The sequence below is a fragment of the Pseudochaenichthys georgianus genome, chromosome 9, assembly GCF_902827115.2.
Source record: "Pseudochaenichthys georgianus chromosome 9, fPseGeo1.2, whole genome shotgun sequence".
NCBI lineage: Eukaryota > Metazoa > Chordata > Actinopteri > Perciformes > Channichthyidae > Pseudochaenichthys > Pseudochaenichthys georgianus.
The window spans coordinates 9321746-9610103 of record NC_047511.1 but is presented as its reverse complement, the minus strand read 5'-3'; the positions used below and the strand labels follow the sequence as shown (position 1 = coordinate 9610103).

The 288358-nt window shown below is 41.1% G+C and overlaps 6 protein-coding genes, 2 long non-coding RNA genes and 1 other non-coding gene across 18 annotated transcripts in view; 3 read left to right on the top strand and 6 right to left on the bottom strand.

Moving 5' to 3' along the window:
* slc39a14 (solute carrier family 39 member 14) overlaps nucleotides 1-16055 on the bottom strand; it is a 37550-nt gene extending 21495 nt beyond the window's left edge. Inside the window, exons 1-3 of one of the 4 annotated variants that reach the window (XM_034091035.1) lie at nucleotides 15852-16055; nucleotides 371-459; nucleotides 100-269 (exon numbers count right to left, since the gene is read on the bottom strand). The gene's annotated coding sequence lies outside the window, so the exon portion shown is untranslated. Of the gene's footprint in view, nucleotides 1-99; nucleotides 270-370; nucleotides 756-15851 lie in introns of those variants that run through there. The other 3 variants (XM_034091036.2, XM_034091037.1, XM_034091038.2) reach the window with 3 other exon arrangements.
* Nucleotides 16056-16666: 611 nt separating this feature from the next.
* On the bottom strand, nucleotides 16667-16738 carry trnap-ugg (transfer RNA proline (anticodon UGG)). Its single transcript has one exon. It is a non-coding gene; the product is annotated as a tRNA-Pro (tRNA).
* An 11128-nt stretch (nucleotides 16739-27866) lies between these two features.
* On the top strand, nucleotides 27867-43818 carry gle1 (GLE1 RNA export mediator). The gene is made up of 15 exons (XM_034091820.2): nucleotides 27867-28045; nucleotides 28900-29127; nucleotides 30068-30226; nucleotides 31374-31522; nucleotides 32176-32236; nucleotides 34518-34775; nucleotides 35723-35945; nucleotides 36527-36639; nucleotides 38686-38898; nucleotides 39553-39743; nucleotides 40500-40629; nucleotides 40728-40832; nucleotides 41961-42043; nucleotides 42150-42213; nucleotides 43053-43818. Exons 1-15 carry the CDS (start codon nucleotides 27947-27949, stop codon nucleotides 43119-43121), a joined length of 2145 nt encoding a protein of 714 aa, XP_033947711.1. The 5' UTR covers nucleotides 27867-27946; the 3' UTR covers nucleotides 43122-43818.
* A 10606-nt stretch (nucleotides 43819-54424) lies between these two features.
* On the bottom strand, nucleotides 54425-60478 carry ptgesl (prostaglandin E synthase 2-like). Its single transcript, XM_034091877.2, has 7 exons — nucleotides 60129-60478; nucleotides 59186-59374; nucleotides 58629-58684; nucleotides 57687-57839; nucleotides 56903-57103; nucleotides 55485-55602; nucleotides 54425-55068 (listed from the first exon to the last, which is right to left on the bottom strand). Exons 1-7 carry the CDS (start codon nucleotides 60432-60434, stop codon nucleotides 54940-54942), a joined length of 1152 nt encoding a protein of 383 aa, XP_033947768.1. The 5' UTR covers nucleotides 60435-60478; the 3' UTR covers nucleotides 54425-54939.
* A 4100-nt stretch (nucleotides 60479-64578) lies between these two features.
* On the top strand, nucleotides 64579-162610 carry LOC117453132 (ral guanine nucleotide dissociation stimulator-like). 7 transcript variants are annotated; one of them, XM_071204334.1, is made up of 20 exons: nucleotides 64579-64733; nucleotides 65140-65238; nucleotides 134907-135211; nucleotides 135695-135769; nucleotides 136494-136735; nucleotides 137695-137819; nucleotides 138678-138893; nucleotides 139981-140084; nucleotides 140194-140278; nucleotides 143624-143701; nucleotides 144588-144674; nucleotides 146015-146047; nucleotides 146154-146275; nucleotides 146402-146497; nucleotides 147385-147598; nucleotides 147681-147752; nucleotides 149281-149325; nucleotides 151315-151575; nucleotides 152531-152645; nucleotides 157343-162610. In XM_071204334.1, exons 2-20 carry the CDS (start codon nucleotides 65218-65220, stop codon nucleotides 157516-157518), a joined length of 2472 nt encoding a protein of 823 aa, XP_071060435.1. In that variant the 5' UTR covers nucleotides 64579-64733; nucleotides 65140-65217; the 3' UTR covers nucleotides 157519-162610. The 7 variants fall into 7 exon arrangements, with proteins under 7 accessions (XP_071060435.1, XP_033947903.1, XP_033947902.1 ...); XM_034092012.2 differs by lacking the exons at nucleotides 64579-64733; nucleotides 65140-65238 and adding an exon at nucleotides 80451-80761; XM_034092011.1 differs by lacking the exons at nucleotides 64579-64733; nucleotides 65140-65238 and adding an exon at nucleotides 107678-108003.
* On the bottom strand, nucleotides 115470-116427 carry LOC117453134 (uncharacterized). Its single transcript, XR_004552836.1, has 2 exons — nucleotides 116346-116427; nucleotides 115470-115590 (listed from the first exon to the last, which is right to left on the bottom strand). It is a non-coding gene; the product is annotated as an uncharacterized lncRNA (long non-coding RNA).
* On the bottom strand, nucleotides 136674-137754 carry LOC117453135 (uncharacterized). The gene is made up of 3 exons (XR_004552837.1): nucleotides 137687-137754; nucleotides 137556-137592; nucleotides 136674-136715 (listed from the first exon to the last, which is right to left on the bottom strand). It is a non-coding gene; the product is annotated as an uncharacterized lncRNA (long non-coding RNA).
* A 12657-nt stretch (nucleotides 162611-175267) lies between the features above and the next one.
* Nucleotides 175268-189536, top strand: smarcb1a (SWI/SNF related BAF chromatin remodeling complex subunit B1a). Its single transcript, XM_034091884.1, has 9 exons — nucleotides 175268-175395; nucleotides 176306-176417; nucleotides 177278-177407; nucleotides 180386-180523; nucleotides 182739-182866; nucleotides 182982-183148; nucleotides 183249-183439; nucleotides 187642-187773; nucleotides 189004-189536. Exons 1-9 carry the CDS (start codon nucleotides 175312-175314, stop codon nucleotides 189041-189043), a joined length of 1122 nt encoding a protein of 373 aa, XP_033947775.1. The 5' UTR covers nucleotides 175268-175311; the 3' UTR covers nucleotides 189044-189536.
* A 1055-nt stretch (nucleotides 189537-190591) lies between these two features.
* On the bottom strand, nucleotides 190592-251893 carry LOC117452924 (stromelysin-3-like). Its single transcript, XM_034091741.2, is given in 15 exon segments — nucleotides 190592-192107; nucleotides 192742-192832; nucleotides 193431-193626; nucleotides 197606-197699; nucleotides 197783-197856; nucleotides 197930-197995; nucleotides 200615-200719; nucleotides 204974-205248; nucleotides 205714-205974; nucleotides 206347-206551; nucleotides 207675-207919; nucleotides 209122-209255; nucleotides 212626-212769; nucleotides 215551-215771; nucleotides 251699-251893. Coding segments are annotated over 15 exon segments (2313 nt in total). The 5' UTR covers nucleotides 251801-251893; the 3' UTR covers nucleotides 190592-192007.
* Nucleotides 251894-288358: the final 36465 nt, after the last annotated feature.

Below are 288358 nucleotides of genomic sequence, written 5' to 3'. Positions count from 1 at the left end.
CGCACAGAGCACTGATTCATTACAGTGCAGCCGGCAGGTCCACATGCAAAAGTGGGCTGAATAATCACACCCATTCATTTGTGTGTGAAAAACGCTCACCTTTTCCTACAGAGCCTCTAATGATAGCTGGGTCTGTCTGCCTGGAGGCTCCGGGCGTGCCGAGTAATGCCCACAGGCTACCTGGGAGCAGCGAGGCGGTCTGGGGAAATAGCGAGCGGAGAGGAAGAAACGCCTGAAGAAAGCAGCAAGCTCCTCGGAAGTGCAGTGGACTGGAGAGGAGAGAGACAGACGGTAAAACAGAGGTTACGATTCACCGGTGGGGAAATCTGACAAGGCAGCTGCCATCTTCAATGTTCCGTATTCACTCTACCGTGGACTTCTTCAGATTCCAAACACTCCAGCACCGAGCCAAACCCACACCATTCCTTTTCTATCTGCAATGAGCTTCCCTGGTTAATCCTAAATAAATAAATGGCAATTTAGTTAGGAATCTGACAGGGATATACTGCAGCTGTATATGAGCTTAGGAACTCCAGAGAAGTTGTTTAGAAAGCCAGGAGAGTCGAAAGAAAATAAGACAGCCTCTCCTCTCTTCTTAAAAATACTGCTGAGATGCCCTTGAGCAAACAGAACTTGAAAATGGATAGTCTGTCTGCCTTCTCCTTCATGTAATAGGCATTTACTCACCAACGGTTTCCCTCTCTGAGGAGGCAAAAAGAAAACATCTACAGATGTAGCGCTTCGTTTCAGACGCCTACCCGGGCGGGTCCGTGATCGGCACGGGGTGGGCCCCTGCTGAAAAGGAAAACCCCCCCGCAGGACTTGAAACGCCCCCTTGATAAATACATTTAATTATAATGAAACCAGCAGCAATGGATCATGGATCCACCAGGGGGAGCCGTGAAAAGCTGCCACACTGGAACTCATGTGAAATAAACAGCTGATCTACAGGGATCTGATATAGCGGATATTTGTTAAGATCCATATATGTCACGGATAGGATCACATTCTGTGCTTAAGTAAGAGACATGTAATCATTTACTAAACATCACCATGTTTTCATTTAACAAAATAATGTTTAATTCACGTTGGCGTAATTTACGCCGCGTAAGTACAAAACCATCGCTATGTTTTTAGATCAGGAAATGCATCCAGGGTCAAACAAACGATGTTCGATCGTGATCCTCGTGATCATTTAATGTATCATATTTCGCGAGTTGAAATGAATGCACTACATTTAATCCACGTGAGTTTACAACAACGACAATAATCGCTTTGTTTTTATATCACATCCGACGCAGCGGCTCTCTACCGATCATCCTAATCCCACGGGCAAACAATAATATGTACAGTGTTCATAGTTTACTGTATTATTAGTGTCTAATATTACTGCTATAATAATCACACATTGAGTTGTTGAAATCAGACCGTCGTTTTTTTTAAACGCTCTGAATGAAACGGCAGCTCTCAGGTGATCAGCTGTGTGTTTACACAATAAAATATGCATAGTAATTTAATACCTTCCAACACACATTGTAAGAACAGTTCCGTTTCATATGAGTGTTGAGAGCCAATGTACCAATGAACTGTATCCTCCTCTACTTGCTTTATTTAGTGTTTTTTGGACGTATCTTTAGCTTCATTTGTTTCCCTTTCCCTGCACTTTGCTCTCATAAAAGTAAAAGTAAGAGGAGCTCTGAACCTTAACCTCCTTACTGTATGGCTGCTATTGTAACAGGCATTTTGTAGAATAGATCTACATTTTTCGAGTATAACAGATAACAATAATAGATACAAGTATTCCATTACAGTACGTCATTCTAAAGGAAAATACGTTATCCCTATTATGCTCATTCTCATGTTTCATTCATCATTGTATTTTATGCCTCTACTGTGACATGTCTCCACGCTTTTAATGTTCAAAAATCTCTTTTCACCCTCTGTCTGAAACCAGAGCCCAGTCTGCTCTGATTGGTTAGCTGGCCAGCTCTGTTGTGATTGGTAAACTGCTTAGAGATGTCCCGCCTCTAAGCACATCATGTACAATATGTTGGAGCACTAGCCAATAGAAGTGAGAGTGTTGCATAGTAGTGTCACTATGGAGTCCAGTGGAAACGTTTCAGGCAGGGGAGTGTGTGGGAGAGAAACTTTTAGTCTTTGCAGACAGTGGCGGAGTCAGGACATTTTCAGTGGGGTGTCAGGATGGAACCAGTGATCATTTTGGGGTGGCATTGAAATCACTATTATATGAACATAAAAATACATCTCACTAGAAAATAAGGGGTTATTTAAGGCACCTACAAGCAACACACCTCTACATTATTTGGGATTAAGCTAGTGGAGGAATAGATCAAATAATATCCAGTATATCCAACTATTTGTTTCTTATTCCCGCAGGCAAAGTATGAACGAAGCTGACATTATACAAAGGTAGTGCAATATACAGACTGTTTAGGTTATGGTGCTCAGCAGCACTCTGAGCTCATTCTCTCAGTGTATCATCAGGAATACAGACACACACACATCATTTGAATAAGAGTTTTTAAATTAAATGATAGGTTAAGAATAAACATCTTAAAGTAAATAACAATAGCCCTTAACCCTGTAAGGCCCCCGGTTGTAATTTTACAACATTACTTTAAGCTATCCTAAAAAAGTCAGTAAATGTTTTGTTTTTTTAAAAGACTACATTTACATAGTCAAAGGGTCCTTTTGTTCAGCCTCACAATGCTATTGGGTAGTCAATGTGTTATAGGTCCTGCCCTCTGGCCATACACACCAGGGATTTTGGGCCCCATGAAAAGATATCACATTGGGCCACACCACCAGGCCCAGGCCACGCCAACCAAGCACAATGCTGTAACCACACCTCCAGAACCCAACCCACTCATTTATGCTTTAAATAACTCTACCTGTACAGGCTTGCATCTATCTTGTAGTCCAATACTAACTGCACAATATTTACTGACACTGAGCGGTGAAAATATAACACTTATGGGGGGACAGGGCTGCTGTGTCTAGAGATGGATCTGTTGGTCCTGGCACCAGGGGGAGGCCTAAATAAACATGTTGTTAAAACTTTTTATTTATTTATTTATTTTGGCCCTGGCCACTCCCAGCCACCCCCAGCTCCGCCACTGTTTGCAGACCATTGGCATGCACCCACACTACAGGAAACACCAACATGCATAATGGGGCCTCTTTAATGAAATAAGAGATGGGAATTAGTGGGTTAGGGTTAGTTAGTTAATATTTCCAAAGTACTGGATTTGAGTTGATATACGTAAATGTATCAAACCTTTTTAACTTTATTTCCATGCCTTTTGCATAATATGGCATCAGTTTCTCTGTGACGCGAAGCTATGCTAAAATGAACCCTGGCAGGTGAAGATGAACGTGGGCTTTGTGTTTGTTTGTCCAAGTTAAAGTCGAGGATCATAACCACGCAGACGTTCGACATGCTAAGCCGTTACTTCATGAAAATCCTTTGGTGGTTTCCAGCACATTTTCTATTTTAAGTCTGGTTGGTTATATGGTTATAAAATATTGAACAAAAAAACCCTGTATTATCGACAGGAGTTGTGGCTTTACTTCCAACTATGAGCCCTGCTGGTCTGCCTCCAGCCCGCCTCTGGCTGCAGGAAATCAGCCAGAGGTAAAGTGATATGGCTCTCCTTCTCCACATTTATATTTTATTAAGAGAGATAGGAGAGGCAAGGTATTGGAGAACATTTTTAGGAGAGGCAGCAGCAAAACAAAAAGACAGCCATGCCCTGGATAAACATGGACCTTTTGATTGTTAACATGTGTGAACTACTGCAATCTCATATATGATGTATTCAACAAACACAGGTCAAAAAGCAGATACTTTAGCATACATATTACATATATTAATTAGACATGTAACAGTTATTACTGTGGACAATACCCACAGGAGCGATTTAAGCTTACTTCCTGCTTGTCCCGTTCTTGATAAGATTTCATTGGATGGTGATCATGGCAAAAATCATATTATAAGGCTAATGGTTCTTTTTAAATGCATGTTTTCTTTTTGTAGGTAGTAAAACTCATCATGGGTCAATTTTGGCCTATCAGTATTTAAGGTTTATTAAAATGATTCTGATTGATATCATTTTCAAATATAGAATCTGCTCTATTCACCAAAGAGCAAGATAACCAGATAACCAGTAGTGTGTTATGTTGTTGTTGTTGTTGTTGATTGTTTGTGCATGTAAAAGGCTTACATCCCAAAGTGCAATCCAGAGAGTTTCTCTGGAGTCCTTATTTTGCCGAGGAGAGATACAGGTCCAAACAGCATAGCTAAAAGTAAACACGAAAGGAGCAGAATCCTTCTTCACTGGACCTTTGCCTTGGTCTCAGTGTGACTACGGTCCAATTCAAACAATACAAACTGCTTTTAAATGTCAGCATGTCAGGTCAGACTGATGTCACCGCAATCTCAGACGCACGTGCATTTAGAGTCCAAGACCTATTTGTAGCAGTGGAGATAAAAGGGTGGCGAGGAAAGACAGCAGGCAGTCTGCAGAAGGGAAGTCCTTCACCACGACAATGAAGGTCGCTGCCATGGAGTTAAATATGAGTTTTACAAGAGAGCCAGCAGCAGAGGAGAATGAGAATAGAGTGGTGTAATGAGGTATTTGTGTAGATGGACCCAGAAGGCTCCCTGTAGGAAAAGCAATGGGATTGATCCAGAGTTTCCCACACAGACTATACTTGGGCGGGCCGCCCAGGTATATTAACGGCCACCCAAGTATATTTCGCGACCAATTTAATTTGTTTTTTTAATAACTCTTTTTTTTTTTTCGTCCGTGACCACGACGCCATCTGCGATCGATTAACTTGTGGACAATGATCCCTCGCTCTATGCCTCCTGTACCCAGTCCCGGACTGGCCATCGGGAAACCCCCCGGTCCTCCCGATGTTTGTTAATGTTTGCCTGTTAAGTGGCCTGCCTCACATAGGGCGACTGGCTGTCTACATGATGTGGCCTGCCGACATGGCCACTGTCATACAGATCATAAATCAAAGCCCTTGATTGGTCTCTGTGTGTCACTCAAGCTCGGGATAACCTCAGCTCAGGTGAGGTAAAGGACTCTCTGAGTGTTGAGATAGTTAACTTAGTCTAAGATCTCAGTGAGTCTCAAACGGTTTGTTAACCATTTATGTAAACACATATTTCCATTTGAGGGGTAGTGACTGATTAGTAAAATATGCATGAATAAAACAAAATGTTAACTAGGGGAAAAAAGGTAAGATACACTTTAAAAACTTGTTGAGAGCTACAACTAGTCTTTGCTTCTGCCTCAAAGAGGAGCAGGGGGAAAGGAGGAGAGGAGGGAGACAGGAGAGGCTGATTCAAGAGCCCAGACACACAACTATAAACAAGTTTCAGTGTTTTTTCATATTGGATATGGGATGTCATGTTATGGTTATGGCCATGATTTTATGATTATTGAAATGTATACAGTTCTGTTTCATATAGGTGTTCCCATAGATCTAGCCTCTTTATTTTCCCCTCAAAGTGCACCAGATTGATGCATTTAACTCCAAAATAAAATAAAAGATCTTCCCGGGGGAGCATGCCACCAGATCCCCCTAGGATTTGAGGTCCACCCCCACTTAAAATCACATTGATAGGTTCCTAAATACATTTATAATTTTTTTTTTAAATAGTAACCCATGTCCATATGTTTATTTTTGGGTAGTATATTTAAACTATAGGGATATCACTATGGGCCCTGCCTGTACCTGTTCGCTCTGCCATCGCGTGAAGGGTCTGCTAACAAGCGACCAACGGTTAATGTTGTTGCACGTCACAAAGGCACGTCACCTCAACCCCCCCCCCAATTATATTTCAGATCTGTGGGAAACACTGTGATCCATTGGATTTTGGAATATTTCAGAAGATAAGATATTTAGCACACCTTTATGATGCTTACGTATTGTGCAGCAGGATTCTTCCACATATTAGCATCCCTTTTATTATATTTGAAGCGTAAATCGCCAAGAGTAAATAGCTAACATTATGTTATAAACAACCTCACGGCCGCATGACTTCAAATCAACACCGCTGAGCTAAAGGCGGACTCGTGTTCTGCGTGATGACGTTGAGTAGTATAGTGTCAATTAGCCATTTGTTAGCTATCCCTGTTTTTTACAATACAGAAAAGCTTCAGACATTCCCCAGTGGGTATTTTTTGTCGTAGGGCAAAACTTGAACATGTCATATGCTTGTGTTAACCACAGCCCTTCTTTCAGGCTTCTAACCAAAAACACATTCAAGAAAAGTTGACTTCCACACAAGGGAGCCCAAAATTGAAAAAAACCAGACTCGTTTCCGGGTTTTAAGACTCATTCCTGCACTATTCTAAAGAGGGTAGAGAAGGATAGGAAAATGCTTGGTCACAGTCTGCTGGATTCAATTCCCAGAGGCAGGCAGATGGTTTTACTCTGCTCAGAATTTAAAATATGTCACTATTCTTATAAAGTCACCATGACGTTGCTGTTAGATAAGAAACCACAAACAAAACAGGCGACTGCTAGACAAGCCACGAGCTAGGATGTAATAAAGAAAGAAAAGGTGGTAAACAAACACATTTGACTTTCATCACCATTGTCACCAGGAAGTCTGAGCACCGAATTTGAGTGAATTAGCACGTGTGGTGATTATGCTTCATCAACAAACAACAGTGTTATGAGAATTAGCGTCACATCGTCTTCACACAAGAGAATGTTCCCTTGCCATCATCACCGCCTGCCTGAGAAAGCTCTTGATTGGTCACAAGTCTATCAGGAGCTGAGGCAGGAGACGCAGCTAATTCAAACACTTATCCACCAGCCTGTGAACGCCACATGGAAAAAAGAGATTAGAACAAAATTAGGTGCACGAGGGACCACTTTCTGCACTTGCCAGGATTTAAAAGCAAACAAATCGCCACCACTCAAGACAAACACCTTTCAACAAATGAGAATAATTTAGCTTCTATATGTAGCTTGGAAAAGGGTCGTTTTATTTAGAGCTGCTTATCAGTTCACCATTATGCCTAAAGAAAAGGAGTTTCCCTCAAGGCGAAGCAATCTATGACTGATAAAAGGGCTCATATAAACGTGGCACATTTCTCTGTACTAAAAAATTGTCAACCTGCTCTGTACTACTTTGATAGCAGGGTGTACAGTGTTTGTGTACAGCAAAACTCAACTTGCCTTTGGTCAGAATCTTGATTGAATTCCCCTGCAATGAAATGAATTGTCTTTAAAACAATTCAGTGGTGTATACAAGTGGATGAATAAAGCAAAAAATGCAAAACTTTGAACCAAACACCTTTAGTACAGTCATCGCCACATAAGGTCAAGCTAAAAGTGGACTGTGAGTACACCTCAAATGCATTTAAATTAATGTAGCCCAAAGACATTGCTTTGTCTTCTGGGCCCAGGAGTTCAAAACTTTTAATCTCAATCAGATCCGATCAGATTTTGAAATCCCATTTTTTGTGATCCAGGATCAGACAAATCGGCCTGATCTTGTCCCTGGAGTTCAAAGCAATTCAGGATAGGATCAGCCTGATCCAGATTCAGACTGTTCAAGATGACTAGATCCTGAATATCAGTGCTTTAATCCTACCGATCTCCAGCTAGTGGACATGAAAAATAATACAAGGAAGACAAGAGACCACATTGCAGAAACATCTATTGTCCGCAATTACTTTTGAAAGGTGATGACAGATGATGGACTTTTTTTTTGTTGAAGATATTTTTTCTTTAATCTAAATTACATTTGTGATTGACAATCTTTGTTGTGATACTTTCATGAGCATAAACATTTATGTCATCAACATTTGGTTGAAAACAAAATAGGCCACCACAAACGTGACCAAAAAATGAAAAATAAAATTGATTTGCCATGAAGGCTAAAAATGGTGTATTAATTAGGTAACAAACTTTGCCATCTTATTTATATTGAAACATATTTTTAAATAAATGGTACAGTACATTTTTCTCTGGTAATCCACTGGAAATCCACCCCTCTGCAGTGTTCTTACACCTTTTCAAAAGTCAAATTCAAGCACTTTGCATTTTCAAGGTGCATTTTCCAGCTTTTCAAGCATCTTACAGCTGTTGTAAATTACATATTTATATACACATACTCAAATGATTATTTCCCTACCTCACATTAAATCAGATGTTCTTTATGCTATAAACAACCAAATGTGTGTTTCGTGATAGCATTCTACACGAGGATGAAAAATTAAAGAAAAGAAAACTAAGTTTAATATTTCAAAATTAGTGACCTGTACATAGACTAGGCCTCCCATATAACCTGGCTGAGCCGATGTACAACAATCAGCCAAATAACTTTTCAATACATTATTGATTAATTGTTGGTAGTGAACGCAAGTCAGAGGTACATGGTGTACTTCTACTCCACTTCAGTTCAGAGGTACATGGTGTACTTCTACTTCTCTACAGTTCAGAGGTACATGGTGTACTTCTACTTCTCTACAGTTCAGAGGTACATGGTGTACTTCTACTCCACTACAGTTCAGAGGTACATGGTGTACTTCTACTCCACTACAGTTCAGAGGTACATGGTGTACTTCTACTCCACTACAGTTCAGAGGTACATGGTGTACTTCTACTCCACTACAGTTCAGAGGTACATGGTGTACTTCTACTTCTCTACAGTTCAGAGGTACAAGGTGTACTTCTACTCCTCTACAGTTCAGAGGTACATGGTGTACTTCTACTGCACAACAGTTCAGAGGTACATGGTGTACTTCTACTTCTCTACAGTTCAGAGGTACAAGGTGTACTTCTACTCCTCTACAGTTCAGAGGTACATGGTGTACTTTCCTCCACTACATGTATTTAATCCCTTTAGTTACTTCACAGATGAATGATGTGAAATCTAATCAAGTGTTAAATCAGACTTTAGTTCCACCTGGAGTAAATCCACCAGCTACCCTGCAGTATACAAAGCCATTCAGACTCGCTGCACCTTCACCAGCTCTGAGAACACTTTCATGATCAATCATTATAAAACATATCATATATATTATTCTGAAATGGACCAGTCTGCACAACGACTACTTTTACTGTCTTTCACTATATTTAGATGAGAATACTTTTCTATTTTCACTTGAGGAACATTTTGAATGCAGGACTTTTACTGTAACAGAGTATTCCTACACTCTGGTACTTTTACTAAGTACAAGATCTGAGTACTTCTACTTTTACTCAAGTACAAGATCTGAGTATTTCTACTTTTACTCAAGTACAAGATCTGAGTACTTCTACTTTTACACAAGTACAAGATCTGAGTACTTCTACTTTTACTCAAGTACAAGACCTGAGTACTTATAATTTCACTACAAGATCTGAGTACTTCTACTTTTACTCAAACAATATCTGAGTACTTCTACTTTTACTCAAGTACAAGATCTGAGTACTTCTACTTTTACTCAAACAATATCTGAGTACTTCTACTTTTACTCAAGTACAACATCTGAGTACTTATCCACCTCTGGTAGTGCATTAGCCTGAATTGTAGCCACAAAATCACGCAGAGCTGCATACAAATAGACTCACAATGGTAACAAGTGGAAAATAATATGTACAAATGTGTACAATGATTTTAGGTAATGTTGACTACTCAAGACTCCTGACTTATACATCTCCAAAGGAAGACTGTGTTCATTCTACAATTACATGGGATTAAAGCAAAATGTAGTTTTAATTGTATAATACTTCAATTTTATATAAAAGACAGTTTGTTTTCATGTTTTCAAATAAACAAAGTCTTGGCTTTCAGAATATTAAACTTGTTTCGGCAAATTCAGATGATAAATAAAACTTTGAAGCTTCGGCATGATTACAAGCAGAGAACGGACTAATGTAACGTCACAGCAAGCATAACAACAGCCGGTGTTTCTTGTGAGTGTTTTCCCGGTACACAAACGCAAAAATACACAAACACACTCGCGAGCTTCCCCGAGACCAGTAATGCAAACGAAAATGTGTCTTCGGGTCAATGCGACTGATTTCGATAGAGTAAGTCACATTTGGTTTAGGCACGAAACATACTACCAGTAGAAATGCATTGCTTTCAAAATCACTCTGTGTCGAATCAATAGATTATATTTTGTGACTATAACACGAAATGCCGTGAGAGCTTCATCCTCTGAACACCACACGATGGCGACTGTAACGCACATAACATAGGTACGCTCCTCTGAAATGATTGTCCCCTGCAATTATTATTATCCCTCATGGAGTTCGCTATTCTGCTCGCTAACGTTAGCTTAAACACACGTAACATGCAACGTTAGCCTAATCTAAAATGCTCTACTACGGCGTACCTTTCATGTTGCTCGTCAGCGCAGACTCTCGCATCGTTATTTTTGCAAACTTTGCAGGAGGCTACTCGTGGGCTTGACCCTCGTCTTAGCCATGGCTTGTATTTGTCTTCTGCTAGCCAACGCTCGTTGAAACTGCAACCTCCTGGCATACAGTCATCTATCTCTCATCAGAATGCCCAGGTCACACGTAACACAAACACTTGCAGGTCGCGCGCATAGCGCGGGAAGGCCGCAGCGGAGATGTTTTATGTAGAAGAGAAGCAATTATTTCTTTTAATCTAAAAAGCGAACTATTCAGTCAGACAGCAATTTATTGTAAAAGTAAAGCATTTACATTTTCAAGCACTTTATCTCAATTTCAAGCACCATTCCCAAAATTCAAGCACTTTCCCAACCTTGAAAACACCACGTCAAATTTCAAGCATTTTCAAGGATTTCAAGCACCCGTACGAACCCTGCCTCTGGTGGGATCAAGATAATCCAGTTTTTTGGGATCAAACTGATCCCAATCCTGTGTTGTCGGTTTGAACTACCCGTTTTGAAGATTTGATCCAGATTAAAGCTTGGATTGGATTTCCTGATCTGATCGAATATCAAAGTGATCCTAATCCTGTTTTTTGGTTTTGAACTCCCCAAAATCCAAATCTGATTTGATCAGATAGCGATTAAAAGTTTTGAACTCCTGGGCCCTGGATACTAAATAATCAGATGTTTATGTAATACATAAATAGAAAAAGACTGGCGCAAGAGGAATAAAGTAAAGACACAATCTTATGGATCAAAAAAAGTTTCTCTTAATGGCGCATTTCCATTGCAGGGCCTCGCTCGCCTTAGTACGGTATAGTTAGGCCTTGTTAGGACTGGCTCACTTTATGATGCGTTTCCATCACAGTTTAGTAGCTGGGGCAGTAACTATAGTAACGCAGTGTAGGCGGAGCCGTGACATCATCTTCAATGAGAACCACAGAAAAACAACACAGCCGTTAGCTCTTAGCACACAGAGCTCACAGCTCCTCATATCTGTTCAGAAACTAGACAAAAGTTAAACAAGTACAAACACAGACTGTCTGTGTCATGGCGAATACAGTCGCTGGTTTATTTATGTCTGTAGGCCGTTGTTGTGAGTGTGGACGGTCGGAGCATATACGGCGTTAGCTTAGTTTTCAGAAAACACGCATTTTAAAAAGGTTTTTTGCCTGCCGTCTGTCTGCAGACTTGTCAAAGCATTAATTCATGGTTTTTATTAACCGGCATCAGTATGTTGTTACTTCGGCATCATTTTGAAACGTGTATTACAATTAAATCACGGTCAAATATGTTCATCTTGTTGTAGTTGTAGCCCCCTTGCCAGCGATTCTCTCTCTAGTTTAGCATACTCAGCCTGGTTGTTGGCCCGCTAAGAACCTTGATTTTATGCGGCCAGAAAAACTGTGAAATAGTACCCGCTAGCCGGAACTATGCCAAGTGGAAACGCAACCAAAACGGGCCATGCACGGCACGGCACGCTTAAACCGCGCTGTAGTGGAAATGCGCCATAAGTGGACACATTTGAGGTGGAAGAGGCTACCACATTACAACTTATTTCATCAAAAAAGTCAGCAACCACGAAAAGTATTTAAGCCTGCATTTTAAAATGAATTTCTTTATAGATTATTCAACTGGTAGCTTTCTTTCTATATTCATTGTTTGTTCTCAAAATTTCAGAAAAATGTGTCAGGTCATGTTTTGCCAAAAACACAAAGATATTCAGCTAACTGACAAGACACAGAGCATCTTTTGAAATGGATATCATGATTATTTATTCGATAGGTGTGGTGATCCCACCCTTAAAGTCAACAGAATGTGTTTAACTATCTGCAGCACCTACATATCCCCTTAACAAATATGACAGTTATTGTTACCTAGTTCTCAAAGTGCCACGTGTGTGGAAGTCGACTCAGAATCAGACCCCAGCTGTGGTTACTCTCCTTAGTGCTCCTCTCAGCTGTTCTGGTGTCAGTATCAGAAAAGATACATGTCTGATCATTCTAAAGCATAAAGCAAGGCATGTTAAATAGCACATTGGGCTCACAAATCTAGTAAATCTAGCAAGTTAAAATGTAGGAAAAAACAGCACTATTGAACCCGGATAAAGCATTGCCTACCTTTTATGATTAAGGACACAAATGGCAGCAGTCCCTCGCTTGTTCCCTCACAATTTAGAGCAATATGTTTCTTAGAGAGAGTGTGGTTCGTCTCTCACATCTGTGCTCTCCACTGTTTCATCAGGGTTCACTTTATAAACCGTTAGAGCAGGGGGATGTTCACCTGAGCATCGACTCATCCACCTTCACCCAAGGCCCATAATTATTGCTAAGTCCTCAGGCTGATATCATAAACCAAGACTATCATTAGATGAGAGAAGGATGGCTACAGGCATGATGTCGGGGTTCACTTAACGAATTGTCTACTCATCCTGAGTGTACAACAAGGCACCATTCACCATCAATTAAAGGGTTCCAACATGACTTGGTTTGTCTCAACCCCTCACTTTTACCCAGAGGTCAGCTTAGAGGTCAGAGACCAGGAAGCAGAAAGCCACAGGGCACATGTAACCTACTTCCTGCACCTGAGAACAGTTATGAAGGGTCAGTTTTAATTTGTTTTACAATTGTACAGTTCTGAAATACATTTGAAAGATACTTTTGGTTATTTTGAGTTACATTCATCCAACAGGAGCAGTTTTAAAAAAAAAATGAATACATAACTGATTACCAACACCCTAAATCTCAGCTCTTCTTGAAATGGCAAACATTTCAGTTTTGATTCTGATTGCAGTATTGCTCAAGCTGCAAATGTATTTGAATGGCTTTTCTGTGGTTTGAAACCAATTCCATAAAGAAGGCTCTACAAATTATGTATACAAGTAAATTGTTGCATTGTTGGAAGAGCCAGGGACTTAAGAGGTCCTTCTTAAAAAGGGCACTATTTTGCTTTTGGGGGGGGGGGTTCCCTTTTCCTCCCTTTCCACCGAAATGATTCGGTACGGGCCCTTCGGTTCGGTACACGTGTGAACGAATATAACGTTAAATGTAAAAAATTGAGAACGTTAACAACTTTTTGGAAGTAATCTCAGGTGCAGCGTCGCAGCGTTCAGTGTAATTTGCTCACGTTGGGTTCAACGCGTCATAGAGCAAGCAAGTCATTTCATTGGACGAGAGGCACAGGGATACGTTCAAATGTAGTCAGTCATTTGAGGAACTGTCGAAATGGCGAACGCAGATAAAGTTGAGCTCGAAAATCCTCCAGCATCATTGAAGTCTCCGGTTTGGGAACATTTTGGTTTCGCAGTTACGTACAAGGATGACGGACAAAGACAGGTGGACCGAACCAAAGCTGTTTGTCGGCATTGTTCAACTAAAATTGGTTAAGCGGCTGGCAATACATCAAACTTGCACACTCTTGAAAAGGCATCACCCGAACGTGAATATCACCGGTACCAAAAAAAAAGACTGAAGTGCAAACCCAACTCCCACTAGCATTTAAGCCTCCACCGCTATTACAATGTTGCCATGTTAGCAAAGCGCTACCTGGCTGTATCTGCTACCTCTGTCCCTAGAGAGGGTGTGTTCTCCACAGCAGGAGACATTGTTAGTGCCAGCAGATCTGCCCTTTCGGCAAGCAATGTGGACAAGTTCATCTTTCTTTAAAAAAACATGAAAATACAATGACAAGCACGTCCTAATGTCAAACTGGCTGCTTAGGTACTAGTACAGTTCAAATACAGATTATTTCAGTTCATCGAAATGCTGCACCTTAATGTTTATTTTATTTATACTTTGTATTTGAGTGAATATTCACAGTTTAATAATAATTAAAAACCCCCAAAAAATATTTCATGTTTTTTGATCATTTTTTCTGCTGTACCGAAAACGTACCGAAACGAAATTTTTGTGAACCATTACACCCCTAGTCAGAGTATACAGAGACATTACATACAAACATGAACCTGAAAACGAGCAAAATAGAGCACCTTTGTATCTTAAATCTTCCATTGCATAGACCTGGAAGAAACAAATGACTGTTCTAGGTTTATCATGGTCATCTTTCTGAACCATGATTGCTAGTTCTCCTCAGGGATTTGAGCCCTTTTCTCACCACTACAGAGACCACAGGAAGGCTGTCAGATGACTGAGACTTCTTTATAATTATGCTGACTGTTTCAAAATCAGACGGTGTTGTAATGTAACTAAGCATGTGTAAAGTATTCCCTTATGTGCTTAAACAATACTTAATTTCTTAGGCTAAACATATAGATTATGATACATTGCTGTATATTAAACTACACAATAGTATATTAAAAATAAAAAAACACAACCTTTAACATTTGTAGCAGTAACATACAACATATACATTAATGCAGCATTTATAATAATAACCAGTGATGTTAAGTACACTTTACTCAAGCACTGTGCTTAAGTACAATTATAAGGGATTTGTATTTCCCTTAAGTATTTCGATATTATGAAACTTAGTACTTGTATCCCACTACAATTTAGAGGTAAATCGTGTACTTTTACTCCAGTACATTTATTGAATACTTTTAGTTAATTTGCAGATTTGGATTAATGATGTGAAATATAATAAACACTTAGACTTTAGTTCCACCTGAGTAGAACTCAACAGCTACCCTGCAGTATACAAAGTCATTCAAACTAACTGCACCTTTACCAGCTTTGAGAACACTTTAATGCATCAATAATTAAAATCAAAATATATATTATTATGAAATGGGACGATCTGCATATTGAGTACTTCTACTTTGTGTACTTTAAGTATATTTTGATTGCAGGACATTTTACTCAAATACAAGATCTGAATACTTCTTCCACCTCTGATGATAACAAATAAACATATCGTAAAATACTGACAGGGACCACATACTGTACAATACATAGCTTTGATCCTTTATGTAGGCTGCATTCTACCGATACATACTGACTTAAGTCATGTTTTGAATGCAGGGTTTTTCCTCCTATTAGTATGTTGACAGAGTGGCATTATTGTAAAGTAAATTATCTGATTGCTCCTTCCCCATCAAAAACAGGAATGATTTTAAGGGGTGCATAAAACACTAACCTACCCTAAATTAGACTATGCTTTGAATAGAGGATTGCCCATTGAAAGCTTTCCCTATATCTCGCCTTTACACCCACAAGTTTGCCTTCGCACTATTTTTGATTTGTATTTTCACAATAGTAAAACACCGAATGATGGATACAAGTAAATGAGCAAGATCATTTTAGTCTTTCTTTAGCTACCTTAGGTTAGCTTCTATAGCAAGTCTTGACTCAACCCCGCTCGACTAAGCTAACCAAGTGCGAGAAACCTGATATTTGAATATACGTCTCACGGTGAGCCGGTTACAGTTAGCTAGCTAAGGAAGAGCCAGAACACTAACCGGCTTCTTCCTATTAGCCGTGACAATTAGCTTACCCGGTGATGCTGTGAGGGCAGAAAACAGCTTGACGTCCACTCCTCTGAGCAGTTAGCGTCCTCTCTTTTTTTCTGACAAGACCAGAAGTGTCACACAAACACACACGGGTAAATAAAATGTCTCTTGGTACGTTCACTCATTCACAGACGGACAGATTTGTCCTCCCATTCAATCACATCTCAGCAGCAGCAGCGTGGAGGATGTAGGGGTCATGCCGGCTGGTGACGTAGACACCTCCAGGTTTTGCAAACGGCTTTGTCTCCCTCTCCTGGCCGATAGTGAGTACTTTGCTTTCCATTGGGCATTATTACAAATATAAAAACACATTAAATGTATTTATTTTAAATATAATGTGTTATGAAAAACAGCACTTTAAACCATTGCATTTATACATGAAACAACCATAGACTTGTTCGACAATGAAAATTATCCTTAAAGATCACAACATAAAAAGGAAACATACACTGTATAGGCTAGACATAACCGTGAACAAGGGAGATGTATGCTATAACAAATACTATACACAGTACACATTTTTAAATGTTTCCGATTATTTCAGGAGTCTTAATACGTTTTTTTATTGTTTGCTAAACAGAGTAAGAGAAATGTTTTATTGAGAAATGTTCAAAGACTTGACCTACTTCTGGTTGGCTTGGATATACTCAGTGCCACGTATGCGGATACTTGTTACTGTATACAAGTCTAACTCATGGTTTTATCATATTAATATTAGAAGTATTATATAAGTGGTGAGAAAGAACATCGTGTTCAGAAACCATGCGATGTATAAATGTAGTAACTTGAAACAAACGGTGGGCTCGTCCGGGATTTGAACCCGGGACCTCTCGCACCCAAAGCGAGAATCATACCCCTAGACCAACGAGCCATACTTTTACATGAAGATGTTTGCAATCAAAAACTAAAACTGTTTAAATGATTAAAGGTATTGAGGCTTTCTAGCAATTGAATGGCATTACACGTATTTCCAAGTACAGCCTTAGGAAGTGCAATTGTAGCTATAATTGCTACTGGGTCATTCCAGAATTGGAGGACATTTCATGTCCCCCATACAAAAAAATCTAATAATCCATGCCCAAAAAGCGAAAACATGCACTTGTTGTGTTAAACATACTTGTCTTGAAACAAAATGTAGCCTCTATAAAGTTGTAGAAAAAGTGGTTTCAAAATATTATTTAAATCAGGGGTTCCCAACCTTTATTGTGCCAAGGACCGGCAGATCCATACAAAAAAAATCGCGGACCGGTTGTCAATTTTAACTGATTTGAATATTTACTCACCACCAGCAGGTAGCAACAGAGGCTAATTGTATGTAACAGCCTGAACAAAGAATATGCATCCAAAACATTAACAACGTTTAAGGGTGTGTTCACACCTAATAGTCCGCTCTCTGGTGCGCACCAGACAGTGGCGAGCCGTGACTTTTATACCTAGGCCCTCTGACCCCCCCTTCCCTCGAAAAAAAAGAAGAGATATTACGTCTCAACGTATACTTCAGCGGAATATCAAAACAGTGGTCCGGGGTGCAAAACGCATCAATGACAGCGACCCTCTACCACACAAAACAACACCATTTATATAAACACCTATCATGACAGGGCACCCACAGCCAAGTAACAATTACAAACGAATTAAGTCGGCACAGCGGCCCGCATTGAAAATGACTTGGGCCTACCTTTGATGATCAAATCACTGAAACACAAAGTCCATCCTGTCCTTTTGGATGAAGCACTTGCGGGTCATGCAGCTGATCCTTTGCCACTCCAGTTTATCATTGTAACTCAATCTTGAAAATGACTCGGTTAATAATTTCGCAACGATGTCATCACTATCACTGAAGTGAGCCATCATGAACGAACTTATGCTAATCATAAATCTATCGATTAGATTTATGAATCAAAAAAAGTAGGATAGACATGTGGATATTATCCGGCTGAACACAACGTGCATTTATCTAACAGGTTCGTTTTCCACAGACCTTATTTCGAGCTATTTTCCAAAATCCTGTGGAGAAATCCCACTGCTTTCTGTCGAGGGAATCCGAGCGAAGCTTACTTCTGGGTTTTAGGACGCGTCACTGCACCACTTGCATAGACCTCACAGCGGGCGGAACCTGTCATAAAGTCCGTGAAAATAAAGCCCGCCCATTTAGAGGGAAGATATGATTGGTCAATTGTACTGTCATTTGACATTACTCTCTCGTTGAGTTACTATAGCTGGCCCTCTGTGAATGTAGAGCGGGACCAAGCTCTCCCGTCTTCACAGTAACTCGCAGAGACGGCAATTAACCCTTCACATTCCAACAGAAACTGAACAGGCAGATTCGAAAGATTTATTTCTTTGGAAATATTATTTTAAATACAATTAAATCAAGTTATTTTGGTCAAATTAATGAAAAATGTAACAACAACAAAATATAAAAAATAATATTTAAAAAACAAATGTTTTTTTTTTAATGTTTTCAAATATTATTTTTTAGAATATCTTAGGCCCTCACAGAGGGCCTAGAGGGCCCTGACGGCTCGCCACTGGCACCAGACCACAGTTTGTTACATTGTTTCATTTTTCAGAAGGTTCGGTTTGCGTTCACACTCAATTCAAAACACGTGACACGTTTTTAATCCAGAACAGACAGACCGCTGTCAAGGATTTATTGACCGTTGTTAAGGACGCTCACATCTGCACAAAGAAGTCCAATCGATTTAACTGTATACAGTTTGGCTGAAACTAACTGACAAGACAAGAGCGACAAGAAAACAGCGGAGAAGTAACGGGCAGAAACCCTCCTTTTTACGCAGCGGTCCAGATTTAGGTCAGACGGCGACACATATTCAGTTGCCAGTTACTTTGGCATTAGGGCAGGGATCAGGGACCAATTTGCCGCCCTAGGCAAGATTTTAGCTGACGCCCCTCTAGGGGGGTCCGGGGGCATGCACCCCCGGGAAGACTTTTTTTTTTTATATTGAAGTTAAAAGCATCAACCTGGTGCACTTTGAGAGCAACATTAGGAGATCTATGGAAACATCTCTCAACACCCAGATGAAACAGAACTGTAAGCAGATTTTCTTTTTCTTTATGGATATTTTACAAATCACTCCCCTTTCAAACTGTATTCTTGTTTATTAATAACAACTTTTTTGTACTGTCAGTATTTTATACCTGTTTTTCACCTGTTCTCTTATTTTTTTATAACTATAATGATCATATAAAGGTGTGCCTTTACCTCACTGAGCTGAGGTTATCAGAGCCTCTCAGTCTTTCAGGAGAGAGCTCTCTAAAGCTCTCCCCCTGCGGCCGCTTACACAGTAAATTCCAATTGTTAATAAAAGCACACAGAAGCTGTGTACGTTTTTTGGGAGTTTGATTTATTTTAAATGAATACAAATACAAAATTAAAACCTATAATTGCACACTAAAACCATTATTTAAAAAAAAGAACAATTTCACATAAACCTCTGGTTTTTACTGGGGCTGGGGCAGTTCAACTTGATTTTGGGGGGGGGGGGGTGTGCCATAGTTTATGGGTGCTGTACGCAATATAGGCGTAGTTCTGTTAGTATAAGATAATAAGATGTACTTTGTTGATCCAAAATCGGGAAATTGTGTTATGAAATAAAAAAATAAATGTTTTTTTTTTTATTTCTAACTTTTTTTTTTTTTCAATTTTCGGCGCCCCCTATGGGTTTATGCGCCCTTAGCATTCGCCTATACTGCCTATGCCGAGGGCCGGCCCTGGCAGGGATATCTAGATACTTCCCAAGGTTTGACATAATTAATTGTGCTACTATTAAAGCAAGCAACGATTTTTTCAAATCTGTAATCAAAAAGCTCCTCAAAAACGCTATCGAAGCAGTTCGAGCCGTTGCAACGTTAGTTCAAACAGTAACAACGGACTATTTTTCTTTTAAATACAATTATTTTTTTAAATCAATAAAATAATTTTCTAAATCCACAAAAGCATTTCAATTAATATTGTGAGTCATGTCGTTACTTTGTTGAGAATGTGGCCATGTAATAAGCAGCATAATGTGCAGCAGCGCGGTCATTATGGGGAAAAGAACACCTTCATGCCGATCTAGATCCCTCCGCTTCACGTCGGGCTCCTGATCAGCCTGTCTGTGTTCTTTTCCTGCTTATCCATGAGAGACGTCCTGCAGAGGAGGTGCGTTTCACCGACGACAGGTGTTCTAACTTTTATGTAGCTGACGGAGAATTTTTACTTTACACGACACTGTTCAACACTTAATTCTGCTTTACTCTTTAACTAAACAACCGCGGATGTCTTGAAAGACTCTTTCGCTAAAGATTTTTGAAGATATCCGCGTTCTTGTGACACGTAGGCCTACATACTGCGCTTCCTATGTTTTGGTGCGGACTGCGTTCACACCAGCAATGCACCGCTCCAGAGTTCGCAAGCAAGCGCTCCGAGACCACCTATTTTAGCGGACCAGAGTCCGGTTGTTTAGTTCACTTAAGAGGTCTCGGACTGCGTTCACACCGACCCAAATGAACCGCACCAAGCGGCTAAACGCACCAGGGTTCGATTCAACCGGACTATACAAGGCAGGTGTGAACGCACCCTAAAAAAGAATCGGTGTCATTTTTTGGTTTTTCGGAAAAACGGAAAACCAAAAATCCGACGTTATTCAGTTCTTAAACCAAAACGGGAAAACAGATAAATCAACGTTTTGGTTTTGTTTGTATGATTTACGGATAATCCAGTGATGGGGAAACGAAGAAAAGGCGCATTATGAAGGAGATGTCCGGTCGCCATGTGTGACACACGCACACACACACACACACGCACACGCACACACACACACACACACACACACACACATCATGCGCCTTAGTGACTGGACATCTCCTTAAAAACTAACACAGGGACACAGAAGGTGTGTCCCTCAACATGCGTTACCCAAACCTTTTTAGATTGACACAGAAAGTGAAAAAACTAAGTTAGATGACACAGTGGAAAGGACATCAGCAAGCCATGTGCTAGTGCCATGGGTAGACCAAAACTAAGTCCTCTCTTTTATTTTTCATATTTTTACAATCTTTTCAGTCTTAAAAGAGTGTGCACTCTGACCCACTCAACCCTGTTACTGATATTATCAGAATAAAGCATATTAATTTCGAAGTTATCTTTCTTGCATTAGATATCCAAGTTTGTCCTTGCCTTGAAAGTAGCATTACATGCTACATCTAGCAATAATTCCTGAGGTTAAAACTCAAATTAGCATTGATTTTCAACCCTGTTACTATAATTAGAGTAACAGGGTAATTATTCATTGGAAAATATACATGTGATGCCTAGCTGGGCAAATCACTTTTTTTGATGGTTTATTATCTGTTTTTCCTAAATACATTTAAAAAAAAGATAAAATAAAAGATTCATTTTTCAAAAATGTTGGTGTCTAAATTGTCCTCCAATTCTGGAATGACCCCACTACATTTTCCTTTTAATCAAATATTGCAAATAATTATCTGTTTTCAAACGAACGATTTCGATCTAAGATAAATTATTATTTACTATGCTAGCTCGAAAAAGGTTTGAAAGATATTGAATGGTGAGACAGAGTAGTAGGACCAAATGCAACCACTGTCACAAATCAGTAATATATTAACTAATATTATAAGTGGTTTTTGTGTCATTAATTTGCTAAACATATTACATTATTAGTTGTTCCAAGGAGGTTATGTCGTACGGTTGTTTGTTGATTTGTCAGCAGGATTGTGGAAAAACTTAAATTCTCAAAATAAAGATATGTCTAAAAACCCTGCAAGCTGAAAAGTGTTTGTTGCATTCATCTTGTAAATAAAGAATTGACTACATTTAAAGAAGCCCTATTTTGCTCATATTCAGGTTCCTATCTGTATGTTAATTGTGCCTCTACTGGGACATGTCTCCATGCTTTAATGTTCAAAAAGGTCTACATTTTTCTCATACTGCCTGTGCTGCAGCACCTCTTTTCACCCTCCGTCTGAAACCAGAGCCCAGTCTGCTCTGATTGGTTAGCTGGCCATCTCTGTTGTGATTGGTTAACCACTTTGATAAAAAGACAAACCTAACCATCCAACTGACCTAAACCTGCATTAATCATGTGGTGATACATTCTAGACTAAAGGTTATTTAGTAGCTGTATTGAAGCTTTTGACCATATCACATTTTCATCATCATCAGATTTGATTTTTCACAAAAAAATAAACTTTTAAATAATACAAAACAATTAGAACAGCAGTATTTCTCTTCTATAGTTTCACCACACACCACAAAGGCATTTTTTAAGTTACTCAATATTTGTGCTGACAAGAAACAAAGATAACTTAAAAACACTTCACTAAATGAACATGACATGTTGGTGGAAACAGGAGAAGAGAGCTTTTCTGATGCTTCGACTGACACCGCCCTTTCTCTCATTGCTGGTCACTTTGAGGACCTCTGAACAACCACAAAGAATCAGTAGTGTAGTAGTGTAATCAAAAAAATACATGAGACTAATAATAATAATACATTTATTTTGGGGGGCGCCTTTCATAACACCCAAGGACACCTTAGGGTTACAGATTTACATTTACAATTTTACCTTACAAATTAAAACAGTGGATTTAGTGAAGTATCAGCCGGGGTAAGACAAGACAAACAACAGGAAATTGACTACAAAAGGACACAGGGTACAGATTATAAATAAAATGCCAGTTTGAACAGGTGGGTTTTGAGTTGTGTTTTGAATGTTGTTATGGAATCAGACTGTCGGATGTGTAGTGGCAGGGTGTTTCAGAGTCTGGGAGCTGAGCAGCTGAAAGCTCGAGCACCCATGGTTTTGAGGCGATAGCTTGGGACGGTGAGAAGTCCTACGGACGAAGAGCGGAGGGTGCGGCAGGGGGTGTACTCCTGAAGGAGGTCAGAGATGTAGATGGGGGCAAGGTTATGGACAGCTTTGTATATGAGTAGAATGTTTTTGTAGTCAATACGGTAGCGTACAGGAAGCCAGTGTAGCTGAGTGAGAATGGGGGTGATGCGGTCGGATGAGTTGGTGCGGGTGATGATCCGGGCAGCAGAGTTCTGGATTATTTGCAGTCTATTGAGGAGCTTGATGGGAAGGCCAGTCAGAAGTGCATTGCAGTAATCAATCCGGGATGTGACGAATGAGTGGACCAGGATTTCAGTGCTGGGTTGGGACAGAGATGAGCGGAGTCTGGAGATGTTCCGAAGATGAAAGAAGGCGGTGCGGGTGATGTTTTTTATGTGTGGTGCAAATGAGAGGGAGCCGTCCAGAATGACACCGAGGCTTTTCACTTGGGCAGCGAATGGTATGGGGAAGCCGTCGATGATGATGTTTGGTGCTGGGGTGATGTGTGAATTGGTGAGGGTGGATTTGGAGCCGATGAGCAGGGCCTCAGTTTTGCTACCGTTACGGCCCGTCCACACAGCGGCGTGCGCTGACGCTTGCCGGCGTGCGTGTCTGAAACTCGACCAACAACCAATCACATGAATCTCCCGCCCCTGACACACAAGCAGCGGTTTGATTGGCTAGAGCTTGTACTGGCATATGATTCGATTGGCTGACGCCTCGCCGAGGCGTCAAAAGTTGAACATTGCTCAAGTTTTGCAGCGAGCCACGCCAGCAACACTCCACGTCGCTTCCCACGATGCATTTCGGCTAAAAGTGACGTCACCCCATTCAAAGTGAATGGGGAAGCGTCAACGCACGCCGCTGTGTGGACGGGCCGTTACGCTTCAGGAGGTTCCTGCTCATCCAGCTCCTGATGTCCTCAAGGCAGGTGGATGAAGACATTTGACATGTGACCAACCTCGTTTGAGCTGCCCCGCCCTCCTCATCCTCAAGTTTCACAGACAAGCCGTCTGGATGAGCAAAGACTGTTTCCTCGAAAGGAGTCATGGCATTGAAAGCAACACTTTGGACGCTCTTGTTCTGTGAGGAAAGCTGACGCTCGGCTCAGCCTCTCCCATGTCCATTATGTCCATTCTCAGGTTTTCCGTGTCGGTGTGTTTGCTGACTTCAGTGTGCTGCTCCTCAGAGAATAATGGATGCTCCAGCACTTTAATGGTCACCTATTATGCAAAATCCACGTTTTCATGTCTTTTAGAAATAAACATGTGTCCCCTCTGTGAGATTCTGAAACAGAGGGAATTATGGGACGCTACAATGCATGGTTTGGTATTTCAGCCAAACACTTCAGAAACATGTTTTGTATATATCTGAGACCTATAATATATTGATGAAAAGCAGTATAATAGGGGACCTTTAAGGGGACCCACCCTTATTTGTCTGCCAGCAGCATATTTTTATTTAAGAGGTCCACAACGTTCAGCAGCTCCTCTCTCTTGGCCATGTTTCTATAAGATATCACCTGGAAGAAATGTAAGGTAAAACATGTCTTTATAATCGTATTGAATCACGGCAGTGCAATCAGTAAGTACATCAAATAAATCCTTGTAATAACATTATATTACAGAAATAAAATAAAAAGACAACCTACATCCACCAGGGAATCCACAGAGCTGAGGTAGAAAAGGGGTTTCCTCTGAAATGAAGCCCAGTCTGTGTGGCAATCTCCCAAGGAGTTTACAGAGAGACGGTGTTAGAGTCAAATAACTGATCCTGACGGATAGACAGACAGACAGACAGACAGACAGACAGACAGACAGACAGACGGACAGACACACGGACAGACAGACACACAGACGGACGGACGGACAGACAGACAGACAGACGGACACACAGACACACAGACGGACAGACAGACAGAGAGACAGACAGACGGACACACAGACACACGGACGGACAGACAGACACACAGACAGACGGACGGACAGACAGACAGACAGGCAGTTCAACAGGTAATCTGGAGGCTGACCCACCAATGTCCATATTGTGTTTCAGCGCATCATACTCGTGTTCTGCGGGGGGGGAAATAGACCCCATGTCTATTTGCTCGCTGAAGTCCATTCCGAGGATGACCTCTGGTACCCTGAGAGAAGAGGAGAACTTCTTGTTCACTTTTGTTTCTTTTCCGGTAAAGAAACAGACTTCTAACGTTTGCAACAAAGCCACAGTTTCCATGCCACATGTTTTATTATCTCCAGTTCCCGTACCTAGCTATTCCACCGACTCTGCACAGCGGTCCCTGGAACAGCCTCAGAAACGTGGCGAGCCAGACCGAAGTCAATGAGCTTGACTTGCAGCGGCTGCTGACAGCGGTTCACGACCATGATGTTTCAGGCTTTAAGTCTGCATGCATGATTTCCAGGGCCTTGACATGGAGCAGGCTGTTCAGCTGAAGAAACACAAAGATTGAGATTCATTAGGATCACAACAATTAACATGATTAACTTTTACTATTACATGTTAAGTCTTTTAAGGATACCTCTGAATAAAGTAATAATTCCACATTGTATGAGCCGATTAACACTGACTGCGGGTATAGTCAAAGTCAACTTTAATGTCAATCTTCCAGTTTGTGTGTACAGACAGAGATCAAAATACTATTTCCCACAATCCCGAATATAAAAACAATGTATATAGAATATAAAATATGTGTTGTAGGGACTGAGAGGCAGAGTAGTGGGAGGCACCTACATTCCCAATAGGTGGCTTCACCCTCTTCCAATTAGCAGTATTGGGAGCAGGGGTGGAGACCTCACACCTGGTGCTAATCACTCCCTCAAGGGAGACAAAGCACCCAGAGTGGCTCAGTTGTGTGTGGCACATGGAGGGAGCAGGAGACTCCCAGCGTGAGGAAACAGTTTGTAAGCTGGTAAGTCGGTTAGCGGCCCGGCTACGTTAGCCTTTGTATAGTTAAAGGTATTTTTGGACCTCCACATGGAGAAGCGCATTCTGTTTCTGCTGCTCCTGTATCATCTGCCGTTGCAGAGTCGGCTGCTCAGTAGAAATGCGCACCAACTCCCTTAGTACATCCTCCATCTTGAAAACATCTGACTGCAACACCACCAATAGAGTCCTTATGCCCGCATTCTCCACCAGTGTAACAGGACTGGGCCGATAAAGAGAGAAGTGGTAGTGCAACAATCACGACAGAGGCAGAGTTCAAGTCCAAAAAAGAGGCTTTATTGCTGTTAAACTCAAAAATACCTTTAACTATACAAAGGCTAACGTAGCCGGGCCGCTAACCGATTTACCAGCTTACAAACTGTTTCCTCACGCTGGGAGTCTCCTGCTCCCTCCATGTGCCACACACAACTGAGCCACTCTGGGTGCTTTGTCTCCCTTGAGGGAGTGATTAGCACCAGGTGTGAGGTCTCCACCCCTGCTCCCAATACTGCTAATTGGAAGCGGGTGCCTCCCACTACCCTGCCTCTCAGCCCCTTACAGTGTGCAAATATGTATGTATACACAGTCAAGGACACATTTGTACATGTGCACACATTAAGACCTACATAAAAACACAACAATCAATACAAAATAACAGTCACTTGAATATTCTGAGAATGTACATTAGTGCAGATTGTCCATTGAATGTGCAAAAATAAATATTAGTACAAATTGTCCAGAATGTGCATTATTGCAATATTGTCCATAACAGCGTAAAAAGTGTCTGGTGCTGGATTTGAGTGTCTGAGGGAGTTATAGTCCAGTGGGGGCAGGGGGGAGAGGGCGGAGAGAGGGGAGAGATTTCAGCCTGCTGACAGCCTGGTGTAAAAAACTGTCCGTTAGTCGAGTGGTGCTCAACCTCAGGCTGCGGAACCTCCTCCCTGGAGGCAGGAGGGTGAAGAGGCAGTTGGAGGGATGACCAGCAATGCTGAGTGCTCTGCGGGTGTTGTAGAGCTCCAGGAGTGAGGCACCGATGATCCTCTCATGAAGGTAGGAACCAATGTTTGTGGTTAGAGGTTCCGCCGGAAGGCCACACATGGAGAACACGCACACACACACACACGCACACGCACACGCACAAACACAAGGTATTGTGTAAACCGTAATATTATGTATGGTGAATGAGAAACTAAGCAAGTTAAATGGACACCAGTAAAAGGAAATAAATGGACTATATTTAACTGGAAACTTTGTATCAGACTTTTATTCACCTGGCAAACTTTGTGTGCGTCAATTACGCCAAGATAGTGGATCCTCAGAGGCTAAAACGTTGGCTTAGCCTCTACAGTTAGTCAAAAACTGTATGGCTTTCCGGCGGAACCTCTAACCACAAACATTGGTTCCTACCTTTATACCCACAGAGTGACTGTGTTAATTTGCTCCTACACACATACTTGATGTAAGACTAAGAATGAGCCATCCCATTTGACCAGACTACACGTGTCTGCATCCAGAGTCTGCAGCTTTTGGAGAATTTAAATCTGTAGAAGACATCAAAAACGTGATTACTCTCATTTGCTGCCATCTTCAATTCAAGGTTGTCGGATCTCATTGCACATATCTAAACCAGCATATTCCAGCTTTATAATAAGAGTTCGTACTCTCCCTTTCAGTGCTCGCTCAAAGAAAAAGGGGTCATCTTTGGTTATCTTGATGGCCTTCTCGGTTACAACGTCCGCACACATCGTCACCTTGCCGAAGCAGCCCTGCACATATTTGAGAAACACACTCTGAACATACATTTTGTAATTTCCAGATTGACATGGCTGAGAAAGGAATAAGCAAAGCACAAGTATTGAACAAAAAATATGGGACATTTCTGAGGTGATTTAGAAATAAATTAGCCTGTAATCATCAACAAAAACATTATTTTATTACCTTATTAAACCTGTTTTAACACACATTTCCCCCCAGAATAAAGTACTAATGTTGTACTTGAAGGAACAAAATATCAGGATAGACAATAGTTACCGTGTATGATATGGTGGAGGGAGCAGGGCAGGAGTTAGCAGATGAGGGGCTGTATTCCAAAAAAACATTATTTGTCAAATGTTATTCTTTTAAAAATAAAATGAGGGCATGGCCTAGCCGGGAACAAAAAGCTTGGCAGTAGGCACTCTGTTTCTCGTCGGGCGGTAATATATGTAACCTCATCCGGTGATTCAAAAGTTAGCTTGACGCTATCATTAGTTTGTGGTGGTGTCTGTTTTACTGTCGTGATGCCTTCTGAAAATCTACGATGGGAAACATTGCAGGCGTTAAAAAATTCACCAAAGGGAAATATCACTTTTGACCCGTACTGGTCGGAAAGGGGCGAGGTGAGTTGAAGTAATACTAAGATAAAATAGACATTATCTGGCTGGCTAAAGGCTAGTTAGTGTTAGCCGGACCAAGTTGAAGTGAGTTAGTTTCATAGCTTAACAAATGTATTTATTTATCTAATTTAAGTGATTCTTTAACCATATATACCAACAAAAACCATATGTAGTGAGGGCATTACCAAAGTAAAACCACCATTAAGACGAATATAAAGCAGGTGCGAGCACTTTCTCTTGATTTGAGTTAAAATAATACACCTAACAAATAGGATACCATAACCTACTCAAATAAAGAGACAAACGCTAGCATACTAAGAATATGACAAAAATAAACAAATAATGAGAAATATTACATTTAATAGAATCCCTAAGCTAATTCAAATAATTAAGTTGACAGTATCGATATATATTATAAACCGGAATATACATATGATGATATACACCCAGTCTTCCGCATTCCATGTTGTGTTGTTGTTCTTTGTAATGGTTTATAGCATGTTAGTTCCTACTAACTTACTTTGAATTTCAATATTGACTTTTACACAAACATTGTGTTTATAATGTGACGACAACTTTCAAACCCACCATATTTTTTTAAAGATTTACATTCAAAATAAGTGATTGGTCATTGCCATTTTTAGATATTATTCCAACAAATTTGCAACTTATGGACAATTTAAAAAGTAAATTAAGTTATTTGACTATTGCATGGCCAGACTAAGCCACTTTTTTCAATTTCAAACAAAGTTTAAAAACAATGTACAGCTAATATTTGTACATTTTAACCTTAAAGCAGGCTTTGTGAATGACGTACACCAGAGTTGTAATGTCTCTTATGTGTGTGTGTCTTTCAGCCCATTTTGTCAGGATGCAAAGAGCCCCTCAGCCTGTCCCCTCACTCGGGGGTCATCCTGGAGCGTCTCTGTGCCTTGCCCCTGCAGAAGGCCTCCTTCCTGGGCTCCAGCTCCGGAGACTCCAGCCCCGGCCTCTCTGAGGATATTTTCACCTCCCTTTCCTCCACTGGGTCCATCCCCGACCTCAACGCCAGGCGCACCCCGTCTCTGAAGACGGAGCGCGAGCAGGCGAGTCTGGCATCCTGAAAACACGCTGACCCAACCTGGTTTTAGGACTCTTTGGCACCAATCTGTTTGGGAGTAGATTAAAGGACATGCAGTGTATTATATAGCCCAATATCACAAATGTACGTTTGTCTCAGGGGGCTTTACAGTTTATACAGAATATTATTGTGAATACAACAGCAGAGAGCGAAAACTCGTCCACATTAATACATATACGGTTGAAATGTATTTATGGTGCTTTATTATTGGCTACTGTCTGCTCAGTGTGCTTCACTTTGTTAGCAGCAAGCAGGAAAGTAAACTGTTTTTTGAAGCACGGTGAAAATGTTGTTTATGAAAGGCTAAACGCAAAAAAATATAGGTTGAAGGAGTATATTTGTTAAGATAAAAAAAAATGTTTGGTGAGGTTTAGAAATGATTACGTTTCACTTTTTGGAGTACATTTGGACTTTTCAGACTTGACAACGGTCAGGTCATTCAACCATCACTGAAATCTAAGTCTATAAATGTATAATACTAATCATTTTAATGTAGTCTAAAATAAATACATTTGAAACAGATTGAATATATATGTGAAAAAGCGCTGTGCACAATGCTGGATTCGAATTTGAATGTCTAAGCTATGAATTACACTTATAACCACTTAAATATTTAGTATATATATTATGATCAAATCTACTGCACATTTCTCTTTTGTAGTATTATTTATTATTTGATTTAATTCATTATTATTCTATGTACTATTGCTTTTAGAAAGTAATAACGTTTATCAGTTTGAGGTTTTCAAGACTTGGATTTTTTGTTGTCAATTTCCCTTATTACTTTTAACTTAGCTGCACAAAGTTTATATACATTTCTGTGACTTGGTTTGATCTCGTAACTCCTCCCTCCTGTCTGTTCTTTTGAATCTTTTAAGAAAACGTTCCTCCTTTATGTGCTGCAGGCTGTCAGTGATGAGGCTAGGGATGAAGATCCGGAGGAAGATGTCAGCGAGTTTTCCTGTCCCGCATCTCTACCTTCCATTTCCCTTCTGTCGCCTAAAGCCATGGAGACGGCCGGCCAAATTATCCGATTTGCAGCAGAACAGCAAAATAAAGCAAAGGTCAGACATCATAATGTCATGCTTTTTGGGGGTTTCCCTTCGCTCTTAGTGTGTTATACATGTTTTTGTGTCAAATGAAATTCCAAAGTTCACACCACAACTAATTTGATCCAAAATAATAATGTTTATGATGAACGATTAGTGGTTTATCCCATTAAACCCAAAATAAGTTTTAGGAATTTTTGTCTCATTCTACTCACTGTCGCCTTGTTTATCAATTATCACTGCTAAAACACTCTATGGAAACATCACTAACATGGTTATTATTAATAAAAATGACTAGTTATTTCAAATGACAGTTATAATCAACAGGTTGAAATTCTTCAATACTATCATTTTAAAGAATGAATACAATATATATTCGAGTTTCCACAAGTTTGACCGATATTGGAAAACATTTCGACTCCACATGATTTACATATTGATTGAGATTTCAGCCTCTTTAGCCTGCAGCTAAGTCAAAGTTTCACACATCTTTGTATATGGGACTGGTGCAAACAGCATTCGTTGCTTTCCAGTTGCGACGAGGAGCATGACATTGATGACATTTTGAAACAAAATATTGAACCGAGCCATGTTGGTTTTTAAAAAGCTGACTTTTCAAAATGAGGTGGAGCACTTTTGAGTGAGAGGTGAAGAACAAAGTGATTTTTGATGGTATAACACTATTTTAAGCTTCATCCTGTAATTTTTACAGTATGATAAATGGTTTTATTATGGCAAAAACATACCTTTCAAACACATTAAATCAGCACACCCAAGGGATTGTGGGTATCAGAGGGTTAAAGAAAAAAATAACAAATGTCTTAACAATTAGTTTACTACTTGGAAACTTATTGAATTTTTCAACATGACCTTTTTTCGTTGTCATCTTATTGTAATTGAGTTTTTTTCCTTTTTGGCTTGATATACTCATTAGTTTATCAAGATTGAATGTTTGTTTATTGTTTCTTTTCCTTTTTAACTAAAATGTATGATTTTTTTTTTTTTTTTTAATAAACCAAGTTGAAGGCTCATTAGTTAAGGACTTAATTCTTGCTACGCACCAAACCAATATATATCTAATCTGTTAACTATAAGGCGAAATAACCGTGACACATAGACAGGAAGCTCTGTGATCTCACCTGATGGATGTCTTGACCCTCAGATGGCGCTGAGGCTGCGGCAGGAGATGCAGGAGAAGCTGGTGGCGGAGGTGGCCGAGGTGGCCAGTGAGCAGCTGAAGCGCTTCGAGGAGTTCATGGAGCTGAAGCAGAGGCAGGAGTTCCAGAGCATGAGGGACATGCTGAACAGAGAGTAAGAGTCTAAGTGGAAATAGAAAGGATATACAGCTCTGGAAAAGAGACCACTGCAAAATGATCAGTTTCTCTGACTATTTATAGGTATGTGTTTGAGTAAAAATGTACGTTTTTATTTTCTTCTATAAACTACTGACAACATTGTTCTGTGTTGGAATTCAACCGACACTGGAATGGAATGGCTGCCATACATGTAGAGATTGAGATTCAAGTAAACACTTGAGTGGTCTCTTAATTTCTTCAGCATTTGTATCGCAAACTTGTTATGCAAATAAGTCAAACAAGATTAGTTAGAAAATGTCTTCCACTTTAATTGACTGAATTTATTTGAAAATGGGCCGTATTAACACTGCAACAACAATGAATACTGTGTAATATATGGTTGCATGTATATATTTTAGAAGTACAATGTAAGACGAGCACAAGTTTCATGTGTGGGCCATATTCCATTATACTTTAATAATTTGCTGTGGGCTGCAAAACGGAACATAGGCCACAGTTGGCCCCTGGGCCATAGTTTGGACACCCCTGCCCTAAATTATGTTTAACACAGAATAGAATAAAATGAAAATGTGTATTCAGCTCGCCAAACATTTGTTAAACGTTTTATTCAATGCGATTAAAACGGGTCTGGGTTTCCACTTCCTGCAGAACTAAAGAGAGCATCGGGCGTCAAGAGAAGCTGAAGGAAGAGCAGCGACACAGATTGAAGGTATGATCATCAGCTACAGGAAGGCATGTTGTTATAAAGGTCTGGAATCACCATGGCGTTAAGGGGCTTTTTTCAAACATCTTATAACAGAAAATCAGCCCTTCCTGTCTAATAAAATGCATTCATCATTTTTGCCTAAAAGGGAGTTTTTCCTGTACTACATACAGTAAATGGGTAAATGGAAATGATGTTTTGTCCATGTATGTCATGATATTTTATTTCTTGGGATAACAAAGTTTTCTCGTGCCAAAAGACTCAATGTAGTATGATAAGAAAATGAATTTATCTCAAACTACTAGAAGCACAATCAAGTTAAATACAAAGATATGCACATAAGCAGCATAAACAATTAATGAAATACTTTTTGAATAAACACAAAAATATCATTATCTTTTTTCAATTATTATTTTTAATTGCACATTTGAGCCACATAAATACCTGATGGTCTCCTCCAGTTTTGCATGTTTTCAACAGTATTAATAATAAGTGTGTCGGAGAGAAACACCCTCGAGAGGGAACTTTGGGATTTAAGTCTTTGTAGACCCTTTACATGCACAAAAACCTTTATAACTTATAACACACTACAGGAAAGGGAAAACGCCCAAAAGCATAATAGGGCCTCTTTAAAGTGAATTTGAAGTGTGTTTCTCCAGAATGCTAAGCAACAGTTAAACCCATGTTTACTGCAAGAGCCAATAAACTAATGGCGCATTTCCACTATAGCACGGAGCTCGCTTTAAGCGTGCCGTGCGGGGCCTGTTTTTGGTTGCGTTTCCACTTGGCGTAGTTCCGGCTAGCTAGGGTACTATTTCAAAGTTTTTCTGGCCCCATAAAACTGAGTCAGGCTGAGTATGCTAAACTAGAGAGAGAATCGCTGGCAAGGGGGCTACAACTACAACAAAATGAACATATTTGACCGTGATTTAATTGTAATACACGTTTCAAAAGGATGCCGAAGTAACAACATACTGATACCGGTTAGTAAAAACCATGAATTAATGCTTTGACAAGTCTGCAGACAGACGACAGGCGAAAAACCTTTTTAAAATGCGTGTTTTCTCTATGGAGATCGGCTAAGCTAACACAGTATATGCTCCGACCGTCCACACTCACAACAACGGCCAGGGGCGGACTGGCCATTGGGAATACCGGGAGTTTTCCCGGTGGGCCGGTGCTGTGCGTGGGCCGGAGGGCCAAAAAAATTGTTGTTTACAAAAAAAAAGTTTAGGCTAGTTAGCTAGCATGTTTAATGTTTTGGGTGCAGTCACTTTTGCCTCCACTTGCTGTTCAAATAAATGTTGAAAGAAAAAGTAAATCTGTTCATATGGGTGTTGAGAGATGTATCCATAGATTTAGTCCCTAATTTTGCTCTCAAAGTGCACCAGATTGATGCATTTAACTTCAACATTTAACAAAAATAATATCTTCCCGGGGGAGCTTGCCCCCAGACCCCCCTAGAGGAGGTGAGGTCCACCACCTGCCCACACCTCCTGTTAAATTGTCTCACCCACATTGAGGATGCTTCCTACGCCCATGTTTTATTCCATGCGTCAAGTCAGGTTATGTTAATGTTATTGCATCAATGATCTGTTAAAATTAAAATCACTAAATATATGCTGTAACTATTTTGCTCCAGGCAACTCAAGGGCTCAGGTAATGTGATTACTATATGAATAATGGTCCAAAATAACAAAATGCATAGGGTTTTTTGTTAAGTAACATACTTTCGTCGCCGGCCGGCCGATACATGCATAAATATTCAGTGCCTGTCTGTCAATTAATCCCCAGGCCACTTTTTCCTCCCAGTCCGCCCCTGACAACGGCCTATACACATAAATAAACCAGCGACTGTATTCGCCATGACACAGACAGCCTGTGGTTTGTACTTGTTTAACTTTTGTCTAGTTTCTGAACAGTATTGTCATACTGATATTCTGTACAGACTGTGAAGACCACTGAGACAAATGTAACATTTGTGATATTGGGCTATATAAATAAACATTGATTGATTGAGATATGAGGATTGTTTTTCGGTGGTTCTCATTGAAGATGACGTCACGGCTCCGCCTACACTGCGTTACTATAGTTACTGCCCCAGTTCCTAAACTGTAATGGAAACGCAGCATAAAGTGAGCCAGTTCTAACGAGGCCTAGCCATACCGAGCGAGGCCAAGCGAGGCCCTGTAGTGGAAATGCGCCATTAGACACATTCAGATTGTTAATATTCTCCCAACCTCTGTGAGCAGTTTTGTTCAAACACATCTTCTGTCCTCTGCTTCAGATCCTCAACCTGCGCCTGCGGGAGGCGGAGCAGCAGCGCCTGCGGGAGGCGGAGCATGAGCGGCTGCGGCAGAGCGACGGCAGGGAGCGGCTGCGGAACCTCAACACCATCCAGGAGGAGATCCTGCAGCTCAACCAGCTGCTGGAGCCCTCCACCCAGACCAGGAGCGACCTCCCCCCCGCCAGCCTCAGCTGCTTCTCCACCCGCGGGAACCAGCTGTGCTCCCAGCTGTCGGAGGTGGTGCGCAAGACGGCAGAGGTCAGTTTCACTCTGGATTATTGGGTCCGTTCATACACTGAGAAGGAGGAAAGATTACTAACTGTTTTGTTAAAGGAGAAGGTGTTTATTACAACTACATATATTTCATCTATAATTTCAATAATCATGAGTTAAAGCATCTTAAGTCTAAGTCATGTAATAACATCAGAAAGATTGGAAACAACTTATTCATAAGAGAAAATAAAAGTAAAATATTAGCAAAATTCTCAAAAACAGCCTTCACAGTTTTCTTACCTCAACTATTCTACTCACTTGTAACTTCTTATTTTTTGTGTATATGTTTTCAAAGAGGACATGTTATGCTGCTTTTCAGGTTCTTATGTGTATGTAGTGTCTACTGTGACATGTTAACATGCTTTAATGTTCAAAAAGCTCTTTATTTATTTATTTTTAAATATTTTTTTTCTTAAGCAGTAAACAACGGAGTACAATGGAGGCATTTCTGGCAGGGGGGGGTGTGTGTGGGAGAGAAACTCCCTCTGGAGGGAACACATGGATTTTAGATTTTGCAGACCATTTACATGCACAAAAACAGGAAAGGGAAAAGAACACACTTTTTCTGGCAGCACAAGACAACCCCAACAAACGGCTATTATATTCAAATATATATTTTACCAAAAAATATAAAACATAGAAATGTGTCAAATATCTTAAACTCTCTTTGTATCCAGTCAATTATTACTCAGATGCAAAGCTGCATGGAAAATCTCAACTTCTCCAAATGTATCGAACGTGGCACTTGGGACACTGTATGAAACGATCCACAAAATATCTGGAAGTTCCATGATAATGTGTTTTCTGAATATCTTATATATTGTTATTTTTTGTATAGCTTCTATAAGGTTTCCCAGTTCAACGTGAAACCCTACTCAGCTTTGAGAATCTCTGAATGCACTCTGAATATCTTCTCTCCTGTGTGTCTCCAGGGAGAGTTTCCCAGCGTGGAGGACATGACCATGTCGGAGCGAGCGCTGCACGAGATGAGGGCGCTAATCCGGCTGATGCAGGAGGAGGTGGCCAAGGCTCAAGAGAAGAAGAAGAAGGAGCAGGACGAAGAAGAGCAGGGTAGGAAGCAGGTGGAGCTGCAGGTACAGCAGGAAGCGCAGAAGAAGGCGGTGGAGACAGCCAAAGAGAAGGCGAAGAGGAAAGGTGAGTCGGGTTTGTCTCTATAGAGCGACGCAACTCTCGTGGAATACGCATACAGGAGAAAATCTAACGAACAAATAAATAATACACAGCGTACGGACAAATCAGAGATAAGCGCACTGACAATAAGAGGAGAAGCATTCTATTGATCCTAATTTGGGAAATGTTTGCTTTGCAGCAGGGTAAAAAGACATGGCAAAATGAAAAGACTAAAAATAAACATTCCAAAACATCTCGATAGAAATAAAATAGCATTCAAAGAAAAAGTAGAAAATATACATGCTGAATTACAAATGTACAGGAACAAAATATAAAGCAGGATATGATATATACATAAGTATGTGAGGAATGGAATATTAGATATAAATGTAAAATGTATGGCAATGCAACCAAATGGATTTCACTTTTTTTTCATGCGACTAATAGATAGATTTTATTGATAGATTTAGAAATAGATCTTTTTGGCCGAATGACGTTGGCTTGGCTATTGGGGGACCCCCTTTTGATGACTACTTGTGTAATGGTAAATGCCAGTGTGAAGATCAGAGTGAATGATTGTAATGAAGATGGTGGTTGTGGTGCAGGTCTGCAGAACAGCGCTGAGGAGAGCACCCTGAAGTGGTTCAGAGAGCTGCAGGAGGCTGCGGCTCGCTGCCAGGAGGCCCTGCAGCAGCTCAACTGCCCCAAGGACGCCCAGGTGACTTTAGGCTTCGATAACAGCATCTTTCATTTATACTTCACCTTTCATTGACAAAATGCAGCTCAAAGATTACAAAAGAAAAGAGCATATATACATACATACACACACACACACACACACACACACACACACACACACACACACACACACACACACACACACACACACACACACACACACACACACACACACACACACACACACACACACACACACACACAGCTCTAGAAAAATATGTGCTGTATTTGCAATATTATCAGTTTTTATTAGGTTTATACTATTAATTGACAACATTTCTCCCAAGTTTTTAATTCAATTATGTAATTCAGAGAATTCATTTGTTACAAAAAATGAAAACTGGTCAAAAATCCAATTTTTTATTTATTTTTTTAATTGGTTTTAGAGCTCAAATATTGTGAAGAAAACAAGTTACTAAAACAAATACTAATGTTTTAAACAATACATGAATATTTGGTGGAAGAACCCAGATTGACTCAGCAGTCGTATTGCTGTTGGCTGACTTTATGCCACTCTGCTTTGTTGATGGCTTCTGAGCATCGATCTTTATCTTGATATTTCTGGGGTTTTAAGAATAAAACAAAACATTAACACTTTTTCAGTGATTTTTTTTATCAGAGTTTTTAATTGCACCTCTGTCCTCAAAATGCAGCTCGTAGCTTTACAAATGAAAGAAGAAAAGAGCAGCCAATTTAAAACAACAGCGTGAAAAAAATCACTGTTTGTACCATATAGATATATATACTTGTTTTTCTTGTGTGTGGATTCAGCTGTACTTGAACGTTGCCTATATACAATGAATTGAGTCTTTATATAGGAACTCAATTTTATTACATAACATTACATGTCACTTGTTAGACGCTTTTATCCAAAGCGACTTACATACTCAATACTGTGGGCAATCCCCACAGGAGACATTTGGGGTGAAGTGTCTTGCAGGGACACAACGACATGCTGACTGCAGTGGGGTTTGAACCTGTGACCCTCTGATCCCAACACCTACGCACAGCTTTAATCACAATGATAATCAAGGATTGATCACAAGATTAAAATACTTGTATTTTGGGGGAAGATAAAACAAATTCCTGTTGTGCATTAGGAAATGCATGTCAAACTGGTGGCATGAATCAGAGGGTTTTTTACTTTATTATAATTTGATTTCTGAATTATTTGCATTCAGTACGACAATTTTCCGACACTTAGCTAAAGCATAGACAGAGCCGCTGTGATTCCCCTCATATAATGGTTGCTACACACAGGGCATATTATCTCTGCCGTTATCATACTGCCATCACTGTCTGTTCCTACAGTGGGGAACCTTTCCGCTATCTCCCACTCTTCAGCAAAATGCCTTTCCTCCATTTTAACCACACAAGTGCAGTTACCATTTGTCATGGATTAGGCGTGCTGTTACAGCGAGGTAGTGATGGCTCTTACTGATGTCCAGTGGTCTCCAGTCAGTGCAATACATGGAGTGTGTGCCAGTTCCACCGCCTTCTATGCAATATTACTGCGCTTATTTTCATTGTAAACATCCAAGCTGAAAATACTGGAAAATGTTGTTGGTCAAACTTGGAAATGTGATCATTTTTGTAACGCGTTGGCCGCACTAATTTATATACAAGTCAGTACTGTATATCATAGTGAATGATACCGACTTGCTGTACTTCAGTCTTAAAAACTCTAACAGACGGATTATGGGCGCAACCTAAAAAGTATTTTGGTATAACGGTGGGATAACAATTAATATCTTACACTGCACTGTGACTTTTATTCTGGTCTTATTCTATTGTATTTGTTTTATTTTTTCTTTCATTACCTTAATGACTGTTTTTAAATGCATTTATAATCTCACTTTATAAAGTGTTTCTGTTGCACTATATCTTAGTGTTGTAATGTGCTATAATTTTAAACTGGCCTTGCCTTCAATAACCAGCCAATATATGTTTAGATGTGTTTTTTTAATGTTATGTTTAACTTGTGAACAAAACTCTTTAAACATTAGTTTTACGTCTCTTCTCAAAGACAAAGAAGCTGAAGCTGGAGCTCCAGAAGGCGGCCTCCATCCCCGTCAGTCAGATCTCCAGCAACTCTGGGTCGCAGCTCCGAGAAATCTTTGACAAGATCGACAAGCTGCTGTCGGGACGGGGGTTGGTGTCTGGGGGGCGGACCATCTCCACCTCCCAGCATCCCCAGGGCCTGGACTTTGTCAGTTACAAATTGGCAGAGAAGTTTGTGGTGAGTCTGTTAGATATGTATTATTCTATTATCCCAGAAGGAGGAGAGAAGATGTGTTATGCAACAAATTATGTACATTTAAAAAAGCAACTGATTTTCATACACAAACTACCATTATGTAGTTTGTTCTGAACAACTTCAATGTCATCAAAATGTCTTCACAACTTTAAAAGTGTTAAATTCATCATTACATAAAAAAAAAAATATCATGAAATTCTCAGTTTTTTTTTCACAGTTTTTACGTACATTTTAAATGTAATTTAAAAAGGAGAAAAAGCATCCGATTGCATTATAATCTAGTCTAGCAACACTTGGTTAAGTGGGCCCTATTGTGCTCATTTCAGGTTCATTTCGTGCTGGAGAGGAACGTGGAGATCTTAGTAATAGGGCCCGTATAATTAAGAGAAAATGTATCCCCAACTCTTGTCATAAGTGAAACCTTCTGTGTTTCAAGCTTATTGGATGAATATTGTGATATTACTGCAAAGGAAATATTTTGGGACTTTTCTTTAGAAAAAACTGGTTATTAGAAAACGTACCTCACCTTGGACTCTTATTTTTTGCTATTTACTGAGACTTTTCAACGTGTACGAATAAACACGCTGAATGACCCCTTCTGAGATTGTGATTTTGTTTTTTCCTTCTCCGCCGCAGAAACAAGGAGAGGAGGAGGTGGCGTCTCACCACGAAGCCGCCTTCCCCATCGCCATGGTTGCCGCCGGCGTCTGGGAGCTGCACCCTAGGGTGGGGGATCTCATCCTCGCCCACCTGCACAAGAAATGTCCGTACGCCGTCCCACACTACCCTCCGATGAAAGAAGGCACAACTGTGGAGGATTACCAGAGGTCAGGGAGAAAGACATGTTTTGATCCACCTTGTTTTTGTTGTTGTTATTATTGTAATAGTAATATCATTAAAGCTTTCTTTGTATAGCAGTTTAAATACACAGGAGGCAGCTCTAAGTGGTTTAACATGAGGTAAACAGGAAATAAAACATTCAAGTCAAAGGGCAAAACCTATTGGCACACATGCAGCATCTGCACATGATGCATATGATTCTACAGAAGACAAGGAGGTACAGTACAATAAGCAAGAGGATACAATACAAAATATAATCTGAAAGTTTAAAAAGGCATAAGACTAATGAATAAAAACAGTAAAATTATTTAATAATATAAAAAATATCAAGTAGAGAAAATATAATACAGTAAAATAATAAAAGCTATCAATGTATAAAACAATAATGACACAAAACAATAATAATCAATAGGAGGGGGTGTTGCGAATTATAAGATAAGAAAGAAAATCTATAAAGAAATGTCTACTGAGTTTGCATCTCTAACATTACCTGTGTTAGGGGGCGTATTTCATTTTGGCTGGACTTTTAGGAAATGTAAAAGAAGCCTGAGATTTAGGACCTTAGGGCTCACACAGAGACATAAAACGACGTAGAATCAGTGAGATAAGAGTTCCAGAACATTAGGAGCTTTGTTTACCGGTAGAAGGAATACAAAAATTCTAAATGATACGGTAGCCGATGCAGACCTTTTTGAAGAGAACATTATGGTGTTCAATTAATCACAACAACAATCCTCCTTCAGGATTATTGGTTACCGTGTGGACGACTCCGGGGTGGAAGGTCAGGACAGTTTTCTGAAGAGGATGTCCGGGATGATCCGTCTCTACGCCGCCCTCATCCAGCTGAGGTGGCCCTACGGCTCCAAGCAGGGGGTAAAACTAGAGCCCAATTTATTTAATAAAAAAAAACACGTTGTGAAGCTCCTGCATCTTAAACATTTTTTATTAACTTTTGTCTTGCTGCTTTTCAGTCTGCTCCTCACGGTCTGAACCACGGCTGGCGTTGGTTGGCTCAGATGCTCAACATGGAGCCTCTGGCTGACATCACGGCCACGCTTCTGTTCGACTTTCTTGAGGTGAGTATTTTATATTTGTTACATACATAAAGGTCCCAATAGAGATTATTCAGTGTAATTTATAGTTCCAATAATGATTAGAATATGACATATTTACTTAAAACAAGTGCTTTTTTCTTTTTGTCTTTATTTTCTTATTATCATTCGCCAAGGTATAAGCGAAAAAGGTGGGCTTTGGGAGCCAGATAGAAGAAATCCTGGCTATAAAGCGATACAATGAATTATTCTTCAAAAGTACAGCGTCATCGTTTTTAAATGTGTGTTTTAGTAAACCGTAGTTACAGTTTGTCTTAAGGTTTTTTACGAGTTTAATATACTACTATTAACAATGCAGCTTAAAGATATTTTTACCATTGTTTGACCAGTTTTGTATTTTTGCAATCTGGTCGGAATGTGCAAATAAAAAATTATTCAAATGTGCGCTCTTTCCTCACTTAAAGATAATATATAACTATAACTTCAATCCGTGATCTTGAATTTATTTAATCCATTGGTTTTAACAGACTTGACCAGTCAATGCGATTGAGCTTAATCCGCACAACAATGAAAGTGATTCCTTATATTACCTAACAGGAGCACTTTTGGGTGAAAGGAATAGGTCCAAGTACAGAGCCCTGTGGCACTCCATGGCTAAATGTTGGTTTACATGAAGGATTCATCATTAACGGGTACAAAACTGTTCAGATAAGTAGGATTTACACCAGCTCAGTGCCGTAAGCTTTATGGCAATTAAATGTTGTAGTCTCTGTAATAGAATGTTGTGGTCAATGGTATCAAATGCAGTGCTGAGATCCAACAAGACAGAATGGAGACAAGTAGTTTTTCTGATGCAATGAGAAGGTCATTGACTTTTATAAAAGCAATCTCTGTGCTAGGATGCATTCAAGCCAGATTGAAAATCCTCTGATAAACTATTGTTATTTAGGAAATTACTGTTTTGTAGCTCTAAGGATCTTGGAAAGAAAGAGAAGTTCAGATTTTGGTTTAACGATACAAAGCAACGATTCTCTTAAATGTTTTACCGTTGTCAGTATTTTTCAGAGCTGCTCAAGTAATATGTTTAATTTCATAACTTTGGTTAAACATCTTAACTTTAGTGTGAATCTTCTTTGTTTGTGTTTCCTTCAGGTTTGTGGTCACGCTCTGATGAGGCAGTATCAAAGCCAGTTCTGGAAACTCATCCTGCTACTTAAAGAGGAGTACTTCCCAAGGTAAACTTTAAAGATTTTAAACTGTTTTTCATTGTCAGGTTAAATATGTTACCATTTTAACTTCCTATAGACTGATGTGCTGATTGTGTGTCTTCGTTGTCTCCAGAATTGAAGCGGTGACCAGCAGTGGACAGATGGGCTCTGTCATCAGACTCAAACACTTTCTAGAGGTACGCTACCCACCGCTAATGTTAGCAATGTTGTACGTCTTTTAAATCGCCTTTCCAGGGTTCAAAATGGTTTAATACATTGCCTGCTCAGGATTTGCTTACAAAGTTGAGGGAAAAGAACAATATAACAAACTAAAACATTTTCCAAAATCATGACATGCAGGTGAAGACTAAAAAGTAAAAATGCAGTCTGGAGAACCTTTTAATAGATTACAACATGGTGTTTTCTGTTATTGATTGTTCTGAAGGTTCAGTTTTATTTTTGCAGGATTACGCATGGAAATGCAGTTGTAGCCACCTCTGTACTTCACACACAGAAACAAATCTAAATAGTGATTTAAATAAATGGAAAGGAAAAATAGCATAGCCATAAAGAACATAGTCGAATATAATTACATAATACTATATAATAATACTTAAATATTTGCACTGAACAATTAAAAAGATAATCTGCATGGAGCCAGTCATTGAACATTATCCTGCTTATTTCAATGCTGCTTATTAAATAAATCATAGATTTGACCCCCAATAATGATTTAAAAGTGAAGTCCGAAGTCTGTCAAAAACAAGTGTTATTTTGGCCATGGTTAAAGTTGAATTGACCCGACATCTTTCGGCGGATTGATATGACTGCACGTAGTCCCTTGATCAGAGCGTCCTTAGCAGCAGTCTGCTATTGGAAAAAAAGCAGACCGCTAAATGTCCACATTGACCAATTGGAATTTAATTTTCAATAAGGTTGTGTAATAAACATTTAATAAGAATGTTGATTAGTTTGTGTGATCCAAATCTTGGGTTTGTTTCTTTTGAGAACTAATATGTTCTCCTTCCTCATGCAGACGTCACTGCAGAGCCGACAGATCCGGCCTCCAAAAGGCCAGCTGAACTCAGCTTTTTGGAGCTCCTGATGGAGAAGGAGGAGCCACCATTGTGGATGTTTCTGCATGACGTTATTTAGGACTGAATGAAGCAGAGAGGGAAATGTGGTTTGAGGTTTGGAACTTAAAGCCGACTTAGTGAGTAATTGGGTGGAAAAGCAAAGTTGCTGCTGGAGGAAGATTGTTGTTCTCATTAGTGAGAGTAACACGGCTTTTGTGGATTTATGAACTTGTTTCAGGTGTTCCACGGTGGCTCAACTACACCAATTCAACAGCTTTGAAAAGCTAAGGGCTAAAAAGGAAGCACTTTAACACCAATGTGTTTAAATGTTGTTTTCCTTCTCCTTACACCTTTAGAATATACTCAAGCATTTGCGTGTATGCAACAAGACAGAAGTCAATTATTTGAAGAGGTTTATATCAGTTGTACTCACAACATGTAGTTGCTACTGCTTGTTTTAATTTTAATAGTTGCTGTTCAAATCAAAACAGTTTTGAATGTTTTTTCTGCTATTTATGTTTTTTATGAATCCACTATGTGGAACAAAGATTATACTGCAAAACTGCTGAGGCGCATAACCAAATTATTTGGTGTTCATTTTAATACAGAAATCTGAAAATGATGGAATAATATTCAGATTATGACAAAAGTGATTTACCAGATTGATTGTTACTGTTATCGATAAACCAAATGTCTGAAATAAAACCGCATCAGCAGTTCACTGAAGCTTGTTGTTATCCTGTCATATTTTTTCAAAATAATCTCACAATGACCAAGTTGGCTGTAATAAGCCTCTGTCTAAAATGGACAACATTGTTAGGAGATTGAAACTATACTGCGATTCTGCACTGCGGTCAACTCAGCCGCCTTTCGAGTTTGTTTTTTCAAATCAGCTGCTCTTCATTATTCCTGCTATATTTGACGAGTGATACAAATATTTGTTACCACAAGTTCTTAAGGAAACTGACACTGTTGGACTCGGTTCTAGTTTGACTTCTACCAGAAATAAAATGAAGTACTTTTACTGTGTACTTTGTGAGTAATCCTCTGCCATAGTCCCCTCCATAATGCATGTTTTTCTGCTATCTTTGGTGAATGATAAAAAATAATTTTACCATTACTTCTTAATGAAATTGATACTGTTTGACTTTGTATTAGTAAGCATACTACTAACAATACATTGAAGTACTTTTACTGTGTGTATTTTTTGAGAAATCCTCTGTCAAAGTCCCCTGCTGAGAACAAAATCAAGCCACTTCTGCTAAGTTTGATGAGGGAATTATTTTGTGTTGCTATTAGTGCTTCGTGTTGGACTCGGTACTACTGAAACTACCCCCACAAGCACTATGAAGTACTTACTGTGTACTTTTCCAATAATCCTCTGACAATGTCCCCTCCTGAGAACAAGAATGCATGTTTCTCTGCTATTTTATAATAATAATAAGCGTTTAAAAAAAAAAACCTTTCTTCATGAGACTTATATTGTTGGACAGAGTATTTTAAGAGGATGGTAGACTTGATATCAGCAATACTTCCAGTCAGTACTCCGGCAGCAGCATTTTACACCTTGGAAAGTCTTTAGAGTCTGGCCTGGATAGCTGGTCTATCCTTCAGCAAAGTGACACCCTCTTATGATGCTGCGGTCTTTTAACATATAATTGTTCCTCTGCCGCTAGTTTGTTCCTCACAGATTCTTTTAGTCTCATCAGCTTCATCCTTCCATCAGTCCCAGTCAACACCTCCAGCACACTTCCAGTGTCTGACTCCATATGATATTGTCCTGATGCTGTAAGGGTGATGCCCCATGATCACAAAATGACACCTCTAAAGTCTGAGTGCCAAGGACCTCATAATATGTCTGTCATTAATGTTACATCACCCATTATAACAATTTGCTTTCCTTTTTCTCTTCTCTTCTCTTAACTGAATAGTCCTGTCTTTAATAATACAATGTAAAGTCCTTTTCCTGCACCATTTTAAGGCTTCATAACAGGCATTTTTACTGTATGTGTTTGGAGAAATGACACAATAAATGGCCCACAATTGTACTTTATAAACTATGAATCTTGTGGTGCTTGAAGAACACACTGGCTAAGCCGGCCAGGTTATACAGTGGGACAAAAAAGTATTTAGTCGGCCACCAATTGTGCAGGTTCTCCCACTTAAAAAGTAATTTTCATCCTAGGTACACTTCAACTATGAGAGACAGAATGGGGGGAAAGAATCCAGGAAATCACATTGTAGGATTTTTAATGAATTAATTGGTAAATTCCTCGGTAAAATAAGTATTTGGTCACCTACAAACAAACAAGATTTATGGCTCTCACAGACATGTAACATCTTCTTTAAGAGCCTCCTCTGTCCTCCACTCGTTAACTGTATTAATGGCACCTGTTTGAACTCGTTATCAGTATAAAAGACACCTGTCCACAACCTCAAACAGTCACACTCCAAACTCCACTATGGCCAAGACCAAAGAGCTGTCAAAGGACACCAGAAACAAATGTAGACCTGCACCAGGCTGGGAAGACTGAATCTGCAATAGGTAAGCAGCTTGGTGTGAAGAAATCAACTGTGGGAGCAATTATTAGAAAATGGAAGACATACAAGACCACTGATAATCTCCCTAGATCTGGGGCTCCACGCAAGATCTCACCCAGTGGGGTCAAAATGATCACAAGAACGGTGAGCAAAAATCCCAGAACCACACGGGGGGACCGAGTCCATGACCTGCAGAGAGCTGGGACCAAAGTAACAAAGGCTACCATCAGTAACACACTACGCCGCCAGGGACTCAAATCCTGCAGTGCCAGACGTGGCCCCCTGCTTAAGCCAGTACATGTCCATGCCCGTCTGAAGTTTGCTAGAGAGCATTTAGATGATCCAGAAGAGGATTGGGAGAATGTCATATGGTCAGAGGAAACCAAAATAGAACTTTTTGGTAAAAACTCAACTTGACGTGTTTGGAGTAGAAAGAATGCTGAGTTGCATCCAAAGAACATCATACCTACTGTGAAACATGGGGGTGGAAACATCATGCTTTGGGGCTGTTTTTCTGCAAAGGGACCAGGACGACTGATCCGTGTAAAGGAAAGAATGAATGGGGCCATGTATCGTGAGATTTTGAGTGATAACCTCCTTACATCAGCAAGGGCATTGAAGATGAAACGTGGCTGGGTCTTTCAACATGACAATGATCCCAAACACACCGCCCGGGCAACGAAGGAGTGGCTTCGTAAGAAGCATTTCAAGGTCCTGGAGTGGCCTAGCCAGTCTCCAGATCCCAACCCCAAAGAAAAGCCCCAAAACATCACTGCTATAGAGGATATCTGCATGGAGGAATGGGCCAAAATACCAGCAACAGTGTGTGAAAACCTTGTGAAGACTTACAGAAAACGTTTGACCTCTGTCATTGCCAACAAAGGGTATATAACAAAGTATTGAGATGAACTTCTGTTATTGACCAAATACTTATTTTCCACCATAATTTGCAAATAAATTCTTTAAAAATCATGTGATTTTCTGGATTTTTATTTTCCTCATTTTGTCTCATAGTTGAGGTATACCTAGGATGGAAATTACAGGCCTCTCATCTTTTTAAGTGGGAGAACTTGTACAATTGGTGGCTGACTAAATACTTTTTTGCCCCACTGTATATGCCTTTTTTGGAGCCATTTTTTGCAATATTTATTAAAATGTCACTAGTTATTTAAACAAACCACTATCTGAGGATAATACAAGCAACCATAAAACCGCGATTCCACCGGCGACTTCACCTGCAAGCCATTCTCATCCAAATACTGCGTCACCTTGGTCACTCACGAGTCTAAAAACCAACTCATGTCAACGCACGTAAGCAACATGGGCGCCAACGTGAGCACCCTCGTGACCAAAATATTTGACGGCGCTGATTGGCTGAAATTATGTTTCGGCGGCACAGTTTACTATTGAGACTTTTGCAACGTGCTGGTTGCTGCTGTTTGGCTCGGGGGCTCCGCCCGGTAATGATAAACTAATGCCATGGGCAAGGCCAGGCAGGAAACATGTGACTTATCAGTAACTTTAGACATCGTAACACAATTTTAAACGAGATTGTATTGTAGATTATACATTTTTGTGATACCAATTGTATGATATTTACCTTGTTCATTAAAAATTAAAATATATATATTTTTTAAATAATTTTTTTTTTTTTTTGTATGTGGCAAGAGGTGGGGCGGCCGCCACTGCTGTGTCGCTTATATGATAAGTCTAATTAGTACAAGCAGCATAACATTTCACCATGTAACTAAAGATTGTAGTCAGGGAAATCAGTTTGACATATTGAACTAATAACAAATCACCTCTGGCTGGCAGAGAACTCTGCTCCATAGCTTCTCTTGGACGTAAAATCACATGTACATTTTACATTTATATTCAATTTAATATTCCATCCCTCACATACTTTTGTATATATAATAACTTATATTTTGTTTTTCTTGTTATGCTGCTGCAACACAAACATTTCCCAAATTGGGATCAATACAGTAATATCTTATCTTAATTAAGAAATATAACTATAATTAGTGTAGCAGCTGACACCTATTTTCAATATGGATTCATCTACCATTTATTTCTTTAGTTCAATTTTCATCTATAAAAATGTCAAAATAGTGAAAATGTTCACGAGGCAAAGTGCAAGGTTATATCTTTAGATGTTTTGTTTTAGCCTACAGTATGTACTGTATGTCTTAATGCTCTTATATGTGACGGTGTGACTTCCATGAAACTAATATGTTATATCTTCCCAACAGACGAGCTGACAGGAAGCCTAACACTCTAACAACCACAACATTGCAAAGGCGAGTAAATGTAAATTAAAAACGATTCACAATTTTTTGATTTCTTCTTCTTTCTTGCAGTGAGGTGAAGCTGACCTTGCACTTGGTGCCAGTAAGGATGTTCCTCACGCAGGCTGAATGTTTCACCCTCCTTACTGACACTTGATTTGCAATGCTTCACTAATTGTCATGTCCCTGGCTCCGTAGGGACACTTTACCTCCAGCACAGTGGAAGACCCTACCAGACCATCTGGAGATGCCCCCAACACTCCTGATTGGGAGAACCACAAACCTGACTCATGGAACTGCATCTGGGTTGCAGTGGTGAATGCCCTGACGCCCTCACATTCATTCATAGTCCCCCACTGTACAGACAAAACACCATCATGGGCCTGTTGTTGCCCTAGCATCCTGGCAATAAGGGAAGCAGTCACATGCTTTGACCTCAGGACAGCTCAAAGTTGCTGGCAGTCAACCTTCCTTTCCTGAACAAATGCCAGTTTGGGTTGGTTCGCTGACCAGTGGTAGCCACCTGAATTGCCCTCTGTTGCTCCTCAGACAATGCCATGCTTGCCACAATTGCCTCAGGTCCCTGATGCCCAACAGATTTGAGAATTTCAGGAACAGTAAGTGTTTCCAAGCTGTAGTGTTCCTCTTCTGGCTCGGGGGAGAGAAGCCAAGAAATTCCTGAGAACCTGCCCCCAAGTCTGTCCCTCAGCCAGTCACGATCTTCGGAGGTGGGCTCTCTTGTCAGCGGGTTGAATGAGTCATTGGTTGGAGGAAATAGCTCCTCCACTGAATGCATACGTTTAGCTGCCTTTGGCTTCTTCTACTGACAGGGGGTGTCAGTGCAGCTGAAATTGTGGATGGCAAAGATGGCTAATGCAGCCGCATGACTGCATTTCCATTTTCCATGTGGGCATTCACATTTTGTGGAGAGAATTCCCTCTTCTCCTGTAGATACCTGTGGTGGTTTATTATTATTTAAAATATATTTACATTTGTAATGCCTTCCCAATTATCCCTTTAATTGTTTATAGCCTACTGTATGTTTATTTCATGGATATTTCTGTGTTTTCTGGTGTGTAATATTTGTAATCTTGGGGCCTCTTCTCTTTAACGTCTACATGCTACCACTGGCTCAGATAATGAAGAACAACAACATAAGTTACCATAGCTATGCAGATGACACACACATTTACATAACCATTTCACCAGGAGACGATGCTCCAATTCAAACACTGAGTAAGTGCATTGAACAAATCAATGACTGGATGTGTCAGAACTTTCTCCAATTAAACAAAGATAAAACTGAGGTAATGGTTTTTGGAGCCAAGGCAGAACGTATAAAAGTTAGCGCTGAGCTTCAGCCTGCAATGTTCAAAACAACAGATAAAGCCAGAAATCTAGGTGTAGTCATGGACTCTGACCTGAGTTTCAACAGTCACATTAAAACAGTTACTAAATCAGCCTACTATCACCTAAAGAACATATCTAGGATTAAAAGACTAATGTCACAGCAGGATTTGGAAAAACTTGTCCATGCTTTTATCTTCAGTAGACTGGACTACTGCAATGGTGTCTTCACAGGTCTCACTAAAAAATCCATTAGAAAGCTGCAGCTGATTCAGAACGCTGCTGCTCGAGTCCTCACTAACACTAAGAAAGTGGATCACATCACTCCTGTTCTGAAGTCTTTACACTGGCTTCCTGTGTGTCAAAGAATAGATTTCAAAATACTGCTGCTGGTTTATAAAGCTTTGAATGGTTTAGGCCCAAAATACATTTCTGACCTCCTGCTAAATTATGAACCATCCCGATCTCTCAGGTCTTCAGGGACTGGTCAGCTTTCTGTCCCCAGAGTCAGAACTAAACATGAAGAAGCAGCGTTCAGTTATTATGCTCCAAATATCTGGAACAAACTCCCAGAAACCTGCAGGTCCGCTGCAACTCTGACTACTTTTAAATCCAGGCTGAAGACTTTTCTTTTTGCCGCTGCTTTTAATTGAACTATTCATATCTTAAACTGCACTGTAACTTTTATCCATGTATTTTTTCTTTTAATGTTTATTTTATTAGCTTTTCTTTTTAATGACTGATTTTAAATACCATTTTCTTAATGTATTTCATTTTTTGTAAAGCACTTTGTGTTGAAAAGTGCTATATAAATAAACTTGCCTTGCCTAATAAAGATTTCATGTGACACATAAAATGGATTTGTTGATGGGAATTAATAAATTAAATTAACTCTAGGTTAACGGTACTCTTGATATCACTACTCACCGACACTCTATAAACCTTGTCCCTCATGCTATCCCTGACAACACCGGTAAGCACACCTTCATCTAGGCTGCACTGTTTTACGTGTCCTGACTTGTAGTGGTTCTCTCCTCTATCTACAGTCTTCTTGTCATCTTTGTAAAACGATATCAGACTGGTAATTGACACAGCCATGACTTCTAGTTAAATTCTGTGTGGCTAAAATGAAAAGTTTTGTTAAAATATGCAATCAAAATATGTCAAAGTCAGCTTCAAAGCGTCACAAATTCTACATGTGTTATACATCCAGAAATATCGTTTTCCCACAGTGTGACATGTATACATAAAACAAAACAAAACGGGCCTAGATAACCAGGGTATACATTAAACAAAACGGGCCTAGATAACCTGGGTATACAGTTTAAAATGTTAATAATATATTAATTAAGTGTGCAAAGTGCAGTTTCAGTGCAAGTCAGTTGAAACGATCTTAAGTTGGCGTGATGTTGAAGTCGTGCGACCCTGCTGCTGTACTGGCTTGTAGTTCGTTTATAGCATAACGTTAGCATTTCGCTTTTGGCGACTAGATTTATGATTCAAAAATTATAAAAGTAGGGTAGACATGTGGAGATTATCCGGCTGAACAAAACATGATCCCTCTCTTAAATGTGTGTCAACCACAGACCTTATTTCGAGCTATTTTCCAAAATCCTATGGAGAATTTGCATTGTGTTTTTGACGAAGGAACCGGAAGAAGTTTACTTCCGGGTTTTAGGACGCGTCACTGCGGTTCTCGCAGGCTGGAACGGCTGGAACAGGCGGGAGTTGAACTCTGACGTCACTGTCGAGCCGTTAGTGGCCGACTCCGCCTATTAAGGGCTTCTCGGCAACTCTGCAGAATCCTATGGGTGACGTCACGGACCCTACGTCCATTTATACAGTCTATGCTTGGAAGCCAGTATCCTCGAGATTGAGAAACGGCCATAGGCTCCCGTGAGCTGGGCGCGAGACAAGGTAGGTCTGGCCAGAGCCATTTAATAGAAGAGTTACGACATCTCCGTTCACTCCAATGGACCACTTTTTTACAGCAATGGCGGATCGTGGAGCCTGTCAATCGTTCCCCGGAAGTTAGCGCCAAGGCTGGCAGAGCTGTGGAGTTGCAGCATAATACACCGTTCGTGACGGACTTTTAAAGGTAAGAAGAAGTTTAAAGATGTATATTGCGGATATTATCAGTACATCTGATTCAAATGAACATGTGTATTAAAGGATGTCAGTGGATTATCCCTAAATTAGTAGATTTAGGGAACGTTTACAGATAACAGATTAAGCTAGCATACCGAAGCAAGTTAGCAACACACATTGAACAGCCTTTTAATTGTAAATTCCGTTCTCTTAATGTCATTTCGTCCAACATGTTGAATTAGAGAAGAGGGGCTTCTAAACGGGATTGTATGCGGGGGTGGAGGGAGTTAAATATTAGATAAATATAACTTTGGTGCGTGTAAGAGTGAGTGTTTTTAGCAGAGCCATATTGTGTCCTTGTGATTATGTTGATTATTACCCGTCTGTATAATGTTGCAGCTCAGCTGATTTTGGATTGATGGCAAAGGGAGAGGGAATTAAGTGAGAGTGAAAACACAAGGTACGTTTAATACTACTGTTTTATATAAGTAAACACGTTATCTCCCCAAGGCAATAGGTGTGCTATATAGGTGTGTATAACCCTTTCTCCTGTCTGTTGCTCCCTCTCTCAGCACAAGAACCAGAGGGGGATTCAATGGAGCCTGAATACCTGCACTGAGACCCTCACCCTGCACCCTGAGTCTCAACTCTCAGTGTTTTTCAAGCCTTTCCCTGTTTTTTTGTATTAAACAAAACATTAAGCTCTCCCAATGGTGTGGTTTTCGTTTTGTGAAAAAGTGCAAATGCAGTGTTTGTATATAAATCACATATTTTTTTGCTGTTGGTCATGAAATTGCTCCTGCTGACTTGAGCCAGCCATTTTTTCCTCCGCTCTGTGTCAGTGGGGAAGCCGTACATTCGTACTCCTTTCTCTGAGCGATTTGAGCATCCCCAGGCAGCACAGCAAACCATGGTGGCGACTAGGAGGCAGCACAGCAAACCATGGTGGAGACTAGGAGGCAGCACAGCAAACCAGGACAACACGGAGGAAAAGGCACCGACAAACTGCATGATATGCTCTTCTATGTTTATTGAATTCCATGTATTTGCAATGGATGTTCCTAAAGCAACACATTTAACATCATCATCATCATCATATCCTGTCGGTCTCCTGTCCTTTCTGAAAGCCATAAAGACAACATTAGTCATTTAGATAACTTGTGTCCTCAATTACCAGGGGATTACTGAAACTACCATGAATTTAAGAAAATGGTAGAAATGAATCCAATCTGAATTTTAAAGCATTACTTTAGATCCCCTCCCTCTAAATGTATCAATAAACATTATAAAGTGATCCTCCTGACTACCATACAAGTTTAAGAAGATAATATTGGTTTGAAAGAATTCAAAGCTATAAATAAACAGCAACAGGCTCTTTAACCAAGGCACTGTTAGTAACATGTAAACTAGTTGTTCACACTAATCCTAATATTATCACTTAATATTAGCAAATTCGATTTTATTTTTGAAAACATATTGATGTAAATACATACACATATCGATTTGTTGTATAAATATTGCAAATCAAAACCTTTATTCACTAATAATTACCAAAAATCGTAGTTCTATCTCCTGTTATCAATGCATTCACATTGCCCGCCATGAACTTCCGGGGAACGATCCCTCGTCTACATGAACCACGTGACGATAACCGTTTTTGGACTTCCGGTGTCGTAACTCTTCTATTAAATAGCTCTGGGTCTGGCGCGTGAGTCAATCAAACTTTCCCAACGTGCCACTCAACCATTTTTGTTTTATTTTTTTTCTTCAACATTTTATTGAATAACAATTTCTAACATCAAAGAAAAGGCACCATTTTTAACTGAACATTACTTAGTAAAATAGCGTGCATATTTTAGCTTCAAACCTGTAAATATCTGAATTTTAAAACATTTTTGATAAAAATAACTACTTTCTTAAAGGTGGGGTAGGTACGTTTCAGAAACCGGCTCGAGATACACTTTTTGTTATATTCCATGGAATGCTCTTAACATCCCGATAGCAATGAATATCTTAAGTGCTTTGACAAAAAATCCATAAAAAAATGTCATCTGTAGAAGCCGTAATACTGTAAAAAGTACAACCAATCCGTTTAGCCGGCTCGGCTAAAAAATAACTGGATGGCCTACCTGCCTGTCAGCCTCCCATCGGGGCACAAATGTATCATTGGTCATGTGCGCGTTCGTGTGTGTTGGAGGAGGGGCTCTGTAAGGAAGTGGCAGATTTTCTCCGGTTGTGTATTTTTAAATTCTAGCGATCTCGAGCCGGTTTCTCAAACTTACCTACCCCACCTTTAATTTGCATTTTTTCTTTGTGTTTTTTACTCTTACGGTGTATTGATGTGACTGTCTGTAATGCACCAACAATCCTTGATTTAAAATGGATGGTTAGAAGGATGAGTACAGTGGAGGTGAGCTGATGGTTTTAACAAGTGAGGCTTAGTGTTTGTACCATTTAGTACCACAACTTAAAGACAATTGGTCAAATCTGACCTATACATATGATTGATGGAAAAACTACAATATTCAGTACACTGACCCAATATATAGTCTACCTCGGACAGGAAACAATCCTGCACATGTTTTAAAAGTTCTAACACAAATCCATGTTTCCTGTTATCAATGTTTTACAACTTTGCACATTGAGTTGGTTTTAATACAATTAATTTAAGAACATTGATCTGCAGTTCACATATTAAATAAATTCAAACTGGCAGCTCACCAGTTTTCACGTTTTATTAAATTGAACCCCAAAGAGAATAGCAACAGATAAGCTTATCGATACCGTGCTGTCAAGCTGATCCTGAATCAGTTACACAGAAAAACATCGGCTGAAATAGAGACAAAGCTTCAATGATCTCAAAAGTGTCTGCATTTAAAACCATGTGGAAATAAATGATGAACTCAGTCATATGGATCAATAATTTCTATCACTTTAAGTGTTGCATATTGACTTCTAATTGATCCCATTATTCGTCTGTACAATTAGATTTTCATTTATTTATTTACAGTCAGAGATAGGATTGCAATTTTGTATGATAAAATGGTCAAAAACTGGAACAAAAATAATAAGATATTTCTACATTGTTTTAATTTTCATAAATACAATACACTTGAGTCCTTGCAGGAGCCAAAGTCTTTGGTTGAGAACCACTAAATTAAACCATTTGATCTTGGAAGGAAAATAAACAATAGACAGTAGGCTACTGTGTGTGAAATAAAAGCAGATGCCAAATTACATAATATTTTGGGTAATGGTAAGTAGAAATCCTGTCGGCAGTATTTAATGGGAAACACAGTTATTGCAGTTCCCACATCTCACCTGCAGGTGTCAGTACAATGTCATTTAACAGCTGATTTGAATGTTTCTCCATAAAGCAGCTTGGAAATTGTAGAATTAGATGTCGCCCGACAGAAGTTTCATGTATGTCATCTCTGTAACTACAGCTATGTCTGCGGCTAGGTTTAAATTATTGTGAGTCCAGCAGGATCTCTAATCGTTTTCATAACAAAAGCAGGCCATCTTGCTGCTGCCCGTCTCCCAGGAAGGTTTACTGTTCAGTCTCTGAGGCTCCATGTTCCACTCAGGTGCGGCCTTCGTGGTTGAGCGAGGCGCTCTCCATCCGTCTGTACCAGGGTTTGACCTTGGAGTTCTTCATCATGTCGTCAAACGCCTCCAGGCCCTCCATCACTCTGAGGACGCCGAACACCGCCTGCAGGGGGGGCAAACGGGGGAAAAGATGAACGACAAGGTGCAGTGAGGTTGTGATGATGATGAAACACCAAAAACCAAACTGCTTGTAAAAATATCAAGTTTAAGGTGCCAAAAGAAAGGTAATTGGGTAGATAAAACAAGTTTATCCTCTGTATGGTGGCCATCATAGGACATCCTAGCTTAATTTCGATCACATTGTTCAGTACTAAATATATGTATATATTAAGACACACAGTTTACTCATTTTTCAGCATGTGTAAACCTGTATACCACAAATTAGGGTGATTACTTATTTGGTGGGTTCTGTTTTTAGAATGTTAATATGTGTACATGTATTATGGTAACCTTTCTTTTGTTAGTAGAAAAATGCCCTATGAGTTTTATAAACGAGACCCCAGGACACTAGACACTCACTAGGTCTGCGAGGTTGGGCTGATCTCCGCCCATGAACTTCCTCTTCTTGCCGATGGCTGCCACCCAGTCGTTGACGGCCTTGTACAGATCCTCTCTGACGTCATCCTGCAGGTTGTGTCTGTTTTGAAATAAAAAAGGAAATTAATCACTATTTTGATATCCAATAAAAGTCTAAACTGCTAAAAGCCGCAACCTGAAACCTTTCCACCTCACAAGGGAGATGCAGTTCCTCATGTTAAAGACTAACCTCAGTTTCAAAAAGAGGCCCCATTATGCTTTTTGGGGTTTTCCCTTCCCTGTAGTGTGTTTTAGAACTTTTTATTTGGTTTGCGAAGATAAAATCCAAAAGTTCCCCCCCTGCCTGAAACGCCTTGTTGAGATCTCCATAACAGGTTGAATACTTAAAACGAAAGTTAGTTATAATCAAATATAATCAAATATAATCCATTATATTCTTATATAACTCTAAAGAAAATGTTTCATATGTTATGTTTTTCTATATTTACAGTATAAACCAAGTGGCTCTGGTTTCAGACAGAGGGTGAAAAGTGCTGCAGCACAGGCAGCATGAGAACAATAAAGAGCTTTAGGAACATTAAAAGGTCACCTATCATGCTATGTTTAGGCAATAGCATAGGTCTCAGATATATAAAAAAACATGTTTATGAAGTGTTTTGGTCAAAAAAACTAAACAGATCACCCATTCTAGCCATGCCTCATATCCCTCTATTTCTCTTCCTGTTACAAAAGTGCTGAATCTGTGAAGCTTTTTTTTTTTTTTATAAACTGAAAACATATCAAATAAGAGGGGGCAGAGCTTCTGCCGGCTCCTGCGGGACCTGGCAGACACTGTCTAAAATGCTGCGGTGATGAAACGCAAGGATTATTAGATCAAGGATTATTAGATCAAGGATTATGTCTGAAACAGTCTGGAGCTCAAAGGCTTTCTCTCTTGCCGGTTATACCACAAGGCGAGTTCCTTTTTATTTCCTGCTTCTTCACACACATGCTCTCTCCAGTACAGGTTAGCTCTGAGTGTTAGCCATGCTTGCTAATGTAAACAAAGACTATTACGTCCAAAACACGTCAGGAATTGTTTCTGATACAGCAACGTTTCTGATAGTGCCGTGGGTCCGTCATATCTGATGGCAAATCTGGATCAGCTCCGTTGTACCCCCGTTTTTAGAGATTTGCGCACGGAGGAAAAGAGAGAGGGTTTTATTTTCTGACACTTTGTGAGTTCCCTGACACACCGGGGACACATTTATGTATAAAAGACATCAACAAGTGCATTTTACATGATAGTTCCCCTTTAAAGCATGAAACATGTCACAGTGAGTAGAGGAACAATATACAAACATGAACCTTAAAGGAGCATTATAAGTTCACTTTAAGATGTATTTTCTTGTGTAACTCACCGACTTTTCAGCCTTTTTGCGATGATGTACATGGCCGCAGCACCAACATATTTGGCAAAGAAACCTTCCATGGGGCTAAACTTGCCCTCGCGCACAATGTAGTCGAAAGAGGCCATGGCCTCTCCGGTGGTCCGGTACACGTTGGGAGATATAAGATGCACAAGCCATTCATCAGTCCACGTACGCCACTTAATCTCCTCTCTGATAGGGGTAGAAAACAGACGGTACAGTTCTGACAACACAGCTGCAATAAGATTTGCATGAAATCTAAAATGTGCAACTGTATAATTCTGATGTGGACTAAACGATTGAATATTTGCAGAATAATACAGGACAGATTTCCCTTTCTGTGTACATTCTCAGAAAGACTACCAGGCCACAGAGTACAACCTTTCAAAATAAGAGTATGCTGATGGTCATAGTTAATGACATTGTCACCCTTCATTTTGGGCATCTTTTGGTATTGCTGCTACATTCATTTAATATATGATTGCTGCTTCACAACTTTGTAAATACCATTTGTTGTGTGTAGCAAGAGGGAAAGCAACATTTCCCAAGGCTAAACACAAACAAATATGGATCGAAAGAGAATGTTTTTGTTAGATGTGAATTGAAATTTGTTTTTAACACCCTCGAAAAAAATCCACCACTGAAAAGTATTTCAACAAATAGAACACAGAGTTTAAACACAATAAAATAAGCTGCAAAGCATTCCGATGTGAATTTAGAATGCAGCGCTTAATAAATAAAGCTTGGAGTGACTGAAAACAGCAGCAGGTCTCACTTCTGGATCCCCTTGTCGGGGTACAGCTCCAGGCTCTCGGCCTCAGTCAGCATCACCCAGTACTTGTTGTTGTACTCCGTCACCTCCTTCCCACGGTCGTTCACAGACTTCATCGCTGGGTAGCACTGCAGGATCTCCGCCATGCTTCTCTCCCTGAGGGACAAAAAGACCCGATTGAAAAAAAGACAGTACACCAAAATTACAGAAATATATTTGCTCGCTTTCCTTTATTACTGGGCAATTTATGAAGGGAAACTATTGTTATAATTATAACCTGCTAATGAGTTTGTTGATTGATCATTTTACATGTTCGAGTCGAAGGTAAGATTTGTTCTACATTCAGTTTAATGTCATGTATGACAAAGAGAAGCCTTAACCTGTTACATTTTAGACACTGTAACCAGCTTATTTCTAACATTTGTGCTTAAAAGATGAACACTTTGCCATTTATCTTAAAAGTTTCAGATTAATTTAAAACAGACATTTTCGTATAATTCAGGGGCCCTATTATTCTCATTTTCAGATTGTGCCTCTACTGTGACATGTCTCCGTGCTTTAATGTTCAAAAAGCTCTTTATTGTTCTCATACTGCCTGTGCTGCAGCAACTCTGTTCACCCTCTGTCTGAAACCAGAGCCCAGTCTGCTCTGATTGGTTAGCTGGCTGGCTCTGTTGTGATTGTGCAACCGCTTAGAGATGTCCCGCCCCTTAGCCTATCACGTACAATGTGTTGGAGCGCTAGCCAATAGAAGCCATATTGTTACATAGTGATGTCATTAGGAAGTTAACACGAGTCTAACATAGGCGTATCTCAGAAATATATATTTTTTAAATATTGCCGAAAATAAAAATGTTAAAACATTTTTAGTCGCTTATCCTTTTACTTGTCACATTATAATAATTATTTCAAAAAGCATATAATATGAAGGAAGCTCCAACTTACTTGTTCATTAAATGAGTCCTGAGGGAGCTGATAATGACTGTTGAGTCATTCAGTTGCTGCAACAAAAGAGATGACGATCAGGTTTCTTTGAGAATAACTGCACATTCATGGATAAATTAATAAATCACCACCAGTTTGATATTTGTATTTCAGCTGACAGCATTTATTATAAAAAATTATATTTTCTGAAAATGTGTGATGTGATCTTAAAGGTCCCATGTCATGCTTTTCCGGTTATTACCCGTACCCTTGTGTGTTATGAAGGATTTTATTAGGGATCGACCAATATGGCTTTTTCAAGGCCGATACCGATTATTAGCAATCAAGGAGACCGATAACCGATATTTGGAACCGATATACATTTGCAGTAAAATCAGAAAATCTTGGTGTCAAAATGTAGAATAACAACTAATGCTTAATAAACTTTTCAACATATATTCTAGTAGACCTCAACAATGGAAATATGATCAGTAGAAATGGCCATGACATGGGAACTTTAAGAAGTGTTTTTATAGTATCTGAGGTGAGGGGAGCAAAAATAATTCCTAGTGTCTTACCACTTCGCCGTCCACCATGAGGATGGGCACTTTTCTGTAGTCTGACCACTTGATCTCCTTCCTCATCACCGGGTTCACCTCCACGATCTCGTACGGCAGCCCATGGTAGTCCAGGAAGGCTCGCACTTTGCTGCAGAACGGGCAGGTCTTGTACTGGTACAGGACCAACTTCAGACCTCCTCCTGAGACCTGCAGCAAGGAGAGAGGATCCACCATCAAAGGCTCATTCTAACACACTAACATGGGTCTATATATGTATATATATTAAAGATTTACCCACGATTTGGGACACGATAACATAGATAGCATTGTGGGTATCTATTACATCTGGGATTAGATCATTTGACTTTAAAATCACCCCCTTTTTTATTCAAAATGAATTAGTAAAATAAATGCGCAATTTACAACAAACAATCGAGGAGGTAGAATAATACAATACAAATATATATATATTTATTTATTAATACTGGATTTGTATTTATTGATGCATTCTTCACAATACATTATACTGCACTAAGCTATACTAATTTATGTTAAGATGTTATACAATATTATTTACATTTTTTTTAAATGGTATATTACTGTTACTATACTATACCTTTAGTTGTGTTGGAATACAACTAAATGTAGTATTAGGTGGAATTGAATTGAAGTACTCAGGTAAAGTACCTCAACATTCTAGCACTGCACTGGTTACTAGAAAAGCTGTCAAATGAATGTCAAAACAATAAAGCGTCCCATTTCACTCACGAGAGGTAACGTTAGGTGGTTATTGTAGTATTAAATTGAAATAATCAAGTATACAATGTACATGAACTTAGTTCCAGCTGTGACCCTGTCTGATGACATGAAGTTAGGCAACAATGAAAAAACAGCCTCCAGAGATCAGGGGGACTCTGACTGACAGTGTGACCGCGTTAGAGGCTCAGGTGACCGGACTCACGTTGGTCTCCTCCTCGGCCAGGTGCTGCTGCAACCTGAACTTCACAGTGTGGTATAAACCCAGCCCGGCACCGACCAGCACGGCACAGCCCAGCACCCTGCCGCCGCCTCCAGCTCTCCCTGTCTGCAGAGAGGACAGCAGCTTGGAGCGGTACCCAGTCCCGCTGGTACCGAATGCCCTCCTGGACCCAAGTGTGCTCACATTCCCCAACAGGTAGGAGGAGACGATACCGGGCCGGCGTACTGGTGGAGACTCCAAAATACTCCAACCGACCTTACAGAGGGTCCTGCTACAGGCGGCTGCCATGTTGGTTGGTTTACAAAAAATCCCAGAGTGCACCACGAGGAAGAAGAAATCTAGATGGTGTTGCCCTCAGCTCAGACTGTCAGGCTTTATTGAAAATCTGAGACAAGACGGATAATTATGATTTATCACCAAAAGTCAAACAAATAAAAAGCAGGCAAAAATGACACACACATAAATCACTGATTTTCTTTTTTAAAACATGGGATATTCAGATTATTAATAATATACGTTCTGATTATTAATACAAGTTACAACATACTATCAAATAAAACTAGTCGCAAAGTAAAATCAAAGCCATTTAAATAATTTCCGACATCAAGATGCAACTTTAAGATAATATGAGATGAATACACCTATATTATTCCCTGTAGGGACATTCGTGTCCGAACTAGGTCCGTGCAGCGCCATAAAGATAGAATATTATCTGGGTCCGTGTACGTTTTGTTAGTTTGATTTATCGTTTGAACCAAAAGCCAAAAAACGAAAATACCAGCCTTTTTTCGTTTTTGATTTAAAACGGAAAACCAAAGCCGTTTCCCGTTTGTGTTGTCTGAATCAAAAGACGGATAACGAGAAAACCTAATAAAAAAAGTCTGTACGTTAATTTGAGATTAATACAAGTATGCAAGCTCTGTGCATAACTTTATTTCGCTGACTTCCGGTTTGTACTGTGTCGGCAAATCCAGTGTCCAGCTTGTCGCTGTGTGACAACCATTGAACAACGTCATGTTTGTTGCATACCTGCAAAATGTACCTGTGACAAATGTCAGCGATGTGAACAGAACTGTCACCCTACTTTCACCTGCACCCAGCAGCAAGCGGGAGAACAATATATCATACAGTCGACCCCTAAAACAGTTCACACAGTAATGGAACAGTTGTTAAGCATTATTTTGTCCAACTAGTCTCTACATTATGAATTTGATGTTTGTCTAAACTGCTAAGAAGCTGACCGCTGAGTTAGAACAGAAAGACATGCAGGCCATAATCACTAGACGCTCAAAAGAGTGTGTGTAAGGCTTACATGAACTGAATTGAAACACTGTCCATTAGTTGATTAATAAACAAGACATTCAAGTCAAAGTTTTAGGCATTTGCATTTGTAGCATGCTGTAAATATAGACTATGAATGAACACGTGCAATGTGGAAACACACAAATAGGTTTATTCTCAATACTCATAACAGTATCAGACACAATGACTTTACTGAGAGTGAAGATGAACATAATAGTTACTGTATGGCACTGAAGACAAAATACAGTATATTGCATTTACCTCTTCCTCTAACTCTCTCTCCGATATTGGCCTCCATTGTTGTGCACATAACTCTTGACCTCAAGAGACTTTAAGATGATAGTTTGGATTGTTTGAAATAGGGCTGAGGTTCTTATCCAGTCAGTGTATAACCTCCAGAAGACAGCGGTCGGCACAACCCCAGTTAGTAGGAGAGACAGGAGTACCAGCACAGCAGCAAAACCTAATCCAGCAGCAATCCACCCCAAAATGAAGGCCCACCTGAAAAAAATCGTTATATTTAGCATTAAATAACGTACACTTAAACTGATATAGCTTTTTTGGGTGAATAAAATAAATGTTGCTTCTGCCCACGTCCTCAGCAGTACATGGCTATGCTCCTATATGTTTCTCCACTGGTCTACTGTAGGTAATACACTGATTATGGATATATACCACACACTACCCCACTTCAAAAGACCAGAACTATCCCCTTAAGGGCAGCTGTTGATGTTCACAACAACAAAAAACGCATGCAGATGGTTGTAGTCTGTAGCCAGACAGTGGTAGATCTGGCCGTGGTGGAGCATGGTGGTGGAGCATGGTGGTGGGCAGCAGTGTGACTTATAGCTGTCATGGTGATGTTCATATGACAAGGGACTGCCAGCTTGAACTTTACCGAGAGCAGAGTCCACTAGTGGCACCTCACAGGGATACCTAGTGCAGAAGCAGCGGTGAAGTCCTTGTAGATCCCTGGCACTTTGAGGGCAGACAGATCCAGCAGCTCTCAGAGACATCAACACATAAACTATTCTGTGTGCATAGCTTACTTTCACAGAACTACTAATCTCTCACTTTACTCTCTCTGACATTGTTCTCTGCTTTGGATTTGCGGACATCCCAGCCATGTTCTCTTCCGGCTTGGTTTTACACACTGTGGGTTTAAGCAAGATATAGAAATGATGAGACATGATGAGTGTGTAGTTTTAGCATTTGAATTACAATGACATTATTCTCAGACTTGCCATAGTTCTTGGTTTGTACCACTGCTGCTCTGTACAGCTGAGTACTGGGGACCCACTGGGAGTCATGTGATGGAGCAGGAGAGTAACACACGCCACACCTGCAGCCATGATGCTCCAGCTCAACGGGGGTCGAGTCTTTCAGCCCCACCTGTAAGAAGAGAAACAAAATAAATATGTATTCAGTTTGCTTTGTATTATTTCTTTTATGGTACAATTTTGGTTTCATAACATTGTGCTATTTTAAGGAGTACAAAATAAGTCATATCTTTGTTCCTATATGACTTTGTTCTTTTCTATACTTACAACTTCTTATACTGATATGAATTGATTTACTTTTACACTATGAACGAAGAAAAATAACTCTTTAACAACAGAACAGGAAGAAAAAAACACAACTGTGACCTCTGTGCAGCACACACATACCAGTCAGTCCATTTCTGGGGAGTAGCTACCTTGTGCTAGTTATATTAAAGTTGATGTTTTACTATTGGCTGTGTCTAACCTGTCTAAAATGAGCCGAGTCCCCAGGAACATGTTGAACCAGACGGTAACTAAGACAGTAACACTTCATCCTGACCTCACTGTGGGGCCTGTCCTCATGGACCTGGAGCACAACACCCTGACACATACAAAAATACATAGTATGTTCATTAAGAATGCACATAAGGTCCCTCCTCTGTCTTTCAATGTAGTCAAACTTGTTGAAGAAAAACAATAAGTTTAACGTTACAGAAATAAAAGCTCAATAACTCACCCTCCTAATTGTAGACGTAACTTCACAAGTACAACTTGAAACATGTCTCCCGCTTGCTGCTGGGTGCAGGTGAAAGCAGGTCGACATTTCTGTACATCACTGACATTTGTCACAGGTAAATCTTGTAGGTATCGCAACAAACATGACGTTGTCACACAGCGACAAGCTGGACACTGGATTGACCAAATAACTACACACTCTTGTTTACATTAGACACGTTATTCAAAACCGACAGCCTGTGTGTTGTTTGCAAAACACTGCCACTGAAATACCACACTCAATTATCAAACCCCTGCCCCCAGAATGCAGAAGCGTCTAGTGGTTATGGCCTGCATGTCTTTCTGTTCTAACTCAGCTGTCAGCTTCTTAGCAGTTTAGACAAACATCAAATTCATAATGTAGACTAGTTGGACAAATTAACAACTGTTCCATTTACTGTGTGAACTGTTTTAGGGGTCGACTGTATGATATATCGTTCTCCCGCTTGCTGCTGGGTGCAGGTGAAAGTAGGGCGATAGTTCTTATCTTATCTTGTAGGTATGCAACAAACATGACGCTGTCACCAGTCTATGGTTGTCACACAGCGGCAAGCTGGACACTGGATTTACCCAGCGCTATATAGATAGATTCTATTATATGGCTCTGGTTTAAACGAAAAATCAAACTGACAAAAAGTACACGGACCGAACTACTACTTTCGAAGGTCTATTGTTATTTATGGGAAAATTATGAATTTTTCATTATATGTTTGAAAAATAAAATATAAACTGAATTGAAAGTGTATATATTTGATTTTTATTTTACTCGTTTATTTTTTGGAAATTCACAGTATGTATGTTTCATTGTTAAACATTCGTAATGCTTCTTTAGCTAAAGTATGCATTTATCTTTATTATATAGTTATATGTATTTTGGTTTTATTAGTTTGATATTCAAATGTTGTATTACTATACTTAAATATTTAAATTCTATATTTTTTAGGATCTAAAGTTTGTTGGTGAAATGGAATTGAGGTGTGTTCAGGAGTGTCTGTTTCGCCAGTCGCTTTTAATAGGTCGCTAGAGATGGTGCGTTCATGACCGTCGTTCTTCTGAGATGCTCTTCTTCTCTCCCCGACCGCAGCAACAGCAGCAGCGTCTTGTCTTTCAGTGAAAGCGGAGACTCCTTCTCAGCTGCAGCATCCATTTAAGCATCCGTGTTACAGTGGTCAAATCAGTCACATCTTCCCCGGGACTGACCACTCCTCACTGGGATGTCGTCGTCGAGCAACGGGGCGCGGATTTAGTCGTGAGTGCCGGAGATAGACGAGACTCCTCGGTTGTGTTTTTGAGTGGAGGCAGGCAGAGGAGCGCCGATGGATGAAGGCAGCAGGAGGAGACAAATACAAAAATGATAATCGCTGAGGTTTAGCTGGCTAGCACGCTAACATTAGCTAGCCCACAGCTAACTAGCCCTTGGTTGTTCCCCCCCTCCCCGTTCACTTACCGATGTGGTGTTTTTCCTCCATGAATAAACACCCCTTAATTTCTTTTTATATGGATGTCGAGACATGCTGGAGCCAGTGAAGACATTTTCTCTCAAGGATAAAGAACACTAGCTGTCTACTAGTCTCCTCAGCGTCAAAGCTAGTTAGCATCAAAACCATTGTTTTGTATTATTATTATTTATACATTTTTCTCCCTTATCCGTGAAGAACAAGATGCCGACAGAAAAGGTCTGAACGGTGAACTCGCATGTACAAACACTCCATGAAGGTCATGATACTGAGAGAATGATCATGCTGGAAAAACAGGTAAGAAATGATTTTTGCAGTAGCTGGGTTCATATTTAAAATGCACACCTGAGCTCATTTGCATATTGGGTGATTAGGGTGTTAATTTGACCTTCTTTGTGCTTGTATCTGATACAACTATGGATTTGTTCTTTTTTAATCCTTTTTCGCCTTTTATTACGGTTTTGTCAACGATAACCATGCACTATTGTTGCATGGAGGCCTAGACATGTAGAGTGATGGAGAATGACTTCAAACCGGGTAATTTATAGTCTTGTCCATGAATAAAAGACTAAAACTGTCAAATTAAATATATGAGCTACATGGAAAAATCAGAATCAGCCAAAAATAAATTCCATGCTTTTTTAAATTTATTTATAAAAATGTGCAACAATAACATAACATTTAGATTAGAAAAGACAAAACATCAGAAGGTTAAAGGTTTAAGGTTAAAAAAAAAGGTTGCTTTAAAACTGTAAAACAATTACATAATAAACAAATATGTTTACACTATGAGTACATTTTAGACACGTTTCCTATTAATTATAAATTGAAAAGACAAACAAATAACTTTCAATTACAAAAAACTTAAAATATTGGCTTGAATAAAAAAAAGGCACATTTTTAATGAATAAGATTAAAACAAATAACAACAATACATTAACTGATTTTATAGCAATCAAGATAAACTATAGGTTACTTACGTAACCCCAGTGTCAGAGTAACATGAAGTGAGATGTCTCACTATGGGATGCGCCTCATCGTGGAGCAAACAGAAGCATCAATCCTGATTGGCTGGTGATCTTGACGTCAGCGTCAGGGAATCCACCCACCCTTTAAGTAGCTTGCGCCACGACACATGCGTCATTCAAAAATAAGCACCTCTTCTCGCTTCACCATAGCAAGGAGGGCCGTCTGGTGAGACATCTCACTTCATGTTACTCTGAGTGCTGGGGTTACGTAAGTAACCTATAGTTCTCATTCATAACACTCCATTCGATGTCTCACTATGGGAAATTGTAGCTCCCGTATTGCCAGACGAGCTTATCTCGAAAATCACCGAACCAACCAGAACTTTAACAGGTAGAGCTCTGACTCAACTAGGTGCCCAGCACTGCTAGGAGTGTACAGATAGCGCATGAGTGCCACTGGCTCGCTTGGCAGCTGCCAGGGTCAGCTTCATGTTACACTGTATTCAGATTGTACCACTCACGGGCCAAGCCCAAATAGCCAAGCGCTCTGGGTGTGGGTGTAGGACAGTATGTCCCTGCGTAGTGGGAGCTGCCACGGCTACCTGGACAGCAGCTGATATATCTCCGCTAGCCAGTACATAGCTGGCCAGTGCGGAGCTATCAGAATAAGTGTGTGGCATTGCTCTCTCACTCTGGCCAGAGTTGGGGGTATCAGAGCCAGGGGTGGGAACGCGTACAGAAGGCCCGGGGGCCAATCGTGCGCGAGTGCATCCACGCCTAACGGTGCATTTAGATCGCGCATCGAAAAGAACAGCTGACACTGAGCGTTGTCTTTCGATGCGAACAGATCCACCGCGGCTCTGCCATAATGCACCCACAGCTGGCTCACAATCCTTGGATGTAGAGTCCAGTCTGCGTAAAGTGGTGTACCTCTGGCAGTAGATCTGCCCCGAGGTTCATCACTCCCGGTACGTGCGTCACTCTCAGGGAGAGGAGACGTCTACCGCTCCATAGGATAAGTTTGCGCGCCAGTGTGTGTAACTGGAGAGAACGCAAACCCCCTTGGCGGTTAATATACGATATTGTGGTCGGATTGTCTGTCCTCACGAGGACGTGATGTCCCCTGAGGAAAGGCAGAAAGCGTTTTAGGGTGAGAAACACCGCTAAAAGCTCCAGGTAATTTATGTGCGCCCGCTGGAGGTCTCTGCTCCAGAGACCCCTCACCGGGCGACCTTCATAAATACCTCCCCAACCTGTCAGACATGCGTCCGTGGTGACCACTTTCCGTGAAAAGACAGCACCCATAGGCACACCTCGTACTAGAAAAGTCGGGTGCAGCCAGTGGCGCAGTGCCATTACGCATTTCACAGTAACATCACTCTTTAGGGTTTAGTTTTAGGGCGGCCACCCAGCGCTGAAACTCCCTCATGTGTAAGCGTCCCAGTCGTACGACCAGGATGGCTGACGCCATGAGCCCCAGCAATCGCAGGCATGATCTGAAGAGAACATGTTTGCGCAGCTGGAAAAGAGCGAGACAAGCTCTGAAAGCTTTCACTCTTTCCGCTGACAGGCGAGCTGAAAAGGGCACCGAGTTCAGGCGTAAACCCAGGAAGAGTATAGTCTGCGCGGGGCACAACATGCTCTTCTCTGTATTTATTATGAAACCCAGGTCGAGCAGGTGCTTTACGAGGACATTTGTCTGCGTAACAGCCTCCTGCTCCGACTGTGCGAGAAGCAGCCAGTCGTCCAGGTAGGTCGCCAGGCGAATACCCTGTTGTCTTAACGGGGCTATCGCGGCTTCCGTACATCGTACAAACACCCTTGTACTGAGAGACAGACTGAAGAGGAGTACTCTGTATTCATAACAGATCCCCTGAAATGCGAATCTCAGATATTTCCTGTGTGGGTAATATACTGGGATGTGAAAATACGCATCTTTCAGGTCGACTGATGTAAACCAGTCGTTTTGTCGCACGAGCCGCAGCAGAGATGTGTGAGTGAGCATTCTGAACTTATATCTTTTTAGATATTTGTTCAGAGCCCTCAAATCAAGTATTGGCCGAATTCCGTTCCCTCCCCGTTTGGGAACGAGGAAGTACTTGGAATAGAAGCCGCCCTGACTCTGCTCGGCGGGTACAATAGATATAGCCCTCTTTTCTAGGAGTGAGAGAATCTCTCTCTCCAGAATGAGGGCTGACTCTCCTCGGGCCTGCGAATGCAGAATGCCCGAGAAGCGAGGAGGGGTGACAGCGAATTGGAGTCTGTAGCCCCGTGTTACTGTCTTGAAAACCCAAGCAGATGATGTGAGCATCTTCCACTGCATGCTCCTTAGAGCCAGTGGAGATGTCACATCTCCTCCCCTCTGAGTCTCTATTTGTTGTGTTATGGGGCCCTCTAGTGTCTGAACACAGTGGTGCCCGATTCCGACAATCCCCACCGGCACTGCGCATGCGCATGACGGTCGTGCCCTTAAAGCCCCAGCCGGCACTGCGCATGGCGGTGGTGCCTTCACAGACCCGCCTGTAATCCGCCTTTTGAGAGATGCCGTAGCTGCTCTCAGAAGGGGAACAGTTGACGGGCTGTTTATTGGTTTTATTGTTTTTCTTTTCATTTTTTTGAGCTGCGCCCTCGGCCTGAAGCCTGGATGCGTCAGCGGCAAATGTTTTATGACAGAAAAATCAACCAATGTGTGACATGTGTTTGTGCGGACTTGAGGATGGTGTTGAGGCATCTCTCAAGGCGGCGGGAACACATCTAGAGCTGGGGAACCGTGGACTTCCAGCTCTGTCACAGAGGGGAGAAGGAGGGGCTGTCACGCCGCTCACTTCTTCTTCCTCGACTGTTGGCCGAAATTCTGGGTTGGCTGCGCCTGAGCTGCAGCCGGAACCGGAGATTTTCTAGGCCAGCTCGCCCTTGTCTCCAGCCTGGGCTGGGGACTCGGGCGGACTGCGACCTCTGCGTCTTCGGTGCTTTAAACCGAGCAGGGTTCGAGGCAGCTTGGGCGAAGGACTGCTGCTGCGAAGGACTGCTGCTTCGGCAGCGGCTGGACCCTTCGAGGGAGGCAGAGGTGGAGTGCCTTGTCCTCCTTCTTTTTCGACTCGCACCTCCTTTGCGTGGAGGCGAGAGCGGAGCCGAAAATTCATATCCAGCACATCTTCCTTTTCCCGGTCTGGGAGGTTGGTGAGGTTGAGCCATCTCGCTCTTTCCTGCACCACCATGATCCCCATTGCCTTGCCCGTGGCCTGGACGGCGCAGCGTTGGACACAGAGACAAATATCCGTGACCGCTGCCATCTCGTCCAGAGTGGCTGCCCCCGGGTTACCCGACAGGTCCTCGCAGAGCTCCGCTTGGTGAGCGGTTAGCAGCGAGGACACATTCAGAGCCCTGGCGGACAACGCTGCAGCTTTGTAGGACCGTTCAGTCATTGTCGACTGAAATCGGTCCGACTTTGCTGGCAGCGTGGGGTTCCTGCTTGGTGAATCATGCAAAATCAGACCTACCTTACTTTCCGGGGAAGAGAAGGGCGAAGTCGTTAAGCTTGTCCGGCTACTGTAGAGATGTGCTCTGAAGCGAGAAGAGGTGTTTGAATGACGCATGCGTCGTGGCGCAAGCTACTTATAGGGGGTGATTTCCCTGACGCTGACGTCAAGATCACCAGCCAATCAGGATTGGCGTAATGAGATTGATGCTTCTGTTTGCTCCGCGATGAGGCGCATCCCATAGTGAGACATCGAACGGAGTGTTATGAATGAGAACTATATTGTTTTTACCTTTGCTACTACTGGTGTTGAACCCTGTTATTTAATAGCTAGATCATTTACTGAATTTAATCATACTGCTCATACCCCTTTATTCCAGCCCTGTTAGAGAAACGCAGATTTTGGGTCCTTAGCTTGAAAAAAAAAAAAAGCTAATGCCTGATCAGAATTCTACCGGAGATAAAGTTAAATTCTGCTGTGATAATATGCCACCCTGTTCTAAACCACTTCAAGGATTATTTCTGAAACAGTATGGAGCTCAAAAATGCTTTTTCTCTTGCAGGTTTACCACAAGGTGAGTTCCCTTTTTATATCCTGCTTTTTAAACACATGTGCTCTACGGTACAGATTAGCTCTGAGTGTTAGCGAGGTTTGCTAATGTAAACAAATAGGAGATTACGTCCAAAACATGTCAGGCATTGTTTCTGATGGCAACTTTCTGTGGGCCCACCGCCAATTTGACGTCATATCGGCAGCACATCTGTATCTGCTCGTTGTACCCCCATTCTTAAAAGATGTGGGTACGGAGGAAAAGAGAAAGGGTTTTATTTTCTGACGCTGCGTGAGTTCCCCGACACACCGGGGACACATATTTACGTATAAAAGACATCAAAAAGTGCATTTTGCATGATAGGTCCCCTTTAAGTATTAGCGCCTTTTTGGGCCCAATAGCATCATGTAGACCAAACTGTAGTACCCCTATTTGGCCACCATGACAGTTTGTTTTAGCACTTGCTGTACTTCGTTGGAATGCTGGACACTACTTACAACCAAGGATCACTATCATTGGCTACATAATGGAAATAGTATGATTGCAGTTGCTCCTGGGAACACAGCACTATACAAATGAACTATATATGAATATATGTTTGTTTTTTTCATAATTTCATAAATGTACCACTACTGTATAGTAGAGGTGTAACGGTTCACAGAAGTCACGGTTCGGTTCATACCTCGGTTTGGGGGTCACGGTTCGGTACGGTTTCGGTACAACAAGGAAAAGGAAAAGAAAGTCCCAAATGCATAACAGTAGTGCAAGTTTTGGTATGAAAATAAGGAACTCTAACATTTGGAATCATTAACTGTATTACACAGTTAAAAACAAACCACACACACACACACACACACTTGAAAATATTAAAATAAATAATAAGAAAGTGTTTGAATCACAATCAATAAAAGGCAATACAGAACTGTATCTCCTGATGTCAAAATATAAAATAAATACAATGATAAATATAAAACAAAATAAAATCTGTACCTTTAGGAGCAATGTCTAACATGTGTAATTAACTTGTGAGTGTGTGAGCATTATGCCTAAATAAAGGTACTCAAGCTTTACTCTATTTTCAAGTTGTTCTTCAAAAAGATGAGTTTGTCTACGTTGTCAGTAGTGAGGGCAGATCTGTGGGCGGTAACTACGTCACCTGCCGTCGAGAAAACCCTCTGGCTGGGGACTGAGACTGACTCGGATGTGATTGAGCATGTTTGACGTGTTAACACCAGCATACCGCACCGCTGTCGAACAACGCCGACACACCGTCCTCGTCCGATCCACAACTCGCACCCCATCATTGTTGTAGTCCACAGGGAACCCGAAATGTTCCCACACACCTGATTTAAAAGAAGCAGGTGGGTCTTCTAGCTCCTGTGTGTTGTGTGAACTCGCCGTAGCTGCTATCTTTTCTTCTTCATGTATTGTGTTAGTTTTGTTGTGTTTTGTTCTTGTTCTTCATTCGTTATTTACGGGCGGCTGGCTTTTAGGCGCAATACCGCCCCCTGGATTATATATAGTTTAATACTGCCCTGAGTGACAGACTTTTTTCCCACTCGTAAAAAAGGCGTATTCAAGGGAAGTGTAGGAATTGAGACACAGCGCAACTGAATATTCCGTGCATATCCAGGCCATGCAAAGCTGATAGTGTTTGAAGTGTACATAATGGTTCAGTGGAGTTTTCTTTCTTCTTATGACCCTTACAAATGTAGTAGTGTGTATTTGCAACCACTTTCTGTCTGTTTTTCCTGCTTGAAAAAATGACTGAAATGATGAATCGATTATCGAAATAGTGTTAATTTACCTCTATATAAAACTTAAACATTTATCAAAACAAGTGTCAAAGGTCACCGCTGAGCCTCCATTGAGAGATGTGAGGCTTTCCCTCGCCTATACTATATTTAAAAGGGCCTTTTGAACACACACACACACACACACACACACACACACACACCACACACACACACACACACACACACACACACACACACACACACACACACACACACACACACACACACACACACACACACACACACAGACAGAGCACCAACTGTGGATTCCACTGTAAACAACCTTTTCTCATTCTTCTTCCCCACCCCCCCCCCCCCACCTAAATCCTGTTTCCTCTCGCTGGTATTATTGATGGTTATCCTCTTTTGAAACATTTATCTGCCTTTTCTCTTCTCCTACTATCGCAGGAAATGAAATGTAGATAAAGCTGTAAGCCTCTCTGTTGCTCCCATTTTTTGCATGGCACTCCAGAAACCTCTATGTTGTTGAAGCTTGACTTCACTCCCAAGCACATCTGACTTCTTTGTCTGATGGAATGTGACAAGAATCAGACATTTTTTCTCCACTTCAGTCCAGAGGGCTTTTTTTCTGTAGCATTGCCATTAATAGTTATGTGTGTATGGAGGAATGGCCTGTCCTTGAAATGCCTTGTCAAAAGCATTTTTGTACTGCGGAGGAATGTCTGAACAGTGTTGCAAAAAGCAGGAACAGCGTTGTATTTGGACTTGATGCTGAGTATTTCAATGTCAAACTGTTTTGCTCTGCTTTATATCTCTGTTGGACATTTGTTCGGCTCTCATTTGTTTTCTTGTTTTCCCCGACTATCCATGTTTGTAATTTCTGTGTTACCGAATCAGATTTGTGTGTGTTTGTAGACTTTGTAATCATGTGCAGTCGTGTCAATGGACTGGTGTACGGATGACATATTGTAGGCAGACCTGGAAGTTAGCATCGCTAGGGGTCCTTCGACAAAAAGCAATACAATGTTAAATGGTTTTATGCCATTGGATGGGAAAAGTATGTTATGTAAAATAAGCTTTGTGGCCAACACACATTTATAATGCTTACACGTTTCGTTCAGCAGGATAATCTCCACATATTAACACAATTATATAATTTTTCTGGGTCAATGCCATCGGCAGAAATAAAAAGCTAGGCTAGAAATGAAAGACATCCCAGTGGCGTGGTGTCACATCACCAGCGCTAAGCTAAAGACTGACTCCTGTTGGCATGATGACGCTTGGTAGTGTCATTTAGTCACTGTTTTTTTTTAGTAAAAGTTTTTATGACGCATAGATGCTTTGGAGATTCTGAGTAGGGCAATTACAGACATATTTTATATCGTAGAGCAAAACCGTAGAACATTTATTCAGCTTGTGTCAACCACAGATCTTAATTCATGCATTACGAAAAACATGTTTAAACAAAAAATCTTGAAGTCACCGTTTTTAACTTAATTTCCCGAGTGTTTTCTAAAAAGGATCATTCCTAAAATCCTAAGGTTCCCTCCAGAGGGAGTTTCTCTCCCACATACTTCCCCCCCCTGTCCGAAACGCCTCCATTGGACTCCTTTGTTTACTTTTGTAACATGTCATCACTATGTAACAATTGCCCTTATATTGGCTAGCACAGGGGTTTTCAAAGTGTGGGAAGGTGAGCCTCCCCTCAGAGAACATAATAACAGCTGCGCCCCCCCTCCCAATTATTATTGCTATTATTATTATTATTATTACTATTGTTGTTGCTATAATGCAGGGGTATTATTATCCAGTGGAAAGCCCACAGACCCCCACAAAGAAAAAAATATATTTACACACGTAAGGTCATCTTCTTAATAGTTGTTTCTGCTCATCGAGTCATCCGAGAGCAGAGCATCAAGTTGGCATGCCTATAACAGCTGAATGCGGCGATTACCATCTTGTTCAGCAAAACGCCTCACAAACTTATTAAGATCTAAAGCTTTAGTGCGTTTTGATTCAATGCTGAGTACAGCCAAACTTGACAGTCTCTTCTCTGTCATTGTAGACCGCAAATACCTCCTGCCTTCCGTGTACTTGGGTCCGAATGCGCCGTCCCGTTCAAATGAAATCGCTGCCAATCACATTTCCTTGCTCGCGCCAGGGCCGGGGAGGGGTTACAAGGCTCGCATCTTGTGCTGCATTCACTTGCACTCAGACATTAGGGATTTTCTCTCATAAATGTCCGATGACTGAGCCACAACTTTTATTTCAAAACAAAGCTGACGTTTTCTGCCAGACGCTGTCTCCTCTCTCACTTTAGGTAACTTCACTAAAAATCGATCCATGTTGCCGCTTGCATAAAGTTAACTAGCTAGATTTCACTGTTTCTCGTTATTTCTTTTCTCACGCTGCGCCTCCCCTGAAGCTCTCTGGCGCCCCCCAGGGGAGGCACGCCTCACACTTTGAAAACCGCTGGGCTAGTGCTCCAACCCATTGTACGTCATAGGTTAAGGGGCGGGATATCTCTATGCCGTTGACGAATCATAACAGAGCCGCCCAGAGCAGACTGGGCTCTGGTTTCAGACAGACCTTTTTAACATTAAAGCATGTCAACATGTCACAGTAGAGGCACAAAATATGAACCTGACAATGAGCACACAAGGCCCCCTTTTAATATTATTATACTTGCCATAAGATTCAACTTTTTGAACTTTTGAGACTTGGAGGCTGTTTCTCCACGAAGGCAGCTAGATAATGGAACAAAAGAATCCAGCTGTGGTGACATAAACACAGATGCAATCTGAGCTCAGCAGACACAGAGCTGCACAGTTGAACACACTCACTGTACTGAGTTCGATTTGATTTCCTGTTTGAACTGAATGCATACCTTTGTGTTAAGGCATAGTTCAGAAGTGGGTTATTTTTGAGGTACCTAAAGTCAGTATCCAAAGGCAGTGCATCGCCTACAGTAGATAAAGATTGGCACGTTAGCTAAGCAATGTACCACTGCGGACGGGCACCAGCAACACATCTATTAACCACCCTGAAAGAAGGAACATCAGTTTAAGTGTTTGCTTTATTTAGAATATGTGTACGCTGCTGTCAGACAACCTTCTGACGGGAAACCACATTTTTGCTCTCCCCAAAGCCACCAGACTTCGTTGACAAGAACAGTGATTTCACCTCTGAAAACATGAGACGCTGGTTAGTTTGCGTTTATTGTGTAAATGTAGTTAATCACAGCCAACCAAAGTAACTTATAATACCAATAAATCACTCCATATATCATAATATAAATGTTGATGTGTAGTACAATGTGCACATTTTTATTTTAACTTCTTATGTTTATAAAAACATTTTAATTCCATTTCAATTAAGGTTTGGTTTATTTGATGTTTTTATTACTTTAAATTCTTATTCCTATAAATATTCTATTTTATCTTGTATTGGACATTTTACTTTGTATTTATATAAATATAATTTTTGTCTATATACATATTTTTATTTCACTTTATCTGATATTTTATTGGAAATGTTACTTTAAATTCTTATGTTTATAAAATATACTTTTTTAAATTAAATGTTGTCTTTGTATTGAAAAGTATTACTTTGACTTTTTAATTATTTCTTTTTTTCTTTTTTATTGCACATTATTAATTTAACTTCTTATGTTTTTTTAAATATGCTTATTTGTAATGGACATAAATGAAACTCAATTTACCCCTGGATAAAAATGAAATATTATCATTCTGCTTCTCTAACTTACCGGCATTCTAAAAACTACTTTATTAATACCCTGACCATGGATAAGTACATCACACTTTGAAAAATCCAAACTATCCCTTTTAAATGTAACGACAAGTAGTGCCTCCATCATTATTATCGCCTGATGTCCTCGGGTGTTTAGGACTGATCGTGTTGAAGCAGCGTTTACCCAGACAGCATCTCACTGAGCGTGGTGATGAGTGTTTACAGTTTGTGGTCAGGTGATGCAGATGATGGTCCTGTACCTGCACCGCCCGTCCTGTCTTTGTCTCAGCCCACAGGAAGCAGAGCTGCAGGTTACAGTCTGACTTCCTGTCCTGGCTGGGTATCTGTAAAGGAGGAAGGGAGGAGGAGGTGGGGGAGGGGGGAGTCGGTCTTATATAGCCCTATGAAGAGCCGGCTTTGCCTCCCTGTTTCCATGACGACGGCTCTACAGTATTCAGCCGTGGGACGGCCTCTGCATCTGAAAGCAGTTCCCAGTGGTGTTTCAGGCCCTCGTGCTCTTTTCCCTTCAGCTGCGCTCTCTTCCTCCTTCCTTCTTCTCCTTCTTTGACTGTCTGCGTTGTTTTTATTTGAAAGCACTTCATCTCCACTCGCTGCTGTACTCTTAAATCTCGCCGTCGAGCATCATTTGCATGTGAATCGGGGATGAATTCCGCCTTTGTAACCCCGTTCAAATTCCCCCAGACTACTGGCCGGGACTTAAAATATTTAGAGCGACGGTCCAGTGAAAAGGCAAATATTAGCAGCCACGTGAAAGAGGGAGAAGCTATAAAATGAGGAATGTGTGAGCATGATGCACATTTTATGCAGGATCGCTACCTTTTTAATTATGCAATCTATTAACCCAGATCGAGATGAGTACATTTGCAAGAGGATGAAACACAGGAGCAAAGTGGTCAAAGCAGCAGGACATGTGCGATAGGTGAGATAAGATAAACCCACAAAAACAAAATGCAGACATGTTTTCACAGCTCTGAGGCCGATGTGTTGTTGCTTTGTTTCAGGTCAAAGCAAACGTACTTCCTTTCTAAAAACCGTGTGACCTACATGCAGCACGACAAGACGACTGAAGTGTTTTCTGGGTTTGGCAGGAGGCTGGTTGGCTTCAGGTTCATGTCCAGTGGGAAGGAAAGTGTTGGTGATGGACTCCTGCTGCGGTGAACCCCTCACCTACATTCAGCAGGGGGTATTCAGTGTGTCGTGATGACAAAGGATTAGTGTCTGTTCAAATGCACCCAGAAGCCTCGGGTTGATGTGTTGTGATAGCTTCCACACAGAAGGACTTAGTCATAGTGATGCCATTGAATCGATGCAGTGAAATGCACCTGATGAAACGCCAATTAAACTGGCTTTAAGTAATGAAGCATGGGGCTCGCTCACGATATAACATTTAACCCTAACCCTTTTTTCAATTCTCAAATGGCTGTAAACATTTAGCATTGGTCACATACTCACCTCCATGGTTTAAGTCTACCTGGAGGACTTTGGAGGATCGTCTACTGCAATAAACATTGAGGTTGCTTTAGAGTAGACTAGTAATGACGTATTTATAAAGGCTGTTCAGAAGATAGCATCACAACCGCTCCTTGACAAATGTAGGAAATAAGATCTGTGGTCAACACGATACTTACGCGCTTTGTTCAGCAAGATAATCTCCACATATAAGCGGCACTTTTGTGATTTTTTTTTTTTTTTTTAAGTGAAAAGGAAATCTCCAGAAGTAAATAACTGATGAGGCTATGAACAAACTACAACATGGTCACATGACTTCACGTCAACATTTCCGCTAATGTTTTAGCTTGATGATGTTTAGTCTCTCATTTAGTCACTTGTTAGCAACTGCCTTTTTCAAGACATGCTTCTCATTTCCGGGTTTAGAACTCATTCCTGCGCCACTTTATTAGGGCTGAACGATAATACAAAAAAGTAAATGGCCAATATTGACATTGACTGATGTTGCAATTGCAAGATGATTTGCAAGGGGATGCACATTTTAACGTCAATATTCTCGTTTTCATTTATAAATATATTTGACAGGTCATGCATCTTTTGTGAGGATTGTCCGTACAATCTGATGTGTATAGACAGGGGTGCACATCACTTTCTCAGTGAGGTACTCAGATGAGTACCTGGAGTCAGTGTTTGGTACTTCAACTTCTGGCTCCACTCAAAGTTATTTGATGGGGGGTGATAGTGGAGTACTTATGGGAAGTCGGGGGGGGCAGCAGTGGAGTATGTCGTGACCACAGAGCGTGAATGTTGTGATCAGCTGTTTTAGCGCAGTTCTCCAGTGAAGGGGCGGAGTCTCCCTCCGCAGCCGGTTGGCGTAGTTTTGGCACAAGTCCGTTGGACAGACCGACGTTAAGCAGCCTGTCTGTGCACACGGAGACCGACTCTGTCCTCCGGTGATCTAACCGCCTTCTGGAAAAGCTTCCCAAGTACTGTGACACAAGTGATGGTATGTATTTCAGATTGTTGCCGCACATGCGTACCAGTTATGTGCACCCCAGTGTATAGACATCTCTGCAGCAGCGACATTTTTTATTTAAAAGTTTCTCTAACACATTTAACTAATAAATGATCCTCCTGCGATTTGAAAATAGCTGTATGTCTACTCTGCGATTTCGATACAATTTCTCTGAACTGTTGCTATATTGTGAATGTTGAAATGAAGGCATTAAAAGAGAGGCATCCAAAAGATGTGCGTTTTATCCATGCAGACTTATGGATAAAATCTATTATATTTTAGCTACAGGAAATGGAAATTACCATACAATGAAAATAGATGTTTAATTTGTTCTGTCTGGTTATCACTTTATGACCAGTATCTGTCTCAAAAATGACAACAAAATTGTCAGGGCGTTTTATCGTTTTTTTATTTCCTGGCGATAAAGCATGCTGGTGACTCATCCTGTAATCAGGAGTAAAAACTAATTTGCGCCCAATAAAAATAGACAAAAGCCTGCCACTGGGACGCATTAGCTTCATCTCAGTGATGAGCTATAAAAAAAATCTGAAGATACAAATAGAAAGTGAGAATGTCCTTATTGCCATGGAAACATTTCCAAATGTCTGGAAATGTGGACTGTTCAAAACACAAACATATTCAATTTAATAAAGAAAACTATTAACATAAGAGGTTGGAACCAGTGTTATTCTTCTGTAAAAAATCACTCACAAAATTGTAGGTAATAGTATTTTTGAGTCTATCAACTCATTGATAAATCGTCTAATTGTTGCAGCACTAGACGACCCACACTCAGAAGTGTGACTTCTGCACTTTTGATGTGACGATCTTTGACAGTTTTATATTCATCAGCTTGAGAGCTTCAACATTTTCAGCTTTTTTTAGTAATTTCTGCATTGATAAAAAATAACATGTCAGGTACCAATGGGTCTGATTTACAGCTTTGACCCAAAGTAATACACGACAAGCTCAAGATTGACCTTGACACTGTCACAAACTGCAAAGGTATACACATTATTAAAAATAGTGGCCTGAAAGTTAAAATAGAGCTAGAACAGGCCAATTCACATGCCATATGTTAGTCCAATATGAAATTAGCTGGTAGATTTGCATTGCTCTCCATCCAAAATAAACTATGGTTATTCAAAGAGTGGCTGGTAAAACATCAACATTGACGAGCAACGTGTGTTTGTAAACACACCATATTGGTAAGTCCAAAACAACTCTTCTCATATGGTGTTCTGGACATTGGTACTTGATAAAGCAATCTAAAACTCTTTATTTATAACATTTGCGTATCTATTTGTATATATGATAACTTTGGACAGCTGACTTTGCATGTTCTTCATAATTTTTGTTAATTATTTAACTGACAAAAATGTGCAACGCCCATTTAGAAATATTTTAAAACCTATATTTTTTACACACATTTTCGAAAGCTAGCACACTGTCTTCGTTCCTGCTTATCCCATTGTTTCTGGCTGTCCACCGCTAACAACCCTTGATGGTTGGAAGTGAAACCATGAGCAGGTGTTTTGCACCAGCAGAATGAATGTTCGCTTGTGTCAAAATAATAGAGCTTTAGAAACAGTACCATAGGGCCAGAGTGTAGCTTCTTAACAGGTTGTATTAAAGGGGCCCTATGCTTTGTTGGGTTTCCCTTTCCTGTAGTGTGGTATAGGTTTATGTGCATGTAAATGGTCTGCAAAGGCTAAAATCCCTGTGTGCCCTCCAGAGGGAGTTTCTCTTCCACAAACTCCCCCCCCCGTCTGAAACGCATCAATTGTAGTCAACATAGTGACATCACTTCGTAACACCCGCGCTGCTATTGGCTAGCGCTCCAACACATCGTAAGTGATAGGCTAAAAGGTAGGACATCTCTTAGCCGTTGAATATAACAGAGCAGGCCAGCTAACCAATCAGAGCAGACTGGGCTCTGGTTTCGCATCCCAGCAGATATCCACCAAAGAAACCACTTTTCAGATGAGGGCTGCTAACTCTCGAGAACATTTGGTTCCACATTTTCCGGCAATATTAATGAGCTGATTCATACATCAGCCTCAGAAGCCCTGCTTCATCTTTAATGGGCTCACACAGACAGTCTGGCACTGCAGGAGCAAAACACAGCCGTTCCTTCACCCCTTGATTACATCGCTGCAGCATAATGAAGCAGAAGAGAGTGAAGACGGAAACTCAGAAGCCCCTCTGTGTACCTGCTGCATTTCATCTGGCGAGGTACTTTCTTTTTTACCAGGAAGACACGTACAGTTGTGAGGCAAGTCTGAGCACTTGCAGCTGTAACGTTTGAAAAGCAGAGAGAAGGCAAACACGCTGCGGTCGTGGCGCAACAGCTGAGTGAAGCCGCGCTGTTGGGCAATACCTTCCAGAAGACGGAAAGACGAGAGCAGCTGCTGACAGTTAAGACCTTCCCTGGTGAGGGAGGCAGGGAGGAGGAGGAGGAGGAGGAGGAAAGGCGACGAGAGGAAGAGGGAGGGAAACGAGGGGAGTGCGGGGGTTTGTTGGTGGCTGGAACAGAGGAGGAGGAGGAGGTGGAGGGATTCCTTTTTTATTTTGTACAGACAGATTCCACGCAGTTTGGTGAGAGCCACAGCGAGCGAGCAGCCAGCTGCGGGAGTTCCTTCTTGGGTTTTTTTTTCTTTCTTTTTTTGATTTTTAAATATTATTTTGTATGTTTGTTGCGAGCGGCGGAGAGGCTGCCTTGGTCAGTGTGCAGCATGGAAGCCAAGTCCCTCTTCAGCCTGCACAGAGCCCTCGCTCAGCCCGTCAAGATGTGCATGTTCGATTTCCCCGTCAGCATCCTGGACGACCTGGTGAGCGACGCAAACATGCCGCCTCACGAGAGCTGGCTCTGTATGCTGGCTGTGTCTGTGTCTGTGTGTGTGTGTGTGTGTGTGTGTGTGTGTCCATTTCTATCTGCGAATGTGTTTCTGTGCACTCTTGAGTGACACTTCAGTGTGTGTGTGTGTGTGTGTGTGTGTGTGTGTGTGTGTGTGTGTGTGTGTGTGTGTGTGTGTGTGTGTGTGTGTGTGTGTGTGTGTGTGTGTGTGTGTGTGTGTGTGTGTGTGTGTGTGTGTGTGTGGTGTGTGTGTGTGTGTGTGTGTGTGTGTGTGTGTGTGTGTGTGTGTGTGTGTGTGTGTGTGTGTGTGTGTGTGTGTGTGTGTGTGTGTGTGTGTGTGTGTGTGTGTGTGTGTGTGTGTGTGTGTGTGTGTGTGTGTGTGTGTGTGTGTGTGTGTGTGTGTGTGTGTGTGTGTGGCTGGTGCCGTAACACCTTTTCCATCACATATAAAGCATTACATAAATATTTCACTCAATTCTATGTAACAAACTGTGTGTGTGTGTGTGTGTGTGTGTGGTTTGTCATTGTGGGGGTAAAGGATGCTGCTTTTGTGTGCTTGTTTTGTTTCACACTTTGGACCAATTACAGCCAATTGGGGCTCGTAACAAAAGTCACATGACTCACTAGTGGTTTAATCAGCAGTTTTTGGAAACATCGCCTCACTCTATAGGTTTTATCACCAACTGTAATTTCTAGCTGCATTTTCTAGTTGTTGTCATTTTCCTTCTGGTGACATTTCACCTTGACTCTCTTGTTGCCCTCAGGTGATGTGATGTTTACCTGGAGTTGTTTACCTCTCAGATTTCAAAGTCTTTAACCTCGGGTTGTTTGCTTAATACGGTATTTTGTATCTGCAACATTGTCAATAATGGTTCTTATCCACGTGGACACGATTAAAGTGAAAAAACTAATTTGTTGTGAATGCAGCCTTTAGTAAGGAGTGTTTATTTCTGTGCCACAAAACCCTTCCCCCCCCCCGGCAATCGTCTCCCTGCAGAGGAGGGTGTGCACGTTTGATATTATGACATGTTTGGTCGTGTCTGTATTAATCCCATGAGTCTAATAAGGATGTGTTCCTGTGCCAGCTTGTTAATAAATTAACGAATATGAAAACGAGGGACCAATCTGAAGCTATTGGAAAGCACTGTTTGAATTATACTATTGTTTTGGGGAGTTCTTTTTTATCGGGCGCAACCTCATAAAAGAGTTGGAATTATTTTTTACGGTTCATTTTTATTTGCATTGTGTTAAAGAGGCTATGCTTTTTGGTGTTCTCCATTGGATTCCTTTGTTTACTTCTGCAACAAAGGGACCTCATTATGTAACACTTGTGCTTCTATTGGCTAGCACTCCAACAAGGCTAAGGGGCGGAACATCTCTAAGCGATGGCCAATCACAACAGAGCCGCCCAGAGCATGTGGGCTCTGGTTTCAGACAGAGGGTGAAAAGAGAAAAATAAAGAGCTTTTTGAACATTAAAGCATGTTAACATGTGATTTTGTGCCCCTTAAATGGAGTTTTCTTTTATCAGTCATTTATCTATTTAAATGACAGTGTTTATAGATTTTGTTGACAAATTGTGCTATGCTTTTAGACGTGAAGTGGTGATACTTGCCTGTATGACACAAAACAAATCCTCATTTTACACATCTGGGGTGCAACTTTTCTCTTAAACTAATACAGAAAAATTGCATTTGTTTTGCCACAACAAATATTTTTTAATGTTGCACACAATAATGAGCTATTCGTCCAGTGAAATGTTTGGGTGTCCGCCTACTTCTTGCCATGTAGTTTATTATACTGTAGTATTTCTCCTTTCCAAAATCTATGTTGACATCGAATGTTGACTAGGCCAGAGCAGTGCTCATGTGCTGTTACATAAACTACAAAACTACAAAAATGTCATCCTCAATCCGCATTAAGCCGGTGAACACAGCACCATTTGGCATTTGTCTCCATGAGAAAAGCTCTCCCCCTGTGGAAATGGTAGCCAAGAATCCTGATATAACAGTTGAGATCAAATCCCATTTTAGTTTTATTAGCTGATTTCTTTCTCGTTTTTCACCACATCTGTAGAGCACCCGAGGTCGTGTTGTCTGAAATGTGCTCTAACAATAATATTTAATTAGATTTGGTACTCTGATGTGCTCTCAGTGTGAGAGGCCCTTCTCTTTCTCTCTTCGCCCTCAGTCGTTTGTCTCGTGGCTACAACACCTGATTGTATTTCATGTGGCCTGAATTCCTCTTTCGGGTCAAACCGAGTCACTGGCGGCAGTCTGGAGCAGGATTCTGGTGTGACTGGGTGATGTGGTATTAATACAGTCCAAGCATGTTGATTTATTCAATATAGAAGTGAAATCACCAGGCTGTGAACACACTTGTCTTAAGTCCTCTGTGGCTGCAAGGAGCTTTGTTAAGTCTGATGAAATCATACTGATGTCATCCGGGTTTTCTCAGCTCTGGCTCGGAGACTACACATTTACAACAGACAGCCTGTGGTACAGACTGTGGCTGGGTGTTTACCAGTGGAAAAGCTCTGTTCGTACATGTGTGGTGCTAGGGACCATCAAATCCAGATTTCTCTACTTCTGATATCTTTAATGTCTCCTTATCTTAAAGAAACTGTAATTTCCATTGGGGTTGCATTAGGGCTGCAAAATTAACTGAAATTGTAATTAAATCTCAATATGGACTAGTGGAATATATTTGTATGGTAAAGATCCTCTTAAGAAGTCACTCCTTGCCCCTCGATTCCACCGGGTCCGTCTGCGGCGCGTTACGGCTGCACCGCGGTTTTGGTCCGGCCTCCTCCGGCGTCATACCCCACCGGGCGCGTTTCAGAAGCATTTCAGAAGCAGAGCGTCTTGCCTGCCGGCTCGCAGTTTTTGTTGATTTGGGCATATTTCCTGGACAGGCTACTTTGTACAGACAAAGTTAATAATAATCGTAATATCTCAGTTATAAACGACATGAATCAAAGATGTGTTGCTGTATTCTAGTGGTAAAAAAATGCATTCATCATCATAATTATTCTATATATATATATAATTTACACAGTGCCTGTAAACCGGAGGAGAATGCTGGCATTTCTTCTACTTGAAAGACTACGGAGGGATAGGGTCTGCAAAATGTGTGTGTGTGTGTGTGTGTGTGTGTGTGTGTGTGTGTGTGTGTGTGTGTGTGTGTGTGTGTGTGTGTGTGTGTGTGTGTGTGTGTGTGTGTGTGTGTGTGTGTGTGTGTGTGTGTGTGTGGTGTGTGTGTGTGTGTGTGTGTGTGTGTGTTGTGTGTGTGTGTGTGTGTGTGTGTGTGTGTTGTGTGTGTGTGTGTGTGTGTGTGTGTGTGTGTGTGTGTGCTCGAAAAATAGACTTCAATCCTATTTCGAGCGGAGCCCAGCGGCGAGACGCTTCTGGGACGCTTCTGAGCCGTAACGCGGCACGTCTGGTGGAATAGCACCCATTGACTAGAGTGGCCGCGATCCTTGCGGACGCCGCTGCGCAGCCGTAACGCGGCCGTAACGCGGCCGTAATGCACCCCAGACGGACCCGGTGGAATCTAGGGGTTAGCCATTCAATATATTTTTTTATGAGAATAATGGTACAAAAATCCTCAATCCCTTCAATATTAGTATAATATTAAAAGTGTTTCCATAAGCATCAGCTAATGTCAATGCACCATTTGGAAAAAATAACCAATTGTGATTATTTTGACTGATATTGCAATTGCGATATGATTTACGATAAAGGGAATGACCATTTTTGAGACATTATACACGTTATCAATGAAAAGATTACAGGAAATTACCAAACAAGGATTTTTTATTTATCGTGTTGAATGGTTTGTAGTCCAGGACTTCTCTGCAGCTCCACAATATATAATTCAAATATTTCCCATATTTTAACTTTACCAAATATTGCGTGTAATGCAAATTGGGAATAGTACTAGTACATATTGTACTTACCAGTCTATGAGGAAGACACATCTCATTCAGGTTTGGTTTTGAAACATTTCGAATTGTGTAATTCTCTCAAACCGGCGGTCCAAGGTTGACTCATGGTTTCACTGCCCTTTTTCAACATTTTGCCAATTATTAAAACATTTTCTTTGCTAATTTGGCCCCATAATCAGCCGTAACCACATAAATAACATACATAAAATGTCCTCCTGCTTCCGTTTAAATACCTAACATACTGTATGACTCATTGCGAAACTTATCCTGGGAAAAGGCAAACATGGGCTCCTCTGGTCACTTATCCAAAACCATAACCATTCCCTAAACATATGTGTAGTTATTGTTGGTTTTGTTCTGACATTTCCTCTCATAATATTGCTTATGTGCTGATGCATTCACAATATTACTCAGCCTTAAGTAAGTGGGTGTTGAAATACAAAATAAAATTCACTCCATCATTCGCCCCTATAATTTGTGCGTCTGTTTTTAGAGACTTTAAGTTTAAAGCCTTGATCTTTTCCAGGAACGGCAGTTGTTTATGATACCGGACAAAAAACAAGAAGGTGCAGAGATCTGAGCGTTGTTGACAGACATTAATGGTTAAAAAGCCGCAGCCAACTGTTCTCGGCTGCCAAGTGGTCGAGCTGTCAAACTGTCAGTCGGCTTTAAAGGAAGTGAATCGATGTCTGCCGTCTTGTAGATTCTTCGAGGAAGCATTTTATCAAAGTGTCATTATGGAGACTGTTTTCAAGTGGCTTATTTTATTCTAGAAATGTATGATAAACAATTCAATCTGACTACATATTTGTATTTGTTGCATAATTACACTCAAGTGTTTATTATTGAAAAACAGTGCGCAGATTGTTTTCTTCCTCAGGCAGTTGTTGTACTGTTGTTCACTCTTTGCTTTGTCTCTAAACGCTTCACAAATGATCTGATGCTGATTTGAGTCGTTGGTTCAAACAAGGCGGGCAGTCAAACGAGTCCAAGGGGCTCCAACAGGGAGGCTGGAGTACAGAAAGGTTAAGTAGGGGTCAGAAAACAAGGCAGGCAGGATAACTAGACACAAGGCTGGAAAGCTACGGCTTGCATAGCACAATAGATCATTTGTAGTTGAACAATGGCTCAAGGGTGGCTCACAGTCGAAGTGATGAGGGATTTGGGAATACTTGTACTGGTGGATGTGGAGATGACGTGGAAAGGTGAGGACACACTGAGGATAAGCAAAGAAAAACATATTACGTCTTTCAACATAGCACTGTGAATTTATACAACAGACAACCGAAAGCCATTTATCCCTATTGGAACCTCCGAGATCTCCGATGTGTTTTGAAATGCCTCCTTCATTTTCCGGTCCAGACGTTGCCTGGAGATCATTGAAAATATTATAACTTTTACGTCATATTTTGGACTAACCATGTTACAAGTTTTAAAATATTTCTGTGAAGGTGGTACAAGTGAACAGATCTGTGTAGCGGCTCCATTAGCTCTAAAAACAAGTTTTGCATATTGTTCGCTTTTATGGCCAAGCCAGCAAGTTGAATTGCTTACCTGTTGAGCCCCACAGACCCGCGGGCGAGGGCAAAAACGCAACATCTGCAAGAAACAGCGTCTGAGGGCTTCTTAACATTTAACAACTATGAATGTGTCATACCCACCTAAAGGGAAGAAACTCGGCTAACTGACGAACCATTTTTACCGAAACAAAACACAAGTCTCACAAGAAGCGTCTAAATGAGCCCTGAGTGAAAAAAGGCTAACGCACTTAGCACAGAACTCACGGTAGAAATACTTAATTACTTATCGGATCTGCACAAACAAGATATATATAGAAAGCTGAGATTCCACAGATTCTAGCGGCATAAGTATCATCACTGTGTGACCAAAATTCGCGGCAGCTCAGGCAAACCCAGATAACACACAGTGTAGCTTTCAGGGTTCGTACGGTCATTGAAAACCTGGAAAAGTCATGGAAATTCAAAATGCAAATTCCAGGCCCTGGAAAAGTTATGGAAAACAATATTCTTCCCAAAGTTTTGGAAAAGTCATGGAAATGTAACTAAAGTTGCGTCAAATTTACATTTTATCTAATCGCCGAAATAATCTGCGGTCGCGAGCTGTTATGTGCCATCATGACGCGCATGGTGTTATTTTTTAATATATGAAGCGCGAGCTGTGTGCTCGAGTCTTCCTGCCTGTCGGGCCGGCTGAACTCTGCTGCTCCGGGATGAGGGTCAGCTACATTATCTACGGTGCGTTCGTTAACTGTGCGGAGTCACTGTGGCACAGATTGCACAGCTGTTAGAACAGGCCGTTCAGGTGTTCGGAGCAGAGCGGCAGAGCGTGATGTGAACTGAAAAGTTTTTCTGTCGCAATATTATTTAAGGAATCGTTGAGCTAGCTAGCTAGCTAGCTAGCTAGCATACATTGTCACTATCTGCTAACGTTAGCTTTAGCCTTCGTTTTCTAATAGTTTTTTTCATAGGCTATAAACAGAGGTGGTATAAGTATAGATATGGTGCTAGAGTAAAAGTAGAAGTACTCTGATCTTGTACTTTAGTAGAAGTACTCAGATCTTGTACTTAATAAAAGTAGAATTACTCAGATCTTGTACTTTAGTAGAAGTACTCAGATCTTGTACTTAATAAAAGTAGAAGTACTCAGGTCTTGTTCTTGAGTAAAAGTAGAAGTCCTCAGATATTGTTCTTGAGTAAAAGTAGAAGTACTCAGATCTTGTACTTGAGTAAAAGTAGAAGTACTCAGATCTTGTACTTGAGAAAAAGTAGAAATACTCTGATCTTGTACTTGAGTAAAAGTAGAAGTACTCAGATCTTGTTCTTGAGTAAAAGTAGAAGGACTCGGATCTTGTACCTGAGTAAAAGTAGAAGTACCAGAGTGTAGGAATACTCGGTTACAGTAAAAGTCCTGTATTCAAAATGCTCCTCAAGTAAAAGTAGAAAAGTATTCTCATCAAAATATAGTTAAAGTAGCGACAGTAAAAGTAGTCATTGTGCAGACTGGTCTATTTCAGAATAATATCTATGATATGTTTTATAATGATTGATCATGAAAGTGTTCTCAAAGCTGGTAAAGGTGCAGCTAGTCTGAAGTACTTTGTAGACTGCAGGGTAGCTTGTGAATTTACTCCAGGTGGAACTAAAGTCTGATTTAACACTTGATTAGATTTCACATCATTCATCCACATCTGGAAAGTAACTAAAGGGATTAAATGCATGTAGTGGAGGAAAAGTACACCATTTACGTCTGAACTGTAGTGGGGTAGAAGTACACCATTTACCTCTGAACTGTAGTGGGGTAGAAGTACACCATTTACCTCTGAATTGTAGAGGAGAAGAAGAACAAAGTAGCAAAACATTGAAATACTTAATAAAGTACAAGTATCTCAAAATTGTACCCAAGTATAGTACTTGTTGAGTTTATGAACGTAGTTACTTTACACCACTGGCTATAAAGATAGAAAGACTACGCCTTGAACAGAGGCATGAAAATACATTTTCAAAATGCTCCACAGTGCTGCCAAAATGGAAAACTGACTGCTACACAATTAAAATAAATGCTTTTATATATTTCTATTAGATGTGACTCTTTAGCGTTTCCGTTATTATTGACACTGCTGCTTTAGTTGTTCTGACTGCTAAAATCCTCTGTTATTCCTAAACCGATATTCCGTGGGGCGGGGGGCTCGGATCCTTGTCACCTTAATGTTCCATGTTAAAATAAACCATTTTCAGTGGTAATATAGGTCATGGAATATGAGGTAAAGGTAATTGAGAAGTCATGGAAAAGTCATTGAAAATCATTGGTGAAAAAGTGTATGAACCCTGAGCTTTACTGAGCCAAAACGGCAATTTTTTTACCTTTGTTGTTTTTCTGATCAAAAGTTGTGTTCAATGGCATTAAAACAAATGTTCAATCTGAATTTACTTTAAAATAAAAAAAATCTTTATTGATTGTGACTTTTCTACATCCAACTCACAGGTTTATCATTTCCTTGGAAAAAAGATTATTCATTTACCCCTTTTCGAAGTGAAGATATAGTCATTTGTTCTGGGAATGTCATTTTTGAGCCTGAGACCTGAAAAACAGGCATGGGGCTTAACAGGTTACAGTGCCCTTTTATGCAAATTTCACATTTGTAATTTCACATTTGTATTGTGTGACTCTACTGTGACCAGAGTTCCCGTTAGAATATTTTTTCGCCGGTCAACATATCTGTTAAAGTTGAAATCTTCCGGACACAATTTGAAAAGTGCCGGTCAAAGGTCTTCTTTGTTATTTATTGAGCTTTAAAACAAATTGATATGATTCAATATTAAACAAACTAATAATAGTGTAACGACATTATTCAAAAGTGAACAGTAATTTACAATAACACGGGAATAACGGAGCGCTCTCTCCCTCTCCTGACTAGTGTTGTCACGATACCAACATTTTGGTTTCGATACCGATACCAAGTCAAGAATTGCGATTCCGATTCTTTTTCGATACTTTTTAAAAAAAAAGAGAAACAGTCTTAAATGTAATATTGTGCCAGAACCATAACACAAACTTTTAAACGATGAGAACAATAAACAAAATAAATGACAAGAATTCGTATTAAATCAAATTAAGCATCATCTCAAACAACTTTCTTGTTTTATAAAATATAACTTTTTTTTATATTTTATTAACTTGTAATAGTACAGTAATATAAATAATTATTGACATTATATTGCAGATGTTAGCCACATTGGTAAGTTAGCTAAAACAATAGCCATATTAGACAGTTATCATTGCCATTAATTGCCTCGTTTGTCACAAAATAAATTACACTGGTTTGACTTAGATTTGAGGGCATGGGCATCACATTCGCTAACCTGTCTGTCTTTAAATTCTTTAAACAGCTCTGGATTCCGGTCGGCGGGTGCTTAGCCAAGTTTGATGTGTTGGCTCCCTTGGTTTGCAGGGATCTAAAACATTTCTCACAGACAGGCCTCGTGGTGTCCGTAGGCTTGCCCTCACTGTCAGAGATATATCTAAAATACTTCCAAATTTCGCTTATGGCGTCTTTTTTGTCAACAACCCAAGGCGCAGCGCAAGTTGCACTCCCACTTGCAGCCATGCTTCTCGTTTTCTCACAGCTCTGGCAGCTAGCGCGTGGCCGCGTGCACGAGAGAGGGGAGGGACTTAGAACGTGCTTGAGAGGGGCGGGACTGCAGGGCACGGCTGCAGTGCAGGGAGTGGAAGCAGAGAGCTGAACACACACGGCTTTTATTAAAACGGCGCTTTCTCACCGGAGTACTTTTCCCCGTCATTCTTAAAGTACCGATACTAATGAAACGGAGGAATCGTACCGTTTTTAACGGCAGGGTATCGCGGTACCTTTCAAGTATCGGTACACCGTGCAACACTACTCCTGACAGCCCGTTAGTCTCATGCAGCTCGCGGATCAGTAATGAGTGACCCGACAGTAAAACTAAACATATAACTAGTTACGGTAGTTTGAGAGGTAATTAAAATAGCTATGTGTGATATTCTAACCTGAAGTGTGTGTTGCTCCGCTCACCGCTGCAGGTGATCATGCAGAGCTGCGTGTCGACTCGTCAGCAGCATCTGATCTCTCTCTCCCGTCAGATTAGACTCGCGTTTATGTCCATATCGATCAGATCCAGCTAGTTCTAGCTAATGATATGACTACCTGCTTATCAAAAGACACCTAAACAATAAGCGTCGCTATGTAACCGGGTGAGGCCGCAAAGTATTGCGCAGCATTATGCATTTGTTTACATGCCCACCGGAACCCCGAGGCATTACCAACAGATCAGCGCACAATCAACCCATACAGGACATCTCTTTCTCCACATTACGTGTTAGACATTAGAGTTGACTATTCTTGTCTGTCACATACTCTTTTGTCTGTCACATAAGTGGCGCAAGTTGCGCAACTGATGTGGTATTGCGCTAAGGTGAAATTATTTTGACCGGACACTTTAACCGGAGAGATTTAGATTTGCCGGTCTTCAGCATATTTTACCGGTCGTAGTCCAGTAATTACCGGCTAACGGGAACTCTGACTGTGACATGTCTCAATAAAGCTCTTTGTCTAATACTGCCTGTGCTGCAGCACCTCTTTTCACCCTCTGTCTGAAACCAGAGCCCAGTCTGCTCTGATTGGTTAGCTGGCTGGCTCTGTTGTGATTGGTCAACCGCTAAGAGATGTCCCACCCCTTAGCCTATCAAGTACAATGTGTTGGAGTGCTAGCCAATAGAAGATCGAATGTAACATAGTGATGTCATTATGTTACTGAGGTAAACAAAGGAGTCCAATGGAGGCATTTCAGGCAGGGGGAGGAGGAGGGTGTGGGAGAGAAACTCCCACTAGAGGGAACTTTGGGATCCATGCACATACAAGCACAAAAACCGATATAACACACTACAGGAAAGGGAGAACTACCAAATTCATAAAAGGGCCCCTTTACTTACCATATAGCTGTATGTTATTAATGCAGTTTTGTAGTCACTTTTGCATTGTGACAGATATTAGAAACAGAAATCCAAACCAATGAAAGCATAGATGCGACCTTTTATTTATGCAGATCAGATAATAAATAAACCCCTGGTGCTGACAGAAATATCTCACAAGACAGAAATAAAAAGAAGCCATTCTGACGGTACCATTTTCTAAACAAACAGAGAGAGGCCGGTTTATTTCTTACGCTGCCCAGGCGACGGTTGTCAGGTCGCCTCTTAGTGATCTCCCAGTTGGCTGCAGTTGACGTGAGAAAGCATTTTTTAAATGCCAGGACCTGGGAGAAGTACCTGAATGGCTGAAATAATGTCAGGGGATAAATTCAGCTCTGTTAGAGACAGCTCAGACCTCCTTCACTGAGGCTGAATGAAAAGCTTCCTCTTGTCTCTGTCTGCTACTGGGAAACTCTCGCAAGGGGTTTATCTCCCAGTGTATGTGGGTCTGTAAACGAAAAACTAAAATTCAGTTGTTAATGTTAGGTTGCGTTTATTCAGGTAAAACTTAACATATTGGAGTATTTAGCGCTTTGATATAGCTCCTTATAAGAAAAAACATAGGAGCCTATATTTCTGTGTGAATCAATAATTCTTTATATTTCTTTTAATTATATGTCTTAATATATATATATTTCCATTTGTCTTCTTTGAGCCTTACAGAAAGATAATTGTACATGATTGTTATTATCAGAGGGACCAAACAATTCTTGAATCTTTAATCTTGAAATACATTTTTTTGTTGTTTTATTAAAAGCATTGCAGCAAAAGGAACAATTTTAAATGAAGTGCTAAGTCCAGGGTTCGTACGGGTGCTTGAAATCCTTGAAAATGCTTGAAATTTGACATGGTGTTTTCAAGGTTGGGAAAGTGCTTGCATTTTGGGAATGGTGCTTGAAATTGAGATAAAGTGCTTGAAAATGTAAATGCTTTACTTTTACAAAAAAATTCTGTCTGACTGAATAGTTCGCTTTTTAGATTAAAAGAAAATAATTGCTTCTCTTCTACATAAAACATCTCCGCTGCGGCCTTCCCGCGCTATGCGCGCGACCTGCAAGTGTTTGTGTTACGTGTGACCTGGGCATTCTGATGAGAGATAGATGACTGTGTGCCAGGAGGTTGCAGTTTCAACGAGCGTTGGCTAGCAGAAGACAAATACAAGCCATGGCTAAGACGAGGGTCAAGCCCACGAGTAGCCTCCTGCAAAGTTTGCAACAAATAACGATGCGAGAGTCTGCGCTGACGAGCAACATGAAAGGTACGCCGTAGTAGAGCATTTTAGATTAGGCTAACGTTGCATGTTACGTTTGTTTAAGCTAACGTTAGCGAGCTGAATAGCGAACTCCATGAGGGATAATAATAATTGCAGGGGACAATAATTTCAGAGGAGCGTACCTATGTTATGTGCGTTACAGTCGCCATCGTGTGGTGTTCAGAGGATGAAGCTCTCACGGCATTTCGTGTTATAGTCACAAAATATAATCTATTGATTCGACACAGAGCGATTTTGAAAGCAATGCATTTCTACTGGTAGTATGTTTCGTGCCTAAACCAAATGTGACTTACTCTATCGAAATCAGTCGCATTGACCCGAAGACACATTTTTGTTTGTATTACTGGTCTCGGGGAAGCTCGCGAGTGTGTTTTTGCGTTTGTGTACCGGGAAAACACTCACAAGAAACACCGGCTGTTGTTATGCTTGCTGTGACGTTACATTAGTCCGTTCTCTGCTTGTAATCATGCCGAAGCTTCAAAGTTGTATTTATCATCTGAATTTCCCGAAACAAGTTTAATATTCTGAAAGCCAAGACTTTGTTTATCAATCAATCAATCAATCAATCAATCAATCAATCAATCAATCAATCAATCAATCAATCAATCAATCAATGTTTATTTATATAGCCCAATATCACAAATGTTACATTTGTCTCAGTGGTCTTCACAGTGTGTACAGAATATCAGTATGACAATACTACACCCTCTGTCCTTAGACCCTCACATCGTACAAGGAAAAACTTCCAAAGAAAACCCAGTTTAAAGGGAAAAAATGGGAGAAACCTCAGGGAGAGCAACAGAGGAGGGATCCCTCTCCCAGGACGGACAGACGTGCAATAGATGCCGTGTGTAAATTGAAAAGATAATACATTTGGAACATAGGTAGTCCAAATGTTTGGAAATGCATGTGTGTATAATAGGAAGATGAATCCACGAGGATATCCATCCAGGACCTATGATCCAGGAGCACAGCCACGGCTCAAGATCCAGCGCTCGCGATCCAGGACACAGGACCGCAGGATCATCCATGACTCCGGATCCCAGCGTATATAGACACCAAAAAGAAAGACATTTGGGGAAGCTGGGTTAATCGGAACATGAGAGTACACAGGTATAGACAGAGAGAAGGAAGAAGCAAGATGTCCCCCGACAAACTAAGCCTATCAGCAAAACTAGGGGCTGAATCTAATCAGCCCTAACTATAAGCTTTATCAAAAAGGAAGGTCTTAAGCGCACTCTTAAAAACGGATAGGGTGTCTGCCGCCCGAACACAAACTGGAAGCTGATTCCACAAATGTGGAGCTTGATAAGAAAAGGCTCTGGCTCCCATTGTACTTTTAGAGATTCTAGGAACAACCAACAACCCTGCATTCTTGGAACGCAATGCCCTAGTAGGACAGTAGGGTATAATGAGTTCTTTAAGGTAAGATGGCGCCTGCCCATTAAGGCTTTGTAGGCGAGAAGAAGAATTTTAAATTCTATCCTGTGTTCTATAGGGAGCCAGTGTAAGGCAGCCAGAACAGGAGTAATGTGGTCCCTTTTCCTAACTCTGGTTAGTACACGAGCCGCAGCATTTTGAATCAGCTGAAGCGACTTGACTGACTTCTTGGTACTGCCTGATAATAAGGAGTTACAATAATCCAGCCTTGAAGTAACAAATGCATGGACTAGTTTCTCTGCATCGTTTTGAGGCAAGATATGCCTGATCTTTGCAATGTTACGTAGATGGAAGTAGGCGGTCCTTGAAATTGATTTTATGTGGGCATTAAAGGATACATCCTGATCAAATATAACACCAAGATTCCTTACAGTCTCACTGGAGGCCAAATTAATGCCATCCATAGTTAGTATATCTTTAGATAATTTGTTTCGTAGATCTTCGGGCCAAGTACAATAACTTCAGTTTTGGTCGTGTTTAACATCAAAAAGTGTAAGGTCATCCACGTTTTTAAGTCCTTGAGGCAGTCTTGAATTTTATTTAGATGATTAATTTCATCAGGCTTGATTGATAAATATAGTTGAGTATCATCCGCATAACAATGAATGAATGTTTATTTGAAAACAGATAAAAACAAACTGTCTTGTATATAAAATTGAAGTATTATACAAGTAAAACTACATTTTGTTTTAATCCCATGTAATTGTAAAATGAACACAGTCTTCCTTTGAAGATGTATAAGTCAGGTGTCTTGAGTAGTCAACATTACCTAAAATCATTTTACACATTTGTAAATATTATTTTCCACTTGTTACCATTGTGAGTCTATTTGTATGCAGCTCTGCGTGATTTTGTGGCTACAATTCAGGCTAATACACTACCAGAGGTGGAGAAGTACTCAGATGTTGTACTTGAGTAAAAGTAGAAGTACTCAGATCTTGTAGTGAAATTAAAAGTACTCAGATCTTGTACTTGAGTAAAAGTAGAAGTACTCAGATCTTGTACTTGAGTAAAAGTACTCAGATCGTGTACTTGAGTAAAAGTAGAAGTACTCAGGTCTTGTACTTGAGTAAAAGTAGAAGTACTCAGGTCTTGTACTTGAGTAAAAGTAGAAGTACTCAGATCTGTATTTGTGTAAAAGTAGAAGTACTCAGATCTTGTACTTGAGTAAAAGTACTCAGATCGTGTACTTGAGTAAAAGTAGAAGTACTCAGGTCTTGTACTTGAGTAAAGTAGAAGTACTCAGATCTTGTACTTGTGTAAAAGTAGAAGTACTCAGATCTTGTACTTGAGTAAAAGTAGAAGTACTCAGATCTTGTACTTGAGTAAAAGTAGAAGTACTCAGATCTTGTACTTGAGTAAAAGTAGAAGTACACCGATCTTGTACTTAGTAAAAGTAGAAGTACCAGAGGTAGGAATACTCAAGTTACAGTAAAAGTCCTGCACACTTGTTCCTCAAGTGAAAATAGAAAGTATTCTCATCTAAATATAGTGAAAGACAGTAAAGTAGTCATTGTGCAGACTGGTCCATGTCAGAATAATATATATGATATGTTTTATAATGATTGATCATGAAAGTGTTCTCAAAGCTGGTAAAGGTGCAGCTAGTTTGAATGACTTTTGTAGACTGCAGGGGTAGCTTGTGACTTTTACCTCAGGTGGAACTTAAGTCTGATTTAACACTTGATTATATTTTCACATTCATTCATCCCATCTGTAGAGTAACTAAAGGTGTTAAATACATGTAGTGCAGTAGAAGTACACAATGTACCTCTGAACTCTAGTGGAGTAGAAGTACACCATGTACCTCTGAACTGTTGTGCAGTAGAAGTACACCATGTTACCTCTGAACTGTAGAGGAGTAGAAGTACACCATGTACTCTGAACTGTAGGGAGTAGAAATACACCATGTACCTCTGAACTGTAGTGGAGTAGAAATACACCATGTACCTCTGAACTGTAGAGGAAGTAGAAGTACACCATGTACCTCTGACTTGCGTTCACTACCAACCTAAAGTACCTACCTTAATGTGAGGTAGGGAAATAATCATTTGAGTATGTGTATATAAATATGTAATTTACAACAGCTGTAAGATGCTTGAAAAGCTGGAAAATGCACCTTGAAAATGCTTGAAAAGTGCTTGAATTTGACTTTGGAAAAGGTGTAAGAACCCTGTAAGTCACAAGGCCTTGTGAATGGAAGGTTGCCAGTTGGAGTTTTTTATCTCATTGACCAGGCTAGTGAAATGTGATTACCTCCAAATATTTCACATCAGACTTTCTGTGACATTTCAGTTAATAAATGCTTGCTATCATCGATTTATACTCTGTAATTTTGTTTCATGAATGCGTATCATATGAGCATTTGGCCAAACCTACCTTCAAATACACACACTTGATTGGCAAGGTTATTTCAGGCCAGTCTGAAAGTTATCAATCAAACTCTTATGTGTACTACAAAGATTACATTTCATAAGGCTGACGCATTTATCCAAAGCAACTTACAATAAGTGCATTCAAGATATAATATCGCTAGAAAGGGAGTGTTTTATCTGTTGCAGTGTTTTGGTGAATGATTGATTGCATCTCTGGTGTTTTTTTAACCCGGCAGAACAATCTCTTCACATTATAAACAAATATTGTCTGGTTACGTAGAACATTTTGTAGAATCTACCGGGAAGATATCTCTGAGAACTCAGAATTTCCCCTTCAGTTAAACCGGGAAGTCCCTGTCAAGTCCCTTCTCTGGCTTTCATTTTCTGTATAACGGTATATGCCTGTGGTTGCATGCATTGTGTTGTTTGGCACCATTACTAAGAGGTTTCACTTCACCTTTGACAGACATGGACTGAGCTTCTGGAAACCCATTTTTCTTTCCCAGCAAAAGTTAATTTTTTCTAGTGTTGCTCCTCACATTGTTGACACAGCTGGTTGAGTAAATATGCACGAGGAGAGCGTCAGAGGGGGGTTCGGCCAATCTGTGATGAGGGGAGTGGGAGCTCTGGAGACTCGTTTTTCATTCAGGATCATTTGGATCCTGAGATTTCTGGTGGGGTTCTGAGGGAAGTCGCGATGTTGTGCTGGAGCCGGTGGACCTGTGGACTGTTGGTCAGGACAGGTGTCTTCTGGGACACCAAGGATTGTAACGGGACATTCAGAAGAGCAGGCAGACAGGTTTGATTAATGTTTGCTTCATATGAAAATAAAACCTACGGAATCCATTGGCACCAATTATGTCGTTCCAGCTTGTCAGGAAAAAAAGCTAAATAATGCTAAATGTAGGCTTATCTCTCGATAAGAAAACAGAGGCATATGCGTAAGAACCATAATCTCCATCCGAAGCAGGCAGACAGGTTTTATTCATGTTTGCTTCCTATGAATAAAAAACCCTAAGGAATCCATTGGCCCCATTTATGTTGTGCTAGATAAATAATAATAATACATTTTTCCTATTTTACGAAAGGGAAAGAAAAAGGCATATTCTTAAGAGCCATGCGGCAGCCCCCTCCATCCAATCGTAGAGGAATTCAATTATTGCAGAAATCTCCAAATGTCAAACTATTTTAATATCCATTCTCAGCATATATTGTTCTATGTTATTATGACTGAGGTCAGTGTTTTCTCTTTGGACACATTGATAAGGATTGAACCTGTGACTCCGCTGTCAGTAAAACGTTGTGTAACCGAAAGGTCATCCTGCTCTCACTGATGAATTCCCGACTACTGTGAGTCTCTTATTGATTGGTACACCACGTTAGGACACTTTTTACATGCAAAAATATATGTACCGAAATTATAAAATTTGCCATTTTTAATTTAACTCTGGGTTATTGGATGATCAGAACATATTTCAATTATTAAAATCTAGGTTAAAACAGTAGCGGATAAGCAGTTTCTTCAATTGTCACTTTGTCTTTGGTTTTCATAATGTGTGCTACTTTATAACCACAGTTTGGTATAAATACTTTGATGTGTTGTAAGGGGCTTATTAGTTTGGATGCAAATCATGGAACACCACTTTTGATTATAGCTGGGGGCCTTTGTTGTGAAGTCATACACTTCACTTGCTAAAACAATAGATGGAGTTTACGATATGGGTTTAAAGAAAACACAATGGCGAATGCACCAAGTATGGTGGCCAACCCGTGCAAACGCGCCTCAAAGTCCCAAAATGCATCCATTAGGAGAAACGCACTGCACTTTCAGAAACCATGTAAATATCAAAACACAAATGTGCCAAAACACACGCAAATCTAGAAAGATCTTCACCAACTTGACAACACATGCTCAGCCTTTTGAAAAAATGTGCTTTACTTTACTTTATTATATTACTTTACAGGGCTCACTATAAGCGCTGCATAAACAAAACGCTGCAAGCAGCTGGCCCACTTTATAATGCCCCCTTTTTTTTATGTTTAGTTTATGCAGTGCTTTTATTAAACGCTGTGCCTGTTTCGTCAAGTTGGTGGAGATGTTTCTTCATTCATTATATGGTTTAGCACATTTCTTTTATTTGTATTGACAATGGAAGTGTCTTTGGCTGTCTAAGCCACCGTACTCTTTCTCTCATCAACATCCGCCAAAAAACAAACAGGAAATGCAAAAGAATATCTTTAAAATACAATAGATGGAGTTTATGTTTATTAATTTAAAGGGGACCTATCATGCAAAATGCACTTTTGTACGTCTTTTATACATGAATATGTGTCCCCGGTGTGTCAGGGAACTCACCAAGAAAACACAACCCTCTCTCTTTTCCTCCATACCCAAATCTCTAAAAACGGGGCTGCAACGGAGCTGATACAGACGTTAATTGTTCTGACGTCAGAAAAGGGGTGCTCCGCCTACATGGGCAACTCTCCACCTATCAGGGGAATGGGGGATTGTGCCACGGCCATTTCCGCTCGAAAGCGCTGGAGACGCTGTAGTACATAGGGATGGGAATTTGAAAGCAAATGTATATTCGAATATTCGACCCCCCAAAAAACGGTTAACCGAAATGTACATATCCTATAAAAAAAAAGGGGGTACATTTTTTTTTTTTTTCCAATAACCAAGTCGAATTTGTCACATTTATTGAACTGGTGATCACAGTTTGACAGCTATAGGCCTACAGCTTTCATGTGCGGAGGCAATTCACAATCAGGCCAGCTGTAGGGAAGACCATCTCAGCTGGAACGAGTGTTGACAGGGGGGCGGGGGAGCACGCTCATGAACTGTTAGCGCCGGAACCTCGCAACAGCTGCGGAGCGCATTTGTGCCGCATTTGGGCATAAGATGAGGTTTGAGTCTGCGTGATCTGCGTGTAGGGAGGGGCAGCAGCAATATCATTGGCTAGAACCAGCTAGATCTGATGGATTTGGACATAAACGCGAGTGAAGTAAACCGGACGAGAGAGAGATCAGCACCTGCAGCTCTGCCCGCTGTGAGGGACCAGTGAGCGGAGCAAAACACACCTTTAGATGTCACCTAACACATGTAGCTATGGCACTGTCGTATACATTGAATTATTCAATTTGATAATATGTAATCAACTTAGGCATCCGTCCCCAAAAAATAAATAAATATATAAAAAAATTAATAACTCATATTCGAATACCTGAATAATTTCGAATATTCAATTAATCGTTCCCATCCCTAGTACATATGCCAGGCCTGTAAGTGGTGCTGTAGTCTGCCACAAAAGCAGCGAAGAAGACTTCCCGTGCATTGTTGCCATGGTTGCCCTTCTGTTTATTCTCCGCTGTGGACGCTCTGGCTCTTTTTCTCCCTCCCCAAGGCAAGCGTTTGCTCCTGCTGCTCTCCGGTAGTCCACCAGCAGATGACAAACACCCACCTCTCCGCCTCTTCCAAGGGACGAGGGGGCCGCGCAGCAGAGTTTCAGTTAGTTTTTTTCCCGCCGGTCAACATGTCCGTTAAAGTTTAAATCTTCCGGACAAAATTAGAAAAGTGCCGGTCAAAGGTCTTCTTTGTTATTTATTGAGCTTTAAAACAAATGAATAACGACTCTATTAATCAATAAGAATAATACACGGAGGACGGAGCCTCTCTTTTCCTCCCCCTCTTCTGAGAGCCCAGCAGCTGATCTCTGAGCACGCCCCCTCTCCTGCAGCTAATTTGCATTAAAGGTAGCTTTAATCAGCCCTTGCAAAAACAGGGCTGGAATAGAGCAAATAGAGCGAAATGAGGCATGGCTAAAATGCATGATCTGTTTGGTATTTTGAAAAAAAACCTTCACAGACATGTTTTATATAGATATGGCGCGACAATATATTGTCAAATATAGCATGATAGGTCCACTTTAAGGAAAACACAATGACGAATGCTCGTTTGGACCCATGAATGCAAAACACTGCTTTAGGATACGTGTATTTATATACTTTAAAGTTACTTCATGTGCCCATGAGTAACTTTCAGGTTTAAACTGAAGCTTGTCAGGAAAGAGGCTAATTAACACGGGCTCAATTTTGGTGAGGCATATTTTAAAAGCAGGCCATACAGAAGTGTCAGACTATTTTAAATTCAAATCTCAGGGGTTATTTAGGTCTTAAAGTGGTGTTTAGGATCAATTCTGGGGCAGTCTTTCTTTTTTAACATAATCATTTGGCACCCAATCTGTATCGATCCAAATATTGCAGCAACAATTTATGAGCCATAGTAAAACATGGAAATGGTACTTGTACTGTCTATCTCCCGACAGTATGGGTGGAATCAAGATGGACGGAAACAACTCCTACTTTTGATGATTTAATCAAATCTAAATAGGTTGTTAACCTTAGAAGAAAAAGGACAACAACAATACACCAATTAGGATCACACATATCCCATACACATTAAATCACATTAAATATAATAATCACACTTACTAGTGGCCTCTCCTGATTCCTCAATCTCAATGACGTTAATTTATGTATCCCCTCTATTATACACATCAATAAACCCCGCGAATCTCCATCCAGATTTAAAGTCACACTCACATAAACTGAACCCCATTAATTGAACCCTCATACACCCAGTACAAACCATGAATTTACAGCACAGTACTTGTACCTCAGTCAACATTTTCTACACACTTATGACTTGCATAATGGCATATACTGTTGACTTTAATCTTTAACATCCCTTGTCACCTACTCCTTGGAAATGTAAAATTCGAAATGGATAATTGACATCTGGTCTGGGTTTAGAAAGCCAACGATTTTCTTGAGGATTCATGAAATGTGTTGTTGGCACCTCCCACCACCATCCTCCCTCTAAGTCAGTCCCACCTGTCAATCATCTCGCTGAGCAGCTTCTTGCTCATCAATATTTTGTTCTAGCTAATGATATGACTACCTGTATCAAAAGACACCTAAACAATAAGCGTCGCTATGTAACGGGTGAGGCCGCAAGTATTGCGCAGCATTATGCATTGTTTACATGCCCACCGGAACCCCGAGGCATTACCAACATCAGCGCACAACAAACCATACAGGACATCTCTTTCTCCACATTACGTGTTAGACATTAGAGTTGACTATTCTTGTCTGTCACATACTCTTTTGTCTGTCACATAAGTGGCGCAAGTTGCGCAACTGATGTGGTATTGCGCTAAGGTGAAATTATTTTGACCGGACACTTTAACCGGAGAGATTTAGATTTGCCGGTCTTCAGCATATTTTACCGGTCGTAGTCCAGTAATTACGGCTAACGGGAACTCTGACTGTGACATGTCTCAATAAAGCTCTTTGTCTAATACTGCCTGTGCTGCAGCACCTTTTCACCCTCTGTCTGAAACCAGAGCCCAGTCTGCTCTGATTGGTTAGCTGGCTGGCTCTGTTGTGATTGGTCAACCGCTAAGAGATGTCCCCCCCTTAGCCTATCAAGTACAATGTGTTGGAGTGCTAGCCAATAGAAGATCGAATGTAACATAGTGATGTCATTATGTTACTGAGGTAAACAAAGGAGTCCAATGGAGGCATTTCAGGCAGGGGGAGGAGGGGGTGTGGGAGAGAAACTCCCACTAGAGGGAACTTTGGGATCCATGCACATACAAGCACAAAAACCGATATAACACACTACAGGAAAGGGAGAACTACCAAATTCATAAAAGGGCCCCTTTACTTACCATATAGCTGTATGTTATTAATGCAGTTTTGTAGTCACTTTTGCATTGTGACAGATATTAGAAACAGAAATCCAAACCAATGAAAGCATAGATGCGACCTTTTATTTATGCAGATCAGATAATAAATAAACCCCTGGTGCTGACAGAAATATCTCAAGACAGAAATAAAAAGAAGCCATTCTGACGGTACCATTTTCTAAACAAACAGAGAGAGGCCGGTTTATTTCTTACGCTGCCCAGGCGACGGTTGTCAGGTCGCCTCTTAGTGATCTCCCAGTTGGCTGCAGTTGACGTGAGAAAGCATTTTTTAAATGCCAGGACCTGGGAGAAGTACCTGAATGGCTGAAATAATGTCAGGGGATAAATCAGCTCTGTTAGAGACAGCTCAGACCTCCTTCACTGAGGCTGAATGAAAAGCTTCCTCTTGTCTCTGTCTGCTACTGGGAAACTCTCGCAAGGGGTTTATCTCCCAGTGTATGTGGGTCTGTAAACGAAAAACTAAAATTCAGTTGTTAATGTTAGGTTGCGTTTATTCAGGTAAAACTTAACATATTGGAGTATTTAGCGCTTTGATATAGCTCCTTATAAGAAAAAACATAGGAGCCTATATTTCTGTGTGAATCAATAATTCTTTATATTTCTTTTAATTATATGTCTTAATATATATATATTTCCATTTGTCTTCTTTGAGCCTTACAGAAAGATAATTGTACATGATTGTTATTATCAGAGGGACCAAACAATTCTTGAATCTTTAATCTTGAAATACATTTTTTGTTGTTTTATTAAAAGCATTGCAGCAAAAGGAACAATTTTAAATGAAGTGCTAAGTCCAGGGTTCGTACGGGTGCTTGAAATCCTTGAAAATGCTTTGAAATTTGACATGGTGTTTTCAAGGTTGGGAAAGTGCTTGCATTTTGGGAATGGTGCTTGAAATTGAGATAAAGTGCTTGAAAATGTAAATGCTTTACTTTTACAAAAAATTCTGTCTGACTGAATAGTTCGCTTTTTAGATTAAAAGAAAATAATTGCTTCTCTTCTACATAAAACATCTCCGCTGCGGCCTTCCCGCGCTATGCGCGCGACCTGCAAGTGTTTGTGTTACGTGTGACCTGGGCATTCTGATGAGAGATAGATGACTGTGTGCCAGGAGGTTGCAGTTTCAACGAGCGTTTGGCTAGCAGAAGACAATACAAGCCATGGCTAAGACGAGGGTCAAGCCACGAGTAGCCTCCTGCAAAGTTTGCAACAAATACGATGCGAGAGTCTGCGCTGACGAGCAACATGAAAGGTACGCCGTAGTAGAGCATTTTAGATTAGGCTAACGTTGCATGTTACGTTTGTTTAAGCTAACGTTAGCGAGCTGAATAGCGAACTCCATGAGGGATAATAATAATTGCAGGGGACAATAATTTCAGAGGAGCGTACCTATGTTATGTGCGTTACAGTCGCCATCGTGTGGTGTTCAGAGGATGAAGCTCTCACGGCATTTCGTGTTATAGTCACGGAATATAATCTATTGATTCGACACAGAGCGATTTTGAAAGCAATGCATTTCTACTGGTAGTATGTTTCGTGCCTAAACCAAATGTGACTTACTCCTATCGAAATCAGTCGCATTGACCCGAAGACACATTTTGTTTGTATTACTGGTCTCAGGGGAAGCTCGCGAGTGTGTTTTTGCGTTTGTGTACCGGGAAAACACTCACAAGAAACACCGGCTGTTGTTATGCTTGCTGTGACGTTACATTAGTCCGTTCTCTGCTTGTAATCATGCCGAAGCTTCAAAGTTGTATTTATCATCTGAATTTGCCGAAACAAGTTTAATATTCTGAAAGCCAAGACTTTGTTTATCAATCAATCAATCAATCAATCAATCAATCAATCAATCAATCAATCAATCAATCAATCAATCAATCAATGTTTATTTATATAGCCCAATAACAACAAATGTTACATTTGTCTCAGTGGTCTTCACAGTGTGTACAGAATATCAGTATGACAATACTACACCCTCTGTCCTTAGACCCTCACATCGTACAAGGAAAAACTTCCAAAGAAAACCCAGTTTAAAGGGAAAATGGGAGAAACCTCAGGGAGAGCAACAGAGGAGGGATCCCTCTCCCAGGACGGACAGACGTGCAATAGATGCCGTGTGTAAATTGAAAAGATAATACATTTGGAACATAGGTAGTCCAAATGTTTGGAAATGCATGTGTGTATAATAGGAAGATGAATCCACGAGGATATCCATCCAGGACCTATGATCCAGGAGCACAGCCACGGCTCAAGATCCAGCGCTCGCGATCCAGGACACAGGACCGCAGGATCATCCATGACTCCGGATCCCAGCGTATATAGACACCAAAAAGAAAGACATTTGGGGAAGCTGGGTTAATCGGAACATGAGAGTACACAGGTATAGACAGAGAGAAGGAAGAAGCAAGATGTCCCCCGACAAACTAAGCCTATCAGCAAAACTAGGGGCTGAATCTAATCAGCCCTAACTATAAGCTTTATCAAAAAGGAAGGTCTTAAGCGCACTCTTAAAAACGGATAGGGTGTCTGCCGCCCGAACACAAACTGGAAGCTGATTCCACAAATGTGGAGCTTGATAAGAAAAGGCTCTGGCTCCCATTGTACTTTTAGAGATTCTAGGAACAACCAACAACCCTGCATTCTGGAACGCAATGCCCTAGTAGGACAGTAGGGTATAATGAGTTCTTTAAGGTAAGATGGCGCCTGCCCATTAAGGGCTTTGTAGGCGAGAAGAAGAATTTTAAATTCTATCCTGTGTTCTATAGGGAGCCAGTGTAAGGCAGCCAGAACAGGAGTAATGTGGTCCCTTTTCCTAACTCTGGTTAGTACACGAGCCGCAGCATTTTGAATCAGCTGAAGCGACTTGACTGACTTCTTGGTACTGCCTGATAATAAGGAGTTACAATAATCCAGCCTTGAAGTAACAAATGCATGGACTAGTTTCTCTGCATCGTTTTGAGGCAAGATATGCCTGATCTTTGCAATGTTACGTAGATGGAAGTAGGCGGTCCTTGAAATTGATTTTATGTGGGCATTAAAGGATACATCCTGATCAAATATAACACCAAGATTCCTTACAGTCTCACTGGAGGCCAAATTAATGCCATCCATAGTTAGTATATCTTTAGATAATTTGTTTCGTAGATTCTTCGGGCCAAGTACAATAACTTCAGTTTTGGTCGTGTTTAACATCAAAAAGTGTAAGGTCATCCACGTTTTTAAGTCCTTGAGGCAGTCTTGAATTTTATTTAGATGATTAATTTCATCAGGCTTGATTGATAAATATAGTTGAGTATCATCCGCATAACAATGAATGAATGTTTATTTGAAAACAGATAAAAACAAACTGTCTTGTATATAAAATTGAAGTATTATACAAGTAAAACTACATTTTGTTTTAATCCCATGTAATTGTAAAATGAACACAGTCTTTCCTTTGAAGATGTATAAGTCAGGTGTCTTGAGTAGTCAACATTACCTAAAATCATTTTACACATTTGTAAATATTATTTTCCACTTGTTACCATTGTGAGTCTATTTTTATGCAGCTCTGAGTGATTTTGTGGCTACAATTCAGGCTAATACACTACCAGAGGTGGAATAAGTACTCAGATGTTGTACTTGAGTAAAAGTAGAAGTACTCAGATCTTGTAGTGAAATTATAAGTACTCAGATCTTGTACTTAGTAAAAGTAGAAGTACTCAGATCTTGTACTTGAGTAAAAGTACTCAGATCGTGTACTTGAGTAAAAGTAGAAGTACTCAGGTCTTGTACTTGAGTAAAAGTAGAAGTACTCAGGTCTTGTACTTGAGTAAAAGTAGAAGTACTCAGATCTTGTATTTGTGTAAAAGTAGAAGTACTCAGATCTTGTACTTGAGTAAAAGTACTCAGATCGTGTACTTGAGTAAAAGTAGAAGTACTCAGGTCTTGTACTTGAGTAAAGGTAGAAGTACTCAGATCTTGTACTTGTGTAAAAGTAGAAGTACTCAGATCTTGTACTTGAGTAAAAGTAGAAGTACTCAGATCTTGTACTTGAGTAAAAGTAGAAGTACTCAGATCTTGTACTTGAGTAAAAGTAGAAGTACACCGATCTTGTACTTAGTAAAAGTAGAAGTACCAGAGTGTAGGAATACTCAGTTACAGTAAAAGTCCTGCACACTTGTTCCTCAAGTGAAAATAGAAAAGTATTCTCATCTAAATATAGTGAAAGACAGTAAAAGTAGTCATTGTGCAGACTGGTCCATGTCAGAATAATATATATGATATGTTTTATAATGATTGATCATGAAAGTGTTCTCAAAGCTGGTAAAGGTGCAGCTAGTTTGAATGACTTTGTAGACTGCAGGGTAGCTTGTGACTTTACTCCAGGTGGAACTAAAGTCTGATTTAACACTTGATTATATTTCACATCATTCATCCACATCTGTAGAGTAACTAAAGGTGTTAAATACATGTAGTGCAGTAGAAGTACACAATGTACCTCTGAACTCTAGTGGAGTAGAAGTACACCATGTACCTCTGAACTGTTGTGCAGTAGAAGTACACCATGTACCTCTGAACTGTAGAGGAGTAGAAGTACACCATGTACCTCTGAACTGTAGTGGAGTAGAAATACACCATGTACCTCTGAACTGTAGTGGAGTAGAAATACACCATGTACCTCTGAACTGTAGAGGAGTAGAAGTACACCATGTACCTCTGACTTGCGTTCACTACCAACCTAAAAGTACCTACCTTAATGTGAGGTAGGGAAATAATCATTTGAGTATGTGTATATAAATATGTAATTTACAACAGCTGTAAGATGCTTGAAAAGCTGGAAAATGCACCTTGAAAATGCTTGAAAAGTGCTTGAATTTGACTTTGGAAAAGGTGTAAGAACCCTGTAAGTCACAAGGCTTGTGAATGGAAGGTTGCCAGTTGGAGTTTTTTATCTCATTGACCAGGCTAGTGAAATGTGATTACCTCCAAATATTTCACATCAGACTTTCTGTGACATTTCAGTTAATAAATGCTTGCTATCATCGATTTATACTCTGTAATTTTGTTTCATGAATGCGTATCATATTGAGCATTTGGCCAAACCTACCTTCAAATACACACACTTTGATTGGCAAGGTTATTTCAGGCCAGTCTGAAAGTTATCAATCAAACTCTTATGTGTACTACAAAGATTACATTTCATAAGGCTGACGCATTTATCCAAAGCAACTTACAATAAGTGCATTCAAGATATAATATCGCTAGAAAGGGAGTGTTTTATCTGTTGCAGTGTTTTGTGAATGATTGATTGCATCTCTCTGGTGTTTTTTTAACCCGCAGAACAATCTCTTCACATTTATAAACAAATATTGTCTGGTTACGTAGAACATTTGTAGAATCTACCTGGGAAGATATCTCTGAGAACTCAGAATTTCCCCTTTCAGTTAAACCGGGAAGTCCCTGTCAAGTCCTTCTCTGGCTTTCATTTTCTGTATAACGGTTATATGCCTGTGGTTGCATGCATTGTGTTGTTTGGCACCATTACTAAGAGGTTTCACTTCACCTTTGACAGACATGGACTGAGCTTCTGGAAACCCATTTTTCTTTCCCAGCAAAAGTTAATTTTTTCTAGTGTTGCTCCTCACATTGTTGACACAGCTGGTTGAGTAAATATGCACGAGGAGAGCGTCAGAGGGGGGTTCGGCCAATCTGTGATGAGGGGAGTGGGAGCTCTGGAGACTCGTTTTTCATTCAGGATCATTTGGATCCTGAGATTTCTGGTGGGGTTCTGAGGGAAGTCGCGATGTTGTGCTGGAGCCGGTGGACCTGTGGACTGTTGGTCAGGACAGGTGTCTTCTGGGACACCAAGGATTGTAACGGGACATTCAGAAGAGCAGGCAGACAGGTTTGATTAATGTTTGCTTCATATGAAAATAAAACCTACGGAATCCATTGGCACCAATTATGTCGTTCCAGCTTGTCAGGAAAAAAAGCTAAATAATGCTAAATGTAGGCTTATCTCTCGATAAGAAAACAGAGGCATATGCGTAAGAACCATAATCTCCATCCGAAGCAGGCAGACAGGTTTTATTCATGTTTGCTTCCTATGAATAAAAAACCCTAAGGAATCCATTGGCCCCATTTATGTTGTGCTAGATAAATAATAATAATACATTTTTCCTATTTTACGAAAGGGAAAGAAAAAGGCATATTCTTAAGAGCCATGCGGCAGCCCCCTCCATCCAATCGTAGAGGAATTCAATTATTGCAGAAATCTCCAAATGTCAAACTATTTTAATATCCATTCTCAGCATATATTGTTCTATGTTGTTATTATGACTGAGGTCAGTGTTTTCTCTTTGGACACATTGATAAGGATTGAACCTGTGACTCCGCTGTCAGTAAAACGTTGTGTAACCGAAAGGTCATCCTGCTCTCACTGATGAATTCCCGACTACTGTGAGTCTCTTATTGATTGGTACACCACGTTAGGACACTTTTTACATGCAAAAATATATGTACCGAAATTATAAAATTTGCCATTTTTAATTTAACTCTGGGTTATTGGATGATCAGAACATATTTCAATTATTAAAATCTAGGTTAAAACAGTAGCGGATAAGCAGTTTCTTCAATTGTCACTTTGTCTTTGGTTTTCATAATGTGTGCTACTTTATAACCACAGTTTGGTATAAATACTTTGATGTGTTGTAAGGGGCTTATTAGTTTGGATGCAAATCATGGAACACCACTTTTGATTATAGCTGGGGGCCTTTGTTGTGAAGTCATACACTTCACTTGCTAAAACAATAGATGGAGTTTACGATATGGGTTTAAAGAAAACACAATGGCGAATGCACCAAGTATGGTGGCCAACCCGTGCAAACGCGCCTCAAAGTCCCAAAATGCATCCATTAGGAGAAACGCACTGCACTTTCAGAAACCATGTAAATATCAAAACACAAATGTGCCAAAACACACGCAAATCTAGAAAGATCTTCACCAACTTGACAACACATGCTCAGCCTTTTGAAAAAATGTGCTTTACTTTACTTTATTATTTACTTTACAGGGCTCACTATAAGCGCTGCATAAACAAAACGCTGCAAGCAGCTGGCCCACTTTATAATGCCCCCTTTTATTTTTATGTTTAGTTTATGCAGTGCTTTTATTAAACGCTGTGCCTGTTTCGTCAAGTTGGTGGAGATGTTTCTTCATTCATTATATGGTTTAGCACATTTCTTTTATTTGTATTGACAATGGAAGTGTCTTTGGCTGTCTAAGCCACCGTACTCTTTCTCTCATCAACATCCGCCAAAAAACAAACAGGAAATGCAAAAGAATATCTTTAAAATACAATAGATGGAGTTTATGTTTATTAATTTAAAGGGGACCTATCATGCAAAATGCACTTTTGTACGTCTTTTATACATGAATATGTGTCCCCGGTGTGTCAGGGAACTCACCAAGAAAACACAACCCTCTCTCTTTTCCTCCATACCCAAATCTCTAAAAACGGGGCTGCAACGGAGCTGATACAGACGTTAATTGTTCTGACGTCAGAAAAGGGGTGCTCCGCCTACATGGGCAACTCTCCACCTATCAGGGGAATGGGGGATTGTGCCACGGCCATTTCCGCTCGAAAGCGCTGGAGACGCTGTAGTACATAGGGATGGGAATTTGAAAGCAAATGTATATTCGAATATTCGACCCCCCAAAAAACGGTTAACCGAAATGTACATATCCTATAAAAAAAAAAGGGGGTACATTTTTTTTTTTTTTCCAATAACCAAGTCGAATTTGTCACATTTATTGAACTGGTGATCACAGTTTGACAGCTATAGGCCTACAGCTTTCATGTGCGGAGGCAATTCACAATCAGGCCAGCTGTAGGGAAGACCATCTCAGCTGGAACGAGTGTTGACAGGGGGGCGGGGGAGCACGCTCATGAACTGTTAGCGCCGGAACCTCGCAACAGCTGCGGAGCGCATTTGTGCCGCATTTGGGCATAAGATGAGGTTTGAGTCTGCGTGATCTGCGTGTAGGGAGGGGCAGCAGCAATATCATTGGCTAGAACCAGCTAGATCTGATGGATTTGGACATAAACGCGAGTGAAGTATAACCGGACGCGAGAGAGAGATCAGCACCTGCAGCTCTGCCCGCTGTGAGGGACCAGTGAGCGGAGCAAAACACACCTTTAGATGTCACCTAACACATGTAGCTATGGCACTGTCGTATACATTGAATTATTCAATTTGATAATATGTAATCAACTTAGGCATCCGTCCCCAAAAAATAAATAAATATATATAAAAAAATTAATAACTCATATTCGAATACCTGAATAATTTCGAATATTCAATTAATCGTTCCCATCCCTAGTACATATGCCAGGCCTGTAAGTGGTGCTGTAGTCTGCCACAAAAGCAGCGAAGAAGACTTCCCGTGCATTGTTGCCATGGTTGCCCTTCTGTTTATTCTCCGCTGTGGACGCTCTGGCTCTTTTTCTCCCTCCCCAAGGCAAGCGTTTGCTCCTGCTGCTCTCCGGTAGTCCACCAGCAGATGACAAACACCCACCTCTCCGCCTCTTCCAAGGGACGAGGGGGCCGCGCAGCAGAGTTTCAGTTAGTTTTTTTCCCGCCGGTCAACATGTCCGTTAAAGTTTAAATCTTCCGGACAAAATTAGAAAAGTGCCGGTCAAAGGTCTTCTTTGTTATTTATTGAGCTTTAAAACAAATGAATAACGACTCTATATAATCATATAAGAATAATACACGGAGGACGGAGCCTCTCTTTTCCTCCCCCTCTTCTGAGAGCCCAGCAGCTGATCTCTGAGCACGCCCCCTCTCCTGCAGCTAATTTGCATTAAAGGTAGCTTTAATCAGCCCTTGCAAAAACAGGGCTGGAATAGAGCAAATAGAGCGAAATGAGGCATGGCTAAAATGCATGATCTGTTTGGTATTTTGAAAAAAAACCTTCACAGACATGTTTTATATAGATATGGCGCGACAATATATTTGTCAAATATAGCATGATAGGTCCACTTTAAGGAAAACACAATGACGAATGCTCGTTTGGACCCATGAATGCAAAACACTGCTTTAGGATACGTGTATTTATATACTTTAAAGTTACTTCATGTGCCCATGAGTAACTTTCAGGTTTAAACTGAAGCTTGTCAGGAAAGAGGCTAATTAACACGGGCTCAATTTTGGTGAGGCATATTTTAAAAGCAGGCCATACAGAAGTGTCAGACTATTTTAAATTCAAATCTCAGGGGTTATTTAGGTCTTAAAGTGGTGTTTAGGATCAATTCTGGGGCAGTCTTTCTTTTTTAACATAATCATTTGGCACCCAATCTGTATCGATCCAAATATTGCAGCAACAATTTATGAGCCATAGTAAAACATGGAAATGGTACTTGTACTGTCTATCTCCCGACAGTATGGGTGGAATCAAGATGGACGGAAACAACTCCTACTTTTGATGATTTAATCAAATCTAAATAGGTTGTTAACCTTAGAAGAAAAAGGACAACAACAATACACCAATTAGGATCACACATATCCCATACACATTAAATCACATTAAATATAATAATCACACTTACTAGTGGCCTCTCCTGATTCCTCAATCTCAATGACGTTAATTTATGTATCCCCTCTATTTATTATACACATCAATAAACCCCGCGAATCTCCATCCAGATTTAAAGTCACACTCACATAAACTGAACCCCATTAATTGAACCCTCATACACCCAGTACAAACCATGAATTTACAGCACAGTACTTGTACCTCAGTCAACATTTTCTACACACTTATGACTTGCATAATGGCATATACTGTTGACTTTAATCTTTAACATCCCTTGTCACCTACTCCTTGGAAATGTAAAATTCGAAATGGATAATTGACATCTGGTCTGGGTTTAGAAAGCCAACGATTTTCTTGAGGATTCATGAAATGTGTTGTTGGCACCTCCCACCCACCATCCTCCCTCTAAGTCAGTCCCACCTGTCAATCATCTCGCTGAGCAGCTTCTTGCTCATCAATATTTTCAGTTTCATATTTGTAATTTGTGCTCTTGCTGTGACATGTCTCCATGCTTTAATGTTCAAAAAGCTCTTTATTTTTCTCATACTGCCTGTGCTGCAGCACCTCTTTTCACCCTCTGTCTGAAACCAGAACCAGGTCTGCTCTGATTGGTTAGCTGGCCTGCTCTGTTGTGATCGGTCAACAGTTTAGAGATTTCCCGCCCCTTAGACTATCTCGTACAATATGTTGAAGCACCAGCCAATAGAAAATCGAGTAAACAAAGGAGTATAATGGAGGCTCCTGGGTTTATTACTTAGCCTTTGCAGACCATGTACATGCACACACAACTATATACCACACTACAGTGAAGAGAAAACACCAATAAGCATAATAGGGCCTTTTTACATATGCCTCTGTTCATCTATTTGCCTCTGACTAAAAGGCATGTGACAGTAAAGGGGGGGTGTATACGTCTGAAGCATGTTGTAGCATCAGCCAGAGCCCGGGAAGCAGCACAACAACATCCTCTGGTATTGATTTCCAGCAGATGGAAGCAGAGCTTTAGTTAAATCACAGCAGATTTAAAGTTGGCCGTCTCTCTGGTCTCTTGGAGGTTTCTGGGTCTCAGCCCATGTGGGCTTTTCCCAAAAGATGCATACCAGTGGGGATGTTTTACACTGAAGATCCTGCCATTCACTGACAAAAGAAGTCAGCATTCAGAGTTTTGTTTTCTTCATTCAAGTCAGAGGTTTTAAACTTGCTTTTCTTTAACCATCTTTATCAGATAAATGTACCTAAAGTGGAAGATAATTCAGAGGATTTAAAACTGCTACACTCATTTGTGTTCATTTTCTGATTTTTGTGAATATTTTTGAATTTCCATAGCCTTTTTGGGCCTAAAACATTTAACAATGTGGGAAGCCAAAGGAAAAATTTATTTGGTGTAACTGCTGAAAACTCATCTGAAATGTGACAAGCAGCCCCAACTAGATAATACTTACTTGTGAAAATGAAATGGCCTTTAACAATGAATTGTATTTAATGTTGACAAGCTGTTCGGGGCAGCTTACTAAATATTAAAGGAAAAAGGCTGACGTTATTTTCCCCATTCCACATACACCCTCCTTCTGCCTCAAAGACTCATGACAGCCCTAAACTGAATCAATCCGCCGCCAGAAATAGTTCCCAACAAAGCATTATTTTTTCAGTAGGAAACAATTTGATTGAAGCTAAGAGCGCAGAACGGAGATTCACAAAGTATTCAGGGAACGACTAACACATTTATTTGTTTTGTTGAGATTAAAAAGAAACATACAGAACAATACCAAAACAAACGGCACATTTTATTGCTCCCAGATACTCATTTCAATTGGGTAAAATTACTCTTGTCTTGATTAGAGTCTCATAAAAGACTCAATAGTAGATTGTCTTTTTGGCCGATTTACATATTAGTTTTGTTTAGCAACATTGCATATATGGTTAATTAATCGGAATGTAGATTTTACTCAAATATTGTACTATTTCTACCGGATTGAACTTTATTTTGGTATTTCCATGTTATGCTACAAATACTTCTACCCCACTACATCCCAGAGGCAAAATGTTCAGCAATGGAATATACTAAGGTACATTTATTCAAATGTCATACTTAAGTACACTTTTGAGGTATCTGTAACTTGTACTCAACTGAATTCTTCTGATTATTATCTCTTACAAAATATGAATAATCTAATAAATAAACATTGACATAAAATCATAGGATAGCCAGAAGCAATATATAAAGTTATTAAAATAAGCTCCACCTTTATCAGCTGTGATAAACACATGATCATGATCCAGTGATTACACGTAGAAACGATTCTGAAATGGACCCTTACGCATAAGTACTTTTTTTTTATGTTAATACTTTTGTACTTTTACTTAGTACATTTTTGAATGCAGGACCTTTACTCGAGTATTTTTCGAATTGGTATTGCTACTTTTACTTATGTATAAAATCTGAGTACTTCTTCCAACACTGTGTTAAAATAATTTAATATATGTACATAACATCAGCTGCTGCTAGTTTTCAGTGCAGAATATTGATCTTCAAACGGCAGCATGGGTATTCTGTATGCTCTGTTTCTCTCACACGTACATACCAAGACAAAGACACACACGCACGCACACGCACACACACGCACGTGCGCACACACACAAGTTAGGAAGTGCAGCAGCTTGATGAGAAAAGCCATGGAGGGCAGTCCTTGTTTGCGGTTGCGTTCAGCCTCAGCTGGTGCAGCAGATGTTTCAGTTACAATTTGCTCCATCTCTTTCACACCTGTTGTTCCTGTCGAGAAGGTAAATTACACTTTGTTCTTTGCCAAAAAATGCCAAATAAATAACCTAACTTCCGCCATTAATCATCTGTAAAATATGTTTTACATATTGTTGTTGTCATTCGTCTTGTTGTTTTTTTCAGGCAGTTACTAATCATTGTAAGAGCTCAGCAGACATCTTATTACGGTGATAGATATCTTACTGTGGAATGAGACATTTGTACCTGACATTGCCCAGTAGGAGTCAGTGTTACATGTTAAATTGGAGTGACCTTATTCAGAGTTTTAATGTGGAGAAAAATGGAGGCTGCTGGAAAAATGCAAATCTATGTGTTGGACGGTGTTTGTTGAGAGAGTTTTTTCAAACAATGAAAGCATGTGCCTATGCTACTTCACTGTTTCTTTTGGATTTGGCTTGGGTCAATCAAAACAGACGTGTTATAGTCCAGTAAATGGTCAACATAATTAACTGATAAAATAATTATAAAGATAATAATCGATAGTTTATTAGGCCCTTTTCAAATCCTTTTACTTTAATTAAAGTCAAGGTTCCCATGTCACAGTATTCTGTAACAAAACAGATAAAGGATAACATAATAGTAATACAAGTAATACACATTTAAGAAATAAAATGAGGAGAATAAAATCCGACATTTAAAAAAAATCCAAAATGGAATTATATTAAATACAAATAACACCAATAATAATAAAACGGATAAGAATTGTTGTTGATAAAACATGTGCTAGAATTAATCAAAATGGCCTTTCAAAGTGTTAAATATATTGATAAATATATTTAATTTCATCTTTTTAATTGTTCTATTTTACAGCATTTAAAAATGTCGCGTCTAACTAACTTTAACCACTTAATGATTTGTAGAATTTCCATTTTTTAAATTAATAAATATAAATGATCATATGATTTGTATGTTATTTTAGTCCATAAAAATGTAAGATTTAATAATACAATTGAGTGTCACTGTGTAATGTGTGCAGACAGCAGGCAGGGACAGTAAACTGTACATCAGTGTTTTATTTTCCCAGAGAAGCCGGCTGCCATAGTGAAAGCAGAAACAACACTGCCATCATTTCCCAACGGCATGACGTAACGCTGCCTTCAGGGACACCAGGTAGATCTGTGTATTACACCATACATGGTGTAAAGATTATTTAACCACACAGTATAGCCCTTGTTAAAGGGCTTTGTGACAAACGGTCTTTATTCATGGAGGTTACTTTTAGAAATGTGTGTGCTAAAGATATACATTTTAATGTATACATTTCTGAAGGTTTTTTCATATAACTGTCTATCCAGCCTTATCATAATAAAAGATACCTATATAAATGAACTAAGAGATGTAAGAAAAAGATAAAATTGAGAAGAACATTAAAAAAATCCTCAGAGGGCAAATGTTCGCGTTAAAGCAGTATAAAAACACCAAATAATGACTTGTTCAAAAATAAATTAAAAGAACAAAAATGATACATCATATGCGTATATTAAGTTACTCATACGCTTATGTATGAGATTTTTACATTATGCTAACATGTATGCAAGTATATGCAGATGTGCAGAAAGTATTTGTAGATTTAACTTTACATGACAGATTGAAGCATCAGTTGTAAGAGTAATACAAAGAAGGGAAGGTCAAAAATAAATAGGGAGAACAACAAATAAAGGGAAAATAATCATAGTTTAATAACAATTACAAACATTTTTTACTTCTGGGATTAAAGTGAATCACATTATTGTCTAGGACATAAAAGAGATTAAATATGTTTTGGTTTGTGTCTATGTTTTCTCAGAATGAATACGAATAGTGAGTTGAGAATGTTAATCCACCGTAACGCGTCTCTGATATTTCCGACAACCCCTGAAGGCAGCAAATACCTGGGGGCGGGGTTTAGAAAAGCCTCAGCCTGAGTCATGACTCTCCCCCACAGCCGCTGAGCCGCAGATATCAGCATCGTCTCTGCGGAAAAAAACTGAAATAAAAACAGTGACAATGTCGCTAACGTTACCGTGAATGAACAGTCGGCTTCGCGTGCATCCATGGTCTATTTCCCGGGCATGCAAACCGAGGCGCACAGCGTCAAGCCGGGACAGCTGGTTGAGATGTTTGACTCGTCATGGAGAGTGCGGAACATTTGGGACGGGGTGAGGCTGGAGGTGGTGGAGGACCCAAGCCCGGTGGTCCTGCACAGCCTCACACACCTGGACCCGGACCTGCCGCTGCTGGAGGTGAGCTGGCGGAGGCCGGGGCGGAGGGTGAAGGGGATGCGGGGATGAGAGGCGTTGTAGGTCCGGTAGCTGATGCTGTTCAGGCGGACCGGTCCATAGTTGGGATGCTGGGTTGATATGAAACAAATTAAAAAGTATAAATAAAATGAGTTTTAATTAAGATAAGTTAAAAGCAAGTAATTTGTATCTACAAGCTAAATATATCAGGACAGATATGTTTTTTCTGTTATCTCTGGAAATGTTTGCCAAACATTTAAACAAGATAAATATATGTTTATAACTCTTCAAATCAGCTAAAGGTATGTATAATGCACAGATACATGTGTATATAAGTGTAAGAGGAGAATTTGTATTGTGTTTACCCCACATAATATAATCTAACATGATGACATCCACCAATCCTTCATTTTAAACCTTGTTGCTTTGAATAAAGAGACACACATGTAATATAATACACATTAAAAAGAAAATACACAATAGTACTAGAAACCTGAGAGTGAAACATACCGTTACTGTTGAGAGACACACGCGACACGAGTGTACCAGGATGACTTGCTTTTTCCTGTGGCTATCAGTCATCCTGCATTTAATTCAGTACTGAAGATACACCAACTGTCAATGAGTCACGCCTTTCAAAAAGTAATGGAGATTATACTAATAATACTGACATTGAGAATAGTTTTCACACTTCACACAACAAGTATTTCCGGCAGGATCCAGAGTTATATGAGTAAGGTCCAAATGCTTAATATGTTTTTATTGTGTTGAAGCTTGTCTGTTGTTTTTGTAAAAATGGCCAAATATTGTCACCTATGTAGTCAATAGACTATAACAGATTTCCTACCGACCAGCCTTTAAGAGACCCAGTGATGGCCAACCTGTGTGAAAGACGCCGTCTAGACAGAATTTTAACCGTTAAGTTATATCAATCCTACAAAACGTAAAGAAAGAAAGACAATCCAAGATGTTTACCATGCAGACAACTGCTTGGGTGTCTGCATGGTAAATTGACGTTCCAAATATATAAAAGGAAATTGGCAAACACTGAAATTGGAGAATGTTTAGTGATTTTGTGTAACACATTTACTTAAATGATCAATTGATGATTAAAATAAGTGCTGGGTCACTTGTTTATTCATTGATTTATTATTGAAGATGTCGTGTTATTCCAGCAATTTGTTTACCGTGCTCGCCTTAGTTTGGCCTGTTTTGATGACTAATTGACTAGTTGATGTATTTGACAGATTGTTAGATCTTTCCCCAGAAAGAATCACTAAAAAAGCACCTTGTTAATCTTGTGTTTAGCAAAGATTTGCTGATATGATTCTTACGAATTAATCATTCAGAGTATACGCATAAAAAAGACTAGTTAACCCTTAGTAGTCGTCCAAGACCAAAACAAACGGTTAGTCACCTAATCGACAATTTAACACAAATAAATGTCATTTGTTTTGCACTTATTTGGCTACAACCCAAGTATGAAATACCAAACCTCATGGTGGCACTCATTAGGGTTCATCTTATGGGGAACACAAATGTCTGAAACAAATTTCATGGCAACCTTTCCAATATTTCTTGAGATATTTTAGTGTCGACCAACCAATCGTCTTTTCCTTTCCTAAAGAAGAACATTTTACCCTTATGCTCTTCCGGCAGTATATTTTTAGCTCTGAGGTTATTTCATATCCATAACCCCACGTCTCTTATCACTTGCCCCTTCAACCCATGACCCAAAGATACAGTTACTCTTTTATCTATCTGAATGTTCTTTTAAAAAAAAATATGGATTAAGTGGAACATTCTCTTGCACTTTGTTCCTTACATCCCGTACATTTAATCTGATCAGGAGGGGACGATGAGTAATCATATTTATCAGTGATTATGTAAAGTCCGTGATGGAACAAGGACAACATCACAACTGATAGCACGTACGCAGACGATGTGCCCTCCACTGTCTGTACACTTAAGTAACATCTTTTAGATTGATATCCTCTCTGTTGGTCATCATTCAGATCTGGACTGATATCACAAGCCGTGCTATGTTTCTCTTTTTGCATGTCCTGAGCTCAGAGGTAGTTTCAGCTAACCTGCTCTGCCTCATCCCTGCGCTCTAATCTAATCCTCTCCTTTAACACAATTACCTAATGCTTAATCCCCCGCCTTTAGGGGCCGATGGGCTTTCTTCCACAATTGCCGCCATTCTTCCCGTCAGTCCAGAGGCTGAGGTGGATGTTATTCAATGTCATGAGGCGCTTTCACACCAAGTACTTTGCCGTACTTAGTTCATCAGAACTCTTTAGTTCTGATCAACTAGTACAGATCGCGTTCACACCGAGATAGTCCCTGAGCAGGATAGGCAAATGAGCCCGACTGACGTCACTTCTTCTTCTTCTGCTTGGGTTTACTGGCAGCCGCAAACCACTTCAACGGCGTATACTGACCACCTGAAGTCCCCGGCCGGAAGTCCCCGGAGTTGGGGACTGGCTTCAGTAGAAGCTGCTGGGACTCCCAGCAGCTTCTACTGAAGCCTTGCCGAGTAAATCACCAGAACGCTGACATCTCCTCATCTCCCACCGCTCCCATGTTTATTTTGTGTTGCCATAAGTTAGTCACTCTCCGTTGGTGCGCTGGGCTAATGCTAATGCGAGCAAATAAAATGGCGGCTTCACAAAACCTTTTGGTAGTTTTACGGGGCGTGGTTTGCAATCCGCCCAGCCAATCAGAAATGGGAACCTTTTTCTCCCACTAAAGTCCCTGCTCTCTAGCAGGGACTGAAAAGGGGGTGGAAAGTGTTCTCCATGAACTATATTGGAACTATACAGTCTCTCTCTTTTCTTAGTTTTTTAACTTGAGTAGATTCACAAAATGTCACTATACCCTCTTCTACATTGGTACTACAATGCTTGTACGTCTTGCCTACACATACAATGTGTTGGATCGCTACCAAATAGTAGCACAAGTGTTAAATTGTGATGTCACTATGCTACAGTAGTAAACAAAGAAATCCAATGGAGGCCTTCAGGCAGGGGGGGAGTGTGTGGGAGAGAAACTCCCTCTGGGATGTTAGCCTTTGCAGACCATTTACATGCACAAAAACCTATATACCTAAGTATAATGGGGCCTCTTTGAAAATCATGTGTTTAAGCTACTGTTCATATATTGGGTTTGAAATGTATATAACTGTGTAGCCCCACTGTAATCACATGTTCTTGGAGGCTGAGTAAACAACACGTATGCAAAAGTCTGCAGTCAAACAGTATACAACAGTGCATTCAGGCTAAGAATAGTCATAATTAAGTGTGGAGTTCTGAGAGCCCTGTGAACGCTGCCATCCAGTAGCAAAGCAGCAGGACCAGGGGCCAAACAAACACAAAAACACTGCTAAACAAAGAATAGACTGCTGCTCATTGAAGCCGTAAACAGCAAGTCCTTCAAACTGTCAGTTCAATCATTGTGAATCTGTTCGGTGGCAGAGGACATCACAAGATGAGGCTGCTGGAATCCAAAGAGAGTTAAGACCAGGTCAGCACCGTTGGGTCAGAGCACCAGTCGCTTTTATGGAAGTCTTCTTCAGATGTATTTTAGGAAGCAAATCGATGCTCAGCACATAATGAAATGACAGTGAAATCAGAGACCCAGAGCTACTGTAACTGATCTAAAAACAGCTTTCTCTTTACTGCGTCATGGTCTGATTGTCCTCAGTGCTAGCAGTGACTCAGCCAGGAGTACAAGCAGATTAATTACATAATAACACTGTACCACGGTAGTTATCCCACATGGGTTGGACCTTTTGTGGGTAAAAACAAAACGGGAAAGTACGCAATACTGGGTTAAAGTTTCCTAGTTGTCAGTGGCAGAAGAAGTACACTTTTACTGGAGTAATAAAAACTACAAACTGCTACAAAATTACAGTGTCGAAATACTTGGTTACAAAGTTCAGAAATGACTGTTTTATCATCTAAAATATTGAGATTTCCTAATCTTAGTTTGATATCATATTAAAGTGATTACTTTGGTAAAAACAAAATAGTAAAGAAAACCCTCTGGACTTTGAAAGACTAGGATCAACATTTTAACTACTTTCTGACATTTTATTGACCAACATATGGTGGCTAACGTGCTTTAATGGACCAACACATTTCCATCAGGAGAAACGTGCAGAAGTTTAACAATAAAATGTGCCAAAAAGCATGCAAATAAAGAATCATCTTCACAAAACTCTAACAATTATGAATCAGGCCAACTGCCAACAGTGATCGTGTGTCAACAAAACCTCCGGTCCCAGCTGTGTGCGTCACTTTTTAGGTGGTCCCCGTTTCCGTTGTGTTTTAGAGCTTCTTGCAGGTTTTTTTTATTAGCAGCGTTTAGTGTTGCAACGTTTTGTTTATGCAGTGCTTTTAGTAAACGATGCGTATGTTTCATCAAGTTGCGGAAGACATTTCTTCATTTGCATGTGTTTCGGCACTTAAGTGTTTCTATATTTGCGACGTTCCCCAAGCTGCGGGAGTTTTCTCCTAATGGCGACACTTTGGGCCGTTGTAGCGTGTTTGCAACCGGTCGGCCACAACACAAAATGATTAAGGAATTGACGAATAAATGAATTGATTAATCTAGTGAATAATCTGAGACAAATCCATAACTGAACTAATTGTTGGTTGCAGCCCTATTGGATTATTATCATTTGTAGATTAATCGTGTGATGTAATGGTGTGGTTTCTGTGACAACGGATTTAGTTTGCACGGTTGATTTTGAAGAGAGTGCAGTAGCCTGATGCTAAATCCTCAGACACAACGACAGAAGCCAGACAGAGGCTGGAATGTGAAGGCCTGTGATGCCTGGAGAAATACTTAAAATCGGCTGATTCTGCACTATGCTGTCTGTCTGGTCTAACTTTCATTACTCGGACTGGTTACTTGAGGAAACATAAGTGCAGTGCGTTTATAGAGAAAATGCAGCTCAAGGGTCCTGAATCAAATCAAGTTGCTCTCCGAGTCGGAGAGTTTCTAATCAGATTAGAAGACATCTACATGTTGCCCTTTTTAATGTACCATCTGGACTGAATTAAACATCTTACATAATATAGCCTGAATGAACTGATTTGAATATTTCAGGGTCTATGAATCGTATATTTAATTTGCTTATGTGAAAGTAGGTTTACATTGGTCTCCCAATAGAGCACTTGTGTAGACACATGTGAGCTCAGGTTTTTGTCTCTACAGGCAACCTAACTGTAACGTAGACACTTCATGGGGCCCCACTGACTTTCAGGTTTCATATTTTTATATTGAGCCTCTACTGTTTTCATGCTTTAATGTTCAAAAAGCTATATATATATATATACACACATACATATATAACTTTGAGAGAAAATAAAAAGATGAATAAACCTTTGAATGGAAATGACAGATCAAGTACACAGATCAGCATACACAGAAACAGACATAAACCTTTGTTCATTTTAACAAGACATATAAAGAAGGCAAGAACGCAGCCTTTCTGATTTGATGGAAGCAAAGTGTTTATGTTTTTCAAGTCCTTTTGTGGAAGGAAGAACAGAAAGTTCCGGAGGGATTTGATTGATTCAGCAGGAGTATCTGGTTCCTGTACTCCGGTATCATGGAAGTGTTTATTACACTGTCTCTAGGCACAGCTTATCATTTTCAGCTTTTCATATTTTTGTGTTTTAAAAGAAGTTTGTTTTGAGTTTTAAAGCTTCAAACTGGTTCTCATCAGCAGATTGAGTCTATTTTTCCTACACAGATGACGATCAAAAGCTTCTTAACAAGCGATCTTGGTTTGTCAATATCCTGTTTTGTCCTGCAAGCTGATAAAAAAGACAAAAAGTACTTTGAATACTCCAATGCATCTAGCACTTTTTACTTGCCAAATAATTGAAAAAATCAAAGAAAAAACAGTTTTGGTGGACCAGCATTGTCTAAATCCCAACCCCCATGTACAATAGTTCAGTCGAGAAAGGGTGACAAGAAAGAAACGGGGGGACACGGACGTTGACAGAATCCCCAGGAGACACCGTTGGGGAGATAAGAGGTTTATTCTCCCGATGAAACTCTGTTCATGCATGTTGGAGATTGATAATGTCTAACAATGCCAGTTAGCTGCTGGGCGTGCATGCTAATACGTGTCACAACAACTCTGTCACCAAGTTTTAGGCAACACATAGAAAAGAGAGCTTTTTAGCACGGTTTAATCAAGTTATCGTGTTTGTGATGAAAGAGAAACAAGAGAGAGTATAGAACACAGTGTGTGGGTGAGACAAACAAGCAAAAGCACACATAACTCAAAGGCACATGAAAGAGAACAAAACCTCCTTCTTCTTGGAATACATCTGAAGTCAAAGCTGAATTGAATTAATTATCGGACAGCAGGAAATGTGGATTGAGGTATTTCCAAATCAAATCAGTATTTATTTGGCCTGTGGCTTGTCAACGGAAAAATATGAACATGTCAAGTTTTAGTTTTAAAAATAGACCCTGTGGTAGAAGAAGGCGTTCTGTTTTTGTATGCATATGCGTGGAAGGGAAGAAGACAACATTTGACTCATTACATTTTTAGCCTGAGGTGACTTGAAATTACAATATAGGTGAATAGATTGCCATGAAGTTTTTTTACAGACATTCACTGACCCCAGAGGACGATCCCTACAAATCAGTGATTTCCCTCTACATCATGACATTTGCAGTTTCGCCTCTCTTGAACACTTTTTGATTGATTTCTATAAAACTTGGTCCAGACATTCATTTTCCCATTTTCAGAATTACTGCGATGACCCTGTGATTTTACATTTAGCACCAATTTCACATCAACATATACATTTTATGACCAAATAATACCTTCGGCTCATCTGTAATTTAGTGCTAATTAGCACGTTAGCATTGTCATTGAGAGCATGCTGCCACTTGAACCATTGTTCAATGAACTGACATGTCGTTTTCCAGGGAAATGAATCAACCATTGATTTGGTGTTCAATCGTTAGTCAGCAAACATTCCTAGTTTGAGTATTTTCTTGTGTTTATATCATTGAAAGCTGAATGTCATTGGGTTTTGACTGTTCGTCAGATCCAACAAGCAGTGTGAAGATGCCACTGTGGGCATTAGGAGAAATGTAATCCCGAAATGTAATCCCCGTTTTAAATAATTAAAGACCAAACAATTGTTTTATGATATACCCAAACCTAACAACCACACAAGATTTCTGCTTGCACAGGCCACGTTGCCTCAATGTTAGGACCAGTATTTGGTTTGGTTACACCCTCTCCTCCTCTGTCTCTTGCCCCACATACACACTCTCACTGGCTGTCAGCAGCCATTGTTAGCGAGGGGAAGTCACTGGCTTGTGCTACAGGCTTGTAATGGACGTGTGCTATTGTTGGCATTGTTTAGGTGTTGACTGTTTTGGAAGGGGAGAAGGGCAGATTTGGTCTTTCCACTGGGAGTTTCCCTGCTGATCTACATTTAGAGTTTTTCCCTGAGGGGGGGGGGGAAGCCTCACATGGGACCATTGCTATCAGTGCAGGTGTGTTTTCTGTTAATGGGCGTCATACATTTTGCAGACGCCTCCGAATACGCTCCCAGAGAGATGTTTGGCCCTGAGAGGTTTGGCTCAGAATGAGGCTTAACTTTTGTTTGATTTAGTCTGTTCCTGTGCCAGGTGGCAGTGTTTATGGAGATCGTACACCATGAGATATAAAGATGGGAGGTTTGTTATGCAGGTTAAAGTTTCCAAATGAAGAATAGTATTTCCAGGATAATGAGCAGGTCAGCTTACAGTTCTGCCTGTTGTGAAGACTAAAGGGTATCGTTAGGATTTTATCGATACCGATACTCTTATCGATACTTTTCAATCATTTGGTGCTCAAAATTATAGACATGATTACAAGATGTGAAGATTAAACAAGTCATTTTATTGTAATTTATTTTTATTTATTATTTAATGTAACTTGTTCAATGTCATACCAAGCAGGTATGAGTGTGTTTGACAGTGTGTCTCTGGAAGGGGGGCGGTAATTAGGGGCAGTTCATAAATCCATGTAAACATGACCATTGTTCAGTTAAAACGAGACGCTGCGTGCGCACCTCCTGCTCCGGTCGGCTAACCATTATAATCCGTTTATTGTTTATAATTGTAGTGATGGATTATCAGTAATAATTTATAAGTTACACAGAGACATTGGATTAACCGTTTCCTATGCCCTTGAACACAACCTTTGATCACAAAACAGCAAAGGTTTAATAATTATCATCATGGCTACGTAAAGTGAAGTTGTTTCCTTGCTCTTCCCTGGCTGCTAGTTCAGTGAGTTTTGGTCGTACAGTGATGAGACTTATACCAATGGAATCTGTGGAATCTCAGCTTTCGTGTGATTATAGGTTTTATGTTGTTTGTGCAGATAAAATGACGTGGAAAAGATCGCTTTTGCCAGTTATGTGCTAAAGTAGCCGTTAGCCCGTTTTGCTAAGTGTTGATTTAGACTCTTGGTGTTGGACTTCTGATCCGTGTCGGTAAAATGGTTAATATCGTCTGTTAGCTGAGTCTCTTCCCGTTAAGTGGGTATGCATCATTAATAGGTTGTTAAATGTTAAGAAGCCTTGAGATGCTGTTTCTAGCAAGATGTTGCGTCTGCCCCTGCTCTGGTCTGCCCCCGGGAGTCTCACAATAATAAGAGCGCTGTTAGGAGAGACGACGAGTGGCATTCACAGTGGCCAATCAGAGTGGTAATCAAACCAGATACGTCACACGGGATGAGGGTTCCCAACTAACCAGAATTGTTTAAACTAAGGAAGTAGCGTAATTCATATACCGATAGTAGCGCCATTTGTCGAGCGGCTTAACGGTATACCAATACCGTCCAATCAGGTACCGGTACTGACTTAGTACCGGTTCTCGATACCCATCCCTACTAAAGGGTGAGGATGGGAGTCTGTGAGGTGTGAGGTTGCAATAGCAAGGTGTAGTAAGTTCCCACTGTTTTGTTGGACATGAAGAGAAATTTGATACATTTTACTTACATATAGTTAAGTAAATACCCATATAACTGCAACAAACCTCAGAACATGTATCTCAAATGGTCTAGCAATTCAGTTATAGTTGCACAACAGTGAAATCTACTTTGTGGATGGAAAATTACTGCAGGCTGTCATTTAGAAATTCCATTGGTTGTTAGAAGTTAAAAAATGTGAGACTGAATTCTGTGTATTTTTCTAAAGTGTCTCGATGCAAATATGTTGTTAAATCAATGTTAAAAAGTCTCTGAAACAGCACTTTTAGTTATGTTGACTGATTTTGGTATGGATGTCACAAAAAAACGATACTTTGGTTGATGCCAATATTTAGAAAACATGACGGTACTCGTTTTTGCAAGTAATATCAAGGCAAGACATGCAGTGGCCTGTTGCCCCAGGAACAATAGAAAATATTTGACGCAAATAACTGATATGAATGCATCTAGGTGATGCACCCTATTTTTTCCCTGTTAATTCCACATATGAACAACATGTCTGTGTTGAAATGGACTGGAGTAGAGCTAGCTAGCGTTAGCTCTAAGCTGTCAGCAGCCAGTGAATGGATGCATCATAGAGTTGCACTATGGTGCGTTCAAGTTAGTTAAAATTAGTGTTGGGCGAACGAAAACAAAATGTGACCAATTGTAATCTTGTGGAGAAATGTTCAAGACTTAAATGAATACAGTTGTTTGAAGTAGTTTTTACATAAATATGAGCGACGGAATTATTACTTTTTTAACTTCTGAACAAACTGTATTTAAATGGAGTGTATGTTGAAGTTCACAGGATGTATTGTTTTGTTGTTATCCATGCTACTAAATTGGTTATGGAAGAAAATGAGATTCCTGCATGTAAGCGTGGTAAAGGATAAAAGATTGGTTCATATCCGGTTTTTTAAATGTCTTTTGAAACAGTAAATCTATTCATTCATACTAACTCCATTATGGCTCATGTGCCTTGAATTGACCCGTTTCCTCTTTCTGGAAACCTATTTCCCTTTCTCTCTCACATCAGTCTTTGCATCAGACACTTTTATTCGCCTCACATTCCTCCAGCCCACATGTACATTCATGGTGTAGGTGAGCGCAGATCTGATTTGTGTTTGCAGCGAGTGTGGAGGAGGCACTCTCCGAATGCCAGACATTTCTGTGGACCCTGCTGGAGTTTTTTGATTTTAATACAAAACAATTGAACCAATTGAACGAACCAATAAACAGTTTACAGGATATATATTAGATACGTTTTACATTACCATCAAGTGTGTGTATTTATTTGTCTGCCATACGTTATAGTGACTCTTCTGCGTGACTTCTTGGGTTTGTTTTAAGTCCTGTCTACATGAAGCTATGTATTTTGAATGTTTAGATGTTGGTTGTTCTACTGAGTTGTCGGTGTTTAATTGGCCCTGATGTTAAAACCGCAACCCATCTGGTACATCTGCATAAAAGAAAGATTTATATGTTTACTGTAAATACTCTACCTACTAATTTCACTCTGCTGTTGGTAATGTAGGGACATGTTGTGACCGGTAAATATAAAATCCTTCCCTGTATTTTGTCTGTTTTAGTTATAGTTAATTACAATTAAGGGTAAAGAGGATTCTATAAATATAACCATCAGTGCCTATTTTTAGTGCATCATGTTCAAAATGCAATGTCCTGGATTTTATGGCATGAAAACTATGACTAAAATAGCTTTATCAATCAGACAATGTTAACTTTGAGTTAGAAACAGTTAGACACTACTGTACATGGCGATGAAGTCTTTCATTTCCTTTGAATAGCCATTCCTCTTCAAGGAAATTCAAGTCTAGCTTTGTTTTAGTTGTTACCATCTTTTCTCTTTAATTCTGCCAAATGATCCAATGTCTTGCTCCAGGGCAGCCCATGTTTAGAAGCCACTTCCTGTGTGTTGGTAACCGAGTTGGTGCTGATCTGGGTGACTAAGGCTGCGGCCACACGAGGACGAATTCAGTCGTTTGCGTTACTGTTTAGTGTCATATAGACCGTTCGGCCACACGAGGACGACCGAATACGGCACTAAACGACTGAGGAAACGATAACGGGTCCCAAGGTGGATAGAAAGGCATACGCAACGCTCTGGGGGGTCCAACGGCTCCGTGTGTGCGCCCTATACGGACATTTTCAGATCACTGATAGTGATTGCGCAATAGCCCCGCCTCTCCCCACCTCTGCTGCTCACCCCCACGTCAAAGTAAACTGCACCCTGAATTCAGATTATTTATCTTTCTCTCGCGAGTGAAGTCTAATCTGACAGGACGGAGACACGCAGCTCTGCTCACCTGCAGCTCCTCCCGCTGCAGCAAAACACACACTTCAAGTCAGATCATCACCCTTAGCTATTTTAATTACCTCTCAAACTCCCTAAACTAGTTATAAATATGTTTATTTTTACTGTCGGCCGGGTCACTCATTATTGGATCAGATGCTGCATGAGACAGACACTGGCGCTGTCCGAAGAGAAGGAGGAAAAAGAGAGGCTCCGTGTATTTTATTATTATATTATATAGTCGTTATTCATTTGTTTTAAAGCTCAATAAATAACAAAGAAGACCTTTGACCGGCACTTTTATAATTTTGTCCGGAAGATTTAAACTTTAATACACGTTGACTGGCGAAAAACTCTGCCCGGTTCCCTCGGCCCCCACCGCGGAGAATAAACAGAAGGGCAACCATGACAACCATGCTTCTTCGCTGCTTTTGTGGAGGAAGTTACAGCGCCACGTACAGGCTCCTGCACATGTACTGCAGCTTCTCCAGCGGTTGGAGCTAAACGGAGCGGTCTCGTGTGGGCAGACACTATCCGGATAACTATTGCATGTGGACGGAAGCTTGTTTGCGATTGCGTTTACGTTAATCCTATGCGTTTAGCCGTTTTCGTCCTCGTGTGGCCGCAGCCTAAGCCTGAGTCAGACTGAAGGAATGTGAGACTATCTTAGATTTTCTTTTAAAGAGGCAATTCAAAGGCAGTCCCCTCTTATTGTCAGAAAATGAAAGTGCACTTTGCTCCAGTTGAAGAAGCTGTGGAGGCTGGTGCAGTCTGCTGAGAGACTGCAGCCCTGATTGAACGGCAAAGCCCTTTTCATATTCTTTAGCACCCATGTTTTTGATCAGAGGTGTTCACTTTCGGTTTAGGGTTTACAAACATTTAGAAAGATTCTATAAGAGAAGAATTCATCAGATTTAAGAGCAACCTGCCAACGTTATTGAAGCCGTCTGTTGTCTTCCTGTCTTTGTGGTCATGCTTTGTCAACAGGCAAACAATTAATGTTCCCGCATGGTTCTGATTTCCGATTTCCGATTGATTTTAGTGGTGTAAAGTAATTTAGTACATTTACCCCACTACAATTCAGAGATAAATTAGTTACTTTTACTCACCTATTTAATACCTTTAGTTAATGTTCACATTTGGATTAATGATGTGAAATATAATCAAGTCTTAAATCAGACCTAAACTCTGGTACTTTACTCAAGTACAAGATCTGAGTACTCTAATGTTTTACCATTTAAGCGCCTCAGTTAATCTTGGCTTTTTTTTGCTCCCGTCTCTGAACCTTTCTGGTCAAAGTATTGATTGTTTTGTTCAAGTAGTAACGAGAGTTTTGGTTATCATGGCAACTGGATGAATAGGAGCATTATGGTGGAAATTGACTGGTCTGATGGAGCGAGGCGCTGACCTTGAACGCTGCGTTTCTCGGGGCTTGAAGCGATAGTGGCCCCTGTGCTTTGGCTGATAAGAACCTCTCGTGCTGTCAAGGCCCTCGGCCGCAGTTGTGCCTCCACCATTATACTCTGCAGGATTTACAACAGGCCAGGGGTTTGTCTCCTCTCCCCATTTATCTGGCACACACCCCTCCCTCTGTAACAAGGCTACTGGAGTTCAGGTTCTGTGTGTGAGCTTGGTTCTTTCGTTGTTCTGGAAACACTTTTGCTTATTTACTCTCCAGTATCTTTTTTGGTGGACAGTTGGTTGGTATTCAAGATTCAAGGCTTTATTGTCATGTGCACATTAGCTACAGGGTAGATATGGCAATGAAACACTTAAGTCACAGGCTCCTCCAACAGTGCAACATGAATATACTGTATAGGACATAAAACAAGTCAAACAGATAAAATAGTACAAGAGATTCCAGTAGGAGCCAGTGTTATGCCTTTATCCAGTTGTTGTTCTTTTTAAGAACACATATTGTTGCTATGACCAGCATCAGCCCTTTTCTATTTGTAACCCCGTGTGTTTTGATGTTATTCCTGTAGGTAAGGATGTTGATCTTGCTCTCCTGTTGGAGGACTGACACCTAAACACACCAGAGTACTGCTAAAGTCAAGTTGTAACTGTTTTAATTCTCTAAAAATGGGTCGTTGTATTTTAGATTCATGAAGTTATCAATTTCCTAGAACAGAAAATAACATGTAGTAGTCTTTAGATGTGTACTATCTTAGAAGCCTTTGAACACTAGCAAATACTCGCATCTGAAAAGGTAATTAATTAAATGACTATTAAAGTGTTATTAAAATGTCTAACTGCTGAACATTTCTGTCCATTCCCTTATTTAATGGTTTCACCTCTAGACTTCATTCTCTTCCATTTGTAGCCCAATGGAAAGCCAAACTAATGTATATCAGTCAATCTACAGTCGACCAAAAAGCCTCCCTCTTTTAACTGAAATGAATCACATTATGCACCAAATATCATGTTTTTGTGAACAAATGTCATTTACTAAAGCATATCTAATAGTTTAACTCTCTTTGTCTTAAACATCCCCCCAATTGGTGATTTTTCATAAAGAAAACCAGACGCTACCCATTGAGATATCACCCTGAAAATGTTTGTGTCATATCTTACAGATCTATTTCACACATTTCACTTCTTTGCGTATCCAAATCATTGAATCCTAAGTACAAGAACAGTAGCTGAGCTTGATGATCACTTTTTACAAATTCCTTGAGCCATCCTTATTTTGCGCTTGTCTCCATGGTAACAAAGACACAACAGAGGGACTTGGCGTTGACTGATGTTACCGAATAGATCCCTGACCCACAAAAAAAAGTAGGCAGTGAAGCACAGGGAGTCCCGCTGAGCCTTGGAAATGGACTGGTGACTAATGCTCCCAGAATGCACTACCAGGGGCCTTGTTGACTGTGGCATGCCAGATTACATGCCATTTCTCCACCGGGGCCTCAATGACTCACACTGTAGCGAGGCTATTTCGAGGTACATGTTCAACACTGTCAGGCCCATCTTTAGCAGTTATACTGACTGCAGATTGGAAACTCTTTTCTGTGCCAAAACAAATCGAGTTTAGACTAGATAGATAAATAGATAGACTTTATTAAACCCAAATTGGGTAATTATTTTTTCACAGCACACTTGTGTTGTCAAGCATTACACAAGTTAAACATATTTAAAAGATACAATTAGATACAAATATAATTAAAGAAAATTAACATTAGCGGCAAGTATATATAATAAAAATGAACATTGGCAGAAAGTATATACAAATTCACAATAAAAAGGACATATATCACAAGAGTATCTAAATAATAGACAATATAATGAAAATATTGAATAAATTGAATACTCTACAAATATACAATATCACTAAGCTACAGCAATATATAGAAATACTACAAAGACTACTGGAACTTTGTGCTTCTGAGCGATCTAAAATGTACAGCATTCTTATAGCCCCTTTTCAGTCTTTTCAGTGCTTCTACTTCAAAAATACAAGAATACAAAAATCAAGTTTTATTTATATAGCACATTTTAAAAACGATTTTTGGTCGAGCCAAAGTGCTGAACATACAATAAAAATACTTTACAACAAATACAACAGCACAGTTTGTACAGAATATCAGTATGACAATACGACACCCTCTGTCCTTAGACCCTCACATCGTACAAGGAAAAACTTCCGGAGAAAACCTAGTTTAAAGGGAACATGGGAGAAACCTCAGGGAGAGCAACAGAGGAGGGATCCCTCTCCCAGGACAGACAGACGTGCAATAGATGCCGTGTGTAAATTAAAAAGATAATACATTTGCAACATAGGTAGTCCAAATGTTTGGAAATGCATGTGTGTATAATAGGAAGATGAATCCACGAGGATATCAACAGTCCTGTGGGAGCCATCAGGGAAGCAGCATGATGAGTCAGGCAGGACCGCAGAGACAGGTTCAGCCACGACCCGAAGTCCAGGACTCAGATCCAGTGCTCAGGATAGAGGATCCAGGACACAGGACCTCAGCAACAGGATCAGCCTCGACTCAGGATCCCGGCGTAGATATAGACACAAAAAAGAAAAAATTGGGGGAAGCTGGGTTAATCGGAACATGAGAGTACACGGGTACAGACAGACAGACAGAAGGAGGAATTAATTGGAACACTCCCCGGCCGAATAGGCCTCTCTGCAACCTGTTACCCTCTAATAGAACCTCGAGAGGTCAGAGAGGGGAAAGGACTTATGCAAGTCATCAGCACGGACCAAGTCCTTTTCAATCAATATTCCAGTATCCATGACTTTGACCTGTTCCTGGTCCGGGCTGTGACTGGTTTTGGTCTCGAGTTTGTTTTCATTCAGTCCAGTTTGAGTTCATTCACCCTTTTGTGGATTTTTTTTTTCCAAATTCAGTTCCTATTTCAAAATGTAGATATTTTCCCAATACATTTAATACCTTTTTTATTTCCCAATGTTAATACTCATAGCAAAATCATATCATTTCAGTAACTGGGTTGAATCTAGGGCTATTCGTTATAAATAAAACAATTATTATTATTTTGTATTGGTTTTTCAGTTGAATTATACTTAAAGTTCAGGGTCAATCAACTGTTAAAAACATACTGTTCACATTTCTTATTTCAATAAATGGATGTTTTCAAAGTAAATGGATAATCGTTTTTAATAATCGCGATATCAATTATTGACCCAAATAATCGAGATTATGATTTTTGCCATAATCAAGCAGCCCTAGTTGAAACACATATTCACATATAAAGCAAAAATTGATTTTCTTGGTTTAATAAGAACCGCATTTTACTGACTGTCCTTTATTTGATTTATTTTAAACCTTTTATACTCTTAACCTTTAATTAAAAAATGTTATATTACCATATTTTATTCAATATGCTCCTTAGATATGTTTTTATTTTATTTATTTGATTAATTTCTTCTTATAGCTTTGTGAAGCACCTTGAGATAGCCCTAACCCTAATCTATCACATTTTGAAAAAAAAGTGGAGAAAACGTGTATAGGAATATGTCCATTAAAAGCCCAGGGTAGCATCTGAAAATGGAGTTCTTTCTCACAAGCTATCTAAAACTGAATCATATTTAGATGACTTTGACATAGGATGAAGTAAAGTAGCAAGTCCTCACAACCATAGATACCCTAACTTGGAAAAGGCACATTTTCAGGTTCATATTTGTATTTTCTGCCTCTACTGGGACATGTCTCCATGCTCTAATGTTCAAAAGGCTCGTTATTCTTCTCATGCTGCAGAAGCTCAGTCTGCTCTGGTTAACTGGCAGGCTCTATTGTTTTTGGTCGACTTCTTACAGGGAAGGGAAAACCCCCATAATAATTACGATATAGCTTTATGTTATTAATGCAGTTTAGTGGTCACTTTTGGATTGTGGCAGATATTTGGTAATACTCTGTCAGAGGTCAATAAGCCTATCTTGAGTTTACTTTTGTAACCCATCCATTGGTTTCTGTTGTGTAACTATCAGCAGCACTAATGCGGGTCACATGTACGACATGTTGACAGCATGAAACCATCTCTGTCAACACTGTTTCTTTCATGTTCAGGAAAAAAACAACAACAAAATGCAGCGATGGTGACATGCAAACAGCCTACAGGGCTCTCATTCATGCTACAAGCGGCGCGCGTTCATCCCCTGTTTGGGTTATAGACAGGCTGCAGCTTGTGTTGCAGTGCCGGTTATCCAGTAAGCTCTGGTTAGCTACGGGCTGTTGTTTGAATGTGCACGGCCACGCGCATGATTCACGGAGTATGACTCGATGAAGGGACCAAAAAAGATGAGAGCGTGTCACACAGATGGTCATAATTAAAGGGTTTTCGTCCTAAAATGGGATGTCAGACATTCTTCTTTTCTCTGTCTTCAGCTCTCTCTAATTTACTTAAAGCTTGTTCCAACATCAAACATCTTGATATTCTAGTCATGTTATAGGGCAGGGGTGTCAAACTCAATTTCATCGCGGGCCACATCAGCATTATGGTTGCACTCAAAGGGCCGGTTGTAACTTTAAGACTATATAAAAATACATATATAAATATATCATATATAGAAAATAATGTATTATATTACATCATTGCCTCTGCATTGGATTATCATCGGATAGGGTAATAACTTCATAATTAACTACGTCTGAAAGCAGAAGTCTATGGCAAATAATTGCAAGTCTTTTCAGTGCGTATGTTCCAAAATGATTTAAAAAGAAAAGCCAAATTCTGGAAAAAAAAAAAAGAAATAGAAGTGACATTTTAAAATAAAAATCTAATTCTGAGAAAAAGGAATTCTATGAAAAAATGCATATTTTCAAGAAAAAAAGGCAAATTCTGAGAAAAAAGTCATATTTGAGATGCATTGTGGGACATGTAGTTTATGGGCAACGTGCTTCTGTAGCATGTAACCGTATAATAAACATATTATATTCTTTGCAAGCTCTTGTGGGGCCACATAAAATGAAGTCGCGGGCCGAATGTGGCCCCCGGGCCTTGAGTTTGACACCCCTGTTATAGGGGATATTATAGTGATATTGTGTGGTTATAACTAACTTAATGGAAGTGTTTTGAGCCGTGGTAGCGCGCTTACATTTGTTAGCCACCGTAGGTTGGGATTGAACCACTGACCCTCTCATGTTTGATGACTTAAGGTCATGACAGCTGTGCAGCCTTTGAAGGAACGATTTGTGATCTATATGTAAATAAACCAATACACCAATATTGATCCAAACTCGAAAATAATAAACTTTTAGTGCAGGGACTGAAACTGTTTCCCCCCCAGTTGTATCAGTGAGGATTGTGAATAGATCATTGAGTCGTATAAGAACTCATATCACAGTATTATAAGGTTATAACCCAACAAACCACTGATTTCATTAGTTGGAGTACAATGTCTGACTTTCCGTTTGTTCTTGTCGCGTAGAGCTCGACGCAGGAGATAGGAGAGGAGGCCGAGGATGACGCCATCTTCACCATCACGCTGAGGAAGGTGCAGCTCCACCAGTCGGCCAGTAAGGGGCAGCGATGGCTGGGCGTGGACACGGACTCCGCCCTGAGCCTCTACGAGACCTGCAAGGTGCGGACCATCAAGGCCGGCACGCTGGAGAGGCTGGTGGAGTACATGGTGTCTGCGTTCAGGGGGAAAGACTCCACCTACGTCACCATCTTCCTCTGCACCTACCGCTCCTTCGCCTCCACCAGGCAGGTGCTGGATCTCCTGCTCAACAGGTACAGTGATGGCAGCGGGATGAATCATTTTGTTACCCACAATTATGTTTCAGATTTTTCCCTAGTAGTGTAGCTGGCAGCTCATAGAGTCCCGTGGTGAACCTGGAAATGTTTAGTACGCCAACGTGCAGGAATGTGTCTGTATTTACAAGTTAGATTTGTAACTATCTTTTATCTGTTTTATGAACGGTCTTGATTTCTGTTGGAAGAACACTTTATCTTTCTATTCACCACAAACATTCAAAATCAACACATCTGGAGATAAAGGTTTTACCAGACAAGAAGCGGATCAAAAACTGTATTCTGAAATTAACTAAAGCTGTCATACTCTGGTTTAATTGTTAACGTGCTATACATACAGATAATAATATATTTAAATGTATGACATTTGTAAATGAAGCCGACAAGTTTTTATTTCTATCAGTATTTAAATGTTGCTATTTAATTCACTGAATGGAACCACTTGTGTTTCTTCTTGTTTAGGTATGCCAAGCTCCAAAACTTCCCCGCAGCCACAGCACACCGAGTGTCCCAGGACGACCGCACAGAGCTGAGGAAGTGAGTCTGCCGCACACTTCAGGGTCCAGCTGCCAACCATAATCACCGAGTACATTGGACTCACACTCCTGCACGGCTTGAAGGGATATCTGCGTAGCTTTAATCTCGATCTGTGTCTTTGCAAGACACCCGTCAGGCTGAGGGAGGGGCTTTTTTTGCAGGCGTGAATAGTATTTTTTATTTCATTTTTTCTTCAGTTTGGTAATAATAGAGCATGTGGGCATTGCTTGTTCAAACCACAGGACCGTCACTCGTCAGGTCAATGAGCTTCTTCGTTAAAATACCTAATTGAGCAGTGTTGGCATTCAATTGGACGTCAGTAAAGTATGAATACCACAACATTAGACAATTCTTGAGTAAACGGGCACGGACAGGGAAATCACTGATTTTGAATATATTTTGAAACAGCCTCTGTTAAAATGTCTTACTAGTAATTGAAAAAATATCTGATGCTAACACACTAACTGCTTATATTAATTCAGAAATGACTTGCCAACATTACTCATAAAAATCAAGTGAGCAGCTAAAATGTTTAGTTGTTTGATGAACAACATTTTAATTTATTAATCCAGGCTATGTTTAATAAAGTGAGCTTGCTCATTTGATTTAGCATTTATATTTAGCCTTTAGCCGTTTAAAACTGTGCCTTTTATGTACAACGATTTATGTCCCATCGTCTTTGGTTTTCCCACCCATCTTTATATTAATGGTGTGTGTGTTGCAGCACTGTGTCGTCCATCCTGGGCGCGTGGCTGGACCAGTACTCTGAGGACTTCTGGACCCCTCCCACCTACGACTGTCTGCACCAGCTCATGTCCTACCTCCGCCTGCACTTCCCCGGCTCGGACCTGGAGCGCCGCGCCCGCAACCTGCTGGCCCACTTCCACCGCCGGCAGCAGTGTGAGCCTGACCCTGAAGGTATGAAGGCAGGACAGGAGAGGCACCACTGCAGGGCAGAAGAACGGGGTCAGAGAGCAAACATAGATTTGTGTTTTCTTTTTTTTTCTTTTAATAAATGAATGACTTTTTTGCAAGTGCAAACAGGGCCATGGGCTGAATCTTTAGGAACTTCGGTTGGGAACCAGAGGTTTGAGTCCCAAAATGGACCAAGTATAAAGCGTGGACTGGTACTTTAAGAGGGGCCACTTTGTCTCCTGGACACAGCTCTCTAAACTAACCTATACCAGGATATATTCAATACATAGACAACATGTCACAATATATGCATTGCTGTGTACATGCAGTGGCAGACAAAAAACTAAAGTATAAAAGTATAAATACTACAGTGCTTTCTCTATTTCCATCGTTTTTGAAACGCATTTGCACCCATCGGCCACCGCACCGGCCATCAAAAAAGTTCAAATACTTATGGTGCGTAATAGCCTAGGCCATCTTAGATTCGTATATATTAAATGACTGAACTATGACTACTTATGCACTTTTGTTTTCATCACAGCTTTAGTTTATTTATGTTTTTAAAGTTTAGAGTATAAAGTACAATATTAGCGACCAAAATGTAGTGGAGTAATAGCTATAAGCTATAAAGTAACATCAAATGGTACCCCAACATCTTACTTAAGTACTTGAATACATATATTTCGCTGTATTACACCACTGTGTGCATGCACTGTTGTTGAATCCGTTACATCAGATCCTCATGGACAGCTTAACATTCCGTGGAGCTGTGGACACCTCGTCAGTTCACATGCTGTAGTACTTGTTGCTGTAAAGAACAGTTTGGTTGTACAAGTTACAAGAACAATAATAATAAAGTGATAAGGACCACCTGGCAGTCACATGACATTGAGTGAAATGTCCACATCCTGCGGAGATAAAACAAACATGAAGGTCACAGAGATGATGAGAAGCAGAAGAAGTCCAGGCACTGTTGTTGAAAAATAATCCAATATGTTGTACCTCTTCAGGGGAACACATCGGCTGCCCTTTTGCTACGCAGGAAGAGAGCGGCTTCGAGGACGAGCTTCCTGCCTTCAGCTTCCTGTGCTTTGACCCCATTATGGTGGCAGAGCAGTTCACGCTCATGGACGCGGTGAGGACTTTGCCCTTCCCCTTATCAACAGATCTTCCTCTACAGTTGCTTTTCAGTTTCAGTCAAGTATTTTCTGTGACTGGTGATTGTTTAATGTATTATTAAGTCCTTGTAGGAACAATGAACTGATGAAGTCAAGTTATGCTTTTTGGGGGATTTCCCTTTCCTGTATGTCAGGGGTGTCCAATCTTTTTTCACCGAGGGCCACATACAGACAAATATACGAAGGGCCGGGCCACTCACTAGGGGTGAGGGATATTACCTCTTAAGTTCAGTTATAAATTGGAAAAATCTAAATGTGTTATTGGGCTTTTTTCTTATCAACTTATATTTGTTAGAACATGTTTTCAACTTTAATTGACTGAATTTATTTGAAAATTGCTTAATAACACATGAATACTGTGTAATATATTTTAACATATATATATATATATATATATATATATATAAGACAAGCAGAAGTTTATTATACTTAAGTCATTATACTTTTAGAAATTGCTGAGGGCTATTCAAAATGGTCTGCGGGCCGCATTTGGCACCCGGGCCGTAGTTTGGACACCCATGCTGTATGTAAATGAAACACCTCCATTGGACTCCTGTGTTTACTTCTGTAACGTAATGACATCACTATGTTACACTCCCACTTCTTTTGGGTAGTTTGGAGAGAGCCGGCCCGCTAACCAATTAGAGAAGACTCTGGTTCTTTTTGTAAGGCCTCCCTTTGCTACATCTTTCAGAATCCTCTCCATTGTTGCCCAGATTTTCTCCAGAGCCACATTGTACATGTTCATGTTATTATTTCATCTCAAGCAGCTACTGTTACACGCTGACTAATACTCCAATCCACTCTATGTCCAGGACCTGTTTAAGAAGGTGGTTTCCTACCACTGTCTGGGGGGGATCTGGTCTCAGCGGGACAAGAAAGGCAAGGAGCACCTGGCCCCCACCATCAGAGCCACTGTGGCCCAGTTCAACTCCGTCACCAACTGTGTCATCACCACCTGCCTGAGCAACCCCGTGCTGAAGCCCAACCAGAGAGCGCGGTTGCTGGAGCGGTGGATAGACGTGGCTCGGGTGAGGTTCTTCTGCACTTTGAAAAGAGATCTTTGAGCCTTTTGAAAGACTCAGTTTATTAAAACATGTCAGGCTACTGTGTTTCTGTTAGTGTTTACTTCCTGTCTGTCTTCTTCTGCTGTTCCCTTTTAATGTTTACTTCCTTTGTGTTCTTTAGCTGATCTCTTTTTGTTTACTTCCTGTCTGTCTTCTTCTGCTGTTTCCTTTTGAATTTTCTTCCTGTCTGTCTTCTTCTGCTGTTCCCGTTATTGTTTACTTCCTGTCTGTTTTTCTTCTGCCAGCTCTCCCAGACTTTTAACCTTTTTCCATCTCTTGCGATGTTTTTCTTGTTCTTGTTTTTCTTTTTGTTTGCGTTTCATTAGTGACGGCGAGATGAAGCCTTATGAAGCTTTGAAGCTTTGAAGCCAATTGGTTCGCAAAAGGGTTCATCTCATGAGGCTTCCTTTGAACCGATTTGACCACAAACCCCCCTGTTGGTCAAAGTGTGTAAAACAGGCAGATTTGTTCAGACCTCTACATAAGTGAGGGTCTGAACTCTCTTAATTACATTGTGTCACCGCCGGGCCCGGGTACAGGAGGGGTAATATCGTTCTTATTATACATCCATGGGTATTATGAGCGTTGTGGTTCAACCGATCTGAAGCGCTTCCTGAAGCAGTCACGTGGTATCGACAGGCAGCGAGGCTTCGTTTGTCATCGGTGACGTCACTGGCCCAAAACGATACAAGCCTCGATACAAGCTTCACAAAAAGCTTCGGGGATTACTCGACACACGCTCCGAAGCCTCGGCGCAATACGTCATATACCTACGTTTCATGCTTTTCACAAATAGGAAAATGAATACGCAAACTCTGATTCAGTTTTTTGTTTGCCTCGTTGACGTTAAATTGACTGGACTTCTTTCTTCGGATTGATATCACTGCACATACTTTCTTAATCAGAGCGTCCTTTTTTTTCAAGCAGACTGCTGAATGTCCAATTTGACCAATAAGAATTGAGTATTCCACTAAGCCGTTTTATATCAACAGTTACAGCACAGTTTCGTCTTCTCCGTTTCTGACTGGATGATTGTTTACGTTGTGTTCAGGAGTGTCGGATATTGAAGAACTTCTCCTCGTTGCGAGCCATCCTCTCCGCCCTGCAGTGCAACGCCATCCACCGCCTGAAGAGGACCTGGGAGGAAGTATCACGGTAGGTCAACAGCAGTGCGCTCCTCACTGTTGTGTGTATGCACAGATTGAATATTGCTGAAGGCAGAGGGGCTGGTTTGTTGTGCCCTGACCTCTGCGTCTGTTCACAGGGAGAGTTTCCGCACCTTCCGCGAGCTGTCCGAGATCTTCTCAGACGACAACAACTACTCCCTGAGCCGAGAGCTGCTGGTGAAGGTGGGTCACAGCTTAAATAAATGATGTCCTTTCAAATATCAAAAAATAATGTAATAGCTTCAGACTATTATATTGAGATTATAAACCAGTAACCAGTTAAACCAGTTCCACTTACATAATACTCATAAGATTTTATAAGTCCTTTTAGCTGGTCCTCCGACATACACTTATTCTTGTATTTTATATTATTATTTGTCTGATATTTATCTATGAAATTGCGTCACTTGGCTGCAGAATCATTTGTGACCTACTATAAGGTTAACTGCAGTGTGACTCAAAATAACTTGAATATGCACAAGGACATGGTTATAATGGATGAAAGGTGCTCACAGCATTTACAATCACTTCTTTTTTTAATTGAATAACAGCGTAATTTGCGGCAGCTCTGATCTCTGTGCATGTAATCGTGTTGCGTAAACAAAAATTGTAAAAAAATTGCTTTTGGTACACACAATTACTGTTGCATTATATTACATAATACTTCTAATAATACTACAGTTGATGACATGGAATAGATGAACTGAAGAAAAATAAGTAACACCCAGACGTGGAGAAGTATTTGCTTCTAATCGGCCTTTTTAATCAGACAAAGCTATACATTCATATGTGTATGGCTTGGATGACCCATCCCATCTGTAGACTCCCTCTCATCCACAAACACATCGTGCGGGGGAGAACACCTTGTACCATGTTCTGTTGGATCACATTAGCATACATTTATTACTCGTGATGTCCTGGGTGGGCTCCGTGCCGCTGACAGATCGCTGTCGTCATTTATCTGATTTATGGAGTTTAATGCGGAGAGGCGTCGACACCTTCTCATCGGAACGCACTCAGTGCAAGGACAGCAAGAGCCGAGCGATGTGACCCAGAGGCAATGTGGCGCAGTGGATAGAGCCTTGGTGTTGGGATCAGGGGGTTACAGGTTCAAACCCCACTGCAGTCAGCATGTCGTTGTGTCCCTGGGCAAGACACTTCACCCCAAAATTGCTCCTGGGGATTGCCCTCAGTATTGAGTATGTGAGTCGCTTTGGATAAAAGCGTCTAATAAGTAACATGTAATGACACAGCATATTCTCATGTGGTCTTAAGAAGCGACATTTAAGTACTGACAAAACATAACTTTTATAATCATTTAAGAACATTTTATTTATCAGATTAAATTGCCGTTTAAATGTGTACCTCTTAATCATCATTAAAAGCACTCTATTATGCTTTTTAGTGTCCCCTCCCTCCATTGGACTCCTTTGTTTACTTCCTGAACATAGTGGCATCACTGTGTAACACTTGCGCTTCTATTGGCTAGCGCTCAAACATATTGTACGGTTAGGCTAAGGGGCGGGACATCTCTAAGCAGTTGACCAATCACAACACAGCTGACCAATCAGAGCAGACTGGGCTCTGGTTTCAGACAGAGGGTGAAAGGAGGTGCTGCAGCACAGGCAGCATGAGAACAATAAAGAGCTTTTTGAACATCAAAGTGTGAAAACATGTCACAGTAGAGACACTACATGCTGATATACACCTGAAGATGAGCAGAATAGGACCCCTTTAAACCGCTATTTTATGCAATTGACTTTTTTATTAGAAACAAGACTTTGCTCTCTAGTTATTATTCAAGTGTACAATATAAAAAAGAATGGCACAAGACATGTTTATTTTTGATGTTACTACCACATATCGTAGTTTGCTGTGGAACAGTGAGGGAATCCCCAGTGACGTCAAGAGGAGATGGAAACCTTTGGCATGTGTAGATAAAGCTCTGATCCGACGCCGGTGTGAGAGCACCTTGGGGCGTCGACTCTCTCTCTCTCGATCTGCTCAGGCCAGGCTGCGCTCACTGGGATTGCTCAGCTCCAGTCACAGAAGGCTGCAGCAGCGTTACATCATTCTGAGGAAGGTGACGGGGGGTGCATTTCCCCCCACTTGTTGCTCCTACAAAGAGAACTCGTTTCAAGAAAATGTGGTCATTCATCTTTATGCTTTGTAATTATAGGATCGTCTTTCTTCTTTGGTGCACTTGCCATACAAAGTGCACATTTAATTTAAAACGTAGGTTAAGGGTCTCTTTTTGGAAGCTTTTGGAAGTGTATCAAGCGGATATCCACAACAAATCCATGAAGGGAGGTTCCCACTGGATGACCTCAAGGGCCTGACCTCTATTCATGTTAAAACAGTGAAACGAGTTTGAAAACAAATATATTTAGCGGTTGCAAAATCTTGTAAAAATAAGCCTAATGATTTGGCAAAGCCTTGCAGACTTTACTCAGTGATTAAAGTAAGTATTTACATCGATTTTGAATTAGATCTAAAATCAAAGTGCTTTGCTACATTGCTGGCTTCCCCTTTTAAGCATTCGCATAATGGATATATAATATTTGTTATTGTCGGATAATATCACACTGTGTGTCTTAAAAATACTTGAAATTCATTTTGTTCATATGTGTTTTGGAAACATCAGAAATATACAGTACAAGCCAGCTTTAAACTTGGCTGTGTGTGGCAGAGTTCTTCACTTTGATTCAGCCCAGAATTGAGATATGTATTTTTTTCAAGTTAAATTAGACACAAAAGTTGTTGAAAAGCGTAAACTGTTCAGCTGCACTCCAGTTCATAGAGCAGGGGGTCCGCGGGGTCTTAAAAAGTGTTACAAGTTGATCAATCAATTTAGTGAAAATGAAGGCTATTAAAAAGTATTAAACGGCATTTTCCAAGGTATTACATTTTGTAGCTTGTTTTCAATAAGTATATAAATGGTCCAGAGAGGTTGTATTCTACAGTCTGCCTGAATGTAATCATGGCGTAGGTGTGTAGTGTGATTCTGTAGTTTATTGATGGCATCCCGTTGGCTTGGACGTCATCTGAACAGGACATCGCACGCTCACTGCTTGATCGCGTGCGAAGGTCCGTTTACGCCGGTTGCTAAGCAACATCGTTATGGGGAAATGCAAGTCTGCGTCCAAATGGTTGGACGATAAGGAGGAAGGACAATCCATACTGTATATAGTCAATGTGAGGTAAAGTGTGTCGCCAAGGTAACCAGTTAGAACTCGAAGTGGCGATGAGGTCTTAAAATGTGTGGGAAGGGTCTTAGAAAAGGTCTTAAAGGTGTTACTTCAGGGTTCCTGCATAGACCCTGCTGCAGAGGGACGAGTGGGTTATCGCCTGAAAAATAACAAGAAAAGATTGGTGTTGGCTCTTTATCAATGTTCATTTGTTGTTGTTGATGGAAGACAATAAAGCCCAGTATGTGAAATGTGTAACAGGATTTGAAGAGTAGCACAGAATGGTTTCCTTCTTTGTGAAATTAACATAACATTAACATACTCTGTTGTTATTTTGCAGGAGGGCACTTCAAAGTTTGCCACTTTGGAAACTAACCCCAAACGAGCTCAGAGGAGACAGCAGCAGCAGAGAGAACTGGTGAGTCCATGAAACATCAGAAGTATATCTATATCTTTTTTTAAATAAGTTAAGCCTCTGCTATGTGTGGTTGTTCTCACACATTCATCCATTGTGTGCAAACAGCCCCCTCCAATGGCAAGTGGAGTCACTGCACTCTTGGAGTAAATACAGAGAACTGAACTGGAACAGTGAGGAAATCCATCACTTATCAAGATACTGATCGTAGATAATCAGCCACTTTAGTTTGACCTGCAAAATATGGACCAATTAAAGATACGGATGACATCCATCACAACGTTGTGATGGAATGGTCCAGGAGAATCTGAAACTCAAGACAAATTATACTCATGTGTTCAGATACGGAACATCAAGTTATCAAGAGCTCTTTATCCTTAACAACTTGACATATATACATATATAAGCGTCTTTGGGTTCAAGAAAAGCGCTATAGAAATATAATTTGTTATTATTATTATTATTATATATATAGTCCATATAAATGTCTTTGTTTGTATTGGATGTTGTCTACTTAGTGGCTTGTTTTATGCTCTTTTTTTGTGCTTCTTGTATTTTTTCCCCCTTTTTTATGTTAATGTCTTTAGTTTAGTTTAGAGGAGGTCTGTTGTATCGGTTCACGACCTCTTGAACTCTCCTGGCAAGTCTCGAAAGGATACCAGTATCTGGATGTTATGCAATCTTTTGTGTGTGCAAAAAAACGAATATTAAAAAAAGGTTGTCGTAGTAACTGCATAGAACAAGTTTTTGAAAAGTGCTAAATATGTCTTTTATCTCATGCACTTGTGTGCCTCTCTGCCATGAACACATGTTAACCTCTACATCCAAGTGTCTCAGCCTCCATGTTTCCTACCTCTGCTGACTGCCCTCTGTCCTGCTGTGTGAGCAGGGAGTGATGCAGGGGACCATTCCCTACCTGGGGACCTTCCTGACGGACCTGGTGATGATGGACACTGCCATGAAGGATTACACCGAGGTTAGACATCTGACTTTACTCTTATATATTTGTATTAAGGCCTTGTGTCCACACAGCGTCACAAGACCACCAGTGTTGGGGGTAGAGCGTTACTGTAATCAGATTACATTTGAGTCGCATAGCAGAGAGCTTGTTGCGGCAGGATCGAGAAGGAAATGTTGCCCGTTACGACACGTTATCTGGATCTGTGCTGATCAAAGCATAAATTAGGTTTAAATGTATATTGTTATTTTTCATTTGATTTGTGGTGCATCTCAGGTGATGTTAAAGAGTAATCCAAAAGTAATCTAACTATTACGGCCCGTCCACACAGCGGCGTGCGTTGAAGCTTCCAACGCTTCTGCCCATTCACTTTGAATGGGGTGACGTCACTTTTAGCCGAACTGCATTTTGGGAAGCGACGTGGAGCGTTGCTGGCGTTGCTCGCTTCAAAAGTTGAGCAATGTTCAACTTTTGACGCCTCGACGGAAGCGTCAGCCAATCGAATCATATGCCAGTACAAGCTCTAGCCAATCAAACCGCTGCTTGTGTGTCTGGGGCGGGAGATTCATGTGATTGGTTGTTGGTCGAGTGTCAGACACGCCCGCCGTGTGGACGGGCCGTTAGTGTAACTAAGTCCTTTCAGCAGTGAGTAATTGAGTATTGTAAGGCATTACTTTTGTTTTTAAAGTTACTAGTAATGTGGAATGCATTTCTTGTTTAGAGTAACTGACCCAACACTGTGTAAGACAAGCTAGCATCCCCCCTCAGGTCGTATGTGTGCTTTGTGTTAGCAAAGCCCTAAACCAAGCTCCATTCTGAAAACAAGCATTTTAAAAGGATGGTTTATTGTCTTCTTGCAAACAAGCCACGATAAGTTGAGATGTATGTTTTCTCAGACTTTGTATAAATTAGCTTCACAACTCAGTCTGACAGCCATTGAGCAAGGAAGACGATTCGTGCACAGCGACAAAAGCGAGCTAAACTAGCAGCGGCTTCTGTCCGACGATCTGCTTAAAGAAGCTTTTTGGTCATTGTTTTGACAGTTTCAGTCTGAAAGACACGACAAAAACCAGCTTCTTCTCCAATTTCTACAGTCATTGCCATTTTTCTGAAAGGTTTAAATATTTTCAACTAGAATCCTTCGGGGGGAAAGCACAAAGGAACCGAGAAAAGACGCTGGGTGCAGTGCTTTTTCATTATGCAGCCGCATTCAACGGCAAGCACTCTCTCCTCATGCTAAACCATTTTTAAAAGATGCTGGCGCTCAGAAGAAGGCGCTACGTGGACACAGGCCCTTACTTCCTCTTTGGCATGTTCACATTTTTTTAACATCCCATTTTTCATGTTTTCTATTTCAGGGTGGTCTGATCAACTTTGAGAAGAGAAGAAAGGTGGGTCAAACTTACCTAAAAGAACAGAAGAAACAAAGTGGCTCCCAGTTCAGATCACACGAACTGGTTCTTAACCCCCCCTTGCTCTCTTCTGGTTGTTTTGCAGGAGTTTGAGGTGATAGCTCAGATCAAGCTGCTCCAGTTAGCGTCCAACAACTACAGTTTCACTCAGGACAGCCACTTCAGGGAGTGGTTCGCAGGCGTGGAGAAACTCAGCGAGGCAGAGAGGTTAGTCTGTGGGATCAAGTCAAATCAGGACAAGTTTTACTACGTGAGGTGTTGAAGGATTCAAGTGTTGTCCTTGAGATGAGTTCAGATTCATGTCCTCATCGTCCTGACTTCCTGTCCCCGCAGCTACAATCTGTCCTGTGAGATCGAGCCGCTGTCGGAGTCGGCCAGCAACACGCTCAGAGCCAAGAAGAACGGAGGAATCATGAAGCGCTGGAGCGAGTGAGTGACGGAGCTCATCGGAACTGAGGGGCCGACGCTTATTTTTATTATCCATAAGCGGAGTCCACGTGCGGCATAGCAGCCAATACAAATCATCTTCCTCCTTCTTAATTATGACAATTATCAGAAATAATTCAAATCTGAGATATTTGGTTTTGTAACAATGGCTCCATTTTTAGAATGAAATTAAAGACATAAAAGAAATTGGAAAAAAATATTTATATGAACCTAATAAGTCAAAGTAAAGTGTCCAATAAAAGATACAAATTGAATAACATATGTATATAAACCAAATAGGTTAAAGTAAGAATGTGCATTTGAAAGATAAGATTAAATTAAATTGGGATAATTATATAAACATAAGGAGCTTAGAAAATATAAAAGTATATAAACATTAGAAGTTATAAAAAGGGAAATACAAAAATAAAGATATTAATATGTCTATTTCTAATGTCCAATAAAAGATACAAATACAATTAAATGTTTATTTAAATAAAAAGTTTAAGTAAGAATGTGAAATAAAAAATAAATAAAAATAGAAAGAATATTTTTACGTAGACATAAGAAGTTAAAGTTGAATGTTCTCCAATAGATTACAAAAAAATAAGAAAGGAATACCGATATTTGTTTATATTCTAATTTAAAGAAAGAATGTGGAATAAAAGGATGAATACAAAGATAAGTTAAAATACAATTAACAATAAAATAACAAATAGAATGAAATATTTCTATAAATATTAGAAATTAAAGTAAAATGTCCATTAAAAGATATATAAAAAAAGAGATTAAATATTGAAACAAAAAGCAGTTGAGCTGCACAGTATAAAAGTGCTGCTGATGGTGAAGTAAGTCCTACTTAAAGTGTCCCCTCATTATTTCTGTTCCAGCCGGCAGTTGACGGAGGCCGGCTGCAGCGGCCCCCCCGGCTCTCATTCCAAGTCCTTCGACCACTCGCACTACAGACCGTACCAAGGAGGCGGGGGGGGCGGGGGGGACAGCGGGGACGCTCTCAGCGTCACCTCGGTCAGCTCCAGTGGTTCGGACCTGGAGGACGTGAACCCCAGCTTCCTGTCAGATTCTCCGGAGGGACACGAGAGAAAGGTGAGGAGCAAAGACCAGCGTAAGAGACCTTTATTTTGTTTTGTGTACAAAAAGTAAAATATCTCCGTCTCTTTCTCTGTAGACGTCGACTCCCTCTGTGAAACTTACCGTCTCTGCTTTAGGGAGGGAAGCTCTGGCAGCAGACACGTCAACGGTAACAAGTTTGACTTTTCTATTTGTACTTTTATACTTCAAATCAGATCAGGCGTGTTGGCAGGTGGAAGTATAGAGCCGTTTGGTAGTTATAGTGAACATCCAAATTTAATTTCTTTAGGTTTTGTCTGACATAATCAGTCATTTGGAGACATCACCTTGAGGCTGTGGGAAATCTGTAGTCTAGACATGTTTACATCCTAAAGGACTCGCCTATAAAGTGGTACCGCAGCAGTCTAGTGAAGATATATAGATATTAGATAAAGAAAATTAAGCAATAGAGTCAGGCTAGTTTCCTAGTAGTAAGCTAAAAAAACAAACACTACATTTGCCATAATGCTGCTCAATCTCACAGCCCTTCATCAGAGCTGGGAGCGCCTATCGCTTTTCCAATCAGCTTTACATAAAACCACGCCCACTTCCATATGACACAAACCTTGACGCTGTTACCCCGGTGTAGCATTTAAGCTAGAATCCAACTATCTAAATGACTTGGAAGGCACTGAATAGTCTGACTCCTCAGTAGGTCTCAGATCCTTTATCTTACACTGCTTGCTCTTTGAGTTCCTCGGGCAGGGGCCTCCTAAGAATAACCGTCAGGGCATATACATCAGTGGCTTCTTTAAATCTAGGCCCAAAACATGCTTGTATCCCACTGCTTGCCCTCCTGATTGTCACCTGATTCTTTGCATTCTTTCTAATGGGTCTTACTGTCTCAGGGGCCGTACTCATGAGCGCATTTTGCAGTCGTGCTCAAACATGAGAGCAACGCCGCCTCTGTGCACCAGTGCTCTTTTTTCCAATGCACGAGCATGCGTAACCATGGCGCTACCAGGATTGAAAATAGTTCAACTTTTTTCATGTGATGAAGAACATCCAATCGCAGCAAGAGATGTCTGTATTTCCGTAAATACTACTGTACGGCAAATATGGAGAAGATAATTTCATTAATTTCAGTGCAGGTCTATCGTAACCCTGACTTTAAGATCTGTCCGTTGTGTCACCATATTCATTCTATGAGCACCGCTGCTAAAATATCACAAGACCATTAATATCATCGGCTCTGGTGCTGGTGTCCGGCACACACACACAAACGCAACCCACTCAGAGCGTAGCGTAGCAGAGGCAGAAACAGACGATATTTTAATATAACTTTAAAAAACAACACCTTGAAAAAGTTCAGCACAAGAGTAGACATCCAGAGCCCGGCCGACGTGGTAAAGAAACCCTCATGTGTACAGCCCCCTTATTTGTCTGTATCTTTTAGTTCTTGGCTTTGTTTTGTGTTTTCATGTAAAGCACTTTGTAACATGTATTTTTTAAATCATGAACTAATGAATAAACATGTATAGCTTCTAGGAGATCACCTTATTTCAGAAAACACCATTTTTCACAGCAGAAAAAGTGATTAAAGATCATTTTAAGAGAGAGACAACGTTACTATTTACATTTAAACGCCGTTATTGTAAATTCTTCAGCTAGTTTGACTCCATGCATACGAGGCTCTGATGTGTGTCCCTTTGATTCAGGTGACGAGTCAGGACAAGACTCCATCCGTCATCAGGAAGGAATTAGTATGTTGATCTTTTAGTACTTTTATTTTGTTATTGCTGTTTTTTGTTTTAATGTGAAGCACTTTGTTGGATAAGTGCAACTGTTTGAAGGTATTACTGTTATTAATATCATTCTTATAAAGTGGAATTAGCAAGCTAGCTAACTCGCCTGCAGCTAAATTAGCATCAAAATAGTGATTCGTCCGAACTTTTGTCACAGTATAAGAAAGCATAGATAATCATTCAAACACCATCGCCGCTGTGGCTCAGGAGCCAGAGGATGACCTCCAATCGGTAGGTTGGTGGTTCAATCCCAGCTCCTGCAGTCGACGTGTCCTTGGGCAAGATATTTAACCCCAAATGTGGGATTGCCAGCCTTGAGTGAATGTGTGGGAATGTTAGTCTCCCTAAACATTTGAATCAGAAACCTTTTTAATGTGTTGGAGCAAAGGGGACAGTGCAGAAAAGACAACCTAAAAGACTAGACTGACATATTAGAGGTAAGCACACATTGATCAAATTACTACACATTCACAGTATGAAAGATAAGTAGCGCATTATAAAAATAGGTGAACATTTAAAAAAGTAATAAAGTCGCAGCCAGTGATAACAGTAGTAAGACATTAACTGTATAATCCACAATAAATGCCGACTTGAAAAAGCTCTTTGAAGAGTCGCAAAGACAGGAAAAACTGTATATAAATGTAAATGTACCATTTAGCCAATCAGCTGTGTCAGGCTTTCATATTATGGAAGATGGAGTGGTTTTATCTGTTGTGGGTTGGAAAAGTGAGAGGGGCGACGTCACGTGGTTAAAGGTTAAAACTGTTAATCCCACATCTGAGGCTGAGCAGCACTCTTAGAGACAAGTGAGCAAATCTTGATATGTAAAATTGATGGAGTAGTAGTTAAATGAAGAGGAATAGAGTGGTGCAGTCATGGATGTATGAAGAGAACTGGATCCAGCGTTGGAGGCGTGACCCCTTTCATTCCTATGCAAATTGCTCAGTGGCCCATGAAGTCAAAATGACCTGACTCTCAAGAGCAAAAGTACCCGTATCTGGGTCCATAGAGCACCTCATTTTGCTTAAACCCTCCTCCAAACGAAAAGCCCTCATGGCCAATCTAGGCTCGGTCAGATGAACGGAGTGGAAACATTAGCTTTTAGCTCACCTTAATAATTTAAATATGGGCTATACACTTTTTCCTGCTGCGTTGTTTATTGGTTTAAAAAAAAATATCCTCTGATTAGCAGCAACTCATTCCCAATGTTAGTCAATGGGAATAAGTATTTTTGGGCTAAAACAACATCACAAACTGACATGGAAGTTGTATTACAACTGTTTGGCCACCAGGAAAATGCCAGCATCCAGCACACTTCCCGGAGGCCTGGGTGTATTACATATATCCCAAAACCTGGAAATGACTTTTGGCATTTCACCACTTCCGGTTCCGTTTCCTCGTAGTTCCTCCGAACATGTTTTGGTTAGAAGCCAGAAATAAAATCTATGTTTAACACAAGCTGAAGAGATTTTAAAGTGTTGTTATACTTCTATGTGTCATAAAAACAGGAGTTGCTAACAAATGACTAAAAGAGACAAATAAACGTAGTCTCGCTGAGCATTAGCCGCCTTTAGCTTAGCGGTGGTGATGCACAGCCATGCAACCGTGCTGTCGTTTGTTTATAGCCTAATGTTAGCTTTTTACTTCTGCTGATTTCATTTACGCTTCAAAAATCATAAAGTGTTCTTAATATGTACAGATTATGCTGCTGAACAAAAATGTTAAGTATCACATATCCGTGTTTGCCACAGAGTTTATTTGGACCAATATTCAGAAATCCAATGTAAAAATCCCATTACTTTTTACGGGGCCCTTGCGATGCTAGCGTGCTGGTCGGCATACACAAATCCCCCCTCACTGCACCCCTCTACGCATGATTAGAACAGCGCCAGCCTCCTGTGTGTCCAGCGATGTTCTGCCCTCACCCCTCCTCTGCTCTCCTCTCAGTTCTGGGAGTGCACGTCCCTCTCCTCCCTGGACACCTCTGGGAACAGCTCCGGCTCGGCCTCGGGCTCCAGCAGCGCCTCCTCCTCCTCCGTCTCCTCCTCCACCCCGCTGTCCGCCTCCCGCTCACACAAACGCTCGGTGTCGGCAGTGTCCAACTACTCCACCCTGTCGCTGCCGCTGTACAACCAGCAGGTGGATGACTGCTGCATCATCCGGGTCAGCCTGGACGTGGAGAACGGCAACATGTACAAGAGCATCCTGGTGAGGAAACGTGCAAAGTGTTCTTGTTGTAGAAAGTACATAATATGCATAACATCACGGTCTCTGAGTGATCTGCCTTGCTTTATATAGTGTTAGTTCCAGAGTATTCGTGTTAAATACAACTATAATACAGGATAACATGTGCTTAGCAAAACTCAGATGCTTTTATAACCTTTTGATACCTCTTTATTCATCCCTTTTTAATAGTAGCATATATTCCTAAAATCCTGTTTACATTATAGTCTACTCATTTTGCAATGACTCTATACCACAAATGTATTCAATGTTTTATTTATGTTATATTTATTCCCTGTATTTTGCAGGATTCATAAAATCCTCAATACAGTTTAAACGATTATATGCTTCGAATTCATAAGCATTTTTTATAAATAATTTTAAATCAATATAATAATTAAACTAATTAATTTAGCATTTCTAAAAATAATAAAATAGATGCGGATAATACAAATAAAAAATTAAAACATGTATATGCATACATAATAAATACAATGTAAGGAATTATAAAACAAATAAATCGCAAATTTATAAAAAATGAATAATATTAAGGGGGATAATTATAAAACAAATGAGAACATATAAATTAACAATTAAAAAATGTAAAAGTGATTAAACAAAAAATGTGCGAATACACACATAAAGGGGGATATAAAAAAAGGAGAGCATATATATATATAAATAAATACTACACAAATCTAAATAATTATTAAACTAATAAATTATTAATTATTTAAAAAAAATCATATCAAGGGGGGAAATTAAAGTATATATCTCTAAACATATGTATACCATTTGTTGTGACGAACCCTAACCCTCTTCACTGACTCAACCCGGAAACTATAGAACTAAAAGTGATGTTTATCTGAAACGGTTGAGACTACGGGCAGTTTGGCTCCGACAGAGACACCAGGCTCTGATGTGTGTCCCTCTGGTTCAGGTGACGAGTCAGGACAAGACTCCAGCCGTCATCAGGAAGGCGATGATCAAACACAACCTGGAGCGGGAGAAGACCGAGGAGTACGAGCTGATGCAGAAAATCTCTGAGGACAAAGGTGGAAACTTAAGACTCACACATTCTGACTCAAGATCTGCAAACCACAGCTAACTACATTTGATAATAACCTAACTTTGGACTGTTTTTTTCTAAAGATGTTTTGTATTAACATAGTTCTTTCTCCCACTATGCCACATTGCAGTTTGTGTACTGTTACTTAATATCCTATTGCAGGGGTACTCAAACTTTTTTATTAAAGGTCCACTTGTGAATTTCATACAAGGTCACTGGTCCGGATAAATGCCAGTAAAGTCCCACGGAGCGGAACGAAACTGAAATTAAGAAGCCGTTTCTTAAGGCTATGCATGGGGCCCTCTTGAGGGGGTTTCCCGACATGTCGTTGCAGTAAATTAAAGGGTGTTTCATGTTGTCGTTGCTGTGGACCTTCTTAATCTACCTTCTTTGGGGGCCCCCTTCTGGTCCAAGCACTTGCCTGCCTTGCCTGTCGGCAAACGGCGCCCCTGTATACACACACATTCAATACATACATACTTGGCTTGAACTAGTGGGAGAAATGGCGCTGTTTGTCTGTAGTCAATGCCTTGAACCTCGGCAAAAAAGGCATTAGAAAGTCAAGGTAAACTTGCGGTCTGCAATGCGTGTCACGCTCGCGCACACAAGTCAATCAATCAATCAATCAATGTTTATTTATATAGCCCAATATCACAAATGTTACATTTGTCTCAGTGGTCTTCACAGTGTGTACAGAATATCAGTATGACAATACGACACCCTCTGTCCTTAGACCCTCACATCGTACAAGGAAAAACTTCCAAAGAAAACCCAGTTTAAAGGGAAAAATGGGAGAAACCTCAGGGAGAGCAACAGAGGAGGGATCCCTCTCCCAGGACGGACAGACGTGCAATAGATTCCGTGTGTAAATTGAAAAGATAATACATTTGCAACATAGGTAGTCCAAATGTTTGGAAATGCATGTGTGTATAATAGGAAGATGAATCCACGAGGATATCCATCCAGGACCTATGATCCAGGACCACAGCCACGACTCAAGATCCAGCGCTCGCGATCCAGGACACAGGACCGCAGGATCATCCATGACTCCGGATCCCAGCGTATATAGACACCAAAAAGAAAGACATTTGGGGAAGCTGGGTTAATCGGAACATGAGTGTACACGGGTATAGACAGAGAGAAGGAAGAAGTAAGATGTCCCCCGACAAACTAAGCCTATATCAGCAAAACTAGGGGCTGAATCTAATCAGCCCTAACTATAAGCTTTATCAAAAAGGAAGGTCTTAAGCGCACTCTTAAAAACGGATAGGGTGTCTGCCGCCCGAACACAAACTGGAAGCTGATTCCACAAATGTGGAGCTTGATAAGAAAAGGCTCTGGCTCCCATTGTACTTTTAAAGATTCTAGGAACAACCAACAACCCTGCATTCTTGGAACGCAATGCCCTAGTAGGACAGTAGGGTATAATGAGTTCTTTAAGGTAAGATGGCGCCTGCCCATTAAGGGCTTTGTAGGCGAGAAGAAGAATTTTAAATTCTATCCTGTGTTCTATAGGGAGCCAGTGTAAGGCAGCCAGAACAGGAGTAATGTGGTCCCTTTTCCTAACTCTGGTTAGTACACGAGCCGCAGCATTTTGAATCAGCTGAAGCGACTTGATTGACTTCTTGGTACTCCCTGATAATAAAGAGTTACAATAATCCAGCCTAGAAGTAACAAATGCATGGACTAGTTTCTCTGCATCGTTTTGAGGCAAGATATGCCTGATTTTTGCAATGTTACGTAGATGGAAGTAGGCGGTCCTTGAAATTGATTTTATGTGGGCGTTAAAGGATAAATCCTGATCAAATATAACACCAAGATTCCTTACAGTCTCACTGGAGGCCAAATTAATGCCTATCCATAGTTAGTATGTCTTTAGATAATTTGTTTCGTAGATTCTTCGGGCCAAGTACAATAACTTCAGTTTTGGTCGTGTTTAACATCAAAAAGTTTAAGGTCATCCACGTTTTTAAGTCCTTAAGGCAGTCTTGAATTTTATTTAGATGATTAATTTCATCAGGCTTGATTGATAAATATAGTTGAGTATCATCCGCATAACAATGAAAGTTTACAGAATGATTCCTTATAATATTGCCTAACGGAAGCATATATAATGTGAACAAAATAGGTCCGAGCACTGAGCCCTGTGGCACTCCATGGCTAACTTTGGTTTGCGTGGAAGATTCATCGTTAACACGTACAAACTGAGAGCGTTCAGATAGATACGACCTAAACCAGCCTAAAGCAGTTCCCTGTATGCCAACTAAGTGCTCTAGTCTTTGCAATAGGATATCATGGTCGATAGTATCAAATGCAGCACTAAGATCGAGCAAAACAAGAATAGAGACAAGTCCCTTGTCTGAGGCTATTAGAATATCATTTGTGACTTTAACCAGAGCTGTCTCTGTGCTATGATGTGTTCTAAAGCCAGACTGAAAATCTTCAAATAAATCATTGTTTTTTAAGTAATCACACAACTGTTTTGCGACCGCTTTCTCAAGAATTTTTGAGAGGAACGGAAGATTAGAAATAGGTCTATAGTTGGCTAAAACCTCTGGATCGAGGTTGTGCTTTTTAAGAAGCGGTTTTATCACTGCTACTTTGAATGATTGTGGAACATAGCCTGATAATAAAGACATATTCATAATATTTAATAAAGAAGTGCTAATTAATGGAAAAACTTCCTTCAACAGCTTAGTTGGAATTGGGTCTAACATACACGTTGATGGTTTAGAAGAGAGAATCATTGAATGTAATTGTTCAAGGTTAATGGCTGAAAAGCATTCTAGTTTACTATCTAGTGTAATATTAGAACTTACGATTCCGGGAGCTGTTGATAACACTATACTGGTCGAAGGCAAGAGGTCATTAATTTTGTTTCTAAGAGTAACAATTTTATCGTTAAAAAAGCACATAAAATCATTACTACTGAGTGCTAAGGGAATAGAAGGCTCAATCGAGCTGTGGCTCTCTGTCAGCCTGGCTACAGTGCTGAAAAGAAATCTTGCATTATTCTTATTCTCATCTATTAATGAAGAGTAGTAGGCTGCTCTCGCTTTACGCAGTGCTTTCTTATATTCATTGAGAGTAATATGCCAAATTAAACGAGATTCTTCAAGTTTAGTGGAACGCCATATCCTTTCAAGTTGTCTAGACTTTTGCTTTATTTTGCGGGTTTCGGCATTATGCCATGGAGCTAATCTATGTTGTTTTATTTTCTTCTTTTTCAAAGGAGCAACATAATCTAATTTTATTCGCAGCGCATCTATAGCACTATCAACAACATGATCAATTTGGGGTGGTGTACATTTTGTATAAGTTTCCTCCCCTACATGCAGACATGCTATCGAGTTAAGTATTGGTTGAATCTCTTCCTTAAATGTGGCTATAGCACTAACAGATAGGTTTCTGCTGCAAGAGCTTTTGACTAATGCTTTGTAGTCTAGTAACAGTACTTCAAAAGTTACTAAGAAATGGTCGGATAAAGCAGGATTATGCGGTTCGACTAATAGTTGCTCAATTTCAATACCATAAGTCAGAACAAGGTCGAGAGTGTGATTATAACAGTGGGTTGGTTTATTTACACTCTGACAGAAACCAACAGAATCTAATATAGAGTTAAATGCAACAGTAAGGCTATTTTTATCATCGTCAACATGAATATTAAAGTCACCTACGATAATTACTTTGTCTGTTTTAAGAACCAAAGTTGATAAAAACTCAGAGAATTCTGATAAGAATTCTGAATAAGGACCTGGTGCACGATACACTGTAACAAATAAGATTGGCTGCAAAGTTTTCCAGGTCGGATGCGTAAGACTAAAACAAGTGTATATATATGCACGTTCATTCTCACAACGCGTCAGACACAAGAAAATATACATTAATTTACATCAGAATCAGAAAGTCTTTATTTCTTTATAATGGGACACAGGGTTCGGTCCGGATTGATTTGCAGTTCGGTCCAGATCCAGAAGCTCTGTCCTAGTGGGAAAAGGGAAAGACATAAGAGAGAAGCACATTTACACCAATAGAGCTTTTTGAACATTAAAGCATGTAAACATGTAGCCGTAGAGAAACTAAACACTAATATGAACCTGAAAATGAGCATACTAAGTCCTTTTTTTGTATTAATTCACTTTTATTTTTCTCACTTACGCAATCATACACCGTACAATCTGTAGTTAAAACATGATGTTCCTATCTCCAAAAAGACAATTCAATTAAATATTTACAAAATATATATTAAAACATTATAACGGACTAGTATGTTATGCAGAGAAAATCAACTGTAAACAATGAAAATGGTCAGACCATGATTGAAAAATAGGAAATATATAACCCGTACATATCAAGTATGCAGTGTGTTGCAGTTAGATGGATTATATATCATGATATCAATTATATATGATGTGATAGATAGTGAAATGCATTGTTTATCTATTAATCTTTTGATGATTTAGTCTGTGGGAGAGAAGATCCTACCTATAATCTAAACCTATTTAATGCACTACAGAAAGCATAATAGGGCCTCTTTAAACTAAATCATCTTTGTGGTTCTACATTTATACGAATGTCATGAGCCAATAATCACAACCATGCACTTTTGTTGTATTTCACTGTCAGTTCTCTTCAACACAATGGATCTTGCCTGACTTCATCTTGCTCCTTCTCATTCTGCAGAGCTCCGGATCCCGGACAACGCCAACGTTTTCTACGCCATGAACTCCACTGCCAACTACGACTTTGTGCTGAAGAAGCGCGGCCTGGCCCGGCCGATGAGGACCAAGAACGTGGCCAGCTCCACGCTGCCTCGCATGAAACAGAAGGGACTGAAAATAGCTAAAGGGATTTTCTGAAGGGAGAAACGCGCCACCTCCTGCCTCCCCTCCACCAACCCCTTTAACCCTCTCTCTGGTCTCCCACTCCTCAGAAGAAACATTTGTGTTCTGTCGGAGGCAAAAGTATCTGAGTTTTGGTTTTGATGAATGACCAACCTTTCTGTGGATGAGCAGAAAGCAGAGGAAGCACTTAGGAACAGCTGTCGCATCATCAGGACCCTTCAGGGCTTTATAAGGCGCGTGGAAACGTCCATGCTGTTTTTCACAAAAAGGACACGTTTGTGGAAAAAGTGTCGGTGAATGCTCGGCGGAGGGACCAGTCGAACACTCGGGGAAATGTCCCGTTGCTTGTGAAGAAGCGGATCCATTTCCTGTTTTTTCAGTGTGTTTACATCTTAACGCTCAGCTCTTACAGGTTTTCGTTCAAGCCTCTTGTTTGAGTTTTTAATCACCTTCGTTAAAATAATTTCAAAACCCCAGAGTTCCTCGGCAGCCTCGATCCCCGAACGCCACTCACCCTGTCACGGAGTACACACACGAACAACACAAAGCCGCCACGTACAGCTGAGCGTTTCGAATGTGTTTCGATTTTGTCAGGGAACTTTTTCTCATGAGTGTACCGCCGCCTTTTACCCCAGGTTCCTGATGTCGACAGTGTTTCTGGGACCGGGGCACTGAACCCCTCACGCTCCGTGGACGCTGGGACATTTTCCTTCGGCGTTTTACCACCAGTGCAGGGGAGCTGAACTCTTTTCAAATCTAAAAAGCTGCCATGTTACAAAAAAACGAAAACAAAAAGGTCGGAAATGGAAACATTGGCGTCAAAAAAATCCAGTGGGCACGGTCATGAATAACATGCTTCTTTTTATTTGTATTATTAATGAGTTGTAACCACTACACAGCGAAGGACGTGGCAGTGACTGGGACCCCAGCCCGAACGAGGGAAGAACAAGTGAGCAGAAAAGCAACCGAGTGTATATATCCATTAACACCAACTGTGCAGTATGTGCTTTGAAACGGACCATGAGATTTTTGTTAATAGACTTTGTCACGAGATCAACATTTTTAGCATCTCTCTGCTCTCATTTGGTGCTGCTAGTTATCCTCATCACTTCACGGATCTCTCTACTTCCTGACCGCCCGCCGCCATGTTGGAAGACGACACAAAACATCTCTTGTCCTCTGCGGGGGGAGACGTTATTAATATTAGTTTGCTGTTTTCCAAAAAATAATTAATATGGAAAACCATCACTACCAACAAAATAAAGATGGAGGAATGGTTAGGAAAACAACAAAAACTTGTTTAATAACACTAATGAATATTATTTGAATTTATTTTCCCAACATTTCTCAATAAATCATTTGATACAAATATGAGTAAAAAACCGAAAACATCCCAGTAACATTTGTATTACACATACACATTTTAATTTCTTTAAATTCCTTCCTTTTCCTGGCAAAAATAGGCTTCCATACGCCTGAGTGAAACCCTTTTCAAACAAAATGATTAGTTATGTTTCCTGAAATACTACAGTCGAGAAATTCGGGATACAAACCAATGAAAGAATAAACAAAAATCTGTTATTTTAGGAGCAAGCTGATGATTTGGTTTAACCCTCGACTGTTGCACGGGTCGAAGACCCTAACTGTGGTTCAGTTCTTCCAACATGGCGGATCATCCTTCATATCCATCCGTTCCAAACGTGCCATGCTTGGCCTAAGTCCTGCTGATTTATCCTGCCAGACGTGTTGAAATAATATTTTTTTTGATGATTTCCAGATCTGGAAAAGTTGTCAAAGTGCAGGAAAAGCTTCTTAAATCAGACGCAGTGCGTAGGAGGCGCTTCGGGGATGCTGCCAAAACTGCAAACGAGGGAACAAACTCCTCGCTGCTTTTTCTGTGCTTTCCGTGACGTGTTTCTTTAAAGGTTAAATCCAACCTAAAACAGCTAACCAGTTCTTGGTGATGCACGTCCCCTTTCCCACAAATACATTCCAACAACAGTAAACTCTTACTAAACTTTTTTTTTAAAGTATTCTGTACAGCTTCCCTCTGTTGATACACAGGTCACACGACTCAATTATTATCTCAAAGAAGAGGATTTAGGCTAATTTCCATCTGCAGTCCCTTTTCTGTTAATGTACCGTTAGCTAACCCCAAACCCAGTGAATATGCTCTTCACAAGGACAACATTAGTGGTTATTTCTAAAACAATGGGGCTTTTATTTCAGATAAAAGCAGCTTCTGATTTGAAACAGGCGGAGGATTTGAAAAAAATAACGGTTGTCTCTTACAGATTTTGTCAGCTGAAGCTTACCTCCAGCTTATGCATGTTTGTTTCCAATTGACTTGTGTAAGAACTGTGTAAAAGAGCTCTTAATTCTGCACTTATGCTTCATACATGACACTATGCTATGTTTCTTAGCATTCATACCCAGATGTATAAAGAGAACAGGGGCACGTGTTGAAGGCGGGACCCCGTTCTTTTCCGTAGAGTTGCCCTGTGGCGCATGAAGCCAAAATGGCCTGACTCTTGAGAGCAAACGTCCCCGTATCTGGGTCCATAGAGCGTGCGCACTTTTCAATAAGCCCCGCCTTCGATCTCCCGTGCTCAAACCGAGCACAATTAAGCACAGTTAACAACTTTTAAACCCTCATGATTTAAATAAGGGCTATTAGAGTGTTCCTACTGGGTAGTTGATTTAGTTTTAAGAAAATTATACTGATTTACTGACGTCTTTTTTTCAATGTAAGTCAATGTGAAGAAGTATTGTTGGACACAATGACGTCACGGACTTACAATTAAGTTGTAGTACCATCGTTTGGCCACTAGGAACAATTTCTTCGATGTCTGGCGCAATTCCTGGGGGCTTGGTGCATCCTTTATAAATCTTTTCACTTTAAAGATAAGGACTAAACAACATTTCTGAAAAAATAATTGCCTACAGTAACCTGTAGTTCCACAGAATCTTGTTGTGCTCTTTGACCCTGAAGGTAACGCGCCGTTACTACTCAAGCCTTAAGTCAAGCCAGCTTCTGACTACATAAACATGTTGCACAGCATCCTGGGAAATGTAGGAAATGACAGCATATGGGAAAGTGGTTAAACCAAATGCTGAAATATATCGAAGGTTGGATTTTTCCTTATTTGTTCATACACACTACATTCGCCTGGATTGCGACCATGTGTTGCCTTTTTATTTTTTATTTCCACCTGCATGAGTTCATAATTCTCCAAACAATCAAATGAATGAATTCCCCCCATTAAACGTGTGATAGCGAAATTGTGAGGACAGCAGAAGCTGGACGTTGTTCACGGCGGTACAATTCTCGCTGTGGAACATAGACCATTGACCTTTCACTTGATCGGCGCTTCATGTTGAGCACTGTGAACAAAAAAAAAGAAATCGCCTCGCTCCCGCTTAATTGTGTCATAGTGAACATTTGCCCTTCACTTATGTTGTTGGCGACCCTCCATGTGCCAAAAATGAAAAAGAAAAGAGAAAAAAATGTTGCTTTTTAACAGACGAGTCCTCTGCCTTTCACAGTGAGGAAAAAAGATTTGTATGTTTACTGTCGTTGCATTTTTCTGAAAAGACAAAAAAAAAGGTGAGAAGAACACTGTGGACCGTTTCCCATGTGGAAATTAGACTGTAGTCCGAGAAACTTGAAGCAAAGATGTTTGTGCGGAGCGTCAGATGAAGCTGTTGTAGAAACCCCACGTCTTCTTTAATGTCTTTTCTGCCGCTAATTTTGGAAATATTCAAAAGTGAAGGGGCTTTGCTAATATGATCTTGCGTTTCCAAACATAAACTAGGTTATTATTTCCAACTAAACTCTATGTCTGAGATGCATTGTATAAAAAATGTTTGGTTAAGAATCTCATTTATTTTTACTTTTCTTACACACCTCATCGAAAACACCTCTTGAAAAACGATGAGACCCGTCGTGAAGACCCTACGAACATGTTACAAACATTTTCCGATGCAGTGAAAAGCCTTTTTCAGTGGTATAGACATTTATTAGAGGTTTGTTAGAATTCCTCCTCCATTAGTTCAAACTGTAACAGGACCGTTAATGCTTCAAGGTCCTCCTTAATGTCACAAATTGTTAATAGACTAAGGACGAGAATCACTACAGCATAATCTGCTATTGCACTTTTGTTCAATCTGAAACATTCCATTTTAAATTGCTTACAGATTCTTAAAAAAATACACATTTTGTCAAGGTTATTGTCTTTATTTCCCAGAAAATCACCCTCACCCACAATTTGTTATCAAGTAATCCAAGTTGTATTGCACCTTTGAATGCAGATTGGTGCAATTGAATACCGTGAAAACAAAAATAAAGACAACACAAATTGTAAATGAGAACATTTTAATAAAGAAAACGATTTAAAAGAAAAGTAGAAAATGAAATCTAGATTATTCAAATAATAAATAGTATATAATATTAATTTCACATCATAAATACGATCAAATAATAATAAATAAAACAATTCTATAAATTATTATTAATCGAAGGCCTGTCTAAATAGATTTTTAATTTTACGTGTAAAGATTTCGACTGATTTTGTCTCAATACTTAACATTTTAAAAACGATTCCTTGTTGTCCTTGTTTTCCCACAGTCACACGTTTCTGCAGCAGCTCCATCTCCATATTACGCGTGTTCTCAAAAGCATTGTGCACATGAGTGGAACTTTAAATGAGCTGACCCCCCCCCCCCCGAGTGTTTCTGTGCTGATGAGGTTGATGTTGGACTGGTTTGTGTGTCGTCGTAGCCCGTGGTGAAATTACGTACCTTTTTTGTGATTTGACCTGATTCTGTGCGAGTTTGAACAAAAAGGCTGCGTTTACAAGAAAATAAAACCAGCTGGCGTGGTGTGTGTGTTTTTTATTTCTTGTTTTGTTCCCCTGAACTATGCTCGGGTGCCATTTTCCATTTTAACGAAAAGAATTTCCGAACTTTTTCTAACTGCAGTGTGTTTTTCATTTTATTTTTCCTACTTTTCCCAAGAACACAAAACCTGTGTAAAAAAAGAACCTGTCCTTGATTTTGTCTTTGTTTATTTATTAATTTGTATATAAAGATTTTGTTTTGCAATGTACATTCTTTCCTTTCTTGGTTATAGATTAATATATTCATGTATATACGAATAAACATTAAGTTTATAAAATGAATAAGACTCTTTACCTTTATTATTGTGTTTGGCAAAGATGGAGATTTAAGGGAGGGGTGAAAAAATAAGGATGCCAAACTCCTGAATATATTGTTAAAAATCACAAGACAACAAAATCATGTAGTAATGTGTGGAGTTGTACCTTTTTAGAATTCAGATGTGTTGGCAAATTATTCTTTTTATTTGCTCTTAAAACTACCCAATCGGGGTACTTTCCCAACCCAGCGCTGGTTAAATATTGGACAGAACACACGCTGGGTTAATCACAACAAAGGCTTGAGAGCACAGCATCCCATCTTGAAGCAGTAGCACGAACGGGCACGAACGGGCACGACCTGGACGATTTGGCTTGCTCCAAATACTCTACCATGTTAGTTCCGACCTATGATGAGAAAGAAAAGAAACAAGATAAGTATTTCTACCGGTGCAGAGAAATTGTCATCAGCTCTCTACTGAAGCTCTTTCAACCCCCTCCCACCCCATCAGCTGATTTAAGAAAGAAGCGTGACAGCCCTAAATTCAATGGCGTGGTCTCAAACAATTTATTCTGGGTGCGTGGCTAGTCTTATGTGTGGTCTGTGGTTTATACATCCCACGTCGATATGGAGTAACAACTTACACCGAGTTACAACTTGTAAGAATAGTGCTTCATGAAATGAGTATTCTGACAAACGTTAAGCTGTGTCACTCATTCCACGAATACAATCTTTAGAAGTTGCACCTCGTTGTAAAGAGAAATCAGGCTTTCCAACAGTGTAAAAGAATAATTGGAGTCATTTCATGAATTTATATTTGAATTTCTGTTCAAAGGTAAATTACTTACAGGCTTAACATCAATGAAGAATCTCTTTGATTCTTCCACACTGGCGCGGACCAATTTTCTGCCCTGTTTATAAACAGGTGGAGGGAGCATGACGGGCAGCAGCATCAGGGCTACTTCTCCCCTGGCATCTTCATTTCATTTCAAACCTTTATTTATCCAGATTGGTCCCATTGAGATCATAGATCTCTTTTTCAAGGGAGACCTGCAGCATATAGGTTCCACATGAAACATAAAACAATAAAGGACATTATACATTATATTTACAGGATACATAGTTACAGACATTTACAAGTGCCCATTGTATCAGCAAGCATTTCATTTAGCCTAGCTTTAAAAACATGCAGAGGAATGAGATTGCTCAGTTTCAATTCTTGCTGAAGATTGTTCCAAGCAAGTGGAGCTGCGCACATAAAAGCTGTCTTACCTAAGACAGTCCTTGCTCTTGGCACATCTAACAAGACTACATCATGTGACCTCAGACAATAGCTGCTTGCAACTCTCTGTGTTATCAGAGAGCAGATATAATACGGGAGTTTACCCAACAAAGCTTTATAGATAAATGTGTACCAATGACTGAGCCTCCGTACAGAGTGATGGTAAACCTGCCTTGGTATACAGTGTACAGTGATGTGTAAGCGCTTTACAATTTGTGACAAATCTCAGAGCACTGTGATACGCAGCATCCAATTTGCTCAGGTAATTGCCAGGTGCATTCACATAGACCAGATCCCCATAGTCCAGCACAGGTAAAAAGGTCACAGTGACTAGCCTTTTCCTGGCCTCAAGCGAGAAGCAGGACTTGTTTCTGAAAAAGAACCCTAGCCTAACCCTCAGTTTTTTAAGCAGGTTATTGACATGAAGTTTAAAAGAGAGACAATCATCAAGCCAGATATCAAGGTATTTGTAACAGGCAACAACTTCAAGTTTTGTTCCTTGCGTAGTTACAATATCTAAAACAGGCTCTGGTGTCTTTTTAGCTTTTGAAAAGAGCATTACCTTGGTTTTATCCACATTTAAAAGAAGCTTTAGTTCAGAGAGCTGAGTCTGAATAGTGTTAGGAGGACAATTATGGGTGTCAATATAGACTCGAATAGCCGTATAATACAATAAAATAAAGTTACACATCAATCAAATCACCAAAACATTTTTCCACCTCAGTAAAATTGCACACCTCTGCCCCACCCTGTCCTTCTCAGCCGCCGAAACACTTATGCCAGGGTTGCCAACTTTGGGTACCTGGCTGGAGTGAGATTTTGATATCATGGGTTTAATTACACATATGCGCACGAAATGACTGCTATCGTGTCAGCAGCGGGACCTTAGCATATATATATATATATAGGATATATATACAAATACACAATATTGGACACAAACTATAAAGGGCACAACGTTTCATTCACTAATGAAAGTCAAACACATGTTTGTTTATTGTGTGCCTGATAAGCAATTAATTGACTTATCGTACGATAAATAAAAATGTACTCAATAAATTGCCATTTACATGAGGATGTGACTAGCAGTATGAAATGATGTACTTGAATTATTATTATATATTATCATTATGTCAGGGGTCTAAAATGGTTATACAACGGTGCCGACAATATTATCGTTTATCGCAATAATTTACGGGAAAATATATCCAACTAAATTAATTATCGTGAGAGGCCTATACATGAAACACACACACAAACAAATCTACAGACTCACTCCAAACTGCCAAACATATTAATTAACACACTCTATTTTGGCCTAGTAGAACAATAAGCAGCAGACTTTTACTTTTTTATCATTTCTACTGGATCTTAGATCTACTCTTGCGCAATACGGGTCGGCAGTTGCGAGAGAGTATTTTTGTTGGGTAATCTATGGTGGGGCTAACCCTTGACAGTGAAATGCCATGCGTGAAGTTTAGATTATTTCCCTGTCTCAATCCAAATTGAACTGTATGAAATAAAAAGGCACATTTGTCTTGTAGTAAATAAAAAGGGCGACCTGGAGCCAATCCTGCAATTTCCCCACAGGTGAAAGAGTTGACATGCTGAAAGCCCAACCCCTGCAGGGGGGTCTGGGGGGATTCTCCCCCAGGTGATTTTTTGAAATACTAACATGAAATACACATTCTGGTACTCTCTTGAGAAGAAAAATAAATAAATCTATTACTACACGACATATTTAAAAAAACGAATGCCATTTTAGTTTTTTGTTACTTTGTTCTGAAAGCTGAACCTGCTGCTCCTCACAGAGAGAAGAGGGAAGAGGCTGTGTGAATGACTTTACATTGTGGATAAGGGTGGATAGGCCCCATTGTTCTGTGTGTTAAAATGAAAGACAGCCCACACACCTATCAATCATCAAACCGTGGGGTCTTATTTCATTACGTGTTGATTTCTATCAACACGTAATGTTGTATCAACGTAAAGAGATGTACTACAGCAAAAGTATTCTCCGTGGGGACTTCCTGCAACAACACCACGCCGTTATCTTGATTCTGATTGGCCAGAAGACATTATCAAAGATGTTCTATTGAGAAGATGATCACTAGCCTACCTGACAAAAGTTTTCAAAACCGTTTCTAGTCTTCGGTATTCTTGTTTTTTGGCGTGAGAATAGTTTGGGCAGCGTGAGAGCGTGAGATTGAGAGTGAAAGCGTGTGTCACACGCCAGATGCGTGAGAGTTGGCAACCCTGCTATGCTGTGTACTCATGTATGCCGACAGAACATGAGGCATGGGGTTAGGGGACGCGGGAGTCATGGGATCGGTCGACCGTGACCGTACATAAAGCTAAGATCAGAGGTTAATGCGAGAGATCTGCCATTTGCCATGTGAGACATAATGGGGGGAGATAATTTTATGGGAATTTGTGTGTCATTACATCTTATGTCAGTGAAATGGAAAGCTAATGTTTTGGAGCTGTTACAGGAGAAATATTGTGGAATTTTATATTATTATATTATATATTATATATATATTATTATATTATTTTGATATGTTATTCTGTGATGCTTTTTGAGCTTGTAGATCTGCTATTTTTGCTACAGTATATATGCAATGTGGCTCTCTAGAGAGAGTGTGTCCCTCTCCATCATCAAAGTTGTCCACCCCTGTAGTAGACAGTAAACTACAGTAAACTACTACAGTTGAACTACAGTAAAGATATTTGAATCACAAGATGGATCACCCAGTGTTAAAAACGGAGGCATTGACAGCAAGCTACAGTGGCTAACTAGTCCCATTCATTTCCTATGCACAGAGCATATAGCAGGCACATAATGATGACAGGGGCTGAACCATAACACAGTAACCATAATATGAAGGCATGGAGATGACTTATAAATTAGCTTACCTCTGAACCTTTCTATCAGCCCTGGAAGCTGCCACTCAATCAACTTTGAGGTCACAAAATCGTCCATCGATTGTTCGTATCAACCTGAAACATCAACACAAACAGAGTCCATTAAGAAAAAAACATACAATAACATGAAATAAGATTCAGTAGTCCAAACGTCTTTTCACTGTTCGGTTAGTCCTAACGTTAACGTTACCAAAGTTTTAGTCGGCGGTTAAACGGGTGCTGTGGAAAGCCTGGTGAGCTAGCTAGCTGAGGCCTGCTAGCATGCAGAGGCTAGCTGATTCATCACTGCGCTTTCCCCTACATAACACTCACTTGTGTGATATTGCATTAAAAGCCAAATTGACGAGATAACTAACGTTGTCCTCCTAGCTACAATACATGACACATTTCTCGAGTCATTTCGAGTAACAACAACATAGTGTGTTTGCTACATAGCTAGCCAGCTAACGTGTTAGCTTGCTACTTTGATGCAATGTAAACAACAGTGCTCCACGAACTTACATCTTAACAACAATATGATGCTTTATATAATAATATCAAGTCAACTACATGGTAAAACAATGTATATGTAATGTATGTAACAAACCTTGCTTTGTACTGAATCGAGTCTCCTCTCTTCACTTCAGTGGGACTGTCCGACCATCACTGTCGTGTTGGAGCGGGAGAGTAGTGGGAGGTGCTTGGTTTCGCGGGTTGTGCAATGCGCATGCACATGCCCGCACGTCAAACCAATGTGTTGGGTATTCCAAAACAAACCAACACAACTTCATAGAAATTGAAACCCAACAGCTAATAACTCCATACCCAACAGAAATAACCTAGCGAATTGGGTTCTCAGAATACCCATTTCCATCAAAATAACCCAATTAAATTAACCAACAGGCTCAATAGTGGTTGGGTTGACAAAACAACCCAACATTTTTAAGTGTGGACCCACCGTGACACGGGGGTCACATGAACTTTAAATGTTCTGGAAAGTTCCTTATACAGCTTTAGCCTTGTTTTTATCTCATGAAGTTCCTAAGTGACACACTGAACAGTCTGGTGGGTCCTGGTCCAGGACATTTGATTTTGTGTTCCCATGACAACATGTCCAAGATGACGAGCTACATTTGAAAAGCTTTTTTGTTGTTGCTAAAGGTAAAATTCAAGCCATTTAAGAATTAAAATGCTTACATAACCTGTCCTTTATTACATTTAACCTGTTGTGGAAACATGTGTTGATCAAATTGATATGAAACAAATTAGATAAATATCGCTGTGACACTGGTGTCACATCGGGAATTTAACCCTAAACTTTCACAGTAAACCCAAAGTGACATATTGGGGCAACAAAGTATTTAGTCAGCCACCAATTGTGCAAGTTCTCCCATTTAAAAAGATGAGAGAGGCCTGTAATTTTCATCTTAGGTACACTTCAACTATGAGAGACAGAATGGGGGTGTTACGACCCGTCCCCCTACCAAGTGGTAGTGGCTCGTGGGAAGACCCGCAACATAAAAACAACCACGCCAAACACAGAATTTAGTTATCGACGGGCGTTTATTTGTAGCACAGCCGTAACTCACATGCATGCCTATCGGCAGAAAGGAACCAAGTCTGGAGGACAGCGTAAAACAAACAAAAAGGAAGACGGGGCCTGGGCCAGCCACACCATGAGCCGTAGGACCCAGACTTCCCTCCTCTACCCAGAGGTCCAAACACAGCCTACTGGGAAGGAAACAAAGCCGCGAAAAACCTATACTAATATCCTCCAGAGTTCACACAAAAAATACAGCATAAATATATATATCCACACGAGGTGAGAGGAAAGCCACGGTCGTAATCCCTCGGTTTCAGGACGGGAAAAGAGACCTCTTCTCCTCCAGCTTCTCCCTTTTTAAGTCGTCCCCAGCTGAATGCAATTAGGACACCTGGGGAGGCGGAGCCAGGGGCGGATCAGGTGCACCTGCGCAGCAGAGAGACAGAGAAAAACACAGAGCACGTAACACCCCCACCATGAGTTAGTGATTTTTTTTTTTTTAAGCAAACAAAAAAAACAATCACAACAATCGACTTTAAGTCAACAGACGTGCTCAACAAAAAAAAAAAAAACACTCTGTTATAGTGGTTTAAAGCCAGAACCATAGCCAGTAAGCACTGGCTATGGCTATGGTTCCACCACCCTTTCGATGGTGGAACACACCCGCTGGTAGCGATCGAATCTCCCGGAGCGATACGACACAGATCGCTCCACCTCACGATCAGCTCCAGTACATCTGTCCCGCTGTGCGTCAGTCAAGTGTGCCAAATGAGACTAAACATTCACCAGAGTCTCTGCAGCGATCGGGGACTCCGAGGCGACAGGGGAGTCACTTCCGGCGCTGGACCGCGCCACCACACCGGCAGTGACAGGTTTACGAACAGCCCCGGGGCTTATCGTACCTGTTTTCCCACCCTCACGCCATAATGGCGGGTCCCTGATCGGACCGTCCAACTCCGTTGCCGTAAAACTGTCAGACAGATCACCATCACTAACGTCAACTCCACTCTTGGACTTTGCGCGGGTGACTGCAACCGTATTCACCCCCGGTTTAACGAGCACACTGCCACCGGCTAAATCATTCCCCAATATCAGATCTACTCCCTCGATAGGAAAACATGACCGAACGCCGACAATCACCGGCCCTGTAACTAGATCTGATTCCAGGTGAACATAATGCAAGGGTGAACCTACATATTGCATCCCAAACCCCTTCACAAGAACACCGGAATTCACAGCAGACTCCTCCGAGAGGGGCAACACACTACTCACGATAAAAGATTGTGATGCTGCTGTATTCCTCAAAATGGTAACCGGAACCCTGTTGTTCTTCCCAAGCGAAGACACCACTCCCTGCATAAGAAACGGAGCAAACACTTTGAGTTCTGATTCAGGAGCACTCGGTTGAGGAGTATTTACCAAGGCGACCGTCTTTACAGGCTTCTTCTCATCCCGCAATGCATAACAATTCGCCACAATATGACCTCTTTTCTTACAGAAATAACACACTGGGCTATCTCTGGGTCCCCAACTCACCTCCCTCGCATTTTCCTCCACAGCTCTTGACATGCTGCCCTGTAACTGCACGTTAGCGGAGCTTTCCCTGACCTTGCTGTCACAAAACCGGGCCTGCGCGCTATCCCTCCCACCGAAGACAGACTTGTGAGTGAGGACATACTCGTCAGCCAGAACCGCAGCATCAGACAGTTTCGCAGGTTTTTGCTCATTTATGTATGTGGCTACTCTGTCAGGCAAACAGTTTTTAAAGTCCTCCATGAGTATTAATGTTCTCATGTCCTCTAGAGATCTTACCCCTGTCGACGAGCACCACCGATCAAATAGTCCCTCTTTCTCACGAGTGAACTCCACATTGCCTGAGAATCCCTTTTTCTGCAACTGCGAAACCTCTGATGATACGCCTCTGGCACGAGCTCATAAACGCGCAGAATTGCTGCTTTCACCTGCCCATAATCCCGGCTGACCTCGTCAGACAATGCAGCATATACCTCCTGAGCCTTCCCCGTGAGAACGCACTGCAGCATCACAGTCCACACATCCCTAGGCCACTTCAAGGTTGTTGCAACCCGTTCGAAAAGAATAAAAAAAGTATCCACGTCCCTCTCATTGAACACTGGAATGAATCGGGTGTATTTACCCACATCAAACTCATGAGGATGTGCGGATCCCAACTGCTGAGTTTGGTGCGACACTGCCGATAACTCCAGCTCCTTCAAACGAAGCATTCGATTAGACTCCTCCTCCATTTTCCTGATTTTGAGATTGCAGTCGATCTCCTTCTCTCTTAGCTTGTTATCAATCTCCTTCCCTCTAATCATTAATTTACGTAACTCCAGCTGAAGCTGAAGCTGAAGCTCGCTCAATGTCGGAGCTACCTCGGTTTCCTCGTCTTTAGATAAATAGGTAGCGCCCGTTTCCTCCGGTAACACTCCCTTCTCTATAAGTGCCGCCAACAGCTGTTCCTTGATGATCTGCTTCTTGTGCTGTTTGCTAATTGCAACGTTAAATCTGCCTGCAATTAGCTCCAGCTGGGCTTTACTACAGGCGTCCAACTTCTCCCGAGTCGGACCACTAGCAAACCCCTCTAGCTCAAACTCCATAGCGCAAAAATCCAACCTAAACTCACTCCAAAGGAGAAAAAAAGCAAACAAAACTGAAACCAGCTAGGCTATCACTCTCGCCACCCTACACTGCACACACAAAGCAAAATATATATGCTGTCAAGGGCCGTTCTAGAAAGAACACCAGCACCTGCCCGAGACAGCCTTTGGACGAGCCCCCATATGTTACGACCCGTCCCCCTACCAAGTGGTAGTGGCTCGTGGGAAGACCCGCAACATAAAAACAACCACGCCAAACACAGAATTTAGTTATCGACGGGCGTTTATTTGTAGCACAGCCGTAACTCACATGCATGCCTACCGGCAGAAAGGAACCAAGTCTGGAGGACAGCGTAAAACAAACAAAAAGGAATACGGGGGCCTGGGCCAGCCACACCATGAGCCGTAGGACCCAGACTTCCCTCCTCTACCCAGAGGTCCAAACACAGCCTACTGGGAAGGAAACAAAGCCGCGAAAAACCTATACTAATATCCTCCAGAGTTCACACAAAAAAAATACAGCATAAATAAAAAAAAAAATATCCACACGAGGTGAGAGGAAAGCCACGGTCGTAATCCCTCCAGCTTCTCCCTTTTTAAGTCGTCCCCAGCTGAATGCAATTAGGACACCTGGGGAGGCGGAGCCAGGGGCGGATCAGGTGCACCTGCGCAGCAGAGAGACAGAGAAAAACACAGAGCACGTAACAGGAGGGAAAGAATCCAGGAAATCACATTGTAGGATTTTTAATGAATTAATTGGTAAATTCCTCGGTAAAATAAGTATTTGGTCACCTACAAACAAACAAGATTTCTGGCTCTCACAGACCTGTAACTTGTTCTTTAAGAGCCTCCTCTGTCCTCCACTCGTTAACTGTATTAATGGCACCTGTTTGAACTCGTTATCAGTATAAAAGACACCTGTCCACAACCTCAAACAGTCACACTCCAAACTCCACTATGGCCAAGACCAAAGAGCTGTCAAAGGACACCAGAAACACAATTGTAGACCTGCACCAGGCTGGGAAGACTGAATCTGCAATAGGTAAGCAGCTTGGTGTGAAGAAATCAACTGTGGGAGCAATTATTAGAAAATGGAAGACATACAAGACCACTGATAATCTCCCTCGATCTGGGGCTCCACGCAAGATCTCACCCCGTGGGGTCAAAATGATCACAAGAACGGTGAGCAAAAATCCCAGAACCACACGGGGGGACCTAGTCAATGACCTGCAGAGAGCTGGGACCAAAGTAACAAAGGCTACCATCAGTAACACACTACGCCGCGAGGGACTCAAATCCTGCAGTGCCAGACATGTCCCCCTGCTTAAGCCAGTACATGTCCAGGCCCGTCTGAAGTTTGCTAGAGAGCATTTAGATGATCCAGAAGAGGATTGGGAGAATGTCATATGGTCAGATGAAACCAAAATATAACTTTTTGGTAAAAACTCAACTAGACGTGTTTGGAGGAGAAAGAATGATGAGTTGCATCCAAAGAACACCATACCTACTGTGAAACATGGGGGTGGAAACATCATGCTTTGGGGCTGTTTTTCTGCAAAGGGACCAGGACGACTGATCCGTGTAAAGGAAAGAATGAATGGGGCCATGTATCGTGAGATTTTGAGTGACAACCGCCTTTCATCAGCAAGGGCATTGAAGATGAAACGTGGCTGGATCTTTCAGCATGACAATGATCCCAAACACACCGCCCGGGCAACGAAGGAGTGGCTTCATAAGAAGCATTTCAAGGTCCTGGAGTGGCCTAGCCAGTCTCCAGATCTCAACCCCATAAAAAATCTTTGGAGGGAGTTGAAAGTCTGTGTTGCCCAGCGACAGCCCCAAAACATCACTGCTCTAGAGGAGATCTGCATGGAGGAATGTGCCAAAATACCAGCAACAGTGTGTGAAAACCTTGTGAAGACTTACAGAAAACGTTTGACCTCTGTCATTGCCAACAAAGGGTATATAACAAAGTATTGAGATGAACTTTTGTTATTGACCAAATACTTATTTTCCACCATAATTTGCAAATAAATTCTTTCAAAATCAGACAATGTGATTTTCTGGAATTTTTTTTTATTCTCATTCTGTCTCTCATAGTTGAAGTGTACCTAGAATGAAAATTACAGGCCTCTAATCTTTTTAAGTGGGAGAACTTGCACAATTGGTGGCTGACTAAATACTTGTTTGCCCCACTGTATGCACAATTAGAAATATTATTATGATGTGCTCAGTTAATTTAGCTGATTCAATTATATTGAGTTATGTTCTTATTCTTCAATTCAAAGAATGTTCAAATTAATTTAAACCAAAAAAAAATCATCCTCATTAATTAAGTTATTAATGAGTTATTTTACCATTAAAGCCCAATGTGACATGTCACATTTCAGATATTTGACACTAGGGGGGGTTTCTTTAGTCTAAATTATGTTCCCCTTAATTTCCCCAAAAGTAGAAATGGGTCCATCATGATTGGTCTCAGATATTTACAAATCATGTCTTTGAAGTGTTTGGCTGAAATACCGGATCATTGTAGCATCCCATAAACCCCTCTGTTTCAGCCCTGTTTCAAAAGTGCTGTTTCTTTGTCTGTAGCTTTAAATGCTAATGAGCTGCTGCTGGCCACGCCCCTCTGTGAGATGATTACTTTAACCAGTTAAGACCAGAGGCATGACGCAACATCTTGCAAGAAACAGCGTCTGAGGGCTTCTTAACATTTAATAAACTATGAATGTGTCATGCACTTTGTTAAGTGTAAGTATTAATATGTCTGCATGTAACTGCACTATAACTCTTCCACAGTAAGAGGGCGCTATAGGCGTATGTAGCTGACATCAGGTATCAGGTATAAGGGATTGTTCCCTCCCCTTCTATCTCTCTCTCCAGCTCTCATGGAGAGCAGGTCAAGTGGTGCAATGCACATATGAAAATAAACCACGCCAGTTAAGGCTAAAGAAGACCTCGTCGTCATGACCAGTTTATTGCTATACATGTGACTCTGTCAACACACTTAACGGGAATAAACTCAGCTTTCAGACAATATTAACCATTTTTAGCTAAACGAAACAAAAAGGTAATAACAAAGGCTCTGAATTAGCCCTGAGCGAACACAGAACTCTTTTCTGAATGGAGATCGGATCGATCAGGACAAACCAACCTGTAGCTGCTCCGTCCAAACTCACAACAATGGTATAGCCTACAGACATAAATAAAGCAGTGACTGTATTCACCATGACATACAGTCTTTGGTTTGTTCATGTTTAACTTTTGTCCAGTTTCTGAACATATATGAGGAGCTGTGAGCTCTGTGTGCTAACAGCTAACGGCTGATGTTTCGGGACATGTTGCGCTGTCGGCTCTGTCCAATCACAAACAAGAAGTGTTCTCCAAAGGAATACCCTTTCTGTATAAGTTGAAATGCTGTGGTGTTTTGTGAAATGCTGTAGCGTTTTCTGAAATGCTGTATCGTTTTCTGAAATGCTGTTGTGTTTTGTGAAATGCTGTGGTGTTTCCTGAAATGCTGTGGTGTTTTCTGAAATGCTGTGGAGTTTCCTGAAATGCTGTTTTGAATTGCACTTCAGGGCCACCGTATATTATAATCCATAATGAAAATAATCATTATTTAGTCGTTAAAAAACAACAACAAAAGTAAACCCCTGATCTTACATTAATAATAGTTCAATGACATAATAACATTCACTGGGGACATGTTTCTAAACAAGTGTAACTTTCTTTTCATGATTATACGTACATTTCTTGTAGCCTACTGTCTTTACAAAAATTGTAATGCTACACTTTTTTGTGTAGTAGGCTACTTCTGAATGGTGGTACTACAACAGTACTTTTACTTAAAGGTAAGGTAGGGTAGGTAAGAAATAAGAATGGAGAAACCAGCTCGAGTGCGCTAGGATTTGAAAGTACGCAGCCGAAAAAAATCTGCCCCTTCCTTCAGACTTCCTTACAGAGCCCCTCCTCCAACACACACGAACGCGCACATGACCGGGCACGAGATACATTTGTGCACGAGATGGAAGGCTGACAGTCAGGTAAAATAATTGGAAATTGGTCGTGCTTTTTACAGCACTACGGCTTCCACAGATGCATTTTTTGTATGTATTTATTGTCAAAGCAGTTAATGTATTCATTGCTATCGGGATTTTAAGAGAATTCCATGGAATATAACAAAAAGTGTTTCTGAATACGTCATCCATCACTGTTGATTGTTGATAAACTAGTGCAACGTCACTTCTCAGCGACAGACCGTTCTCGCACATGCGCATTAGCATTGAGCTTTGTTATTTCATTTCACTATGGCGCTTAGCAAAACGTTTGGACAAAAACCTGTTAAATTTCAGCTCGAGGAGGATGGAGACTTTTATATGATCGGATCGGAGGTTATAATTCTACTTATTTATTCAACCATAGCCTCAATTATTTACTTATTTGTCAGAAAAGTGTTAAACCTGACAGCCGGTCCGTTAGCAGCTAGGTAGCAGCTAACGATGAAGGACGGCGCATCAACACTTATTCATTTATGTCATGTTTCTTGTTAATTTAGCTGAGAACAGCCATGAAGATAAAATACAGTAATTAATATGATGTTCTAACAGTACGAAGTCTTCTCCAGAGGTTCAACCTGGTTTATCTGGCTGAGCTATCCAACGTTATACAATCATGCTAAGCTGCTATGCTAGCTAGCTAAAGGTGTTTATCCAACAAAAGCTTGTATAGGACAGTCTAACAAACACCGCAATGGGGGTGTTGGACTCATTCTTTATTAATGTTATAATTTATTTATTATCATTACTATATGGTTGTTTGTTACGGTACTATGGTTCCTCTCATAGTGTACGTGTTAGCTGTAACGTTAGTTCTCTGACGTAAATACTGATCTTAATTCCAATACAGATTTATAGTAGTTGAATGTTTTGAACGGTTTTTTTTTTTTAAACCTCTTAGACTAGATTTAACATAATACAAATAAAATAAAAACTGAAAACATGGCTGTATTCATGAGAAAGTCATGATAGTTATCATTCGCCATAATTGTTTTGAATAATCAACTATTTGTTTGGAATAATGTAGTAATAAGAATAATGAATATGAAATATAAGAAAAAAACTGAAATCTGACTTGACATGGTTATCCCGTAGCTAAACTCCAAAATATATCATACATAGAGGAAAACACATACAAATGGGCAACCAGCAAACAAAAGGGTTGTAAGAATCCTCAAGATTCTTTGGTCGGTGGTCTGCCTTCGTGTTTCTTGATTCTGTTTTTTTTATGTGTTTGTGTGTTCAGGTGGGAAACTACCTCCGCATGTTCAGAGGCTCCCTGTATAAAAGATACCCGTCATTATGGAGAAAACTGGCATCGGTAGAAGAGAGGAAGAAGATAGTGGAGTCATCACACGGTCAGTAGAGTGCAGCCCTGAGACTATATTCACAATATATACTCCTAATATTTTGTGATTCATCTAATATTAAAACCCGTACCACTAAGAAATGTTGTACTACAGACTACTTATTTTTTAATAAATAGAACAAATTAGAAAATGTGTTTTGCATTCAAAAAAGGTCATAACCTATGGAATAGTCCATCCCAGTTTATTAAAGTCCAAGGTTATATCCTTAAATGTCTTGTTTTACAATTTCAAAACCCAAAGAAGTTTTCCTTACTAAAAGATTAATGGTTTGGGATTTTAAAATAATGTAATTGCCACTAACTGATTCGCTCTAATGTTTAAAAGTATTATTGACACTAAGAGGTATTGTTTAAATAAAAAAAAAAGGAATCTTGAGAAAATTAAAGGATTTGATTGCTTTTTTTTCTTTTCTTTTTTAAATGTGTCTCATTCTATTATTTAAGTTTTTATTTGTTTTTTTGTTGTGATTTACCTCAATTTGATGTAAAAACATGAGTTTGTGATCTGAGCATATCTGTAAATGAACTCAGTCAATAAGGAAAAAGGATTACAACAATGAGAACTATCTCCACAAATAGAAATTAAAAACAAAGAAACATCTTAAACTACAGAAAAACAAATTTTTCACACGTTTAAATATGTTTTGTTCATCTCTTTCTGAACAACATCCTTATACATTTATGTTTAAAAGGATAATAAAATGGCATTTATTTAGCTTTTGAGTTACACATCGCCTCATTTCATAATTAGGGTTAACAGAATTGTTCACAATAATGAGTCGAACATTACCAGGTTCAGCTGCTCTTGTTTCTGTCGTTGATTTGATCCGATCCGTTTCTGTCCTTCAGATCACGGCTACACTCAGCTGGCCACCAGTGTGACCCTGCTGAAGGCTTCCGAGGTGGAGGAGATCCTGGAAGGAAACGATGAGAAGTACAAAGCTATCTCCATCAGCACTGAGCCCCCCGCCTACCTCAGGTACCCCCGCCATCTGAGAACACAAATAGATATGGGAATGCCTCTCTATTTAGATGCTTGCCTCACAATCAAAAGGTTCCCTATGTTTCCATTTTGCTTTTCAAGAAAAATAGTACCATAGTTCTTTTTGTGAGTTGCAGGCTTAACTTACTCAAGGAACTTCATCTGTGCCGTGGACAAATAAGACTGGTTATGACTTATTATTACCTTTTACTTTTGGTACTCTTTGTAGGTTTTTGGTGCTAATGCAAGACTTAAACAGTTTTTATACACTGTGGTATTATTACTCCTTCTAGGGTTACATTTAGATATACTTTATTGATCTCAGTTTGGACAATTATTGTCATAGCAGCATGTAGACAAGCATTGCACATGAATTTCAAATGAAATAAAATACAAAATAAACTTTAAAAGCAAATGTATGTCTATATAAACAGGACAAAATAAACAAAACAAAACAGAACATATGTACATCTCAACAGTGAAATATGTATACCTAGAGCAGTGTTTCTCAAACTTTTTCATACCAAGGACCACTTAACCAATAAAAAACACTCGTGGACCACCTAACTCCACAAATATCCAAAAACACATAGTTTTTCTAGAACAGATTACAAATCGCCTGAAAATGGTACAAACAAGTGACAACATGTTTGACGAAGGTGTTGTGCTGGGCTATATCATGCTCGCTCCATTGCTGAGATATTCCCGCGAGAGTGCGGAAAACTCAAATGTATTTATTTATTTCAAATGTGAAATTTTACCAATATACTCACAGGCCACCAGTGGTCCGCGGACCACACTTTGAGAAGCACTGACCTAGAGTATCTTATTTTTTCCTTTTTTAATGAATGATTATTGATTAATTTGTCAACTGACAGGTTGACAAGTACATTTAAGGTACTTATCCATGACTTTTGTACATTTTCGTGCCACTTCCTACCTATACACCAGATTTGAGCGAAAAATATTTTTGCTCTGCTACATTTATTTGATACCTATAGTTAGTTTACTTAACAGGTTAGGATATTGCACACCGAAAAATGTTACGTTTTTAAAATATAATGTTTTGTTAGAAATAAAACGATGACCCTCTACAGTATGTACAGGTACAGCTTAATCAATGTATTAACTGGTTGTTTGAAATACATATTGATGATCACAATAATGATGATGATGATGAAGAGAAATTGGACAAATAAGGCCAATCCACCCTGAACCAACAATCATAAATGTGTTATAGAATGCATATAAAGGTACAAAACTGATTAAAGGAGAGGGGCAGTAACTGACAACTAGTAGGGGGTTGTTGTTTTGGGGGACAGGGATCTTGAGAGTGTAGTAGGAAACAATGGCTGCTGAAGAGAATAAAACAACTGGAAACAAATCCCAAGAGCATCCGTTTTTCAACACGATATGAAAATGATTACTCAACATCTGAAATCTAAAATTGAGAACGGAAGAAGAATTAAACGGGCAGCTTGTATCAAGAGGTCAGTCTGCACATTTTTGATGCGACCTATTTGGAAATTAGAGATAAGTACTTTGACGTCGAATGTCTTTTAGCTGATGCTTTTTGAGTTTATGAAAGCGCCCTGATTAATGCGGCATTCATAAAAGCATACTTGTAATAATTAATGATGTTTCAGTTTGCATAATTATCTTCATGGTGATTTGGAAGAACATATTGGCTGTGTTAATAGAAAGAAAGAAAAAAGCACGTTTTCAAACATGTAGTAGTAGGTCCACAGTAAATGGGGGTTTAACATGTGGTTATGTATTTATTTATTATAAGATAAGATTCACCTTTATTGATCCCTGTAGGGAAATGTGGGTGTCATAGCAGCAACAGAATAAGACATAGTACACATGCGATAATAAGAAAAACAAAAACAAAACAAGTTAAAATAGGAATGAACATGTAGTAATAGTATGAATCAAAATTAAGAAAAATCACATGAGTTAAACTCTGAAGGTGAATGTTCATATATATATAGGGATGCACGATATTGGTTTTTTGAAACCGATACCGATAACTTCCTGCTTCTCAAGACCGATACCGATAATAATATAATATATATATATATATTAAATGTACCTGTAGTTTTTGCACACCTGGTGGTAAAAAAAAGACTAGTAGTGAGCAAAATTAAGTTAGAGATCGTTTTAGCCCTGGGGTCGTCTCTGGCAAACTTCTTGCCTTTTTCAAAAGCCTCGTCGATAGGTAAAAGCCCCGGTGCCTTTGCAGCTGGCTTTGGATTCGCCGCTAGTTTAGCAGCGCAGGCGTCTTCGTACGCTTTTAACACACCATCGTAGCGATGGCGATGTTTCAGGTGACTAATCGGGTTGGAAGTATTATAGCTCGTTGCCTTTTTCCCTCCTAGTGGAACTTCTGCATTGCATTTGTTAATACAAATAGCAAGCGAACTATCTAACTCTGAAACTTTGAAATAGTCCCATACTACCGACGACATGTTTGTTTACTGTCCTGGCTTCACGGCCGCACACCATTTACGTCACAGCCAGGCATGAGTTAGGGAGCGCTGGATTTGTGAAAAACTCCCCTCTTCCTAAACCACTAATACCACAGTACTGGCAAAACGGGAGGAGCCGAGTGAAAAACAAGCGCCCCTCATCCCAATCCACCCACACCGCAGTATTCTTTCTTTTTTTTTACCCAAAAAATATATTGTATATTATCGGGGCTATTAATACTTTTATCGGGTTTATCGGGATGACGTCATAATTCCTAATATCGGACCGATAATTATCGTGCACCATTAATATATATATATATATACAGATTTATATAAAGGTTAAAAATATATACATGTAAATTATTATTATTATGATTTGGTATGTTACCCTTAAACCAGTGAGATAATAACTGCTGCATGTTGTCATTGAACTAATTGGACATTTGAAAAAAGCCCATCTCATCTTGTCTGGTTCCCACATGTGTTTGGTTCTGTCCCCAGGGAGCAGAAGGGAAAGAGGAACAGTCAGTGGGTCCCCACACTGCCCAACAGCTCCCACCACCTGGACGCAGTGCCCTGCTCCACCACCATCAACCGCAGCCGGAGTGGCCGCGACAAGAAAAGGACCTTCCCCCTGTGGTGAGCAGCCTGCGCCCCCCACTGCTGTGTTTAGTCACGCAGAAACGTGGATCACGTGCACCATAAGGTTTAAATCAGGGCTGTCAGTCGATTAAAATATTTAATCGCGATTAATCGCATGATGTCCATAGTTAATCGCAAATTAATCGCAAATGTTTTATCTGTCCTAAATGTACCTAAGAGGAATATTTTTCAAGTTTTTAATACTCTTATCGACATATGAGTGGACAAATATGCTTTATGCAAATGTTTGTTTATTATCACTTGAACAATGACAAATATTCTCCTGAATATTTTCAATACAACAACCTGGAACCTCTCTCTCTCTCTCTCTCTCTCTCTTACACTCTCTCCCAACCCTGTCTACTTCTCTGCACTGAGCCAGTTGCTCAAACAGACAAGCCTGTTAACAGTTATCGGCAAAATGCCGCTCCTCTGTCTTCATAACAGTCAAAGCATGAGACTGAAGTTCCCACTGTGGGTAAAAATAATGCGCTGTGACACGTTGGATGCGATCCGAATTATCTCACACTGTCCCTCGTCCTCCACAATGTTAATTGTCCTGCAAGCTGTAGCCACCCATTTAGCTATCGCTTGCTGCTCGTAGACGCCGTGTCCAGGCTTCCAACCGGCAAACTTTAAAGCGTGGTCTGCCGCAAGCGAGCGGCAGGAGCGGGCCTGTCAGCATCAGCTGTGTGCTTGGCTTGCTGTTTAAAACACCTTTTTTTTTATCCATATCTCTCACTAGAATCTCCCACCATCCAACTAACAACAACAACAACAACGTCAAGCCTTTGGGCTCTGAAACTACGGGGCGGGCCGAGGACACCTACACATGCGTTAATCGCACGTTAAAATAATTAGTGGCGCTAAAAAAAAAATGCATTATTAGCGTGTTAACTTGACAGCCCTAGTTTAAATATATTGCAATATATGTATATACTAATACAGTGTTTCCACAGATTTGAAATATACTTGGGGGTGGTGGTAGTGGGGGGGGGGGTTGAGGTGACGTGCAACATTAACCTTTATGTTGGTCGCTTGTTAGCAGACCCTTCACGCGATGGCAGAGCGAACAGGTACAGGCAGGGCCCATAGTGATATCCCTATAGTTTAATTCTACTACCCACACATAAACATATGGCCGTGGGTTAAGATTTATTTTACATTTTGGAGTTAAATGCATCAATCTGGTGCACTTTGAGGGGAAAATAAAGAGACTAGATCTACGGGAACACCTATATGAAACAGAACTGTATACATTTCAATAATCATAAAATCAGGGTCATAACCAATAACATATCCAATATGAAAAAACACTGACACCCTCAAATGGAAATATGTGTTTACATATATGGTGACCAAACCGTTTGAGACCCACTGAGAACTTAGACTAAGTTAACTATCTAAACACTCAGAGTCCTTTACCTCGCCTGAGCTGAGGTTATCCCGAGCTTGAGTGACACACAGAGACCAATCAAGGGCTTTGATTTATTATCTGTATGACAGTGGCCATGTCGGCAGGCCACATCATGTAGATAGCCTGTCACCCTGTGTGAGGCAGGCCACTTAACAGATGGCCAGTCCGGGACTGGGTACAGGAGGCATAGAGCGAGGGATCATTGTCCACAAGTTAATCGATCGCAGATGGCGTCTTGGTCACGGACGAATATTTTTTTTAAATTAATTATTAAAAATAAAACTAAATGGGTCGCGAAATATACTTGGGCGGCCGTTAATATACCTGGGCGGCCCGCCCAAGTATAGTCTATGTGTGGGAAACCCTGACTAATAATAATAAAGCATTATTTATATAGCACTTTTCATACAGCACATGCAGCTCAAAGTGCACAGTGATGTGTGCCAACAAAATGGCACACATCACAAGTTAAAAATAAACAACAAGAAATTCCCCTCAGATTAGATACATACATGCAGCAAAATACAACAATTAAACAGGTTAAGAGACACAAGGAGGTCAAAGGTATGATAATAAAATAAAATACAATAAAATAAATAATGATTTCTCTCCGAGAGATAAGACCCAAGACAACTGAATCGATGCAACAATATAAAACTCCATAAAACAAATTGAACATATAGGTACAACAGAAATACAAATAAAAAGATAATAGTAATACAAATGTAATATATAGGAATTAGATCTAGTTTCTGTTGCAGTTGGTGAGTTTTTTTGTTTTTTCTTCTTGCCCAGCTTTGACGACCACGATCCAGCAGTGATCCACGAGAACGCCACTCAGTCTGAAGTCCTGGTTCCCATCCGCCTGGACATGGAGATCGAGGGACAGAAACTCAGAGACGCTTTCACCTGGAACATGAACGGTAATGCCCCAACATCGCCTTTTCTCTCAGCTCAGCAAAATAGGGTATCAAAGCAAAAAAAGATAGGAGCCAATATAAGTTTTGACACCTTTCTTTGCCTTTTTGACATTCCCAGAAAAGCTGATGACGCCCGAGATGTTCGCTGAGATCCTCTGCGACGACCTGGACCTCAACCCGCTGGCCTTCGTCCCCGCCATCGCCTCCGCCATCCGACAGCAGATCGAGTCGTATCCCACAGACAGCATCCTGGAGGAGCAGTCGGACCAGAGGGTGATCATCAAGGTGACGCTCTACACTGCCTGGAGCTCATGAAGAATCTATCAAATGTTTTCATAGCAAACGATACTTGAAGCCCATTCTGAGAAATGTTTTTGGTTTTCAGTTGAACATCCATGTGGGGAACATCTCCCTGGTGGACCAGTTTGAGTGGGACATGTCCGAGAGGGAGAACTCTCCGGAGAAATTCGCCCTGAAGCTGTGCTCCGAGCTGGGCCTGGGCGGAGAGTTTGTCACCACCATCGCCTACAGCATCCGCGGTCAGCTAAGCTGGCACCAGAGGACGTACGCCTTCAGGTACTGTCCCCCAAATGCAGAGCGGGAGGTGTGGTGGAAAGCATGTGAGCTCAGTGTCCTATCTCTCAAACATCATGAGTACATTTTGAGCTTTAACTGGTAAAAGAAATACAAGTAGTAGTTTGTTGTCAGGTTTGACACATGCTTTCTACGGTGGCCAACAAGTACAAACGTGCTAAAACTGCTTAAAACACTTCCATTACGGGATACGCGCTGCAGTTTCTAAATCAGGGGTCTCCAACCTTTTTTAGGATGAGAGCTACTTTCAAAAAATTAAACAAGTCGGGGGCTACTTTTACTCCTCTTTTTTTGTTTTTTGCAATGTATACTGTATATTTAGCACATTTTAACATTATGATATGCTTATCTTTAACCTTTGTGTGCTGTTTGGGTCTGTGGGACCCGTTTTCAGCGTTTACTAAAAGAAAATGTATGCAATTAAATTATTTTAACCTGCTTTATTTGGGGGTGGACCTCACATCCTCTAGGGGGGTCCGGGGGCATGCACCCCCGGGAAGATGTATTTAATGCAGTGAAATGCATCAATCTGGTGCACTTTGAGAGAAAAATGAATGTATGGATACAGCTCTCAACACTCAGATGAAAGGGAGCTGTATACTTTTCAATAATCCAAACATCTTTAGAATATGATCACAACCAATAACAAATCATTTAAACTATTCTATTCTTATCTTACCTAGTTAGCATTCTTTCTTTTTATTTATGCATATTTTAATAATCACTAGGGATGTAACGATATATCGAATATCGCGATATCGCGGTAAATAAATGTCACAATACCGTCGTGAGACTGACAAAATCTACCGCGATTAATTTTTTTTTTTAACTAATCTTTTTTTTAAACCTTTATCAATCAATCAATCAATCAATCAATCAATCAATCAATCAATCAATCAATGTTTATTTATATAGCCCAATATAAAAAATGTTACATTTGTCTCAGTGGACTTCACAGTTTGTACAGAATATCAGTATGACAATACGACACCCTCTGTCCTTAGACCCTCACATCGTACAAGGAAAAACTTCTGGAGAAAACCCACAGTTTAAATGTATTCAAACCAGATCCCTCTTTTTCAAGGGAGACCTGTCCAACATGGCAGCAAGTAGGTTACAACATGAACATAAAACAACAGATAACACAAAAGGACATCGTATTTACAGGGCTACCTGTACATACCTAGAGACATTGACAAGTACCAACAGTATATTTATATCTCGCCCTGTCAATAAGCCTCACCTTCTTGGCAAAAACTGTATTGTTTTTGAAGTGGTGGAGAGACAATGCACAGTTTGACCCACTGCTGTTACCTATGGCCAAAGCAAAAAAAAAGAAGAAGAAAATTCACTTTTTTTCCCCTTTATTTTTCAATATCGCGATAAATATAGTACCGTAGACTTTTTATCGCGATATTATCGTACCGTGAGTTTTTGGTATCGTTACATCCCTAATAATCACACGTTTTTTGTTTGTTCTGTCCTACAGTACACATTGGAATGATTTCTTACTTTCTTTTTTACAACTAGGCTATACTAAATAGATAAAGGTGTGCTCTCACTAGGTCTCTCTCGACATGTCCCCAGTCTTAATTACGCCACGCGTATGTGTGCGTCAAGTAGGGGTGTTGAAAATAATCGTTTCTACGATGCATTGCGATGCGGACGTGGACGATTCGGTCTCGATGCAGTGACGGAAGATAATCGGTTATAGAGTAGTAACGTTGCTTCCTGATTTTCCGGCCGCGGCTTTACCATAACGTTTTTTCTGTCACTTTAATATCAAATCGGTCGGTGACGCAGAGATCAGGGAACAGACGTGACAGCGGCACAGCAACACGGAGCAGTCTGCTTTATCCACCAACACAAGAACACCAGTCCAGAACCGACAGCAGAAGGACCCGCTCTGAATCACTCCGTGTCGCTGCGGCTCAGAGACACAGACAGGGATTTATGTTTTTCAAAAATAATCGCGTTACAAACATGTCAGGTTTTTGGTGGATTTAATTAAGTCTTGGATTGCAAAGTATGAATGTCCTCTAGCAATTTTCAGACGATACGTGTGTAAAGTTTGTGAAGGCAGGAGGAAAAAAGCTTCCGCGATCACCGTCTCTTCCGTTCCTCCAAACCCCGCCCCCTCCCTGAAAATAATGAGTGACAGGCTGATAGTGACCCGATAGAAACTTTATTATTCACTTAATCACTGAGATATAATGAAGCTAATTTAATCTCATACATTCATGGGATTCATGTAAGAGTAAGTGTGCACCCACGTGCAGTATTTTTGTTTGTATAATACTCCTGTTGTCTGCTGTGTTCAGACTCGAGTCCTGTGTGTGATGCCACATTCAGGACATTCAGTGTCCTTTTTTAACAGAAGACCGTGGCTAGAAGCTGCAGCTAGACTGCAGAAGCATTAGCTTTTTGTTTTTGAGGATGGAACAACTTCACACACAGATATAGGGAGGCTAGACCTATACAATTCATTTATTTTGGTTTATAAATTAATGTCAAGACATTTATGTTATTGATTTCTGAAGCACTTTGTAAATAATAAAAAGAGAGTTCATATGTATTTACTGCATGTATGCATTGATGGAAAATAAGCCATGTGCAGTAATATAGAAAATTGAGGATGCAACGCATTGGTATGAATCGTGATGCACCGTGATGCACCGGGATATCGAACCGAATCGAATCGTTGACAGGATAATCGTAATCGAATCGTGAGACCAGTGAAGATGCACAGCCCTAGCGTCAAGTGCAATAAATATGCAAGTTGCAACACACAGAGTAAAACTCTGCCCCTCATGTGCTATGGCTGGCATGACTAGGCTGTGTTCAATGGGGCTGATGTGTTGTGTAGATTCTGCCAGAAGGAAAATCACGGTCACACTCCCTATGAAGCGGTGAGGTGCCGCTCCACATTGCTTTTCTTCCCGACTGCAATGCTGGTCCCGCAAATCAAGCAAGAACGTCATTGGTCGATATTCATTGTGGGGGGAGGAGGGGTGTTAGATAGATATAGTGTTGTAGTAAGTAGATAGAGTTTGCTATGATTGAGGTTTGGTTATGCATAGAGTAGATTCTTTTAATAACATTTCCTTTTTTTTTTTGGTGTATTTTTACATTTTGGATTTGCTTGGCGAGCTACTTATTGGCTTCACCAACTTGACAACACATGCTCAGCGTTTACCCTAATGAAACGAGGCAAATACTAAACACTGCAAATAATGTAAATATATTTGTACTTAATTCTAAAGTGCACAACATGTTTTATTTCCATCATTACGTCAATCTCCTTGTGAGGTTATTGAAATCTTGATTATAGCTGTAACGTTGATAATAAGAAACCTGAAGAATTAGATATTTTAACATTCAAGAATACAAACCAATATTAACATAATGTAATAGTGTATTGTAATGTTTTGAAGGGGCACTTTGATCACACATTGATACATTATTGATCATTTTGAAATATTACATTTTCTCATTTTGAAAACTTGCAGAAATAAGCGCTTTGGAAAAGTCTGGCCTGTTGACATCTCTGTTGTTGTGTATGTCGTTGCCATGGCTGCTATTTACTGCTCTCATGGATATTTTCTGGGTGAATCGTAGCCGACAGTCTGTCTGCGAGTTCCTCACCTCCCCGGGATGTGAAGTAATACAATATTTCTAAACCCAGACTGATCTCCGGTGTGGAAGAAATATTCAATTTCTCTGCTTATTTCATGACAACGATGGGTGATTGGTTATGCAATCAATCAAACAGAGATGTTCATATATTCATCAGCATGCGTGAAGTTAAATCCATTATTTCATTTGCTTCTCACGATTGTTTCTTTGGAGTTGTGCTGTTTCCTAAAATATCTTGTTTTCTTTCAAAACAGGATGTGTTTTTCCCCGTCTTTCCTCACGCTGCTCATCAAAACTATGCTAAATGTTTTAGTAACTTGTCATAATATTACGCTATTGTTACCGTTGCTTGGAACGTGCGTGCTTCAAGATTTGCGTAAACGGGGGGAAGTGACTCCCTGTTATGGATTGATTGGAAAACATCCCATCTGAGTCACTCGAAAGGAAACCCACATCTGAGCCTCCAGCTGCAGCCGAGGGAACACGTCCACTGAGTCCGCAGTGAAGTACATCCATAGTGACCATTGTTTTTGGTTGGTGTTTTGCAGTGAGAACCCCCTCCCCACAGTGGAGATAGCCATCAGAAACACAGGTGATGCCGACCAGTGGTGCCCCCTGCTGGAGACCCTGACAGACGCAGAGATGGAGAAGAAGATCAGAGATCAGGACAGAAACACCAGGTGAGTGAGGCTGAGGCTTTAATGCACCTCCATGATGGAGCAGTCAGCTGTTTGTTATAAATAAAAACTAGAACAAAATGGAAATCAGAGGTGTATATATTATAACCCAACTGATCTATTTAAGATCAAAACAGTTTCTTGTCAATTGCATCATCCATTACTTGTCTAATCGTTGCAGCTTAATTCACTATTCTACTTTTGTAGTGCCAAATGACATAGGTCAGTCCTGACTTAGTAAGGGACCCGTAAACAAAAGGTAATTGATTAGTTTAACAGAGACAGTGCACATTAATCCAAATTAATCAGATATGATGAACACGATCATCTTTTAGGTCATTTTTGAAAAGTAAAATGTCAAACATTTGTTGTGAACTGAATAGTGCTTAAAACGTAATCGATTGAGTAACTTCATGAAGAGTAGACCAGATGTTGATATATTGGATAATTGTTTAATTATAAAAATGTTGTAAGTTGATGGTTCCAGCCTCTTTTTTTGAAAATCATTTTTTACAATTTCCAGGCATTTTAAAGATGAAGCGATTCATTGGATTCAAAAGGTGTCCGGCCCATTTGTTGCTGCTGTATATTGTTTTTTGTGGTATATTTCAGAAATAAGATCTGTTGCAAACACATGTTTATTAAACTTAAACATTTTGTTCAGCGGGATAATCTCCACATAGAAACGCCACTTTAATAATAAGTTAAGTATAAATGCATTCGACAAAAGTAACAACATAACGCTTGGCTTTATACAAACTTCATCTAAGCTCAAGGCGGCTAATGCTCAGCATGATAATGTTTAGTTCTCTCATATAGCCACTTGTTAGCAACCGCCATTTGAAGACACGTAAACACTTCTGACATTCACCAGTGAGTTGTTATTGACATATATTTGTCATTGAACCAATTATTATACAAATCTTATAAGCTCTTATTTGCACCTTATTTCGGGAATCTAACCGAAAACCCAATCAAAATACTTTGATCCAGGGGACCGTCATCTCTAAAATGCTTACTCATTTCCACGCTTTAGGACTCATCCCTGCACCGACCCGTTTGGAAGACGTTACCCTTCAGCATTCATCCATCGGACCCATTAAATAGATGGAATGATCAAATAACATTGATTATCATCACGTCAAACGAATAGTATTTGGACCTCTAGTAAGAAGCGTGAGATTTGTAATAGTCTGCGGTTGCTGACACCGTTTCCCTTCCTTCTCTCCACAGGCGAATGAGGCGACTGGCGAACATGGCGCCTGCGTGGTAGGGTGACGGCGCCCCCTGCGTGGTAGGGTGACGGCGCCCCCTGCGTGGTAGGGTGACGGCGCCCCCTGCGTGGTAGGGTGACGGCGCCTGCATGGTAGGGTGACGGCGCCCCCTGCAGGAGCTCGTCTTCACTGAGGTTTGGTTCTGTCACGGTACAAACATCAGCACCAGAGACGTCCCTCCATCGCGCGCTGGATGTCTTTTCTGCTCCACCGGATTCTCAGTCAGACATTCACATTTTTTATTTTCATTATTGATGTTATTACTTTGTTCTTTTTGGCAAAGCCCCCGGTAGAAAACCCCGTCGTGTTCCCCTCAGACCCCCGGTGTTGAGAGGCTGCTCTCTCACTTTGACCACTGACTCTCTTTACCTGACCAGAGGGAGAAAAAAAACCACAGCCAGTCTCAGATAATATATTGTTATGTTGTATTTGTTGTCTTTTTGTACATTTTAATAATTCTTACAAAATAAATAAAAAAGTGAAAGAGCTTAATTTGACGTCTTGTTATATTGTGCATCAGAAGCCCTAAAATCCCTGTGTTCCCTCCAGAGGGAGTTCCCCCCCCCCCCCCTTGCCTGCAATGCCTCCTTTATAGTCCTTGGTTTACTTCCATAACATAGTGACGTCACTATGTAACACTCTCGCCCCTATTGGCTTGCGCTCCAACACATTGTACGTGATTTGCTAAGGGACGGGACATCTCTAACCGGTTGACCAATCACCACAGAGCCAGCCAGCTAACCAATCAGAGCAGACTGGGCTCTGGTTTCAGACAGAGGGTGAAAAGAGGTGCAGCAGCACAGGCAGTATGAGAACATTAAAGAGCTTTATGAACATTAAAGCAAGGCACTAAATATGAAAGTGAAAATGGGCGTAATAGGGCCCCTTAAAAAGTAAATGAATAAAGAATTTCTGCATTACTATGGGAATATGATATTATTGTTTTATTAAATATGCATGGCACCTTAGTGTCATTTCTTTCATCTTGAGAGCTGCATTTTATTTGTAGCTCACAAAATAAATGGTGTTTTAATTAGCGGTTGTGATACTTTAAAGGTGGCATATTGTCTCTGGTAACAAAGGCAGTTGAAGTGTCAGTCTAATATTTTCTTTGAGATTCAAATGCTGGCAATTACATTTTCTACAGATATCTGTTTTATTCGAGTACATTTTTATAACTTTGATGATCCTTTGACTTTTCCCTCTATATCAGCCATCAGCTTAAATTGTGTCCATCACAAGTCAATGACCAACTGCCTTTCAGAGTAACAGCACTCCCATCAGCCTCAGCTGCACCTTGAGCTCTGTGCCAGTCAGATATTGCCAGGATGTTAACACGCTAAACAAAGAAGTTGAACATGTTAAACATACCAGCTTAACATTGTCATGTGTAAGAGTGTTAGCATCTCTTTGTTAGCATTAAGCTTAAGGTCAAATATGCAGTGTCATTTCTAAAAGTGAGCTAATTTGTTCAGTCTTTTAAGAAGGCTTCTGTAAGTGACTGACAAGTACAAATAAAAACTTGCATGCCTTTTTTTAATGAGGAAACAAGTTTCTATTTTTTCTTTGTTTAATATAAGTCACAAATGAAAGGCTTCTAGAACAAATTACTTTAAATTGCAATACTGGTCAGCAAAATTGCAATTAAATATTACATCAAATGTTAAATATCAGGTACGTGTGTGAATTTCCCCACGTTGAGTTGTGAATACCACGATGATTTTTCCTATAAACGTGCTTGCTGATGCTTTCCGTTGAATCCGTGCAAACAAACGTTTTCTTGACTAAAATGTTCCACAGTGCCGTGTCATGACTGACAATGAAATATGTGTGGTTGCCGGACGCTCCCACAGAGACTTGTTTGCTTGTTGTTGTGCTAAGCAATTTCCATTTAGTTCGCCAGTGTTTGACCCACAAAAGGCAGCGGGTGAAAGTGCAGAGTGTGCAGACAGCTGCTGGTTCAGGAGGTCGGCAGTTCAGTGTGACAGCAGCAGGGAGGGCACTGCTTTGACTTCTTTTACACAGTTGCAGTGTGCTTACTTAGGAGGTTTATATTGGTTTATGCTGATAAAGTGAAAAGCTTTATAAAGAGAGATCAGGTGAATCACTCACTGCCTCGTTGCTAGGTTTGGGGTTTTGTAAAGAATATTTTGACAAGTTCAAGCATCCATTCTGTTCGGCATGCACGTACACCTTAGACTTGAAACAGCTCGTGGGCAACATCTTAACCCAAATGTCCAGTTACAAGCTTTTTATGAAGCTCTTGCATCTTATTGACCTCAGAAAGGGTTTACAATGTATCCTCGTATGAAATCATCTGACATTCATGTGATTGCCCCCCGATAAAGACCAAGAGATACGATAGAAAGCTAACTAAAAAACAGTTATTGTAAATCGACCTTAATGGTGCCCTGTGTGTTGCCTTTACCGTTATTGTGTGTATCTTTGAGGTCTCACTTTTCTTCCTCAGTAAACATTTGATTTTGATATTAACATTTTAAATCCTGCAGTGTTGACTTGCTTTTGGTTTTCTTCCCTGCCTTTTATGTCGCCCCGTGCTCGTGCACGATGACAACACAACAGGGACCTACTCGTAAAAACATTTCTCTGCTGAATCGTGGTCAAATGAACTCTACAGGATGCCCTTTGAAGTTCATTTCCCCCTCAACAAGGTTACTTGCTGTGTCTTCCTTCTACACATGATTCCATATTTTCTTTGCTTTGATTCAATTATGGTTTTTGTCCGAAATAAACTTCTCTTTAGGGCAAATAAACTCTCCGTAGTGGGAATGCTTAGTGGGAATGTACCATTAGGTAAGAAATATTGTGAATATTCATGATGCTGATGTGCAGTTCCATTTTAAATGTCGTTACTGCGAGGACTCAGGGCTCCGCAGATCCACATCTTCTGACTGTCTTCCTGTGTCCTCAGATGGATCCAGATTGTTGTGGTCTTAGTATTGTTACTCCTGCGGCTCCTCGTCCTGCAGCAGATCTTCCCCCTGCTGTTCTTCATGGAGCGGACGGTAGTCGGGGTCCTCCGGCTGATCGAACATGGCCCGCCTATGAGGAGGAAAAAGGGGGTCTCATGATGTTGACAATAGATATATATGTTTGCATTACTTATATACGATAACAAAAATTGAATTTACTTTATATTAATAAACTCTAGGACCGTATTGGGGTTAAAGTCTTCTGCAAGTCATCTATTTCCAAACGACTAATAACGGCACTATTGAGCATTTTGGGGTCTTCTCGTTCCTGTTATACAGGTTTTTTGTGCATGTAATGGTCTCTCAAGGCTCAAATCCCAAACTTCCCTCCCCCCCTGCCCGAAACACCTCCATTGGTCTCCTTTGTTTACTTCCGTACCATAGTGACGTCACTATGTAACACTTACGCTTCTATGGGCTATCGCTCCAACACATTGTAGGTGATAGGGGCGGGATATTTCTAAGTGGTTGACCAATGACAATAGAGCCGGCCAGCTAACCAATCAGAGCAGACTGGGCTCTGGTTTCAGACAGAGGGTGAAAAGAGGTGCTGCAGCACAGGCAGTATGACAAAAATAAAATGCGGTTTGAACATTAAAGCGTGGAGACATGTCCCAGTAGAGACGCAAAATACAAATATAAAACCTTCACATTAGCATAATATGTCCTCTTTAAAGTTTAGAAAATAAACATCTCAGACTTACAGAAGTTCTGGTGTCATCAGCAGCCTCCGTCCTCCCAGCTGGTTTGGAAACACATCTTCCAGGAAGTAGTACATGTGACCCACACTGATACCTGGGGAAAAACAGAAATAAACACACGCGCTGTAGCTTTTATTTATTAAATCCTACATTCACTGTTAAGCTGCCACAAAAACTCGCCGCTGAAAGTATAGTCCCCGGGAAATGCTCTAAATCATCCTGTTAATTTAATAAAAACTACATTAACCAGCTGTATTAGTTAATAAGTGAGCCTTTTAAAATCTCAAACTATATACTGTATAGTCAGTATAGGAGCCAATGCAGACAGGAAACAGAAAGGATTCAGAGACTCACTAAAACATTGTTTTTTTTTTCTTTTCATTGGATTTTTTAACACAAGTATCACTCTGTTGTTGTTGTTGTTGTTGTTGTTGTTGTGCACTAGCTTTTTATATTTCTCTGATACACAATAATATTTAAATTGAATCCATTTGAACTAATAGAAGGCAAATAATGCAATTCAGGCCCCCTGCTATTTGATTATATAAATTGTTTACGTTGCAGGTTTCATGATTTTTACGTTATCTTAATTTCACTGTGTAGCCTTCCTGAACATTAGCCAAATATCTGAGCAGATTATTAGGAGTTACAGGTTACGTCAGATGTTGGCGTTTGTTTAAATGTTTTTATACCTAGGAGGTCGACCACAATGGAGTTTCCGAGCAGCAGCGAAAATCCCATGAGCACCCAGGGGAGGAAAGGTGCCTGGAAGTTCAGGAGGCCGAAGAAGTTCATGCGTACGAGCGGATGTCTTTTACTCCACACATACACCAGCATGATGATGAAGGCCTGGCCCAGGAAGAGGACGTTGGCGAACAGACCGAACAGCTGCAGGCAGTCAGGTTAAATACAACTAATTATTTAATTGTATTTTCATTAGGACAGAGACAATGCCACCTGAGAGCTGCTGCTTTAATTGTAGATTAAAGTTTCAGGGTAGCAGACATTTCTAAAACGACAAACCTTCAGAAAGAAATGCCTTTAGTCAAACCAGAACTAGGCAGCTGGAAAGAAAGCTACTTTATAGAAGATTTCTGCCCTCTGTATCTCATGCATATGGAAGTCCATTTGGACCCTCCAGAAAAACGCGATTATGCGATCGCATAATATACCGCATAATGAGCAAAATGGCGCAGATTTTTAAAATGGCGCATATTTATTAAAAGGGCACGTAATCAGCGCATTTTTCCACACAAAGTTGAGGGAAAAAAAGTGAACTCGTCTTGACGTGAACTGAAGTAGTGATGATGATGATGACGACGCGACGTCATCAGCTCGCGCATCACAGAAGGTAAACAACACCGTGAACGTGTGGAGCTCACACGAGAGAGAAAACACCAAGATTAAAAAATCGAATCCATCTCATTTACCGACGAACATGTCTGCTAAAGACCGGGCAAAGCAGTACCCCGATGTCTTGCACGAAAGTGGGGGGGGGAACTATTCTGCTCCCCGTTAAAGCAAACAGATATTGTTCTAAACTATATTAAAGTAAACAGGTATTATCTTGAACTGTATTGAAGTAAACATGTATTATTTGGGACTGTTTTAAAGTAATCCTATATAAACCTTCTTACTTACACTCCATGACCCAGACACCCTGCCACACACATACACTCCCTGACCCAGAATATCCACACACACACACACACACACACACACACACACACACACACACACACACACACACACACACACACACACACACACACACACACACACACACACACACACACACACACACACACGTTCTTTTCAAGGTCCTTTTCGGGGTCCAATATAATCTCAAGCACCAATATATCTGTGTACAATGTTTGATTGTTTGGGAAGGAATAGTTTGTGTGAAAGCTTCCTTGGGAAATTAAAGGAGTGGAGTCCGGTGGAAGATAAGAAGTGACTCTCTGCCCCAAAAATGTCCATATATACTGTTGTTTATTCATGCCAAATGCCCCCTGTTTCTGACTGGCTGGTCCCGATACCTGTATCGCACAGCAGTAGAACTGGGAGTCCAGAGTACTACTGTGTTTGCTCCAACACCGTGCAACTGTGTGTTGGAGCATAAGAGAAAATCCACGGTGAGGACCCACTTTGATTCATTCAAACATTCGAAAATGCTTTCTGCTGCTGCGGACAAGAAAACCAAACAACTCACGTTCACCGAGACATCAACCTCCAAAACCCTTTCGAGGGCTACAAGAAACGAGGTGAGAAGCCTACAAGATTGATGCTGGTCAGATAATGAACGAGTAAATGAAAACAGAATGAGGCGGAGAAGTGTGTGTGTGTGTGTGTGTGTGTGTGTGTGTGTGTGTGTGTGTGTGTGTGTGTGTGTGTGTGTGTGTGTGTGTGTGTGTGTGTGTGTGTGTGTGATTAAAATAGCCCAATTGCTTTTACAATAAATAAACATTGAATGTGTTTAATTGAATAGTAAAGGGGTTTAACGTTAGTGGCAGGTCGTGTGTGAGAGAGAATAAATAAGACAGCCCAATATTTAAATTATTTTTTTTAGCATATTTCCCAACTTCCCGCAATTTCACCGCATAAAATCACATAAAAACTCTGCATGTTTAATCGCATAATCAAGGATTTTAGCCTGCGTTTTTCTGGAGGGTCTGCCCATTTCTGCCACAAAAAGGGAAAAACTAATTAAAGGTTGACAACAACAAAAATTGTGAATATAGCCCAAACTTATGATACATTTATTGATTTATTAAAATTAGTCTGATTAAAAATGTTAAGGTTAACTTTTGGTATGTGTATGGTTTTTGTAATTTTCAATATTTTGATAATCTTTATTGTTTATTTATTTGCTATCTTTCAGAATGAATCAAGTTCGACCTAACTTGAATATTACTATTTTCCCTAATTTGGATTTACGTTTGACTAAAGAATTCATGATTTTGACAGGCCAATGTTTTCCTCATTGTTCATAAATGTTTAGTCCATAAATATTCTGTAAACTGGCAATTTCGGCCTCAGTTAATGTTACAAAACATTACCAAAATATTGAAGTATTTGTAAGACTAATCTTCTAAACTAGAAACATTTACTACTTTTTGATACCAGGAGGCATTTTTGTCAGAGCGTTTTGTTGCTCCGATGCTAAACCCTTCACCATAAAAGTCTGCCTAAGCATGTTACTGTCCTGATAACACGCTCCACACTGATATTACCTCAGGATTAAACTTGCTTATAAAACTGTCCATTAAACATCACCAGGCTCCAGAAAAACCATGAAGCCGCACATTCAAAGCGGCCCAGGGGGACGTCTGCTGTGAGCAGACCCAGGACGGTATCATTAACCTGGAATGTGAACAAAGCTTTCTGGTTACGATCTGCTGAGCATCGGCAAAAATAGACAGCGTGTACAGTAGCTGGTTTTACATGCTTATAGCCAGAAGGGACCTACACATAAGCATGTTAAACCTTAAAGGATCCTGTTCGGGAAATATTTTAATATTTTAACTTTGACCCAGTTTATCAGTTCATACTGTCCTGACTGAGCACACGCACCTGTAACCTTGGCTGCTGTGCTCTCAGTGTTTTGTCTCCCTGTTCCTGCCTGTTGGCGGCGCGAATCACGCGGTTGAGGCGATTGAACGGTGCCGCGCCAAACGCGAGTGTTCAATTTTTTCCAACTCGAGCGTCAAATTCACGTGGCGCGTTCTCGCAGAAGCCAATCAGCGGTGAGGATCTCAGCCTGCTGTCACTGACGTTCAACCAGAAAACATCACCCGTTAGCAGTTAGCATACAGAGATCACAACTCATATCTGTTCATAAACTGGACACAAGTTAAACAAGTACAAACCACAGACTGTCTGTGTCATGTCTGCGAATACAGTCGCTGGTTTATTTATGTCTGTAGGCCGTTCTTATGAGTGTGGAATGAGCATATACAACGTTAGCTTAGCCTGGTCGACCCGACCTTCATTCAGAAAACAAGCATTTTAAAAGGTTTTTCGCCTGCCGTCTTGTCTGCAGACTTGTCAAAGCATTAATTCATGGTTTTTACTAACCGGTACCAGTATGTTGTTACTTCAGCATCATTTAGAGACGTGCATTACAATTTTATCACGGTAAAATATGTTCATTTTGTTGTAGTTGTAGCTCCCGAGTCAGCGTGTCTTGTTTGAATGATGCGAGTAAACACAGCTGGCAGCCGCGGTGAAACTCGAGCGATTAGAGCGAAGCGAATATTCGCATTGCGTCCGGTGTGAACGCCCCAGCGATGCGACAGGAGCGATTAGAGCGAAGCGAATATTCGCATCGCGTCCGGTGTGAACGCAGCATTATGAGAGGACCCTTTAAGGAATTATTTAAAGGGGACATATGTTGCTTAATTTTAGGTTCATATTCATAATTTGGGTTTCTACTAGGACACGTTGACCTGCTTTAATGTCACAAAAACAAATTATTTTCTTCTACAGTCCATCGAAATATTCCTGGTTTCAACCTCTGTCTGAAACGCTTCGTTTTAGCGCCTATATCTTTTAAGAAAACCTGAGAAAGCCAAATCTGTTCTGATTGGCTTGAAAGAAAGTTATGGCGTAACTTTTCAAAGGTAGTTCTCTAGACCTCGGTGAATCCTATTGTTTTCTGACTGAGGCAGCCACCAAAACATTTTAATATTATTTTACAGTTATTTTGTTGGTAGTACTCCATAATCCAAAATGTACGTGTACAAGCACTGCAAAAGTGGGTTTTCTTGATACCTCCCATTTAAGAATGTCTTGACAGCGGGAGTTTGAGCACTATTGCAGTACAATTAAAAATGTGTATTTCTTTTGCTTAACATCTGAAGGATACAGTCATCACGATTCCTCCAAACAGGAACATGAAAACAAAATCTGCCGTCCTCCCCCGGAAACAGCCTTCCTCCAGCATCCGACAATATCGATAACTTACTTTTGTTAAGGACACCGCTGCACAAATATGATGTTAGACTTTATGGTACTGGAAAAGCAATTCTGTGATAAAAGATACAGAAAGATGATGTTGAACACGAAGCTGAATCCAACAGAACCAAAGAAGAGGAAGCTGGTTATCAGACGCCATATCTGAGGCAGAAAAAAACATGTCATTATAAAACACAAACAATGAATGCATTTTGAATTAATTAATGAATGTTACCTGGTATTGTCTGATGATGAGGTCTGGATTAAAATACAGCTGAAAGGGAGTAATGACCTCAAGTTGCTAAAAAAAAAATGAAACACCTTGAAATTACTTTTCAAGATGGTATTAAGACATTCATTGATAGTTACTAGTTTTTAGATGAACACTTGAAAACATCCTTGTGTTAGATCGAGGGGATCTACACTGAACAAAAATATAAATGCAACACTTTTGTTTTTGCTCCCATTTTTCATGAGATGAACTCAAAGATCTAAAATATTTTCTATATACACAAAATAACCATTTCTCTCAAATATTGTTCACAAATCTGAAAAAATCTGTGATAGTGAGCACTTCTCCTTTGCCGAGATAATCCATCCCACCTCACAGGTGTGGCATATCAAGATGCTGATTAGCCAGCATGATTATTGCACAGGTGTGCCTTAGGCTGGCCACAATAAAAGGCCACTCTGAAACGTGCAGTTTTGCTTTATTGGGGGGGTTCGAAAACCAGTCAGTATCTGGTGTGACCACCATTTGCCTCACGCAGTGCAACACATCTCCTTCGCATAGAGTTGATCAGGTTGTTGATTGTGGCCTGTGGAATGTTGGTCCATTCCTCTTCAATGGCTGTGCCAAGTTGCTGGATATTGGCAGGAACTGGAACACGCTGTCGTATACGCCGATCCAGAGCATCCCAAACATGCTCAATGGGTGACATGTCCGGTGAGTATGCTGGCCATGCAAGAACTGGGATGTTTTCAGCCTCCAGGAATTGTGTACAGATCCTTGCAACATGGGGCCGTTTATTATCATGCTGCAACACGAGGTGATGGTCGTGGATGAATGGCACAACAATGGGCCTCAGGATCTCGTCACGGTATCTCTGTGCATTCACAATGCCATCAATAAAATGCACCTGTGTTCGTCGTCGATAACATACGCCTGCCCATACGCCTGCCCATACCATAACCCCACCACCACCATGGGCCACTCGATTCACAACATTGACATCAGAAAACCGCTCACCCACACAACACCACACACGCTGTCTGACATCTGCCCTGAACAGTGAAAACCGGGATTCATCCGTGAAGAGAACACCTCTCCAACATGCCAGACGCCATCGAATGTGAGCATTTGCGACGAACCGGAGTCAGGTCGAGACCCCGAAGAGGACGACGAGCATGCAGATGAGCTTCCCTGAGACGGTTTCTGACAGTTTGTGCAGAAATTCTTTGGTAAAGCAAACCGATTGTTGCAGCAGCTGTCCGAGTGGCTGGTCTCAGACGATATTGGAGGTGAACATGCTGGATGTGGAGGTCCTGGGCTGGTGTGGTTACACGTGGTCTGCGGTTGTGAGGCCGGTTGGATGTACTGCCAAATTCTCTGAAACGCCTTTGGAGACGGCTTATGGTAGAGAAATGAACATTGAATTCACGGGCAACAGCTCTGGTGGACATTCCTGCTGTCAGCATGCCAATTGCACGCTCCCTCAAAACTTGCGACATCTGTGGCATTGTGCTGTGTGATAAAACTGAACATTTCAGAGTGGCCTTTTATTGTGGCCAGCCTAAGGCACACCTGTGCAATAATCATGCTGTCTAATCAGCATCTTGATATGCCACACCTGTGAGGTGGGATGGATTATCTCGGCAAAGGAGAAGTGCTCACTATCACAGATTTTTTCAGATTTGTGAACAATATTTGAGAGAAATGGTTATTTTGTGTAAATAGAAAATGTTTTAGATCTTTGAGTTCATCTCATGAAAAATGGGAGCAAAAACAAAAGTGTTGCATTTATATTTTTGTTCAGTGTATTAGCAGAGACGGAATATAGGTAGTATTCATATGTTTTTAAGTATGTATACATGTAATCACCTAAAACTAAGAATTGTTGTGTTTTTGTTAGCTTAGCATGAGCCCTTCATATCTACATAAGAAGTGTGCCATGTTTCACCTCCATGTTTTCTGGAGTAGCCCAGAATGGATAAACTAAAGAGCTACATCCACATGTAGTCCACATTTTAACAAATGTTTCAGAAAATCAGGAAATGTTCATTTGAATGCGTGCATGTTTATTTCAACTAACATTATGCGATTATAAGAGGATGTTTACTTGATGTAAACGGTAGGTGGTGCTATTTGTCCAGTCAGAAAACCATTATAAGACTTGAAAAGAAAAGCGCACAAGATGAGGTTTTTAAAAAATTGCCAGTCTGATCTAAAATAATGACAATGTTGACAAAAAATGTGTGAAGTTATCATCGATATTATTATTTAAATAAGATCATCTATATCAGAGTCTTTCAAAAAAGGAACCTAAACTTAAACTTTGATTTTAATATCTTTTTAAATGGACAAAGTGAAGTGCTTTAATGTTAAACCCTGATACATCCCAAAGAGTTTCTAACATTTGAAAAGCCAAAGATCTCAAAACGATTTGAATGTCTGGTAGTTTAAGCCTTTTACAATTAGTTATTATCTTAGTAAATGTGGAAAAAACACAATAAACCATATGAACTAATCTGAAATTAACATAGATCGAATAGGTAGATTGTACATTTTAAGAGTAGAAACATTTGAAAATGTCTAACTCTTTATCTCAATAACAGTTTTATTTGTGATCCCAGTTTGGTGGCCAGAGTTTAAGTTGTTGTTATTGTTGTTGGTGTTGTTGTTGTTGTCATGGTTTCTTACCACAGCAGCGGTGGTGAGGATGCAGGCGGTGGTGTACGCTCGTGTCACCACGGGGATCTGAAAGTACTCCTGAGCGAAGCTGTGAGCCATCGTGCTGCTGCTGCTCTCTGTCAGCCATCATCTGCTCACTGGGTGAGTCAACAACACAGGTCCCACCCCCCCACTGCCTTCTGCCAATCAGATTCACCCTTCAATTAACACCATCCACCCCACACACTGACAACTCTTTCACATGCTATGGTCGCTTTTAAAGCAAATACATCAGAATTCAGGTGCAGAAATATAAAGATACTTTATTTTGGTGATCTCTACATTTAACCCCAGTGTTATGATACCTTCATATTTTTTATTTAACAATAACTTCTTTAAAAAATGTATTTAATTGATGCTGAATTTACTTTCCAAAGTAAGTGAAAACGATTTTAAATGTTTTACCTATATATACCTATATGATGGTTATGATACTTGAGTGGATTAATTAAAAATAATAATAATAAAAAAATACCCTTTCTCCCTTAGCACCCCTTAAAAAAAGTCCTTTAACTCAGTTGGATTTAGCTTATCAATTAAGTTTGTATAACAAAACAAACTTAAATACTTGCATAGTACCGATACTTGCATAACAATAAGGAAAATCAATAATAATAAAAGAAAATAATATCTATAAAATTATTATTATAATAATAAGGCTACATATAATTATTTATTATCCACTATGTCTAGTATTGGAACCATAGTAATCGATCGATTGGTAAAAAGGTTATGTTTTTATTAGAAAGCAAACAATATGCAGTTCATACATTTCAATGCACTGGGTATGGGCTACATGTGAGTAAAACAAAGAAAAAGTAATCAAAGACATGTATGTACAACAAACTTATGCTAAGTTGTTTGTGTATAAATATTATTTCACTGGTTAATACTTGAGTTGCAGAAACAATTCAAACAACAGAGTCTGAACAATGACTCGTCAGCGTCCTGCACTGAAAAACTGCGCTGAGCACCACAGTCTGAACTAAGCCTTCACATCTCAAGCGCTGCAACGATGACTCAGCGGTTCTCAACCAGGGTGACCTGACCCTCAGAGGTCAGAACATGTCACATGTAAGCTAGTAAGGTACCTCAAAGTTATACTTGAGTGAATGTACCTTTCCACCAATGCCATTTGTGTCTTAATACTACATTTGTCTTATGGTTCAGCAAAAAATAGCAAGAGCCTCCTGGTGAAAACCGCTGATCCACGTAGCAGCTTGTGTCCCTGAATGCACCACACTGACTGTGTGACCTGATTTGAGCACCGTGTTTTGTTAAAGAAAAGCGATGAATTAATGAAGTATGAGACATGAAAGACACAACAGGAGGAAATAATTGACATCTGCCCTCTAGATGGCGCACTGGAGCTTTTTCACTACCACAGAGAACCTGCAGTCTGGTGAGTCATCAAGAAGAGGGACAACAAAACATGACATACAGTGATGTTATCACATTTTATACCTCATATGGATACATCATTTCTTTAAGTCTTCATGTTGTTATATTGTAAAAGTTTCAGGGAAGAACAATTAGGTCACAAAAACGTACTCAAAACATGAACATTTGGCCAAATATGAAAAATAAATACAATACTTTCTACATTATGTTTAGAATAAACTAGATAAAGGTCCTTGTGACCACCATCGTTTTTCAGAGGTGATGTTTTGTCAATATGAATCTCTAATGCGATATCTGAACTCTTCAGATCATCCTCCAATCAAACGCCAGCACTGCAGAGATTTGCTAAGAATCGGTTGCATACATTTGCGTCAAGTTAGTGTGTTTCCATCCACCTGTTTTTATGTGCATTTTCAAGCTGAGCAATAAAAAACCCGAATGGATACACCAGTTGAAATATCTTTAAACTATTATTGGTTTACTTTTAGTAAACCTTAATCAACAGTTATGAGGAATGAATCATGACTTAAATTAAGCATGTGAATTAAACGGCACTTATCATTGAAAAGCAGTAAAAAAAAACACATCAATTCCATTGTGTTTTCCACATCATTATAGTGTTCACACTTCTTTTGCAAAGGTGTAATGGCTGTGAAGTATTGCTGCAACTACTTCTCTTGATCAACAACACTCCTAATATTTTCACAACAGTAGCTTGCATTTTCTTATGAAAGTTTTCTGGAAATTCTGTAAAAATGTGCAATACATTTGGAAGGAAACTTGACTTTTGTTGACCCCAAACAGAGTGTGCTGCTCAGAGTGATTCACAATGGGACATTAAAAACAGTCCATCATTCTCAAAGTTATGACTGTGTCACAAAAGAATCCAGATGCAGCTTTTTCCAAACCTCTGCATAATAACAGACCGACTTCAAAGTACTGTGAATTTAGTTTTTATGTTCTGAATCATGGCCAGTATGATTCAGGAAGGCAGGGAAATCAACTGCATATGTGAACGCATCCTTCAACTCTTGTTTACCGACATCATGATTAATGGGTAGAGGGACATTAGGCGCTTTCACAACGGAGTACTTTTCCCTTTTAGTTCCGATAGTTCCTGGGATTCTGCGTTCACACCAAAAAGAGAACTTAGTTCATCAGAACTTTCCCACCCTTTTCAGTCCCTGCTAGAGAGCAGGAACTTTCCTGGGGAGTAAAAAGTTCCAATTTCTGATTGGCTGGGCGGATTTCAAACCACGCCCCGTAAAACTCAGAAAAGCTTTGTGAAGCCGCCATTGTATTTGCTGGCATTAGCATTATAAGTATTAGCATTATCCCAGCGCACCAACGGAGAGAGAATAATTTATGACAACACAAAAAAAAACATGGGAGCGGTGGAGTGATGAGGAGGTGTCGGCGTTCTGGCGATTTAATCTTCTACTGAAGCCAGTCCCCAACTCCGGGGACTTCCGGCCGGGACTTCGGGTGGCAGTATATGCCATGAAGTTGTTGCCTGCCAGTAAACCCAAAGCAGAAGAAGAAGAAGTGACGTCAGCGGCTCATTTGCGTAATCTTCCCCCAGGGACTTATTCCGGTGTGAACGTGATCTGCTCTTCAGTTCAATGGGGGAACTAAGTGCTGGGAACTAAGTGCTGGGAACTAAGTACGGCAAAGTACTTGGTGTGAAAGCAGCTATTGCTTTAATACATGCTCTCTGCAGAGAAAATGTACAAATCTACCTTCTGCAGCTTTAAGTTTGATGTCACAATTCAAACACTTGAGTATCGGCAGTCCATCCATATGGCGGCCGACCCATGCAAACGCACTACACCGGCCCAAAACAATCCATTCGGATAAACACACTGCATCTTCAGAAACTATGCAAGTAAAAGAACCACAAATGTGCCAAAACACATGCAAATGAAGAAACATCTTCGCCCAACCTGACAACACATGCTCAGAGTTTATTAAAAGCTCTGCATAAACGAAACGCTGCAAATAAAAAAAAGACTGCTAAAAACGAAAAAACATTAAAAAGTGATGCACACTGCTGGGACCGGAATGCTTGTTGATGTTCAGGGATTATGAAGTTGGCCCACTGTCACTGTTGGCAGAGTTAGGCCCCATTTACACGGGAACGGAAACGAAAATGAACCGAATTCGATATCAACATGTCCGTTAAAGTTTAAATCTTCCGGACACAATTAGAAAAGTGCCGTCACTTTAAAACTAATTAATAACGACTCTATATAATAATATAACAATAATACACGGAGCCTCTCTTTTCCTCCCCCTCTCCCGCGTGTCTCCGTCAGCAGCAGCAGCTGATCTCTCTCTCCTGTCCGATTAGACTTCACTCGCGTTTATGTCCATATCGATCAAATCTAGCTGGAGGCTCCTGCTGGGTGCACTGTCCTGCGAGATAACGGGACCTGGCTCGAAACACTCGGTTGTTGTTGTTGGCGAAACACATCAGCAATGACGCGGGTGACACGGTCACCTTCACAGCTGTGTGCATCACTTTTTAGTGTCCCTGTTTGTGTTGTGTTTTGAGCTAATTTCTTGCGCTTTTATTTTATTTGCAGCGTTTAGTTTATCCAAAATGTGTGTGAACACAGTGCATGTTTCTTTAAGCTGGTGAAGAACAGGTTTCTTCATTTGCATGTGTTTTGGCACTTTGATTTTTCCCCTCTTTACAGTGCTTTGCTCCTAATGGAAGTAACACTACAGAATAGATGTAATGGAAAATATCCTTTACAGTTTCTGAAAACTACAATCAGTCGAACATCCCAGGCTCAAAGACAGGAAGTGAGAGCGATGCAGCATCACATTGTTAATACAGGGCCCAGACCTCAGCTGTATGGTGACAAAAATGTGCAAAAATAAATACGAGTATAGCTGCACAGGAGGTGCTAAGTCTGAGGAAACATTACTTGGTTTTCCTGAGAAGAAGGTGTAATAAATGGAGGAAAGCGTAAACGGATATATATATTGCCATCCTTCTGGAAACCGCAGGATGAGCACACAAACGTCATTGCTTCAAGAACTCCTCTTCATAGTCATAAATCTGGCTCTTGTTCTAGCTCAAATGTTTCTACATCCGAAGAAGTCCATGCCGATGTAGCGGGGATAGCCCTCCAAAGAGTTCATGCCAACGGGATCGAACTTCCAGTACTGTCGACCTCGGACAAAGTGAGCGTAGCCTGAAAGATAAAATAAAACATTCTGTGTAAATAAATCAGTCTCAAGAATCTTTCAACGTTGGTTTGGTAAGATATTTACAATGTGTTAAATGCCTGGGGTAAAGGCTATCTTATATGTACTGGCAACACTCAGCATAGTTACATTGGAGTTGACAATATGTTTTTTATTAGATTTTTTTGTTTTGAAAGGTTGAATTTGTGCTGTAAACTGCGTTTAGGTTAGGTACATTTTTACTTATTCTTGTGGTTCAAAGTTGGTCATTTCGGTAATCAAAACAGACATGGATGTGTTGTAACCCTAACCCTTAAGGGTTGGAGAAATTAATTTGTTCTGATTTTCAAAACTGACAGACCAACTCGTTTATAAAACAAAAAAAAGAAAGATATCTGGATTATCTATTAATCCCCGGGGAACATTTTCAGATAGGAACTCTTTAACTTGGTTAGTTTTGCCTTGGACCGTACCGTAGACGTCTCTGAATGTGGCATCCACCTCGTCAGGGATGCCGCTCCAGTCCTTCATGCTGTGCGGGTAGACGGACTCCACCCTCTGCTCTCGGGGGCTGAACCTCCAGTAGCTACCTGACTTGAAGAGGTAGGTGTTGTAGTTGGAATCGTGGCCCCAACGCAGCGCCGCCTGGATCCCAGACACCGACAGACCCAAACTCCTGATGGACTCCGGCCCTCGGATCTGCATCTCGGCATCGAACACCCAGTAATTCTCACCTGCCCCGAGAGAGAGATGTTGAAAAATGCCATTTATTTCTAGAGCTTTTTAGCCCTGTCTATACAACTCAAGACTATAGTCTGGAAGATGTTAAAAGACGGTGGAAACGATTTAGAGGTCTGGCGAAGAATATTAAAAAAAAAGAGCAATTAGGGCTCTTGGGAATGAACTCTAAAGATCCCAAAAGGTCCTAATTCCTATCACTAGTAATCTGACTTCAAATTATGTTTATGGCCCTCACGGCTCTGTGTTAATTACCACTTAGCACCTGTTTAAACTTGCCCAAGCCTGCTTGATACTTGGTGACTGCTGCACTCACATGAAACCTTTAACCGCATAACAGCACAGCTCAGACAGTCATCAATGCCCACCTTGAAAGAACCAAATATTCCCTGACTTGTCTTCAAAGGCGGCGTCGATGTTGTTGGGAATCCCCCTCCAGTGACGGGACGCCAGCGCTGGGTAACCGCTTTCCAGATGCCCGTCCCTGATCCGCCACACGTAGCCCGACTTGAAGAAGAACAGCTCCCCTCGGATCATAGACACGGCATCAAAGTCCGTCTGGCAGACGTCGGGCTGGAAATGAGACACAAGTGTAAAGTTTCCTACAAGATGTTTTTTATCGCAGCAGTATGGAGTGTTAAGGAGCCGTTTTATTGTCTGAAAGGATCCCAAAATAACGTCCGGTAAAAGACCTCTCGGTTACAACTTAGAAGAAACTGTTTCCAAGTGCTTATGACTAAATAATGACTTTTGACCCTTATTTATCATTTTTGGTTACAAAATACTCCCTGAATGATGTGGTGAAGTTTCAAAGATGCTTGCTTTTTTTTAACAGTGTTGTGACCACAGGACCCCTGTGGGATAAAGGGATAAGGCTGGTGGTCTATTCTATATTTCTCTTCTTGTCAACAAAGACCATTGAAAAAACGAATGATCCACCATATTCCCCACGGATATCCTTTTCCTCTGTGTCATAGGGCTCCATTGAGTTCCAGAAACTATTAAAAACCGCATCAGGGAGCCGCATGAACTGCACCAAATGGGGATTAATCCTCTGCTTGATAAAGTCCCCAACAAAAAAACGATTTACCCCTGTTTGAGTAACTTTTATTCATTTTAAAGATTCATGTCTTTAGTAAGAACTACTGTGATTGGTCCTAGACGTTGGTTGGTTTTATTTGAAGTCAATGCCACATTCATTAGAGCATGGCACCTAATTTGTCCTTTGGAGTTTCTTGAAGTGAGCTCAACTCGATAGAAAGAGACTTTCTGCAACCAAGCGTGACATTGTTAAAAGCTGCTCAACAAAACAAATAAGCTTACAAGACACAATCAATCAAGCTTATACTTCTGTTCGGGTTTATCACCAATGGTGCTTAATCCGCCACTGAAAAAAGTCCCCTTCAAAAGCACAACACCTTCCTGATTCACTTCCATAAAAACTAAAGTGACCAGCTGTTCAAAATAACTGAGCCTTTTTTTCCTTTATTTCAAATGAAACTCCATTTGCTCTAGCTGTTTTAGGTAGGAACCAATGGGATTGGAGCTGAGAGACACATACAGGAAGTCAGAAAGACATACGAACACATTGTTGGTTTTGGTCTTTTCATAGGATTTGTTGACAATAAGAACATTATTATAGTTATTTTGAGATGTTTTGAACTGGTTATTGTAATGTTGCGCCAGCTCCACTCACATTAGCGATGATCTCGTTAGTCTCGGGGTTGGCTGGAGGTGGAGGGGGAGGGGGGGGTGGCGGTGAGGGCAGGACCTGTGGTTGAGCTCCATACAGGTACTGGATGCCCCGCTTGTCATCCTCACTCAGCCTCAGAGGGTAGGAGAAGGTGTAGTATGCGGACATGATGGCCCCAGGCTCGCGAGAGTGCTGCAGGCCAAGGACGTGCCCGAACTCATGGGCGGCAACCTGGAGAAGATCTGTGCCTACAGGAGGGAGGGGGGTGGGGGATGAGAGAAGGGTCAGAGGATGCAAAACCACAGATGGCTCAAATGGCGTCTGGAAATAGTTTGCGTTGACCTGCTTGCGGTGGCAGATTTAGCTATCTGAGATGATACAGTGCCAACAAAGAGTCAGTAAACAGTCCCTCGCTGTTGACTAATTTCCCCTTCTTCCTCTCCATGACCTGAGAACACCTCATGTTACAGATGTGTCACATATCATTGACTGTTCATAGTTGCCCCCATGTGAACTCAGCTTGTAAGATCTTTCCATCCTAGAAAGGTTATAACTAAAATCATTGCTGGATTTAGAGATATTGTTGCTTTTTTACATTTAGTAGACTACATGGCTTTGGTGAATACTCATTTCTGAGCAATGAAGCTTGCAATGTCTTATCTTCAGGACGACAGTCTGATATTTGGCAGTAAATAATAACCAGCACGATAGAAATGCTAGTGTCTAAAGTGATTGTATGCGCGTTTTCTATTTTAAATGGTATTTTGATTTTTTGGGCAGTCATGAAAGTCATATTTTGGCCGTTTTACATTTCGTGAATTGATTCATAATAATCATTGCATTTCAGTGTTTCTAATTATACATATTCTTATATAATACTTCTAAAATAGTAATATAACCTCTGTATTCACTTTTAAAAACTCATGCTCTGCAACTACTACTTTCTCTACAATACATGGTTAGTTCATATTTAATCACATTGTTTATCTGTTATTATTTGCATCTTTATAGTGTCGTTGACATATTAAAGGAAAAACCTGAATTAAAGTGTTGAGAAACATAACCAGGGCAATTTACAGCCTGCTATTTTTTTCAGATCAGGTAATTCACTTTGATGATGTCACCTAACATCCAAAACATCTGGATTTGCCGCCACTTCCCTCAGCACCTCTTTATGTCGGTCATCCATTCTCCACTTGGCCTCCCTGCACCTCTTCTTCCCTCATGATGGTATTTGCTAGGTACCAGTTTTTTTCTTTACTCATTTTCTGATACCTCTTTTCTAAACTTTCAAATTCCTTGTATGGGTACACATACTGTAATTGGCCAAAAAAGTCGACACAGTAAACACATAGTACCATGAATTGTATTAATGATTTATATTCTACTTGAAGCAATGAAAAAAAGTCAAAAATATATTTTTTCTAAATTCTGTCAGGTAAACCCTCACCCATGTGGTTTCCAAGGGTCCAGGACTCGTCATAGTCGAAGTGAATGTCACCTTGTCGGTGGGTTTTGGGGAAAAATGCGTGAGCGAGAATCCCACCCGGGCCATCGAAGGGAAGGTTGTCTCCATGCCAGTACCTGCAATCCCATACATGAAACGTTCTGATGAGCACAAGAGCCACTCTGAAGGTTTACAGCATGATGAACTTTTTAAGTGAAACTTTATGGATGAAAGAACAAGTTGATGAGATTGCTGTCAGAAAACCCATTAATATTAAGTTAATTATAACAAAGGAAAAACACATTTCCTTATTTGAAATTATAGTTAAATAACTAAACAGGCATGTTAAAAGAAATCTAAGGCTTTATGGTTTGACTTCCAATCATTTGGTGAAATAAAGAAGAAGTCTTATCGTATTTTTGCCATAAATTGAAGAGGTCCTTTGATGTTTTTTTGGGGGGGGGGGTTTCCCTTTCCTATAGTGTGTTTTAGTGCATGTAAATGGTCTGCAATGGCTAAAATCCCGAAGTTCCCTCCAGAGGGAGTTTCCAACTTATACAAATATACTTATAGGCGCTTTCACACCGCAGTACTTTTCCCACCAAGGTTAATCAGAACTTAGTTAATGAGAAGTCTTTAGTTCTCATGAACTAAGTACCTAGGGATGGGAATTTGAAAGCAAATGTATATTCAAATATTCGACCCCCCAAAAAACGGTTAACCGGTTAACCGAAATGTACATATCCTATAAAAAAAAACGTTCACATTTATTTATTTGTACCCAATTTTTTTCCAATAATTTTTGGAAATACATACATGTTCAAATAAGTGTAGAAACCAAGTCGAATTGGTCAAATGTATTGAACTGGTGATCACAGTTTGACAGCTATAGGCCTACAGCTTTCATGTGTGGAGGCGATTCACAATCCATCCAGCTGTAGAGAAGACCCTCTCAGCTGGAACGGAAGTTGCGGGTATAGCAAGGTACAGCATGTATATATAAGTTTAATTTGGCATAGTTTGCACTCTACACCGCACTCACTAACCTGGTCGAAATATTTCCACACATTACTCCTTTTTGACGCCATGTCTGTTGTGTAGGACTCTTCTTAGAGTGTAAATAATTTCCGGACTATGACTGGTAAAATATGTTGAATACCGGCAAAACTAAATCTCTCCAGTCAAAATGTCTATGTACTTTGCCGCCACACACGGTTGCCAAGCAGCGTTTATTGTTGTTTAGGCTGGCCACTCATGTGTCGCGAGTGTTGACAGGGGACGGGGGAGCACGCTCATGAACTGTTAGCGCCAGAACCTCGCAACGGCTGCGGAGCGCATTCGCGCCGCATTTGGGCCTAAGATGAGGTTTGAGTCTGCGTGATCTGCGTGTAGGGAGGGGCATCAGCCATGTTATTGGCTAGAACTAGCTAGATCTGATGGATTTGGACATAAACGCGAGTGAAGTATAACCGGACACGAGAGAGAGAGATCAGCACCTGCAGCTCTGCCCGCTCTGAGGGACCGGTGAGCGGAGTAAAACACACCTTTAGACGTCAACTAACACATTTAGCTATGGCACTGTCGTATATATATATATATACATTGAATTATTCAATTTGATAATATGTAATCAACTTAGGCATCACTCCCAAAAAAAAAATTCATATTCATAACTCATATTCGAATACATGAATAATTTCGAATATTCGATTAATTGTTCCCATCCCGACTAATGCTACGTTCACACCGGACACGATGCGACATTTGGGGGCGGCGCAATTACATGTAAAGTCAATGCAGAGACACGATCAGACGCGAATTCGCTCCGACGGCGCGCATGAAGCGGTGGAGGCGGCGCGAATCACACGATTGAAGGGGGCCGCGTCAAACGTGAGAGTTCAATTTTTTCAACTCGGGCGTCAAATTCACGTGACGCGTTCTCGCAGAAGCCAATCAGTGGTGAGGATCTCAGCCTGCCGTCACTGACGTTCAACCAGAAAACATCAGCCATTAGCTGTTAGCAGTTAGCACAGAGATCACAGCTCCTCATATCTGTTCAGAAACTGTACAAAAGTTAAACAAGTACAAACCACAGACTGTCTGTGTCATGGTGAATACAGTCGCTGGTTTATTTATGTCTGTAGGCCGTTGTTATGAGTGTGGCATATACAACGTTAGCTTAGCCTGGTCGACCCAATCTCCATTCAGAAAACAAGCATTTTAAAAGGTTTTTCGCCTGTCGTCTTGTCTGCAGACTTGTCAAGCATTAATTTATGGTTTTTACTAACCGGTATCAGTATCTTGTTACGTCGGCATAATTTAGAAACGTGTATTACAATTTAATCACGGTAAAATATGTTCATTTTGTTGTAGTTGTAGCCCCCGAGCTAGCGCATCTTGTTTGAATGATGCGAGTAAACACAGCTGGCAGCCGCGGTGAAACTCGAGCGACTAGAGCGATGCGATAGGAGCGTTTAGAGCGAAGCGAATATTCGCATCGCGTCCGGTGTGAACGTAGCATAAGTACAGATCGCGTTCACACTGGAATAAGTCCCTCGGGGAGGATTAGGCAAATGAAGCCGCTGACGTCACTTCTTCTTCTTCTGCTTTGGGTTTACTGGCAGGCCGCAAAAAACTTCACGGCGTATACTGCCACCCGAAGTCGGAGGAGTTGGGGACTGGCTTCAGAGTCCCAGCAGCTTCTACTGAAGCCTTCTGAGTAAATCGCCAGAACGCCGACACCTCCTCATCTCCACCGCTCCCATGTTTTCTTTTGTGTTGCCATAAGTTAGTCTCTCTGCATTTGTGCGCTGGGCTAATGCTAATGATGCTAATGCAAGGATAATAAAATGGCGGCTTCACAAAACTTATTTGGAGTTTTACGCGGCGTGGTTTGCAATCCGCCCAGCCAATCAGAAATGGGAACCTTTTTCTCCCACAAAAGTACCTGCTCTCTAGCAGGGACGGAAAAGGCGGTAAAAAAGTTCTCATGAACTAATTATAGTTCCGGCTCTTTTTGGTGTGAACGCAACATTTCGGAACTATATCGGAACTAAAGTGGGAAAAGTACTGCGGTTTGAAAGCGCCTTATGTCAGGTTTATTTCAATATCTTACATTGCCACGTACAATGTGTAGGAGTGCGAATAGACGTGCGAGTGTTACATAGTGATGTCACTATGTTACAGAAGTCAATAAAGGAGTCCAATGGAGGTGTTTGAGGCTGGGTGGGGAGTGTGTGAGGGAACTTTGGGATTTTAGCCTTTGTAGACCGTTTACATGCACAGGAGAGGGAAAACCCTAAAAGCATATGGTTAACTGTAACTATAAAGGATTAATTGTGAAAATGTCATACCGTTGCTAGGCTACCCTAAATTGCAAAACTTTAAAGCACATTAATTCATTTTGCAATCATATCTGTCTGTTTTACTTAAACATATAGCATGCGTTACTTTTCCTTTATAATTACTTCTAAAAGATGCCTTTCCCCCCACATCCCGGTCTCCCACCTTGTGAAGTCGATCCGGATGTCGGCCTTCCCACTGTGGATCTCGGTGAAGGTGAGCGGGGTGACGTCACTCCAGATTTTCAGCGCTTCCCGAAAGACACGTCGAACCTTCTCCTCGCCTATCTGCCAGGGAAACCGAACTATCCTGCGGGAGATCAGTGTAGGTGTCACACACACACTCATGCATGATATACAGTAGGGAAGCAGAGAGGGACCACCAGCCTTGCATGCCTCCCTCTAATCTGATATTTGTCTCATCAGCGGGGAAGTGTTCTGTTACTGACACCCCCAGGCTCCCTTTCCTTTTAAATAAAAGCACCCATGTGATAAATAGGAAAAATAACATAAACCTCCTTATTTAACAAACAGGACTCTAAATATGTATTAATCATATATAATTGATGTAGACCAATCGTTGTAGTAGTTTCACGCTTTGTAAAACATTCTGATATGCGTGTGAGGAATGGACAAACACTCTACGGGTGAAGTACGGAGCTGTCAGGACCTGCCTGTCTATTGCTTCCAGCTATAGCACGGTTGCAAATTGCCACTTGCAAGCACACATTGAGATTTTGGCACAATGATGCTAAAACTGAAGAGCTGACTCTTCAAAAAGACAGAGATTAAAAAAAACAAGATAGAACATGTTGATTAAACAGAGTTTGAGGTGTTGTTAGGCAGATTGTTGAGCTTTGCAAAGGGCCAGGCTAGCTGATTACCTTTTCCACTCACTATGCTAGGCTAGGCTAACGTGTCACCACTCCAGATGTGTACTCAGCCATGTCGGCGTTAATACAGTTTTCTCACTCAAATAAATAGCAAAAAATAGCTGTATTAACCAACAATCCAATCTATTCCTTTAACTTATAGCTGTTCATTCTGGATATGATTGTTTCTTGTTGATTAAAGGTTTCCAGATAACCTCATTATTAGCTCGTCCCTTCAGGGATCTTTGGTGTAAAAATATAAAGTTAACATTTGCTGCATCATTTTATGGCACAACTTCAGAACATGTTACCTGTAAGATTTTGTTCTGGCTGGCAGGCAGTTCTTGTCTTTCATCATGCATGAAGGGTCAAAAGGGACAGGAAGCAGCAGGGTTTATGGGAAATGTGGTCTTAATTTAGAAAAATCTCTAGCAATAAAAATACAACTGCTGTTCATGTCATTCCCTGTCTCAGTTATCCATAAAGCATATACTTTAAGGCGACAGGAAGAGTTTTTCATTTAAACAGCATATTTAAATTTGATACTAAAAGTAATAATTACACGACAAGAAAAAACGTTTGACCATAATCTAAAGTGTGCAGCAAGACACATGCAAAGGTGCTTACATTTGTTCAGACTGACTTCAGAGGAAGAGGAAGTAGTGCACAGTTGGGGACTATTTTCAGTGGGGGAGCTACACATTTGAGGATCATGTATTTCTTACTTGTTAGATAATGACATCACTATGTAACACTTGCGTTCTATTGGCTATCACTCCAACACATAGTGCGTGGAGCGGGACATTTCCCACCCATCTATTAGTGTTTGACCAATTATAACAGAGCTGGCTAGCTAACCAATCAGAGCAGACAGGGCTCTGGTTTCAGACAGAGGGTGCATAATGCACAGACAGTATGAGAAAAATGAAGAGCTTTTTTAACATTAAAGCATGTACAAATGTCATAGTAGTGGCACAAAATACAAATATGAACCTGAAAATGAGCAGAATAGGGCCCTTTCAAAAAACAAAACAGAATCGCATTAGTTTGCGGCCGGTGCTGCCTCCCCCCCCCTCTCTCTCGCTCTGTGTTAATATACTGTTGCGTTAAAGAATGGCTACAATGAAAGAGACCCCAGGAGACACAGACAGAGAGGCAGCCGCCAGCAGAGCACTGCCAGACGCGCGGTGGTGCCAAGTCCTTAGATGAAAGCAAAGCATCACCCCTTTGTCCGAATTATAATTTTAAGACTTCCTTTTCTATATTACTATATATAGAACTATATAAGCCCTCCCGTGTTGCATGTTTTTTCCTTGAGTCTATCATTAAGTTGGTCTGAAAACTGCCTGAAATGGAGTCATCGTTTTGCCTAATGAAGTGATTCTTTAAACCAGCAATATCTTCTTTTTTTTTTGCGATACTGGGGCAGCAGTAACAATTTCTTATTGACAATTTACATTAGATATGATTAAGTTGCAAGAAAAAAGCTTCTAATTGCACACCCGGTAGTTTAAGACGACATATTCTGCACATTTTCATGTTGATATTAGCATTTAGTGTCTACTGTGTCTCCATGCTTTAATGTTCAAAAAGCTCTTTATTTCTGCAGCACCTCTTTTCCCCCTCTGTCTGAAACCAGAGCCCAGTCTGCTCTGATTGGTTTGCTGGCCGGCTCTGTTGTTATTGGTCAACCACTTAGAGATGTCGGGTCCCTTAGCCTATCAAGTACAATGTGTTAGAGCGCTAGCCTATAGAAGCGCAATTGTTACATAGTGAGTAAATTATGTCACGGAAGAAAACAGGCGTTTCAGGCAGTGTGTGGAAGAGAAAAAAAACGATATAACACACAGCAGATATACACATTATTATTGACCTTATTCAACTATCAGATTTGGCCTCGCCAGAGTTAGAAATCCTGGTTAAACTACCTATTTTACAAAGAAATCACATAAAGAATTGGGGCACATAATAACACAAAATATTCATATCGGATGGCTAGGGTCCTTCCCTTAGAGTGCAAGCCTCTGTTTCACGGAAAGAGAGCAACAAACGTCCCTCTTCTCTTGCAAACATAAAAAAGAAAAATCAATGACCATTCCTGAATGTGTTTTCATTCCATCTCACCATGATATCTATTGACCCACCACAGCCAACCCACAATGAAATGTTGTGCTTTCTACAATTAGGGTATTCTGTATCGGCGCCTGGTATGTATGTACCTGTAGGTGAGGTCTGTCTTCTCTAAACGTCCTCCGTACAGGACGAAGCGTCTCTGTCGCCCCCGATAATGCACCTCCTTATGGGCGGGATAGTCCGGTACTCCACAGCGTGGTCGGTTCCATGTGTTAGAGGTGTTGGTCTGCAAACTTGTCTCCTTTACAAAGTCCTGAGTGTGAGAAAGCTTCCCCCTCTTCTTCAGGTCGGGGAACTTTTCAGACAACTGTAAGAACAATGGTGGTCAACAGATAGTTGTTTTTAACAAATAAATTAAACACGTAAATACTTTGAAAAATATGTCACTGTGTGTCATCTATTTGTCTTTTGTGCGTGTAGTGGCCAATTATGCAAAATACAAAGTTCCAAGGCCACTAAGCCTACAAGGCGAACTCGAGTGTTCACTGGCGTTTAAAACATCCAAATACCTTCAATGAAACCATAGTCCCAGTTTATGCGTCCTGAGGGTTTTATTCACTTACTATTCCATAGATCCGTTGGCGGTCCACTACCGACTTACTCTACAACACTTTTAACTGCATATAAATAAATAAACAATGTACAAATACCATCAGGCATGTGGACACGTACGGGCAAAAACGTTTTCAACTACCTGGTAGACTTCCAATTGTGGTAGTGGTAGTGGTAATGCGTCATTTTATACTCATAGACTTGCGCACTAGAGTCTGCTTTTCCGTAAACAATAACAAACATAAACCTTGAGCTGTCCATGAACAAACAAAACGGTTTGTTTATAACTCTATGATTATCCAATTCATTTAACCTCACCAAACATAAATATTTACCATAAATATCAATACGCCTGACTGGCTCTTACAGTGCGGTATTCCTGTACGGTGGTCGAAAAAAATGCGCTACAACGACCCAGAACATTTCAACTACGAGAAATTCGTTGCACTTTCCAAACGATGCAAATAAATAAACATAATTTTGCCAAAACACATACAAATTAAGAAACTTCTTCACCAACTTCACAAAACATGCATATTTTACAAAAAACACTGCATAAACAAAAAGGTGCAAATAAAAAAAACTCTGCAAGAAGCTCAATACACAACAGAAAAGGGGACAAAAAAGCAACAAACAAAACTTGGCTGCTTATGGTCAACGCAGCTCACTTTTATCAAAAGAGGTACCAATGAGCCTCATGACTGTCGGTTTCCACATGAATCAGTTTATATTCTGAGACAGGAGCTTCAGTTACAGGTGTCACAAGCAGCAACTAGCCTTCTCAATTTTGGACTATTACTTCCATCAAAATGCACCACGGTTAAACTTGAAATGCATTGAATTAACCTTACAAATGTCACGGTATTTAAATGTTAAAAATGTTAAAGATAAAAGGTTTAAGTAGAAGAAGAAAAAAGATGAGGGGGAAATTACAAAGAGAAATCGTTATGATGTAAATAAAAAAAAAAGGGAGAAAAAGAAAGTATACGAGGAAGTGAAGGCGAATCAGCTTCATTTTGGACTCTGGAGGAACACACTCAAAATCGTATTCCCCGGTTTAAGAGATTACTATCAATTACACCCCCCACCACTCCCCCAATCCAGAGGAAATGGCTCTGCTCATTTCCACTGGCGCAAATTACAGAGGAGCGCCTCCTCTGTACCTCATCTGCAGTGCTACACCACTGCTGGCATTTCCTTTCCTCTGCCACTCAGAACAACCTGTTGGGACGCTGTCCATTTCTTTTGTTGAAATTAAATCATCAGATTCAGTGGAGTTCTTTATTTCATAATCCTGTGGGGATTTTAGCTGATATTGATATTTTTCTGAAAAAATTGCAGTACCAAAGATGTCCATGATAATAGATTAATTAATTAGTGGAAAGGTAATATGTACATTTACTATTAAAGTAGGCCTACTAATTCAACATACTTCAATTTTAATAGATTGATTTCCATTTTGTTCTACTTTTATTATTATTATTATTTATTTATACTTCTTTTGATTTTTTTACTACTCAACTATGGAAATGAATTTATAACTTTGTTTGAAAAGTACCAGGTAAATATAGCTTATTTTCAATATTTAAATGACTATTATTATGAATCCCCCCCCTTTGGATTAGCTGGTGAAATAATCTAAATAGTTGTACAAAGGGTACAAAAATGATTGTATTTCAGGACAAACTTTCCCATAATCAAACCCAGACATGTCTTGACTTATAGTTTGAATAATTACATCATTTTCCTTTTTCCTAAAGTTGACTAAAGACACAGGATAAATTGCCCAAATCTACGGTGGCTGACCTGTGCAAACATTGGCCCCTGTCGGCCACTGTCCAACCATCAAATAAAAGAGTTTTCTAAAAAGTAATGTGACCTCATTTATGTGTGAACAAAAATATGGACGCGGATGACATTTAATAATAGACCTTTCAACTCTTCAGACTTAAAACCAAATATTTGACATGAACCCTACAAAAACGCAAACCCAATTCACAAGAGCAAAATATTAAAATAATAATTGTTATTGTCATCATGTTTTTCAGTTGTGTTTGAACGAGGCTGCCTCACTCAGCTCTGCATGACTCAAACTGTGTCGTTGTTGTAGGTGAAGGGGAACAAAACCCAGCAGGATTCATGGAATGTGCTCCAGACTGCAGAAACACACAGTGACTGATGGGTCTGGATCACAGAACCCCCCCCCCCACCCTCACACCCACCCCCTGTGTTTAACTTTGTTTAAACGACATGTAAACTGCTTGTTTTGTTGCAAAAAGCACTTACCCGCATCAGGGGGGATGTTTCTGCTAATTCCCTACAGTTTTCTTAAATGGCTTGTTAGTGTTGTAATGAATGGGCCTCAGAAAAATGGCTGCTTGTTTGCATGGCAGCTTATTTCTTCTGAAATCTGATCTAAGGGACCTGTTATATGTTGTTCTGATAACAAAATCCACAGATAAACAACAAAGCCCTTAAAACAGGTCTGACATGTATCAATCTAAAGTCTGTCGACATGAAACTGCTTGTCTGAGTACACAAGTACAACATTTTATACCCTGGGGGTATAGGCTGTATACTGTAGGTGAGCCTATACAGGCCTGCTGGTTCTATTGAGGTCACTGAGTTCATGCCCCCAGTGTTGTTCATCCAAATCTGGATTTTACTGATCAGAAGAAAAACAAATATAGATGTGGATTGGTGTCATAAGATGTTTAGACTAGGTTCTGCACTGAAAAGAAAATGAACTCCCTTTGTTCCAGTAAAGTTGTAGTTTCTTGTCAGTCCAAAATGTCCTTATTTCATCCTATTAAGATTTGGGTGAAATTGCCATAATTAACATATTCATTATTCAGTACAGCCAAAAACACGGGAACAATTTTGCATTTTACAACTTCCGGTTCCCTCGTCTCGATGTCAGCGTTTTTTGGAACGTGTTTGTGGTTAGAAGCCTAAAATAAAGTGTGTGGTTAACACAAGCTAAAGAGAGGTTCACGTTGTGTTGTACAACATCAAATATGTCAGTAATTACCCCATTGTGAATGTCCGAAGCTTCTATGTGTCTTCAAAAAACGTGGTTGATATCATTTAACTAATTGAACCACTAAATGTCATCACACATAATATCGCCCTTAGCTTAGTGGTGGCGACTGTGATGTAATTTGTTTCTGGCGATTGCATTTATGCTTCAAAAATCACAATGTGTATTTCTATGTGGCGGTTATCACCCTGAACTAAATGTTTAAGTATCATAAACGTGTGTTTGCCAAAAAGTTTATTTCCTGCAACATTCTGAAAACCAATGGAAATTCCCATTGTTTTGTCCGGGTCGGCCTACATAAATATGTCATCACTGCACCACTCTATATTCAATCGTTGTTCCTTTCACTCTAAAGCAGTGGGCCCTAAACTAAGGCCCGCGGGCCGAATACGGCCCGCCTCCACATTTGGCCCGGCCCCCTGAACAATACCAGAGACGCATTATGATTTTTTTTCAGTCTGGCCACGTGAATCCTAGACTAGCCCCTGTCAAATAGAACGGAATAATGGCGAAAAGGTTAGGTAAGAGAACAATTGATTCAGAATGCAGGGTATTTAACCTGCAGTGGTCAAACGATTATCTTTTTGTTCAATGCAAAGAAAAGGCTGTTTGTCTCACCTGTCAAGAGGCGGTGGCGGTATTCAAAGAATACAATCTGCACCGACACTATGAATCCCGTCACAAAGACAAGTATGATAACTTGCAAACTCCCAAAGCTAAAAAGTGGACTGTTAGATCAGCAGAATACATTTGTACGCCAAGCTCAGCTGAACCAGTCATCCGTTCGGGCCAGCTTTTGGGTTGCTCAACTGATAGCAAGCAGCGGTAAACCTTTCACTGATGGAGAGTTTGTCAAGAAATGTTTGAATGCTGTCGCGGAAGAGGTGTGTCCCGAGAAGAAAGATGTCTTTACTACCGTGAGTCTGTCGGCGAGTACAATCACCAGACGCATTGAAGAAATCAGGGGTAATGTATATGCCCAGCTGCAGCAGAAGACGAAATAATTTGACTTTTTTTCATTAGCACTGGATGAGAGCACGGACGTGCAAGACACACACATTTTTATTCGTGGAGTTAGCGCAAACTTTGAGATGAGGAGCTGGCAGCCCTCCAAAGTCTCAAAGGGACTACAACGGGGGAGGATATTTTCGGCAAAGTATGCCAAACCATGGAAGAGTTGGACCTAGACTGGTCAAAGCTTGCCAGCATCACGACTGACGGGGCTCCTAGTATGGTGGGCGCGTCTCGGGGTCTAATAGGATGCATGAACCGGGAGATGGAAGAACGGGGTCTCACCGCCCCGCTACAAGTCCACTGCCTAATTCACCAGCAAGCACTGTGCTGCAAAGTGTGGAAGTGGGATTCTGTCATGAAGGTTGTGGTGTCATGCATAAACTTCATCAGAGCAAAGGGACTGAAACACAGGCAGTTCCAACAATTCCTGTCTGAACTGGAGTCTGCGCACGGCGATGCGCTGTACTACACAGAGGTCCGATGGTTGAGCCGGGGCAGAGTTTTGAGGCGTTTTTACGAGCTGCTACCCGAAATTAACGCATTTCTTCATTCAAAAGACAAAACGGTCCCAGAGCTGATCGACCCAGAATGGAAATGGCACCTCGCATTTTTAACAGACGTGACAGAAATGCTGAACAGCCTTAACTTGCAGCTACAAGGCCAGGGGAAACTCACTTGCGACATGTATTCTCACATAAAAGCATTTGAGGTGAAACTTGCGCTGCTTTTGGAACAAGTGAAAAAGCACATCTTCATCCATCTCTCTGCTACCCAAAACCTCTCTGCAGAGAACCCAGCGGTCCCGTTCCCAGCTGAAAAGTTTGTGGAAGCACTGGAAATGCTGAAGGCGGAGTTCGGTGTGCGATTCCGGATACTACATGTTAATGCAAAAGAAATCCGTCTTTTCCAGAACCCCTTTCTTGCCGACATCGATGAAGCCCAGCCTTCTTATCAGTTTGAGTTGGCCGAGTTACAGAACTGTGATGTTCTGAAAGACGCATTCAAGCTCAACAGTCTCATTGACTTCTATGCCGCCCTCCCAAACGACACGTAGTGTACCCTAACATAAAAAAACACGCAATGAAGATGTTTACACTTTTTGGCAGCACGTATATCTGCGAGCAAACCTTTTCAAACATGAAACACCTGAAAACTCCGATGAGATCAAGAATGACAGATGAACATCTGCATCAGTGTTTGAGACCGGCTGTGACTAGAATGGAACCTGACATTCAACTTCTCACCAGCCAGATGCAGGCCCACGGTTCACACTCATGAACATACATAGGTAAGCTCACTTTTCTGACTTGACTGAGTCATTCTGAGTATAAACAAATGTAATCATAATAAAATCTACTGCGATAAAATCCATCTCCACAACCATACTGGTAGTGAAATGTATTGTGCTGTGTAGGTGCTGTATCACTTAGTTCGGTTTCTCAGCCTGCTTGCTTTGTGGTTTTCACAGGGAAGTTGATGAGAGAGAGCTGCAAACAGCGGCGTCTACAAGCCTACTGGAACCTACACAAGGATTCTAAGGAAGGAACACAAGATCGTTGAGAGACTGCTCATATGAGTCATTTGAGTAAGAGATTCCGCTCTGACAACTAAGCTAAACTTTGACCTGTTAAGATTGTGCACGGCACAACAGAAAGTTAATGTTCAATTGAACTTTTTTTCTGTGAAGAACCCAGAGAGGGTTATTTGGTTATTATTTATTTCATAATTTTTCTAGTTGTTGGTGCCGTATAATGTTAACATGGGCCCTTTCAGGTCGTTGAACAAAGTCTGATGCTGTTGTTTATTCATTGTTTTCAGCATCCTCTGCGGTCTTTGCAGAGGGCCTGGGATTTGAACTGTAAATCACCTTGTTACACGCCGACCTCCGTCCCTAAACGAGACAGTTTAGACTGAAGCTGCCCGCCGCCTGATCCCAATCAGCGAGGTAAAGGAGTGTCGGCTTACAGGGTCTTACAAATTGGCTAATTCTAAGTGGTGGGTGAACGGGGAGCCGCCTCTGTCATTTCAAAGAGGTAGATGAGAACAATGTGTGGTTGAAGGACTGAACCGCACCCCCCCCCTGCATGTGTGTCAAATGGATTGTTTGACCTGTCTGACCCCACAGGCGAGCTAAACCCTAAATGGGCCTTTTTCAAACAGCTTTCACATCAGAGTCAAACTCAAAGAACAGTATTGGCTCCAGAATATTTAGCATCTTGTCTTATTTTGCAGCTTCTTCAAACACCACATTTTTTATTCCCAATTTTTCCTTTTTTCATGTATTTTAGCTAATTTTGTTAACAAAAGATTATTTTAGAAATATAAATATTTCAAGACATTTCAAAGGACTAATTTAGTCATTTGCTTTAATGACTGTGGCATAAACTCAAAAATAAATCCCAAAAATAAAACCATTTTGTAGTCTTTAAGACTTTCTAACTTTGCTTCTTTAACGTTGAAGACATTCATCTTTAAAAGGAGGACACAACAATAGTTTGATTTATATAAAATCAGCCTGGTCCAGGCTCTCGTCACCTCACGCCTAGACTACTGCAACTCCCTCCTGGCTGGTCTCCCTGCATGTGCCATCCGACCTCTGCAGCTCATCCAGAATGCAGCGGCTCGTCTGGTCTTCAACCTTCCAAAATTCTCCCACACCACGCCGCTCCTCCGCTCCCTCCACTGGCTTCCGGTAACTGCTAGAATCCACTTCAAGACACTGGTACTTGCGTACCATGCTGCGAATGGATCTGGCCCTTCCTACATCCAGGACATGGTTAAACCGTACACCCCAGCACGTGCACTCCGCTCTGCATCAGCCAAACGGCTCGCTGCACCCTCGCTGCGAGGGGGACCCAAGTTCCCATCAGCAAAAACACGTGGGTTTGCTATCCTGGCTCCAAAATGGTGGAATGAGCTCCCATTGACATCAGGACAGCAGAAAGCTTACACACCTTCCGGCGCAGACTGAAAACTCATCTCTTTCGACTCCACTTCGAGCGATAGAACTATTAACAAAGCACTTATATACTAATAAAGGGCTGGCTTACCTAAAGCCAGTTGAGTAGCACTTGAAATGTTTTTGCTCTATGAAACCTGATGTACTTTATGATTCTGTTTTCTTCAAGTTTGTATTTTGTTGGTCGAACGCACTTATTGTAAGTCGCTTTGGATAAAAGCGTCAGCTAAATGCAATGTAATGTAAAAAGAAAAAGTTATTCGAAAACAACTGTACATTGATTTTCTTTTTAAACAAACAGGAGGACATGCAAATCTTCGGGAATACTATTAGCGGCAGATTAATCCACATTTTCTTTTATAGTGTATTTGTGGATTTACAAAGTATGTTAAATTGGGATAGAATGTACTACATTATGTTCATGGTAACAAATAAATATGTAACCCATTGCCACAGTGTAGCTCACTAGTTCACTTACTAAACACTTTTTGGATTTATAAGGATTATAAAGCAGTACTTATTTGTTTTCTTTATTGCAATTGTTAAGAATTATAATGATCAAATGTAACAAACATCATGTTTCTCTGGACCAACCTTTAAATAGGGAAGAGAAGTATAAGTAAACAAAAAAAAACATCGCAAGTTGGTCTATTAGCAGTAAAATGTTTGGATCAGAGATCGGAGAACTAAAAGTAGGGAAAAAGAATGTAACAAACACAAATTGTACTCTTAATAGTGAAGGGGAGGTAGAAAGTGTACGGGAAATACCTAACTGTACTGTGCCCAATGGTTAACTCCCTTGTTTTTCTATCACAACCATAAAGTATTTTCCCATATTTGTGTGTCTCAGGGACAAATGAGGATAACAATGTTTTAAAGGTCACCTATTATGCAAAATCCACTTTTTCATGTATTTTATACATAAACATGTGTCCCCTCTGTAAAGAGATTCTGACATTTTCATATAAAAACCTGTCTGAAAATGAGCTGATCAGATTTTGGCCACATTATCATAAAGATTTGTTTGGCTTGTGTAACCATTAGCCAATAACCAACCAAGGTGTACAATTAAGAGTCTTTCTCTTCAAGAAAAGACACATCGTGGTTAAAGTCTTCTTGACGTTTTACTCAGTCAAAGGTTTCTTTGAGGAACTAGCAGTAAAAAACATCCTGACTTCCTTCTGACTGCAGGTTGCGTCTCGGTTGTGTCAAACTTGAGCACAGTGACCCGGGTTGAGGTGATGGTGGTGGGTTTGTTTTAAGACTGGAGCTCGTACGTAACTTGTACAGACTTGATTCCCGCCAAATACCACTGTCAGATCCCCTGCACCGCGGCGCACACATCTTGTCATCTCTGTAACCAGAAGCCAGATATGTCTAAACCTGTAATGGACGGCCCCCTCCAGCTTCCACCCCCTCCGCCACCCTCATCACAAACATCTTTACATGTTTCCAGCATGAAAACACCTTCATGAGGCCTTCAGGCTCTCTGAGATTCATGTCTCATCACTGGCATTTTGCATTCTCAGCAAAAAGTGACACACTAAGTGTCCCGAGGGTAATTCTGTAAAGTAGTCACAAAGTCTCCTAGCAGGATTTTCATTGTCTGATCTCAAATTACACACAAATACACAGGGATGACATGGGATCACATGTTCCATGTTACAAAACAAACTCTTAGTATGAAGCTTTAAGCTATTTTAAACCCCTGGAGTTAGAAGTGATTGACGGGACAAATTGGGCCTTTTGCCCCAAACTTCTCAGAAGATAGTCAGATGGGTTTCTACATATTTCATTTTGAGATATGGAGAACCAAAATGTTGGCATCCCCCGGGCCTGAAAAGTGAAGCCAATATGGAAGTGCCTTAAATCTGTCTTCTTTCTAATATCTGGCAGGGGCCAACTCCACATGTTGCATTAAAAAGTCAGATTCTATAGAAGTGTACGAGAAAATGACCATGCTTCTTACTTGTTTAATTAGCACAGTAAACATTTTCTTGACAAGTTTATGGTCACAATTGCTGTTGAAGCTTTAGGCCGGTGCCGCCACAGTGTTGTCCGGTTTGGGAATTGTCTGTGTTTTCGTTCTCCACAAGTTTATGGTTGCAACGGCTGTTAATAGAGTATGTATACACGGGGCTACCCTGTGACTGGCATGTTGTTGCCATAGTGCTGTCTGTGGTTTTGGTCTTGAAACTATAACCTCTTCACAGTGTTCATGATCAAGTAATTTGTGACATGTTGGTCCCCTACAAAAGTGTTCTTCACAGTTGTGTTGTACTTAGTTCCACCATGGTATGTCACTTCTGCTTCCACTAGTTGCAAAAAGAAGTCAGATTCTATAGAAGTCTACGAGGAAATAACCATTCTTCTTCCTTGTGATGGCAGGTCGCCGCAGCAGTGTTGTCCGGTTTGGAGATTGTCTGTGTTTTCGTTTTCATAATCAAGTCAGTTGTGTGGCGTTTTGGTCTCTTAAAATGGGTTTAAGCTGAGTTTTGGTCGTACTTAGCTCCACCGTGTAATATCACATCTGCTTCCCACTGTGTGTATTCCAGTGCTTTGAAAAGTATGTTCAACAATTACAGAGAACAAATTGTACACCAGCATTAGCAACACATGGCAGAATTCATTGCATTCACTCAACATGTGTTTTGAATAAGGACAGTATGCAAGCTATGACTGCAGTAGGAGTAACAAAAAGAAAGGTTGAGGGAAAGTGGGACCAAAAAGGAAATTGAAAAAGTTAAAGGTGACCTATCATGCAAAATGCACTTTTGTACGTCTTTCATACATGAATATGTGTCCCCGGTGTGTCAGGGAACACAACCCTCTCTCTTTTCCTCCATACCCAAATCTCTAAAAACGGGGCTGCAACGGAGCTGATTATTATTTGAATTTTTCTGACGTCAGAAAAGGGGTGCTCCGCCTATATGGGCAACTCTCCACCTATCAGGGGAATGAGAGACCGCTGGAAAGCGCTGGAGATGCTGTAGTACATATGCCAGGCCTGTAAGTGGCGCTGTAGTCTGCCACAGAAGCAGAATCAGCCCTTGCAAAAACAGGGCTAGAAAAGAGCAAATAGAGCGAAATGAGACATGGCTAAAATGCATGACCTGTTTGGTATTTTGAAAAAAAAACTTCACAGACATGTTTCAAATATATGTTTCAAATATAGCACGATAGGTCCACTTTCATTGAACATTTCTCCTGAACATAAACACAGAGTGATGAGATTGGGTGCATTTACATTTGATTGATTTTTGACTTAATGATTGTTTCAAAGAAGCAGGGGACTCTGCCATTGTTTCTTACAAGAATCTTTGTTGTAGCACAAAAACAAGAGGTGGTATAGGAAGCGTCTTAATCAAACTGATATCTGTCAGACATGAATCCGTGTGAATGACATCCCTGTGAATCCGGATGATAGGAAGTAAGTCATAAGTGAGTGTTTACAACAAGAGACAGATAAGGTTTCAATTTGAAGGGTGTGCTCGCCTCTCATTGAAAAAACATGGACAAAGGATTGCTTACAGTAACAGGATTTATAATATCAGATAGGAAGGGGATGTATGAGTTTCATCAACAAATACCTTGTAATCTTCCTTCTTACACTCCTAATCCAAAATATCATTTCAGAAACACCCGGCAGTGGAAGGTGATATAAGCCATCAGGGCATCCGCTTAAACTTCATATCTTTTCTGGCGCCTTATCTGATGAAACCTCAGACTAGCAGATCTTCTGGTTATCTGGCTGCAGGATGAATAACTGATGATTTAACTGTTGATTGTGATTTTTAATGAGAGGACATACCAAGATAAGTAATGGTTTTTGTCTGCAGTTAAAATCCAAAAAAGATTCTAGCAAGTTTGGGGTTATTATAAAAATCACAGTTTTATCTCATCCACAACTTTAAGACATAATGAAAGCAACATCTGATAAAAGTTTAATGTCTATCACTGATATTTGATACTTGAAAATGTTTTGGGTAGAAATGATCTGTCTGATACTACTTGATCGATTGTCCTGAAATTGTGTACATTAATCCTACTGACTTTAGTAATCCTTTGGATTTTCCTCTAGCGCCATCATCAGGTCAACATTTTAGATGATCTAATACCTTAGTTTATGAGCAAATACCCAAAGAGCTTAAGGTAACCTGCGTAACCCCGGTCCTCATAGTAGCGTGTAGTGAGTTGTCTCACTATGGGATGCTTCTCACCAGTATCCCTCAGAAGCATCAATCTCATTATGCCAATGCTGATTGGCTGGTGATCATGACATCATTGTCAGGGAATCCACCTACCCTTGAACTTACTTGTGCTACAAGGCAGCACCATTCAAACACCTCTTCTCGCTTCGGAGCATATCTCAACATGTTTATTAGGCTCTCTAGCTTAACTGTCCATAGACTGGAACTATTTTAACATTCATCATTCTGTCGCATGGCGCGAGATAGCTTGATATGCTTCAACTCTCAGGACTTCCCCATTCACTGGAGCTCATAGCCGTTTTTTTGAGGTTTTTGGAAATGGGTTTTGAGTGAGATATTAGCACACCAGCTAATACACTGTCCCATTCAGTTGGCACTCCAGCTAACGAGGGTAGACCCTACCTGTAGCAATACCTCAAGAACTGATCATAATCAGCTTCACCTGTACTTTTGTTTAATGCTAGTCTTAGCATAAATATATTCTAGCCTCTTAATTTTGCTCTCGAAGTGCACCAAAATGATACATTTAAATAAGGACAATTTTATTGTAGGCATACCCTCGGAAACCCTAGCGGGTCGGGTGTCCACCCATCACAGTCTTACTACTCCTAATCCTGTGTAAACACTGAAGATTAAAATATTGCAACCTTCTAACTAACTTCTACAGTTCCCATCTTTGTTTGAATCATATGTGCTGTGAATTAATTAGTGCAAACTAATCATCGAGAAACGTAGTGATGTGCACTTAATAAATACATAAGTACTAACGCCATCATGCCAAACTCACCCAGCAGAATCACTTGAACTGTGAATACATCCCCTCATCTCACCTTGTTAGTGAAGGAAACAGAATAGCTCTAGAGCAGGGTTTTGATGAGTGTGGGCCAATTTAGGTAGCCAATATTGGATTGAGGGCCGCCCAAGAAAAAACGGAACACAAAATAATTCCAAAACAAATCCTTTCTTTATTGTACTAACCAATTACCGCAACTCGCGAGATGCCTAGTTGCCATGCAACCAGTAGTCTAGCAAACTTTCCACAAGCTGTCATTCATAATTTAGGAATGACAACCCAGGGGGCGCAGTTTTACCATTCTTTAATTCCATTCTAATTCTTACTAGATACAACCATGGAGGATTAAAATATAACGCATGCATTTCAGCGTGTAACATTAACTATCGCGGGCCACCAGAAACATTTCCGAGGGCCGCCATTGGCCCGCGGGCCGCACTTTGAGAACCCCTGCTCTAGAGCATCTGATTAACTTTATGCTGAAGGGGTGCATGTGCCTCTTAACTGCATCCCCCCCTGTTGTGTCTCATCCGCCACTCACAGCCCGGCGCAGCTGTGACCTAGATCTACTCGATGGGAACGCTCTGATGTCACCTTTGCTCTCACGGTGTCCAGACCAATCGCTTGGCTAGAAAAAAATCGCCAAACAGAACAGAGAACCAAGGGGCTCAGGGTTTATTGACAAAAACAGTTTGCTGCTTGCTCCCCCTCTTCACTCTGGAGAGAAGCAGGCAATCTGTGAATCCTACTGCCCTGAATGCCACAGACACTGAGGCCTGTCGGGGCCTGTGTAATCACTCACTCTTTTGTCAACAACGGGGGAACAAATTGACAAAACTACAGATTAGACTTTCCAGTGAAATAACCAGCAGACATAACAAAGTTGTCATCACAGGTGCAACACAATTCTGATAATGTGTTGCAAGTAGAGTCATTTTTCACGTGTAGGAACCGGGTTTTCAACTCTACTGATAATCACTCTGTCGACAAAGACATGTCATAACACCACAATTGCCTGGCTTCTGATTAGTGTGGATTCAACTCTGGAAAAGTATTTCAAGTATGCGAAAACATGGAGTACCAATGAATCAACACAAAGGAAGCACACTAACTGATAGTTATGCCAGGATCAGTACAGAAAATATGTTTCACATTAAATATCATATGGAAGTTCTACATTTCCCTATGCTTTTTCTCAAATGTTTAACATTTTACAATTCAGTATTTAAGGGGCCATAAAAAGGGGCCCATTTCTAATGTCTTGGTGCGTTCAAAACTCATCTCCTTGCTTTTTTCTCTATTTGAACTTTCATCTCAATGAACTAGGCTATTTCATGGAGCAATAGAAGGTGGAACAGGTCTTTTTGCATGAGGTTTGTCTCTTGTTTTGACCATAGACCACAGGATTTGACCCACCAACATGTTCTTACTCTCAACTTATTAACGGACTGGGTTCCCCTCAAGCAGCATTTTTCAAAGCTTAGGGCAGACGAATTTCAACAGGTGGTTGATAAACATATGTGACAACATTTCAATATGGTATATTCCTGCTTGGATATATTTAGGAAAATATAAGGGGTGTAGGTTAAAGCAAGTATGTTTGAGTTTCATAGGTTAGGTAGGTTATCTAAGTGAAAAAGGGAACATTTGTTTATATTGACTTTTGGTTTCACACTGGACATGAACAACAGTCTCTTGGTTGAAAGTCCAGTGTTTTTTTGTCCTGTCGCTTTTTGCAGTACCTCATCTGACTTTCTTATTATCAACAGTCATAATAACCAGGGTCAATTGAGGTCGCTCTGCACGTGTAACCCCCCCCCTCTAGAGTCTACAGCAGGGATGGGCAACTTTGATGGTGGTGGGGGCCACATAATTGATGTACTGGCCACCGGGGGGCCGCAGATTCACTTGGAACACACACACACAACAATTCCATGTGTTGTATGTCATTATTAACAAATATACTAAGTCTGACATCTTCATTGACATTTTACAATCTTTCAGGGAACATCCTCTAATAAGCTCACTAAACAAATATCAGAAATGTTATTTAATGTTTACAAGTGGCATGTTTGTATTGAACAGGTTATTTAACAGTGGAATACAACTATTTTAAACTATTGGAAAGCACGGAAAATGTGTGTGCATTGAGATTAACCATTAAGATGACATAAACATGAAGTCATGAACACTAACCCAGACATTAGTTGTCTAACTTGAACCTAAAACACTTGTAGCCAGTCTCTGCATTCCCCTTATTCCACAATAAGGGGAATGTCAACACAGACACCTGTCAGCCCACACTCTCGCAGCTCGCGACGTAACTAAGAGTCTAGTGGACGGTATCAGTACTACAAGTAAAACAATTTAAAATACATTTTTTGTTTTGTTTTTATTAATTACGTTGTTTATAAATTAATCTGAGGGCCGCAAAAAGAAGAGGCATTTGCCCATCCCTGGTCTAGAGAGTATGTTCTGCACTGGAAAAACGGAAACGTTGACTCTAATGAAATGTATAATGTCAACAGATTTCACATAACTGTATTAAGTTAGTTGAAAGCCATGATATTAAGTTTTAATAAAAAATATTAAGTTCAATTTAATATTATTGCTTTCAATTAATCTAATACAGTTATCTGAAATGTGTTAACATAATACATGTGCAATCAACGTTTCAGTTTTTTCAATGTGGTTTCAGAACTTTCAAGGGCTAACAAGCAAATGTAGTTAGTACCAACTAATACACATTATGCCCTGGTGACAGACTGACCAACCCAGTCTCACGGCATTCCGTGTTATAGTCACAACATTTAATCTATTGATTCGTGTTCACCAACGCGATTTTCCCCTTTTTTTCGTGTCACACAGAACGATTTTAAAAGCAATGTATTTCTATTGGTAGTGTGTTTCGTGCCTGCAACACGTCTTTTTGTCCGGTCGGGTCTTGGAAGATTAATTGTTTAATTCTAGAATCTCAGGCTTTTTTGGCATCCGTCAGGAACTGAACATTTCGAGCATCATTGCGATACAGACCTACTGAACTGATTACCCAAGATCCTCAGCTATGGTTTAAACTCGGTGATTGGATGTTTTAGCCGCAATGCACATTGGGATATGCTGTTAATGTGATATGAAATCCAAAAAACATTTCAGAGTTTAGGATGGCCGAAGACACTACACTACCCACACACTTTGCAGATTCTGATTATTGATGTGAAATATAAACAACCCTTAAAGCAGACTTTAGTTACACCTGACTGAGTAAAATTCAGGGAAGGTGATTGTCAAGTGCCGACAATCAGGCGAGATATTTGATAGTTGGTGCTTGAAAAGACTAAACATTTATTACCGTCCATACAATTGCTAAGAAAGAGGTAACCACTAGACGTCACTTAACTGAAAATACAGAGGAAATGTTTGCTCAGATTTTTACTCCCTCAATTGCCCATGCTAACTTCTCAGTAAATGAGTTAGTTGATCATTTTAATTCTAAAATAACAATTGTCATGGATACCATTGCTCCCATTAAAACAAAGGAAGTATCTAGCAAGAAACAATCTCCATGGAGAAAAGCCATGACTTTGAGAACAGCAACAACTGAGTGCAGAAAAGCTGAACGCAGGTGGAGAAAAAAAAATCTCTAAGTTTACTTCGAAATGAGAGACTCTGCGTCCATAATCAGGAAATAAAAAAGGCACAACACCTTCTTTTCTGACATCATTACCAAAAATAAAAACAACTCACGTGCTTTATTTGCTACCGTTCACAGACTAACAAACCCCCCAGTGTCGGTAGCTCCAGAATTTCTATCCACCAGGGCCTGCAATGAATTTCCCTCCTTCTTCACTGACAAAATCATGCAAATTAGACAGGCAGTCAGTGCCTCTGCATCAGGTACAGCAAATGTGTTGTCCCTGTGTCCACCTAAATTCAATCCAGACATCATGACACAATTCCGTCTGATAAATGCTAAAGACCTGGAAGACATTATTCAATATCTGAAATCCTCCTCCTGTAGCCTTGATATTATTCCGACAGGATTTTCCAAAACTGTTTTTCCCTGCATGGCCTCAGATATACTACACATAGCAAACAACTCTCTTCAATCAGGTGTATTTCCACAGGCCCTGAAAACTGCAGTAATTAAACCGCTCCTAAAAAAGCATAATTTGGACACAACCGTAATGAATAATTACAGGCCAATATAGTGCTGCGTACCTGGACTCACATTCAGGTTCAGGTCCGGACTCAAGTCCAGAGGTTCAGGTTCAGGTCCGGACTTATAAGTCCGGACCTGAACCCATGGCTTGTGTCAAGTTGTGTGAGTAACTAAAGTGAACTTATTGTGAGCTAATTATCAATTGAAAATTAACTCATAATCAACTCAAATTCAAACTCATCAGGTTTATTGTGCTCCCTTCCAACTTGTGTCTACATTTCTCTACAAAGTACAAATGTGCCACTTAGTCTACAAAGGACTTATGACAGCAACTACAGTGAACTACTACAAAGTTCAAACATGTATTTCATTTACCAAACTAAAGTAACCAAACAGTCCCTGAGCTGACTGAGCCTAAATCCCTAAAACGTTGCTGAAAGGTAGAGTGTAGAGTAGACTATACGCATCACACTGTTACACACCTAATATACAGTATAGGCTACACTCTAGTGACTGTACAGTCAGAGTGTACTGTACTGTCTGTGCACCATGTATTTTCTACAACTCTACAATACATACTGTTAGAAATTAAAATCAATGTTGATATGGCGTAATTTTGAATTAAAAACACTAATTTAAATCACTTTTATTCTGAAAAAACCGAAAGTTCACACTTAACTTAAAAACTTTTATTCTGAAAATTCTTCACTTCCGGTTAGCATTAGCATGTGGCGAAATTCTACGTTTTCAAACCGTAAATCGAAGGTGAAATGACATGTGATGTTGTACACTGAGCACACTGGGATTAGCACTCATTTATTGACGCTGAATAACGTTTATCAGGGAATGTTTAAATAACCACAGACACCAGAATATACGTAAGTGCTAGTTTTTTGCGAGTCCAAGTACCGGTTCCTGACGTTCCGGTTTTAACCGGACTTGAACCGAAACTTTTTACAAGTCCAGTACCGGTTCGGCGTACCGGTACGCAGCACTAGGCCAATATCAAACCTTCCTTTTTTAAGCAAATTGATTGAAAAAGCAGTTTGAGTAATTTGAGTAATTTCATGTTTTTAACTGACGGTTTTGATGTGTTTCAGTCGGGCTTTCGACCTAACCACAGCACTGAAACTGCACTTGTAAAGGTCTTAAATGACATTCATTTAAACACAGACAGTGGCAGAATATCAGTTTTAGTATTATTAGTAGGGCTGTCAGTCGATTAAAATATTTAATCGCGATTAATCGCATGATTGTCCATAGTTAATCGCGATTAATCGCAAATTAATCGCACATTTTTGATCTGTTCTAAATGTACCTTAAAGGAATATTTTTCAAGTTTTTAATACTCTTATCAACATATGAGTGGACAAATATGCTTTATGCTAATGTTTATTATCATTTGAACAATGACAAATATTCTCATGAATATTAAACACAACAACCTCTGAACATTACAAATATCAATACTGTGTGTGTGTGTGTGTGTGTGTGTGTGTGTGTGTGTGTGTGTGTGTGTGTGTGTGTGTGTGTGTGTGTGTGTGTGTGTGTGTGTGTGTGTGTGTGTGTGTGTGTGTGTGTGTGTGTGTGTGTGTGTGTGTGTGATGGATCGTTGGAGCTATCCTATGGGCAACTCAAGGCATATGCTCGAACGGGAGCTGCCTGGACGCTGCAATCATGTTGCGCACTATCCGTGCTGAGTGTGCTGACTTTTCGTACAATGTCCCACTGTCTGGCTTCCTGCATAAAGTCAAGTGCTCGGCGCAGTTGTGGCGAAATGTTGCTCCTCCGTTTTCATTTAAACAGCTCCTTATATCCGTTAGCGCAGCTAGCTAGCACCTCTCTCTCGCTCGGGCCACACATACACACACCCTCCCGGTCCTCCCGATGGCCAGTCGGTGCTTGCCGGTGAGCGTGGAAGTGTGGTCTGCCACAAGCGGGCGGCAGGAGCGGGGCTGTCAGCATCAGCGGGGCTGTCAGCATCAGCTTGTAGATGGTATTTTAAACTCGATGTGCTCTGAAACTACGGGGCGGCTGAGGAAAAAAAATACACATGCGTTAATCGCGTTAAAATAATTAGTGGCGTTAATTTTTTTTTGCGTTAACGTGTTATTAACGCGTTAACTTGACAGCCCTAATTATTAGATCTCAGCACTGCCTTTGATACTGTTGACCACAACATATTGCTAGGCCATCTAGAAAACTGGGTGGGAGTTTCAGCAACAGCTCTAAATTGGTTTAGTACCTACTTAAAGGACAGAAAAAACTTTATCCCAATAGGCAATTACACATCAACTTTGACAAATATGTCATGCGGGGTTCCTCAAGGCTCCATCTTAGGACCTTTGCTTTTTAATATTTATATGCTACCTTTGGCTGAAATTATTAAAAAGAGCGATCTAAGCTATCACATCTATGCAGACGACACCCAGATTTATTTTAAAATCACACCAGGAGACTATTCTCCGATTAGAACACCGAGCAAGTGCATTGAGCACATCACTGACTGGATGACTCAGAACTTTCTCCAACTGAACAAACAAAAAACTGAGATAATTGTTTTTGGAGCAAAGAAGGACCGATTAAAAGTAATCGCAGAGCTTCAGTCGGCAGACTACAAAACCACTAATAAAGCCAGAAATCTAGGTGTAGTGATGGACTCAGACCTGAATTTCAACAGCCACATTACAACAGTCATTAGGTCTGCTTATTATCACCTGAAGAATATATAGAGGATTACAATACTAATGTCACAACAGGACTTAGAAAAGCTTGTCCATTCTTTTATTTTCAGTAGACTCGACTACTGCAATAGTGTATTCACAGGGCTGAAAAAAAAATCCATCAGAAAACTGCAGCTGATTCAGAATGCTGCTGCACGTGTCCTCACTAACACTAAAAGAGTGGATCACATCAGTCCGGTTCTGAAATCTCTACATTGGCTTCCAGTCGGCCAAATAATTGATTTTAAAGTACTATTGCTAGTTTTTTAAATCATTACATGGTTTAGGACCAAAGTATATTGTTGAACTCCTACATAATTACGAGCCATCAATGTGCCTCAGGTCTTCTGGGACGGGTCTGCTATCGGTTCCGAGAGTAACAACAAAACATGGAGAGGCAGCATTCAGCTGTTATGCCCGACACTCTTGAACAAACTACCCAAATCATGCACGTCCGCAGAAACGCTCACTATTTTTAAATCGAGACTAAAAACATATCTCTTTTCCGCTGCTTTTAATTGAGATGATCATATTCGAACTACAGTATGCCTTTTAAACATGTATTGTATACCGGTGGAGTTTATTTTTATTATTTTATTATCTTTGCTTTGTAATGCCTGTTGTAAAATGCCATTATATAATGTGTTTTACTGTATTCATTCCTAAAAAGTATTTTCATTTGTTTTGTAAAGCACTTTGAATTGTCACGTACAGAAAAGTGCTATATAAATAAACTTGCCTTGCAGATCCCTATAGAGCATATTCATTACTCGTTATTCTCTACTAATAGTTAATTAAAGACTGTATATAATGGCTATTTTGCACATCCCTTTCAAGATTTCAAGTTTTTCAAAGGTTTATTGACATATCATATACACAACTACGTTGAAGTTATGCAATGAATGAAAAACTTGGGTCACAGTTGAGGAACCTGTGACCCAAGTTTTTCATACGTTTTTGGGTTTAAGATTTCAGGCACAGACTCACACCAGGTCTGCTCGTCCTGCCTCGGGCTGGAACACGCCCGGGAGGCTATCGATAACCCCGGCCCGTGCGGTCATTGTACCCGCTTCACCATTAAGAGCCTCCGCCAACGGTTAGCACGCCAAGCTAGCTTGTCGGGACGGGACCCCCTCATGTCCGATGATTCGCCGGCCGGCAATCAAGACATAGTGGCGTCCGCCGCAGAAATTGAGCCCCGTGCTGTGTCAGACTGGGGCTCAACAACAGCGACAGCCGCTGAACCGGAGCCCCACGCCGTGTCAGGCTGGGGCTCCCAACTGGACCTCACCATGGTTCCACCCGCGGAGGATGTCCTGGAGTTGTACTATATGGATGACGAAGAGGATACCTCTGAGTTCTTCCTGTCTGACTCAGATGAGGATGACATCTTCGTTTCATCGGCTCAGGCTGCAAAGCCGAGAGCGATGTCCGCTCCCCCAGGCGAGAACACACCAGCTTCGCCCGTCCTAAGTATGGACTTGCAGGCCGCGTGTCAACGCACTGCGTCCAGGCTGGACATCCCATGGCCTGAAGTGGCCAAGGAGACCTCCAGATCTCGCTACGAGGGGAAGAACTTGCCCCAAGCAGCGAGGACGAAGAGGCAGCTCCTTCCAGTCTTTCCGGAGATGCTGGATGAGGTGTTGGTCTCGTGGAGAGACCGCCCCATTAGCAACAAGGCCCCAATCCAGGGTGCCTCCTCCCTGGACTGTGGCGGCATGGAGAGGCCGGAGAGGACGGCATGCGCAGTGTCGGCCGGGGTTGTCAACCTGGGGTACCACCGTGTTCAGACACTAGAGGGCCCCATAACACAACAAATAGAGACACTGAGGGCAGACGACAGAGCTGTGACATCTCCATTCGCTTTGAGAAGTGAAAAGTGGAGGATGCTCACAGATTCTGCTTGGGTTTTCAAGACAGTAACACAGGGCTACAGGCTCCAATTCGCTGTCACCCCCCCTCACTTCTCGGGCATTCTGTATTCACAGACCCGGGGAGAGTTGGCCCATATTCTAGAGCAAGAGATTTTCTCGCTACTAGAAAAGAAGGCTATATCGATAATACCCGCCGAACAGAGTCAGAGCGGCTTTTATTCCAAGTATTTCCTCGTTCCCAAACGGGGAGGGAACGGAATTCGGCCTATACTAGATTTGAGAGCTCTGAACAAATACCTCAAAAGATACATATTCAGAATGCTCACTCACCCATCTCTGTTGCGTCTCGTGCGCCAAAACGACTGGTTCACATCAGTTGACCTGAAAGATGCGTATTTCCACATCCCAGTATATTACCCACACAGGAAATATCTGAGGTTCGCCTTTCAGGGTGTCTGTTACGCATACAGAGTACTTCCCTTCGGTCTGTCTCTCAGCCCGAGAGTGTTTGTACGGTGTACGGAAGCCGCGATAGGTATTCGCGATAGGTATTCGCCTGGCAACTTATCTGGACGATTGGCTCCTTCTCGCACAGTCGGAGCAATAGGCTATTACGCAGACGAATGTCCTCGTAAAACACCTGCTCGACCTGGGTTTTGTAATAAACACAGAAAAGAGCATGTTGTCCCCAGCCCAGACTGTACTCTTCCTGGGCTTACGCCTGCATTTGGTGCCCTTTACAGCCCGCCTGTCAGCAGAGAGAGTGAAAGCCTTCAGGGCTTGCCTCGCTCATTTCCAGCCACGCAAATATGTTCTCTTCAGATCATGTCTGCGGTTGCTGGGGCTCATGGCATCAGCCATCCTGGTGGTACGACTGGGACGCTTACACATGAGGGAGTTTCTGCGCTGGGTAGCTGCCCTCAGACTGGACCCCGCGCGTCATGGCGCGCGTAGAGTGATGGTCACTATGAAATGCGTAATGGCACTGCGCCACTGGCTACACCTGACTTTTCTAGTACGGGGCGTGCCTATGGGTGCTGTCCTATCGTGGAAGGTGGTCACCACAGACGCATGTCTGACGGGCTGGGGGGGTATATACGAAGGTCGATCTGTGAGGGGTCTCTGGAGCAGAGACCTCCAACGGTCACATATAAATTATCTGGAGCTTTTAGCGGTGTTCCTCACCCTGAAACGCTTTCTGCCTTTTCTCAGAGGACATCATGTCCTCGTGAGGACAGACAACACGACCACAATATTGTGTATAAACCGCCAAGGGGGTTTGCGTTCTCTCCAGTTACACATGCTGGCACGCAAACTGATCTTATGGAGCTGCGGACGTCTCCTCTCTCTGAGAGCGACGCACGTACCAGGAGTGATGAACCTCGGGGCAGATCTGCTGTCCAGTGGTGCACCACTATATGCAGACTGGACTCTACATCCAATAATTGTGAGTCAGCTGTGGGTGCGTTACGGCCGAGCTGCGGTAGATCTGTTCGCATCAAAACAAAATGCTCAATGTCAGCTGTTCTTTTCAATGCGCGATTTGAACGCACCATTAGGCGTGGACGCGCTCGCGCACGTTTGGGCTCCGGTCCTTCTGTAAGCGCTCCCACCCCTGGCTCTGATACCCCCAACTCTGGCCACAGTGAGAGAACAACGCCACACACTTATCCTGATAGCTCCGCACTGGCCTGCAATGTACTGGCTGGCGGAGATATATCAGCTGCTGTACGGGCAGCCGTGGCAGCTCCCGCTACGCAGGGACATACTGTCTCAGGCGGGGGGGACGATCTTTCACCCACACCCAGAGCGCTTGGCACTATGGGCCTGGCCCGTGAGTGGTACAATCTGAATACAGTGGGGCTCCCTCAGAAGGTGATAAACACTATTCAGAGTGCAAGAGCTTCCTCCACCAGGTCTCTCTATGACTGTAAGTGGAGGGTGTTTGGACACATCTCTTTTCAATGTCCTGTCGGGGTGATTTTATCATTTCTACAGGACTTAATTGAGAAACACAGAGCTTTCTCTACGATCAAAGTGTACCTGGCTGCTATTGCTGCATGCCATGTGGGCTTTGAGGGAAGAACGGCTAGCCAACATCCTTTGGTCTGCCGTTTTATGAAAGGGGCTCGCAGGCTCCTCCCTGTTTCCAGGTCACTGGTGCCCTTAAGGGACTTGGCAGTGGTTTTAGATGGGCTCACTCGACCTCCATTTGAACCCCTGGAAGAAGCTGACATGAAACACCTGTCACTGAAGACAGTGCTGTTACTGGCTCAGGCATCTGCCAAGCGAGTCAGTGACATTCATGCGCTCTCTGTACATCCTTCATGCACTCAGTTTGCCCCGGGGCAAACGAGAGTGTTGCTGAAGCCCAACCCTGCCTTTATACCTAAGGTGGTTGGCTCATGTACCCCCATTGACATTGTGGCATTTCCTCCGCCGCTGTGTTCCTCTGAAGAACAGCGGCCGAATTTGCTGTGTCCAGTTCGTGCTTTACGCATCTATATGGACAGGTCAAAAGAGTTTTGTTGTAATGACCAACTCTTTATATCCTGGGCTAACCCTCAGAAGGGCAAGCCCATTACCAGGCAACGGCTCTCCCACTGGATTGTGGAAGCGATTGCTCTGGCTTATACGAGTCAGGGTTTGCAGACACCAACGGGCCTGCATGCTCATTCTACTCGTGGACTGGCTACATCCTGGGCTTTGCTCAAGGGTGTTTCCATCCAAGACATTTGTGAAGCAGCGAGCTGGTCCTCGCCGCTCACTTTTGTCCGCTTTTACAGGCTAGATGTCTCTGCTCCAAGTGTGGCCCGCGCAGTGCTGGGCCCCGTGTTGAGACAGGGTTCTACCTGTTAAGTTCTGGTTGTTTTGGTGATTTTCGAGATAAGCATGTCTAGCAATACGGGAGTTTCAATATCCCATAGTGTGACACCAAACGGAGTGTTATGAATGAGAGCTATAGGTTACTTACGTAACCCCAGAACTCAGAGTAACATGAAGTGAGATGTCTCACCAGACGGCCCTTCTTGCTAAGGCGAAGCGAGAAGAGGTGCTTATTTTGAATGACACTGCGTCGTAGCGCAAGCTACTTAAAGGGTGGGTGGATTCCCTGACGTTGACGGATTGGCGTAATGAGATTGATGCTTCATGTTCACTTCATGTTACTCTGAAATCTGGGGTTACGTAAGTAACCTATAGTTATGTTTACGTGGGGAAATGACAGTGCATACATTATTTGAGATATATTTCGAACTCAGACTTAAAGAGCCTGTGAAAGCCTCCCAACAACTGTTGTGCAATGAAATATTGGGCTACTAGTAGTCTCGAACCGTCAGCTTAAAAAAGAAGGTGCGATACCATTCCGATAAATATCAATAATTTCGAACATCGCGGGGAAATTCCTTCGACTCATTTTGAAGTTTTAGGGGAAGCCGGAAGTGACGTCAATGCGGGAACGCTTCACTGTGCGGCGAGAGAGCCAAACACGGACAAAGTGTGTTGTCATGCGTATAAATGGTGAATTACTGAGTTTAGGCACGTTAATAACGTTTTAATGAAATTGACTACAGACTTCAGAGATGGAGTACTCGAGTCCTGAACTCGGACTCGCGCACTGATTGACACGACTCGGACTCGTGAATTCTCGTGCACGATGACTTGGACTCGACTTGTACATTGATGCTCCGACTTGGACTCGGACTCAAGCAAGTTTTCTCTGGAGTCTGATGTCCTCTATCCTGGCTTGTGCACCTTTGAGGCGAGTTCACGTACTGGCCCCCGCTGTTCGAGTCTAAACATGTCTAGGACACACCCGCATCATGCTGTATGCCAGGGATCACCAACTACATTTGTCCAAGGGCCAAAATGTATCCAATAGACACAATCGCGGGCCAGTGATTTTTATATAGTCCACAATGCTAGTGGAGCACGCTCAGGTACTGCGGACCTTTAATGTATTATCTGAAACGATGTAATAACTTTTAAAACTTGTTCCAGTCACTTGCCCCATGCATTCAGCAGCAGCAGGCCATTCACTTTGATTTGATCTATGAAATGTCATCATTTCGACAATAAAGAAATGCTACATAAACGTTATCTTGCACATTTTATCCAACCATCTCCGTTTCTAACTTTCAATATATTTTAAAAGAGATCTCACTCTCTCATCTGCGTGCGGGGGCGGGGCCTCACAGACACGCTGCATCTCTCTCGCTCACAGACATGCTGCAGCGCCGTGCAGTGTGCACACAGTTCTGCCGGTAATGAATATTACATTTTGTGAGGAAACCTTTCCACCAATAACTCCAATAAGTATTCCAAAATGTATTCACTTCAGGTTTATGAAAGTAACTGTAATCAGATTACTCGTTTTTGAAATGTAACGCCAGCTGAATACAGTTAGCCTACTTGATTTTTATATTCTGCGTAACGCCGTTACATGTATTCCGTTACAACCAGTCTAGGTTACAACCCAACCCTGCTTCTAGGCTACTGTCCCGCAGCTCCTGCCTCTCTGTTGGAGTCCGTCGCAGCGGGGCTACTGCTGCGGAGTGCACAAAGCAGACTCTTCACAACGAAGTGTCACTTCTTCTTGAAGGCAGGGAATGTTTCGCAGTACGCAGTCTACTGTCCCGCAGCTGTTGCCTCTCTGTTGGACTCCGGTATTGCACCTTACTCACGACGTTGTAAAGAAAACGCAATAACCACTCAGCTAACGCCACAGTCACCCCCGTGCGGGCCGGATGAGAATGTCTGGCCGGCCGGATGAGAATGTCTGGCGGGCCGGATGTGGCCCGTGGGCCGCCAGTTGGTGGTCACTGCTGTATGCTTTCACACATTCTGCTTCCATATTGGGAAAGAGCAGCGCAAAATGCTTGTTATGTTATGTGGAAACAATATTGAAGAGAAGGCTCTGTAACACATTACTCTAAGGATCGAGTTCAGACATATAGGCTGTGTTGAACACTATCATCAGAGTAACGTTATCTAATCAATAAATAAAGATTCAGCTGATAACACGAAAGCACATGGCTACTTAACATGCAGAATGAGGTCATTTTGCATGCTAAGTAGCCATGTGCTTTCTGGGGCTTAATATTTATAGGTAAACTGATTTTACCGGTGAAAGTTCCTTCAAAATAAGAGTCCCGATCTTATTACTATCAAAATAAAAGTGCAAAACGAAAACTTTACCATAGGAAAATATTGGCATACAAATATAATCACTTCTCTAAAAGTCAACTCATTTTAAATTTAGTTGGACATATTAAAGGTAATTTACAATAATAATATTAATATTAGTAATACGTTTTATATTTGTATAGCACCTATTACAAGAATTGTAGCCAAACTCGCTTCACAGTAGTCAATAGACAGATTAGTATAACATGACAGGATAAAAGCAATGTAGAGGAGCAGCTATACATTTGAACACATATATCCATGAAGATTAATACATGAAGACTTGTGACTCGGACTTGACTTGGACTCGAACACAGGTAATGATGACTCGGACTCGGACACGACTCGGACACGACTCGGACACTCCTTGGGTGACTCGGACTTGGACTCGAATACAGGTAATGATGACTCAGACTCAACTCGAACACTCGTTGGGTGACTCGGACTTGACTACAGTATATTCATATTTGTCAGTGCTTTCATGTCAAGTCGGCGAACATAAACATAAATGATTGTGGTGAAGATGATGATTAAATTAGGATTAAAAAAAATCGGTAGTGAGAGCTGCTGAATTTCCTCCCGTCGGATGTGATATAAAAACGAATCGATTATTTTTGTAGTTGTAAACTCATGTGGATTAAACTACATTTATTAGTGATTTCATGTCAATTCGGCGAACATATGATACATTAAATGATCGTGAGGATGATGATTACAAATCGTTTGTTTGAGCCGGTCCGCATTTCCTGATGAAAAAACAAACCGATGCTTTTTGTAGTTGTAGTACACCAACATGGATTAAACGTGTGTTTTTTTACCACAATGTTGGGGAAATTAATGGATAAAATGCACGGATTATGATTATTATTATTATTCCCACTCCGATCGGGACACTGGGTCCACCGTTTCCCCGCAGCGAGGCTCCCCCCGTTGACAGTTTACGTGGGCTGGGCTGGGTGCAGTGGCAGACTGGCCATCGGGACGAATCCCCATGGGCCGGTACCGAAGTGGGCCGGTCGGATAAGTCACTAGCACATCCCCCACTCCCCACATTGACAACTTACTAGCGGTACCGAAGTGGGCCGGTCAAGAGTCCCGGGATGATTTTTAGTCCCAGTCCACCACTGGCTACATGACCGTATTATCGCCCATATTGACGCACCTAATTCCTAAACTTCTAACAGATAAAACATAAACCGATCCTTCAGCCTCATATGAGATCTCAGACACGTTCAAAATTAAACTGTCATCGCTGTCTGAGCTTGCAGCTGTGTGCGCCATCGTGCGTTTGCATGCAGATGCTGGGATCCGGAACGGTGCAGCTGGAGCTCTTGGCCCGCAATTACATCACACATAATTTGGCGGGATTTGAAGAATCCCCAAGAAGATCCAGAATATGGTCAACATTGAAGGGGAGATTAATGGTTATCAAAGTACAAATATCCCAAATCAGTTCAGTAACGATTTCAAGGGGACAATATTTACAAAAAATGGATGGGTTTGGATGATGGGTGAAACCCGTGTCACAGGCTCTTTAATATTATGGACATTTCGACCAGGGGTGTAGAGCTATTTGTTTAAGCACCGGATTGGCAAAACAGGAGAGTCTGTAAACCAGTCTGCTTTGAACTATGAAAATGTCCGTGACTCTCAGAGTACCTGCTGCCCGCAGCTGTTTTAAAGGGAAACAAACATTCAGAACGGGACGGGTGGCGCAGTGGTCTGTGCATCCGATCATCAGATCAAGGGGGAGTGCTGGGGAACTCCAGTTCGAAACCCGCTCCCGCCGCCACTGCGTCAGGCCGTTGTGTCCTTGGGCAAGACACTTGCACACGGATTTGCTCCTGTGGGTATTGTCCACAGTACATGTATAATACCAATGTATACTTGTAAAAGCGCCTCGATGACCTTGAGGCGTGAAGATGGACGGTGTGGCGCAGTGCGCTGTGCAATGATCATCAAGGGGTGAAACCCGCCGCTGCTGCGTCTGTAAAGCCGGTGGGTCCTTGGGCAAGACCCTTCACCTGAACTTGCTCCTGTGGGTATTGTCCACAGTATCTGACCATTGCATGTATGATGTGCAATGTGTGTATATGTAAAGCGCTTTGAGTCATTGATAATGCGCTATAATAAATGTAAGGAATTATTATTATTATTAGAACACACAGAGCCAGTGGCGGACTGGCCATCGGGACGTTCGGGACGAATCCCAATGGGCCGGTACCGAAGTGGGCCGGTCGGGCCACTCGCCCCACTCCAATCGGGCCACAAGGTCCACCGTTACCCCGCAGCGAGGCTCCTCCCTGTTGACAGTTCACTAGAATAAATTGAAGATGTTGTTTAATTACTGATATATTTATGATCCACGTCACGTATTCAGTTTCGGTGGCAGTTCTTCCAGTTTTTCTAGAAGTCTTCTAATCAGGGTTCTATAAATAAATAACTACGGCAGATGTGTAATATTTAATGCAGCCGAACCGTGTATTACAATGCCGTTATGTGATGACTTTCAAAGAGAAAAGCAAGCACACTCTGATTAAAGTATAATTTTCTTTAAAAAAAAAGTTTTTCGGATTTCATATCGCATAAACACCATTATCCCAACGTGCATTGCGGTTAAACAATCCAATCACCGAGCTTAAACCATAGCTGAGGATCTTGGGTAATCAGTTATTTTATTTGGAAATTCAGTTCCTGACGGAAATTATCATACCATCAACTCTATTTAGCTGTTTAGTCGTTTTTAATCCTATCATATGATTTTCCTTCCATATACATAGAGCTGAAATGCGATTTTCTCTTTGTTTTGTGACAAATCTCAGAGCACTGTGATACGCTGCATCCAAACGGAATCGAAAGATAATCTTTCTCTCTCCATTGACTTCAATACATAATTTTTCCGAAATAAGGTCCCATGGAGGTCCACCGGAAGGGGAGGGACTTTGCCTCTCTATGCCCCCACTTTACACCCCTGGTTCTATTTGTCAACACAGCACTTTACAGAAGTGTAGTTGGAATCAAAATAAAGATGTTTGAAGATGGTTGTGTTCCGAGCAAAATACCCAGAAGTAAGAGTGTATGTTTGATCCTATCGCTATATATTCGCTAGTATTAAAGTAAGATTCATTCATGCCCTTCAGCAACCCCGACCACATGCTGCTCTTTATGTAATATGTTGCTATACAATTTGTATATGCTGTACATCTGGATGCCTTGTATGCTCTCTTCCCCTGTATCATATGATTACTTCCTGAAGCAACTATGTAACCCATATTTACAGAGATGGCTGGTTTAGAATGCATGCTTTTTCTACAGGAATGTCTTGTTTACAGGTACACAGAAAAATAAGAGATTTTTCAAAACAGAAGGGCAACTCAGATAAGCAGTTACGGAGAAGAATGTGGAATACTTCTGAGAAGGGTGCAAGGGTGCAAGTGTTGATTTTGTAGGGAGGGTTGCAAGTTGTTTTGAAAGGCTGAAGCATCAACCAATCCCACAGGCAGAGATGTTTAGAGCACAGTTGCAAAGGGGATGGTGATGTGCTTACATTTGTCAGACAAATCACGCAAATTTCATTCTATCATCAGAAATGCAGCAGTGAGTGTTGCTCTTACCCTAAAGTTGAACGAACAAATTCCTGACAGTGTAAAATACTCTCTGCACAAACCAGAATGTGGTACAGAAAATTCTGCTGCTTGACTGTGCACATAGGTGTTGTCGAAGCTTGGTTAGCTGGGGGAGTTAACTTGTCTAGCTAGTAAGAAAACTGCTCTCGCTAGTAAGCTAAATGCTTTAGCCAGTGAGCTATGTTTGAGACAAGCTAGCAAGAGCGTCAGAGTCATGCCATGAACAGGGTGTTTGAAAGAGGATAAGGACTCCTACCTTTCAGTGGAGCACTTTATACACCAGTGAAAGAACGGTTATATTGAAATGGATGATACAAAATAGCTAATAGGGTATTTCAGTGTAAGAAGTGAGAATTGCACATTTTCCTCATGTTGAGTGCAGTGGCGAGCCGTGAGGGCCCTCTAGGCCCTCTGTGAGGGCCTAAGACAGGGGTGGGGAACCTCCGGCCCCCGGGCCGTATACGGCCCGCGAGATCATTTGGTGTGGCCCTCGAGGTCATTTATAAACACACGCAAAAAATTAAAGAAATCTAGACCGCAAAATAATTAAACAAGTGAGTACCTGTTTTTCCTGGCCAAGGTCAGGGTCCTTGAACACAACACAAGCCTAACGTGTCATCACGTGGTATATGTCTCGTCTGAAAGGGGTGTAGTTCTGACGGAGAGCACCAGAACGCCGCTCCGGGACTTCACAAATGTCAGTAGCCATAAGGAGCTGTACACATGCTGCAGTTTTTGCGTGTCTGTGTCTTTAGCTGAAAGCCCAGTGGCGATCTGTTCATCCGTCACACTGATCATACAGTCAATAACTGTGTTGTTATTAGCATCTGGTTAGCTAGCTATGCTAACGAATATAAGAAGCTTTTTCTCCAACCAGTGAGATAAAGGCACATCTTTATATGATCATTATACAAAAACAAGAGAATAAAGTAAACAGGTATAAAATACTATATGACAGTACAAAATGTGTTATTAATAAACAAGAATACAGTTTGAATGGAGAGTGATTTGTAAAATACCCATAAAGAAAATCTGCTTCCAGTTCTGTTTCATCTGGGTGTTGAGACAGAGATGTATCCATAGATCTCCTAATGTTGATCTCAAAGTGCACCAGATTGATGCTTTTAACTTCAACATTTAAAGAAAATCTTGTCAGGGGAGCATACCCCCCCCCCTAGAGGAGGTTAGTTCCCCCCCACTTAAATCATGTTCACATAGGTAGGAGTCTAAATACATTTGCACACATCTTGTGTCCATATCTTTCTGTTTTGGTGGGCATGCCACAACCGTGCACGTGCATGCGCGAGTCATGGTGAGATATCTGGACTAAGAGGTTGCTTTTTCTTTGCACAGCATGAAAGAAAAGTGAAATGAGTGGGCTGTGATTTTAGTATTTTTAAGCCGAGGTCAATAATTTGTACGGCCCTCGGAGGATGTTGAAAACATTGAAATGGCCCTTGAGAGGAAAAAGGTTCCCCACCCCTGGCCTAAGATATTCTAAAAAATAATATTTGAAAACATTAAAAAAAATATATATATTATTTTTTACATGTTGTTACATTTTTCATTAATTTTACCAAAATAACTTGATTTAATTGTATTTAAAATAATATTTCCAAAGAAATAAATCCTTCGAATCTGCCTGTTCAGTTTCTGTTGGAATGTGAAGGGTTAAATGCCGTCTCTGCGAGTTATGTGAAGACGGGAGAGCTTGTTGGTCCCTCTCTACATTCACAGAGGGCCCGCTATAGTAACTCAACCAGAGAGTAATGTCAAATGACAGTACAATTGACCAATCATATCTTTCCTCTAAATGGGCGGGCTTTATTTTTGCGGACTTTATGACAGGTTCCGCCAACCCTGTCCCTTATTAACCCGTAGCCCCTCCCACCAGGCTTACCGTCAACATGTGACAACAATCACACTCCAAACCACATTTGAATATAACAATCCGACCCAAACATAAACAGGTTAACCACCTCTTAACATAATCATTTAACAAATTAACAAAAATAAAAATAAATAAGAAATGGCATGGTTCATTTGACGGAAGAGAGCAGGAAATGTTTGGCGTGTGTGTGTGGTGTGTGTGTGTGAGTCGGCTGTCAGTGGCGGAGTCAGTCACTCTGTGACCCGCTCCGTCACATTATCCTCTCCCTCCCCAAGGTTGGCGATGTGCGGCAACCTGGAAAGGCAAACAGCCACCTCCACGCTTTGGCAATGCGTCCCAAACCACAACAAACAGTTCGCATGTCCTCACCGCACTGGCACTGTGGAATCTCCGCACCGCACAGTGCCTCCACCCAGGCGCCGGCCGACCAGGCCGGCCATCGGAGTCCGACCGAAGATACGGATCACCAACCGAAACAGAAGTCCGTAGGTCCCGAAGCTCCGCCAACAGGAACCCCTCTCGCCCTGGTCCACTGGCCGACCGCGAGGCCGCAGGAGACGCTGGGCCCACCCAGGACCCGTCCTCATCCTCGTCCTCCGTCTCCCATGCCCGCTCCGACCCGGCAGCCGCGCTCTCCTCCTGCTGCTGACGCCGGGATCGTAGTCCCGTTCGCCGCTCCGCAACGCCGCCCAGCCATCCCACTTCTGACACCATATGTGACGGGGTTCAATTCGTCCATTCGATACATGGCTTAGTCGGTTGTTTAAGCTCCAAAAACACTTTATTTATATCAGCAACAAAAAAAAATAGCGAACCAGCGCAAGTTAGACAACAAAATAAAATCCACAAACAGGCCGTCCCTCACTCATTCAGAGGAAACGTGTTCTGGCTGTTTCCTTCTCTGCAACAAACCCCCGAACATGTCCCAGCTGTTGCCTTCACTGCAACATTCTTCTGAGTGACACAGTCCAAAAAACAAACAAGGAACCAACACCGTCCCTTTTGAACCCATGGCCCCTCCCACAGGCTCACCGTCAACAGGTGACACAATCACACTCCAAACCACATTTCAATATAACAATCCGACCCAAACATAAACAGGTTAACCACCTCTTAACATAATCATTTAACAAATTAACAAAAATAAAAATAAATAAGAAATTGCATGGTTCATTTGACGGAAGAGAGCAGGAAATGTTTGGTGTGTGTGTGTGTGGTGTGTGTGTGTGAGTCGGCTGTCAGCGGCGGAGTCAGTCACTCTGTGACCCGCTCCGTCACACGGAGCAAATGATCAAAGTACTACGGAGGGAAGATATTTTCATTTGGATTACTGGTCTGGGGGAAACTCGCGAGTGTGTGTGTGTGTACGTGTGTATTTTTGCGTTTGTGTGTATTGTGTTTGTTTCCCGGGAAAACACTCATGAGAAACCCCGGCTGTTGTTGTGCCTGCTGTGACGTCAAGTTACTCCATTCTCCGCTTGTAATTATGCCGAAGCTTCAAAGCTGTATTTATCATCAGAATTTGCCGAAACAAGTTTAATATTCTGAAAGCCAAGACTTTGTTTATTTGAAATCAGATGAAAACAAACTGTAACGGACCCTGCCGTGTTATCTATGATTACTATACGCCTTACATTCATAATTTCAGAGGAGGGAGGGGGAGCGGCGCTGTGGAAGAGCAGAGTGGCGAGTGAGAGCTGTCATCTTCCCTTTACAAGCTTCAAACATGTATTTATCGTGTGATTTTGGAAATAAAAGTTTCATATTCTGAAAGCCAAGACTTTGTTTATTTAAAATCAAACAAAACACCCGAACCCCGAAAAACTATTTTTTTACGCAAATCCACATTTATTTTGAAATGAGCCGTTGCGACTTCCGACTGATTTCGATAGAGCGGGTCACATATTATGTTTGTCAATTTAAAAGATAATTTTGCAAGTCAAAAAAATTAAAATGTGTCGTAAAACTGTGAAGTAACACTTTTTTTTGGTGTGAAACCGCTCAATGAACTACATCTCCCGTCTCGCACCACACACCAGGACGGCCGTCACGTTGGCACATTTCACTTCTTTCTTTCAGAATGAGGCGGAAAGTATTAAAATAGGTGAAAATCACTACAAGTCTGGGCATGTTGAGAGCAAAAGGGGAGTTTGTCGGTTCCGTAAGAGCCAGCATGCGGGACCGGGATTCTGGGATTTGTAGTCTTTCTAGTTGCGTATTTTTCATAGTCTTATGAGTTTTACGACAAACTGTGACTTTTTTGACCTGGAAATTATTTGTTAAGATTGACAAACATCATATGTGTAATTCGTGGCACAATACAAACGGGATCGAAATATAATCTTTCTCTCCCCATTGACTTCAATACATACTTTTTCCGAAATAAGGTCCGATGGGTCGGAAGTAGATGGGCGGGACTTCGCCTCTCTATTAAGTTTCGGACCATGTCCATTTTCTTTTTTGATCTTAACTAAAACAAAAAAAAGTTTAGTGACTGCATCTTGCAATGTAGTGACGCTTTTTCAGTGACACATTCTGTCCGAAGACAAACAGACACATGGCCAAAGTCTCAAAAACCTCTCCTTTGGTAGTTCCTGCTACAGTAACGGAGCGTCCACACTACAGCTCCAAAAATAGCTTGGAGCTGGGCGTGTCTGGAGCTTGGGGATTTTATTCAAGCAACACGGCCAACAACCAATCACATGAATCTCCCGCCCCCGACATACAAAGCAAAAAACCCCGGGGATTTTATGCGAGCAATATATATATAAACTCCCCAAACAGGCGAAAACCTACCAGTTTCCCCCACTGTCTCTGCCACCTCCCTCCATGCCTGGTTCCTCCGGTTTGTATCCCGGGAGGTGAAGAGGGTCTGGTCATACAAAACCGGGTGATTCGCTACGGCGATAGTTAGTTTCTCCTCCGACTTTTTTTGAAAATATAGAAATGAACGGCGGGATATCTCTCCCAGCTTAGACGCGGTTTGATTGGCTAGCGCTTCAGCTGTCAGATTTTGGGAAACGGGATTTGATTGGCTGGCGCTGGCTACTCCGGCGTCCAGGCGACCAGAAGTTGAACAATGTTCAACTTCTGGTCGCCTGGGTCGCCTGAGACGCCTCGCTCGGCTACCCACAATTCAGTTCGGCGAAAAAGCGCGGCTACGTGACGTCACCCCATTGAAAGTGAATGGGCAGCTTGGAGCTGCTTGGAGCTTTCGACGCTGTAGTGTAGACGGGCCGTAAGAGCTCAAGGAGGACATGTTGCCTCTGATACACACAAACATCGCTGTCAGGGTAGGTAAATATGTCAGAGATTAAAAAAAAAGCCACTGAAACACATGGCTGTCCTATTTGTGTAACGCGTGCCACTGTCGCCGTCATGACGGGTCCATATGCTGGACCCCTGTCTTTTATGGTGTTGTTGACAAAATGCCCCTAAGACCTGTTATTACTGCTTCCTGCCCTGCAGAGGAGGGGAACTCAGCAACCTCTCTTTCTCTCTCGCCTCGCCAGAAATCTGAGCTGGGTGCACTGAAGCAAAACCAAAACACTCCGCTGTCATGCTGCATGCACGGAAAGGAGAGCACATCAGGTGGTGGCTGCAAAGTCATGAATGCTACTGCTGAGCAGGCACAACAATAATGATAGTATTTTTTTGCACGTAAGAGCAGCTTCCGGCCTAATTACAGTGACAGGCCAGCTCCTGTGTTTAAAACTAGACATTTTCTTAATTACAACATAAGCGCCAATTGTCCAGATGATTCAGAGGAAATAGTGTGTATTCAGTGCGGTTGTGAGCGTTGTTAGGTGCACATTTTGCTTTAGAAAATAACTTCTTAAAACTAAAAGTAATTCTTAATACAAAAATGTGCATCGGTGTCTCTTTCTGCAGCAAAAAAAGATGAATTCGGCTCCAAAGTTTGCAAAGGAAAACAGTTGAAAACGTGTGTGCATGTGTGCGCCCTGTGTGTGTTTAGGGGGTGGGGGGGTGGGGGGACCCTTGTAGCGACAGAAAGAATGGAAAAAGTAAACACTGCAGATTCTATAAAACATGCAAAATAATAAATCATTCCCCATGCGTGCAACACGTTAAACCAAACCCAATGCAATCATCCTGCACCCGAACATAAACAAAGTAGACTATTGGTAGGCCTACTTAGTTTGTTCTGCTTTGCAACAAGTTTGAAAAATGAGTGTCCTCAAACTCACCGGTGCTTTGTACCTGCTGGATCCCTGCATTGGAAGACAAAGTGTGCTCTGCAGGCAATGCAGTGCAAAGACGCAGCAGCACACGGCCAGAGAAGTCCGCATCCTCGCCCCGTCAGGAACCGAGCTGGTGCACAGGCAGGCTGGTTTTGGCCCCGGAGGAGCGGTGAGCAAAGCCGGGAGTCACACGGCTGCAGAATCCGGGGCTACGTCTCTTTAAATAGACTCTGATTTCTTTGTTCTCCTAAAGGTTTTTTTCCTCCACTTACACTTTTTTTTTTTGTACAGCCCAGTGCTGATAATACCACCCGCTACCATGTGACTCTTAACCCTTTCTCTGCCGCGTGCCGGCAACTCAAAACATATGTGAGCTTTGCTTGATTCACCCACCTGTGGTTATTGATTATGAAGAAACCATATATTTAGTTATTTAATATTTCTTAAATACACACGGCATTTAACATTGTAAACAGAGACAGCAGTGCATGGGCAGGCACACTGCAGGGGATATTATAGGATTAGTATAAGAGTATTATTACACAAAAACCTAGAGTAAAACTAACCACCAAAAAATGCAAATCCTCTTTATGAGGGGAGAAATATATAATCAATGTTAATCAACACAGACGAGTAGGCCTACCTTATTGGAAAGACACTGAATACCCCAAAAAATGTTATTGTTCATTTAACTAAAAGTCCTTCATGTTTCAGCTCCCTGTGGAGCTGTGGTGGAAAAAGTATTCCGATTCTTTACTTGAGTAAAAGTACTAATACCACACTGTAGAAATACTACATTTTAAGTAAAAGTACTGCATCGAGAATGGTTCTTAACTAAAAGTACTTAAGTACGCTTTTAAAAAATGTACTTGTACTGAATGTATAAGGTTACTAGAAAACAAATCTGTAAAATAAACGTAGTAGAGTAAATAAAAAATAGGCAAATGGTAGAAATATAAAGTAGTATAAAATGAAAGTACTTAGTAAAAGTAAAAGTACCTGAACTTAAAAACAGTATTGAGTAGATGTACTTAGTCACTTTCCACCACTGCTGTGGAGACACTTCATTCTTCATTCCAATTTTATTTTGCTTATTTTGCTTAAAAACAGGGATCTGAAAGGAATAGCTTAGTTTAGCATAAAGAGTGAAAGCAGATGGAAAGTTAGCCTGGCTCCGTCTAAAGATCATTCCAACACCTACAAGGGGCCCTATTATGCTCACTTTCAGGGTTCATATTTATATGTTATGCCTCTACTGTGTCATGTCTCCATGCTTTAATGTTCAGCTCTTTATTTTTCTCATACTGCCTGTGATGCAGGCATGCAGCACCTCTTTTCACCCTCTGTCTGAAACCAGAGCCCAGTCTGCTCTGATTGGTTAGCTGGCCGGCTCTGTTGTGATTGGTCAGCCGCTTAGAGATGTCCCACTCCACCCCTTAACTTATCATGTAAAATGTGTAAGATCTTTAGCCAATACAAGCGCAAAGTGTTAAATAGTGATGTCACTACGTTGCAGAAGTAAACAAAGGAGTCAAATGGAGGCGTTTCAGGCAGGGGGGATTGTGTGGGAGAGAACTTTTGGATTTTAGCCTTTGCTGACCATTTACTTGCACAAAAACCTTTTTTCAGAATGTCAAACTATTGATAGAGCAACACTAATGATTTGAACTGATTTTAAAGGGGAAGCAATAAGTATAAAGTGTATATTTTGTACAAGAAATGTGATAAAGATACTGTGTGTGGTAAAGAGAAACAAAAATAGAAACCTCTTAATTTATTTTCGCAGCTGTCAGATGAAATGCTCGGCAGAAACCTTCTGTGAGTCAGTTTGAGATCATTTCTATAATTACAACCACTAATAGCAGTAAAGAATTTAGATTTCCTGTCTAATGGCTGTCAGGGTTTTAAAAGCGATTTGGACATGAGAAAAAGGGCTCTAATAAAATCTGAATGCCTGACAAGGAATTGCAAGATCTGGACCACATCAAGCCTGTTATCTTCTAAATGTAATGAAAGAGAAAAGGGAAAAGCTTTATAAGAAAGTGAGACTTGTAATTTCCGTACAGGAGACTATAATTAATGTTACTGGATGCAGATGTGTAACGTACTTATGCTAATTTAAGTAACATGTAAAGCATACCCTCAATCGGTCAGACGTCATTACCCTCTTATTTAAGTTGTTTGAGTTGGGTGACATAACATAGTATCACAATAACATGTAACAAAAATAACAGTCATGGATTTATGTTCCTGTTTTCAACAGTTTTATAGTTGTACAGAACAGCTTCAGAGAACAACTTTGACAGTCGCAGCGGAAAAACACAAAGGGCCAATGCAGGGTACCTTAAAGGGGACCGATCATGCAAAATGCACTTTGTGATGTCTTTTATACATAAATATGTGTCCCCGGTGCGTCGGGGAACTCACGCAGCGTCAGAAAATAAAATCCTCTCTCTTTCCCTCCGTACCCAAATCTTTTAAAAAAAACGGGTGTACAACGAGCGGATACAGATTCCATCCGAACTGACGTCAAATCGGCGGCAGACCCACAGAAAGTTGCTATCAGAAACAATGCCTGACGTGTTTTGGACGTAATCTCGTCTTTGTTTACATTAGCAAGCCTCGCTAACACTCAGAGCTAACCTGTACTGTGTAGAGCAGTGGTTCCCAACAGATGATTTGAGGCCAAATATCATATTTAGACTTTTTATTTATTTATTTATTATTTTGTTTACATATAATTGTAACGCAATACATGATTATGTATATAATATATATTATATAATTGATTAATTAATTTGATTACAAATTCAAGTTAGCTATTAAAGGCATAAAAAGACAGAAATGTATAATTGTTTCTTTAATAGAAATGTTTCTTCTGCCCGTAAAGTGTCCAAACCAGGCTTTTCTGGATAAGCGCATTTTTAAAACATAGTCATTGTCCATGCCGGTTTCAGTTGGGTTATTTGTCACAATTGCTCCGATCAGATCGGTCTCCTCCATTTTGTAGATTATTTACGACTTTTGAATCCACATAAACACATCAGCAAAATCCAGTTTACTTTGAGCATGTGTTTTAAACAGTTTAATCCCTTTGTGAATTGTTTCCACTTGCGCCGTCCTTTAATTTCTTCATACAGCGGGAATCCAATAACCATCAAAGTCACTCCAAAAGTGCTCCTTAATTACACTTTCATCCTCCTTTAACAAAATACTTCACATTCATCCAGTTTGTGACAGTAGTTGTAGCATTTTTGAGACTTTGAAACTTTAATTACCACTGTTGCGACTCCCCCCCCCTCGTGTGTGTGTGTGTGTGTGGGGGGGGGGGGGGAGCAATTTCCAATAGGAGTCATTTGGGGGGGCTCTTGGGAAAAAAGGTTGGGAACCCCTGGTGTAGAGCACATGTGTTTAAAAAGCAGGAGATAAAAAGGGAACTCACCTTGTGATAAACCTGCAAGAGAAAAGCATTTGAGCTCCATACTCTTTCAGAAATAATCCTTGACGTGGTTTAAACCGGATGGCGTTTTTTCACAGCAGAATTTAACTTTATCTCCGGTAGAATTCTGATCAGGCATTAGCTCCGCCTCATCTTCTTCTTCTTTTTTCAAGCTAAGGACCCACGATCCGCGTTTCTCTAACAGGGCTGCAAAAGAGGGGTTTGAGCAGTATGAGCAAGGGTGTAACTTTGGTTTGAGAAGTGGGGGGACACAAGTGTATATAATGAGTGTGTAAACTTATCTATCCATGAACCTGTTTTATTTGTGATGACCTCACATCCTATAGGGGGGTCCGGGGGAATGCACCCCTGGTAAGATTTTTTTCTTTAAATTGCAGTTAAAGGCATCAATCTGGTGCACAAATTAAGAGATTTATGGATACAGCTCTCAACACTCATATGACACAGAACTGTATATATTTCAATACTCCAAACACCATTAGAATATGCTCACAACCAATAACACATAATTGATATACTCCTCTCTCCTATCTTTATCTTACCTAGTCTGCATTCTTTCTTTTTATTTATGCATATTTTACTAATCACCCTCCTTTCAAACTGTGTTTTTAATTTTTACTGACATTGGAATGATTTTTCAACTTATTTTGAACAACTATATTAAATAGATGGAAATATTTGTTTAGACCAAACCGTTTGAGACCCACTGAGATAACTTAGACTAAAGTTTACAATATAATCACTCAGCGAGTCCTTTACCTCCCTGAGCTGACGTTATCTCTGAGGAATCTCCCTCTCCTTATTGTTGAAACAGCTTCTAATCTCCGTTAGCTCCGAGCTAGCACCAGATGCTAACAACAACCCCTGTAACTCTCTCTGTCTCTCTCTTTGTCTCTCTCTCACACACAAAATGTGCTCCTACCACACACACAGACGCTCTTCTGTGACGATGACCACTTGCGTAAAAAAAAAACACATTTAAAAAGTGGGGGGGACACAAACAGGATTTTGAAAAGTGGGGGGGACATGTCCCCCCTGTCCCCAGTGGAAATTACGCCCATGAGTATGAGGCATGGCTACAATGGGTGATCTGTTTGGTATTTTGAAAAAAAAACTTCACAGACATGTTTTGTATAGGTATGGCCCTACAATATGTGACACGCTCTATCGAAATCAGTCGGAAGTCGCAACGACTCATTTCAAAATAAACGTGGATTTGCGTAAAAAACAGAATATGAATATGAAACTTTTATTTCCAAACTCACACGATAAATACATTCTTTAAGCTTGTAAAGGGAAGATGACAGGCAATCTGCTCTTCTGCAGAGTAATCATAAATAACACGGCAGGGTCCGTTACAGTTTGTTTTCATCTGATTTCAATTAAACAAAGTCTTGGCTTTCAGAATATTAAACTTTTTTCGGTAAATTCAGATGATAAATACAACTTTGAAGCTTGTGACGGCATAATTACAAGCGAAGAACGGAGTAACTTAACGTCACAGCAGGCATAACAACAGCCAGTGTTTCTCGTGAGGGTTTTCCCCGGGAAACAAACACAATACACACAAACGCAAAATTACACGTACACACATACACGTATACACACACACGTATACACACACACGTATACACACACACACACACACACACACACACACACACACACACACACACACACACACACACACACACACACACACACACACACACACACACACGTATACACACACACACACACACACACACACACACACACACACACACACACACACACACACACACACACACACACACACACACACACACACACACACACACACACTCGCGAGCTTCCCCCAGACCAGTAATCCAAACGAAAATATCTTCCCTCCGTAGTATTTTGATAATTTGCTCCACTAATAATCAATCAGATCGATGGTATTTGGTCACCTACAAACAAACAAGATTTCTGGCTCTCACAGACCTGTAACTTCTTCTTTAAGAGCCTCCTCTGTCCTCCACTCGTTAACTGTATTAATGGCACCTGTTTGAACTCGTTATCGGTATAAAAGACACCTGTCCACAACCTCAAACAGTCACACTCCAAACTCCACTATGGCCAAGACCAAAGAGCTGTCAAAGGACACCAGAAACAAATGTAGACCTGCACCAGGCTGGGAAGACTGAATCTGCAATAGGTAAGCAGCTTGGTGTGAAGAAATCAACTGTGGGAGCAATTATTAGAAAATGGAAGACATACAAGACCACTGATAATCTCCCTCGATCTGGGGCTCCACGCAAGATCTCACCCTGTGGGGTCAAAATGATCACAAGAACGGTGAGCAAAACTCCCAGAACCACACGGGGGGACCGAGTCCATGACCTGCAGAGAGCTGGGACCAAAGTAACAAAGGCTACCATCAGTAACACACTACGCCGCCAGGGACTCAAATCCTGCAGTGCCAGACGTGTCCCCCTGCTTAAGCCAGTACATGTCCAGGCCCGTCTGAAGTTTGCTAGAGAGCATTTAGATGATCCAGAAGAGGATTGGGAGAATGTCATATGGTCAGATGAAACCAAAATAGAACGTTTTGGTAAAAACTCAACTAGACGTGTTTGGAGGAGAAAGAATGCTGAGTTGCATCCAAAGAACACCATACCTACTGTGAAACATTGGGGTGGAAACATCATGCTTTGGGGCTGTTTTAGTACAAAGTACAACGATTGCCGCCCTGTCTGTCAGCCTTCCATCTCGTGCACGCACAAATGTATCTCGTGCCATCATTGGGCGTGCATTGCAGCAGTACTTCAATGACTCGCCAGCAACAGGCGGCCACTTTCACCAGTCTGCTGACATTATGTGCGCGTTCATGTGTGTTGGAGGAGGTGCTCTGTAAGGAAGTCTGAAGGAAGGGGCGGATTCTTTTCGGCTGCGTACTTTCACATTTTAGTTTCTGAAACTTACCTACCCCACCTTTAAACTATCATTCAAATACCCCCATAAAAATGTAAAAGAAACTTGTGTTTGATGCTCTCCTATTTTTGTTGTGTTATACAGGAACATAGTGCAGTTCAATCATTCATATTTAACTCAACCAATGAGATCATCCGCTTGAGGCTGGCATCTGAAGAAGGTCTGTAAATTATAATCTGCTGTTTTTCTGCCGTGCTCCATATATTTCCATTGTGTTGAAGACAGTTTTTGATCTCACGCAGGACTGTTATTTGACTCAGAATTTCCCTCAAACTCTTTATATTCTCTTAAACAGACTTAAAACCCAGACTTAGTAACCTGCTCTGCTTATATAAACAAGCTATCTCATGTTCCCCACAGATGGTCCCAATACATTTTCCTTGTCAGTTATTTTTACAAGACGTGGCAGCGTTCCAAAACATGACAGCAGCTCTCAATTAGAACATAAATATGCCTCTAAATCAGTACCCAAGTCACTGCCAAGTCCAATAAATAAATAAGAATCTTTGTAAGTGACACTGGTGTAGAAAAATGGTAAACACATAAAATGCTGATTAATGCAGAAGGATGTAATTTAAAGCACAATTAAAGGGCAGCCATTGAAAAACAGTGGTGACAGATGTTCTGTTCTAGTGACTATACTGTACTGTAATTAGATGTTTAATGTGCTAATTTGAAATCATTTGTATAATGTTTGGTAGTCAAAACTAGATTATAGTCTGTAAATTATCATATGTTTGTAGCTTTGAAGCTTTTCCTGTGAGAATTACGAGTTTCTACGAATTTCCTGCTGATCTAAGTGGCTTTTAAAATATTTATTTGGCTTAAGAAGTAAAATAATTTTCCCAATACATAAAGGAACACAAAACATAAATCAAAACAGCTGAAAAGAAAACATGCTAATCAGTAAAATAACTCCCCATGTCATTTCTACTGATCATAATTCCATTGTTGAGGACTAAAATAGATTTATATTGTGCAATTTTCCAAACTCACATTGGTTTCTCATAAAGCATCTCTGTATAAGATTAAGATTCAATTTATTGTCATTACACAGTATAGGTACTATGTAACGAAACGGTTTCTCTGCATTTGACCCATCCTAGTGTTAGGAGCAGTGGGCTGCCATTATGTACAGTGCCCGGGGAGCAGTGTAGGGAACGGTGCCTTGCTCAGGGACACCTCGGTAGCACTTGGTCTTTCCGGGACTTGAACTGGTGACCTTCCAGTTGCCAAGCCAAGTCCCTATGGACTTCGCCACTACCGCCCGTATAGTATGTGTATTCACTCTCTGTCCTAAACGGCTTGTGCATGACATGGGACCTTTAAGTTGCCAAAGAAATGTGATGAAAAGTGTAAGGTACAATAATTATCTCAGCCAATCAGGTACAATGGGTTGGAGTGCTAGCTAATAAAAGCGTGATTGTTACGTAGCTATATTATATATACCTATACAACACACTATAGTAGAGGGGTAACCCCAAAAAGCATATTAGGCCCCTATAAAATGCAGTGTTGTAGAAGTAGAAAGATGCGTAAAGGGGCAAACACAAGAAAAGTACCTAGTGACTTTAAAAAAAAAAAAACTAGTTTTTATTGTAGAAATGCCAAATCAATATTATATTTTGTAGTTCTGATCACAATAACAGTCCATAGACACAACGTTTAGGATGCATACTGAAACATGAACCTCTCAGTGTAATCATTCATCGTTCCAAATCCAAGTACACATGTTCATAAATACCCTACATCTCCATAACAAGTATCCTAAGCTGACACCTGCAAGCCTCCATCCAAACCTGGTTGCACTCTCTTTGTCAAGATTGAAATCAAGCTGAAGATCTTCTTCTTTGGAATTGTTTTCCATCTGGTTCTGTGGTAGCAGCTGTTGCTACAATATGAATGGAATCTGTTTATCACATACAACGATCAACATGATGAAGCTTTTGTTTTCTTAGAAATGCAAAAACACTTCACAATGGCACACAACAAAACTGCGCGTGTCTTTCCAGTGAGCTCATGTTGAATTGGTGTGTGTGAAGTTCATGCCAATGATTTGACTTGGTTAAGACTCAAAACATCTGCCAAAGTGTGCACTTATTCCCACATATTTGACATTTTATTTATGAACTTTATTTAAAACTTGAATGTGACAATAAAGTAAATGTGGACATGCAAGCGTGTATCCCTGTTTGCTGGTTTGAATCCCACATGCTTAAACCTTCCCTCAATACCACAGCTAATGAATCTAGAGCAAGGTAAATAGCCATTTTTTGTGAAGTACATTGACTTTTTTGCTGAGTGTAAAATTGAGCAACCAATCAGATGACAGATATATGAAGCGGCGCATGCTAGCAGGGGACGTAACCATAGAAACAAAACTTAACTTAAAGGCCCAATCTAGCGGTGAACAAAGAGAAAATCGCATTTCAGCTCTATGTATATGCGAAGGAAAATCATATGATAGGATTAAAAACTACTAAACAGCTAAATAGAGTTGATGGTATGATAATTTTCACTCAGAAAGAACCAATAGAGCTGTTCACTGTAGTTTTTTAACATACTCTCAAACAGGAAATTGTATAATATATGCAAAAAGTTTCAATTTCCCCCACGTTCTCCATGTATTTCTAGCAACATCTGTCTATTGCATCTTGTTGCATACAGTATTTTAAAACTAGACTTCTGTCTTCGGAGAAAACAAACTTGGTTAGGTTTAGGCAATCATACAAAAAAGAATGTGGTTAAGGAAACGTTTGTTGTTTGTCAAGTGTCATAGTTACTTAAATAATTAGACAATGTTTTTGTAGTAAAGAGTTGTGCAGTGATTACGTATTTTTGTAAGCCAAAACAGAAGTGAGCATTGCAAGGGGATATTTCCATTGGATTTTGATATATTTTGATAAAAAAGCTTTGTGGAAAATATGTTTATAATATTTAACGCGTTTTGTCCAGCAGGATAATCTACACCTATGTGTAAATGCAATCACCAAAGGAAAAAGCTAACGCTAGGCTAAAAACAGATCACATAAGGGTGGCATGGCTGCGCTTCACCACCGCTAAGCTAAAGGTGGACTTGTGTCAACATGATTACGATTGGTAGTACATTTTCACTTATTAGCAACCACCGTTTCTATCACACATAGAATCTTCGGACATCACCAGTGGTGTAATTACTGACATATTTTATGTCGAGCCGTGAGTTTTATACCTAGGCCCTCTGACCCCCATCAAGGATGAAGCATTTGATGGCGGGGTCATGCAGCTGATCCTTTGCCACTCCAATTTATCATTGTAACTCAATCTTGAAAATGACTCTGTTAATAATTTCGCAACGATGTCATCACTATCACTGACATGAGCCATCATGAACGAACTTATGCTAATCAGAAATCTATCGATTAGATTTATGATTAGAAAATTATAAAAGTAGGGTAGACATGTGGATATTATCCAGCTGAACAAAACGTGCATTTATCTAACAGGTTCGTTCCACTGACCTTATTTCCAGCTATTTTCCAAAACCCTATGGAGAAATCCCATTGCTTTTTTGTTTCCGGGTTTTAGGACGCGTCACTGCACCACTTTATACACATGTATAAACTTCACAGCTGGCGGAACTTGTCATACAGTCCGTGAAAATAAAGCCCACCCATTTAGAGGGAAGATATGATTGTACTGTCATTTGACATTACTCTCTCATTGAGTTACTATAGCGGGCCCTCTGTGAATTTACAACAGGACTTTGAAATTATCGGAGAAGAAAAAGTTTGAGAGTGGCGCTCGGAAAAGGAAATTGTTGAGGGAAAAGGAGTTTCGAGATAAGCAGCTTTATTATATTATTTACTATATTATTTCTGTTATGTTGTGTAACTGTTTAATGGTGTTATCTTTATTGCTACCCCCTTCCCCGTCAATGTATAGTGTTGGTCCACAGCGCAAACATATTAGTTTAACAAAATCAGCATCTAAAATTGTGGCATAGATAAGTTATTTTCCCCTGTGCAATTCTCCATTTACTCTACAATAACACATAATTATCCTTGTGTTTATTATTTGTTTGATTAATAAACACACGTTGGAGTCCGTCAGGACCGAGGGTCGGAGCAACTCATTTGCTTTACAGAATATTACACCCGGAAGTAAGTATTCTCTCCGCTTCGCTTGACAAACCCCGTGATAGTCCTCAAGCTCTGTGATTGGAGAGTGTGCTCCGAGGGTTACGCCGAGCGTCGAACAGCACTTGAAATGGGATGGAACCACGGCAGACTGTCCAAAACTGGATTTGAACGGGTCCAATACCTGACAAGGCCGTAGATGAAATATCTACATACATCTTATAAGAGTATAATACATATGTATAATATCAGTTAAAATAAGTGCTTCAACATAGTTAACATTGCTGGAGGTATACACAACGTTTTTCATTCATTGCATAACTACACCATTTGTGTATATGATATGTCAATAAACCTTAGAAAATCTTGAAATCTTGAAAGGGATGTGCAAAATAGTCATTATATACAGTCTTTAATTAACTATTAGTAGAGAATAACGAGTAATGAATATGCTTTATAGGGATCCTATCAGAGATGTTCACAAGTCTTCTTTGCAAGTCCAAGTCAAGTCTCAAGTCTTTGGTCACAAGTCCAAGTCAAGTCTCAAGTCTTTGTGTGGTGAGACTTGATCAAGTCTCAAGTCTTTGGTCACGAGTCCAAGTCAAGTCTCAAGTCTCTAAAAAATAAAAGTCTCATGTCTCTTCTGGTTGTAATAAGCCTTCTATTGTCTGCTGCTATCCAGTCTGTTAAGAATACTGCACAGCTATATCTAAGAAATTCAAAGCATTTACTGTGTTATTATCACTCCTATATCTATTAGCATACAGTATCAGTACTGATTAGTTGTTTGTTATATGATCACTTTAAACAGGCTATTGCAATGCAATATGAGGAAAAACATCACACTGCTAAATGCAAACAACTTATAAGCAAAACAATTCAGAATCAAAAATCAGTATCACAAATACTTTATTAATCCCCCGCAGGGAAACTGTGTTAAAAGTACTTAAAAGTAAACATTTGTTCTGTGCCATTTGCAACTAAAAAACTATTGCAATATTATCTGAAATATACTGAACTGGTGATATTAAAACATGACCTGTTCCAAAAGAGATATCTACCATTAACACCATTTACCAGCCAAATGCTGGTAAATCATCCAAGTGGCTGCCTACTGTATGTTGCACGCACCAGCCAAAAATAACAATGGCAATCTATTGAGTGGCTGGTAACATTTCAACATTCACTCGGCTAGCCATTTGGCCAGTGGACAAACATGTTAAAATTTGACCTCTGCAACTGTATTGTTTAATTACACTGGGTCTCTAATGACATCTTTTAAGTCTACTATAAATAACATATTCCTCTATCCTCTCACTCAAACCCAGTGTAATGGTAACCTGATAAACCTGTAACATTAACGTTACGTGGTCAACAATACACCTGTAACCTGCCTATAAACCGACAGATGTATTTATGTATGTAACTATGTATTTTTCTACGTTTAACGTTAGCCAGTAGATGGTGGCAGCGGAACGTAATGATTAACGTTACCGACCTTTTCTATGTCATGTCAAGAGTTGGATGTCAACGCCACTCAAACGCAAACAAGTGTGACAAGCAAACATTCACTCATCTTTCAAATATTCAGTTACAAAGCTAGTAGCAAGCTAAGTTAACATTACATAGCTGATGCTGAGCTAAACATGTTTGCTAACCGTCCATATGCGTTAATGTGACTGACCTCTCCGGGTGAGTTTTCAAGTGCCTGATGAAATTTGACGTTGTTGCACCAGCATCCTTTGATTTTAATATTGCAGACTTTGCAGTGTGGTGCTCCTTTTGTTGGTGCCGCCGGCGTTTTGTTCGAAGTTTTTATAGTTGAACCTAATTACAAGCGGTACAGCTGCAGGTGTGCCGCCTGACGTTTCAGAGTTTCCTCAATGTTAATACGCCAAAAATAGAAAACACAATGATTGTTCACGAGTCCCAAAACACGAGTCCAAGTCGAGTCCGAAGTCTTTTGAGCAGGAGTCCAATTCAAGTCTGAAGTCTCTGTGTGTGCGACTTAAGTGCGACTCGAGTCCGAGTCACAAACTCGAGTCCCCATCTCTGGATCCTATTAATATCTAATAATAAAAATAATGAAATTCAATAACATGCTTTAACCACTAGGTGTCCCTTTATATCAGCTGTGCACGTTTATGGTGTAAATACAGCCTATCTACCAATTGGATCAAATGTCAAATTCAGCCGAATTAGTGTTGATACTGCAAGGAGACGTATTGTGTGAAAATAAATGTAAGACGTTGTTTAATGGCTGATATATTATGATCCATTGTCACGTTTTCAGTGTTAGCGGCAGTTCCTCATGTTTGTCCTAGAAGTCTTCTCATCAGGGCTCTATAAACAGAGAACTACGGCAGATATGTAATATTTAATGCAGCCGAACCGTGTATTACAATTGCCGTTATGTAATGACTTTCAAAGAGAAAAGCAAGCACACTCGGAATAAAGTGTTTTCGGTTGTTTCCGGTATTTGTTTATTGACGATGTGATGTGAGATGTGAGACTGGAATTGCACAGGGGAAATAACGTATCTATGCCACAATTTTAGACTGCAGATTTTGTTAAACTAATACGTTTGCGCTGTGGACCAACACTATACATTGACGGGGGAAGGGGGTAAGCAATAAAGATTAGACCATTAAAACGTTACACAAACATAACAGAAATAATATCGATAGCAGCGTCCCTAGCAACCACCTTGGTTAACAATAAAACGTTGTATCGACACAATTTCCTGAAGTAATCTTCGTAATAACTAGCAAACTAAAGATCATGTACATCCACTGCCCACATAATCTGAAATAACAACTCATATTTCTCGCATCAAATTACATCAAAACGCATTTTAATGGCCAAAGTACTTTAAAATAGGCATTTACCACCGAGAATAAAACGAAAGTTCGGCCATGTTTTTTTTTTCTGCAGGGAGAATGTGAAGATCACGTGACATAGACGCCAGCCATTTGGAATGAATGGTGAAAACAACGTAGGGATCTTACAATTTCAGAGGCGTTTTTGTAGAAATAATACGTCCTACGTTGTGGACCAACGTAGTTATTACACGTTCTTTTATGAGACTGGGTTGGCCCACACCGTAGACCAAGCTATTAATTTGGCCGATGCTACGGCCAAATAATCGCTCTGATCCGGTGAGGTGGGGGGCATCTTGCGGAAGAGCAATGAGCGAGACGCCCAACACACCCGTGTTTATTGTAGCCGCCCTGTCACGCGGCAGCGGGGCAGAGGCTCTCATGCCCAGCCTGCTGCCTGCTGGGAGCAGATGGGCTGCCACGCTCCGCCGCCATGGTCATCACCTAGGGGGAAGTACAGACCTGCGCGGCTGGACTTCATGGACGTCATCCTCCTCCCCGGCAACGGAGCCATCCGCCCGCTGGAATGGCGAACGTGAATGGCACCCGCCTCGGCCATATCCTGGTTCTCCCAAACACTCGAAGCAGAGTTGGTGGGGATCGGCGCCCGCTATTAAGCCAGGGCACCAAGGACAGGCCCGGGTCTCTAGAAGTGTCGAATCCATGAAGGTATGATAGCTCTTTCTTCTTCTTTCAAACGTTTACTTTCTTTGCTTCAGTTGTTGCTCGCTTAGCTGAGAGAAAAGGTCAGGAGGCGTGGCCACCCTTATATACGGTGGGCTTGCGCGCATATTCAGGTAGGCCCGCCCCGAGGGGCCGGCCTACGTTTTATAGATTATCTCAGTAGGTGAATGCTCGCATAGCATGATTGAGGGTAGTACCCATAGAGTCCCATAGAGTCCGGAGCCTGTGTAAGATATAACAGTGTTGCTTACTAAAGTTTTTCAGAGTTCTTGGATAACAATATGTTAAGGTTGAGCAGCGCAGGGAGGACCCAAGTGCAGACAGACGATTGTTTAACAGCAACACACGTTTATTCATGGCAACAGGATCAACACAAAACCAGACAGGAACTCTATCTCCCTCTAAGCACAAAAAGGAACCCACAAAACCCCAACAGAAAACAAGAACTTAAATACACACATGGACAAATCAAGACAACAAGACACAGCTGGGGAGGGGATGGAAAACACAAAGACACAGGTGAACAGAATCAGGTAATCACACAGGAGGGAAAACACAGACAGGAAACAAATACACACATGACAGACAGGGGGTGAACATCCTTGAATGAAAAACAGGAAGCCGACAGTCCTAGACAATTCAAAAATAAAACATAAAAATAACATATCCTAACACAATGGAGCTCCATGGCCCAGATGAGGAAGATATATCAGGCTTTGATACCCCAAAAATACATGTCACTACAGTGACTGTTGGTTGGAGTCTGAACATTAAGAAACATATACTATATCCCTAGAATTTGAAAGACTTTACTAAAGTATTAACTCGCTGTTTGTAGTTGCAGGGTGGTCTGGTGGTTAAATAGATTGTCCGGTCATAAAAGAGGTCACAGGTTTGATCGCTGCCACAACTAATGTGTCCATCAACGGCAATGTGTCCTTGAACTAAACACTGAGCCATTGTATGAGAGCCTGGGGTATAAATCTCAGTGGTGGATAAAAAAGTCTACTTGCTTTTTACGGCAACATCCAGCCCTTAAAGCTGACATGTGATATATAAATTGGAGCTGACACATCTAACATGCGTTATCTGTGGTAGGAGATTCATATCTGGCTCCCATACTGAGTCCTTCTCCGATGTATTGCTACACACCGCAGCGATACTCTGCCAGGCATCCTTAACAAAGGGCTTGAGTCAAATCACAAGCTTCCTGTCATTACGATACCTCCTGTTTAAAGTGAAACCCTAAAAGAAAAAAAAGGTTTGCCTCAATCTGCTGCCTAAGATAAATGTTACATTACGACTGGTTATGGTTTCGTGTCAGCCGCACTTCTAAAACAAAACCACATGTGTCCATTTAATGCAAACACAGACGTGTGGATGGAAGCAACCAGCTCCAGCTGCCTGCCTCCTCTGTGTGCAGAGAGCTATGGAAAATGGCCCTGGATGGGGTTTAAGGGAAGCAGTGGGGGTCATTAGTGAAGTTGATGGCATTAATCCTCGTTCCCTCCTTCTGCCCTGGACCCCGGGTGACCCCTGGCAGGCATTGTGCCACAACAAGCAATGGCAAAGGGCAGACGGGGCTGACAGAAGGGAGATCAAAAAAGAGCCACAGAGGTGTACTGTGCTGCTCTATCTTAGGATGTCATGCCTCAGCATCCTCTTGAGCTTCTGACTTTACATCAAACACATCAATCTGCTGCAGTGTCTGTGCCAAAAAGAACTATGATGTTAAAAGTTGTGTCTGTCCTGTGATTACCCTTCTGTGTATTTAGTCTTGTCTTCCCCTGTGCTCCATGTCTGTTCATCGTCATTTCATGTCACTGTCACCCATGCTTGTCCGTGTCTCCTGCTTGTTCCCCTATGTAAGTTTGTTCCTGTCTGTCGTGCTCCCCGGTTTTGTTTCTGTTAATTAGTTTCTTGTTTTTTCATGCCTTCGGCTTTTTATAATAAAGCTCGCTTTTTGTTAGCAAACCTTTTTTTGTATTTTTTAACTGCACTTGGGTCCTATTTTCCCCAACCCTGACAGTACGAACAGACCAGTATGGACCCAGCAGTTTTTTTATTTAGCCAAGAGCTTTATGAGCTTAAATACAATCTGAAGTGTATTTCAATGACTGGAGGAGGGCCCTCATCCAAAGAGGCTGCCCTTAACGAGGCAGGCAGGGAGGTTGACAGCAGGCCCTGGCTTAGGAGCTTGTTGCCTGAGAAGCTAATAATTTTTACTAGCAGCCCTGAGTGCCAGCCTCAAGCCTCAAACCCCTTCTTGGGATCCCGCCTTGCCTTAGGAGGTCCACGGAGCCTCCAAAAGGCAAGGCCAGGATTCCAGCCGTGCCCCAGCAGCCATGGTTCCAGCCCCAGTTCTGGCCCCCAGCAGCCATGGTTCCGGCCCTAGTTCTGGCCCCAGCAGCCATGGTTCCAGCCTTAGTCCTGGCCCCCAGCAAGCCATGGTCCCTGCTCCAGAACCGGCCCATACAGCCATGGTTCCGGCCCCCAGTTCCAGCCATGGTTCTGGCTCAAGTACCGGGCCCAGCAGCCATGGTCCCCACTCCGGCTCCTCATCACCTGTTGACTCTTCGGCCGACGCCAGCTCCCCGTGTCCTGTCGGCGTACCGACCGTCTCAAGTCACCTCTCGAGTTCCCTCTCGAGTCCCCTCTCAAGTTCCTTCTCAGGTCTCCTCTCGACTTTCCTCTCGAGTCCCCTCTCAAGTTCCTTCTCAGGTCCCCTCTCGAGTTCCCTCTCGAGTCTCCTCTCAAGTCCCCTCTTGAGTCCCCTCTCAAGTTCCTTCTCAGGTCTCCTCTCGAGTTTCCTCTCGAGTCCCCTCTCAAGTTCCTTCTCAGGTCCCCTCTCGAGTTCCCTCTCGAGTCTCCTCTCAAGTCACCTCTTGAGTCCCCTCTCAAGTTCCTTCTCAGGTCTCCTCTCGAGTTTCCTCTCGAGTCCCCTCTCAAGTTCCTTCTCAGGTCCCCTCTCGAGTTCCTTCTCAAGTCACCGCTCGAGTCTCCTCTCGAGTTCCCTCTCCTGTCTCCTCTCGAGTCCCCTCTCACGTTCCTTCTCAGGTCCCCTCTCAAGTTCCTTCTCAGGTCCCCTCTCAAGTTCCTTCTCAGTCCCTAGTCCCTTCTCAAGTCACCGCTCGAGTCCCCTCTCAAGTCACCGCTCGAGTCCCCTCTCAAGTCACACTCGAGTCCCCTCTCAAGTCACCTCTCGAGTGTCTTCTCAAGTCACCTCTCGAGTGTCCTCTCGAGTCCCCTCTCAAGGTCACCTCTCGAGTTCCATCTCAAGTCCCCTCTCCAATCCCTACTCAAGTCCCTTCTCTAGTCACTACTTAAGTCCCTACTCAAGTGCCGTTGGAGGTTCCGCTGGGGGTCCTGCGAACTCCATGTCCTGTCACGTTGGGGGTCCCGCCATCTACTCTTCTGCCGGGGGTCCTGCCAACTCCAGTCCTGTCCAGTGGAGGCCCCGCCGACTACTCTCCTGCCGGGGGGTCCTGCCAACCCTGTGTCCTGTCCCGTTGGGGGCCCCGCCGACTACTCTTCTGCCGGGGGTCCTGCCAACCCTGTGTCATGCCCCGTTGGAGGCCCCACCATCACCTGTCTCGCCGGGGGTCCTGCCAACTCCTTGTCCTCTTCCGCCGGGGGCCCTGCCTACTCCTTGCCCTGTTGCGTTGGTGGTCCCATTGACACCAGCCCAGGTCATGTCCAGGATCCCGTCTACGCCTGTCCCACCGGCTCCGGGTCCTGTCCGGCCTCCGGAGCTGTGCGGTCTTCGCCCTCGAGTCCGGCCCCCTGAGTGCCGTGGCCTTCGCCCTCAAGCCCGGCCTCCTGAGTTCCCCAGCCGTGGTCTTCGCCTTCAAGCCCGGCCCCCTGACTCCTCGAACTCTGCCTTGCCCCCGGGCCGTCCGCCCGAGAACCCCTCCTCTAACTCTGCCTTGCTCCGCACTGCAAGTCTAACATAGATGATGTTACCTTTCCAAATCACCTAAAAACTGTAAAGGAAAGCAGAATTATGCAACTGCATGGTGCTTTCCTTTTCAATTCTCTCAGAAACTGATTTTGAGGGATAGTTTGGTGAAAACTGATCAGACGCCAAGTTTATCAAATTGAACATTTTTGTAAATGACTCAAGTCAGATGGGACAGAAACATATCGGTATATCATATTGTTTCCTATGAGTAGCTCTAAAAAAAGTGCCATCAATTCTGTTATAGTTATCATTAATATGCATTAAATGTTTGAAGATTGCTAGTCAATTAAGATAAAATTGCATTTCTGAAGAACATACTGATCATTAATTATTATTCATAGTTCAAATGAGAGTTTATAGAATGTACCTGTTTTGGGCTAACCTGTCCTCTTAGCTAGCCAGGGTATTGGGCACAGTTCCTCACTTTGTTTTGCTTTGGATTAAGGAATAGTACACTTTTGTCTTCTGTCATACTGGTTAGTGAACATGTTTTTAAGGTTTTTATCAGGGTTGTTTCTCTTAATCACTGAAAAGTGCTCAAAGAGGGACATATTGATACAAAATAAAATTGTCAGTATACATTATTGGTGATTCTTAAAATGATAAAGCCTTTTTAAAGTTACTTAGCTCTCCATACATTTAATGCACATATTATAAAATGTACCTATCTATGTTTTGATTTTTAAACCCTGTAAGGTATTACTAGATACATAAGTATTCTTTGGACTTTGTTGGAAGGCAGTCAGTCAGTATGATTCATTGACCCCCTGTTGACCTTGACCTTCTACAACCATCACAGTCTGTCACACACACACACACACACACACACAACACACACACACCACACACACACACACACACACACACACACACACCACACACACACACACACACCACACACACACACACACACACACACACACACACACACACACACACAACACACACACACACAACACACTGAACCTGTGAACTTCAGGGAGTCATCAAGATATCAGAGCCTTTATTGACCTCTGTTGGTGATCAGGAGGAACTGCAATAACATTGAAAAACATAGAACGTCTCACACCACACACATCGTCAATCAGATGATTTTATCAACCAATTATGTAATTTATTAATAATTTGCATTGTTCAAATAGAACACAACATCTGCATTTCAATTTAATAGACAGTCAATAAAATACCAATTGCAATGAATTTATAATAATAATAATATAATCCCAAATATATATATAAAGTGTTTGTTACTTCTCACCAGAGATGGCAAAAGTACACACACATCCTTTACTCAAGTAGAAGTACAGATACTCGTGTTTAAAAAATACTCTGGTAAAAGTAGAAGTACTGACTAAACATCTTTACTCAAGTAAAAGTAAAGAAGTATGGGCTTAATAATAATAATAATAATAATAATAATAATAACTGGGATTTCTATAGCGCCTTTCAAGGGACCCAAGGTCGCTTTACAGCAGGGGTCTTCAACTAAAATTCAACGAGGTCCAGTTAGAGAAAATCTCCCCATGCAAAGGTCCGGAACATCAAAATGTCTAACTTGCTTCATGAATTAGTGTGATATATATTGAAGTGACCTGTAGCTTTATCAACGTCTGCATGTCATCAACAACTGACTGCCAATCAAATAAAGAAAGTACAAAAACAACAATATTTATTGTAAATTAACATTACTTAAATACTGTGGATATGTGTAATGTTCCTCTCGGGCTGCATTTACAAATAAAATAGCTTTTGAAAATATGTGCATCTTAAAGTGCTTAATTTTAGATAAATAAAATAAAGTGCTGCAGCAGCAGCTTGAGTTTCTCTTTTTCTTTGTTATCCGTTTTACATCATGACTTAACAGTTTCAGACGATTATAGAACAATATCAGTCTTTACACATCATAACAATTGAACAGTTTAAAGTTTCTCTTTCTTTCCCTCTTATATTGCAGTCCCTCACTCACTTTGTTTAAATTCAGTGCGAGAATTGAGCTGGAGCTTGTCCTGCCAGGAGTTTAAATCTGGGCTGAAATGGAGTCAGGGCTATTCTCACACACACATGCAGGTGCTCATTGGTTACAGTGATGCAAACACAGGTATGGTGAAAAAAGAGAGAACTATTCGAAGCAGAAAAAAAACAGCATAATATACCATCTGACAAAGGCCTGTGCTATAATGCTTCAATTAACTGGCTATTCTACTCAGATCATAGGAGACAGAGATGTTAAGTTATAAATCAAGGGTTTTTATTATTATTTACATGGGGAACCTTTTTCCTTTCAATTTTTACAACATCCTACGAGGGCCGTACAAATGATTGAACTCAACCTCTGCTTAAAAAAAATAAAATCACAGCCCATTCATTTGGCCTTTCTTTCATGCTGTTCAAAGAAAAAGCAACCTCTTAATCCAGATATCTCACCATGACTCACGCACGCATGCATGAGCACGGTGTGGCATGACCACCAAAACAGAAAGATATGGACACAAGATGTGTGCAAATGTATTTATTATCCTATCCATGTGAACATGATTTAAGTGGGGGGGGGACCTAACCTCCTCTAGGGGGGTCTGGGGGCATGCTCCCCAGGGAAGATCCTTTTTTTTTTTTTTTTAATATTGAAGTTAAATGCATCAATCTGGTGCACTTTGAGAGCAACATTAAGAGATCTATGGATACATCTCTCAACACCCATATGAAACAGAACTGTAAGCATATTTTTCTTTTTGGATATTTTACAAATCACTCCCCTTTTAAACTCTATTCTTGTTATTTTTAACAACTTTTTTGTTACTGTCATATCGTATTTTATACCTGTTTTTCATTTAGTCTCATTAATAACTATAATGATCATATAAAGGTGTGCCTTAACCTCACTGAGCTGAGGTTATTTGAGCCTCTCAGGAGAGAGCTCTCTTCCACCTGGTTGTAGAAAAGCTCTTTAAATTCGTTAGCATAGCTAGCTAACCAGATGCTAATAACAACAGATCGCCACTGTGCTTACAACTAAAGACACAGCCACGCAAACACTGCGGCATGTGTACGGCTCCTTATGGGTACTGCAATATTTTAAGGGCTGGAGCGGCGTTCCGGTGCTCTCTGTCAGCACTCCTTTCAGACGAGACATATACCACGTGAAGACACGTTACGCTCGTGATGTGTTCAAGGAACCTGTCCTTGGCCAGGAAAAACAGGTACTCACTTGTTTAATTTTTTTTGTGGTCTAGATTTCTTCTTCTTTTTTGAAGTGAGAAGTTGTCCGTCCGTCAGTCGGACTGACGGAAGTCACCCAAATCAGCGTTAAAAAAGCGGGAGGTGCCGAAAAATCCCCTATTAATGTATTGATTATAGCTCCGGGTCCGTATAGGTCGGCGTCTGGGTCCGGATCTGGACCGCGGTCCGCCTGTTGCCGACCCCTGCTTTACAGGAATAGGGCAAGCACAAACAAAACAAAACAAAACAAAGGTCAGACAGACAAAACAACAGATAGATTTAAGGGCCGAAAGCCTTGATGAACAGATGGGACTTGAGGGCCCTTTGGAGCCCTGTGAGTTGTACTTAAAGTGGACCTATCATGCTATATGTGAAAAATATATTGTAGGACCTGTAAGGAAATATTTGTATGTATTCATGTTAGCAAACTATGAAGAAGCTTAAAATGGGAAATGATTTGTGTAGAAAACTGTGAGCTGGATTTGGGGCCTGTTGACATGTGGTTTTTGAGGACAAAGGAAGAAGGGGGAAGTTGAGGGTTTGACTTACAGTCAACTCAGATCTAGGAGATAATGAAGCTAAGCTACTGTGATTGGGGAAACTTAAGAAGTGAGGTGTTGGTGATATTTGGGCAGCCAATCACGGAGGTCTGGAAGGGAGGCTCAGATAACTCCTCCCATTGTAAGCGAGGTATTTAGACAGGAACCACGCTGTGTTCAGCCCTTTTCCTCTGGCTGGCTCACGTGATATCAGGTAATTATGGGATCCCAAAGATAACTGTATTGAATTTGTACTGTATTGATTGTATTGTCATATTACCATTAAAGTGGATTATTGTTTAACGGTTACTTGGCAGCATTGAATTCCTTCCTGTATGATAACCAGCTTGTTAGGGACGCGCGGAGATTTGAAAAAGCGGACCAGTTGTCCATACAAATCTCAACAAATGGTGACCCGACGTGCCTGATAAACAGAGCTGTGGAAGAATCCAGACGACCGGAATGGGTCGGGAACAAACGCTTTCAAACATCTCAGACAATCAGCAGGGCCCTGCAACTACAAGACAAAAGGTACCAGACGCCTGTTAAGAAAATCAACTGTCTGTAATTGGGTATATCTAAAACTTTAGGATTGTCTGTAGGCGTTTCACGGTGTTTTTTGGTTTTTAAAAAAAAGTTTAAATGGAATATACAATGCATATTTTACTATGTTAGGAAAGTTATATACAAACCGTAACAACGTTGATCGCAAGGTAGACAGAAAGTCCTGCGTAACGAAACATAGAGCAGTTTAGCGTGGACTTCAGGTATACTTATTCCTGAGTGGCGTGGAAACGGTGCAGTTTGTGGGTTGCGAGGTTATATTCCTGCACGACAAAACCAGAACAATTTCAGATCGGGTCGCCGTTTAAAACTGGGGTTAAATAGCAGACCACAGCTGAAAGCTAAAGGCTATCGGACTGCTATATGTTCAATTCCTGGGAGAGAAAGCAAACGTCACTGAAATTGTGACGGGACCGGCTCTCGTTTCCCTTGTCTGTAAAAATTAATTTGAAAAGCTAACGTGTGATAAAGGGCTCGCTAAGACCTGGGTTTTTAGGCCCCATGGAATGGTCACATTCTTTATGAGTGTTGAAGCATCGTTCAAGGTCTGGTCTGTCTGTTGAAATAAACATCACATTATCAAGCTGGACAAACTGTACGGGGAATACATCTGTGTGATTTTTACCTAAAATACTTGTGTGAGCGATTGTCTGTGGAACTCAGACAATGCACTCAGAAGAGTGAAGCTCATTTGTGGTCTGCTGCTGCCATCTAGTGGCTGAAAGGGGGTAACACCCTTAGAGTTTACTCATTACATTGCTGGTCGGTATTGAAGAAGGGAAGCACGTTAATAGTAACAACGACAATAGCCCAGTATATTAATACAAGTGAACACATATTTAATTAAGTCAGAAAAATAAAAGCGAAGTCAATATGGAACATCAGAAGGGTAAAGACAATTCTGAAATTCCAGGGAGTTACCGGGAGCAATGGGAACAGATTAAGAGATTGATTTTAAGTGGAATCAAACAGGGGGCAAAAGAAAAGGCTTGTGCTGATCTCCGATTCCTACACGATAAGATGATAACAGAGAATAGAGTGGAGGATGATGACACCGTAGGTAATTTGAGCTCAGCATTGAATCTATATGAAAGACAGATTGTAAAGCAACTTGCACACCTAAACGAACAGAAGCCCAGATGGTTTGCCCGTAGCAAATGGAACAAACAAATACAAGCACTAGATAGATTGAGGAGGATTTGTCACAATGCTGCCCTCGCAATGATTGGGATTTATATTCCTCCCGTCACAGACGGAAATCTCCCGGGTGCAATGGCAATCCAAAGCCCCATAGAAAAAGATGAAGATAAAGACACGAAGGTGCCTACAGATGGAGACATTCTTGACTATATAGCGGAACGAGTCGAATATTATACAACAATGCAAAATAAGGGTGTCTCTAACTCAGAGCAGAAATCTCAAACGGGGCCCATACAAAATCCAGCTATTCCCACCCGCTCCTCTCTCCTTTACCCGGATTTAGGTACTCTGATTACACAGCCCCCTCCCCCTTATTCTCTACCCGACGAAAGCGCTAATAAATTGCAAATGATAGTGGCAGATGCATCGGACACAGGAGGAGAGGAGACTGCCATGAGCGTAGGGAACTATAGAATGGTGGGGACAGTAGCGTTGAGTCCGTTAAGGGGCGTCCCTACTTCAAAGAAAAGAATACATGTTAAAAAAACACAAGTTTCCTCCCCGTTAGACAGAATAGACAGCGCACACACCACGCGGAGGCCTAGTTTTAACACAGACCAGGAGGTGGTTTCCCCGAGAAGGGACAGTCGACCTGATAGGGAGCCCACCTCAGAACAATTGACTTCCCTTCTGACAGATCTTACAAAGAGCCACTCAGGCGCTACACAGACAGAAATAACATACATAACTGACCTCCTAGACGAGAGGGAAATACGAGAAAGACGGTGCTATGAACAACAGATTCAAGATAGACGCAAGGAGGAAGTCAGGGGACAAGAACAGAGCGGATATTAAGGCTCGGTAGAAGATATAAAGGAAATTAGGGAGAGGAGAGGCCAGCACACAGGTGTACGCAGGCGCGCTGAGGAGGGGGAGAAATGTGATCCTTTTCAGAACAGATCACGCCAAACATCGACGTCTTATTACCCATACGCTGAGGGGGGGGCGTCGGGCCATGAAAGTGAGGAAGAGACAGCGAACCGCAGAAGTGGGGAAAGGTCAGCTGGCCATAAAAGGGATAGGGAAACAGCAGGCCATAAAACTGAGGGGTTTTACAATGGAGCAGGAGGCCAGGGTCATACAGACAGCTATCAGGACACTTTTCAGCAGGAACAAGCAGGACAGGAAGAGGAAGATAGCAGGGGGGCGAGGTGCAAAGTTAAGCTGATATCTCTGACAGGAACAATCAGTGAACGAGTGGAAGTTGGTCAGGTTCTTTCAATGCCCCGTAACAGATTAAGGTCTCACCACACCGCAGAAGACCCCACCAAGCATGCTTTTATTGCTCCAGTATTACAGGCGCCTTTAGTGGCCGTGCAAAGTGGGAAAACGGCTTATCATCCTTTCACACTAGGGGACATACATGCGCTGATCGATAAAATGCCGTTGCCTACTGAGGGAGGGAGACATTGGATGCGAAGGTTTGCGGACATGGCTGTAGGACAGACTATCTGTCTGGGAGATTTCAGGAGAATACTGGCACAACAGACTTCCTATTATGAGGTGGAAAGAGTTGAGGATAGATCAGGAACATCAACAATGAAAGATGACGTGCCTATTTCCTTTAACGATGTTCACAGCCAGCTGGGCAAAGCAATGAGAGAGCATTTCCCACAGACAGGGGGGGGGGTACGGGGCACTGTCATTTACATTTGCACCTGGAGAGGCTGCAGCAACCATGTTGCTCAGGTCACGCCAACAATACACAGTGGCAACTGACTGCAGTCCAGATAGTAATGACCAACATATACAAATGTTTCGTAAGGCAGTGCTTGCAGCGGTACCGAAAGAAATTAAAAGTCTGATGGAGGACAATCCAGAGGTAGATCAGTTAAACACACAGACGTGGGAACGTCATTTAGCCCATCATATGGGTAGATTTAACAAACAACATACAGAGAGTAAAACTGAGGAGGAGGAGTTGAGGGTGCAGTTACTGCGAACGCAGCTGGAAATAGCCCGGAAAACAGTTCAGAATGACAAAAAGAATGCCAAACAGTTGATTGTTCACCCAGTAGCGCCGGCCGTGCAGCCACAGGGGCAGCAAAACCCACAAGGGGGCCTTTCCAACCAGGGTCCGCCCTATAGTCAGCTCCAATTTGGCTATGATAATGGTTCTTGGCAACAGAGGGGTGGGTTCAGAGGCGGGTTCAGAGGTCGAGGTGGCTTTGGAATGACTCCTGGATTGGATTTATATCAGAAGGTGTGTTTCATTTGCGGACAGCCAGATCACTGGTTCAAGCAGTGCCCACATAAAGCCCCACCAGGAAGGGGGCGGGCCAAAGGGGGCCAAAGGGGGACAGAGAGGGTACGGAAGGGGGAACGGATCAGAGAGACCATATGTCCAGACACCCCAGGAGGCTGTCCCATTGCCGCAACAACCGAACCAGGGTCACATTGCCCCTAATGCTATGGCCGCCCCCTATGGCCAGTTTGTCCTGTATGAGGGGGAGTACTACGAAGAATGAAGACGCCCAGGGAACTCTGGATGTACGGGCCTGGCGGATCCATACACTACTATGACTGTTAAAGACTCAAAGCTACCATTCCTGGTTGATTCAGGAGCAAGATACTCCACCATCAATTCTCCCGTCTTCAAGGCGTCCCTTTCATCTACAACAGTCTCAGTCATAGGGTTTTCGGGAAAAATAGAAAAAATACCGCTTTCCACGCTGTTATCCACCAAGATAGCAGGACAGACATTCTTGCACCAGTATATGTGACCTGCTCTATCGAAATCAGTCGCATTGACCCGAAGACACATTTTGAGTTGTATACACTGTTGGAAAGAGGAGATTCCTAGCTTTCTAATGATATCAGGATTGTTGTTGTACTCCAAATATTAAGCGAAATATGTCACATTATATAATGACTGTCACCGAGACATCATTTTGAGAAAAAGGCCTTCAAAGTTTTCTCTTCTCTGGAATCCATCGATCTGATTGATTATTAGTGGAGCAAATTATCAAAATACTACGGAGGGAAGATATTTACGTTTGGAGGGAAGCTCGCGAGTGTGTGTGTATACGTGTGTGTGTGTTTGTGTGTAATTTTGCGTTTGTGTGTAGTGTTTGTTTCCCGGGGAAAACCCTCACGAGAAACACCGGCTGTTGTTATGCCTGCTGTGGCGTTAAGTTACTCCGTTCTCAGCTTGTAATCAAGCCGAAGCTTCAAAGCTGTATTTATCATCTGAATTTGCCGAAACAAGTTTAATATTCTGAAAGCCAAGACTTTGTTTAATTTAAATCAGATGAAAACAAACTGTAACGGACCCTGCCGTGTTATCTATGATTACTATACTCTTACATTCATAATGTCAGCCGGAGGGAGGGGGGCGGCGCTGCGGAAGAGCAGATTGCGAATGAGAGGTGCCTGTCTTCGTCCCTTCACAAGCTTCAAAAATGTATTTATCGTGTGAATTTGGAAATAAAAGTTTCATATTCTGAAAGGCAAGACTTTGTTTGTTTAAAATCAAACAAAACACCTGAACCCCGAAAAAATAGTTTTTTACGTAAATCCACGTTTATTTTGAAATGAGCCGTTGCGACTTCCGACTGATTTCGATAGAGCGGGTCACATATTCTTGCACCTAAAGGCCCGGCTAACCTAATGGGAAGGGATATTCTGATCAAAGCGAATGCCTCCATCCTCTGTTCCCCGGATGGACTGATAATATCATTCCCAGATGGCACGAGCATCAACTGTTCGTTATCTACCATAAAATCAGGTTCTCAGATGATGTTGGCCCAGTCCACTGAGGCAGAAGCAACTCAACATGCCACTATATTCTGGGGACTGTTGGACCGACCTCGGGACAACACACCTGGACTATACTCCATTTTTCAACAATGGAAGCCATGGATTAACCTCCTCAGGCCTTATGGCCCCCCTCCAGACCCCCCCCCACCTGACGCTAAACTATGATAGAAGAGACGACCAAAGTTATGAATATGAGTATGATAATGAGGTGTCTATGGCCGTTTGGGACGTTACCACGACAAATCTTTTTGTGGGACAGGCGGGGGTGGCTGCGTCGGTTGAGCTCTCTGATGAACAGCTGTATTGGTACCGTTTGTCTGCTGAGTCCACACCACACATTTCATTAGCTATCAGGAAGGGTTATGAAACTAAAGAACTTGGTCCCATGGTAAAGACGCTGCTAGAAGTCGAAGATTGGGAACCTACGCAGATCGCGGCACTGACATACTCTCCCACACACAGAGCTTATCGTCTTAAAATCTGCACACAAGAACGCATCCACATGGAGAGACACGAAGTAGATAGACATCATGGTAGGGAGAAAACTGACCATGCATATACAGTTGACATGTTGCGTGATCTCCCGTCTGACCTGTGGGCGTCGCACTCATGATGTAGGTTTCTGCTTAAAAGCCACACCAGTAACATTTGAGGTGAGCAGCTCTGTGCCTGTGAACCGGTCACAATACCCGATCAAAGCACAGGCAAAAGGGGGTGTTGACAAGGCAGTGGAGGGACTGAAGAGAGCAGGGGTGTTAGAACCCTCACAAAGCGTTTGGAATACTCCCATACTTCCTGTATCAAAATCTAGCGGGGAGTACAGAATGGCTCATGATTTGAGAACCGTTAATGCTATTACGACTACAGCTCTGATACCCGTTCCTAACCCCTACACGGCTATCTGTAATATCTCACCTGAACATACATGGTTCACCTGTGTTGACCTAGCCAACGCTTTCTTCTGCATACCTCTGGCAGAGAGTATGAGACCTATTTTTTCTTTTACAATAGGAGGGGAGAAACTACAATACACAAGACTGCCACAGGGCTTCAGTTTGTCTCCAGGAATATTTAACAAAGTACTCAGGGAACAGCTAGAGGGCGTTACATTGCCAGTGGGGGTAGTATTGATACAGTATGTAGACGACCTTCTCATCGCAGCACCTTCTGCAGCCTCTTGTTTGGAGGCCACCAGAAACCTACTGGTGCGCCTCCATGCATCAGGGTTCAAAGTCTCCAAGAAAAAGCTACAATGCACCCGTAAAGAGGTGACATTTTTGGACAGGGTGATTGCCCCAGCAGGCACGGGCATGTCGGCAGCGCATCAGGAACACATTTTGAACCACCCGAAACCCAAAACAGTAAAAGACATGTTGTCTTTTTTGGGTCTCACGGGCTACAGCAGACACTACATCCCAGAGTATAACCCAAGAACAGCTGAACTCAGAACACTGATCAATGAGAAAGGCATGCGCAATCTCACTGCCACGCTGAACTGGACACAAGCTGCAGAAGCTGCGTTCATTTCTCTCAAACAATCCATGTCCCAAGTCACGGCTCTCGCCTCTGCATCTTATGCATTACCATTCTTTCTTGATGTTTCTGAAAATGAAAACACAGTAAATGGGATTGTTTTTCAGAAAAAGGGGGGTTGTAGGACAATATTGATGTATGTCAGTGTTACACTAGACAGAGTGGAAAACAGAGAACCTCCCTGCATGAGACATGCGGCAGGTACAGCACGTATCTTGAACAAGATTTCACACATTGTGATGAGCCATCCTTTGACAGTACTGACAACACACAGCATTGTCTCTTTTGTGAACTCAAGTGCATTCACAATGACTTCAACGAGACAAACAAGGCTGGAGAAAACTCTGACAAAGGCACACATCACATACACACATGAAGGAGTGAACAGCGCATACACCATTGGCAGCGGAGAACCCCATAGGTGTGAGGAAAGAATCATCCAGGATGTGAAGATAAGAATAGATCTCAGAGAAGAGCCTATGCCACATGCAGAAAACCTGTTCACAGACGGCTGTTGTTTCAGACACCCCACCGACGGGCTCCAAGCAGCCTACGCAGTGGGACAGTTTGAGGAAAGAGCAGCAGGAAAAGTAACAGGGAAAGTCTCAGCACAGTTGGCAGAAGTAATGGGAGTCATTGCAGCATTAGAGCTATCAAAAGGAAAAGATGTAAACATCTATACTGACTCAGCATATGTTCATGGTGTCATACATGTGGAAATGCGCCAGTGGATGAGAGCAGGATTTGTAACGTCCACAAATACCCCCATCAAACATGAGAAAGAGATCAAAAGGCTTGCAGAAGCAGTAATGTTACCCAACAAGCTAGCTTTACTTAAGTGTAAAGGTCACAACACAGAAAATAACTACTTGGCTTGGGGTAACAATGCAGCAGACAAAGCAGCTAAAGACAAGGCAGGGTATACACCATGGTATCAAATGCTTGTCTTAAAATCTGCTGACTTGCTGCCCGCAATAACAGACGAGACGCTTAAAGAGGCTCAAGTAGCGGGGTCTCCTCAAGACAAAAAACTATGGTCAAACAGGGGGGCTACCAACAAAGATGGGATATGGTACTCCCCAGATGGGAGACCAGTGATACCCCCAGAGTGGATAAGATCCATGCTTAAAGAAGCACACGGCCCAACGCATTGTGGTAAAACTCAGATGAGCAGACACCTGACTCACTGGTGGCACCCCTACCTACCTGACATGATAGCAAATCACCTAGAAGAGTGTGTAATTTGTTTAACCCATAACATCAGAGCCACAGTGAAACCACACCAGGGAAAGTTTCCTTTACCTAAGATGGCAGGAGAAGAAATCATCATTGACTACACTGACATGATTGACAAAGTAAGAGGATTCAGATATTTGTTAGTTGTGGTAGATGCATACACAGGTTGGCCAGAAGCTATCCCTTGCAGGAGAGAGGATGCAGACTCAGTGATCAAATTCCTAGTCACGCATTACATTCCATTACATGGATTTCCTAGGAAGGTGAGGTCAGACAATGGCAGCCATTTCAAGAACCATGACCTACGCACAGTAGAAGAGTCCTTAGGACTAAGACACAGTTTTGGAGCAGTTTATCATCCACAGTCTCAGGGAAAAGTGGAAAGGATGAACCAGAACTTAAAACAAAAACTCAGCAAAGCATGTGAGGGGACAGGCATGAAATGGTTAGACGCATTGCCTCTAGCTCTTATGTCAATCAGGAGCTCCATTAACAAAGGGACAGGTTTCTCTCCATTTGAGCTCACTCATGGTCACCAGTTCCCAGGCCCAGGGGCCCTAAGTGTAGGAAAGGAAATAGAGGTTCTGAGTTCGAAACCATACTTCCAGCAACTTAAGGGATTGGTGGTAGATTTTTCCACCCAGGTTGCAGAGGCAAAAGGGGGACCCGAGAAACACAAAGCGAACACTGCGGAGTTCGTCTGGCTGAAAGCGATCAGACCCAAGTGGCTGAGACCCAGGTTCTCTGGACCCCATCGGGTGATGCAGAGGACATCTCACGCTGTCCGCTTGGAAGGGAAAGGAGACATCTGGTACCACTGGAATCAGTGCGCAGTGGGGAAACCTCCGGGAAGGACCCTAGACGACCTCATCACGGACGTGGTCTGCGCAGAGGAGGGGAAACCAGAGGACAACACTCCTATCACCGACCCAGAGGAGGAACCAGAGGACAACACTCCTATCACCGACCCAGAGGAGGAACCAGAGGACAACACTCCTATCACCGACCCAGAGGAGGAACGGCCCTGAGGGAACGAGGCAGAGCGGGGTGGATCAACGCTTCCAGATGGCGTCTGTCTTCTCCACCGGAGGCTGGCGTGTGAAAGCTGTCATCATCCCCCTCGTCCTGGGCCTGCTGTACCTGTCCAAGGTAGCCCTGCTTGATGAAGCTGGGGCCATTCCAACGACAGGTGGCGAGGGCTCTCGCCCCTCGGGGGGAGAAAGTAAGGTGCTCTTATCTAAGGGCCCAGACCCTGAGGGCAAAATCACACCAACGGGCCAATCAGTGCCTAGCGACAAAGACAGGTTGTTTCCAAGCACCACACGAACATTCAGTACGATGAGAGAGAGACAAAGAGAGAGACAAAGAGAGAGACACAGAGAGAGAAGAAGGAGGAATGCCCCTCTCTCTGCTCACGAACCACAGAACATTTCTTTTAACTGCCCAACTGCAATATGTGACTCACCAAACTGTGTTATTAAGTACCCTGTGTTTTTTAACAAGGGGGGCGACTCCACGGTGTGGAGAGCGTATCCAAGGACACAGTATCAGGAGTTCCGGGTCTCGTCACGGATGGTAAGAATAACACTCAACACCATTGCAAATATGCCCCCAGAACTGTGGTGTACCACGGCAGAACAGTTAGAATACGAGTCCCAGTGCACGACAAGGAAACCAGATTACAAAGCTCCCAATTCGGGGGTCACCGGATGTGCATTTATTGAACCAGAGCATGAAACAGATTTTTCTAATTTAGGGGTCGGCGGACACGCCTTTATTAGAACATATATTGAACCATATCATGAAACACAAAGAAGGCTTTAATCGCTCCACCTAAACTAACTAAGACCAATTCGGCAATAAGTTTAATGTTAGACTATGCACATGAACGCAATGTTAGTAACTGTTGGCTGTGCCAAAACCTGCCAGAATCCGTACATTCTCCCATGTTTAGCCCCATTCCTTTCTCAAAAACTGACTACAGTTTAGTTAGTTGGAACGACATAGCATCCCGCATTGGAGATGATGCCGAGGCTTGTTACACTCCATCGTACCCAATACACTCTGAGAAACCTCTACAATACAAGGGTTTAATCTCGTTCATTGTTGAGACAGTAAATAAAGATTACCTGCCAGAGGGCTTCAAACAGTTGACGGTCCTAAGACTAATATATGTGAAGAAATATATTAACCTAGCTTTTGAATACAGATTCCAATTAGCTCTAGCCCAGACTAATTGCTCGGTTAACTTTACCAGTCCAATATGTACACTGCAACCACACACTCCATCTTTATTAGTTGAGGCTTTGGTAACAGTAGTGCCCTGGTTTGGCTCCAGAACAGTGGACTCAGTTGTGTTTAAAATACATGACTGTTCACAGCCGTTACCCTTAGGTAAGTCCCCTACCCGTGACTGTTCTGTCTATGTTCCCCCAGTTGTAGTACATGAGTGGAAGAATGTGTCCATCTGTTTCCAAAATGAAAGAGGATCTCTTACCTCTCCAGATGTGGGACACAGCGACTGTAATACTGTAATAACGGTGCAGTTAGCCAGAACGCCCCTCCCACAGAGAGTTTACTTAGTTTGTGGGGACCGAGCCTATGGCTGTATGCCTTATGACATTTTCTATGGCACCTGTTACCTGGCCTATCTAATCCCTTTAATCCGTAAAGTAAAGACTGATGAGATTGCAGCTATACTTCCCTCTCTACATAGAAACAGCAGGTCAATTACAAAAGGACAGCGGATGGCTAGTCTATTTTTACCATGGTACGGTATTTATGTTTCTCAGCAGGAAATTGTGGCGTTGTCCAAAGTAGTGGAAAATCACTTAAATGCATCTAACACCGCCATGTTAGCCGAACATAAAGAATTACAGGAAGTTAGGACTCTGGCATTACAGAATCGTATGGCACTGGATCTTCTATTAGCCGCCCAGGGGGGCACATGCAAGGTGATTGGATCTGAGTGTTGTTCTTTCATCTCTGATGCTACTCCTGAAGTAATGGACATGGCTCATGATACCGCCAGGGGGATAAAAGAGTTGCATGAAACTCATGGGTTTACCCTTGGGGATTTAACTGGAACTTTTGGATCGTGGGGTGCGGGGTTGGTTAAATTTGCAGTGACCGTTTCAATGTTTATCCTAGTTGTGCTACTTGTGATAATCTGCTTGGTCACTGTAGTTAAACTAGCCATACGAAAGATGACCAAAACCGCCCTCCAGGCTCCACAGACACTAGTAGGATATTCCACAGTAAATGACTCCGTGTTGATGTACGACGCCCAGCTTTCAGATCCGTGGGGCTCAATCACGGCGTCTGCGCCATGGGGACCCCCACAAAATAAATGACAAGTTGATTCAAATTGACACTCAGAATGTAGAAGATGTATATATCTTTTCGGGTTTTTACACTACGCAATAAATGTCTGATTCTTCTTTTTCAGATTTTTGAACCGTGTATTGGACTAAAATAAATGTATTGATAAGTGCCTTACTTTGGACTAAAGCGTAATGAAGTATACGTGGAGTAATGTTAAAGCTTGAAGACACTGCAATTTTGCAGATTACAGATTAATTCAATCACCACTGTGAAGGTTATACTTTAAACTGTGAATTTCAACTGGACCTTTACAATCCAGATTTTATACCTCAGGTGGATTTCTAATAATCCTACATTTTAAATGTGTTTTTACTATAATGGTCTTGAAGCAAATCTTTGAGATGCAAGCTATTTTTTAAAGTTTGTAATTTGATGATTGAGGAGGACTGAAGGATAAATGATAAAAGATGTTATTTGGAAACATATATTTTACTGTTTTCTTCTATATTTTTTGGTATGTTTATTTTTGTGCTATTGATGAACGATTTGTCTAAACACTGATGAGAGATGATTTTCTATTACGATTGGCGGTACTCAATCATTCTGATTGAAGGTTTTTTATTAACTTTGTTGTTACTAAGTGATGTAATTGATGTATGGAGTTATTTACATATTTTGGTATTTCTACACGGTCATATGAAGTTGATATGTGGAGCCATTCCTGAATGTTTAAATAGTCTGAATCCCAGGTTATAATGTGAATGTCTTGAAATAGTTGATCTCTTAAGGGGAGACCAAAAGGGGGAATTGTAAGGAAATATTTGTATCTATTCATGTTAGCAAACTATGAAGAAGCTTAAAATGGGAAATGATTTGTGTAGAAAACTGTGAGCTGGATTTGGGGCCTGTTGACATGGCCCCAACTCAGATCTAGGAGATAATGAAGCTAAGCTACTGTAATTGGGGAAACTTAAGAAGTGAGGTGTTGGTGATATTTGGGCAGCCAATCACGGAGGTCTGGAAGGGAGGCTCAGATAACTCCTCCCATTGTAAGCGAGGTATTTAGACAGGAACCACGCTGTGTTCAGCCCTTTTCCTCTGGCTGGCTCACGTGATATCAGGTAATTATGGGATCCCAAAGATAACTGTTTTGAATTTGTACTGTATTGATTGTATTGTCATTTTACCATTAAAGTGGATTATTGTTTAACGGTTACTTGGCAGCATTGGATTCCTTCCTGTATGATAACCAGCTTGTTAGGGACGCGCGGAGATTTGAAAAAGCGGACCAGTTGTCCATACAAATCTCAACAGACCATACCTATATAAAACATGTCTGTGAAGTATTTTTTTCAAAATACCAAACAGATCATGCATTTTAGCCATGCCATTTCGCTCTATTTGCTCTTTCCAGCCCTGTTTTTGCAGGGGCTGATTCTGTGACGTAGCTTTAATGCGAATGAGCTGCAGCTGACCATGCCCCCCTGCAGGAGAGGGGGCGTGCTCAGAGATCAGCTGCTGGGCTCTCAGAAGAGGGGGAGGAAAGAGAGGCTCCGTCCTCCGTTGTATTATTCTTATATGATTATATAGAGTCGTTATTCATTTGTTTTAAAGTTCAATAAATAACAAAGAAGACCTTTGACCGGCACTTTTCAAATTTTGTCCGGAAGATTTAAACTTTAACGGAAATGTTGACCGGCGGAAAAAAATCTAACTGAAACTCTGCCGCACGGCCCCTCATCCCTTGGAAGAGACGGAGAGGTGGGTGTTTGTCATCTGCTGGTGGACTACCCGGAGAGAATTACAGTGCTTGCCTCGACGTGGAGGGATTGCATTGAATTACAGCAGCAGGAGCCAAACGCTTGCCTCGGGAGGGAGAAGAAAAAGAGCCAGAGCGTCCACAGCGGAGAATAAACAGAAGGGTAACCATGGCAACCATGCGTGGGAAAGTCTTATTCGCTACTTTGTGGCAGGCTACAGCGCTACTTACAGGCCTGGCACATGTACTACAGCGTATCCAGCGCTTTCGAGCGGTCTCGTGTGAACGGACACTATTCCGGGCTGACGTTGGGTCGGATGGAATCTGTATGTTGTAGCCCCGTTTTTTTAAAGATTTGGGTACGGAGGAAAAGAGAGAGGGGTTGTATTTTCTGACAATTGGTGAGTTCCTGACACCGGGGACACATATTCATCTATAAAGACGTACACAAGTGCATTTTGCATGATAGGTCCACTTTAACTAAAAAGTACCCATAACTAGCAGCGTTTCAAAGAGTACGACCTCCCTTTATATTAATAGAACAATAATATCATTGTTAGCTAATGAATGTTTCCATGCTGAACAACGGCAACATGACAACGTTTTCATTGGTCCCATCTTCTTTAGAGAAGACCAGGAAATGATGGATACACGGATCGTGTTCAAATCAATAGGCACGCAATGACTCTAAATAATAATGATCACGCCACCAACACACATTCAAACTAAAGGGACCAGCCTGCTTGGGAAATGTAACAAGTAGAAAGTACAGGTCTTGTGTTCAAAATGTAAGAAATAAAAGTAAAAAGTCGTCAGAAAAAAGTTCCCCAAAGATTATTCCAATAACCGGAAACATTTCCAGAACGTTTTCAGAAATGTATTTGGGAAAAAATACAAACTTTAAAGAGCTGTTAGGTAAGATTACTTCTAACGATCAAATGAACATTGCCTGAAAGTAATCTAAAGGTTATTGTATAAATCTTTAGGGAACCGGGAAAGTTCCCTGAAGATTCCCGGACCAATTTAGCTGAAACGTGTGGTGTGGTTCAGGATGGTGGAGAGGTTCATCTTGATCGCCCTGAAGAGAATCGAGGAGAAGCTCAAAACCCTCACACAGTAGAGGACGCTCAGCCATGAGACACACCAGAAGCTGACGGAGTTGCTGCTGAGGCACACCAACAGGAAGACGCAGAAGAAGAAAGGTAGGTCCGGCCGGCAGAGCACCCGGCCCAGACGGAGGCCACCAGGGCGAAGGTGGAGATCTACAGCAAGATGTTGCTCAGGGATATGAAGCAGATGATGACAGCCAGGGTTTTCACACCTCCGGACCTCCACTGCTGCACCAGCATGACCCCCAGGTTGAAGGCGTTGGCTAGCACTCCCAGGACCAGCAGGAGGGCTTTATTTTCTGACGCTGCGTGAGTTCCCCGACACTGTGTGTGTATAAAACACACATAATTTAAACTCGACAGGAACAAA

Coding starts and splice junctions, on each gene's coding strand:
- ptgesl (XM_034091877.2), bottom strand. CDS start 60,434: ATGGCAGCCGCCTGTAGCAGGACCCTCTGTAAGGTCGGTTGGAGTATT. Junction 59,375..60,128: donor TGGCCGAGGAGGAGACCAAC/GTGAGTCCGGTC, acceptor TCCTTGCTGCAG/GTCTCAGGAGGAGGTCTGAA. Junction 57,840..58,628: donor AGGACTCATTTAATGAACAA/GTAAGTTGGAGC, acceptor TTTGTCCCTCAG/GGAGAGAAGCATGGCGGAGA.
- smarcb1a (XM_034091884.1), top strand. CDS start 175,312: ATGGCGCTTAGCAAAACGTTTGGACAAAAACCTGTTAAATTTCAGCTC. Junction 175,396..176,305: donor TTTATATGATCGGATCGGAG/GTTATAATTCTA, acceptor TTGTGTGTTCAG/GTGGGAAACTACCTCCGCAT. Junction 182,867..182,981: donor TTTCACCTGGAACATGAACG/GTAATGCCCCAA, acceptor TGACATTCCCAG/AAAAGCTGATGACGCCCGAG.
- LOC117453132 (XM_034092008.2), top strand. CDS start 116,508: ATGGTCTATTTCCCGGGCATGCAAACCGAGGCGCACAGCGTCAAGCCG. Junction 116,697..134,906: donor CGGACCTGCCGCTGCTGGAG/GTGAGCTGGCGG, acceptor CTTGTCGCGTAG/AGCTCGACGCAGGAGATAGG. Junction 152,646..157,342: donor GAAAATCTCTGAGGACAAAG/GTGGAAACTTAA, acceptor CTCATTCTGCAG/AGCTCCGGATCCCGGACAAC.
- gle1 (XM_034091820.2), top strand. CDS start 27,947: ATGCCTTCTGAAAATCTACGATGGGAAACATTGCAGGCGTTAAAAAAT. Junction 34,776..35,722: donor TGGTGCGCAAGACGGCAGAG/GTCAGTTTCACT, acceptor GTGTGTCTCCAG/GGAGAGTTTCCCAGCGTGGA. Junction 39,744..40,499: donor ACTGTGGAGGATTACCAGAG/GTCAGGGAGAAA, acceptor ATCCTCCTTCAG/GATTATTGGTTACCGTGTGG.